Genomic DNA, 288,358 nt, shown 5'->3' with positions numbered 1-288,358 from the left:
AGAGTGGGTGACCAAGCTGAAAGATTGTTGCTGCTGATTAATGAATCTCTTGTCCTCTCCCTGTAATGAGAGATTATGGGCTGGAATCCACAGTTGGGCAATGCCTTTCTCAGGATCAGCCAAATTGCCATAAAATACTGAGTCAGTTTTCAAGTTATCCAGAACCCTTCATTGGCCAAGATGTTAAACAAAGCAGCAGATGGGATGGCAAGGGTGTGTGTGTTCTTTTTTAAGAACAGAAATTAGGTGGGATGTTGTTGCCATGAGGTCTGCCTTGGACTCTGTCCCAAAATGGAGATTACAGTCCAAATCGTGACAGAAGAAACAAGAAACCTATGAAGATTTGAGCCAGCCTGTCCATTTGGAGAAAGGCACGTTTTACTTGTCTCCACACTGCAACAACTACCCCAATCCCATTGCAATTCGCTCATAACTGAAGATCTGTTTTGAGAAGACCAGCAAACGTTGCCAGGCAGTTACAACAAATATTACAATATTGAAGGTGCTTTCAGATGGGAGCTTGATATTGTACAGTGGTGCCTCGCTAGACGAAAAGAATCCGTTCCGCGATTCTCTTCGTCTAGTGGTTTTTTCGTCTTGCGAAGCAAGCCCATTGACAGCTTAGCGGATTAGCGCTACAGCTGTCTAGCGGCTTCTAGCGATCAGCTGTTAAGCGGCTTATCAGCGGAACAGCTGATAAGCGGCTTAGCGGCTTAGGAAAAGGGTGGAAAAAGTGAGGAAAAAAAACGTGGGGGGGACACAAGATTTTTTCGTCTTGCGAAGCAACCCCATAGGGAAATTCGTTTTGCGAAGTGCCTCCAAAATGGAAAACCCTTTCGTCTAGCGGGTTTTCCGTATTGCAAGGCGTTCGTCTTGCGGGGCACCACTGTAAATGGGTTGTTGTCAACACGTTGTTGGTTTGGGGCGGTTGTTGTGTTTGGATTTTTTTCCTGGAGAGGGTAAACCCAGATTAAACAGGGAATATGTAGACTGATGTTTTGATGCCAATGACATAGTGTGGGCACTGGGAAAAATATGCATGTGGGGGGGCACTCATTCCACAATAAACACCAGTCTGGAAGCACCCTGAGTGAAACTTTTTGTCCCATCTAGGCTAGTAGATGTATACCACCATTACCTACAAACCACCACCCTCGCCCGGGGTTCCTAATGCAGGTCTGCCCAGCCTTGTTTGTCTGTTCAGCCATACAAGTTCCTTATTAATGTATATTATTTGTTTTGCCATTTTGAAAGAAGCATGGTAAAAATCTGAAATACCACGAGCTCTCTTTCCTTCTTAATGTATTGGTGGAGACGCTCTTAAGCCAATGTCAGCTCGCAGGTAACACTAAGCCAGAACATGGTTTAGTGCCCATGTGTGAACGTGCAGACTCTTTGCACCTCCTGTTGCTGTTGTGTGCTAAGCAAGAGTTTGGACTAAACCAAACCATGGCTTAGCTCACAGCAGTGCAGCAGCAGGAGGACCGAGGAGTAAAGTGGTCAGTGTCTCCAGGAGAATACAGGTTTGCGCTAAGCCATGGTTTGGCTTAGCATTGGATGTGAACCGGGTCACTGTGATCACTGGGTCACCATGCGGTCTGGGTTTTTTTGCATCTTGTTGCTGCATATCCTTCACCATCGTGGTAAGTTGTTTGCCAGGCTGAAGGGGTACAACTGAAAAATATTAACGGGTGGTGCATCTTCTGAAGAAGGGTCTCCAATCTCTCTCATTGTTTCCTTTTTCTCAGTTATGGCAAGCTGCGCTAAGCACCCTGAACCCAAACCCGACCGACAGCTGCCCTCTCTACCTGAACTATGCTACTATAGCTGCTTTACCTTCCCGGGTCAGCAGACACAACAGCCCGTCTGCCGCCCAGTTCCTCACGCGCCTCGTTCGGAACTGTCTCCCAGGAGGGACCAACAGATGCATCCTTGTAAGTGAAAGTGAGCAGGGAAATGGCTTTAAAATATCTGCAAGCGCTTAAAATGCAAAGGGGCTGATTTAAATGTCACGTTTGCTCCTGGAAGAACCTTGAAACACCTTGATCTGCACTTGGAGATTTGTGATTCATTTCTTGTGGAAGCAGTTGATGCCTTTGGGTATACATTGGTCTTAAATGATTCAGTTTTTCATACAGGCAACTCGTAATTTACGCAGGGGTTACATTCCAAGGCACTGTGCATTTAAGTGAAATCGCATATATTTGAAACGCTATTGGGAAACCCTATGAACCCCCCATTCCGCCCCTTCTTGTGAGGTTTTTGTGACATTTTGGGGTCATTTCTGGGTTCAGTGCATGTGCTGTTGCACACATATTGGGCGTGCCTAAAATGGTTGCTGTCTGAATTTATAAATTTATTGTTGCACTTTTTTTCTAAATCTCTTTGAGGGATCTTTTTTTGGAATCAAGTGGTGTGTAAGTTCTATGAAATGAAAATAAAACAAAGCAATCAATAAAATTATTGCCAACTTCTGAGTTTCAAGTCTCCCACCAGTGTTTAATTTCTTAAAAAGGAGGCAAGATGTCCTGAGCTCCAAACCAGCATCTCTGTACAGGTCATTTTTAGAACTCTTAGGCCACAGTCCTATATTCTAGGGAGGGAAAAACCTTTAGCCTTTTAGGTGTCATTGGACTCCAAACTCCCATCAGCCTCAGCAAAGGCAAAGGCAATGGTCAGGGGATTGTAGCTTCACAACACCTGGAGTTTCACAGGTTCCTGTGCTATGTCACACCCGCTTAATTGGAAGCAAGCCCAGCATAACTCAGTATGGAGACATTTGGAGACCTCTGCTGTTAGGAGGCTTGACAATAGGTTATCGGGGAAGCTACCTCCCCCTCAGAAGTGTGGACAGATATCTGAGCTCCCTATATCTGTGCTGAGCTCCATATATTCCAGGCATAGGCGAACTCGACCCTCCAGATGTTTAGGGACTACAACTCCCATCATCCTTAGCTAACAGGACCAGTGGTCAGGGATGATGGGAATTGTAGTCCCAGAACATCTGGAGGGCCGAGTTTGCCTATGCCTGATATATTCTTTCAGCCCTCAGCCCCTTCTCAGGTTTCTGGCACGCATTTGATTTTCTGTTTCCCTTTCAGATGGTCTGCGAGCGCTCGGAGGTATTTGCCTCAGCCTGTGCTATAGCAAGAGCTTTCCCGCTGTTCACACAGCGATCCAGTGCCTCTAGACGCACAGAGAAGAAAAGTGTGGTAGTGGAATTTTTCCTGGTTGGGCAGAACAATGGCCCTGTGGAGGTGGAGACGCTTAAAGTAAGCTGCCGGTTTAAAAAATTAAAATTAAAAAAATATTTATTTGGTTTTTCAGTTTACAGTTTTACAATCACATATCCAACATACAACATAAAGACAAGATTCCATTGACTCTCCTGGACTTCCCTCCTCCCCTTTGTGGGTCCTATTGTTAATCATTTCCTCCTGCATCTTTTATAATGATCCAGATCTTTTACATCTCTGTTACATCCAAAATTCACCATTAAACTACAAGTGTTATTCCAATCCTACTAACAGTTTTTACGGTTTACAATGGTTTTTAAGTTAAATTATACTTTTTGACACAAAAATAATACGGCGATGTGAGTGCCGCATACTTTGGGTTAATGTTAAAGGCTTATTTCCCCCCAGTTGCATGGCTGGTTTTACTTTAGCTGGATTTCATAGAACACAACAGGCAATTTGCAGACACAAAAGTGTGTTAAAATTGAAATGTAGGTGAAATTTTATGTACTTCAAAAGAAAGAAAGCTACAAGCTCCTAGGTTTGCTTACAGTAATACAGTGATAAAAATGAATAGGAATTTGTGGTGCTACTTTCTCCTGTGTAGAAGTGAGTGATTAGATTTGCTAAGCTCAATCCCTCACAAGTAGTCTATGGTCTACACTACAGACTTCCATGACACTTGTTGAATTTTCCTGACACCCTGAAAGTCTCTGAGCAGTGCAGATGAAAAGCAAAGCTGAATGTTGTGATGCATAGACACTCTTTGACATGCTCCCCTTTTCTTTCTTGTATGAATTCTAGTGTCTGGAAAGCGCTGCAGAAGGTATAAGGCTGGCAGCTCGGATCGTAGACACCCCATGCAATGAAATGAACACCGACAGCTTCCTGGAGGTTGGTGATAACCTTTTAACAGGGACAGCTTGAACAGTCCGCTGAATTTGGGAAGCTTATGTCCAGGATTTCACTGTAGCGAAGCTGTATTTTGTCCGCGATGCTCAGGGAGGTGGCTGACTTGTCACTTGGCATTTGATGACGAATGGTTTGCCATTTTGAACCAGGTGGCTTTAATGAGGCCCATAAATCAGTAGGACTAAATGATCTAGGTTTTGCTTGTAGGCTTGAGTCGGTGACATCCAGGAAAGAATGTGGAAGGGTTACAGCACCACCACCCCCGAAATTGGTCCCACACAGGCCCTCTTTTGAAGGGCATCTTCAGACAGATTTCACGTAGAAACAACAAAGGGCCTTACCTCATTCCTGACTACCTGAGGACAGCGACGTTCAAAATGTCCAGGAACGCTTTTTATTGCTGTGCTGATATAACCCATCGATGTTTGCAAGTTTTGGTGGGGATGGAAAGACTGGATTAATTTTTCACAGGGCAGGTGAATTTTGCCTCACTCGCACATCTGCCATAAAATCCCTGATGCTCCGCTCCCTCCCCCTCCCCCCCCCAACCTTAGAGCTGGTGAGGGGGACAATTCTTACCAGCAAATTTACAAGCAAATCAACAGCAGCTTGGAAGGTTTCGAAGGCTAGAAAGATTCTTTTTTAGAAAAGGTCTTCATTTGGCAGCAAAAAGACATGGAAGTTTGTGCTAGGTGAAGCACAGCACAGACAAGGTTTTTATAAATGGGGACCCACCACCAATAAGGCCCTTTCCCCAGTCACTGGTCCCCTTGCCTCAGAAGGTGAGGCAACCGGGAGGAGAGCCACTGACAATGGTTTTGGTGTCCTGGGAGGTCATTGCAGGGTCCATGCAAGTGGTTGTTGCATCCTGGTCTCTTGGATTTGGGCCTTGGATTCTGACCTTTGAGTTTAAGAAGCATAGTGTTTAAAGGTGTTGTGATGTGACTCTGGTGTCTTCCTTCCTTGAAGGAAATCAGAAAAGTCGGAAAGGACCTGGGGATTGTTCCAACCATTATTCGAAATGCAGAATTGAAGGAGAAAGGATTTGGAGGTCAGTCAAACCGAAGCGATTTTCCACTCCCCCTTCGGATAAAATCTTGTATGTGGTTAAGACATTACTCATGGGCAATTCAGATCATTTCCCCAGCTCTCCTCTGTCTCTACCTCTGTCCCCAGGTATTTATGGCGTTGGCAAAGCAGCCGTGCACCCACCAGCTCTAGCTATGCTGAGCCACACCCCGGAAGGTGCCACGCAAACCATCGCCTGGGTTGGGAAGGGCATTGTTTACGACACTGGAGGACTCAGCATCAAAGGAAAGGTGAGCGTGTCTGGAGACACAGCAGCAGCTGCACATACTCGCACACATCAAAATTCAGTGTGTACTGATGCCCCGCTTGTGTGTTCGGTATGTGTGAAGGTGCCTGCCCAGCCACAAGTCCAGACTAGATGCATGTGTGATCTCCATCAATCCAAAGGGGACCTGCACACTTGCAGAGTCCCTCACCTGTGCATTCAGGTAGGCCTCCTTCAGACTGATACTGCAGGCCACAATGGCTATGTTCTCCGTCCAGTGTCCAAGGCCCTATCAAGGGGTCAGCAAACTTTTTCAGCAGGGGGCCGTTCCACTGTCCCTCAGACCTTGTGGGGAGCCAGACTATTTTGGGGGAGGGAATGAACGAAATCCTATGCTCCACAAATAACCCAGAGATGCATTTTATTCATGTAAAAGCGCACTGATTCCTGGACTGTCTGCGGGCCAGATTTAGAAGGCGATTGGGCCAGATCCAGCCTCTGGGCACCTCTGCATACAGGTTGCTGAGAATCACAAGCGGGGAGAGTTGTCGTTGCACTTGGGTTCTGCTTGTGTGCTTCCCCTTTGGGGCACCTGCTTGGCCACAGCGAGAACAGGGTGTGTGTTAAGTTGTGGGTGAACATATCAGACGACACAGCGATTCTTCAAACAGCTCTTGTTTATTCACAGGCCAGAACAGAACTGAACTGAAGGGTTCAGTCAGCCTACTTATATAGAGCTCCAGTACAACGTAACTGTAACAATTTTCTAAAACTATCCAATCACTGAATGTCACTTTCAATCCCTTATTTGCATAACTACCTACAGTATCCCCCTGCTGGCCCAGGGTGAGAACTTCAGTACATAACACCGTTGGACTGGATGGGCCTTTGGCAATTGCATTTTTTATCTTGGGCACCACTTTGATAGCCTCAGGCTGTGCAGCCGTTTATGAATTTGCGAAATAACTAATAAAGGTTGGGCCGGCCTAGTGCATTCTGAGAAGCCCCTTCACTAGTTGGGCACTCCCTGAATGGCTGAGTGGAGCTTAAAGGTGAGGCAGTGTTTGTTATCTGTATAATGCCATCAGGGCACATAATTACTCCTACACAGAGTAGAGTAAGCCAAGAAGAAGCAGGTCTCTGCCCCACAGAGCTTACAATCATTCTAAATTTAGATGGGGAAGGAGAGGCAAGAGTAAGCAAAGGATGAATACGGTTTATGGCATAAATTCACTTGGAGGGTGTGTGTGTGTGTGTGTGTGTGTGTGTGTGTGTGTGTTTAAAGACTTAACAGATAAAGCCTGCAATCCAGTCAGTACACACTTACCAGAGAGGAAGTTCTTTCGAACTCAATGGAGTTTACTCAGTGTTGTGCTGTAATCACCTCAGCATGGCTCTTTCAGCACCAAAGCTTTCTGCATAAATGAAGTTCTTTGCGTTTACATTTGTCTAGACAACAATGCCTGGGATGAAGCGAGATTGTGGTGGAGCTGCTGCTATTTTGGGCGCCTTCAAAGCCACCGTAAAACAAGTGAGTGAAACTGAGCAGTTTTTATCCAAGGCTGTAATGCCTGTTTTAGCCATGCAGTAGAGCCTTGGTGGTTCAGTGGCCTACCAGTGATGTAACATCACGGCTGTTCGTTATTTCAGAGGATTCAAGAATGCGATGCCCGCTAGAATGAGAGAGTATTCCTTGAAGTTCATCCAGCAAACAAACCGGAGTTTTCATTGCTGTGAAACTTGCTAAATTGTTCTTGGCCTCAAGGTCACTGCTCAGCCTGATTCCTCGGCTGACCTTTGGCCCTATATATCCATTTAGTTCAGTGTTGTTTGCACCAGGGATGGGAAACTTGGTTTTTAAATTCACCTTTAAAACTCTAAACTGCCTCGGCCCTGAAGGAGTATCTCCACCCCCATTGCTCAGCCCGGACCCTGGGATCCAGCTCCAACGGTCTTCTGGCACTGCAAGATGTCAGGTTATGAGGAAACAGGCAGCGACTCTTCTCCGTAATCGTGCCAGCTCTGTGGAACGCCTTCCCACCAGATGTCAAGGAAATAAACAACTATCTGACTTTTAGAAGTTTTCCCTAATTCCCCATGAATGGTGGCTCGCCCTTCCGTACAAATTGATGGTGGGGTGTTGCTCCCCTTTCCAGGTTTGGCATTCCTAGATTCCTCACCCGGACTCAGAAAAAATACCAGGCATGCCTAAAGCCAGGCTAGGCCCCTGTACAAAATGCAGTCTATTGTGGGCATTGCACAGTTATATGCATGGAAGGTGGGAGGGGAGACAATAAAAACGCCTTGGAATACTGTGACAAACCGATAGGTGTTCTTCAAAAATGAGAAAGGCCAAAGAAATTCCACTCTCGCTATAGTGCTATGAAACTTGCTGGCAGACTTCTCTACCCGGCGATAGTATCCAGGGTTCTGAAAGCATCTCACTGCAGTCATTTAATGGGGCAGCCGGGCAGCCAAGAAATCTGGTGGGAGGCACTCAAAAGCCAAATTAACATTTCCCAAGGCTGCTGCTGCTGCTGCTTTAAAAGGCATTTTTCTTGCGTGGAGCTGTATCAGAGACTTTGTTCGCAATAAATAAAAATGTGTGGCATGGTTTCTCTCCTGTTAGCTTTCATTTGTTTTGCAGGTTAGGCTCTCTCCTCATTTCACAGCTCTTCTTTTGTCCTTACTGCAATAGGGCTTTAAAGACAATCTTCATGCTGTTTTTTGCTTGGCTGAGAATTCTGTCGGACCAAATGCAACAAGGCCGGATGATATCCATGTTCTTTACTCCGGAAAGTAAGATTTATTTATTCCCTCCGCTCTTACCCTACCTGGCTGCTGGCTAGTGCTTACTTTGGGAATTCTCCACCTGCTCCTGACTTTAAAAAATGCACAGCTGGGGCAGCACACCTGGTCCTTGGAGGATTTCATTGGCTCAGGGAGATTGCTAAGCATGAAGAGGGATAGGTGTACAGGCCACAATTGCAGATGGTACAGAAAAAGCACAGGCTGCAATATTGGAACTCGTGAATCAGCTTCTCAGAATCTCCGCTTTCATTTGTGGGAAGGTTTCTAGTCCCCATGATTGGGACTGATCTGCGAGTTCATTTGGGCCATAGATGAGAGTGAGGAAGTGTGGCAGAAGGCATTTCCATCAGTATACAGTCATACCTTGGATCTCGAACACCTGGGCTTCTGAACAAATTGGCTCCCGAACGATCGAAACCCGGGAGTGTTTCGGTTTTTGAACGTTCTTTTGGAAGCTGAACATCCGACAGGGCTTCTGCAGTTTCCAATTGGCTGCAGGAGCTTCCTGCAGCCAATCGGAAGCCATGCTTTGGTTTTTTTTAATGTTTTGGAAGTCAACGGACTTCCGGAACGGATTCCGTTTGACTCCCAAGGTATGACTGTATTTTAATTGGTAAACTTGAATTAATGTTTTTCTTGTGTGTTTTTTGTAACATTTGTTATTGTTGTTTTAGCTTGCTGTTTTAGCTTTTCTACATTAAGGCACATAGCAATTACCTAACTAGATTAAATGAATAAATAACCCTTAAACATTGCCACATTATTATTATTATTATTATTATTATTACTCCACTCTTTCTCCAGAACTGTGGAAATCAACAACACTGATGCCGAGGGCAGGCTGGTGCTCGCTGATGGAGTTGCCTACGCTTGCAAAGACCTTTGTGCCGACATTATTTTGGATATGGCTACTCTCACTGGCGCTCAGGTACTTTGAGGGAACACAAAACAGGCTTTCTCTGTGATAGCTCCCTGCTTTGGAACAATTCTCCCCAGGGAGGCATACTGGGTGCCTTCTTACCAGAGTCTGGTAAGCTTCAGAGTGACCCCAGAGTTCCCTGGAGAAAGAGCTTTAAAACCACTGCTTTAGATAGCAGTTACAGAAGGAGACAGTGGTGTAGGAATGAAAATCACGGGAGACGAGTAGTAGGTGTCATGTGAGAGGCGTCTGCCGGGGAAGCCCCGGGAACTCTCTTTTATTGAATGTTACAAACATTGCCACAGGTGTGGTTGTGGCTGATTGGTTGATACAAACACAAACTCATTGCCTATTGGTTAATGCAAATGCAAGGCGGGAATTACATGTGAGGGGTGGGAATTACATGTGAACATTAATCACTGGTAGATTAAAGGCTGGGAAACGAGGTTGGGACTAGACAAGCATGAAACCTCCTAACCAAAGATTAATATGGCATGAAACAATTACTAATGATTGATCATAACATGAAATAATACAATAATCAAGTTCTATAGATGTGGTCAGCTATGCATGGAGTACAAGTCACCATGAACTTTAGGTGAACGGAGCGATGAGGGAATGTCTTGGTGTTTGGAGCAGGTTTGTACAGTGTGTGCAGAAACAGAGAGAAGATTATAAGCGAGACTTCCCAGAATGCAAGAGAAAAGAAGCAATACTTCCCATAGCAAGACTTCCCATAAGGCCACAGTTATGTGTGGAAAGAGATGCAATGCTTCCCTATAATGCAACAGTTATGTGCAGAGGGAAAACATATGTGCAGAAGGAAAACTTCCCTTTATCTCCCCCTTTCTTTTCTTTTTTGCGAGGCGTACTGGGTAAATAAGGCAAAAATATTTCGGGATTAGTGGTGTGCCAGCAAATGCCCAAAATAAGTTCGCCAGGGAGGATGGGACAGAAGATACTACGAGATACGTGGTTTGCCAACGCATGCTCAAAATAAATCTGCCCATATCTCCCCTTTGGTTTACTGTTGGTGTTGCCATTTCGCAAAATAAGCAGCAAGGATTTTATTGGGTGGCTGAGGGGGAGAGAGAAGCCGAGAGAAAAGACTTATGAGGCCAGGAATGCATTGGAGGAAGCAGCATAGTAAGATCAACATGCAAATTATGACAATAGCATATTGAAAGAGATTACGAAGCCAAGTAAGGTTCGGCAACCAAGCGGTAAGCCACTGGGTGAAAGAATCCCAGAAAGCAGGGAAACCAACATCCTGTGTAATGTGATGTGTGAGATTTTGCAAATGAGAGATTTGTTTTTGGATAGCCTTAGAATTGTCAGTGATATTAAAGCAGCACATATTTTCCACTTGTTCGCATCCGTAATGATGGAGCATCAATAGATAATCGATAGCAGCGCGGTAAGAGTCCATGACGCAATTCCCTCTGTTCTTTATTCAAAAAGTGAAGAGCTTGTGAAGTAGAATTCAAGGCTTTTGCTGCAGAGCAAGCTAAAGAGTTAATATTCCTGCTATTTCGTACAGCCAATCCAGGAACTCCTAAAAGAGAGACAGCTAGAGAGAAATATTCAGTTCTGCTAAGGAGAAAAACAAAATCGTTATAATCATTAGTCAATTGCACAGAGCGTCAATATCGAGAGCAGGATAAATGATGCTTTTTTGGTAAAATAATAGACATACGGCTTAAGCAGCAAGGTGTGCCATGGCTGTTTGCAAGAATGTAATTAAACGTAAAGCCTGGACACGACCAAAACCAGCCGTCAGGCAGCTCTGTGTATTTATATATATATGAAATATTTACATAATCAGAGCAATTGAAATTATCCTTGCCCATTTTCACACAGTTGGTTTTTGTGCAGTTCACCATACGGGCACAAGAAACATTAAAGGAAGTCACGTATGGGGTCATGGAATTGGCTGCGTGGAGAAATGATGCAAAACTTTAACAGCAGCTGCCAGCTCAGAATGCTGGGCAAACTTCTGTGGAAGAGTGTAGAGGCTGTGCCATTTATCATTTTGTTGCCATGCAACGACCCCCCTGGAGGGGGCTCCATTAATAAACACAGTAAGGGCATCCAACAGGACAGGGCTACTGCGCTATGCTTAAATTCACTTTCAAAAACTACATATTGAGCAGCAAATAAAAGCATTTGGTTGGCTGCCAAATTTGGATTGGCTCCGGCAAGCAAGGACATGGCATGGCTCTGGTTGCCAATTTCCGCACAGGATTGAATCGTCTGAGCCGGATCGTATTTAGGACGGTTAATGATTGACTGCAAAGCCTTCTTACAGTCGGTGTTTGCATTTTCAAAAGCCAATTTTTTCATCAGTTCATTCTGGGCGGTAGTATTATCAACCTGCCTGGTGACTGCTTCTTTCAATCTATCTATAAATTGATGGTAGGGCTCTGAATGTTGTTGTTTAATATTAACAAAAGAGCTAATAGGGAAAGCAGAAGGCAATTCCCCAGACCACACAGATTCCTCCTCTAAGGACAGAATTCCTTTCTGCCTAGCCAGAGAAAGTGAGGTGCGCACAACTCCTGTAGGAGAGCACGCAGGGGTTGTGGCAGGCAAAGGAGGAAGGGGAGGGGTGGATGGGTTTGTGGGCTGAGGTGTAGGGAGGGGTTGGCAAGGCTGCAATGGAGGCAAAAGCTTAGGATAAGGAGGGGGGGGGATTGTCTGCTACAGCCAGAAGGGCAGGGGCCGAAGGAGACGCCTGGGGTCCTAATTTAGCAATGGCAGCTGCACATTTCTGCCAGGTGAGCAGACAATGAATTGGAGCCCTCGGTTCTGCAAAGAGGGTCTTCCCGATCTTTTGCCAAGTCCCCACCTCCAGAGAGCCAGTCTCTGGGTAGGACGGATACTGGCAATTGATTTCACAAAGTAGTTGTTCAATTTCTTTTAAGGAAACATGAACACCCACAACCCGCTGCCTAACTAGAGAAAACAATTCCCTGGCATGTTCTCTCTGCAATTTCGTCAAATCGTTCCCCATACTCACGAAGTAAGCGCGCTGAGACTTTTCCAGTCGAGTGAAGTACAGGGGCTAGGCTGCGTAAGGGATCTGGCACGTCGGGGTCACCAGATGTAGGAATGAAAATCACGGGAGATGAGTAGTAGGTGTCATGTGAGAGGCGTCTGCCGGGGAAGCCCCGGGAACTCTCTTTTATTGAATATTACAAACATTGCCACAGGTGTGGTTGTGGCTGATTGGTTGATACAAACACAAAGAAACTCATTGCCTATTGGTTAATGCAAATGCAAGGCGGGAATTACATGTGAGGGGTGGGAATTACATGTGAACATTAATCACTGGTAGATTAAAGGCTGGGAAACGAGGTTGGGACTAGACAAGCATGAAACCTCCTAACCAAAGATTAATATGGCATGAAACAATTACTAATGATTGATCATAACATGAAAGAATACAATAATCAAGTTCTATAGATGTGGTCAGCTATGCATGGAGTACAAGTCACCATGAACTTTAGGTGAACAGAGCGATGAGGGAATGTCTTGGTGTTTGGAGCAGGTTCGTACAGTGTGTGCAGAAACAGAGAGAAGATTATAAGCGAGACTTCCCAGAATGCAAGAGAAAAGAAGCAATACTTCCCATAGCAAGACTTCCCATAAGGCCACAGTTATGTGTGGAAAGAGATGCAATGCTTCCCTATAATGCAACAGTTATGTGCAGAGGGAAAACATATGTGCAGAAGGAAAACTTCCCTTTACAGTGGCATGTCTTCACAGCCCTCTCAGGTGCAGAACCTCCAGGAAAACCGCTGCAGGTGCATGTGGAGGAAAGTCTCTGCAGCGTGCGTGCCTTTCTGTTGTCTCCTTCTGCTTCCCCATCTTCTTGGCTTGGGATAACCCAGCCGTCCTTCTTGTTGGCCAAGGAGCAGCAGCAGGGGAGGAAGGGAAGGCAGTTGAGTAAATAGGGAATGCTACAAGCAAGTTAAGAGTGCTGTCTGGGGAAGGCTGGTCCATCAGTGCAAAGGGGGCACTGCCCCACCAACCTCTCCTGGCCCTTAGGCAACCTCCACCTGCCTGCCTTCTCGCTTTCAACCAGTCCAGGAGGTGTAACTTGCCTGTCAGCTTCCTCCTCAGTCGCAGTGCTGCCCTCGTAGAACCCAGCAGGGAGGACAATGGGGCAAAATTAGATTTGTTTGGCTCTGACTCCACCTACTGTGAGCTTCTCTGCCTTCTTCCCTACAAGTCCCAGTGGGCACCAGTTGCTACTGGTGTTGTCCTTTCCCCCCCCATTTCTTTTCCCCCTTCCCTGCCGCCCAAAGCATCTGCTATCAAGCAGAGGAGGAAATGGCTTGTAGGACACCAGTCTTTGTCATTTGGGCGACAGGAGCAGGTGTCAGCAATAAATCCCATGGAGTAAGTGAAGCCAACTCTTTATTAGAAGAAACAAGGTCTGCTCAGGAGTGCCAGGCCTAAGGAGCACAACAGCTCTTTTCTCAGTAGGTCTTGCCCTTTTGGGGCAGTTGTGGGGACCAAAGGTTCCTGTCTTCCCACAGCTGCCTAAGTCTCCTCCTCCCTTGGGTCCTTCCCAAACAACCTGAGACTCCGCCGTCCGGCCTTTGCACCTCCCTCTTCATACCTCTTCTGGTACTGGCAGACCAGATCAGAGGGGAGCTTGTCGCAGCAGGATGAGGAGACAGCTTGGTTTTTTCACGAGCCTGACTCGTCTCTGCCTCTTGGCCTCCTCTTCTCCTGCTATCCACCTCTCTGCCACAGACTTTCCCTGCTCAGTAAACCCTGCTCCCTCTTCAGCTTCCCAGGCTTCCTCTTCCCAGTCTTCTCCCTCTGACCACTCGTCGTCTTCTCACAACCACCACTTCCCTCACAGATGCTTCCTGGCATTCCTCCAGCCAGCCCATGGCATCAGGAGATTGCATCGCAGAAGCAATCCATGAGTCCCATCGACTGTGTAGCACTTCAGAATATAGGCAGAGATGGCCTGCCTCTTCTTGGGTTTCACATTCTCCTTCTTGTCACCTTCCAGGGAATTGCCACAGGGAAATACCACGCTGCTGTCCTCACCAACAACGAAGAGTGGGAAAGAGCCTGTGTCAAGGCGGGCAGAAACTGTGGAGATCTGGTTCACCCTCTTGTCTATTGCCCTGAGCTCCATTTTAGTGAATTTACCTCTGCTGTGGCTGACATGAAGAACTCTGTGGCAGTAGGTTTATCAGATTTACTATTATCGGTTACTATTTTATGCCTACGCTGAGTACAATGCCTGTGAGGCACTTTCTGCACTGTTGAGGGAAGTTTTTAATGTTTGAAGTTTTATTCTGTTTTTAGTGTTCTGTTGGTAGCCGCCCAGAGTGGCTGGGGAAACCCAACCAGATGGGCGGGGTATTTATTATTATTATTATTATTATTATTATTATTTCATCATCACCATCAGATCAAAAGTGCTGCTATGTAGAACTGCTTTGCTTCTGCCTACCTTCTCTAGAAATGCAACTGAGCATCATTATCTGTAGACAGGCTTCTGAAAATGCTTCTTACTAAATCCAGCCTCTTTTCTTCTGTTTTCTCCAGGACCGAGATAACTCCCCAAGCTCTTGCGCTGGACTCTTCATTGCTTCACACATTGGGTTTGACTGGCCTGGTGTCTGGGTCCACATAGATATTGCTGCCCCGGTCCATGCGGTGAGTTGCGTATGATTGATTCCATTCTCTTAAGTCAAAGGCCGGTATATCCTCACCGCAGCCACACAAAATTAGATGGAGCCAACATTGCCAGTGATTCAGAAATGTTTTAAATAAGTAAAATGAAAGTTTTGAGTCTTTGTGGAGTGGGATCTTGTCTTCTGCAGTGCAATAATAAGCCAGTCCTCTAGTTATGCGCAAGCAAAAAAAAAATAAAAAATAAAAAACAACTCAATGTTTTGAGAATCTTAGATCTTTTTCAAAGCAAATGGCTAGCCTTTATAGAGGAGGTTGAAAATGGGTAGATACTGCCTGGTGAAACCTCAGAAGTCAAAGGAAAGGTTTGAAAGTCTAGTCTTGCAAATATTTTGTCAGAAGTCCCTCTGAGTTCAATGGGACTTAAGTTCCATAAGTGCAATATGCCAAATCACAGCATTAGTACAAATTCTAGAGATCAAGAGAGGCCACTGGACACCCGGGAGATCCTTGCCCTTTCCTGGGAGCAGCAAAATCAATGAAACAAAAGCAGCAGATACATGCAGGTTTTGTGTGATTTAAACAGGTTGTGGAATTCAGGCAATGTAACTACAGAGCAGTATCCAACGAAGTACTTCCACCACTGTAAAGTGTTGTTGCAAAACAGAACGTCCCCTTCTTCTCCTTTCACTGCACACCGCCTTCCGCACATCTGCTCTGGAGGTTTGGGGGGGACCTAGAACAGTTTTGGGGAGCACGTGGGGAGGGGGGGAGTTCTATTGTGCACCCCAAAGTCCTTGTGCTCGCAGCACTTCATTGGATACCTGCCTGCGGTGTGTTGGATTTTTTTCTCTTCATTTCTTAGCTTTATGTAAATAGCAGATTATACTAGTAAAAGCATTGGCAAGAGATGCATTAAAAAGCAACTTGTTTGATAGGGGATCCCTGTACATACGTCATCGTTGTTGTTGTTCCCATCTGACTGGGTTGCCCCAGCCACTCTGGGCAGTTTCTAGCAAATTATAAATACACAGTACAGTGGTACCTATGGTTAAGAACTTTATTCGTTCCAGAGATCTGTTCTTAACCTGATACTGTTCTTAATCTGAGGTACCACTTTATCTAATGGGGCCTGCTGCTGCCACGCGATTTGTGTTCTAATCCTTAAGCAAAGTTCTTAACTCGAGGTAATATTTCTGGGTTAGCGGAGTCTGTAACCTGAAGCATCTGTAACCTGAGGTACCACTGTATGTCCTGTTGAGTTCAGTGGGTCTTATTCCCAGTTAATTAGGTATAGGATTATAGCCTTTGGATGCTGCAGAGTGACTTAATTTGTGTGCCTCTTTCCATTCAGCTTTATTATTATTATTATTATTTATTATTATTTATTATTATTATTATTATTTCGCCTAAACAGCACACAAGCCCTCACAGGCAGCATTCCAAGCATTTGCCTTCAGTGTTTCTCCTGCATTCGGTGCTGAGACTCGCCTCTCCCTGCTTTTGCTCCTAGGGTGAACGAGCCACAGGCTACGGCGTCGCTTTGTTGCTCTCCCTGTTTGGCCGTGCCTCCGAAGACCCTCTCCTGAACATGGTTTCTCCGCTGGGCTGCAATGGGGACTCCCCCCTGGAAGATATGGAGAGAGATTCCAAGAGGCGCCGCTTGGTTTAATGCCCGCTCTCCTCCCCCTTTGGAGAGAGGGCACACAGGAATTACCTCACTTTGCACTGAAGGGTTTCCCAAACCACGAAAGCACCCACGTGTCGGAAATGACCGAGAAAATGAAAACAAGTTGCTCACATTTGTTTCTCCCATCTCACTCTGGCAAAAGGCTGTATTCTGTTGGGTTGGGTGTTTTTCTTTTTTTTTAATGCGCTTGGGGTTTTCCTACCAAACCTGGTGACTTTGCTGCTTCCAGTCTTTCTGGAGAAGGGGCCAGGGGTGTCTATTCCCCCACGTCCCTTTCAAAAAGTACCTGAGCCTATTACTGCAACAGCTTCACCTCTTGATGCCAATAGAGCCTTCCGAGTTAGTTCTGCAGGTTTTATTTCTCAACCCCTCTGCTTTACAGAATTCAATAGTGTCGTGGGGTTTGGAGGAATATAGGGGTTACCACCTTGGGAGTCAAACACCAGGTGTGTCCCTTTAAATCTCCTGACACTGCAGGGGATGAGGAGCTGCTGTGCCTCCTGGCCTTTTTCTCTGGTTTGTTTTTCACCTGCTGGGAGGCATACCTGAAATCCTGCTTGCCCCCAGGTCAGGACTGCTGCGCCGGAAGGAACTGCAGCTGCCATGCCCAACAGCATAACAGACTCCACTTCAGTTTGCAGGGTTGCAACCGCTGGGATTAAGCCACTTTGAGGCTCTGCATTATTCACTTAGCAGCCGCATTTTGGCATAAGGGAGGCCTTGTTTTCTAAGGCAGCTTTTCAATAATAATAATAATAGTAATATTCCTAAGCTACCATTCATGCATGTTACATCTTTCGCTGATCATTACGGATACGACCCTATAAGTGGGCCGGTGCATTTCTCCACGACGGTTCTTAACACCCTTCTGCTGACAAACTTCATCGACGTTTAGAATAAAAGTGTTAATGGGAGGCAACCTAGAATAAAACCCTTCCTACTCTCAACACGAGTGTAAGCTTATTGAATCGAGGTATCTGCGCCGTTTCTTTCTGCAAATACGTGTAGGTGACACAAAGAGTGCAAGAAGTAAGTGCAGGGCAAAACTGGCTATGAGTCATGGCAGCTACGTGGAATTGGGCAATGGCGCTCTCGTGGCCAGGTGTTGAGGGCAGGCCATGGGAGACGCTCTCTCGAGCTACCGTGGGGCATCTTGCTGGGCACAGGACTAGGCAAGAACCGTGGCTCGATGCAGCATGGGCGGTTCACGTATTCTTCATTTTCAGGGCCTGAGCAGCATATCCCATTCACTGCGCCTTGCCACAGCCAACTTGTCATACATGCACATAACCGTCTGGTCATCTCACAGAAAGAGGAATGCCCAGCATGCCACACTTTTATTTTATGAGGGTACATTTGCAGAGTGGAGAAAGGAAGCAAATTGCTGAAAGTATTACGATATCTAATCTCCACTCCCCCCCAAAAAAACCACACCCTGTGGCTTTAGAGTCCCGTGCTGTGTGCAACATAATCCCTGCTCTTATACATCGGGTAGTAAACAGCGTACATAGAAAGCTTACACTTCTGCCTTGCATCAGATTGAGCTAATGAATCAGTCCCCTCTACACCTCTTAATTCAGTATCTTCTGCCATGTCCCTTTGCAGTTGCACCCCACCCAACATTTCCCTTCCGAAACAATGCATTGTTGTGACTCCACACACACACACACCCCAGCTTTAGTCTTCCCTGGGTTCCCTGGTCCATTTAATCATTGTTTCAGGAGATCTGTAGAGGAAGATGAGCTTGGCAAACAACTGCTCCTCCAACTCCAGCTCCCCGGCCTCCCGAGCCAGGAAGATATCTGTGCAGAGTTTCAGGATGCGGTCCACGTTGGGCAGCTCTTCAAACATGATGGAGCGCGAGATGCCGTTGAAAAGCTCTCGGATGAACTTTCCGATGACCAGAACAAAAGACATGTAGAGGCCTACAATGCTGTAGCGGGGGGAGAGAGAGATGGTGATGATGTTCAGGGTGTTCTTTGAGTTTTCATAGACTCATAGAATTGGAAGGGGCCTCAGGGGTCATCTAGTCCAACCCCTTGCAGTGCTTAGCCCAATGTAGGGCTCAAAACCCATGGCCCTGAGATTGAAGAGTCTCGTGCTTCATGGGTAAAATTGACTCGAGTAATCCCATCAGCCGAAGCCCTGCACAAGGACTTCCACTTGCGTAATGAGCTTTTCTTCCCCTCTTCTTGCCTTGTGTACCCCAGAAATTTATTCTGGGGGTTCAGAATAAAACCCCAGAACAGCACACTGGCAAGGGTGGAAGGAAGAGGGAAGGCTATTCTATGTGGCAAGCTGAGATGTTTGCACTGACAGAACATTCAACAGTGCAATACTGAATTCCTGCCAGCGATTGGCTGCCTGTTCTGTATTTTTCAAGGCAGCACAGCGGGGAAAGATTTCTCTCAGGTCTCCCCAAGCCGCCACCTTAATCCAAATCTCAATTGCTGCCCCAGAAATAACAGGTTCCAGTTTGACATCCTTACCCATGAGCTGCCAGAAATCCCAGGCTAGGAGGGCTGACCTTGTCGTTGAAGATGAAGAGTTCCATATTCTTACTGCATCCATTACCCAAACAGCCGGGCCTCTGCTCTTTAACAACCCACCATTCGGGAACATGGCTTAAGGACTCCTTGGCAGGCAGCTGCTGCAGTTCGATGGTGATATTTCTGAAGAAGGCCATCTTGTCTATGTCCTTTGGCGCATTGGAATGAGCTGCGGAAATGAGAATTATGGGGTGGGGGTTAGCTGACCGTGGAACCCCTGCCTTTCTCCCAACCCACAGGACAACACACACAGCTGTGGGCGCTTTGCACAGCTGCAACACAGGAAGATGCCCCCACATCAAGTCAAACCATTTGTCCACCCGGTTCAGTATTGCCCATGATTGGCAGTGGCTCTCCAGGGTTTCTGATGGGAAATACACAAACCTACCTGGAGGTGCCTGAGCCTGAACTGAGGGTCCCTTCTGCATTCAGAACAGATGCTCTACCACTAAGCTGTGGCTCTTCCAGGCTAACGGGAGCAAGGAGTGCAGTCACTTCCTCCTACCCTAACATTTAACAAGTGTCCTTGCCAACACTTCCACTTTCTGATGCCATACTCAAAATCCCCAGGGAGAACTAGAACCCCACTTTAGCCACACACAAAGAAGGAAATGCTTTTTAAAACTGAGGTGGAAGCGGCAATAGAGTGCTAAGGAGTAGTTCATTGGCTTTAGAGGAGTGCCGTCTTTTTCGCTCTATAGGATGCACCCGACCATAGGATGCACCTTGTTTTAGAGGGGGAGAAGAAGAAGAAAATAATTCTCCCCCTCTCTGCTCAGCGCCCCTTCAGCGAAGCAGCAGGAGAAACGGGGGCCCTTCCATTTCTCCTCCCGCTTCGCTGAAGGGGTGCTGCGAAGGGGCTTCAGTGAAGCAACCCGTAGCTTCTGGATTCAGGCGGCTATCCCTGAAGCCTGGAGAGCGAGAGGGGTCGGTGCGCACCAACCCCTCTCGCTCTCCTGGCTTCAGCAAAAGGAACCCGAAGCCTCCGGAGTGCAGCGGGGGCTCCTGCTGTGCTCCAGAGACTTCAGGCTTCAATGAAGGCAACCTGAAGCCTTCGGAGTGCAGCGGGAGTTCCCACTGCACTCCGGAGGCTTCGGGTTGCTTTTGCTGAAGCCAGGAGAGTCTCGCTCTCCAGGCTTCAGCAAAAGCAACACGAAGCCTCCGGAGCACGGAGGGAGTGCTCCCTCTGCACTTCGGAGGCTTCGTGTTGCTATCGCTGAAGCTAAGGAGTGTGCATTCACTCCATAAGACGCACACACATTTCCCCTTAATTTTTGGAAGGGAAAAAGTGCGTCATAGAGCGAAAAATACGGTATGTTCCCTGAGTCTTCAGCAAGACATCGTGAAGAATCAGCAATGAAAGCAGAAGCTCCATGGGTCTAAACCAGGAGTAGTCAACACGATGCTCAGCAACTCCCATCAGCCCCTGCCAGAATGGCCAAGGTCAAGGAGGCGCATTGGGTACCCTTGGTCTATACAGAGAACAGCTATATGGGCGTCTAGTTTTGAAAACAAAAGAGGCACTCAAATCAGGAGCACAGAACCCACTGCACATCTGAAGTTTATATCCAACCAGGGAACCCCACAACCTCTGGGCCCCAAAACAGCCGCGCCTCATTAGCCAGTAGTCTCTGACACCTTTGGGGTTTGTTTGTTTTTTTAAAAAACCCTTTCCTTCAATTAGAGCAGCCCCACCTGCCATTTTTAATTTCCCAAAGCGCTTCTGGTCCCTGCATGGGTTCAGAGCCATTCGTGAGAAACGAAGATGGTATGGGTGACTGTTTGGAGCTTTTGCCATGATAGTGGCAGCTGGGTGAAAAGAATTTGGGGTGAGGGTGTGGGGGAGGAAACGGCACCCATGTGCTCCTTTTGCTAGTTTGACCCAAAGACAGCACATTTCCAGGTGTCTGGAACAATAAGACAGTAGCTTTTTGCTCATACCATACCACATGCATCTTTTGGGTTTGCCTTCCTACAGCAAAACTCTGCAACTCTGGCCTCCTCTCATCTTCAAGCAGGTAGGTTTTTCCTCCACTTTTGTCCACTTACCCACTTGCAGCCGATGGGCCATTTTAGCTTCTGCTCCACCAGCTGCTCTCAGATACCTTGGAAGGACACCAGGAAGCAGACTAAAATGGGGTTGGGGGAGCAGAACGAAAGCAAAGCAAAACCTTGGTGAATGCTAAAGGTCTCCTTTCCAGATGAACACGTGTTCATTTTTCGCATATACCCCACACAGCTTCCAAGATATTATACAAATCCATGGAGGAGGAAGGTCTAATCCAGTGTTTCCCAACCTTGTGCCTCCAGATGTTTTTGGCCTACAACTCCCATCATCCCTGACCACTGGTCTTGCTAGCTAGGGATGATGGGAGTTGTAGGCCAAAAACATCTGGAGGCACAAGGTTGGGAAACACTGGTCTAATCCATAGCTATGGTAGCCAAGTGGAGACCCCACATACAGGAGCCATATGCTACTGAATACCACATGCTGAGGGACATATACTGTAGAAGGAAGCGCTAACGACCACCGAAAGAATCAGGAGAAAAACATAACACTAACACGCCTTCCGTTCTGGTCCCACGTAGCATTTCGACAATTTGCTCCCGAATCCTCTTGTCTTCATAGCGCATCGTGTGTATGCCGGATGCTTCAATATTCTTCACGAGAGAGGCATTCCTGATTCAATAAGGATAGGAAGAAAAGGTTAAGGGACGATTTAGACGTTCTTCAGGGCAGGCGTTATGGAAGAGAGAGATTCTCCTCTTGCGCTATGTGCCTATTATGAAACGGACAACAAAACGGGTTTGCCAAGAGATGGCTTCCTCTGGAAGATCTACTTGACAAAGTGTCGCAGAAAGGATGCAGTGCAAAGGGTGGGACTTGGAGGGTTGGGTGTGAGGTCACTAAACAGAGCAGGTTTCAGTTAGTTCCTTAGTAACAACAACAACAACGTGGCAGCCATGGGCAGCAAAAGAAAGAGGTGCCGCCGCTACTCCACACCAGTGAGTAAGGAGACGAGAAAAGCCTGCTGGATCTAACCCAGCATTCTGTTCTCACTGTACCCAACCAAATACCAGTGGAAAACCTGCAAGGGGGTGGTTGTACACACATACACAGAATACACTTAATATTAAAAAGATAAAAACCTGAGAAGAGTCCAGTGGAAGTTGATGTAGATTGCGGAGGAACTGGAGAGTTCTGCAATCATAGCTTTCCGACTTGCAGGGCTGATGCTCCACAGCAAGCTGGCATTGCCTTTTATTTTAGCAACGATGACGTCCTCTGGGCTATAGTTGACTATAAATTGCATGGCAGACTGAAGAAAACACAAATGTTTTTGGTTTGTTTGCTGTTGTTCCAAGCAAGACAGAGAAACTTCTTGAGCTAAATTCCTATCTAACCTGCTTTTGGCAATCCAGATACAATTCAAATCCAGTTTTAATTCAAATTGGGTCTCACCAGCTATTGTTGGAGAGAAAGAGAAAAGGATGGCAATTTTTTCTGCAGGAGGTTTCCTTGTGCACAATAAAATATACTTACAGGATGGAGGGCATATTGAGTGGTGAGTTCATTATACGCTGCATGAGTGAAAGGGACCAGATTCTGCTGCTGAGCACTCATGGTAAACAAAGACTAGGAGAAAGAGGATGAAATCCTGTGTTACAAACCTCAGCTCCACTATACAGACGTACCTCATCACACCTTAGCTGGTTCAGACCCAAAGGTCAGTTTTACACACTAGTCACAGGCTGATGCTAACCAACCCACAAGCTCTACAGCTCTGGATTAGTTGCATTTCAGCACCCATAATTCAAACTCTGTAGCAGCACGGTTCACAGCAGCATCAGCAGAACAATCACTTTGAAGCATCATACAGCAACACAGATCCATAGGTGAGCCCAGAGGATAATAGCATGCGACTCTGAAAGAATGGGCGTTCCAATGGGAAATAAAGTGGGCATTTCCTACAGGAATCTGAAGAAGAGGGCGTTGGCAGCTCCGGATTAGGGAAGAACCAGGTTGGTTGGCGTTGACACTTGCTATAAACTAAAAGGTAAAAGGTAAAGGACCCCTGGACAGTTAAGTCCAGTCAAAAGTGATTATGGGGTTGTGGCGCTCATCTCGCTTTTAGGCCGAGGGAGCTGCTGTTTGTCCACAGACAGCTTTCCAGGCCATGTGGCCAGCATGACTAAACTGCTTCTGGTGCAATGAGATACTGGGACGGAACCCTTCGTGCACGGAAATGCCATTTACCTTCCCGCTGCAGCGGTACCTATTTATCTACTTGCACTGGTGTGCTTTCAAACTGCTAGGTTGGCAGAAGCTGGGACAGAGCAATGGGAGCTCACCCCGTTGCGGGGATTCGAACCGCCGACCTTCCAATCAGCAAGCCCAAGAGACTCAGTGGTTTAGACCACAGAGCCACCCGCGTCCCTACAAGCAGACTGGCACTGTTAAACACAACCCTTTAACTGGAGATGTTAGGGATCATTGAGCTATAACTCCACTCTATTTTTTTGTAGTGTTAAAGCAACAGCTTTGGATGGTGGAAATGTTCCAGTACTCATCAAAAATACTTATCCCCAGTCTTAACTATAAATTGACCCTCCACCTCCTGCGGACCTACCTCATAACCGCTGATGGTAATTTTGACAGAGACGCCCAAAGGCTGGTTAGTTACTCCCGCCACTGATTTGACCAGTGACATAAGAAGCAGTGGGAACCACACAATGCAGATGAGCACAAAGACAATGAAGCCTCCCATCCCGTATTTCACAAGCAATTTCTTCTTCTGCCCAGGAGGCTGGGGGTATTTCTGCAAAATGGAGAATGGGAACAAAGCTGTGTGTATACTCCACTGATAATTTTTTTTAAAAACCCCTCCAATCTGTGCATCAAGGTAGGACAAACTCAGCATTCTGAAAAACAGAATTCCAAGCATTTGCTTAATTTGCATATATTTGACTATCCTACATATATTCCACTCAGGGCCAGCCTTTTGGCGCTTGAGGCAAACCACAAAATAATAATAATAAGAGTTTAGATTTGATATCCCACTTTATCACTACCCGAAGTAGTCTCAAAGTGGCTAACATTCTCCTTTCCTGTCCTCCTCCACAACAAACACTCTGTGAGGTGAGTGGGGCTGAGAGACTAGCCACAAGCCACAAGCTTAGAGACTAGCCACAAGCCCAGATTGTTTACGCATGTGTGATCTCCATCAATCCAAAGGGGGCCTGCACACTTGCAGAGTCCCTCTACCTGTGCATTCATCCATGTTCAGGTAGGGCGCCTTCAGATGGGTGCTGCAGGCCACAATGGCTATGTTCTCCATCCAGTGTCCGAGGCCCTATCAAGGGGTCAGCAAACTTTTTCAGCAGGGGGCTAGTCCACTGTGCCTCAGACTTTGTGGGGGGCCGGACTATATTTTTTTTTGGGGGGGGGGGATTGAACAAATTCCTATGCCCCACAAATAACCCAGAGATGCATTTTAAGAAGAAGAAGAGTTTGGATTTGATATCCCGCTTTATCACTACCCGAAGGAGTCTCAAAGCGGCTAACAATCTCCTTTCCCTTCCTCCCCCACAACAAACACTCTGTGAGGTGAGTGGGGCTGAGAGACTTCAGAGAAGTGTGACTGGCCCAAGGTCACCCAGCAGCTACATGTGGAGGAGCGGAGACGCGAACCCGGTTCACCAGATTACAAGTCTACCGCTCTTAACCACTATACCACACTGGCTTCTAACACCTCCCTCTCCACCAGGGAAGAGGGAGGGAGTGATAATCTACACCAGGAACAAGGAGGAAATAATTATCTACACTGGGATGTGCTGACCCTTTGAATCCTGCCACCTGAGGCGGTCAGCTCACCTTGCCTCATATCTTTAGGTGCCAGACAAAAGCATTTCTCTTTGGCTTGGGCTGGTTCACATTCAATGTCCTTTTACATGTGTTTTTGTGAGAGGGAGTTACTGTGGGCCACATGCATTTTCAAAATATGAGCAGAGAAGTGTAGGCCACATTCCACCACAGAGTTAGGCACACTTAAACTTGTTGACTTGTGCAGCCAGACAAGAGATTCGCCCCAGTCATTGCTCCTGATAGACCACCCGGAGTCATCTTGATTGGCGGGGCTAATGGTAAACCTTAAGCAACAGGACTCACTTTCTCAGATTCTCTCCAACATTTCAGGATGAAAATGTTAGCATAGATATCCTCCACACAGATCCAGCTGGAGAGGCTGAGTGTGGTGTCGGTCCAAACCCAGTCCATGGCAGCCCTCAGTTCTGTCAAAAACGGTATCAGGCGAAAGCTGCACAGAGGAGGAGAAAGGTGGCTAGTTAATGGGGCAATAAGGAACCAAAACAGTCAAAGCCTGTCTACAAAAAAAGGCTTTCCCAGTATTGTAAGAGTGATACATATTCTCAAACTCTGATGCCCTTTTGTTGGCATCCATCTGTCTCGAGAGACAATGGAATGTGAAGTCCTCAGTTGGAGAATCACGGCACCTGCTGTGGCTGCAGAGACCAGTAACTCATAACTGCTGCCTCCTGCATTGCTTTTGCTGTCTTAGCAGCACTGAAGTGACCTCTCCGGGACTGAAACCAGCTTGGCTGCAGGAGTTGCCAGAAGGTGGTGTACAAGGAACCATCCAACTGTCTTAGGGACTCCACTCTGGATTCCTGAAGGGTTTACTTCTTCTCCTGAAGGTATCTCAGAAGGTAGCAGAGGTTAAGGACCAGAGTTTTCCTTCTCCAGGAGGACTACCTTCCCAGGTTGATGAGCCCCATCTGCCCCTCTCTTCCCTCCACAAGACATGCAGAAACCACCTCCTTGACCGTTGGACCCACTCTTCGTCTCGTCCACTTAATCCACTAGAGCTTTGTCTTTGTCCCTACCCTAACTCTCTGAGGATTTGTGACTCATCCGCTACCCTCATCTGGTTTAGCCAACCAGTTGAAGCCGTTTCCTGGGATGTGGCCGCTACGGCACACCGACAGCTTCTAGGAGCCACAGGTGAGACCCGAGTGCAGGGTGGGGACCCAAAGTTGACAAACTATCCAGGAAGGAGCACGACGCTTTCCCCTACATATTATACCCACTTCAGAAGTCAGGGAAACCCTTTGGCATTGCATAAAAGCCCAACTGTGTCCTAGTCAATGGGGCGATTAAGACCATTGTGCATCTGCTGTAGCCTAGTGGCGGCCAAATTGAGAGAGGGGCTCTAAAAGGCATTTGGACCAACTTGTAGAGGGCAAGGATATCGGTAGAGACTAGTAAGCATGGCTACATGCCACCTCCAAGATTAGAGGCACCAGGCAAACGCTGCACATGGAAACACTTGGCAGATATTGTGTGTGTGTGTGTCTGATACACAACCTGCTCCCCTCCTTTCTAATGTGCAAATTGCTTCACACTTCTCATTCCAGCCTCTTCTATGCAGGAATGGAGGAATCACAACTTGCCTAAGGCCACCCAATAATGTTTACAGCCAAGCAGCTGCTGGAAAACACAACTTCAGGAGGTATCTCAAGCCAGCATCTGCCTCCTACCTTCCTGCCCTCTAAGCAGGTTACATTACTCTGAAAAAGCTTGTAACAATTATTACGGTGAAAGTTTTTTCCTAATTTTTACCATTACGTAACTTTAGGCACCAGGCAAAAACATTCCTACTTCGTCAGGCTATGGCCTTTTTACGTGGGTGAGATGTTTGAATCTAGGTTTTTTTTCTAAAAAAAAGAATTGCTTTTTCTATTTTTATAAATGTTAGTTTATTGTATGTTTGTGTTTATTTGAGGGGCTGTGGCAAAAAAGCAACTAATAATAATAATAATAATAATAATAAAAAAATTTCTTACACAAAATAGTAAATTGATAATTTTGTTTCAAGTAACTCAGTGTGAGACTGTAAGGACCTCTTTTACCTTACAATTCTGTTTCCTATGTATGTTATTTCTATATTTATAGAACCCCTGAGGAATTATTTGTTCCAGCACAGGCCTGCAATAAATCTTCCTTCAAGCACATGGAGATTTCCACCCACCCACCACCCCCTCCCCCACCCCCATCAGACGTTCTTTCTTGCTTCTGTGATTGGCTTGTTAACATAATGGCTTGCGTTCCATGGGGATATTATTAGGTTTCTCTGCCCTCCTTTATAAAAGTGCTGCTTACCCTTGGAATAAGAAGAGGTTTATGCAATTGTAGCTCTTAGTCAGAACATTGCCCAAGACCCGTTCGGGGTAACCGCATTTGATCTGATAAGCCGACAAACCAAAATAGACACACTTGACCAAATACCACAGCTGAGCCACCGGATTCCTGTTAAACCTCCTGCAAGTAAACAAGAGAGATGTTCCAATCTCCATCTTTAACAACTATGACTAGTTAGAAGAAAGATTTCTCTCAGTGCATGGCCCTCTTTGAACTCCGCAGGCAAACGCAGCAGCTAGGGATGTAAGGAGGAAGAGATTTCCACCCCGTGCTATGCTTGTCGCAGTCAGCGCTGCTTCCGTACTGCTACAGTTCAGCTTCCGCTGACACCTTCCTTATGCATCTTGCTATCCGCTATGGCCAAAATGTAATTGATTGCATACTTAATTTCAATGCATTTCAATGTAAAGGAAACCTCAAAAACAATGCAGTAAATAATGCGGTAACTTTGGTAACGTTCACTGGCTATAAAAACAGAACAATGGCCAATACCACTTATATCTGATCACACGATTTCCATCCCTGATCTTGGCCAAATATGCAAATTGTGCCAAATTCTACTCCCATTTCCCTTTCCAGCAGAACTCTCCAGCATTCCCAATTGCAGTCTAGGCTGAGCATGCAGAGACATCTTGAAAAAGTAGTAAACATCGGCTGTGTGTGTGTCTATGTGTGAAGGGGGAGGACTAAGCACCAACACATTCATTGCAATTCAAAGGAAATGCAATGCAAATAGAGGGTGGAGATGAAATTATCTACATATCATTTGTGAAATGAAAGCAGCAATAGCAGTGAATACTGATCTCATTTGCTGGGTTGATTTCTGATCTGGACATGGGACAAATAAGCAAACATGGATGCTTTAGTTGAGATTCTTCCATGATCCTCTGGGCCTGTTTGAACTCTACAACTCTATGATTCTATTATCAGCAATTTCTGCTCTAGTTTCTGTTTTTGTTGGAATTCTCTGGCATCTTTCATTGTCATACCTTTCCGTTACTCCAGGCAAGATGAAGAACATCCAAAAATGGATGCCAAAGACAAGTAACACCTGAAAAACACATTTCCCAAACATGCTCTTTCTCAGGTAGATGGCACGGTCAACTATCATCGTCCCAAATTGCACCAACAGCATCACCAGGAATGCTTCAGGCACCTGGTCTTCTGAAAGGGACTCTGTGATGTCAGCGGCAGCCGAGTGTTTCTGAAACATATTAGAAGCATTCGTTGATAACATGCGGGTGTGAAGAAAAGGAGCAAGCCTAGGCTTCCAGTCAGAGTCTATGGGCAGATCAACACTACAAAGCTATTATTGTTTATTGAATTTATAAACTACTTTGCTACTATAGCAAAGTTGTGAATTTTTTTAAAAAAAATCCTCTATTTTCTTGTCCAATCCAATACTTACAGGACATAACTAAAACAGACGCAAGTCATAACCACAAAGTCAAGGGAAGAATATACATCAGGAGGCTTAGTTTTGTCAGAATAAGTACAGCTGTACCTTGGAAGTCGAACGGAATCCGTTCTGGAAGTCCGTTCAACTTCCAAAATGTTAGAATACCAAAGCACGTGGCCCCGTTGGATGTTTGGCTTTCAAAAATAGTTTGCAAACCGGAACAGACACTTCTGGGTTTGCGAGGTTCGGGAGCCAAAACATTTGGGAACTAAGCTGTTCGACTTCCAATGTATGACTGTATGTATATACATTTCCAGAGTTATCACTAAATAAAGTGGTACCTCGGGTTAAGTACTTAATTCGTTCCGGGGGTCCGTACTTAACCTGAAAGTGTTCTTAACCTGAAGCACCACTTTAGCTAATGGGGCCTCCTGCTGCTGCTGCGCCGCTGGAACATGATTTCTGTTCTCATCCTGAAGCAAAGTTCTTAACCTGAAGCACTATTTCTGTGTTAGCGGAGTCTGTAACCTGAAGCATATGTAACCTGAAGCATATGTAACCCGAGGTACCATGGTACATCACTTCTGGTAAATGAGTCCCCATAGCCACTAGAGGGCCGTGAAAATTTGTGTCCCAGGCTTTTTAGACTCGTCTACCCATGTACTATCTGAAACCAAAGGGGCACATTGCTTGGCAGATGTGAAATATATTGGCATCATTTTCCGCTCTCCTACCCCACTATAGCTTCCACACTTTCAAACAGATTAGCAGAACAGATTCAAGCCTCCTTAAGAGTCTGGTGTCAAATACCTCCTTGGTTCTGGAACATGCAAAGCAATAACAAAGTGCTTTTGAGTATGAACCATCACAGAACTTTAGTGTGGCAGCTAAAGAAATTTTGGAACTTCCTGCCTATTGGTATCGAGAAGGCACCTTCACTATATTTAGCACCAAGCCTAGGACTTGCCGATCAGAAGGTCGGCGGTTCGAATCCCTGCGACGGGGTGAGCTCCCGTTGCTCGGTCCCTGCTCCTGCCAACTTAGCAGTTCAAAAGGACGTCAAAGTGCAAGTAGATAAATAGGTACCGCTCCGGCAGAAAGGTAAATGGCATTTCCGTGCGCTGCTCTGGTTCGCCAGAAGCAGCTTAGTCATGCTGGCCACATGACCTGGAAGCTGTACGCCGGCTCCCTCGGCCAATATAACGAGATGAGCGCCACAACCCAAGAGTCGGCCATGACTGGACCTAACGGTCAGGGGTCCCTTTACCTTTACCTAAAAACATTCTTGTTTAGACAAGCCTACCTAGAAAAAAAAATTATGTGAATTTTGACTTTCTGTATGTTTTAAACTATTGCTGCAAATCTTTCTTAATTTTATGGATTTATCTTTTGGTAAACTGCTTTGAGGTTTGTTTGGTTTTTTTTAAAAAAATACAATCAAGTGGCGTGTAAATTTTGGGAAATAAATAAATACAACAAATAACTCCTACACATCAGGCATTGTGGAGGAGTGGCTTCAAGCCAATTGGCAAACATTCAAGGCATCTGTTGCTTTAGTAATTAGCAAGGCGAGCTGATACTTACACCGAAAGCCCAGTAGCCGAAGATGACAATAATAAAATTAATCACATCAACCAGGAACATGAGTGCATAAACGTCACAGATTAGGCTGCATTCTGGATGAATAATGTCGTAGAAGAATTGCCTTATGGGTCGGTATATCTGAAGAGCGCTGCAAGTGAAAATTTATCTAGGTCAGTCCAGTTGAAAAGGAGAGTCGTGTTTTTCAAAAGGGTCACTTACTTTTCTGAAAGCTCAGTGGAATGTATGCCGCATGTCTAGCAACAAAGAGTTCGGCTGTATTCGTGAATCATCCACCGTAGCTCGTAAGAACCTGGTCACATCCATACCATACTTCTAAAATCTCTCTTCTACCACTTTAAGGGCTCCCCGCACCACGCAAAAATCTTCAGAAATGCATCTTGTTAAGGGAGTCCTAACAGCACCCTTAACAAATTGCATTGAGGTGAAGTCGTGACTCTTATAGTGCTACGAGCGGGCTTTAGAAGTACAGCGTTGTTGCTGTGACCGCAGTGTCACACACCCATAAAGCTCTAGGGCTGAAAGGAGAATCCTTTAGTCACAAATATTCCCAAGAGAAAGCATGTCAAGCACTTTCACAAACTTTTTGGACTGCTTCGTCTTTAAATACGCGTATTCACAGAGACTCTTGAGAGTTCCATGGACTGCAAGAAGATCAAACGTATCCATTCTGAAGGAAATCAGCCCTGAGTGCTCACTGGAAGGACAGATCCTGAAGCTGAGGCTCCAATACTTTGGCCACCTCATGAGAAGAGAAGACTCCCTGGAAAAGACCCTGATGTTGGGAAAGATGGAGGGCACAAGGAGAAGGGGACGACAGAGGACTAGATGGCTGGACAGTGTTCTCGAAGCTACCAGCATGAGTTTGACCAAACTGCGGGAGGCAGTGGAAGACAGGAGTGCCTGGCGTGCTCTGGTCCATGGGGTCAAGAAGAGTCGGACATGACTAAACAACTAAACAACAACAACATTCACAGAGTACCGAAAGATAGCCTTTTAAATATAACCAACTACGTGGAATTTAACATTGTGCTGTTCCAATCATTCATCTGTGCAGACATTGCAGCTTTGCAGATGGAACAACCCCCCCTACTCTTCCCTTCATTCCCTGTTCTGGGGGGTCTCCCACCCCCTGAGCCAATTTTGCAGGCACTGGGTGGGGGGGTGGAAAGCCCCATTACACTTCCTCAACCAATATGTGAACCGAAGCACAGCTGTCCTGTGAAAGTCACACTACTCCAAATTTTGCAATGTAGTTCTCCAACCGAAGTGCACATATACAAGGGGAAGTATATAAATAAAAATGCATATACTCATGAATGCCACACCCGCAGAGTGCATTATATTAGGGAACACTGCCTGGGAAAATGTCTTCCTATGTCAACATTGAATACAAAAATATTAAACAGGAAGTTTGCACTATAACGCTGATGAATTTTCACAAGGATTTCTTTTTTAAAAAAGCTAAATGTTGCAGATTGCTGCATAAATGTGGACAATTGAATTCATGACTAGGAAAATGAGAAACTGAGAGAACCACAATTGACAGTTCCAGCCACTGCGTAGCTTTGCGTCACATTGGCTCTGGCGCCACCTACTGTTGACCTCCTGGCTCTACGCATCCCAAAGGGCACCATCCACCATTAACACACAGATGTCAGCGGCACAGTCTATTACAGGGAGTGGAAGGTCCTTTGATGACACCCGTATTCCCACCCACCCACCATCTTGCCCCCAGCTCTGTTCATTCATGTTGCAACATCTGACTTTTTAAATAGATTTTTTAAAAATAAAAATAAAATCCCAATTTACATTTTAACCAGCAGCTTCTTTGCCTTCATCATCTGCCGTTTCATTGCTGCTTTAGTAAGTCTCTTCCCGCCAGTGGGTTTTTTCCTGAAAAGGCTCCATTTCTTCTTGGCTTCCTCCAGAGTTTTGTCTGCCAAAAAAGAAAGTTAATCACAGCTTTCTATCTGGGAAGTATTTGTTTCACGAGAGCAATACCTCATTTTAGGCTCTCACCAACTCATGTGGGGTCCGTCCACAAAACACAAAACACTTGATCCGCCACCTACTCAGTCACGTTATCCGTGCCGCCAGTCCTCCAAACATCGCTTCCAGTGACCTCTGCATAATATTAAAATGGAAGCTCTTCTGCCAATTTCTGCCCCAGAGCCCCCCCCCCCAAATGCTGGCACCGCAACAGTTTAATGAACACAGGGAGGTCAGGTTTTCTGTTTCGTATGTGTAAAAGAAGTTCAGAGAAACAGGGAAGAAAAGGGTGGATGGCCAATCAGCCGTAAAAGGAGCAGGAGGTGGAGCAGGAACACAACAGACACAAACAATTCATTGAAAGATCCCAAGAACATAGGAAGTTGCCTCATCTAGAGTCCATTTGCTCAGTATTTTTTTTCAAACTTTTTCCTCTTGGCCACACTTTTGGAATAAAATTTTGCTCACCAAATTTTTTTACTGATAAGAAATACATGGGGAAACCAAAAGAAACAACTCAAGCAGTGTTTGATTTATATAACACAGAACACAACTACCTTCATTAACACTCCTGGCGGCGGCTCTGGAGGGACTTGGGTATCTAGAAGAATAGTTTCCTCCTGATCCAGATGGACGTTCCTTCAGATGGCCCCTGTGCCTTTTCTTCTTTTGCCTCCCTGCCAGGTTCTTTTCTTCAGCGTCTGGTATACTGACACCTTTGGAATCCCAAAGTCCATAGCACTGTAGAATGCAGTGAAACCAAGAGGCATCAGCACATTTCAGGATCAGCAGAGTATAGGCAGTCAGCATTCAGGCTCAGTAGCGCAGCAATTTGGCTAAACTACGTTTATTTACATATACACACTTGGAGCATCGTAACTCAGCTCCTTCCTCTTCAGCATCAGACAGCAAAGAGAAAGAACAAAGGACAAAAATCCTATATCACGGAAACACAGTAATAAAATATCCTGTCTCCGTCACTTCCCACAATGTGGAATGAAAACATACACCGTCATGTGATAAAAACAATCCCATGACTGCAACACAGGGAATGAATCCTAACAGTAAGATCTGCCAGTATTGATTCAGTCAACTGAGCCAGGATGAGGAAGTTACACGGGCGTATCTCTGATTAAGCCAGGAGATCCACTCATCCAGGTGGACCTTGGGTTTGGATAGCCCCCTTGCCTACCCATGCTGCCACCAGAATCCGACCTTTCAATGGAAATAAACATAAGTGGCAAGATAATACTACAGTGCTACCTTGGAAGTCGAACAGAATCCGTTCTGGAAGTCCTTTCAACTTCCAAAACATTCGGAAACCAAGCTGCGGCTTTCGATCGGCTGCAGAAAGCTCCTGCAGCCAATCGGAAGCTATGGAAGCCCCGTCAGATGTTTGGGTTCCAAAGAACGTTTGCAAACTGGAACACTCACTTCTGGGTTTGCGATGTGTGGGAGCTAAAACATCCAAGTACCAATGCGTTTGACAACCAAGGTAAGACTGTAATAATATAGAAATGTGAACCACTGAATTTAAGACTGGAAAATGAGAAGCCGAGAGAAATAAAAACTGGTGAATTTTGCCCATCCCTACTTATGATGAATCCTCCCTTGAATAAATGTTAATGAGTCCGTGCTCTAATATAGCTCCATAAAAGAACGGGTGGCATTACCTTCAGGTTATACCTGTGAAAGAACAAGGCCAGCAGTTGAACCAGATCAAAGTGCACATAGCCATCCTTCTTCTCGATCCCAGCAATATTAGGCAAAGCAAGCGGCTCTTCCGCATAGACCCCACAATAGGCCTTGGTGGTCCAAGGAAAGAATCCAAACTGAGAAAAGTACTTGACCACAACTGTTACCTGGCAAGGGAAGGAAAGTGCGCAGTCCTCAATGATGCTGGATTCCAAAGGCAAAGGGCTGGGAATATGGGAACACAACCCAATTTTATTATGAGAAATCGACCCCCTGTATTTATCCCATTTATTTGATAATTTCATTTTCAGAAAAGTTCCGCGGAAATTGTATGAGGCCCAGATAACACGTTCAACATATGCCCTTGTCAGTGTGGTGTAGTGGTTAAGAGGAGTGGACTCGTAATCTGGTGAACCGGGTTCGCGTCCCCGCTCCTCCACATGCAGCTGCTAGTCACACTCTCTGAAATCTCTCAGCCTCACTCACCTCACAGAGTGTTTGTTGTGGGGAAGGAAGGGAAAAGGAGATTGTTAGCTGCTTTGAGACTCCTTAGGGTAGTGATAAAGCAGGATATCAAATCCAAACTCCTCTTCTTCTTCTTCTTGCTGGATTCAACTGTGATATATAAGTTTCTGCTCTATCTGTTTGACACAGGGCATGCTGGATGCCCTTAAACAAATTTATTTCCCAATGCCTTTAGCAGGGATGCAAAAGCCCAAGCACCTAGGTCCCATCAATCAAGGTGCCTGGATTGAGGAAGAGGGTTGGAATAAGGTTTCCCATCCTCCCTTATGCGGCAGAGTGGGTTGCCAGGTTGCCATCCTCTCCTATATATCAGGAATGGGGAACCTCTGACAGCACAAAGGCTGCATTCGCTTCTGAACAACATACCAGTGATGGTAGGGGCTAGTGGGTAGAGCAACAAATGTAAATATTATCTTAGTACAGAGGGCCAGATAGAGATGCTTAGAGAAACACATGACCCCCCAGAAGCATGGCCTAGCCCCCATTTTTGGTCCCAACCACTGCTGACATGAATCGCTTGGAAAGTGGACACCAAAGGAAGATGAGCCCGAGGCTCAAAAAGGTTCCTTGCGCTGTTCTATATCCTTTGTTCCTAGTTGCAACAAGTAGCTCTTCAATGGAGGAAGAGATTGTTAAGTATAATTGTTTAATTGTACATTGAAATGGAAAATGACTGTTCCACTGAAATTCTATTGAAGCTAAGAAGAGCTCTCTGAGTGCCTAATGGGTTGATAATTAACTTAGGATGTATATCTGCTACTCTCTTATGTAGTGTTTAACCTTAGATCACATGGTACGGTTATTCAGTTGCAAATCTACATTATGAAGGAGTGGTCCTTTGTTCTCAGTCACCAGAGAAGAAAGGTGTGCAAAGGAGTCTCTCCTGGAGAAAACAGCCTTAGGCTGGAATGCAGGCTAATGGAGTCTATGTCTGGAGAGAAAGACACTTGATTTCAGGTCTGTTTGGAGTAATTTGATATTTTTAAGAAGCTGGACTTGTGCATGGACAAGCACATTATTTTATGCAACTATTTGGATGTATCATTATTATTTTATGCTCTGTTTGAATAAAGTTGTGTTAGTAAAGCTTTGGAAACATATTTTAGTCTGGACAGTTTTTATTCTAAGATGACCCTATGACTTCAAGCTGCACAATATTAATATCTGCAGTAGGGCTCCCAAGTCAGAGGCTAAAACTTCTAGGAAGACTAGCAGAACAACACACAGATGAGAATATCACTCAGCCATATATGCAGGATCTACTGAACACTCACCTCTGTGTAAATGATGGCTGTCATCCAGAAGAATTTTGTAGGCCTTGGAATAGACAGCATGGCCCACAGAAATATCAGGATAGGTAGAACCAAAGTGAGGATGGATGCGGAGACCATGTGGTTTAGAATGATCACAAAATAACACAGCATTTCTGACTTAGACACCATAGCATTGTACAAAGCAACTCCCAGCTTCAGGGGCCTGGGAAGGCTCTGGTAGAACTTATCTGACTGCTCCAGCTCATTGTCATGAAATACCCTGCATGACATTAAAAATAAAATAAAAAATGAAATGTAGATTATTTCCATATGTTGAAAAAGGCATGTCCACTGGCTTGTACATTTTAGAACTAGTAGCGCAGTTAGAGTAGACTGGGGCAGAAAATAAAACAGATTTCCCCAACCTGTTGTCTTGGACTGCAGCTCCTCTCAGCTGTCTTGGCTGGGGGTCATAGGAGTTGTACTCCAAGATATTTGACAGCCATCTTCAAATATTTAAAGGGGAATCATATGGAGGATGGAGCAAGCTTGTTTTCTCCTGCTGCGGATGGTAGGACCCAAACCGATGGATAATAATGATGATGATGATGATACTTTATTTATACCCCGCCCATCTGACTGGGCCTCCTCAGCCACTCTGGGCGGCTTCCAACCAAATATTAAAATACCGCAATACATCAAACATTAAAAGCTTCCCTAAACAGGGACGCAGGTGGCGCTGTGGGTTAAAGCCTCAGCGCCTAGGACTTGCCGATCGAAAGGTCGGCGGTTCGAATCCCTGCGGCGGGGTGCGGTCCCGCTGCTCGGTCCCAGCGCCTGCCAACCTAGCAGTTCGAAAGCACCTCCGGGTGCAAGTAGATAAATAGGGACCGCTTACTGGCGGGAAGGTAAACGGCGTTTCCGTGTGCAGCTCTGGCTCGCCAGATGCAGCTTTGTCACGCTGGCCACATGACCCGGAAGTGTCTTCGGACAGCGCTGGCCCCCGGCCTCTTGAGTGAGATGGGCGCACCAACCCCAGAGTCTGGCAAGACTGGCCCGTACGGGCAGGGGTACCTTTACCTTTACCTTTAAACAGGGTTGCCTTCAGATGTCTTCTAAAAGATTGGTAGTTGTTGTTCTCTCTGACATCTGGTGGGAGGACGTTCCACAGGGCGGGTGCCACTACTGAGAAGGCCCTCTGCCTGGTTCCCTGTAATTTGGCTTCTCGCAGTGAGGGAACCGCCAGAAGACCCTCGGCGCTGGACCTCAGCGTCCAGGCAGAACGATGGGGGTGGAGACGCTCCTTCAGATATACTGGACTGAGGGCCAGTTACAAGAAAGGAGCTTCTGAATGCACATCTGGAAGACCTTTCTGACGGTAAGAGCTGCTCGAGAGAGGAAAGGACTCCCTTGGAAGGCGGTGGACTCTCTTTCAGTGGTGGTTTTTAAGCAGAGGTTGGGTGGCCATCTGCCATGGATGCTTTAGCCAAGATTCCTGCATAGCAGGGGGTTGGACTGGATGACCCTTGGGGTCCCTTCCAACTCTAAAGGTAAAGGTAAAGGTACCCCTGCCTGTACGGGCCGGTCTTGACAGACTCTGGGGTTGTGCGCTCATCTCACTCTAGAGGCCGGGAGCCAGCGCTGTCTGGAGACACTTCCGGGTCACGTGGCCAGCATGACAAAGCTGCATCTGGTGAGCCAGCGCAGCGCACGGAAACGCCATTTACCTTCCTGCCAGTAAGTGGTCCCTATTTATCTACTTGCACCCGGGGGTGCTTTCGAACTGCTAGGTTGGCAGGCGCTGGGACCGAGCAACGGGAGCGCACCCCGCCGCGGGGATTCGAACCACCGACCTTTCGATCGGCAAGCCCTAGGCGCTGAGGCTTTAACCCACAGCGCCACCCGCGTCCCTCCTTCCAACTCTACAATACTACAATTCTATAATATCAAAGGTGCCGGGTTGGAGAAGATGGATATAAGTTATTCATGAAGGTAAATATATACCTGTTCATTTATCATATTATGTTCATTTATTGTAGTTATTACATGGCACAAAATATTTAAAAGCTCAAATCCCACATTAACAAAGTGCATGCATTAGATAAAGCAAGTCACTTACGATCTTGGGAACAGGTTTTTCCCAATCCACATTTTTGGAAGCAATGTCCCCTAATATGAAGTCTTTTTGCATGTTATTTTCACTCACACGTGCATTTTTATTCATGCTTTCCCCTAGCACGCGCATTTGGTTTTTTACACGTTACTTGGCTGGAGAACTGCTTTGCACAACCGACGTGAGTTGCAGCTGCATTTCGGTTCGTGAAATGCTCCAGGAAGTGCAAATTAGGCAGGTTTCCCTTTTTAAACACAAACTGAGCTGAAATTTCTCCCCCTCTACCTAGTTACAAATCTAGCAAAATCTGGATAGCCACAGGTTTCCCATCCCTCCAGTATACTCAATTAGTTGATGCTTAATTGCAGTAAGATTCTTGCCTGTTCAGGAGCCATTCACTGGCTGTCCTTGTAGCAGGAACATTGCTCGGTGGCGGTGCACCTGATTCGTCACTTCTCACAAATAGGGAATGTGTAGATCCTTCCATTACTGATGAAGAGGAGCCCCAGCTGGCAAATTCTGTACAGGAAGATGCTGAAGTGAGCCCTTGGGGGCAGGGCCCATTGTGGCTCCCTTCTTCCACCTTCTCATTTCCAGTCACACCCCTAGAAGCATCGCTGGATCTCCTGCTCCCCAAAGGCAGAAAACAACAACACCCTAGTCAGTAAGGCAAGGCCCCACCTGCATTAGACATTTAAAGCAATCATAAACCACTTTAAACAGCCATGGCTTCCCTCCTGGAAACTCTAGTTTGTCAAGGGTGCTGAGGTTGCTAGGAGACCCTAAAGCTATGGTTTTCCCAGTAGTGATGTATGGAAGTGAGAGCTGGACCATAAAGAAGGCTGATCGCCAAAGAATGGATGCTTTTGAATTATGGTGCTGGAGGAGACTCTTGAGAGTCCCATGGACTGCAAGAAGATCAAACCTATCCATTCTTAAGGAAATCAGACCTGAGTGCTCACTGGAAGGACAGATCCTGAAGCTGAGACTCCAATACATTGGCCACCTCATGAGAAGAGAAGATTCCCTGGAAAAGACCCTGATGCTGGGAAAGATGGAGGACACAAGGAAAAGGGGACGATAGAGGACGAGATGGTTGGACAGTGTTCTCGAAGCTACCAGCATGAGTTTGACCAAACTGCGGGAGGCAGTGAAAGAGAGGTGTGTGCTCTGGTCCATGGGGTCACGAAGAGTCGGACACAACTAAACGACTAAAGAACAACATCCCCCTCACAGAGTTCCAGCCCTCAGAGTTCACAACTAAAGACTTCTCTCTATGCTCTTGCTGAATAAAGAGAAATGAATAAAGGAAAAGGCACAGCAAGGGAATTTGCAGGGCATTTCCAACTGTCGGTAACAAGTTACTACTCACCTGCGGAGTTGCACAAGGGATGGGTCCACATACTCTCCAAGCGGGCATTGGGGTGACCTGTTCTTACTCTCATTCATCGCTGTTGTTTCAGCTTCACTTTTTTCATAATCTGGTTGGGTTTTCTCCAGGCTATAATACTGAAGGACAATGTCTGCTGAGGCCACTTTTCCCTTAAAAGAAAAACTAGTTAGTTAGTTAGTTAGTTAGTTAGTTAGTTAGGGCTTACCCATTCTTCCTCTTGTCCTGCTGCTTTCACCTGGGGAAAACTGCTCTTTAGAGCTCATTCAGAGCAAACAGCAATTCAGGTTTTGCATAAAGACCTTGGGTTTTAGAAAGACTTTGGATTGCAGCCAAAGTTCTGCCGGACACTGAGGTCCAGCGCTGAGGGCCTTCTGGCGCTTCCCTCACTACAAGAAGCCAAGTTACAGGGAACCACACAAAGGGCCTTCTCGGTAGTGGCACCCACCCTGTGGAACGCCCTCCCATCAGATGTCAAAGAGAAAAATAACTACAAAACTTTTAGAAGACATCTGAAGGCAGCCCTGTTTAAGGAAGCTTTTAATGTTTAATAGGTTATTGTAATTTAGTGTTCTGTTGGAAGCCGCCCAGAGTGACTGGGGAAACCCAGCCAGATGGGCGGGGTATAAATAAATTATTATTATTATTATTATTATTACTATTATTCTGTTGTTCCGCTAACACAGTACACTTCTGCTTGCACAATGGAATTGCCCTCTCCCCATGCACACACACACACAAAATCTGCTCCAGAGGAAGAGGAAGTCCTGTTGCATGAGCAGGATTCAGCATGTGAAGCACTGGAGACATAGGAGTCAACTCCTAGGGGCCAAGGGGGCTTCAGTCCCCCCAATAAAAGATTTGAGAGGGCCGGGGGCCTGCAAAGTTGATGAGCATTACCATTCAAGTGTGTGTGTGTGTGTGTGTGTGTGTGTAGTGTTATGTGATCGATGATGTGGGGAAGGGCTTACCTGGGCCCCTGCAGGTACCCCTGATTTGCTCCCCTTATTGGATGCAACACTCTATAAAAGCTGTTACTATATTCTGAATTGTTTGCTTTGGAGATTTCAGTTCTTCAGAGGACATTCCAACCAGACCCTGGAAGCTGAGAAACTAATTCAGTGGGTGGGACTTAAGGATGCGATCCAGAATCTGTATGCTGTACTCTTCCGACTTGATCTGCTCCTGCTTGCTTTTCTAAATCGGGAAACAGTGTCTAGGTCCGGAGAGCTTACCTTCTGAATCTCCCGCCAAATCATGCACTTTTCTATCCTCAGCACATTTGCTACATCCAGGTTATCTTTACAAAGCGAATTCAGTGCCTCTGTGGTGTCATCCAGCAACGCTTGGATAAAAACCCAAGTGAACTTAACAATGTTGGTTGCTCTTTGAACGATGTTTTCTGCTGAGAAGAGAAAGCCCATGTAAGAATCACCAAGAGCTTTGACGCAACCCAAAATATCTTTTGTATGCCTGAAACTTCACCCCATTTTCTGCACCAACTGCAGCACCTGAAGTTCTCCCAAGATTGGAGATGGCTTGTTTGGCAGTGCAAATGCTTTGTTTTATTTTTTACTTGCAGAAATTTCTACTCTTCCTCATTTCACAGATGAAAATGAGAACAACTTTCTAACAATTCTATTCCCTCATACCAATGATTACTATCTGAGTCTCATCCCATCACTGCCTTCTTTCAGATGTCTTCTGAAAACAGTATTGTTTAGACAGGACTTTGCAATATTATGTTTTCTTCCTTTTTAACCAACCAGTATTTATTGATGTTTTGTTTTTATTTAAATTAAAATGCAAAATCAAGCTTAGAACAAAATCATCACAGAAAACAGGTAAGAAATATAAAGGCAAAGGTGGGGGGCAGAGACATTAGCAATACATTCCAGACTTCGGGTATAATGGAAATTATAACAAGTCTATATAAATAAAGACACCACAAACAGAGATATGCCTTGTTTTCCAAGGGAATCAGCTGCATTTCCAGTTTTTGAAGGTCTGCATGCATTGCTATTTTATTGTATTATAAAGAGAAGGGATTTTCCTCGGAGCCACAGGTGAGGAAAGAGTTACATTTCACCTCCATGTTTGCAGGAATCCTGATAATTATCAACACTTATACACATGTGCATGAACAGATGCTCTGTAGCGCTGAGCTACAGTCCCCAACGAAAGTTGTCATCAGCGGAAAAACACCAGGCATTTTACAAGAACCGTCACCATTTGATTAAGAGTAATTTGCCAGTGCCATATTGAGGCTCTGACTCTTCCTTTCCTTCCTCAGCATTAGCACGCCAAATATTTCCTAGGTAGATAGGCAGAGGAATTAATCACCTGGCTCATCCAAGTCCTCTTCTGGGGCTGACTTCTCCAGATTTCCTTCCCAGGATTCCATTTTCCCGTTGGCTGAAGCACAGCAGAACAACACATTGGAAGAGCATCCCAGAATTGTGAACCCAACCCTACGCTTTCCGTGGTGTGTGACACAGAAATTCCAGTTTTTGCCATTGGAAATTTACTGAGAAAGATGCGAGGGGAAGAGGAATCTAGCTTTCCACGTGCAGGGATTTTTTTAAAGTGTGGAAACATAAAAAAATGTGACACACACACCCCCCTCTAGTCTGAAGTTGTAAAGCCCAGGCGAGACTGTACCTCATGTTTAGGGTATCTGCCTGTCATTATTATTACACATATTTATTTGTATACTGCTGAATTGCCAAGGTGGCTTCTAAAGCGGTATCATTTCCACTACCTGCCAATTGGCGCTGCTGCTGCTCCTCCTTCCCTTGGTCCCTGATTTCATCCAGCTCCCTCATCTTTAGAGCTGACTTTGAACTGGTCATCCAGGCTTCATAGGCAAGCTGCAAAAAAGTGAAGCTGGTTATTCAACAGTTCTTTAGGGTGGGAGTGAGGCAAGGGGAGAGTCCATCAAACTGCATCATTTCTGCCTGGATTTAACTTTGAGGTAGAAATCTAGGACAGGGACGCGGGTGGCGCTGTGGGTTAAACCACAGAGCTTAGGACTTGCTGATCAGAAGGTCGGCGGTTCAAATCCCCATGCAGGGGTGAGCTCCCTTTGCTTGGTCCCTGCTCCTGCCAACCTAGCAGTTCAAAAGCACGTCAAAGTGAAAGCAGATAAACAGGTACCGCTCCGGCGGGAAGGTAAACGGCATTTCTGTGCGCTGCTCTGGTTCACCAGAAGCGGCTTAGTCATGCTGGCCACATGACCCGGAAGCTGTACGCTGGCTCCCTCGGCCAATAAAGCGAGATGAATGCCGCAACCCCAGAGTCGGCCACGATTGGACTTAATGGTCAGGGGTCACTTTACGTTTTTAGAAATCTAGGACAGGAGCACCTGCAGTCGCCACAATGGTCTATGGCACCTTCCCTGCATCCCCTTCAAAGATCCAAAATGCAGCACAGACTCTTTGCTCTTCCTGCTCGGTTCCTGTTTGCCCTGTCCCAGTCTCTCCTATGTTGACCATGCTTTGCTGAGCAGAGCAGAGGTGCAAAGAGTTTCTGTCTGGGACTGAGTGCATATAATAAAATACTAGGTGCAATGAAGTCCTAATCTTAATTATGCGTCTTTGCCATAGGGAAGGGATTGCAGATGCAGGACGGCTACAATATTCAACACTTTTTGCATTTATTTCTCCCATCCACCCTTCTCCCCCCCCCCCCTGTTTTGTGTAACATCCTGACTAATGAAGAGTTATGGGCCACTCAAAAGCTTGCCAATATTTTGTGTTGCACCCAGCTTTGGTTTTGACTGGGGGGTTGTTCTGGATAAGTTGGGCTACCTTTGCTTTTTATGAATGAATTTCATCCTCACAGTCCACATTTCCCATTGGCAGGATGATTCCCTTTGCCCGTATTCCCAAAGTTCTGTCTCCCTGCCCTCAAACTCAGCTCTTTTTGCTCTTCTGGAAGAATTACCACACACCTGGAATGCTGTTTTCTTCTTCAGAGATTCCTTCTCGCTCTTTTCAGTGGGCCCCTGCTCCTCTTCTTCCTCACTATCCGTCTCAAAGAGGTAATAGCTCCCACTTCGAACCACTGAAATTTAATGTAGGAAGCAGACACAACTGAGAACTTGAAAAGTCATGTGGAGCTCTATGCCACCACACATCCATTTCATACTTGCCACCGTGCATCTATTCACCCTGCTGGTTTCAAACCTACCCACCCCTGGTTTCATACTTACTCCATAAAATTTGTACACTGCTTGGGTGCTTTTAAAAGTTTCAAAGTGGTTTTTCTTTTCTTTGCAGCCACTAAAACATATTAGAACTTCCTCTTCCACCCACCAAGAAGATGACAGAACTCCACACCTCAACCATCTGAGTGTGAGTTCAAAAATGTTAATGGGTAACTATTGCACTGCAGAACCACCACTGTGCAGGTCAGAGGATCTTTCAGAATAGTTCTAAGACCTTTCCTAAGACCAGCCCCTTTGGGGCTGAAGAATAAGGAGGAAATGTCAATGCATGCCGACATGTTGATTTTAATTTTATTTAATCTGTAGCTGCATGTCAATCTCTGGGATGCAATGGCCTACATATGGAACTGACTGCAAGAAGATGTCATGCTGGTCACTGGTTCTAAAAGGGGAGTAGACCCATTAATAGAAGAAAGGTCTATTGGCCATTTTTAACCAAGAGAGCTAAATGGAATCTTCAGGTTCAAAGGCAGTATATCTTTGAATGTTAGCTACTGGGGAAACCCTGTGGGTTTTGCATGCTGCTTACATAAATAAATAAATCTGATTCCCAGCTAATCAGCATTTTCTTCTTGATCAAGCCAACGTTGTTCTGATCTAACCCATTAATTGTTTGGATTTTGCAATCCCTGGAGTAGTCAACAAAGCAACGAACAGCCTGGATAGGAAAGTTATGTGAGTGTTGTTGGACTCCACTTCCCATCTTTCCAAGCCAGCATGACCAATGATCAGGGATGAATGGAGTTGTAGTCCAATGACATTCGAAGGCCCACAGGATCTCCAACCCTGGGGTAAAATATTGGTCGAACATTGATTTTTGAATCGAAAACTTCAGCTGCAAGGTGTCACACTAAGGGAGGCATTGTAAACACAAGAGATTTACTTGAAGTGTGAGTGACCCATGGTTGCCACCATGTCTTTTTGCCTTCATTTTCCTTCTTCTTAGCATCATCCTCTGCAAAAGAGCCCAGGAAAAAAACCTACTCAATAAAATGTTCCCATGGACAGGCAGTTAAAGCATGCCCTGCAACCCCACACATGATTCATGAACAGAAGGCAACATAAGAGGTCTGCCTCCAGCGTTTCTGAAAAGAGATCAAACTCAAGAATGGAAATCCTCCTTTCTGTATAGTTTCTAAGCCACTTGATTACAAATACAGACTTCAAAGTGTGTGGGCAACTGCAGAAGGCAGAAGGGGCTCCATAAAATTTCCTTCATTGACCTCCTTCCATAGCTCATTGCTTTTTCCTAAGGCTAGCCAACAAACAACACATTATGCAAACTTTTATTGCTTCCGGACTGCCACTGTTTTGGGGTGTAGCTCAATCCTACATACCAGCAAATTTAGGTCGTGCAATTAAAGTGGAATTGGAGCTCTTGCACCATGACCTGAAACCTGCCCCTCCCCCTCCCCCCAATGGACTTTCTGCAATGAGAAAAGTGATGAAGAAATGCACTGGAAACCATTAAGCAGCCATTTATCATTTTCTAACAAGTTACATTGCAAGATACAAGCCACTTAAAAACAAAACAAATGTTTTCCACCTGAATCCTCTGCTTTTTCAGACTCTTGCACAGCTTCTGGCACCCATTTCTCCAAGGTGGTGAGATTTCTCTTTGGTTTGATCAGCTCCAGCCTATAGATTCCCCACAGAAAAGCAAACACTGCCTTTGCTTTTGGTCCTCTGCAATTCATTCACAGAGCTTGCTTCCAAACACAGCAGCAAGCAGGCATTCTCACATGTTACAACCTGAATGGGCTTATTATGTAATAAGATCAAGACTTGCCTATTACTTGGGGGGGTGGCATTTATTAGAGAAGAGATCACCAGCTCCCGTCCAGCACCTTTAAGTGCTCTTCATCTCTTTCACAGAGATAATGGAGCAACACAGGTGGAGGGGGATTTTTTTTAAAAAAAAACCAGCAACTCTTGTGACCAGCATTATGACCCACAGAGACCAGAAGCAGGGCCCATATATCCAGAACCGCAAGGAATTCATATCACTGATAAATGTGTACCTTCCCAGAGATGCCCTGAGCAGCTAAGTTCGTACTACACAGAGACCACACTGCAAGTCAATTTCATTCAATTTCAGTATCTGTCCAAGATGCTATCCTTTTTAAGTACTATTCAACCATCTCTCTGTTTCACTAGCTCATTTTAATACTCGGACTGTATTTTAGAGGTTCAGAAAAGAAACAGAAATATGTTGAAGTTGCCTTCCCAACCACTTCTGAGTCGATTGTTATACAATTCTGTAAATAAATGTTGAGGTTGCAAGACTTACTGCTTCTTCATGGTTTGCATTGATTTCCTCTCTTCTTCCATCCTGAGTTCCACCACCTTTTTAAGCTTTACTTCAAACAGCTCGGCTCCTCTGCATGTATGAGACAATTTCGAAACCATCTTATCTACCTTATAGGTCACATTTGGATGCAAACTGGTAAGAAAAGCCAACTTCATGTTTCTTATTTCTGAAGGAAGAAATCTAATCTTATTTTCCTAGCATGGGAGCTATTCTTCAGTGGTAGGAACCCATACTGCTCCAGAAACCCATGTAAGAAAGGAATCATGTGGTTTTGACAACCAATATGGTTGAGAGAGATGCAACCCCATCAGTTGCCTAACATGTCTGATTGCTTCCTACCAAAGTCATGTTGTTTAAGCAGCTTAGGATCTAGGCACAAGGAGGCCACAAATCACACTACTCCAGTAACTTATAAGAAATGCTTACATCTCACAGCAAAGGAGCAATCTAGGTCAACTGACTCTTCAACAGCCCAGTTCCACCCAGATGGCTTATTCATCCTACCAACTTGGTTGTGCGAATTGGTCTTCAGTCTGTAGCATTGATTCCATCTCCTATCTCAATAACAATCTGCATACATCTTTGCCACATACCTGAAGGCCAAGGTCTTGGCAGCCTTAAGATCTGCAACAACATAGAGGTAGTAGTAGCTAGTAAAAATTCTACGCTGGATTAGCAGGAAAGTGAAACATATCGCATCCCAGGTTATTCCTGCTTCCTTCTCAGGCAGTTCACATATTTCATCCTCAGGTGGGTCTAGATAAGAGGAAACACACAACATATTCTCCATGTGGCCAGGATGTGAGTGGTTCATGCAGTTTCTTTATTGTTCTAATTATACTATTCAATGTGGAGGCCAGGGACGACCCTTCAATTTTGTGGGGATGACAAAACATGGTCAATAACTGCTGGGAAAGAAGTAAATTGTAGCTTCAATTTCAGATCTTTGTGTCATTGTCCAGTAGTTGAAGTTCACTGATGATCATCAATGGGGAATTTGGCATACAAGCAATGTGGAGCACAGGTCAAGTTGTCTACTTATGTAAGTATCTAATCTGCATTTAAAACACACACACAAACCCACCCAAAATGAAATGCAGCTATGCATTGAAATCTACACTTCTCTGAATTTTGTAGCGCAGTTCTCTAAGCAAATGATGTGTATAAAAGTACATATATCGGGGAAAGTGTACATAAAAATAAATATATTAATAAAAATAGTCCATTATATTAGAGATAATTGCTTGCAAAAATATGTATATTAGGTAAAAATGCATGCAAAAATCTAAACATTAGCTCACACTTTCATTAAAGCAGGGTGTTCAACATGATAGAAAAAGTAAGAGAAATCAGGCAAGAGATGAGGGACATAATATATAACTGTCTTCATGGGAGAAGTTGTGGAGGAGTAATCTAACAAGTACAGCTTGTTACACTTTAAGATAAAACTATATGAAGATGATTTATATAGTAGATGGTATTTAACACCAAATAAGTTAGCCAAAATGTACAAAACTAAGTCAAGCCTGTGTTGGAAGTGCAAAATGACAGAAGGGACATTTTTCCATATGTGGTGGACTTGCAAAAAAGCTAAGGACTATTGGGAAATGATATATGATGAGATTTAAAAGATGTTCAAGTTCATGATTCCCAAGAAACCCAAAGCTTTTATTTTTAGGAATTATATTTAATGATGTACCAAAAGAGTTGGTTAATTTATTTATGTACAGTGGTACCTCGGTTTATGAACTTAATCCATTCCAGAAGTCCGTTCTTAAACCGAAACCATTCGTAAACCGAGCTGCGCTTTCCCTAATGACGCCTCCCACCGCCGGTGCCCTTCCACCATTGGGATTCCATTCTTAGACCGAGGTAAAGTTCGCAAACTGGGACACTACTTCCGGTTTTGCGGAGTTCGTAAACCGAATAGTTCATAAACAGGACTGTTCTTAAACCAAGGTACCACTGTATATAATGACAGCAGCACTGATACTTTATACCTAAAGATGGAAAGAAGAAGTGGTTCCAACAAAGGAAGAATGGCTTTTAAAAATGATGGAGTATGTAGAACTGGCAAGATTAATAGCAAAGATTAGAGACCAAAATGATGAAAAATTCATTGAGGGCCAGAGATGCTTTATTGAGTATTTGAAGAGCTACTACAGCAAGATGAAAACATGAGGAATTGAAATATTGAGCAACAGCATTAGTGATTAAGATAAATAGGTTAAAATGGATGTATTGAATAATATATGTGAAATATGCAGCATTCAAGGATAAATATATGGAAACTGTGAAAGGGGAAGTCAATGGATAAAGTAATTTATGGTGTATATTAAAATGTGTAAAGTGTGTGTGTGTGTGTGTGTGTGAGAGAGAGAGAGAGAGAGAGAGAGAGAGAGAGAGAGAGAGAGAGAAATAAGATATTTTTTTACAAAAAAGAAAAGGTAGAAGAAAACTGTTTCTCATCAGAAGTGTTTGATTTAAGTTGAAATGCCAGAGGATCTCTCTTTCCGCATCCTACTTACCTACGTCATATCCCGGTATTGTGCAGAACATACCAAAGGTCTGAATTAGCCAACAATGGTTTGTTTGTAATTTACTAAGGTACGCACATGCTCCAATCTGTGGGCAAAGAGGAGGGGAAAAAGATGAAAGTTCAGGGGGACTCTATTGCATTCCTCTAAGCTCCAGACTGGCCCTTTCAAACCAATACAATGAGATGATGTTGATGATTTATTTCTTGTAACCCTCCAATCTGGCTGGGTTGCCCCAGCCACTCTGGGCAACTTCAATGAAGTATAAAAGAACACACCAAAGCATCAAACAATAAAAGATAGTATGAGCAACATCTCAGGTTAAACAAGGGTCATCCTTGTGCATTATTTCCACATCTAAATAAACATGCAATTGCACTTGTACCTATCCCTAAGGTGGCTTACTGGAGCAACCGAGATCACAGTCCGTTATGGGACAATGACTAAGGGTAAGGTGATAATTTTGCTCAACCTCTGCTAGCTTGACAAATACATACGGCAAGGAGGTTCTTTGCGGCTATAACCAAAGCTGTGTACGCGATCAGATAGTCCCACAGTCTGAGTATGTCTTTGACTGGTTTCAGCTGGAGGCTTTGCCCAAAACGCATGAAGTAGAAACAGGCCAGGAGGTAGCCCACACAGAAGATGTTGATCCTTGTTGTCCCGGTCATAAAAATCAGGCAAAGGACAAACCAAAAGTGGTATCTGAACAAAATCACTTTCACCAAATCCAGGTAAGACCTGAAGGAAACAAGAGATGAACAAATCACAAATGGCATAGCTGTGACACGGGGGCATTTCCAGGTGCCCAATTGGTTGGCGCTCAATGGAGCTGATAGGGTAGAAGGTAGGGAGGCTACCACTAGGGGGAGCCAGAGCTAATGGTAGGTGAAGCCGGAACCAATGGTAGGTGGAGCCAACTAACTCTTCTTGTTTTGCCCCCATCCTGCTCCCTGCTGAATTTTGCAAGGGCGACACTCAGGAAGAGGAAGATGACAGCCAGTGCCACCTTCTGGACTGGTTGTAATTAGCAGCTTGGACAGCAGAGTTCCACTTGTCCTAATGGACCATCCTGCACTGCCAGATTGTCACTATTTCAGAGTGGATCAATGGTCCAGTATAAATCCACCCTAACACACTATTATTGCATCAGTGATTTGTTGCATAATATACCTGGGGGAAAGCTACCAGTCTGGAGGGGGCTATGTTATCATGAGCAAGCATTTCTGTTACGTGGCTCTCATATCTTCACACAAGTGTCACTTGGACTTCTCCTAATGGACAAGTTGGTAGTGGCGCCCACCCTGTGGAACACCCTCCCTTCAGATGTGAAGGAAATAAGCAGCTATCTTATCTTTAAAAGTCATCTGAAGGCAGCCCTGTTCAGGGAAGTTTTTAATATTTAATGCTGTACTGTTTTTAACACAGAGTGGCTGGGGAAACTCAACCAGATGGGCGGGGTATAAATAATAAATTATTATTATTATTATTATTATTATTATTATTATTATTATTATTATTATTATTATTATTTTCTTTATGGAGCAATCTCTCTCTCTCTCTCTCTCCCTCTCTCACACACACACACAGAGAGAGAGAGAGAGAGAGAGAGAGAGAGAGAGAGAGAGAGAGCACAAACTCCTAGGCCCCAAATACAGTTTCTTGCCTGCAGTGGATAAAGTTTGGTACCAGACTGTACTCGCTTAGCCCAGCTGGGTCGAGGCTGTGGCTGATCTCTACATTGTCTCCTGCCTGCATCCTCACAACCAGCTTATTCTCATCTTCAAACACCTGCCACTGGAGAGAGGCGGCAAGCAGAAGCAGGAAGTCATCTGCAAGGAGGGAGAAAGGAGGCAAGGAAAGAGATTTGATTTATTTGGAATATTTTCTCCCTGCTTTTTAATTGTAAGCATTTTTTAAAAAAAAATGTTTAAAAGAAGGTAGAGCAACCAAGGTTTGTTCTTGGCTTATTTTTGGCTTACTGCTCATGGTTTGTTTGAAACAAACCATCGCGCAGGTTTGGACGACAGAGCAAACGGTAGCAGTAGCAGCGGCAGTATTAAACAAATTTATGGACCGCTTCATAGGCTTTGTACAGTAAGCTGGTTTCTCCGCACAAACACCCATCTCTGTCCTACATCTGGGCAAGCAAAGGACATTATCATAGTTCAGGGACAAGCAGGCAAAAACACCCAAAAGGTCTGGAAAGAGGAAGTGTGGCTGAGGTGGGAGTGTGGTGTGGAGAGAGTCGCAAGGGCCAAAAAGAGAACTTTGGAGGGCCACATTTGACAACATGAACCAATGGGCCAGCTCAGTATATAAGGTAAAGGGCAAAGGGACCCCTGACCATTAGGTCCAGTTGTGGCCGACTCTAGGGTTGCGGCGCTCATCTCACTTTATTGGCTGATGGAGCCGGTGTACAGCTTCTGGGTCATGTGGCCAGCATGACTAAGCCGCTTCTGGCGAACCAGAGCAGCGCATGGAAATGCTGTTTACCTTCCCACTGGAGTGGTACCTATTTATCTATTTGCACTTTGATGTGCTTTCGAACTGCTAGGTTGGCAGGAGCTGGGACCAAACAATGGGAGCTCACCCCGTCATGGGGATTCGAACCACCGACCTTCTGATCAGCAAGTCCTAGGCTCTGTGGTTTAACCCACAACGCCACCCACGTCCCAGTTTGCTGTTAACCCACCTGGCCTTTCAAGTTTTCCCATGTTACCTGACAAACTATATCATGCCACAATTTAGATGTTTCCTCCTCTGGAAGAAACAGCTATTAACGCCTGTTAAGCAGCTGTCCCATGACTTTACAGATTATACTTACAAAGGAGAAAACTAGCATCCGGCCTCTTGGCAAAATCGGGCAGATACAGCCACTTAATCAGATTTGAATGGAGCAGCCAGTGAGAGGTTCTCCACGGATAATCTGCCAGTAAAGAGATTATCTGCATTACACAAAGCATCTTAAACTAATTTCCGAGCTTACTGTCTGGGCACATTTGATTCACAGGGAACTGCCAAGAGGCAAAACTTTGGCTATCCAGCAGACGGCAGAGTCGCCCTTTTGCTCATCCTAAATTAGACGACACCCCCCCCCTCCGAATGTACTTGCCCTGCTACCTGCTAGAACACCCCGTTCTGCATGTACCTTGGCATAAAGCGGGTGGGAGACCAATGCAGAGGAGATACTGGAAGGCTGCGATGCTGGCAAGGAAGCAGCAGTATTTGGGCCAGGCTTCAGCCATGGCTTTCCTCCGCCGGCGGCTCAACAGGTAAATCAGCCAGCTGGCATGGATGAGGGCATAGAAGTCCATACGCTGCCTAATCACATTGATGGCAACCACAAAGCAGATCTGAAAGAGCAGAAGAGGGGGGACGTGTTCAGGAGCACCCCAGGTGTTTTTCATGTGCTTCCTGTGCTCAGAAAGGAAACTGTAATTGGCAAGCTGAAATCCCATACTCTCCAACATTTCTTCAATGAAAATAGGGACATCCTATTCCTTTATTTAATTTATTTATTTATTTATTTTAGTCTGTTTATTGATCACAAAAGAATACCTATTTTACAATTACAAATCAACAGAGGCAAACCCTGTGTACATTGAAATAATGAAGACAATAAAATACACCCATGTGACTTTACCACAACTCGACTTCTTATGAATTAACGTATATTTTACATTGTGACATGTTTGTCATCTATCCATTGTTGGTCTTACTTTTAATTGGTTCATTTTTACATATTTAATCTATGCATATCAACATATTTATCTATTCCATTATTATTATTATTATTACTAGCCCTCTGAGCAGATTCGAATATATATAAACAGTTACTTATCTCCTTGGCTTGGAAGTTCTACAACTTTCACATTTCTCCAATGAAAACCGGGAAAACCTACCATATTTTCCAACATTTCTCCAATGAAAATAGGTACGTCCTAAAGGAAAACGGGACATTCTGGCATCAAATCAGAAACCAGCACGGCTTCTGTAAACCCAGGACTGTCCCTGGAAAACAGGGACACTTGGAGGGTCTGAAATTCAGGGGCGTCATTTATAACTGTGCTGGTAACAATAGTGTAAAGGTAAAGGTAAAGGGACCCCTGACCATTAGGTCCAGTCACGGACGACTCTGGGGTTGCGGCGCTCATCTCGCTTTACTGGCTGAGGGAGCTGGTGTACAGCTTCCGGGTCATGTGGCCAGCGTGACTAAGCCTCTTCTGGTGAACCAGAGCAGCACACGGAAACACTGTTTACCTTCCCGCTGGAGTGGTACCTTTTTATCTACTTGCACTGTGCACTTTCGAACTGCTAGGTTGGCAGGAGCAGGGACCAAGCAACGGGAGCTCACCCCGTCGCAGGGATTTGAACCGCCGACCTTCTGATCAGCAAGCCCTAGGCTCTGTGGTTTAACCCACAGCACCACCTGCGTCCCAACAATAGTGTAGTCTGGTATAATTTCTGCAGAAGAAAATGCACCTGGGGGAGGGAGTAATTGCATCCTAAGGTCTGGGTTAGTGTTTTAATCTCTAACCAACCAGGATGGCTATGAAAGATGTCTGATGTAAGACACTGTATGTCTCCAAACGTCTGTTGCTGTGAATCACAAGTGCGGAGAGAGCGATGTTGCACTCAGGTTCTGACCGCAAGCTTGCCATAGGCAACTGGTTGGCCACCGTGAGAACGGGATACTGGGACAGATGAGCCTTGGGCCTCATTCAGGAAGGCTCTTGTTTCATTCTTAATGAAAAGTGAGGGTGGCAAAGAAGGGGGTCGGCACAACAAAATGGCGCAGGAATCTAAACGGCATGTGTGTGTCTTGACTTCTGCTGCTTATGTACAATAAGCTGACTTAAGGGGGGGGGGCTAATGAGGCCTAGGAGCTTGCACAGTAGTAATCAGCTCGTCCCAGCCAGACCACACCTCTGGTGAATTTTCAGGGGTCATCGATCTTTCTCTTAAAGCACTACCTGGCAGATGTCTAGTTGTGGTGCCCTTCCCTTCTGCAAAGCCCAGAAGTGCTGCTGCTTGGAGCTGCTTAAGGAAGGGAAGCAACCAACCTTTCACAGCTGCTTTTAATGTGTTGCTATTTCTTCTTAAAAAAAGAAAAGTTTAAAAGTTGAGGAAGTTCTCAAGTAGATTTATTTTTACAATACGATACGATAATCTTTATTGTCATTGTTCCATACAGAGCAACAAAATTGAAAAAAGTCTACATCACATTCAAAAACCAACAAGCCTGCTATCCCACCTATCCTAGCCTGGTTACCCCCCTAAAAACTCTGATACCCCATAATTAAACACAATATACTCCCACAGAGACTACCTTACACTGCGTTTAAAACCAAAATTGCACTTGGATAGAAACTGTTTCTCAGGCAGCTAGTCCTAGTCTTGATAACCCTGTACCTTCTTCCAGAAGGCAGAAGCTGAAAGAGATCATTTCCGGGGTGTGCACTATCCTGCACTATCTCTGCAGCTTTCTTATGACACCTGGAAGCATAGATTTGATCCAAGGTGGGAAGAGATTGTGTAAGGGAGGGAGGGGGAGGGAGGGGGAGGGAGGGAGGGAGGGAGGGAGGGAGGGAGGGAGGGAGGGAGGAAGGAAGGAAGGAAGGAAGGAAGGAAGGAAGGAAGGAAGGAAGGAAGGGGAGGCATATTTTCCAAACCAATAACGGCTGAAAAATTCGCAGGCAAGGAGGGAGGATTCCATATCATTACCAACCACATCAAGAACCACACTTTCGGATCACATGAGTTGATAGTGCTAAATAGTTTGACCCTGGTTTGATTCTGCTGAACCTGTAGTGGAAGGGTGACTTCAAATTTATTTTAAAATCACAAATCACATTTTTCCAAAAGGAAGGTGGGAGCAGGCTGAAAGCAACAGCTTCAGAGGAACATCACCTCACTTCTCAAGAATAGTCAAGTGCTTTCTTTCCTTGACTGCAATTATGAAAAATACTCTTTAAGGCAGTAAATGGCATTTGTGTGTGTGAAAGAAATATAAAAAGGAGTGAGCCAATGGCATCTGTACCACGGGGGGGGGGGGGGCTTACACAGAAGCATCTGGTCTTTGGGCCAGTTCACACTGCTAAATGTCTCTGTGCAGGTGTGTATTAAGTAAAAGTGCCTCTGTGGTGATAGCCATGGCTGCCACTTCACCATTTGCACTGTCCAGTTCTCACAAGACTTCCTTCATTTGCATGTGGGCGACACAAATTGCTTTCCCTCCCCGTTCATGAAACTGGGTACATATCAAGCAATGTGAGGAAAAGCTTTGCCTTGGCTTCCTGCTTGGCTCTCAGATGTCACATTGAAATGTGTCCCTCTCTAAACCAAACCTCTTTTGACCTCCAGCCTCCCTACCCAGCTCCTCACTTGCTAATCATTTTTTACCTCTAGTCCAAACTTGTAGAAACTGTAATTGGCAAAGTATTTGATGCAACTCAGGAGCCCATCATCCAGATTCTCCCGGGCCACGTCATAAAAAACGCTCCCCATGGGAGGCGGCATCAGCTGGTTCTGAATTCGGTAAAAATGCTGGTGGCGATGCACTGTGGCCTCTAGAGCCATAAGAACCAGGATGGTGAGGTGATTCTACAAAATGAAAGAAAGAAGAACGCTTCACAAGAATGCCCAGGAAACAACAGGAACAATGCCTGCCCCACCCACAGCTAGATTATTCCTTATACCACACTGAATGTGAGTTGGTTGGTGGCTGACACAAACCAAGGGTCTGGACAAATATCCACTCTACCCAATAGCAGGGCCAGCCTTCGTATGTATGACTCGCACATAATCAAGTGTTTTTGAAATGACTGTAATATCTAAGTGTTTACTTACCCTAACACAAGTGTTTAAACAAGATTCATACCTTTAGACATGGGAGAACATTGTCATTGCACTTCAATAGCCCGCCAAACCAATGCGCTGGGTCAACAGGGGCCTTATACAACAATGACTTTTCCAGTAATTCATCCATGTTGGTGTAGTGATAATAAGTCATATTTGAATGAAGCCCCTGAGGAGACAAGCATTTCTAAATGTAGGGTTGCCATATTTCAAAGAGTAAAAACCAGGACACCCCGAAAGATGCTGAACTTTTTAGGAAGTCCCCAAGACTGAACTTTCTTTTAGAAACCCACCAGCACAAACCCCCATTTTGCCAATTTGCCACCATTTTTACACCCAAAAACCAGGACATATCAGGAACCCCAAAAGTTGATTGGTTTTTTTTCACCAAAACGCCCCCCAAAAATGCGATTTTTTTTTATTGACTTGCCTAAGATCCAGGACAAAGCTCCACCTTTCAGAAATTCCCCCCAGACATCAATTCCACCTTTGAAATCCCAGTAATGTCTAGGGAAATCTGGCCGTATGGCAGCCCTATCTAAGTGACATCAGCTGATGGGCAGGTGAGTGGGGAATGGCCTTGCGAGCCAAAATGGACCTTCAGGCAGGCCAAGTTTGGCTGTGAGTTGGAGATTCCCCAGCCCTGCTCTAAGGAAATCACAAGCAAGCACAGAAAATTCTTCAGAAGTTTGGGTCCTTGGTATGTAGCAAGCAGACCTGTGTGCAGTTTGAAGAATATGTCAGAGGCTTGACAAATTTCAGCTGGTATGCCATTTTACAGAAGACCATCACGCAAGACCAAAACGTACAGATCCTGGAGGCGTGTGGGCAGAGCTTGGAATATGGAAGGGCAAATGCCCAGAGGATGAAGAAAGGGTAGTTCATCAAAGACACCTGTGAACCAACGTAAAAAGTAAAACGTTGGTTTTACCAACAGAACCAACAACGACTGGAGTCACTTTGCAATAAACATTTTAATACATTGCAGTTATGGAAGAAGTGGGTGCTAACATTTTGTCTGAACAAGGACCAATAAGGTCACGTATGGGCAGGGACACCAAATTCAGATTCCAAAGTAGGTTCAGATGATTTGATCTAGGTGGAACATGACCCAGATCAGATTGTGGGTCTACTTCACAATCCACAGCCATGCACATGCGTTTCAGAGCTGCCTCTGAGCGCTTGCACCAACTCGCAAGTACTTTTAAAAAGATCTGTGTGTTTTCACACAGATTTCAAAGAATCTGCATGGAAAGGGGTTGGGGCAGACTTAGTCCCATTCCCATGAAGAACTGGGATGGACCAAACTTTGATGGGCCTGTCCATTCCTTGGTACAGATATATACTTCAAATTAGGAAGCCCTGTGTCATATGGCACAGCCTCGAAGCTGCCCTCCCAAAACAGGCATCACTGCAAATCACCTGGATGGCATTAGGACAGGGCAGTTTGGTGGCAAGGCCAGGACTGCGTGGACCCACTGGCAGGAAACAAAGACCCTTGGCACCAGTACTGCTACCGGCTCCATGGCTTCAGGACCACTAGCTCTGCAAAGTCAGCACCTGAAGAATCAAGCATCACCCTCTTGCTTGTTAAAGGTTTCTCCAGCAGAGGAGCTAAAAACCTGATCTGTCTGCAGCTTAATTAAATTTCTGTTGGCTCCAGACCTTTGCTGGAGCAATATCCTAGCCTGCTGCTCTTGGGTCCAAGCTCAGGAGCTTGTTCCAACTCCATTCAGAGCTGTCCATGGTCCAGACCTCCTTGCCTGGATTTTCACTCTGCTTTCTGGGTCTCCCTGCAGGCTTTGAGTCAAGCATGATAGTTATTAGTTTACCTCGTGTACAGTGATCCAGATAATCCAAGTGGACAGAATCTTCAGGATGTGGAGCTCCAGAAATCGCCAAGCGAACGCCTGCATTGCTCGAATTGTTGCCAGGAGCTTCAGGAGATGAGGCACCACACTGTCAACCACTTCTGTCCATTTGCTCATTTTTTCCACTAAGGAAACGGGGGGGGGGGGGGTAACTTTAGACGGAGATAAACAATAGACGGAGAAGCAAAGTGTGATTTGCAAAGAGGAGGGCTGAAGGAAGAGCATGGAAATCGGCAATAAGGCAGATCTGCTGCTATGGCTTCCCATAATGAGTTTAATCTGGTGAAGGTGATGCTCTCAGTTCCGCTTTAACAATACAAGGACTGGCGGAGGAGCAACCTGGAATGCATCTATGCTTGCAAGAAGCAGGCTGTATTTACTAGCATAAACCAAGATGGCGGGCTTGTTTCCATGCTTAGTTATACTTTCGGCACAGGAGCTAGCTGTTCATCATTACCCAGTTTCGCCTGGTGGCACTTCCCCATGTTTTCGCCTACTGCTGAGTTCTCAGGCTTCTCTAGTCCATCTTCAATGTCATCTTGTAGCTGTTCAGCAGCCAGCCTGTGGAAAACATAGGAAAACAGCAAAAAGCTATCGTTACTGCATGGCCAGCGTGGCTTTGCTTATGTTATGGAGTAGGCCTAGATTTTAGCAACACACTGGTCTGGTTCACCCAACACGATGAGCCAAAATATGTCTGGCAAACTACGTATGGCCTGGTCATAATTTACGCAAGCTTGATGTATGGCTATACCTGAGGATACCAGCCTAACTATAGTTGCTCCAGTCCAGCTCCAGTTAGGCATGAAGAATGAGATAATGCACTGCTGATTTTGCAAAAAATGGGGGTGTGCACATGAATATGCCTTACAACGTGTACCCCTTCAGTGCAGATAGACTAAAATCCTCTTAGCAAGGCTGCAATCCTAACACCACCCATCCATTGGGCTTTGTGGAGTGGTGGTGACACTGTTGCATTCACAGTCCAGTCGTGCTGGCAACCAAGGGGGGCAGGACAATTGGGTTCAGTTCCGGTGCCAGCTCCAGGATGCCATAGAAATCGGGTCCAGATTGGACCTGCTGCTGCGAGGCTAGATTGGAATCCAGCAGATCCTATTCCAGCTCAGTCCAGCCCACCTACAAATTCAATAGGGGGATGGAGGAAGGGATAAGTTACCATGGTAGGAGACCCACTTAGTCAGGAGAGTTGAGTGGAGGGGTGCCTCTGTTCAGTCTAAACCCCTGACAGCGTAGTGCAAGGAGGCCTGTGTTTATCTGTGCAAATGTTGTTCCAGTATATGCTCTCAATTCACATTCCAACTCCTTTATGGGATTCAGGCAACATGTCATTATCTTCTCTGCATCAAAAGACTTAGAAGGTCATGATATATAATGAGTTGAAGAAAATGTTCCAATTAACATTTGTAAAAAAAACCCCTGAAGCTTTTTTGCTAGGGATTGTAGGGAAAGACCTGCCAAGGAAATTGAAAAACATCTTCATGTATGTGACAATGGCGGCAAGAGTCTTAAGAGCACAAGGATGGAAGAATGAAGAAATCCCGACTAAAGAACTGTGGCAAGAGAAATTGATGGACTATGCGGAATTGGTGAAATTGACACACAAACTACGTGATAAGGACAACTGTGATTTTAAAGAAGAATGGGAACTCTTTACAAAGTATTTAAAGAAACAACAAAATGAACTGGGCTCCTTGGCAGGTTTTGAATAAACATACACAATTTTTTATTGGTAATATATAGATAGATAAATTAAGGATATTTACAATTTTATAACATGCATGTGCTGAAAAACCAGAGAGAGGAGCTGAGCTAAGTCTGGGGGTGGGTAGGAGGGTGGGTTGTTCCTTTTTGGGGAGGGGGGAGGGAAAAATGAGGATGATATGTCTTTGATAAATTTGTTATGTTGAAATTCCTAATAAAAAATATACAAACAAAAAAAAGACTTAGAAGGTCAAACAAATTCAAATACGTTTCTATTCACCACGTCCCTCTTTTCAAGCTTACCTACTTTGCAGCTTCAGGATGTGTTCCTTAAGCCTGAAAATATGGGGGAACAAAAACACAGTATCAATAATTGCATTATATACCCAAAAGACTTGAAACTGGATGGGCAGGGAGCCAGAAGAACGCACAGAACAGTGCACAGATTCCATCTGGTAGGGCTGAAATGCTCGTGCAGAAGGAACAATTGGAAGAGTGCAGTCTTGAATTCCTCCTCTTCCCTAATGGAGCAAATAGCGTTAGGGGAGGGGATTTTCACTGAGGGCCAGTGAGCTTTCTTGGTGTCCCAGTGCTGATCTGTACTGGGGCTCCCCCACAGCTGATGTTTGCCAAAATTTCAGGAGATGGGAAATTAGAAATCTTAGTTATTTCATTCAGATTGTTCCTCTGTTTTCTGCTCTTTCCTTCCTCATAATTGCCCCCTTACATATAAAATTTCAGCCGTCCACTGTTTGATGTTCTTTAATCTCTTTGCTGTATTCAGCTTCACCCTGCCCCCCTTTATATTAGACATATGAAGCAGATTACAAGGGAAAGCATTAAAAAGATTAACGCGAGAAAGCCAACTCACATATTAGCCAGGAAATGCACACGCGTCTCAGTGTTGCTGTCACTGGGGAGAAACAGAACATAACCTCAATACTGCTGCAGGCTAGCACTACACGACTGAAGAGTATTTTGCTTTTTAAACAAAAAACATTCTCTGTCTCACCAGCAGTATCATAGGAATATTAGACCTCTACTCTACCCAAGTGCTGTGACAATGAATTAAAAACAAAATAAGATGCTGGATGTAGTACTCCAGATGTGCTCTGGCCAGCACAAAATAAAGTGGAATTATTGCTTTCCGTGGTCATTTAAATCACATTCAATGCACATTTAAAGCATGTGACTTCTCCCAAAGAATCATGGGAACTGTAGTTTGTTAAGGGTACTGAGGGCTGTAGCTCTGTAGGGGTAAACTACAGTTCTCAAGATTCTCTGGGGGAAAGCCATGTGCTTTAAATATCTGGTGCAGATGTCGCCTACATGTTCCTTGGTGGTGAATGGGACACACACACACACACATTTCCAAATGTAAGCTGCACAATCACACACACAAATGCACAATTATTTGTCATTGTAGAACATGAACTCATGGATCATGCATAGCACCTTCCGGAAAGTGGCCTGATGCAAATATTAGCCAGATCTGTGGCCTTCAGGAAGTCTTCGTGGAAGTAATGAAGCTGCAAGATGCAAGCCAGAAGGAAAGCGCCAGGGAGCAGAATCCGTGCAAACAGCTCAATTGTGCTGAACCGCTCAAGACCCAGGTCTTTTAATCTGTGAAGGGGAAAGGAGAGAGAGCCACCCATCACAACTCACTGGGAGGTAATTCACACAATAGGTTCTCAGTTTTAAAAAGGCAAAGACTTCGATTCTGCCCTGTGTTTGTTCCATGCGATGCTGTTTCCGTTCTGCTGCAATTTGGCTTCTGGCAAAAACTATGTTATTTATCTCACCGCCTGCTGAGGTGGAATTTAACGTAATCAAATTTTGCAATTAATTGCAGTATCATTACCTTAAAGGTAAAGGTAAAGGGACCCCTGACCGTTAGGTCCAGTCGTGACCGACTCTGGGGTTGCGGCACTCATCTCGCTTTATTGGCCGAGGGAGCCAGCGTACAGCTTCCAGGTCATGTGGCCAGCATGACTAAGCCGCTTCTGGCGAACCAGAGCAGCGCACGGAAACGCCGTTTACATTCCCGCTGGAGCGGTACCTATTTGTCTACTTGCACTTTGACGTACTTTCGAACTGCTAGGTTGGCAGGAGCAGGGACAGAGCAACGGGAGCTGACCCCGTCGTGGGGATTTGAACCACCGACCTTCTGATTGGCAAGTCCTAGGCTCTGTGGTTTAACCCACAGTGCCACCCGCGTCCCTTTGTCATTACCTTACCCCACACCATTAATTTCAATGTTGGGGCTGTTTGTTTCAATGCAAGTGAAACGCAGTGCAAGGAGGGGGAAATGAGATCACTTATGTAGCGTTTGCAGAATAAAATTAGCAAGAACAGTGAATAATAATTGCATTCCCTGGACTGATTTCCCTTCTGGACATGGAATGAATAAGTGAACATCAGCAATTTCTGCTCCTGTTTCCATTTCTTTCAGCATTTTCCCTACTCAAGCTACCCAATCATTCCAGTGAGATCCATCTAGTGCCACCATTGACATCTTTTTGATGCCAGGTAAAAACGTATTTCTTCTGCAAGGCATTTGACAGATTATGATGAGTCACTGGACGATACGGTTTTGCGACTGTTTTATTGGGTCTGTTTTATGGATATTGCAAAGCATTGTTCTTTTTTCTTTCCTTTTCAATTCTACGTCATGCTCTACATTTCAAAGTTTTGTAAGTTGCTTAGAGACACTGTTGCATAGCAAGCGACTAATAAATTGAATAACTGATATAATCATTAGTAATAATAATTCAGTCCCTGTTCTTTCATTTCCCCAGCATACAATAATCACTAGTTTAGATGTGAGGGGTTCCCCCACCCCTTTTCATTAGGAATAGTTCTACTGCTCTGGTACTCCACGGATAAATAATGTTTGATATGGCAAATTCTGAAAATTATGTTCAAATTGCACAGCTCACAATCCCAGGTCTCTGCAGGAAATTTTTGTGTGTGTTTCCTGGTATTTTAAGCCCCTCTCTCACACACACAGACAACCATCTGTGCTGATTAGTTCCTGTTGCAGAGGTAGCACCAAAATGACCCAATTTGGTTGCCCAAATCCTTCCTCCTGAGAAAGAGACAGGTTCAGCCAACAGGGGGCAGAATTAACCCTCTTATAAAGAGCCAGAAAGAGAGCTCTTTATGCAGATCACCCAGGGAAGAACATCAGAGTCACAGCAAGCTGGCAGTGCTAACTTAATTCAACAGCAGCAAAAATCTACATTTTTAATTGTTATTTTTTACTATTGCGCAATAGACCAGAGATGCCATAACGAATTTCAAGGTAAAATTTGGATTTGAATATTTTAAATGAGAGCCAGTGTGGTGATGCTGTTACCGTGTCAGAAACAAAAGACTTGGAAACCCAGCTTCAAATCCCCAGTCAGCCACGGAGACCACAGTAAATAAATAAAACAAAGCCGTTACCTCTCCTCTGATATCGCCAAGGTGTTTAGGAAAAACTCTGACACCATCTCAAATTGATAGGCATAGATAGCAATGAGCACCACCATGGAATAAAAAACAGTGGTGAGCCAGAAACGCTTCAGGATTCTTCTCCACATCTCATAATGAACCTGAAACCACATTTCCACACACCTTTAGTACTGGTTGTGAACACAGTATGGTGGGCATTTTAGAAATGCATTTGTATAACAGGTGTGGGCTGGGCAAGTCAAGCTGAACTGGAAAGCACTCAGTGTTCCTCCGCCCCATTCTGAAAACAAAATTCGACCCCAAACCACAGAAAGTCCTGAAAACTTCATAATTATCTGGGACAAATGGGTGAAAGTAGTGGTCTTGTAGTAAGGTTAAAGCTTACTGGGAAATGATACATAATGAATTGAAAAAGATGTTTAGAATAATGTGTGTGTGTGTGTGTGTGTGTGTGTGTGTGTACAGTAGTACCTTGGATTAAGAACTTAATTCATTCCAGAGGTCTGTTCTTAACCTGAAACTGTTCTTAACCTGAGACACCACTTTAGCTAATGGGGCCTCCTGCTGCCACCACGCCACCGCCACATGATTTCTGTTCTCATCCTGAAGCAAAGTTTTTAACCCGAGGTACTATTTCTGGGTTAGCAGAGTCTATAACCTGAAGTGTCTGTAACCTGAAGCTTCTGTAACCCGAGATAGCACTGTATATGTGTGTGTCAGGTTACAGACGCTTCAGGTTACGGATCCCGCTAACCCAGAAATAGTACCTCGGGTTAAAAACTTTGCTTCAGGATGAGAACAGAAATACACACACACACCACCAGAAGCTTTCCTTTTGGGAATTATAGGGACAGAACTACCCAAACTATATAGAAATTTATTCATGTATGCGACTACAGCGGCAAGAATGTTACTTGCCCAAAAATGGAAAGAAGAAAGGAATATGCAGAAATGGCGAAACTTACTGGAAAAATAAGAAAACAAGATAACAAACTTTTTATAAAAGAATGGAAATGGTTTATCTAAGATTTACAAATAAACTGTAAACAGATAAGAACATTGGCAGGATTATTGTAACCTGCAGGATTATTCTAATAAACTGCAGTTTTATACGAGTATATATTTAAAGTAGTAAGTTAAGTTAATTTGGAATATGCAGAAAATATAAAAAATGAATTTAAGGAACCGCAGAAAGAGGGGAAGGAAGTCAATTTTCGAAATGTTAAAATGATTGTACTATTATTGAAATGTACAAAATTGAAAACCATAAATCAAAAAAGAAAGAAAGTGGGTATCTTTATCCCAGTCTGCATCCATATTGGAACTATGTTTAAACTGTTCATAGAGAGAGAGAGAGAGTTCATAGATTTATAGTTGGAAGGGACCCTGGGGGTCATCTAGTCCAACCCCAGAAGGTTGCCCACAAGTGCATGCAGACTCCATGCTGGAAAAGGCCCCCTACTCCTGCTTCAAGTTCTGTGAAGCACTATATTCCACAAATAGCCTAAACTAACTAAACTGACAGGTGACAATGACCGCTCCCTGCCTAAAACGGGGGGCGCCCTTTGCGTGGATGCGTGCAGCCCCTAGATCTGGAGCGGCTCCAACAGCATAGGCTTGGCTTTGCCTTCCCTCAGGTGGAATACCTGGAGGTCTCCGACTACCTCAGTCAGTTGTCCAATCCCACCTGGGGGAAGCGTTGCCAAGGAGACCAGGCCAGGCAGGGGAGGGATTACCTGCCCACACAAAGGAGGGAGGATCTTACCTGGGAATCCTCACTTGGCTCCAGAGCTTCTCCCACCCTACCCACCCTCAGTTAATGTCTTATTTTGCAGGTTAACTTTTCTTCACGGGTTTTGCAGGTTAACTTTTCTTCACAGGTATGCAGGCGCTGCTACGTTAAGGTCGCTGTTAAAGGGCCGGAAAGGAATTTCCCTGCATTGGCAGGTTTCGCCTTTCCCATAGCAAAACGTCACAACTTTGGCGGTATCAGGCCTTGGGCGGAATCCTTTTGTCCATCTTCCCCTTTGCGGCGGTGATACCAGGGTTCCCCATTAAAGGGGTTTCTGAAGGGAGGCTTTGACCGTATGCCGAAAGGTTGTCATTGCTCTCCCCTGCGGCGGCGGCGTAACGGGGGCGGCTATCTCTGCTTGAACATATGTTCTCCAGAGCCGGCCCCACACACACACACACACTGGATAATCCTGATGCTCCCTAGGTCCCCGGCTGGGGACTGGGGAGGGAGAACGCCCAATGCCTGAGCCAAGGTCTACCCACATTTGAAATTTAATAAAGTTGTGGCCAATTTAATCCCATAGCACGCTGTCTTGAGTCGTTATTCCACATGATGGGGGGACCGCGCGGGATCTGGGGACTCCGCCTGTCCACGCAAAGAGCTGCTGCAGTTTTCTAATAGGATAAAGCAGGAGTGCAAATGCCTCCGATTTCCAGGTTTGCTTACCTGGTACAAAGCCACACAAAGCAGAAAAAGCACAATGTAAAGAATTTTGTACAGGGCCACTTTGCCATTGAAGCTGACGATAAAGAACATGACAGAGCAGATGTAAATCCAGTATTTTACAAGCATCCCCTGCAGCACAGAACCAAGGATGCCCAAAAGAAGGTTTTGCGGATTGTCCATTTCTGCAAGAGAAGTGGAGAATCATTCGGAAGCGTCATCAATATCGCCGAATCGTTCACAAGCATACTTTAAAATAAAACTACTCCTCTCCCTCAAAAAACCGTTTTTCCTTCTCACTTATTATGCTTGCCTGTCACCTTCAAGGTTGCAACTCAAGTGGAATGCTCAACAAACATGGTGTCAGGAATTGCTCAGTGCTTAGAAGCAGACAAAAGCCTTGCTTCCTTATTAATCGTCTTTGCCGCCCATTTGCTCTTCTGAACTAATTTTCCTGGGGTTGCTCCTGGACTGAATACAGATGGTAAAACCCACCTTTAAAAATACATATTAATAACAGTAGTAGTTCAGGGCTAACTTTACTGAGTATTAAATCTTCTTACCAGCCTCCCCATCTACTCTCACTCCCTTGAGCAATTCTTCCTCTTTTCTCTGGCTTTGCTTCTGCATCATCCACTGCTTTAGCAACAGCCAGAAGGTAAACAGATATAAAATCTGCAATAGAAATCACACAATTTTAATAACAACAACTACCACCACCAACACCACCCCACACAACTGAGCCAACTCTAGACAGCTTAATGGAATTCTTTTATTGCATAGTTTTATCGTGGATGTTCCTATTTTAATGCTGTCAATGGGATTGCTTTATTGCCTACTTCAATTATGGATGTTTACATTTTAACACTTGTGTCATCGTCCTCTGTCCCGCAATGCCGCCACAAGCAAAAGGGTGAGTGGCTTGTAAACCGTTCAGTATAACAGGCATACTGTATACAGTGGTACCTCAGGTTACAAACTTAATCCGTTCCAGAAGTCTGTTCTTAAACCGAAACCGTTCTTAAACCGAGGCGTGCTTTGCCTAATGAGGCCTTCCACTGCCGGTGCCCTTCCACCATTCGGATTCGGTTCTTAGACCGAGATAAAGTTCGCAAACCAGGACACTACTTCCGGTTTTGTGGAGTTCATAAACTGAATAGTTCATAAACAGGACTGTTCTGAAACCGAGGTAGCACTATACATTAATTAATGAATAAATCAGCAATGATCTGCACAACTTTCCAAAGTCCCACACACGCAGCTACATCCTCATGCAATTCAATTCTCAAATCTTTTTTGGCATATAGGCAAGATTCCAATAAGGTTCGGTACAATAAAATCGCTCAGCAAAATTCAGCATCTAACACTTAAGTTAATGTTGCATAACATTCACGGATCCTCATGGTGTGTTGCAGAAACCTGGCTACTATCTCCATCTTATCCCCGTCGTGACTTATTGCCTGGTACGTGTGCTTAGGATCGCAGCCTGAAGGTAGAACCCAGAACTGAAGGAAGCTCACCTTGACTCCTAGGTGGACACAGGGCAGCGAATAAGGCTTCAAATCCAAGTCCACGAGCAACGAGGCTGAAACTCTAGGAAACAGTTCCTCCTGGGAAACGTGCAGGCCTGCAAAGAAATTGAGGACCACCAAGATATTTCCATAGGCAACAAGGAAAGGCGAACTCTTCAAGGCGTAGAGGCGACGGTTGCGCAACATCCAAAGGACACAAGACCAAATCAGCAGAACAAAAGTCAGCCAGCTGATATAAGTGATGCTCCAAACCTGGAAATGCATACATAAGAAGGACAAACAGATGGATGCACACAGAGAGACATATATTTGGGTAACACTGCGGTCCCAAACATCATGTACCGTATTTTTTGCTCTATAGGACGCACCAGACTATAAGGTGCACCTAGTTTTTGGAGGAGGAAAACAAGAAGAAAAAAAATTCTGAATCCTAGAAGCCAGAACAGCAAGAGGGATCTGGCTTCTGGGATAGCCTCTTGCTTTTCTGGCTTCTGGGATAGCTGCGCAAAGCCTCTTCAGGGCAGCGAGATGAAGGCTCCCCCTGTCCGGGAGGCAGAAGCCAGGACAGCAAGCGGGGCTCCGTTCCTCCTCCTGCTTCGCAGTTGAGGTGCTTCGCTGAAGGGGCGCTGTGCAGCTCTCCCTCTCTGCGCAGCGCCATTCACTCCATAAGACGCACTCACATTTCCCCTTACTTTTTAGGAGGAAAAAAGTGTGCTTTTTGGAGCGAAAAATACAGTAATCCACAAATGAACAAATATGAACTCCTAAAACTGTAGAAGAAGTATAAATTAAGGCACACTTCTTCTAAGCTATCTAGATCAGGGCCAGGGACCCTGTGCCCTAATAAATAAAAATTAGCTGTACATACTTGCATGTTAATACTGATATCTGAAGATATGTGGAGCTATAACTCTGAAATTGCTACATACATGTCTTTGACTAAGGGTGCCTTCAGACTACAGTACTTTCCAGGACAGATTCAAGCGCATATTGGAAATTTAGGTTTGCAGAGTTAGATTAAAGTGCTTTCTCACCGTAGCACCAAAATCCTTTTTTTTTAAAAGTGATAATGTGGAACTAACCTCCATCTTTCCATGCACATAGAAGGAGGTTTTATTTCAGTCTGTATCTTACCATCATGACAATCAATGCAGTGATGTAGCTCTGATTCATAAGGAATCGTGCCAATGCTAAAAAGGTACTAGGCCTATTTTCTTCAGTGCCCTGTTCACCATCAGTTTCTGATACATTTTCAGAGCATGTCTCATCTGCAAGAAATGCAAAATTTTTAGCAAAGGGTAAATTAACCAAAACAACAACAACACACACACCAGTGTCTGGCATCAGTTAATAAAATTTTGGAGACTTTGCAGTGTTATATTTAAGCACACATCTCTCTTACCTGCCCATTTCCCCCTATAAATGACCCATACAGCACCGTAACCCTTTTCCCTTGGAAAATGCGGTTTTGAAAACTGCAATGGCTAAAATAACATCAAGGGGAAGGCTGAGATTGTAGGTTATAACTGTATCCCTTGATAATAACAAAGAGTTGTTGTTGTTTGTTGTTCTTAGAAAGAAGAATAAGAGAAAAGTAAAGATGAAAAAAATTAAGAAGAATAAGAGCAGTTAGGCTTCTGTAATGTACTTCAGTCAATATGCCTACCAAGGTGGTTTACAACAAGGATGAAAGCATTTTACACATTTAAAATCACAGCAGACCACTCCACATCTTTGATCAATTGAAATCTTGGCAAACTGCAATGCCCCAATGGTGCAAAAGTGACCATACATTGAATAAAGCCTTACAAAGGAGCCATCGCACAGGAAAATATACCTGAGAAGGAAAGGTTGTGTCCTTCATTGATGTAGGCATTCACATCACAGCTACGATGACTTTGACGCTGCAAAAGGAGAGTACTCTGAAAGCTTCCATTTGTCACATAAACCTCCTGAGCAGGGGGAAAGGAAAAAAAAAAGGTTGAAAATTTTGATTTTGTACAACAGAGGTTTCACAAAGTCCGGGCTCAAAGTTGCATGAATACCATAATCCCAAGTGTGGAGAATTTCCAGAGGTACCACTTACTTTGAACAGGAAATGCATCACATTTTGTAGTGTTGGATCTCTACACGATGGCCCCATAGCCACACACACAAGTGCAGACACACATATTAATGTGGAAATGGCAGTGATGGACTTTGGGTCTCACATTTCAGGGGCGCCCAGTGTGATGTTAAAGTTCAGCACCCTCTCACGCTCCATTCTAAATAGTAGCAACTCCCTGAGGCGTCCCCAAGGTTCTGCACCCAGTGCAACCAAACTGGTCGTGCTTCCCTAAATCCACCTCCCAAAATGGGATGGAATTGAGTCATCATTAAATACATGTGAAATTGACATGGGCTGGAGAAAAACTGGTCCATCCAACAAAAGCATCAATATACAGCCAAAATCCAATCAGAAAACAGACAGGCATCCCAGACCTCGAGAGATACAGCTGGCTGTGATGGCCTGGGATTCCGATTCAGAGGCTGAACCAGAGGAATCCCAGCCTGCACAGGAGTCCCCGCCTCCAGGGCCGGCTGAACTGGGGCAAGGCCTAGATTCTGAGGAGCCTGCACCTGTGTCAGATCCTCAGGAGCAGACACCAGGTGAAACCATTCTGGCCACAGAGATGCTTGAGGACTCAGTGTCTACAGATGAGCCTCCTCCGGGGCCCAGTAACCCTTCGGCCTCTCCTGAACTGCAGAGGCTTAGGGCAGAGAGGCGAAGGGAACTGGTTGCTCCCAGGAGGAGTGCTCGCCTTAAGGCCAGAGGAGGCGGGGCTCCAGGGGGCCGGGACCGCCCCTGCCCCTAGAAGAAGATAAAGGTCAGTCAGCCCGGTCCCAGGTTGCGGGAGCAACGTCGTTGTTGGCTTCAGACCTTCCAGTGTTCCTGTTCCCTGCCCGGCCTCCTGCTCCTGACCTTCCAGCGTTTCTGTTCCCTGCCTGGCCTCCTGCTTCTGACCTTCCAGCGTTCCTGTTCCCCGCCCGGCTCCCTGTTTCGGACCTCGCCTCTCATCTTGTGAACTCGGACTACGGTAACGGTACCTTCCCCCCGGGACCAGCACAGTTTGCTCCCGCCACCTCCCGCACTCCCCCTTTGTTGGGGTGCGTTCGGGAAGAGCCAGAAGCCATGGCCAACCAAGCGGCTACGCTGCTGGCAATAGCCCAGGAGAACCAGGCCTTGACTCACACCGTGCAGCAGCTCAGCAACGCGGTTACGGCACTTCAGCAGCGCTTGGATGCCCTACCGGCTCCTGGGGCCGATGCCCCGGCTTCTGGCAAGTACCCAGTGGCTTTGCCTGAGAAATTTGATGGGGCCCCGGCCAGTTTTCCCATGTTCCTCGCCCAGGCCAAGTTGTACATTCAGGGGCGAGCCCGGAACTTCCCTGACGACCGCACCAAGGTGCACTTTTTAATCAGTTTGTTAAAGGACCAGGCGGCCAAGTGGGTTTGCCACTGCTCCGGCAAGACTCTCCTTTGCTAACGGACTATGTGGGGTTTTGTAACCACTTAGAGACTGTGTTTGGTAACCCTCTGAAGGAGAGCCAAGCCAATCGGGCGATTCGTCGGTTGAAGCACGACAAGTCCACAGCCGCCGCCTACGCCACAGAATTTCAGCTGTTGGCACAAGACTTGTCTTGGAATGACTCTGCACTACGGGACCAGTATCTTGAGGGACTGTCGGACGAGATAGTGGACCAGTTGGCCATGATGGATCGTCCCACCACGCTGGACGCCCTCATTCAGCGGAGCCTGCAGATAGACGATCGGTTGGAGGACCGTCGCCAGGCCCGGGATCGCCAGCACTCCCGGCTCCTAGCGCCAGTCCTTCCCAGCAGGTCCACGTCCACAGCCGAGTTGCCAGTCAAGCCAACGCAGCTCGGGGCTGCGCGACCTCGCCTCTCCCCCTCGGAGAAGTCGCGGCGTCGGGAGGGGAACCTGTGTCTTTACTGCGGTGGGAGTGGACATTATGCCCGTTCCTGTCCCGAGAAGATACCAGTCGCAGGGAGACCGCCAACCTTGGTAGCCGAAGGCCCTAGCAACATGGGGTCCCAAACCATGCAAGAAGGGCCCTCACCAGTGGAATTGCGACATCTCATGGTACCGGTGCGTCTCTACCCTCCAGGTGGGCCCTGGATTCTTACCCACGCTTTGGTAGATTCGGGGGCAACCCGCTCCTATATGGACGCTGCCTTTGCCGCTCATCATCAGGTGCCACTTCAGAACAAGCCAGAACCGGTACAGGTGGAGGCAATTGACGGACGGCTCCTGCGTTCGGGTGCCGTCACTCGGGAGACCCAGCCCTTGGTCCTGTGTCTCCAGCAGCACCGGGAGGTGCGAACCTTGGACATTGCCTCCATGCCCCGGTTCCCCCAGGTGCTCTGGATGGACTGGCTGGAGGCTCACAACGTTCAGATTGACTGGGTCAAATGGACTGTGCACTTCCCAGACCCATGTTCCCATGCTCAGTCCGAGATGCTAGCAGCCGCACCCACGGAGGAGGCATCACCCACGCTCCCAGCCGTGTACCGGGACTACCAAGACGTGTTCGAGGAACAGGGGGCAGACCAGCTGCCGCCACATCAGTCTTTTGACTGCGGCATAGACCTCCAGCCCGGAGCGCCCCTACCGGTGAGTCGCTTATACTCTCTAACAGAGCCAGAGCGCGAGGCTTTGCAGGACTTCTTGCGCAAGACCCTGGAGCGTGGTTTCATTAGGCCTTCTACCTCGCCCACCGCTGCGCCAGTGCTCTTTGTTAAGAAGAAATGTGGGGAGCTCCGCCTTTGCCATGATTACCGGGCCCTGAACAAAATTACCATCCCAGACCGGTACCCCTTGCCCCTTATTTCGGAGTTGCTGGAGCGGGTGCAAGGGGCGCAGGTGTTCACCAAGCTAGACCTCCGGGGGGCCTACAATTTGATTCGGATCCGAGCCGGGGATGAGTGGAAGACAGCATTCGGGACCCAGTACGGGCAGTTCGAATACCTGGTTATGCCCTTCGGTTTGTGCAACGTGCCTGCCGTGTTCCAACGGTACATCAACCACGTGCTCCAGGACTTGCTAGACAAGTACGTGGTGGTGTACTTGGATGACATTCTGGTTTACTCCCGTGACCCGGCTCGCCATGAGGGTCATGTCCGGACCGTGCTGCAGCGCTTGCACGAGCATCGTTTGTATGCAAAGCTCAGCAAGTGCGAGTTCCATCAGCGGTCTGTGGACTTCCTTGGTCACCGGCTCTCTCCAGATGGGGTGCAGATGGATCCTGGGAAGGTGGCAGCGGTTCGAGAATGGGCGGCACCTCGGAACCGCAAGGACCTACAGCATTTCCTGGGGTTTGCCAACTATTACCGGACCTTCATTGCAGATTATGCTCATCGCACCACCCCGTTGACCCGGCTACTGCGCCCCAAGACGCCGTTTTCCTGGGACAAGGAGGCAGAGGAGGCGTTTCAGGGGTTGAAGGCCTGTTTCCAGAGAGCGCCGATCTTGCAACATCCTGACCCCTCTCGACCCTTTGTGGTGGAGACCGACGCCTCCAGTATGGCTCTCGGTGCCGTCTTGTCTCAGCAGTATGGACCTGAAGCGCCACTCTTACCCTGTGCCTTCTATTCCCGCCAGCTCCTTCCAGCGGAGCGTAACTATACTGTGTGGGAGCGGGAACTACTGGCCATCAAGGTGGCCTTTGAGGTCTGGCGCCACCATATTGAGGGGGCACGACACCCGGTGGAGGTGAGAACCGACCACCGGAACCTGGAGTACCTCCAGACCACCCACAAGCTGAACCAAAGGCAGATCCGGTGGGCGTTGTTCTTTTCCCGGTTCCAGTTCCGGATCCGCTACATCCCTAGCTCCCAAAACCAGAAGGCGGATGCCCTGTCCCGGAAACCTGAAGACAACGCAGACACGGTACAGCAGGCAGTACCCACCACGATCCTACCACCAGCTGCATTCCTGGCCACCCAGGAGGCTGAGCCACTGCAGGCTCGGGTGTGGGAACAGCAGCGGGTTGACGCTTGGGCCCAGGAACGACTCCAGGAGCTGGCTGAAGGGTCCAGCCCTCAGTATCCGGGGCTGGTCTTGCATCAGGGCCTTCTGCTGCACCATGGTCGCCTGTACATCCCGCCAGGGCCACTGCGGGCTGAGGTGGTCTAGAGGTACTCCAGGTTCCGGTGGTCGGTTCTCACCTCCACCGGGTGTCGTGCCCCCTCAATATGGTGGCGCCAGACCTCAAAGGCCACCTTGATGGCCAGTAGTTCCCGCTCCCACATGGTATAGTTACGCTCCGCTGGAAGGAGCTGGCGGGAATAGAAGGCACAGGGTAAGAGTGGCGCTTCAGGTCCATACTGCTGAGACAAGACGGCACCGAGAGCCGTACTGGAGGCGTCGGTCTCCACCACAATGGGTCTCTGGATGACCCATGATGCCCCAGCAGCGGGGCACTTTGGGCGGTATCGGACCACCCATCTGGTAAGCTGTGAGTTTTGGTGGCCCCGCCTGAAGGCTGACGTGGCTCGCTACGTTGCTGGTTGTGATGTCTGCCGGCGGGCCAAGGGCCCTACCGGGCGACCCCCCGGCCTACTTCAGTCATTGCCAGTTCCACCACGTCCTTGGCACACGGTTTCGCTGGACTTTGTAGTGGACTTACCCCCGTCTCGTGGCTGTACCTGCCTTCTAGTTTTCTCCGACCATTTCACTAAGATGGTGCACTGTGCCCCCTGCCCATCTGTACCCACAGCCAAGGAAACCGCTCAGCTGTACCTTCAGCATGTCTTCCGCCTGCATGGCCTACCTGAGCGTGCGGTGTCCGACCGGGGCGTTCAGTTCACATCCCGGTTCTGGCGAGCATTGCACCAGACCCTCGGGACAGAGGTCTGTCTCTCGTCAGCCTACCACCCACAGACCGATGGCCAGACGGAACGGGCGAACGCGGTGCTGGAGCAGTACCTCCGGTGTTACTGCAGCTACCAGCAGGATGACTGGGTCGACCACCTAGCATTGGCAGAGTTCGCCTACAACAACGCGGTGAATGCGTCCACCCAGCAGACCCCGTTCCAGGCCAGTTACGGTTATCATCCACGGCTGTTTCCAGATGTGCTGCCGGCATCCGCGGTCCCTGCGGTGACGGAGTGGCTTCAGGAGCTCCAGTCCCAGCAACAGCTTTTGATGGAGCAACTGCACCAGGCCAAGGAGGCGTACAAGGCTCAGGCCGACCGCCACCGCCAGGTGGGGCCGGAACTTCACGTCGGTGACCTGGTATGGCTTTCCACTCGCCACCTCCACCCCTCTCGACCTTCGTGGAAGTTGGACGCCCGTTTCACCGGCCCGTTTCCTATCGTGGACCAAGTCTCACCTGTGGCATTCCGTCTCCGGTTGCCCGCAACCCTGAAGGTTCACCCGGTCTTCCACAGGTCCGTTCTGAGTCCGGTGGCCCCACCCGATGAGTTCCACCCGAACCGTCCCCAACCGCAGCCAGTTTTGGTTCAGGGAGAGCCTGAGTACGAGGTGGAACGCATTCTGGACTCCCGATACCGCAGGGGAAAGCTGCAGTATCTCATGGACTGGAAGGGGTATGGACCGGAGGACCGTTCCTGGGAACCAGCGGCCAACGTCCACGCGCCTGCCTGCCTCCAAGAGTTCCATGCGGCGTACCCCGGCAAGCCGGGTCCGGACCCTCGATTGAGGGGGGGCCTGGGAGGGGGGATCCCATCAGGCCTGGGATTCCGATTCAGAGGCTGAACCAGAGGAATCCCAGCCTGCACAGGAGTCCCCGCCTCCAGGGCCGGCTGAACTGGGGCAAGGCCTAGATTCTGAGGAGCCTGCACCTGTGTCAGATCCTCAGGAGCAGGCACCTGGTGAAACCATTCTGGCCCCAGAGGTGCTTGAGGACTCAGTGTCTACAGGTGAGCCTCCTCCGGGGCCCAGTAACCCTTCGGCCTCTCCTGAACTGCAGAGGCTTAGGGCAGAGAGGCGAAGGGAACTGGTTGCTCCCAGGAGGAGTGCTCGCCTTAAGGCCAGAGGAGGCGGGGCTCCAGGGGGCCAGGACCGCCCCTGCCCCTAGAAGAAGATAAAGGTCAGTCAGCCCGGTCCCAGCTTGCGGGAGTAACGTCGTTGTTGGCTTCAGACCTTCCAGCGTTCCTGTTCCCTGCCTGGCCTCCTGCTCCTGACCTTCCAGCGTTCCTGTTCCCTGCCCGGCCTTCTGTTTCGACCTTCCAGCGTTCCTGTTCCCCGCCCGGCTCCCTGTTTCGGACCTCGCCTCTCATCTTGTGAACTTGGACTACGGTAACGGTACCTTCCTCTCGGGACCAGCACACTGGCAATGCATGTCGTATTTGACTCTATCCCATACCTTAGGAGGCAGAGCCCATCGCTGGAGCATCAGGACCAGAGTGTAATAGAGGACAAGAAGGGCAAGAGGATTCAGAGCCACCGGCCAGCTGAGCTGGGGATGAACGTGGAGCTTCCAGGGCACAGTGATGTTTGTCTTAATAAGTGGCACTAAGCCCAGGACCCTAGAGAAATGGAGAAAATGGTGAAGAGCTTGCTGCTACTTGATCTTTGTGGAAACAGGAGAGGAAAAACAATAATGCTAAAGAAAGACTAATTTACCTGTAGCAGCCAACTCCTAGGGGCTGAGGTCCCTTTGGTCCCCCCCCAATAAAATATTTGAAGCGGCAGCCCCCCCAAGTTGATGGGCACCCCTGATCATCACCAAATAAGTGCAGCATCACTTGTGTGAATGGGGCATCATATAGATCAAGACCCCAGGCAGAACTTTAATTTCACTGGAAAATAATAATAATAATAATAATAATAATAATAATAATAATAATATATTTGTACCCCACCCATTTGGCTGGATTTCCCCAGCCACTCTGGGCAGCTTACAGTACATATAAAAACATAGTAAAACCTCAAACATTAAACACCTCCCGATACAGGGCTGCCTTCAGATGTTTTCTAAAAATCAGATAGTTGTTCATTTCCTTAACATTAGATAACGGGAGGGCGTTCCACAGGCAGGGTGCAGGAACTGCTGCCATTGGTGCTTGAATGGAAGGATCTGATCAAATTGAAAGGCACTTTGATCCAACAGAGGGAGGCTTCCACCAGCAAAATAGGGAGGGAAATTATTTATGCTGTGTCCAGGACAGCTGTTTACAGGTCCATCTGGTACGCAGGCTGAGACCCTATCTGCCCGCAAACTGTCTTGCCAGAGTGGTGCATGCTCTAGTTATCTCCCGCTTGGACTACTGCAATGTGCTCTACGTGGGGCTACATTTGAAGGTGACCTGGAAACTACAACTAATGCAGAATGCGGCAGCTAGACTGGTGACTGGGAGTGGCTGCCAGGACCATATAACACCAGTCTTGAAAGACCTACACTGGCTCCCAGTATGTTTCCAAGCACAATTCAAAGTGTTGGTGCCGACCTTTAAGGCCCTAAATGGCCTAGGTCCAGTATACCTGAAGGAACATTTCCACCCCCATTGTTCTGCCCGGACACTGAGGTCTAGCGCCGAGGGCCTTCTGGTGGTTCCCTCGCTGTGAGAAGCCAAGTTACAGGGAACCAGGCAGAGGGCCTTCTCGGTAGTGGCGCCCGCCCTGTGGAACGCCCTCCCACCAGGTGTCAAAGAGAAGAACAACTACCAGACTTTTAGAAGACATCTACGCTGATTCCACCTTTTCCTTGCAGCTGCCCCCTAATCTGTTCCAGGGGGCTGGGGGACCCTTCGGAACAATGTGCGGAGTGGGGAGATGCAGGGGGAGGGAGAATCATGGCAGATAAGCCTATGTTCTATCTTCATCATCAGAGGCAGCATGGCCCTGTGTACTAGTTTCTGAGAGGCACAAGTAGGAAGAGTGCTGTTGTGCTCTGAGTTTTCCATAACCACCTGTGAGAACATGATGCTGGACTTGATGGTTTAATCCAGGAGGGCTCTTATTTTTTTGATTGGTTATAACTGGAGGGAACACTAGTGCATATAATCATCAGTTCTTAACCGGAACCAAGGTCTGCTGTGCTTTCTCTTACATACCATCTTCTTCAGCATGTGAGTTTGATCTTTTTACCTGGCATAAATGTCTTCAGGAGGAACCAGGTCCTGGAAGTACGGCAGCTGGTACAGGTAAAAAGCACCTAGGTGCCCTGCACTGAATATTGCAACCAAAACACACAAACTGTTGAAGGCAACTGGGCTGATTGGCCGATGGCAAGACCACCAGGAGCACAGGCCTAGGAAGATGAAGAAATAAACTGCAGAAGTTGCCGAAGGTAGGATGATGCCTATGGATAAAGAAACGAAATGCAAAATTTCAGGTATGCATGGAAAACTGGGTTTGGCTGCGTATGCAGCATGCATTTAAAGTGCATGTAATTCTCCCAAAGAATCATGGGCAATGTCATCTGTTAAGGGGTGGGAGGGAATTTCAGTTCTATGAGGGGTAAACTATAGTTCTTGGGATTCTTTAGGGGAAGTCATATGCTTTAAATGTATGCATCCTTTGTCTCTGGCAGACTTACGACAATTTAGAACAGGAAGCTGCAGTCCCTCTCACATATTAAACATTTGTTGATAAAAACCGGAGAATATTACTAGAGGAGCATGCATGCACTGGAGAACTCTTGAGAGACAACTTGCACATCTGAATGGCCCATCAGGGAGGGAAATGTCACAGGTGGAGACTGACACACATCACCTTGCATTACTCCCCCCCCCCCTCAGTAGAGTCCAGTTCAGCCATTCAGCTGTCAGTCATGAAACGCACAGTAAAATAGTGCAGAACGTTTCTACCTGCTAAGCCCAACAGAAGCACGACGGCCAATTTTCCAGCACTGCTGAATAGACCTTCACAAAGGATCCTCAAGGCCGCTAGGAACAAAGTGAGTTTCAGAAGGAATCTTTGTTGGCCGTTCTCCAGATTATCCTGCCCAGGTGAACCTTCCATTTCCTCGTCATCAGTATTGTCAGTTTCTGCTTCAGATTCCTGCAGATCCAGAAACAATGAAATAAGAATCAATTCATAGCTGGGATAGCTCAGTCAGTAGAGATCTGGGGCCCAGAGCAAAAATCTTGGGAGTTAGGCCCACTTGACTGCCCGCTAATAATGTCTCTGGTTCTGAGACATCATAATGTAAGTATTTTGTCCTGCAGCACGGATATTGTTCTGATACTCTAGCAATCCCTTCGATGGTTCACTTGGAACAAAAGCATGGTGTGCCCACAATGCTGTTTCACCTAGTTATCACGGTTGTTCTTCAAACTGCCAAAGTGTTCGATGTCCCTAAATAGATGAAGGCGATTGCTAGAAGAGAGATAAGCTCATCCTGAGTCTTTTGCAACCCGGTTTATGTCATGCTTCAGCCTAATGAATGAGCAACCTCGCTGAAGACAAAGATATGAAAGCTCAGAATACAAAGCCTGGAAGTCGGTGCAAATAATCCATAATTAAATATTTCTCAGTCTGCGGCTCATCGTGCAAGATTAATGCATTCCAACTGGTTGTCCCTGCTGAGAGGGATAAAGGAAAGCACACATCATAACTCGGGAGCTTAAGAAGATCCCTGCAGGTCTATGTAGCCTAGCATCCTGTTCTCCCAGTGGTCGACCATATGTGGGAGACACCCTTCTATGTCCTCTCCTAGTAACAATCCCTTTGTTTCAATACATCCAGCAGCTGATGTGATCCAGAAATAGGTAGTGTGGGGAGAGGAAATGTACTATAATCTAATAACATAGTCCTGCTGGAGCAGACCAAAGACTAGATAGTCTAGCATCCTGTTCTCCCAGTGGTGAACCTGATGTATGCAAGAGGATTTGTGATCGCTCTCTCCCCACATGTGATTCCCAGGAACTGGAAAATGTTCAGCCTCTGGCAGTGTAGGCAGTTCCTTCATTCCTAGGGTACCCCTGCCCGTACGGGCCAGTCGTGAACGACTCTAGGGTTGCGCGCTCATCTCGCTCAAGAGGCCAGGAGCCGGCGCCGTCTGAAGACACTTCCGGGTCACGTGGCCAGTGTGACTAAGCTGCACTGGCAAGCCAGCACCAGCGCCGCACACGGAAACGCCGCTTACCTTCCCGCTATAAAGCGGTACCTATTTATCTACTTGCACTTAGGGGTGCTTTTGAACCTCCGACCTTACGATCAGTCCCTTCCTTCATTCCTAGTAGCCATCAAAAACATTATCCTCCATATATTTTGCCTAATCCTCTTTTTAAAGTCCGCCAAACTTGTGGCCATCCCTATATCAGGTGAGAGCAAATTTACCATGTGCTGCGTGAAGTCTTTCGTCTGCCCTGAATCTTCTAACATTCAGCATTGTTCCAGAATTACGAAAGAGGGTGGAAAATATGCACCCTTTACCACTTTCTTATGCACCTCTATCACATCCCCCCTTACTTGTCTTTTTTTTCTAAACCAAAAAGTCCCAAATATTATAATTTTTCTCCGTAGGTGAATTGCTCCTAACCCTGGATCATTTTGGTTGCCCTTTTCTGAAATTTAGCTTAAGAACATATGTATATAGTTAGGGTTTCTCCCACTAAGCAGATAGAAAAAACTATTTAAATTGTTTAAACCTTGGTCTATTGTTAGCTCAGAAATGAAATATTTGAAGAGTGGTATGCTTAATCTAGCCCATAATTCATTTATGCATTTAATGTGTTGTGTAAATGCATTTATATATTATGTATGTTTCTGCTGGGTTTTGTTTCTCATATTACATAATAACTCAAAATAATAATAAAAAGGGAAAGCACTTGTTCTTCCCCCTTGCAATCCTTATTCATATGCTACAAGGCCAAGAAATTTGAACGCAGGTCTACATAATTACCATTTCCTCTTCCATCTCTTCTTCTTCATTGCAAGGAAACAGGTCTTGGTTCCTTGGATGAAGCTGGGCTTTTCGGTTGAGAAGCTTGACCATCTTCTTGCAAAGTTGTGTGATTGTGAGACTGGTGAGAAACATTCCAATATCAGGAGCCAAAAGACAAATGATGTTCCAAGCATTGAGATTGCTAAACCTAAAGAAAAGAAGGTGCACAGGGTTAAAGGCTTTGCATTCAAGAAGGGCAAAGTTCCCTGAATCTGCCACACATTCAGTGCTCCGTATCTTGTTTAGATATCACTTTGGGGAAACATGCCCCCATCCACAAAGTTCCTCCAACATGGTGTACAATAGTTAATCAATATGCAATGCATAAAAATGAAAACGTAAGATAAAAATTAAGTCTTACCTCGGAAAACCAAAGTGGCACAGCACTTTCTCCCATAAGAAATCTTTTTTAAAAAGGAAAAGAACCATAGTTATAGACTCAGTGGGGTGGTCAAGTTTGCTGATGATAGCACATTGTTCAGGGTGGTAGAAACAAAAGCATCTCTCTAATCTAAACTGGGTGAATGGGTATTAAAATGGGGAACACAATTCAACACAGGCAAATGTAAAATGCAAAAACCTAACTTCCCAGTTGCTGCAAATTACAGATGGGCAGAATATTGCAATAGCATCTTTCTTAAATCATTCCTATATGATGTTGAGCAGACATTACCATTAGGTGGTAGGTAATAGAAAACAATCTGAAAAGCTGCTTGAACCGCAAGGAAAATGAAGCTAGTGTAGGTGATCGCGCTAAGCATCTGCCCAGTGGACCCTGAAAAATAAAAATGTAGACTTTATTTTCATGGACCCCACCACCAAAAGAGAGAGCATAGGAAAATTTAAAAGGCCACCTCTGCCTTTTCTGGTGGCATTTTTTGAGGGGAAACGGAGAAATGTTGGAGGGTATGGAACTCCACTCCAGGAACTTTTGCAAGTTCTTAGGGTACAGGCCGGTCCTACCGTTAGGCAGAGTGAAGTGGCCACCTCAGGTGGCAGACACTGGGGTACCAAGAGTGGCAGCAAAATGTTGAGGGTGGGCAGAGCTATGTGTGCACCCTCTAAGCTAGATCTTTCTTCTCAGGGGAGGTAGAGAATTCTGTCCTATCACCAGTGCTCAAGCAAAATTCAAATGCCACTCTGGTAGGCCTCTCTGTATGTGGAAATGGAGGGAGGGCATCAAAACGTTTTGTGTTGGCCCCACTAGCGTGGCTGTGTCCCTACTTCATGGAGTACAGTCCTCTGATTGAAGATGTCCTCTCTTTGAAGAGCTGCCTGTCTGGAACAAGTATTCTTGGTTTGTTTGTTTTTTGATTATGTATTTTGTGTTTTTATATTGTGAACCGCCCTGAGACATGTGGGTATATACAAATCTAATAAATAATAATAATAATAATGGTTTAAACAGGGCTATTTTTCAGCCGCTGGAACTCAGTTCTGGCACCTCTCAGGTGGGCGCCATTGCCATTATAAGAGAAGAAGGGAGGCCTTCATGGCGAGTTCCAGCACCTCTTTTTCTAGAAAAATAGTACTGGGTTTAAAGATGAATAACCCCAGGAAGGGAGTGCAATGAGGGCCTTCAAACTGCCTGTTAACTGTTAAGTTGTGGGTGAACATATCAGACAACACAGTGATTCTTCAAACAGCTCTTTATTATTCACAGGCCAGAACAGAACTGAACTGAAGGGTTCAGTTAGCCTACTTATATAGAGCTCCAGTACAACGTAACTGTAACAACTTTCTGTAACTATCCAATCACTGAACGTCACTTTCGATCCCTTATTTGCATATGGGGACCTGAGTAAAAACTATATACAGTATCCCCCTGCTGGCCCAGGGTGAGAACTTCAGTACGTAACACCAACAATTAGCACTTAGAAGAGCTCCCCACCCTTGATCTGAAACTTTCAGCAATTTGCCTACCTTTCATGGTGACAGCATTTGGTTTGGGGAACAGCGGCAGGAGCAGCAAGAAGAAGAGATAGACCACAGAAAGCCCATTGTATCTGAAACCTATAGCTAGGGAAACAACCGAGCGTTACATAAGAAAATCCTCAGCATGAGATGCAAGAAAGCCTCCAGCTTACCATTTAATAAATAGGAAGCTTCCTTGTTCCAAGTCAGGCTGTTTGTACATCTAGCTCAATATTTGAGTAGGAGTGGCTCTCTGGGATCTCAGGCAGAAATCTGCCCATCTCTTGCTATCTAATCCTTTTAACTGGAAGTGCCAGAAACTGAACATGAGACCTTCTGAATGCCAGCCTTGCAGACCCTCCAAGTGCCCCTATTTTCCAGGGACAGTCCCAAATTTTCTGAAGCCATCCTGGTTTCTGATTTGATCCTGGAATGTCCCCCTTTCCCTCAGGACGTCCCTATTTTCATCGGAGCAATGTTGGAGGGTATGGAGTTATGCAATCCCAGAGCCAAGGAGATAAGTAACTATGCAAATTTAGAAGACATCTTATGGTAGCCCTGTATAGGAAAGTTTTATAATGTTTTATAATGTTTTTTAATATATGTTGGAAGCTGCCCAGGGCAGCTGGAGCAACCCAGTCAGATGGGCAGGGTATAAATAATAATACAGTGGTACCTCGGGTTACAGACGCTTCAGGTTACAGACGCTTCAGGTTACAGACTCCGCTAACACAGATATAGTACCTTGGGTTAAGAACTTTGCTTCAGGATGAGAACAAAAATCATGTGGTGGCAGCAGGAGGCCCCATTAGCTAAAGTGGTACTCAGGTTAAGAACAGTTTCAGATTAAGAACGGATCTCCCGAACAAATTAAATTCTTATTACCACTGTAATACTACTACTACTACTACTACTACTACTAATAATAATAATAATAATAATAATAAATAAAACAGGACATCCCTATTTTCATTGAAGGAATGTTGGTAGAGCCTTGTGCTGTACACAAAGAGCCATGCAGAGCTTCCCTGAGGCCTGGGTCGGGAGTATTGCTGGAATAAAGTTATAAACTCAAATCAAAAAGCAGCTAGTCCCCGGTGGGGGCTCCCAGCCAGCTTAGCCCTTTGAGGCAAGGGGCAAGTGTATTTGGCTTCCCGCCCCTCTCCACAGGTCTGTCTACCACTGAACGATGGCCCCTCTCTGAGCGCTTTTGCCCAACATGAGCCTTGAAGCACGACACTGAGTTTAAGAGTCCATCCCAAACAGTATGGCTGGAGCTTGCCGGTCCTTTAAACATTGGCTACAACTTTCTGCAAGGCTGCAACTTAATGCTTTACATGCGAGTAAATCCCGCTGAACACAGTGAGACTGGCTCATTCTGCAGATTGCTGTTTGCACCGGTTCAGCAGTAAAATGCGGGTTTTCCCCGGGGAAGTGTCAGGACAAAAATAAACTGCTCAGATGCAAAGCTATAAAGTGTGGAGCTGTGCCTGGGAAGCCCAGTGCAGAAGGAAGTCCAGAGAGCCCTTACTTTCAGGTAAGTCTATATAGGAATGCAGCAACAGCAGCAATTGTCTGATGTCCTGTTTGTCTTAGCCCAGCATGACATTATGAATTGCTTGCTCACCTAACATATAAAGCAGCACACCTACTTCCTTCTGCTAAAATGGCTGTGCAATTTTTCTGTAAAAAATTGTAGCGTGTCTGATTTCTTTCCAAAGGAAAAATCTGTAGCGTGTCTGATTTCTTTCCAAAGGAATACATGAGTCCAATTGATATGATTTGTTTAGTTATTTATTTTAATGCCATAGCAGCTACGTATAGCAGGGTTCTATTTTGCGGCGGCAGCAGAGCACAAAAGCCGTTCAATGGGACCTTCTGCTTGGATAGCAGCAGCCCTACAGCCCTGGCTAGTCGACAACTACGGTTTCTGGATCCAATGTAACACCATAGAATGTTCTTCTCCGAAACATTTAATCCTCTAGGCATTCTTACACATCGGCTATCAGAAACTTTTAAAGCACAAGAAGCCACATCCCATAAATGTGTGAACTACAGTGATTGAAAATAAATAAATCTCCCCTCTGCAAATAATTACAAAGCAAGCAACGCAAAACTACAATATCAATTTAATTAATGCAATGGATGCAGTCCAGACAAAGCTGAGCACTTTTAACTCTCACTGATTTCTGCGGGAGAGACTTAAGTACGTGCATTTGCATCAGTTTAAAAACTGCTCACCTTTAGGTGGGATTGTGTGCAGTTGGTTGAATTGCATTCAACTGACCTAAGTTGTTCAGTTTCATTCCTGATGCAAGTCCGCTGAATTAGTGAAATTTCATTTCCTTGCACTCTCTTATTTCCCTTATAAACACGATGCAACATAAAGTCTTTAAGGCATAAGTGGAAATGTCTTACCTGCTGCCAAGGGGAGTGACAGACCTAATCTGAAAATTAACCCACAGGCTAAACTATTTGCCATGGTCTCCTCTGTCCAGCATCAGGACTGGGATATCAGCAAAGTAGGTTGCAGCTACTGCCCCAGCCTTCTGACCCAATGGCTAAAGGAAACTGCGCCGAGCTTTTAAACTCTCATTCCAAATATGGTCAGCCTACCAATCAATGGCTCTGTATTAATTTTTTACAAAAAGTAATACGAAAACTGGTGAATCTCCAGTAATCTTCATGTTCTGTAAAATGGGAAGTATTGATCTACCTGGGTTTTCTCCTCCTCCCCCCTCCCACACACTTGAATCCTAATTTTCCTTTGCAGCTGAGCAAGTAGGTTGGTGCTTGGCTTTCAGGCATCCATCTCCTTCCCCAAGTTTCCCTTACTTGTCTGTTTTCCAGATCAAAGTAACCCGTCAGAAGAGAATCAGCCTTCAATCAGCAGTTAGGAATTTGATCTGTTGTTGCTTTTTCCTTCGGTGTGAAACTCCTTTAGCCACTGAATGTATAACTCTCAGGAATGATCACAAAGCTTTAGTTCCAAGCTGTGTTTTAGTTGCAAACCACGAAGGGTCTTGCTGGCACGTGATGAGGTTGTTTGTTGAAAGTCTCCATCCACTTCGTAAATGTTAATCTGATGCAAAATATGTTAACAATCGTCCCTGGTAAGTGTACGTAAAGCCTTAAATGGCTCACAACCACAATAACTCAAAGACCACCTCTACCCATATGAACTGCCCCAGACCTTGCAGTCATCACCTGAAGCCCCTTTTTGTGTGTCTGCTCCATGAGAGGTCTGAAGGGTGACAACACAAGAACAGGGTCTTTTCTGCAGTGGCTCCCTGTTTGTCAAATGCTCTCCCCTGGGAGTCTTATATGGCACTTTCATTTTTTTATTTTTTAAAAAAAATATTTTGAATTTTCATTTTACAAACATCAAATAAAAATAGAAAACTATCTACCTATCTCTTTCTCTCTCTCTCTCTCTCTCTCTCTATATATATATATACCCCCTTTGACTTCCCTCCCCTCCTTTATGGATCCTTATGTTATATTTTTTTTCTCCTCCATCTCCTTTATAATTCTAGTTATTTAAAAATCCTTGAATATTCCTTAGTTCAAATTTTTAACCACAAGTTTTAAATCAATCCTGCCAATTAATTTAATTATTTACAATAGTTTTTCAAATAAATTACTGTATATATTTTCCCCATTCTTTATTAACAATTGATTCTTCCTGATTTCTAATTCTTCCTGTTAGTTTTACCATTTCAGCGTAGTCTTCATTACATATCTTTAGCTGCAGACAAAGCATTCTTCTTCTCCCAGGCCTTTGGCTAATTAAGCCAGGCATAGGCAAACTCCGGCCCTCCAGATGTTTGGGACTACTGACGTTTTGGCAGGAAGACTCAAAAGAGTTTTAAATGAGATAATTCATAAAGACCAGGCAGGCTTTCTCCCAGGAAGACACTTGTTTGCTAATACAAGGAACATTATTGACATTTTGGAACTTTTGCAAACAAATATTAACACTAAAGCAGTTTTAATTTTTATAGACGCGGAGAAGGCCTTCGATAACATCTCTTGGAAATTTATGAAGGGGAATTTAAAAGAAATGGGAGTGGGGCGGGGTTTTGAAAATGGGATTGATGCGATTTACTCAGAACAAAAGGCAAAACTGATAGTTAACAATGTGGTTACAGAAGAGTTTAAGATTGAAAAAGGGACACGACAAGGCTGCCCGATTTCCCCCTTGTTGTTTATTTCTGTCCTGGAGGTGCTCTTGAACTTGATTAGAGGGGACCGGTTGGTGCAAGGGATTCAGATCGGAGCGAAACAATATAAACTTAAAGCTTTTGCAGATGACCTTGTTTTGACATTGCAAGAGCCAGAATCTAGCACAAAAAGAGTGTTACAATTGATTCAGGACTTTGGTCGGGTAGCGGGCTTCAAACTAAATAAACAGAAAACTAAGGTGTTGGGAAAAAACTTGACAGATGCAGAGTCAGAACGGTTTCAGAGAGAAACAGAACTAACTGTGGTTAAAAAAGTAAAGTACCTAGGGGTAAACATAACAGCAAAAAATCTGAGTCTATTTAAGGACAATTATGAAAAATGTTGGTCTGAAATTAAGAGAGACTTGGACAGTTGGTCAAAATTGAAGCTTTCTTTGCTAGGCCGAATTGCTGCTATTAAGATGAATGTATTGCCTAAGATGTTGTTTTTGTTTCAAACATTGCAAATTGTGGACAAGACGGAGTGTTTCAGGAAGTGGCAGAGAGATATTTCTAAATTTGTCTGGCAGGGCAAAAAGCCCAGAATTAAGTTTAAGATATTAACTGATGCGAAAGAAAGAGGGGGCTTTGCCCTGCCAGACTTAAGGTTGTACTATGAAGCCGCAGCTTTCTGCTGGCTAAAAGACTGGCTATTTCTAGAGGACACTGATGTTTTAGATCTGGAAGGTTTTAACAATGCATTTGGTTGGCATGCATACTTATGGTATGATAAAGTTAAGATCAATAAGGCCTTTAAGAATCATATTGTCAGGAAAGCAGTGTTTAATGTCTGGACAAAATACAAAGACCTATTGGAAAATAAAACTCCAAGATGGCTATCACCTCTGGAGGCCAAGGCCCGAAAAAGACCCAATATGGAGGCCAAATGGCCGAAATATTGGGAAATAATAGAGAAAGAGGGTAATAATTGGAAATTGCAGAGTTTGGAAAAAATGAAAGACAAAGTGCGAGACTGGTTACACTACGCTCAGATCCAAGAAATTTTTAAAAACGATAAAAAGTTAGGATTCCAGGTGGAGAAATCGAAGTTGGAAACAGAATTGTTAGAACCTAAGACCAAAGTACTCTCAAGAATGTATAACTTGCTGTTGAAATGGAATACACAAGATGAAATGGTTAAGTCGGCCATGATAAAGTGGGCACAGGATATTGGGCATAATATTATGTTTGAGGATTGGGAAAGGTTGTGGACCACGGGGATGAACTTCACGGCATGTAATGCTCTGAAGGAAAATGTAATGAAAATGATATATAGGTGGTACATGACCCCAGTTAAACTTGCCAAAATATGCCATGTGCCAGACAATAAATGTTGGAAATGTAAGGAAAATGAAGGAACATTCTTTCACCTCTGGTGGACTTGTCCCAGGGTGAAGGTCTTCTGGGAAATGATATATAATGAGCTGAAAAAGGTATTTAAGTATACCTTCCTTAAGAAACCAGAGGCCTTCCTCTTGGGCATTGTCGGCCAGATGGTGCCAAAGAAGGATCGAACATTCTTTTTGTACGCAACAGCAGCAGCAAGGATACTTATCACTAAGAAGTGGAAAACTCAAGATCTACCCACGCTGGAAGAATGGCAGATGCAGCTGATGGACTATATGCAACTGGCTGAGATGACTGGCAGAATTCGAGACCTGGGAGAAGAGAGGGTTGAAGAAGATTGGAGGAAATTTAAGACTTATTTACAAAAATATTGTGATTTGGTGGAAAGTTAAGTAGGATGTTTGATCATAAATAATTGGCCACCACAAAATCGGATTGGAATGGGATGTAAAGTGAGATTAAGAGAAATAAATTTGCAGAGGACTATATTTAAATAAGCGGTTATAAAATTTGCAAACTAGATGATAAATTGCATGGAAAAAATTTATGATGATGAAAATGGCAGCGGGAGATGTGAGGAAGTCCAAAGAAGTTATGAAACTCTGTTGAGATAAAAGCAAGGTTGTTTATTGTCAGATGTTTGGGACTACAATTCCCATTATCCCCAGCTAACAGGACCAGTGCTGGAGGGCCGGAGTCTGCCTATGCCTGAATTAAACAATCTATGCTCTTTTATACGGAGTGTGTGTGTGTGTGTGTGTGTGTGTGTTGATTTATCTGTTCTTCTGCTGTTATGTTGTGTTATGTCATGTTACGATATGTGTTTTTGTCTTTTTATACTGTAAACCAGGCTTCCTCAACCTCAGCCCTCCAGATGTTTTTGGCCTATAACTCCCATGATCCCTAGCTAGCAGGACCAGTGGTCAGGGATGATGGGAACTGTAGTCTCAAAACATCTGGAAGGCAAGGTTGAGGAAGCCTGCTGTAAACCATCCTACGCTCCTCGGATGAAGAGCAGTATCTAAATTTAATAAACAAATAAATGGCACAGTAGACAGGACATTCGTCCAGTGCTTAAAAGCTTGCAGGGTCTGCCCATATGTTGCCAGGACAAGTTCAAGGTTCTTGCATTAATTTACAAGCCCTTAATCCAGGATACCCTAAGAACTGATCAATTCCTTGCATCTCCCCTGCCCTATCTCTGATTTCTCTGGGAGAATCTCCCAGGGTACAGATGCTCAATTTATATGCACCTGGAGCTGTGTGTTCAGTATCGTGGACCCAATTCTCTGAAACTCCCTCCCAGATGAGAACAGGCCCCTCCCCCGCATCCTGTTGACTTTCCAGTACCTAGTGAAGACCTTTTCCAGCAATCTTTTAAAGTATGTTTTCTGATCTTCTTCTTTGGCGATCGCTCGTAGCCGAGTAATATTGTCTTCCATAAACACGGTTTTAACAATGACTCCGTAAGTAACTGTGGAGGCCAATTCTGGATTCTATACATCCTTCCACAGTGGGGACATTGGGAGTTGATCACAGTGTGGATTTGCCAAGCATGCCTTCCTCTTAGCACGTTTCTCTCTTGCGTCCTGAGTTTGTGTGTCTTCAAAGTCCATGACACCTTTGGTAAAGTCTGCTCTCCAATTGGAGCGCTCACAGGCAAGTGTTTTCTGATATTGAGCTACTATTGAGTAAAAGCTAGGCTGAATACAACCTCTAACATCTTATCTCTTGCAATGGTAATTCAACACACAGGGTTCATCCACATGCCTGTTTGCCCTCCCTGGGGAAGCCCATGGTTTTGTGCTTAATCGGAACAAACAGCGCTTGGGTTTCCCATGGATTGCTGTCTGTTCCAATTTAGCACTAGAGAGCGAGTTTTCCAGGGGAAAGTGATGAGGCAAAGGCAAAACCGCCAAGACCTGTGGCAAACCACACAACCCTGTGCTTTCTAGGTGTGGGGCAAACAGAAGTGTGGATGAACCCTCTGTATCCTAAGCCCAGTGAGCGGTGGAGGTATCCCAGGCTGCCGCATGTCACTCCTAAGGTCAGAAAACAGAGGAGAATGACAGGATGGTGAAAGCAACATGTTTGCCCTCCTTCTGGCAACTGTCATGGGCACTTAGAGCAAGAAAGGGGAAGTTGCAACCCTCAAGACATTGCTAGACTACAGTTCTCATCATCCCTGACCATTGGCTGTAGCTGGGGCTGATGGGAGTTGGAACCCAACAACGTATGGGAGCTACACATTCTCCTCCCCAGACTTGCGGTAGATGATCAACACAAAGGTAGAAAAGGCACATTACTTCCCCTTTGCTGATGCTGAACCCCCACATTGTCATCTTCTGAGCCTGGTGAGGCACCAGTAATGATCAAAATTGCATTTCAGGCTCTCGGTTGCCTGCTTCTATTTCTCAGTGAAGGAGTGTAGTAAAGGATGGCTAAATCGGTCAGTTTTTGCTTCTCTCGCTTTCTCTTTTTTCTGTTCTTAAGTTCAGTTCATCACATTTCTGCATCATCACAAGAACCAGTCAGCATTTTGGGGTGCATTTTCCCTAATTTCTGCACACAATTTTGCCCAAGATAATGCCTTTCTGTATTTTATTTTCACTAATATATGTACTCACACACACATTATTTGACTGGAGAACTGTACAGCTAATTTTGTGAGAACTGTTTCTTGAAGTATAGCTGTGTTTTGGTCCAACACATTGTTTCAGAAACTGCAAATTAAGTATCTTCGTATTAAAATGTGAATTGGGCTGGATTTCCCCCCACCCCACCCCTAAGTGCTTGCTCTCCCCACACAGAGACAGTTAAATCGCCCTCTCCTTTGTCTTGCTGTCTTTCTATCTGCTGCTATTACCAGCACCCTCATTTTCCATTTCGAAATGTGCTTTTTCCTTCCATATCAATTACATCCTAAGTGCTATACTTCTCAGGCTGACAAAGGGTGAATGTGATGACTTGCACTGTTTTGCTGATGGGTATTTTTAAATATGCATTTCCTTTATCGAAAGATGCTTTCCACCGAAACTGTTGCTGCCAAGGTAGATATTTCCATGTCAGTGATCTTTTGGAACAGACATTGTGTACTCTTTGGAGCCTTCACACTAAATAGACAGGGTTGTGAGACTGGCCCTTAAGGAACATCAATACCGTTTATTTATTTAACTGTATTTAACTTCTGTTTGTTTGTTTGTTTGTTTGTTTGTTTGTTTAAGTTATATTCCGCCTTTTATCCAAGGTGCTCAAGGAGGCATACATGATTCTCCCCTTCCTCATTTATTTCAGAACAATTACATAGTCTTCTTCTTCTTCGGCGATCACTCGTAGCCGAGTAAGATTGTCTTCCATAAACACGGTTTTAACAATGAGTCCGTAAGTGACTGTGGAGGCCAATTCTGGACCCACACGTCCTTCCACAGTGGGGACATTGGTTTCTGGGCAGGAGTTGATCACGGTGTGGATTTGCCAAGCGTGCCCTCCTCTTAGCACATTTCTCCCTTGTGTCCTGAGTTCAAGTGTCTTCAAGGCCCATGACACCTTTGGTCAAGGCTGTTCTCCAATTGGAACACTTGCAGGCAAGTGTTTCCCAATTGTTAGTGTTTATACTACATTTTTAAAAATTTGCCTTGAGACAATCTTTAAACCTCTTTTGTTGACCACCAGGATTACGCTTTCCATTTTTAAGTTCAGAATAGAGTAGTTGCTTTGGAAGGCAATAATCAGGCATCCGCACAACATGACCAGTCCAACGAAGTTGATGTTGAAGAATCATTGCTTCAACACTCATGATCTTTGCTTCTTCCAGTACCCTTCCTCATTTATTTCAGAACAATTACTATACATATTACAGTAATACTAACGACGGATCACTGGAATGCTTTCCAGCCTTAGACAAGACTTTTTTATGATCTGTTTCCATTCTTGGGCAGTTGCTCATCGGTCAGGAAAATTGTCTGCGGTTCTTATTCCCTCTTCTTCTTCTTCTTCTTCCTCCTCCTCCACCACCTTTACTGGATAACTCAGGGAAGAAAGAATTGATAACAAAGGCCAAAGAGAGTATCTGGCTTTCTGGATACATCCCTCTGAGAGAAGTTTCCCCCTTAGGCAAACAGGAAGAAGTGAATGCAGAAATGGAGGGGAGGGGAGGGGAGGGGGAAATTCACATTGAGCAGAATTGATCTGGGTGTTCAGGAAAGGTTCAGAGGATCTCACCTACTAAAAATATCCAGCAGGGAGTTATTTTTAAAAAGAAATGCATCTGAGGGTGCTTATGCTCACACACAGAACATAGCTCCTCATTTATGCAGAGTATTATCTTTGAAAACCTGTCCTGTTTATATCAGGAGTCCCATGGCAACCCGAGATTATTAAAGGGACCACAGTATGGATCCTGACAACACATGCCACTTTGTCTGTAGGGAAGGAAAGCTGGAGCTGCTGGAGAGACAGGAAATACCTGAGCACTTTAAAGGAGTTGGGGGCGGTGGGGGAGAAGGGGACAGGATGAGGCTAGAATTTTTAACTTAAGATGGTCTCACCTTAACATAATGGCTGCAACTGAAACTGCCTTCCTGTGCCTTTAAAAACCTGCATAAGGCAGAACAATCTCAGCAGGTGAAACCTTCTCCCATCACTGTGTCTGCATGTTAAAAATATATACATTTAAAAACCAGCTATTGAATTTCTGGATCAAAAGCCAGGATGGCTAAACGGAGCTTCATTGGTAAGACACCTCTGAATATCAATGGAGTGGGATGATCAGATCACCATTACGCTCTGTTTGACCAAAATAGGAAACAGAAAATAGGACTGGTTTGTGTTTCTGGTTTGTTGTTTGCCATACAGTGGTACCTCCCGTTACGAACTTAATTTGTTTCGGAGGTCCATTCTTAAGCCAAAACCATTCATAACCAGAGGCACGCTTTCACTAATGGCGCCTCCCGCTCACATCCCGGGGTGAAGTTCGCAACCAGGAGCATCTACTTCCAGGTTAGCGGAGCTTGTAACCCGAAGCGTTCGCAAGGAGGACGGTGCGTAACACGAGGTTCCACTGTAGTTTAGTGGTATCTTCTGCTGATCTATAACTGTAATGAAGATTTGGATTGGATTAGATGGTTTGGTTTAGCATCATGTCTGAACTCGTGTGTCTCTCCCCTTCAAACCAAGAGCAGTAAACCGAGAACCAAACCTTGGTTACAGCTTGTGGCTTGTTGTGAGCAAGAGACAAACTGCAAGTCTGGGTTTAGATGACACACTGAGAAATGGTCCTTGTAGATTTGATACCCAGGCCTTTAATTTAGCGCAAGTAACATCTGTCTAAAGGGACGTGGGTGGCGCTGTGGGTTAAAAAACAGAGCCTAGGACTTGCTGATCAGAAGGTCGGCGGTTAGAATCTCCGTGACGGGGTGAGCTCCCGTTGCTTGGTCCCTGCTCCTGCCAACCTAGCAGTTCAAAAGCACGTCAAAGTGCAAGTAGATCAATAGGTACCGCTCCGGCGGGAAGGTAAACAGGGTTCCGGGCGCTGCTCTGGTTCACCAGAAGTGGCTTAGTCATGCTGGCGACATGACCCGGAAGCTGTACACTGGCTCCCTCGGCCAATAAAGCGAGATGAGCGCCGCAACCCCAGAGTTGGTCACGACTGGACCTAATGGTCAGGGGTCCCTTTACCTTTACCTAACATCAGTCTGATTCTTCTCACTGGTTTCTAATAGGAAGAAAGTTTCTGCTGTTTCTAAAACAGGCATTATTATGCTGAAGGTGCAAAATGGGAGTGCTTCCACATGAGGAAGTGGAATAAAAGTCAGGTCATACAATTATCGTCATGAGTGTTAAGGTAAGTAAACTGCAGGATGTATAAATTTTAATTACGTCTGCAAAGACCTGTGAATACACTGCTGCTTTTCTTTAAATACACGTAGTTTAGAAAGTTCAGCCTTGTTAACTGCTTCCACATTAGCAGCACCTGCTAATGTGTTGGCAGGATATTGATCCCCAAACATCAGCTGTGCTGTGGGACTAGAGAGCAGCAAAGGCTTGTCAAGTGTCTACTGGCAATTGTTGTCCAGGGGTCTGCAAGTCTCAAACACCCATCATTCACGGAATAGGAAAACCAATTCCAAGACCAGTTCCTTTACACAGGTTCATGTTCCCCAATTTGCCAATATCTAATCAAGAGCTTTTTTTTCTCTCTGCAGGGAGTAAAGCACTCCCTTCTATTGCATAATGTGCCTTGGCAAATTTATGGGACACTAAATATAACCTCACTCATCTTCTAGTGCTCTCCAAAGCCCAAAGAAAGAGAAAAGGAAAGGAGAAAGCGCTATTAATAATGTCTGACCTCCATAGTTTCTCTTCATGTTTAGATTCCCGTCTTTCTGGTTCTTATGAAGGGTGACACATAGCATGACTCTGACCTCCAGCAGCTGCCAGGTCTCGGACATTGGGAGAGCAGCTGGATTGGCCCCAGATAACCACTATCATCCAAAGTGTCAGAGAATGGGTCATAAGCTCAATGGCAGGACATCTGTTTGTCAGGCAGACGATCTCCAGTTGAATCCCCAGCATCTCCTGATAGGAATTGGTAAAAAACATGTCCCGTTCCACCTTGCCAGTTGTGTGCTGTTACTCTGCCTGCCCCATTGGCCCCTGAGAAGGCAGTAATGACTCCTCCGTCACCCAATGCAGGCATCAACAGACATGACTGGTTCAGACACCATGGAAAAGTGGTAGGTTGCTTGCTCAGTCTAAGTAAGGATCGGGACCGCTTGCTGGGCTGAGTTCTGCCCAGGGGTTGCAAGGGTCATTGTTGGGTCAACTGCATCTTTGCTTGTAGCACCCGCTGTGCCTTTGACCAACGTTTTGCCTGTGCATTGTACCGATCTGAGCAGTAAAGGTTTTGGTGGAAACCGTAACCTGAGTTTGAGTTCTTTATCGAGCAGGAGCCAGGGCAATTCAAAAAGGTATGATATAATAATAATAATAATAATAATAATAATAATAATAATAATAATTTATTTTTACCCCGCCCACCTGGCTGGGTTTCCCCAGCCACTCTGGGCGGCTTCCACAGAAACCAAAAATACACTAAAATATCACACATTAAAAACTTCCCTGAACAGGGCTGCCTTAAGATGTCTTCTGAATGTCTGGTAGTTGTTTATCGCTTTGACATCTGATGGGAGGGCGTTCCACAGGGCAGGCCCCACTACCGAGAAGGCCCTCTGTCTGGTTCCCTGTAGCTTTGCTTCTCGCAATGAGGGAACCGCCAGAAGGCCCTCGGTGCTGGACCTTAGCGTCTGGGCAGAACGATGGGGGTGGAGACGCTCCTTCAGGTATACTGGGCCAAGGCCGTTTAGGGCGTTAAAGGTCAACACCAGCACTTTGAATTGCGCTCGGAAACGTACTGGGAGCCAATGTAGGTCTTTCAAGACTGGTGTTATATGGTCTTGGCGGCCACTCCCAGTCACCAGTCTAGCTGCCGCATTCTGGATTAGTTGTAGTTTCCGGGTCACCTTCAAAGGTAGCCCCACGTAGAGCGCATTGCAGTAGTCCAAGCGGGAGATAACTAGATATTAAAAGTGCAGTGAAACCAACAATCCATGTTTTGCTAGATAGGCACATGATAGGAGCTGAAGGTCACAGAGTTTTCCTATAAGCTTGCTAGATGCTGCCAATGTGCCCTGAGTAGCTATACATTCTCCTACCTGCCTGGGGACACCTTCGTAGTCTTTCCACCTCTTTCTGCTCTGCCAGCAATGTGAGGACATCTGCTTAGTCTGAGCATGGAGCTCAGATTTTAAGCTAGACTTAGGTATGTCTTTGTAACTGAGTGCCCATTTTAAGTCTGTCTGAACAAGGCTGCTGCATCTGTTACTCTGCAACAAGTATTCTGAGTGAGTAAATGCTATTTTTACCTTTAACAAAACCATTTCTGTGATCGTAGTTTTAAGGGAGAGAAAAGGGGGACATAACAGGAAAACCCAGTCTCTCTTAAAGCATCGTGGATTAATTAAAAGGCTAAAACTAGCCAATCCAAGCTTCCCCTTTAAGCTGCAAAGGGATGGCATTTTGCTGAACTCACAAACATGAGGAAGGAAGGATAATATCTAATAAATATATCCTCTCCTAGCATTTATTCACATCCCAACAAAAAAGTGACATGAAATGTAATATGATGCAAGGGAAGCATCATTGTCTTTCTTTTTTTTTAAAAAAAAAAATATTAACAATTTCAACATAACAAAATATCAAAACATATCATATTCATTATTTCCCCCCTTTCCCCCCACCTCCCCATCAACCCCCCTCCCCCCGAGACTTCCCTCAGCTCCTCTCTCTTATTTCTCATTATTCTCTGCATACTGTAAAATTGTATAAATCCTTATATTATCTATTTACTATGTTAACAATCAATAAATTTGTGTGTGTTTATTCAAAACCTGCCAAGGAGTCCAATTCATTTTGTTGTCTTTTAAAGTAATTTGTAAAAAGTTCCCATTCTGGCTAAACTGACATAAGGACAACTGTGACTTCAAAGCAACATTGTTGTCTTTCATAGGCCTAGTTTGACGAATAGTTCAGGAGGACTTTGGCTCACTATTTTTGTGACATTTTGCTTGGGCCTCCGGCTCCTCCAGACAACCTATCATTGAGGATTAATCCTGATTTGTTTACACAAATCTTATGCAGAGGTTAGACTACAGCCAGTCATTTTGTACTTATTTGTTTGCAGGGAGGTTGTGCGACAATGATTATCCATCAGAATCTGATTGTGTTTCTGCATTGTCCCACTGCTCATCTGCTCATTCCACATTTCCCATGATTTCCCCCATCACTTTCCAAACTGCAAAATCTTGTTTCTTTTGAAAAATGGTTTGTGTGTGTTTTTGCACTAGAGGGCGACAGAGCACTTTAATCCAATTTTATCGAATCCCTCCCTCAAAATACTCCCCTCGAGGCAGTACCCCTAATAACGCAGGGGGGCGGGGAGGGGACCCCGTGGCCCTTCCAATACTGCTGGACTACAGTTCCCAGCACCCTTGACCATTAGGCATGCTGGCCTGGACTGCTGGGAGCTGGGAATCCAAGCACAGCTGAAGTACCACTCGCTCACTAGTTCCTCATTAGAAGGAATCTCCCTACTGTAGATTTTGGATAGATAAATAAATAAATAGCACCCCGCCCAATAGGCTGACCAAGCAAAGCAGGGACACACACACACCCTCTGCAAACGCGAATTTTATTTTGAAACATACACACACACACACACACACACACATATAGCATTGCAGTAATCGTCATGGGGAAAATCAGAACTTTCTTAGACTTCCTTACATTCCACAGTCTTCCCCATTTTTCTGTTCTATTTTTATTACTTCTCCCCACCCAACCAGGGGGCGTCCTACTAACGCAGATGGAAGCAATGCAAAAAACAACAACCCAAATTATGTCATATACCGCAAGAAATGCATGTCTTATTTAATTTTTTTTTTTTTAATTGTGTTACGGTTTAGTATTGCTTTCAATTCTGAATTTCATATGGGTGGGCACCATCATCTTTCCAGCGCTCGGGGCCTCTGCAGGTCCTAATCCTTCCCTGGCCACGGGTGTGTCACTAACTGGAGAAGGGAGAAAAAAAAAAGATTTTGTGGGAAACGGGATGTTGTGTCCCGTAATCTCGTTTAATCCTGCCAAAGCGATTCCCCCCCGGCCCCGAAATCCCATTGATTTAAACGGGACTCCGTCGCTGGAACCAAAGGAACCTACCGGCGTGGCCAAACTATTCCATCCTTCCTTGGGGTTGCTTTAAAAAAAAAAAAAATTAACCCTTTTCCTCCCCTATTTCAAAGCAGCAGCAGCAACAACAACAGTGTCGTTTGTGCAATTCACCGGGGAAGGAAAGGATGAAGAAATTGCGCTAGCGGCCCGAGGAGGAGGAGCAGGAGCTGGAGACGTCCCGAAGCGAGCCAACCAAAAGACAAGTGTCGGGGCAGAAGGAAGTGACTTCCGCGCCTTCGGGTTTTCTGGAGATTACGGTAAACGCGTCTCAGTCACGTGTAATTACTGGAAGGGGGCAAAAGATGAACCCGGAGTAGCAGGAGAAAATGCGCCCTTGAGTTCCGACGAGACGGTTCCACCCCGGGAAAGGGGAGCGCAGGATTCCCCCGGAGGGAAGCCCACCCAGAGTTTGCCTGGGTCATTTTAAAAGAAAAAGCCGTAGGAGCGAGAAAGTGAGGAGGAGGAGGAGGAGGAGGAGGGGAGGGAACTCACCCAGCCACCCACGCCCCCCTTCCAGTCCCATCCATCGCCTCGGGGCGCGCGCACCGCGCATCGTGTCCGGTCCGGGGGTCTCCCGGGTCCCACCCCGTCCTCCAACAGCATGGGGATGTGCTACAGCCTCCGGCCCGGCGGGGACCACCTGCCCATCCCCTCCTACGGCAACGTGGAAGTGGAGGTGGTGGACCGCGGCGGCGAGTGTCCGGCGGCGATAGCGGTCAAGCTGAAGCAGGACATCAAGGCCAAAGAGAAAGCGGACATCAAGAGGAGCAAAAGCATCGACAAGTCGCTCAAAGCCGAGAAGAGGCAATACAAGCAGACGCACCGGCTGCTTTTGTTGGGTAAGTTCGGGGGGGCTTGGCAGTGCCAACGTGCCTGTGTGTGTGTGTGTGTGTGTGTGTCTGCGGGGCGCGGTGGGCGAGATTTTTTTTTTTCCCCTGCAAGGCTGCAAATGTGGTGTCTGCCAGCAGCAAGCCGCTTGCCTGCTTTCTGTTTTTTTGCAAGAGAATCGGCGTCTTGTTCCCTCGCTTGGCATGTCCGAGCTTTGAAAGGCTGTGTTCATAAGCGGCGGCAGCAAGCTCCCTCTACGGTCTGTATTTGGGTTTCACACTCCTAATCTGTTGTGTTTGGGTTCCTCCCCGCCTCCCCCAGCCACCCCTTCGGCGCCGTTTGGCAGAAAAGTTCTGGCTTGGAGGTTTTGTGCAAAAAGTCCTTTGGGTTGCTGTTGTTGCTCTTGTCTTTTGTTGTGGTCGACGTGGAGTTAGTGATGCTGCTAGTCTTTAAACCCCCGCCCCCAAAGAAACCCCCTCAACCTCAAGATCAATGCATATATCCCGAAGGAGCTGTCTTCTCCTTGTGGCTGAAAGTTTGGAGCCAGATGGTCCGCTGTTGCAACACGGTTATTCCCCCCCTCCCCCGTCTTCAAATGATTAGTAATCTCTGCATATATATATATATATATATAGCTGGATTTAGCAACGCAGCCCGATGATGACAGATATGCGAGGATGACTGTAGTTGTTGCTGCTTTTAAAAACCTGAGTTTTCTCTGTCTTTTTCTGTAATGGGCTTAAACTGAGAGCCAAGAAACACTTTCCTATTGACTCTCCTTTTGCAAAAAAAAAGAAAGAAGAGTTTTGAGTGTTTGCATGAGAAACATGCTCTAGTTAGGTGTGCCGGAAAATCAGAGCACTGAGAGGGGGTGTCTATATGGTTGTTGTTGTTGTTAAATCCACAGATGCCACAAACTTGTATTAGTAGGAACATGTGGCTGGGGGTGAAGCTGTGGCGTCTACAACTCAGGATATGATATCGTTGTTGAGACAAAGGATAAGGGGGGTGGAATATTATAAAGCACTTTGTACTAATTTTACATTTAGTATTTAATGTGTTCTGAACCACAACAGTTGCCTACAAGAAGGGGAATTAAGCTTAATCGCTTTCATTATTTCCCAGACAGAAACAAAGGCTGATTCACGGTTGGTGTGGTTTGATAAGTGGGAGGAAGCTGCAATTATTATTTTTTTAAGATACAGGTTTAGTTCTGGGGGTTTCCAGAATAAGAGAGTGCCGTTTAGAACAGGAGTGACATTGTAATATTCACAACCAGAATCGCAGGCCCTGCGATGAAAATCGGGGCATTTCTGTGTACATATTGCAACCATATTCCCACATTAAGGATCGTTGCCCCAAATCCACATTGCTGAAGTCTGTGCATTGTATTCATTTTCATCCCTGCTATAAACTATATTAGTTGTTGTTGTTTAGTCGTTTAGTCGTGTCTGATTCTTCGTGACCCCATGGACCAGAGCACGCCAGGCACTCCTGTCTTCCACTGCCTCCCGCAGTTTGGTCAAACTCATGTTGGTAGCTTCAAGAACGCTGTCCAACCATCTCGTCCTCTGTTGTCCCCTTCTCCTTGTGCCCTCAATCTTTCCCAGCATCAGGGTCTTTTCCAGGGAGTCTTCTCTTCTCATGAGGTGGCCAAAGTATTGGAGCCTCAGCTTCAGGCTCTGTCCTTCCAGTGAGCCCTCAGGGCTGATTTCCTTCAGAATGGAGAGGTTTGATCTTCTTGCAGCCCATGGGACTCTCTAGAGTCTCCTCCAGCACCATAATTCAAAAGCATCAATTCTTCGGCGATCAGCCTTCTTTATGGTCCAGCTCTCACTTCCATACATCACTACTGGGAAAACCATAGCTTTAACTATTTTTTGCAAAAAAGAAAAAAAGAAGTTTTGAGTGTTTGCAAGAGAAACATGCTCTAGTTAGGCGTGCCAGCAAATCAAAGCAATGAGAGGGGGTGTCTATATATAGTAAGTGGGTCTAATTCAGTCTTTCCCTAAATAGGGGTTACCCAGTGAGCTTCACAGCTGAGTAGGGTTTGAACTCTGCTCTCCTACTCCCGTGTCTCTAACCACTACACCATGCTGGGTCTCTCTCCAACTGTATAAAAGCAAACCAGTAAAATTCTCAGCAGAACATACAAATTAACCATCCAAGGACTAGGAGAAGAGGAAGGTCTTTACCTGGCACTGAAAAGACAGATATACGTAGCTGCCCCATAGCTGAAGTACTCTAGGAAGCCAGTGCAGTGTAGTGAATGGAGTGTCTGACTAGCCACAACCTCTTAACCTACCTCACAGGGTTGTTATAGGGATTAACCGAGGGTGGGGGGATGAACCATGTGCTCCTTGGAGAAAGAAGTGGAATAGAAATGCGATAAATAAACTCTTCTGCTTACCTGCTTGAGAAAGCTGGAGGGGCTAGCCAGGTGGAGATGTCAGTCACCAACCTGGCTTCCAGAGATCTCCATGTGGTCACAATTGGACCCACGCCGGTCACAAAACGCGCCTGGCTAATTTCTAATGCTGATCCTATCATTGCATGGATTTCCACTTGTGCAGCAGAATGTCCTCCCCTTTTCTACCCCGTGTGCCCCTAAATCTGTTCTTGGGGCTCCCCTCAACCCTCTGGAGCAGATTTTGGGAAGCGCACATGCGGAGGGAGGAACAGGGAGGAAAGTCCTGTTTTGCCAGGGATCCTCCTTTTGCCGATAGGCTGCTTACATATCGGGGGGGGGGGGGAAGCTCATGGAGTCGTGATGGTGGCTGAGGCCTGGGGGCACAGGTTCGTTTTATGATGCCCTGTCTGGAATGTGGCGGGGATGACTGCCACAAGGTATCAGCTGATTCAGGATAGCGGCTAAAAATATTGCGAGCTTAAGGCTGTCTTGGCAAAAAAAATAAGATTAAAAATCAAGATAATGTATTTTGAGATGCTAAAAAGGAAAATAGATGGGATTGTGAATTGTGTTCTTTGCGCTGTGCTGATCATGGGCCTTGGTAGCGAGGGTGATGGGAACGGTCGTCCAATAAATTCCAGAGGCCTGCCCATAGCTTTGTGGAACAAGGTGTATTTCTTCCATTCAGGTTTTGTTTGGTAAAGTTATGCTTATTTGGCATGCCTGCTTCTGAATCAAAAGGGTTACTGGGAACGTGGCAAAGGAAAATGGCGTCCTCCTCTCGATTAGGAAGTGTGAAGAGGTTGTGGGGTTCTAACCCACAACCCTGAAATTAAGAGACTCATGCCCTACCAGCTGAGCTAGTGCTTTTGCCTGGCTGGAATTTGTCTTTGCAGGCCGGATGGAGGAAAAGAGCAGACTAGCCTTCTGTGCAAATGAAAGATTGCATATGTTTCTCCACTTCGCTTAGCCTCTGACTCTGCTCACCACTGACACCAGAAGATCACCCTCCCACTTTTGAATTACCCTGCACTGTTGTCCCTTCTGAGGAACCTTACAGCTACTTAAAGTTTTGCTAGAACCTCTGCTGTGCATCACAGTGCCGACGCAGACCCCGTGTCCCATGCGTGGAACATTCTTTGCTTCCCGGTTGCAACTGGCTGTTTTGCCGTGGGCTGCCACTGGCCCTACCAGAAAGCTCTAAAAAACAAGGGTGCTAAGGGCCACATTCACCCCATATATTTAAAGCACTATGATTCCAAACTCTTTGCAAGAGTTACCAGAAACCCTTGACTTGGCTGCGGCTTTCCACCTGCAGGCCACAGTGAAACTCAGGAGACCACTTCTCCTTGTCCTCCCTTCCTCGGGACAGAGCATTATGACTGTCTCACTCCTCTGTCCTATCTTTACCTTTCTCACTTCTCTTATTTTGCCAACCAAACCCTGGTGGCCGTACACAGGTTTCAGGTTTCTCCTGCTCTAGTTTTCCTCTAGCCATCAACCTCCGCTCCATGCAAGGCAACCTCTCTGTCTCTGCAATTTGTTGTTGTTGTTGTTTAGTCGTTTAGTCATGTCCGAATCTTCATGACCCCATGGACCAGAGCACGCCAGGCACTCCTGTCTTCCACTGCCTCCCGCAGTTTAGTCAAACTCATGCTGGTAGCTTCAAGAACGCTGTCCAACCATCCCATCCTCTGTCGTCCCCTTCTCCTTCTGCCCTCCATCTTTCCCAACATCAGGGTCTTTTCCAGGGAGTCTTCTCATCTCATGAGGTGGCCAAAGTATTGGAGCCTCAGTTTCACGATCTGTCCTTCCAGTGAGCACTCAGGGCTGATTTCCTTAAGAATGGATCGGTTTGTTCTTCTTGCAGTCCATGGGACTCTCAAGAGTCTCCTCCAGCACCATAATTCAAAAGCATCAATTCTTCGGCGATCTGCCTTCTTTATGGTCCAGCTCTCACTTCCATACATCACTACTGGGAAAACCATAGCTTTTACTATACGGACCTTTGTTGGCAAGGTGATGTCTCTACTTTTTAAGATGCTGTCTAGGTTTGTCATTGCTTTCCTCCCAAGAAGCAGGCGTCTCTTAATTTCGTGGCTGCTGTCACCATCTGCAGTGATCTCTGCAATAGGAACTGTTTAAGCCTGTAGTCCAGGCAACATGGTTTGGGTAGCCTGCTTAACTTGTAGCAGCTAACTGTCTTGCTATTTTATTGTTATTTCTTCTTCTTCTTCTTTATTTATTGAATTTATATACCGCCCTATACCCAGAGGTCTCGGCGGTTCACAGAAAATATCACAATATATAAAATCAAAATAAGAATAATAACCTGATACCACCCCCCCAAACAAGAGCCACATTTTAAAAGGGTATAGGGTGTCCATCAGGTCAACCAGCCAAAGGCCTGGTTAAAAAGGAATGTCTTTGCCTGGTGCCTAAAGGTGTATAATGAAGGCACCAGGCAAACGTCCCTGGGGAGAGCATTCCACAGACGGGGAGCCACTGCAGAGAAGGCCCTGCTCTTGTGTTGCCACCCTCTGGACCTCTTGAGGAGGAGGCACATGAAGAAGGGCCTCAGAAGATGATCTCAGGTTCCGGGTAGGTTCATATGAGAAGAGGTGGTCTTTCCGTTTCTGTATGGTCTTTATATTTCTGTACTACAAAGGCCAGGGTGCTGAATCTCTTCATTTTATGCTCACAACAGCCTTGTAAGGTAGGTTAGGCTGAGCAAGAAAGAGTGCTCCACAATCACCCAGTGAGCTTCATGGTTGGGTGGAGTTTTGAACCGTAATCTCCCCAGTCGTAGTCCAACGTTCTAAGTGCTGAACTGCACTGGCTCTTGGCACTCAGCAAAATCACGATGGCTTTTGACTTTGGCACTAATGCTGGAGTGGGGAACCTGTGGTTCTGCAGGAGCTGTGGGACTCCCAGTTCCCCTCAGTTCCAGCAACAAGCATGGACAATTATCAAGGATAATATGTTTATTTCAGATATACATATACCATTGAGCATTCAGCATTTCTAATGCAAGTTAGATTCAGAGTTGAAGACCAGCCAGCATCATGTCATGGATGGTTGGACACAGAAGAGAACCAGCTGCGGAACCCCCAAGAGGAGATGTCTCAGAGCCCAGGGAGTGGTGATATAAAAGCTACTTGCAGAAATCTAGTGGGATATAGTGGAATTGATTCAGTTGATTTGTATGCCACTTTCCCACAGTGAGCTGTGCAGACATTCAAAACATCAAAATACAGAGCATTGAAAAATGCAAATACAAATACACAAAATACAGAACATACCAGTAAAAATTTAAAAAATGACAAAAATCTTTAGCACTCGTTTCTGTGTTAACTGGTTCCAGAAATAATCCGTTTGCAACTCCATGAACCAGAAAATCACAGGAGTAAATTGATGAAATGGTATAGAGTGGTATACAATTTTTTCCTTGCTGTTTTCATGAGGGATCAGAAGTGTGCATGCGCAGAAAGAGTGGGAAAGTAGCGATGCTGCTCAGTGATGTTCATCGTTGGCCACTGGTGTGAATGAAATTTAGTGTGACACGCTGGTAATACAGTGGTACCTCGGGTTACATATGCTTCAGGTTACATACGCTTCAGGTTACAGACTCCGCTAACCCAGAAATAGTGCTTCAGGTTAAGAACTTTGCTTCAGGATGAGAACAGAAATTGTGCTCTGGCGGCGCGGCAGCAGCAGGAGGCCCCATTAGCTACAGTGGTGCTTCAGGTTAAGAACAGTTTCAGGTTAAGTACGGACCCTCCGGAACGAATTAAGTACTTAACCTGAGGTACTACTGTATTGGTAAAAAAAGCCACAGCTCCGTACTGCAATATGAAAGAAATGTTAGCAAACACGACGGAAACACTAGCATTGTAGCCAGGAAATCTAATTCAGTATTTCCCATGTGTGAATGTACCCCTTGTGGAGTGACTCTTTGATAAAGCCATTAATATGCCCGGAAGAGGAACTGGTATTGAGGTTGAGTGCAGACACTGAGCCAGGAAAGCCATAGTTTGTACCTCAGGCAGGAGCTCTTTATAAATGGCAAGCAACTTCCCTCAGCCTCAGAGCACCCCTCCCACTTCTGCAGTGTGGGGGCCACAGCAGCGTCCCGCGTTGTAAAGCTGCCATAAAAGGTTGCTGAGATAATGTTTGGTGAAGTGTTCTGAGAACTCGGGGAAAATGTCATTCTAAATGCTAAGCATTATTTGGATTAATCTAGCTTCGAGGGAAAGATCTGAAAGGGAAGTACAGAAAAGGGGAAGCCAAACGAGGAGGAGACCAAGCATGTTGAAATTACTCCTCACTGTGTTTTCTGCTGTAATAAAAAGCAGAAGAATGTGTGGGCTTGTGTTTATGTAGCACAGATCAACTCATTTGAGCGATCCATAAAATGCAGCTTGTAGCTTTCCCTGATTTACCAGTATGTGTGAGAATGCTGGTCTAGGCAGGTCATCTGTCTGACCCAGCAAGGCTCTGTTCTCATGTTCTTATGATTCAGACACATCTTGTCCAATAGTTTCAGTGTGTTCAGCCAGGGCTGCTTCTTCAGAAATATTCTGGTTCAGTGCTACCAGCATGAAGAATGGCCCTTAACTTTCATGTTGATGCGTTTTAGGAATGGATTAGTCATGTGTTATCAGCCCAGTTCATGCATGCTCCTTCCTGCTCCTTCCATGTTATTCTCTCCCTGCTTAAAAAGTCACATCTGTGGACTGAATTCTGTAATCGACTTAAGAAGCTAACTTGTAAGGAACTCCGAGGGGTCTGAGTTGCAGGATGGGAATGTGGTTTACATTTGGAGCTTTTTTTGAAACAATTCTTTTCTATTTACTTAAACCCGTCTGTGGTTTGAAATTCTTCCTCGGTTTCTTCTTCTTCTTTGCTCCATCTGGCAATTCCCTGCTCTGTGGGATCCACATAGCTAATTAAAAAGAAATAAGTGGCTCTTGTGTCTTATCAGCATCATCAGATTGCTGAGCTGTCTCGGGTCATTTGGGGAGTGACTTTGGAAAGCACGCTGAAAATCAGTAGCCACAGGTCAGGGGGGATGAGAGCTGGGGTCCAAAGACATCCAGAGGGAATCATAGAATTAGAAGGAACCACGAGGGTCATCTAGTCCAACCCCCTGCAGTGCAGGAATCTTTTGCCCAGTGTTGGGCTCAAAGCCACAAATCTGAGATTAAGAATCTCATGCTGTACTGTGCTAACTGAGCTCATAGCTTTCTTCCCCCAGGTTTAGGGTCAATGCCAGTTCTGTGCTTTCTCAGATTAGAATGCCAGTTCAGTGTAATGATTTAAGAATCTTTCCTTCTGAGAACCAGACGTGCACTGCTCAGAAGTTCAAAAGAAAACTGCAAAATGATCCTTGAGGGGTAGGCAAAGAAAGAAAGAAGGCGAGGAGGTGAGAGCAGACAACACAAGTCTGGGGAAAAATACAAGGAATGCCATTCAGGAGATATTTTGAGAGAGGTTTAGGGACTCCCTTCGGGTTTCCCCTGGATCTTTTAAAACCTGATATGGTAGTTAATATTGGGTTTTCACTGGAGCAAGCAGCAGAGCAAAAAGAAAAAGAAGTTTTCAGACCTGGGATAAGAGATTGATACAAATTTCAATGAATATGGATCAAAGGAAAGTGTGGATGAGCCCTAAGTCATTGCAATCAGAGTGTGTTCACCCAGAGCAATAGCTCCCTGTGTTTTACTGAGTGGAAAATATGTCTTTTTTTTCCTTTCCTTTCCGCCAAAATCATAGTACATTCATACCTTGGAAGTCGAATGGAATCCGTTCCGGAAGTCGGTTCGACTTCCAAAACGGTTAGAAACCAAAGCGCGGCTTCTGATTGGCTGCAGGAAGCTCCTGCGGCCAATCAGAAGCCGTGGAAGCCCTGTCGGACGTTCGGGTTCTAAAGAATGTTTGCAAACTGGAACACTCAATTCCAGGTTTGCAGCATTTGAGGGCCAAAATGTCCGTGTACCAAGGCGTTTGGGATCCAAGGTATGACTGTACACACACACAACCACACACAGCACACATCAATCACTTAAATAAGAAGGCCGCCTTTCATCAGTGTTCCAAGGGTGGATCAGGTGCATAAATCAGTGTGGTGTAGTGGTTAAGAGCCAGTGTGGTGTAGTGGTTAAGAGCGGTGGACTTGTAATCTCGGGAACCGGGTTCGCTTCCTCGCTCCTCCACATGCAGCTGCTGGGTGACCTTGGGCCAGTCACACTTCTCTGAAGCCTCTCAGCCCCACTCACCTCACAGAGTGTTTGTTGTGGAGGAGGAAGGGAAAGGAGATTTTTAGCCGCTTTGAGAGTCCTTAAAGGGACTCCATAAGTCGTGACTCCAGACCAGGTGCATAAGTCGTGACTCAAGTAAGAAACCCCAGTCAATAGAGGACAATTGGAATAAGAATCCACACAAAGCAAATCAAGGAGATCAGCCTCTGTGTGGAAACATAGGAACCCTTATTCTGACTCAGACCATTGTTTTCTGTGTAACTCAGCACTGTCCACACTGAGTAGCAATGGCTCTCTGGTATTTCCCGCATGGCTGTCTCCCAGTCTCACCTGGCTTGAGCCTGACACTTCCGGCTTGCAAGGCAGCTGCTTTGCCACATTGCTGCCACCTTTGCCCGCACAGTTTCTCGGTGTTGCAGGTTGCCCTCCTTCCTACTTTACTGTGATTGGGGTCTCCTGGTGGTTCAGAAAAGGAGCAGCTTTCACAACAGTGCTTTCTTGCACTTATGAAACCACTTTAAGAAAAGGAAAAGATTTGTAATGTGGGTTCTTTGCGGTCCTTTTTATTGGCAATGAGTTTGGGACCCACAGTCCTGCCTAGTCTGTCCAAAGTAGAGCTGAGAACTATGAGGAAATGGATCAGAAATGAAAAGCGAGGTCATTATATACGTCTACGGTGAGTCGGCGTGTTCTAAATTTGGAGCATTGCAGGCAATTGTGTGTTTGCTCTGCCAAATGAGGAGCATTTAGTAGAGATGGGACAAAAATAGGGCAATTAGAATAGATTAGTTTGCACAAAAATGCTTAAGCTTCTAAAACTGGGACGGGGAGCCTGTGGCCTGGCAGTTGGACTCCAGATCCCATCACCAGTGACAGACTTGGGTACTATGACGTCCTGCGCAAGGCCAAAATTTGATGTTCACCCAGTCTTCTCCCTGCCCTCCCAAAGGCAGGTAAACAGGAGCCCGTGTGACAGGGTCTTAGAGCCTTCTTCCCAAAGCTGGGAAAGCTCAGAATAGGACTCTATGACTCTATCTAACGTAAGATGTGCCATGAAGGGTATTTGCATAGTTCTAACATTAAGGCCCATAGCTCAGTGGCAGAGCATCTGCTTCTCATGTGCACAAGGTCACAGGTTCAATCCCTGCCATCTCCAGATAGGGCTGGGAATGCCCCACTCATCTGAAAGAATAATAATAATAATAATAATAATAATAATAATAATTTATTGAAACCCTGGAGTGCAGCTGCTAGTCAGTAAAGACAGTGCTGAGCTAGATGGGCTAGTTGAGTCGACATAAGCTGCCTTTCTCTGTTCCAGTACTTGGGGGGAAGTGCAACCTTTAAATATTTTTTTTGAAATAAAAGCAACAAGGGTGAGGTTGATTAATTTGCCATTTAGATTTCTGTGACGTACCTGGAGTTCCTTAAGAGAGCTCTTGCCCCTCTCTGTACCTTGGCCACCCCCATGGGGGTCATTAGGAAGACCAATTTGGCTGGGCCTCTCAGTGGCCTACCTTTAGCACTAGGATTAAACACACAATAGGTAAAGGTAAAGGGACCACTGACAGATTAGAGAACTGGGCCAAAACAAACAAGATGAATTTTAACAGGGAGAAATGTAACGTATTGCACTTGGGCAAAAAAAATGAGAGGCATAAATACAAGATGGGTGACACCTGGCTTGAGAGCAGTACATGTGAAAAGGATCTAGGAGTCTTGGTTGACCACAAACTTGACATGAGCCAACAGTGTGACACGGCAGCTAAAAAAGCCAATGCAATTCTGGGCTGCATCAATAGGAGTATAGCATCTAGATCAAGGGAAGTAATAGTGCCACTGTATTCTGCTCTGGTCAGACCTCACCTGGAGTACTGTGTCCAGTTCTGGGCACCACAGTTCAAGAAGGACACTGACAAACTGGAACGTGTCCAGAGGAGGGCATCCAAAATGGTCAAAGGCCTGGAAACGATGCCTTATGAGGAACGGCTAAAGGAGCTGGGCATGTTTAGCCTGGAGAAGAGGAGGTTAAGGGGTGATATGATAGCCATGTTCAAATATATAAAAGGATGTCACATAGAGGCGGGAGAAAGGTTGTTTTCTGCTGCTCCAGAGAAGCGGACACGGAGCAATGGTTCCAAACTACAAGAAAAAAGATTCCACCTAAACATTAGGAGGAACTTCCTGACAGTAAGAGCTGTTCGACAGTGGAATTTGCTGCCAAGGAGTGTGGTGGAGTCTCCTTCTTTGGAGGTCTTTAAGTAGAGGCTTGATGACCATATGTCAGGAGTACTCTGATGGCGTTTCCTGCTTGGCAGGGGGTTGGACTCGATGGCCCTTGTGGTCTCTTCCAACTCTATGATTCTATGATTCTATGATTAGGTCCAGTCATGGCCGACTCTGGGGTTGCGGCGCTCATCTCGCTTTATTGGCCGAGGGAGCTGGCGTACAGCTTCTGGGTCATGTGGCCAGCAGGACTAAGCCGCTTCTGGCACGGAAACGCTGTTTACCTTCCCGCCGGAGCGGTACCTATTTATCTACTTGCACTTTGACGTGCTTTCGAATTGCTAGGTTGGCAGGAGCAGGGACTGAGCAACGGGAGCTCACCCCGTCGCGGGGATTCGAACCGCCGACCTTCTGATCAGCAAGCCCTAGGCTCTGTGGTTTAACCCACAGCAAGGGAGCATTCCACAAATAGAGAGCTGCCACAGAAAAGGCCTGTTCTCGCCTTGCTGCCCTCTGGACCACTCATGGGGGAGCCATACGAAGAAGGGCATCAGATGATGATCGCAGGGTCCAGGTCAGTTCCTATGCAAAGAAGCAGATATTGGATGAGTTTTGTTATTTTTGCATGGTTTATGCTGTATTTTATTGCTTATTTCTTTTTTGTACTGTGAGCTTTTTTAAAAAAGATGGGCAGTGCCCAGAAAAGTAGCTTCCTTATTTATTCATTTATTTACTCATAAGAGCATTTCTAAATTGCCAAGTCATTAAAAAAAAAGCCCCAAACTCATAAGACATCGTAAAGTTATGCAACTGTAAAATACCAAACAAATGACCCAACACTGAATCAAATTAATTCTCTAAAAATGCTTGGCGAAACAGACAAGTTTTCAGCAGAGTTGTGGGTGCCTGTGATTTCAGCGAGACTGAGAACAGCCTTCTAGAATACTTGTTCCATTACACCAGAAACCTTAATTTGCACTAAACGCCTTTCTTTGTGTAGAAACTGAATCAATATGTGATAACTGTCAGACGGTCAGGAGGGCTTTCCCAGATGATCACAAGGATCTAGCTGCTGTATAATCTGATCTGGCAAGGCAGTCCTTCAGGTAACGTGGTCCTGGGTTGTTTAGGGCTAGCTCTCTACACTAACAGTAGTACCTTGAATTTAGTTCAGCAACATACGGGCAGCCAGTACAGTCATACCTCATGTTACGTTTGCTTCAGGTTGCGTGTTTTCAGGTTGTGTACTGCGGCAACCCGGAAGTACCGGAAAGGGTTATTTCCAGGTTTTGCAGCTCGCGCATGTGCAGATGTGCAAAATGACATTACGCGCATGCGCAGCAAATTGCGACCTGCGCATGCACAGATGCGGGTTGCGTTCTGCTCATGTTGCAAACGGGCCTCCGGAATGGATCCCGTTCACAACCAGAGGTACCACTGTATGTTGATACAGAGATGCTTCGTCCAAAAGCCAGACTGCAGCATTCTGCATTATAAAATAAATGTGATATTGCTGGTAACTCTTCCTTAATTTTGGACATCCCCATATTGATGGCAATGGGTGGCAGAATGCTAGCAGTGAATTCCAGAACCTGCTTTTAGAATAAGGCATTTTTAAGAGCATTTTTTGTTTATAGAGTGCTGCTAGATCAGTCCAAGGATCAAGGGTCACAGCTATTGGTTTGCACGTTACCTCAACATTTGTGTGGCACAATCCGCCAGCCATTTCTTCCTTGTTCTTTGTTCAGCTGAAATATATTCTCCCTGAGCCACCCACAATTGTAATGAGCGGATTGGGTTGTTACTTGTTGCTGTGCAACCATAATGGTTTAATATATGGCTTCTGAGTTTGTCGGTTTAACATCTGCTTGCCCAATAGCCAAACTAGAGGTAGACAATCTGTCAACCCAGGTTAGAGTCACATAGCAGGACTGGGAAATATGCAACAACAAAACTGGAATTAAAAAAATGTTTGAAGCCTATTTTAATGGGTTCTGCTGTGGATTAAAACCACAATTTTTTCCCTCAGTGTTCGTCTAAGTCCACTTTACTTAAACTTCTGCTCTTGTTTAAAACAGGTACTTTTTCCTGTCAGTGAATCTCCATTCTCACTGGATTCAGTTTTTCCCCTTTTCTATTCCTAAGCTGCCTCATATGAGAGAGATCAAGAATGCGGAGCCCTCAAATATTCCATAGTACATTCATACAATGAAGGCACATTCTTCAAACTTCCACCATTGTTTTAACCCCCCACCTTTCCCCTCTCAATGTCCCGCCCATGCTATGGCCTCTATTGTTGTGTAACCTGGGTTCACTTTTGCTCCCCCAGCCCACCATGATTTCATGCAAACCCAGGATTGTAATGAGGCGTTACAAATCCTCTGGGGGCTGCACGGTGATATCCTTACATTTTTATTATATAGAGAGAAAAGTTTAAAGGGAAACGCAACAGGAAGTTTTTGAAACACAGATTTTCTTTTTACTTTAGCATTTCAATAATTTGTTTTTGTTTGTGTATATAAAGAAAACCTAATTTTTAAAAGGCACTAAGAAACACACAATTATTATTTTTTGCTCTTTGCTCTGTTTTTTGTTTGCTTAAATGCATTGTATTTATACACCGTGTTAATCGTTTTCATAATTTTCTACACACTGCCCTTGAATCTTTGGGGGAAGGGCAACTGCAAAATGTTAAATAAACCAAGAAACAAAGAAATATATTATGAATAGATAAATTTAGAAGAGCTTTGTGGAAAAGGGAAATTCTGCGAGTGGTTTCATGTACATCTCAATTCATGCGACTACTGTGTCGGCTTAGGAAAGAAAAGCAACCTGATAAGTTTTGTGCTCTGCCACATGCAGTTAAAAATATTATTTGAAATATAAACTTCCTTGTCTGTAGACTAGCTCTTTGCACCACGTTACAACAGCACAAAAGTCACTTCTCTTGCCTTCGCCCTCTAAGTACACTTCAACACTGCTCCATCCTGAAAATTATACAGGGCATGTGTCTTAAATGTTTATTTTGACTCCATGCCTGGGACCAAGTTCCATGTCTTTCCAAGGAAGTTCTCTAAGAAGACGCTCAACAAGAACCCAAACCTTGCTGAGCAGAGTTAGGTTTGAGAAAAGAAAAGGGACTGGAGCGTATAGTTGGGGGATGCTCAGTCATTTTTTTTGTAACTGAATCCTCCCTTTCTCATGCAGAGTAAATGTGTGCTTACGCAGGAAGAAAAATCGCTTTACATAATACTTATGTGGTTGATCTCCTTTCCTGTTGCTGAAAACCTAATGATGGACTAGCCATGAACTGCTCCAGCGCCAATACATTTCCATTAATTCCAGTGGAGCAACAACTATGTAAGATGCAATTTTATCAAACTTCCCAATGGTAAGGGTTGTTCAACAGTGGAACAGCCTGCCTCAGGAGGTGGCCAATTCTGCTTTGCTGGAGCGAAGATGTTGGTGGGCCATCTGTCAGGGATCCTGTAAATGAATCCAGCATTGTGGATGCTGCACTGAGCAACAGGTTGGAGGAAATGATCTTCAAGATTCCATCAAACTCTGAAACTCCACAATTCTTTGACATATCTAGCTCATCTAACTAGCAGCCTAACCACAACCCCTTTTCTGTGTTCATTGAGAGGCATGGCAGACACACAAGGGCGGCCGTCTACAAACCAAGCAAAAACTACAGTTCTCCCATATGAACCTGCCCAGGCTTTGAGATCTTTGTGTGAGCCTCTTCTCTCAGTCCCAATACCCTCACAGGCATATTTGATGGGGACATAGGAGAGGGTCTTTTTGGTGGCCGCTCCCAGACGTCGGAACTCCCTTCCTAGAGAGGCTAGACTGGTTCCCTTTTGGTTGTCCTTCCTCTGGCAGGTGAAGACTTTTATCGCACGAGAAGCAAAGCTACAGGGAACCAGGCAGAGGGCCTTCTCGGTAGTGGCACCTGCCCTGTGGAATGCCCTTCCAGCAGATGTCAAAGCGATAAACAACTACCTGACATTCAGAAGACATCTTAAGGCAGCCCTGTTCAGGGAAGTTTTTAACGTGTGATATTTTACTGTATTTTTGGTTTCTATGGAAGCTGCCCAGAGTGACTGGGGAGGCCCAGCCAGATGGGCGGGGTATAAATAATAAATTATTATTATTATTCTGCTTTTGGGAACTCACTATTTTTAAAGGAAAGGGCTTCTTAGAATGCTGTGCTGATTTTACTATCAAGGTTTTAATAGCTTTGCTTTAATAGCATTTTCATTCAATTGTAGCTGAATTATTTTGAAACTATTCCCCCCCCCCCCCCCAGCTTCTTGTGTTTTATTCATGGGAGGCTTAATTTTATTTTTAGCCTTGTTGAGTCTGGAAAAAAGGCAGAAAAAAGAAGTATAACAACAACAACAACAACAACAACAACAACAACAACAACAACAACATTTGGAGACTGGCATAGATTGCCATTACTAGGTTCACTTTCCACCTCCTTATCTCCTTTGCCCTAATCCTGCCCCTCCTTTGGCTGCATGAAGTTGCTGGGGAGTGGATTATGGTGATATCCAAAGACTTCCAAATCAGCTCACTCTGTGAAACATTGGAAGGAATCCTGAGTAAACCTTTTCTCGCAGGCGGACTTTTTCCTTTCTAGCAGGAGGTCATGTTATTTGGAATCCAGAATTGCATTTGCAGGAAGAAGGGTGGATGGCTGCTTTTTGCATTCCTTCCCGATTGCAAATCACGGCAGATCTGAATTAGCTGGGTAAAACCTGCTATGGGATCCGGCATTTTCCGTTGTGATGTTTGGTAGCTTCTGTCTATAACAATGTGGTGGCAATAATACGGCGAGTCAGATTCTTTCTCCTTTCGTTTTCCCCACAGCAGCTATAAACTGGCTGCATTGTTCCGTGAACAGCAGCCTAATCATTCAGAATATGCCTTATTGTGCACCTCAAATCTTCCACTGCTCCCTCAAAATATTGCATAGTTAGTGCACGCAGAGACGCGCTGGCAAATCAATAGTACAGTGGTACCTTGGGTTACATACGCTTCAGGTTACATATGCTTCAGGTTACAGACTCCGCTAACCCAGAAATAGTACCTTGGGTTAAGAACTCTGCTTCAGGATGAGAACAGAAATCGTGCTCCGGCGCCGCGGCAGCAGCAGGAGGCCCCATTAGCTAAAGTGGTACCTCAGGTTAAGTACAGTTTCAGGTTAAGAACGGACCTCCGGAACAAATTAAGTTCTTAACCTGAGGTAACTCTGTACTGAACTCCACATAACCATGAGAGGGCAAGATAAAGTTCACCCACAAGCCTGTTATGCAAGGACAAAGGCTTGCACAAGGAAACTTCCCCTTATTTCCTGCATGAGCCCAATGGCCTCCTCACATCTTCTCTGGAGGGTTGGGGGAACCCCCAGAACAGATTCAGTGGGTGCCCAGGGTGGAGGAGGGGGTTCTGTTGCACAAGCTTAAAGGAGCAAGCTATTTAGGGAGTCAAGAGATAAAAGGAACTACTGGCAAGTTTGGCCTTGGAGATCAAAACGAAGCAGGGCAAAGGCTAATAGAGTTCTGTCAAGAGAACAAGCTGGTCATCACAAACACGCTTTTCCAACAACACAAGAGACGACTCTACACATGGACATCACCAGATGAGCAGCATCGAAATCAGATTGATTATATTCTCTGCAGCCAAAGATGGAGAAGCTCTATACAGTCAGCAAAAACAAGACCTGGAGCTGACTGTGGCTCAGATCATCAGCTTCTTATAGCAAAATTCAAGCTTAAACTGAAGAAAGTAGGAAAAACCACTGGGCCGGTAAGATACAATCTAAGTCAAATCCCTTATGAATACACAGTGGAAGTGAGGAACAGGTTTAAGGATTTAGATTTGGTGGACAGAATGCCTGAAGAACTATGGATGGAGGCTCGTAACATTATACAGGAGGCAGCAACGAAAACCATCCCAATGAAAAGGAAATGCAAGAAAGCAAAGTGGCTGTCCAATGAGGCCTTACAAATAGCAGGGGAGAGAAGGCAAGCAAAATGCGAGGGAGATGGTGAAAGATACAGGAAATTGAATGCAGATTTCCAAAGAATAGCAAGGAGAGACAAGAAGACCTTCTTAAACGAGCAATGCAAAGAAATAGAGGAAAGCAATAGAATGGGAAGAAGCAGAGATCTGTTCAAGAAAATTGGAGATATGAAAGGAACATTTCGTACAAAGATTTCCATAATAAAGGACAAAAGTGGAAAGGACCTAACAGAAGCAGAAGACATCAAGAAGAGGTGGCAAGAATACACAGAGGAATTATACCAGAAAGAAATGGATGTCTCGTATACCCCAGGTAGTGTGGTTGCTGACCTTGAGCCAGACATCCTGGAAAGTGAAGTCAAATGGGCCTTAGAAAGCACTGCAAATAACAAGGCCAGTGGAAGTGATGGTATTCCAGCTGAACTATTTAAAATTTTAAAAGATGATGCTGTTAAGGTGCTACACTCAATATGCCAGCAAGTTTGGAAAACTCAGCAGTGGCCAGAAGATTGGAGAAGATCAGTCTACATCCCAATCCCAAAGAAGGGCAGTGCCAAAGAATGCTCCAACTACCGCACAATTGCACTCATTTCACACGCTAGCAAGGTTATGCTTAAAATTCTACAAGGAAGGCTCAAGCAGTATGTGGACCGAGAACTCCCAGAAGTGCAAGCTGGATTTAGAAGAGGCAGAGGAACCAGAGACCAAATTGCAAACATGTGCTGGATTATGGAGAAAGCTAGAGAGTTCCAGAAAGACATCTACTTCTGCTTCATTGACTATGCAAAAGCCTTTGACTGTGTCGACCACGGCAAACTATGGCAAGTTCTTAAAGAAATGGGAGTGCCAGATCACCTCATCTGTCTCCTGAGAAATCTCTATGTGGGACAAGATGCTACAGTTAGAACTGGATATGGAACAACTGATTGGTTCAAAATTGGGAAAGGAGTACGACAAGGCTGTACTTTGTCTCCCTGCTTATTTAACTTATATGCAGAATTCATCATGCGAAAGGCTGGGCTGGATGAATCCCTAGCCGGAATTAAGATTGCCGGAAGAAATATCAACAACCTCAGATATGCAGATGACACAACCTTGATGGCAGAAAGTGAGGAGGAATTAAAGAACCTTTTAATGAGGGTGAAAGAGGAGAGCACAAAATATGGTCTGAAGCTCAACATCAAAAAAACGAAGATCATGGCCACTGGTCCCATCACCTCCTGGCAAATAGAAGGGGAAGAAATGGAGGTAGTGAGAGATTTTACTTTCTTGGGCTCAATGATCACTGCAGATGGTGACAGCAGCCATGAAATTAAAAGACGCCTGCTTCTTGGGAGAAGGGCAATGACAGGCCTAGACAGCATCTTGAGAAGTAGAGACATCACCTTGCCAACAAAGGTTCGTATAGTTAAAGCTATGGTTTTCCCAGTAGTGATGTATGGAAGTGAGAGCTGGACCATAAAGAAGGCTGATCGCCGAAGAATTGATGCTTTTGAATTATGGTGCTGGAGGAGACTCTTGAGAGTCCCATGGACTGCAAGAAGATCAAACCTCTCCATACTGAAGGAAATCAGTCCTGAGTGCTCACTGGAAGGACAGATTGTGAAGCTGAGGCTCCAGTACTTTGGCCACCTCATGAGAAGAGAAGATTCCCTGGAAAAGACCCTGATGTTGGGAAAGATGGAGGGCACAAGGAGAAGGGGACGGCAGAGGACGAGATGGTTGGATAGTGTTTTCGAGGTTACCAGCATGAGTTTGACCAAACTGCGGGAGGCAGTGGAGGACAGAGGTGCCTGGCGTTCTCTGGTCCAAGGGGTCACGAAGAGTCGGACACGACTAAACGACTAAACAACAACAAAATTTAGCAGTTGGACAGTCTGATTTAAATGAAATGGGGGGGGCTCAGATTTGGGGAGCTGGCCAAGTGCAGAAAAAAGGGGGAAATGCAGTGAGACCCAGAGTTAGGCTTGCCATACATCAGGAAAATTCCTGACATGTCCTGGTTTTTGGGTGTAAAAATGGCACCAAAGAATTGTAGAGTTGGAAGGGATCACAAGGGTCATCTAGTCCAACCCCCTGCAATGCAGGAATCTTTTGCCCAACGTGGGGCTGGAACCCACGATCCTGAGATTTGAGTCTCATGCTCTACCAACTGAGCTATGTCCTGCTTGTGTTGAAGAAGGAAAAAAATCCATAAATGATTGACTAGCCAAGAAATTATAGGAAAAAGAATATATAAGTCAGACTGTGCTCAGTTTGTATTACTGATACCCTTGTGGTTGACATTATTCCCCAGGAACAAAGCATTCTTATTCCTCTGCCCCTGCCCCTGCTCCTGGAGCCCATACAAACCCGCCTTGCGGTGGTTCATTTTTGACAACTGTAGCCCAAAGCGATGCAAATCTGGTCTCAAATCAATTCGCCACACATTTCTCAAATCATGACACTTCATAAGATCTCGGATTCCCCCTATGGGCAACCTTTTGAATAAGGCAGTGAACCAGAGCAAAGGGGTGAATAAGAGCAATGCATTGATGAGTTCCTAAAAGGAGTCTCTGTTTACTTTGGGGCAAACAGAAGTTGCAGTTCCGCCTCAGTCAAAGGATGCACACCCGAGTCTTCTGCACAGCCGTAAAAATGTCTCCCTCCCCTTGCCCTTGCCCTTGCCAAAGGCTCTTGAGATCATCACAGTTCATGGGCTGAACTACAACTCCCAATGAACAACAACTCCTAGCATCCCATGCATGTTGACTAGGGCTGATGGTAGTCCAGCAACATCTGCAGCGCCGCAGACAAGTCTGTTCTTCTTGGTCTTCAGGATACGGTGCCATTTCCCGGAAGAACGCGGACCTGAGACAGAAAGGGGTTGCCAGAAAGGCCTCCCGTCAACTTGGCTAGGAGGTGGTGATTAGCAAAATGAGGACCCTGTGAAAAATCCAGCCTTTGAGGGGGGCAACGGCTTTCCAAACTGCCAGCCCTGAGGCGAAAGAGGTTCATGAAGGGAGCTGAATTTGTGGAACGGGTTTCCTTGCAAGGCATGCCAAAGCAAAGAGTGTGTGCGTCTCTCTCTCTCTCTCTCTCTCTCTCTCTCTCTCTGTGTGTGTGTGTGTGTGTGTAGCTGTGCACACACCTTAGATGTAAAGCACCAAGAATCCTGGGAATTGTAGCCTGTTAATTTCTGTAGTCAGGAATTGTAGCTCTGTGAAGGGTAAACGACAGGATTTTTTGGGTGGCTGGGGGGGAAAGACCTGTACCGTATTTTTTGCTCTATAAGACTCATTTTTCCCCTCCTAAAAAGTAAGGGGAAATGTGTGTGCGTCTTATGGAGCAAATGCAGGCTGCACAGCTATCCCAGAAGCCAGAACAGCAAGAGGGTTCGCTGCGCAGCGATCCCTCTTGCTGTTCTGGCTTCTGGGATTCAGAATATTTTTTTTCTTGTTTTCCTCCTCCAAAAACTAGGTGCGTCTTATGGTCTGGTGCGTCTTATAGAGCGAAAGATACGGTACTTTAAATGTGCCTTAAATGTACAGGTGGATGTGCAGCCTGTGTCAGGGGCAGCATTAGAAGTTGGCATCATTGGGCACCTGGCAATGTTCACAATCCAGTGTGGGGCTCAGTGCCCGTCCCTGGAGCCTCCTGGCATTGCCGCTTGCCATTCCTTCGCCAAGGGAGAGCAGTAAAAAGGAAGACCTGTCACCTCTAGGATGTCCTCTCTCTGGGAGATATAGTAGCTGCCATGGTCTCTCCTTCTGCTCCCAAATAAGTGGACAGAGCTGTAGCTCAGTGGAAGAACATCTGCTTGGCATGTAGAAGGTCCCAGGCTCAGTCCCCGGCATCTCCAGGTAATGCTGAGAAAGATTTCTGCCTGAAACAGTTCCTGGCAGTCACTGTAGACAATGTTGGGCTAGAAGATAGACCAGCCTAAGGCAGTTTCCTGGGTTGTTAATGGCCAGCAGCGACTGGACAAGGTGGGTGTACAGCAAGTCTGTTCAGGGAGGGGCCTCCACTCAAAGCATCTTTCCCAATTCAGACCTGGGCCAGCCTGCAGTTGGCACAGGGACCAAGTCTAGCTCACCTCCCACCAAGGCCACCTTGATGTTGTGTCAGGAGCCGGAGTCAGGTGTAGGTCAGTGGTGGGGGAAAAAACCCCACTGTGTCAATGAAGTTAACTCTGTATTCACAGAAACCAAAAACAGCAACTCTTCCCAATGAGGCACTTGCGAGGAACGAAAGTCCTCAGCAGCCTAAGTCCCCTCCTCTCCAGGGTTTCCCCCCAAGCGATCGGAAACTGCATCTGTGTTGCAACCATTCTCTCCTCTGCTGTTTTCATATCTCCGCCTCCTGGCTCCCCTCCTCTCTAGCCTCTGAGTCTGGACTGCCCTCTGTCACAGCCTCTTCCCACTCACTAAACCCTGTTCCCTCTTCACCTCCTCTTCCCAGTCCTGAATATCCCAGTTTCGGTAATGCTCTGCTGAGTCCTTGCCTTGCTGACACGTAACAGAGCAGGCTGGGGTGTGGCAAATCATTTGCCCACTGTATTTTTTGGGGGGTGGGGATTCCATCTTCTAGTCTAGAGGAATGAATCCTCTCCTCTGTTAATTTTGCGAGAATCCCCTTTTTTTCATTTCTGTTTGAGTGGCTATAAAACACAAGTCATTTTTGTTTGGTGGATTATTCTCAGATAGCATCAAATTTTCCACTGGGCCTCCTTGCAGAGTGCCTCCTCGGCTGCCGTTTTAAAACTTTTATTATCGATTGTAAAAGCCAAATAAACTTTTTAAGGTTGGCGTTCGGTCCTGCTCTGATTGTAATCATAACAATGCTAATATATTTCTTTTTAAAACCTGCGATAAATATTGAACCTTTTCCTTGTGAAAATAGTGTTTGGATTTATGGTCAGATGATCTCTGACCACACAGTGCAGATAAAGGCATGCAGTCTGACTTCTCCTTTCCTCCGAGGTGTTCAAGCCAGTGTATATAGCTCTCTCCCTCTCCGTTTTAACCTTACAACAACCCTATGAGGTAGGCTAGGCCCAGAAACTGTGGCTGGCTCAAGGTCACCCAGTGAGCTTTGTTGCTGAGCTGGGATTTGAATCCTTCTCTTCCATGCCCTAGTCCAACACACTAACCACTACACAGTGCTGCTGCAAGTATGTCTTTAGGCATATTGATCAAATAGCATCTGAACTAACAGCTGCAGCCAAGGATCCCTGGAACCAGGAAAGCAGGGCGGGCCTCCACTTCATTTACATACCAAAATTATATTGGCCTTGCACTTCAACGCCATGCATTCTCCCACAAGGAATCCTGGGAATTATAGCTTGATGAGGTGCTCTGCTAAAATACAGTGGTACCTCGGGTTAAGTACTTAATTCGTTCCGGAGGTCCGTTCTTAACCTGAAACTGTTCTTAACCTGAAGCACCACTTTAGCTAATGGGGCCTCCCGCTGCTGCCGCGCCGCTGCACAATTTCTGTTCTTATCCTGAAGCAAAGTTCTTAACCCGAGGTACTGTTTCAGGGTTAGCGGAGTCTGTAACCTGAAGCGTCTGTAACCCGAAGTACCACTGTAGCTGTGCTTCACAGAACTACATTTTCCATAGTCACTGGGGAGGGGGAATGGGTGCTTAGACTAGTTTTACGTATAGTGTACCTATGGAAGTGGGGTTCCCCCCCAATGTGGCATGTTTACTCTGCCTCTAACACCCCTCTGGAGTGTAGGGTACACATGGGGAGCTGTCTACTTCCAGATGTTGTTGGACAACAGCTCCTGTCAGTCCCTGATGGGATTCACTGGTCAGGGATGTTGTGATTTGTAGTCCAGTGCAGGGCCGCAGATTTCCCCTGCATGTCTGTTGTTAAGGCATCGCTAGAGACATTTGTGGTGGCATTCTGACCCACCTGTTGCTGTTGCAATCTATGTAGCGGCCCAGAGCGCTCGCAGGCTCACGGAGAACAGGTGGACAGGTATTGTCCCCACCCTCCTCCTCTCTACAGTGGTACCTTGGGTTACAGACACTTCAGGTGACAGACGCTTCAGGTTATGGACCAGCTAACCCAGAAATAGTACCTCGGGTTAAGAACTTTGCTTCAGGATGAGAACAGAAATCGTGTGTGGCAGCGGGAGGCCCCATTAGCTAAAGTGGTACCTCAGGTTAAGAACAGTTTCAGGTTAAGAACGGACCTCCAGAACGAATTAACTTCTCACTCTTGGGTTGTGGGCCCAGTGATACTTACTCTGTATACCGGGCCCCTAGGGGCAGGTTTGCTGCCTCCCTGCCAAGAGTGCTCTGCTGAAGTCTCTCATATAAGTGAATTACTGCTAGCAAATGGGGTACACTCTAGTGAAAGAGGAGCAGGAGAGGAAGTGTGGCATAGTGGTTAGAGTGCTGCACTAGGACCCGACAGACCAGGGTTCAAACCCCCATGCCGCCATGAAGCTCACCGGGTGACCATGGGCCAGTCACTACCTCTCAGCCTGACCTACCTCACAAGGTTGTTTTGGGATTTAAGGGAGGAGGGGTAAACCATGTACACTGACCTGAGTTCATTGGACAAGAAGGGGGGATCCAAATGCAATCAGCCAATCGTCAGGAGATGACACTGAAATCTCTGTATTATAGGGGGTTCTTTAATTCCTGTCTTTACGGTTCATTATTTCCTGCAATTAACGGTACATTCCAAACATAGAGGAGGGTTGCAAAAAAGAAAAGTACAGGGAGAGCTTTCTTCTGTAAACCCAGATATGAGCAGAGTGTTTTTCGCTGTCCCTTCAATTTATCATTTCTTCATGCAAATATTATGGGATGATAACGTCTCACAGCCTTGAATGTTTTTGTGCTGGGCAGCCAAACATCTCTTCCTTGTTTGGAACAGGAGCTGGGCCGCCGTGCAGGAAAACAGGACTGCTGACGGCTCTTTGCAAGAGTGGACTATAGATAGCTCAGGACAAAATAGCATTCCTCAGCAGAAGCTGACCAGACCAACCGTTCCTCAGAAGGAGTAATTATAAGTATTGCAGCAGTGCCACCAAGTGTCTCTCACGAGCTGCTACAAGAAAATAAAAACCTCAGGGAGAGCTCACGTAGAAGAATTTCACGCTGGACTGATGATCCGCATGTGAAATTATGAGAGAGGGAGAGAACTGTTTCTTCCTCCCTGCACCCCCCAAATATGTGCTTATGGGATCAAGATGCCCCGTTATTCATTTCAAAGTACAGTAGCTTACATGCATTTAACTTGTGCACATTCAGCTTTGCATGTATGGCGAAAAATATAAAAATAAATAAATAAATAAATAAATAAATAAATAAATAAATAAATAAAGGGGGGAAATGACTCTGGCAATCCCCCTGGCCATTGAACCTAACGCATTCGGTCTATTGGCGATTTTGGATCCGCGGAACGTAAACCCTGTGTAAGTTGCAGACTTGCTGTAGTTAAAATTACATAGTTGTTGTTGTTTAGTCGTTTAGTCGTGTCCGACTCTTCGCGGCCCCATGGACCAGAGCACGCCAGGCACTTCTGTCTTCCACTGCCTCCCGCAGTTTGGTCAAAATCATGTTGGTAGCTTCGAGACCATCTTGTCCTCTGTCGTCCCCTTCTCCTTGTGCCCTCCATCTTTCCCAACATCAGGGTCTTTTCCAGGGAGTCTTCTCTTCTCATGAGGTGGCCAAAGTATTGGAGCCTCAGCTTCACGATCTGTCCTTCCAGTGAGCACTCAGGGCTGATTTCCTTAAGAATGGAAAGGTTTGTTCTTCTTGCAGTCCATGGGACTCTCAAGAGTCTCCTCCAGCACCATAATTCAAAAGCATCAATTCTTCGACGATCAGCCTTCTAGGTGTTTATCTGCTGGGATAGTTTGTGTGTTTCTGTGTTGCCTTTGGCAACCCAATGCCCTCCAGATGTTTTGGGCTTTGACTGCCAGGAGCCCCAGCCGGCACAAAAGAGACAACAGAAGAAACTTTAGATGGGGGGGGGGGCAGGGATAAACAGGAAGAAAAATGTGTTTATTTTGTGTTCCTATTTCTCTTCAAGAAAAAAAGCAGAGAGCCCCAACCAGGTAAAAGTTCCCCTTTCGATCAGCTTAGCACCACCAGTGATGACCTGTCTTCGTTTGCTGCCTACTGCTTGTGAACCATACCTGTTGCCTTCCGGGCATTTTGAGTGGGGTTGGCCACCCCAGTGCATTGCAAGCATTCCTCCTGTTACCCAGAGCAAGCATCCCATCTCTCTCATGTATAGCAGACCCTTCCTTCTGCCTTGTGATTTCTGGCCTGCAGCGTTCTTCTGTCTGCTTCTTTATGGCCAAGCCTAGAGTGAAACCAGCTTGGTTTATGCTAGAAGCAAAGCTTTGTCAGCACTGCAGAAATGATTAAGAACCTGCTTACATCAATGGCCCTGGGACGCGGGTGGCGCTGTGGGTAAAACCTCAGCACCTAGGACTTGCCGATCGCATGGTCGGCGGTTCGAATCCCCGCCGTCGTTCGGTCCCAGCTCCTGCCCACCTAGCAGTTCGAAAGCACCCTTAAGTGCAAGTAGATAAATAGGTACCGCTGTATAGCGGGAAGGTAAACGGCGTTTCCGTGTGCTGCTCTGGTGCCGGTTCGCCGGAGCAGCTTGTCACACTGGCCATGTGACCCAGACGTTTCTGCGGACAGCGCTGACTCCCAGCCTCTAGAGTGAGATGAGCGCACAACCCTAGAGTCTGTCAAGACTGGCCCGTACGGGCAGGGGTACCTTTACCTTTTTACATCAATGGTCCAGTGCAGGCCCAACCTTGTTGATTCTTTTTTTTTAAATATTTTTTATTAGTTTTCAATACAGTCATACAATTTTATCCAAATTTTACCTAATTTTAACAAAGTTCAAATTTTGGTCTTCCTTCAGCTTCTCTGGTAATCATCCATTTTTACCATTCAATACACATTTCTTTAATTGTATTGCCATTTATCATCCCTCCTTTTTTCTATTTTCTTTAAACAATACCTCTTAAAGTTTTACAGTGCTTCTTGGAACCCCACTAGCACTGTTTGCACCTCACATATATTTTTCAGATATTCTACAAATTTTCCCCAATCCTCGAGGAACTTTTGGTTTCGAGCATATCTTATTTCCCCGGTCAGTTTGTCAAGTTCCGAATAGTCCGGGAAAATAAGATATGCTCGAAACCTTGTTGATTCTTAACCATGGTTAACGAAGCAGGAGTGGGCCACAAGCTCCTTTCTCTTGTCTCCCCCCCCCCCCCCGGACATAGGTTTTCTGTCCATTTTTTTCTTGGCAAATATAGCCATGGTTCAGCATTATACTAACCATGGTTAACCTTTTCCAGGATTTCTTACCAAGGTTTGTTTGCAAACCTTAAGTAAGGAGGAATTTGTTTAGCATTAACCATGGTTTAGCCTTGGCACAAGTGAAGTCTTTAACCACGGAGAAGGATGAACAGAGCAGGGAGTGGGGATTTAAGCTGGAGAGGAGTGGGAGCCCACAGAGCCTCTAGCCTTCTTCTGATTTTGTAACCATGGTTTAGAGTTTGGCAGAGTTATATCAGCATCAAGCCAAAAAGAGCTCGCTTGTAGTGGCCAAGCTGGGAATTTTTGGGTTTGAATCTTGCCTAGGCAGCTATCATCTTCAGGCAATTCTGTGTGCAGTTCTGTCCTCCCTTACAGGGTTGTTGTTAAGGATTCCTGGGATTAGGTACCTGAAGTATTGGTTGCAAAAGGAGTGGTTTTATAAGCCACTTTGAGAGCTTGTCAGGATTATAAAGCGGTGTGTAAGCATTCTAAGCAAGCAAAGTGTTACATAACAGGGATGCTAGCCTCTGGGCCATTGCTTGATTTGCTCCCTCTCCTGCCAATTTTATCTACAGCACCTGCCTGATTCTGATGGCAATCGCAGAATATTAAAGCAGGCACGGTGTTGGGATGGATGGAGATGTTTAAACCTGCCTGCCCAGCCCAGCCCAGCACCTTGGTGGAGATATGAACTGCCTCTGCCCCACTTATCAGACCGAGCATCTGATGAACAGGAAGCGTGGCCAACCCCGTCCCTTAGCAGACCTCCACAGATCAGCTGCAGAGGGAGGGAAAGGTGTGTGCTCACTCAATATTAGCCACTGGTATGGCATGCAGCCCCTGGAGAGCTGGCCAAGGGTGGGCCAGAAAGAGGTAAAATGCACAGTATTTTGCTCTATAAAATATTACGTTGCTATGGACCCCATAATAAAACCCACATTTAAAAAAAAAACAAATTATGAGAACAGCAGGCGTACAACAATCTTAAACTGCAGCGTGAGGATTAAGACCAATTTGATATGTGTGGGTGTGTGCATTGGTAGTTGTTTGTCACTTGACTTAACGTGCCCAGCCAAGATTGAAAAGCTCATGTTCACATCCAGTCACCCCATCACCCTTAATTCCATGGTAAAATATTCCAAAACGGTTTAGACAAGCTCCCGCATTTCAGGGCTAAAAATAGGCCTGAGCACTCCAGGTGATCTGCAACTAATTGGTGTTTGCTGTTTGTGCCAATTAAGCATGGGTTTTAATGCAGCCCCTGACTCAACTAGTTGCCGTTAGCTTTCAGAGAAGGAAGGTGTTCCCGTTTTAATTAATCTGCTTGAGATGCGGCTTTGCCACATGACGACGCAAGCATCCGGGGTCACTTCTGTGTGGGTAAACTGTGTGGACACGTGTGTGTTTGTGTGCGACACACACATCGATTTTAGGTGTGGAACATCCTGCTACAAGAATGCACCAGCAGGTAAGGGCCTTTTTTTTAAATCACAGAGTGCGGTGTATGTGCTTTGGGAAATCTTCCTTGGTAAAAACAACCCTTTTGGACAAGAGTTGGATCCTGAACACTTTGGTACTCAGACGTTTTGGCTCCTGAACGCCGCAAACCCAGAAGTGAGTGTTCTGGTTGGCGAACGTTCTTTGGAACCTGAACATCTGATGGGGCTTCCACGGCTTTTGATTGGCTGTAGGAGCTTGCTGCAGCCAATCAGACGCAGCGCTTTGGTTTCTGAATGTTTTGGAAGCCGTTTCTGTACGGACATCCGGAACGGATTCCGTTCAACTTCCAAGGCACGACTATAGTTGGATCTCAAAATACCATGCCCTAAACCATGGCTGGGCTGACTGGGGGCTGGTAGGAATTGTAGCCCAAGGTATCTGGAGGGCACAGTGCTGGCGAAGACAGCCGTGTCTGTTCACAAGTTGCATTGCCATTGCAACACGATCAACGATTAAGGCGCTCCCAGAATGCACATTGGCGCTTCTTTGGAGATCAAGGGAGATCTGTGCATCTCAGGGCGTTGGATGGGATGCACATGGGTGGTGTAAAGGAAGTGTGAGCCACTCACACTTTTTTGTTGTGTTCTGCCTGACGTTTCCCTGTGTCTGCATTTGCTTGCCCTCTTGATGATAGCGTTCCTGAGTTAGTAGCTCCTTGGTACTTTCTGTCTCTTCCACTTCTTCTGAAAACAGCCTGTAGCAAGGGTAGGGAACCTCTGGCTCTCCAAAGACTACATCTCCCATCATCCCTGGCCATTGGCTATGCTGGCTGCATCTGATGAGAGTTGTAGTCCAAAAATATCTGGAGGGTCAGGGGTTCCCCTTCCTTGGCCTACAGGAATATCGGAGTTGCCTCCTTCCAGCAACTCCTGTAGCCAAGGTGGTGCCACACGTATTGCTCTGCTTTCCTCGGACCACATCAGCGTAGCTGAGAGCGGGGTCTTGTCATCCGGCAGCCCAGGGCCCCCATACACACTGCCCAGGCTTGCACCTCGGGGAGGTCACTTCGGTGCTACTTACATAGCGATTTGACTTCACCCCCAGAGGGGCACTCCATTACCTGTCAAGACTGACTGGTGCCTGTGGAAGCAGAGCATAGCCATCTTGGCTAGGAGCCCTTGATGGCTCTCTCCTCCACAAATTTGTCTAATCCTTTCTAAAAGGCATTTAGGCTGGTGCCCACCACTGTCTCCAGTGGCAGTGAGTTCCATCGTTTAACCAGTCACTGCCCGAAGGAGTATGGTGGTACCTTGGAAGTTGAACAGAATCCGTTCCGGAAGTCCGTTTGACATCCAAAACGTTTGGAAACCAAGGCGCGGCTTCCAATTGGCTGCAAGAAGCTCCTGCAGCCAATCGGAAGCTGCGTCGGACGTTCAGGTTCCAAAGAACGTTCACAAACCGGAACACTCACTTCCGGGAGCCAAAACGTTTGACTTGCAAGGTGTTTGGGATCCAAGGTACGACTGTACTTTCTTTAATCTGCCCTGAATTTTCCAGCACTCAGTGAATGACCCCAAATTCTGGTGTTATGAAAGATGGAGAAAAACTTTCTCAGCTCGCTTTTTCTGTGCCATGTGTAATTTTATGAACTTCTGCCCTGTCACCTCGTTCTCATCTTTTCTCAGAAAAGTCCCAAATGCTGTCATCTTTCCTCATAGGCGAGTCTCTCCACGAGAGGACCCACCTTCAGTCCTATAAAATCCAGCAGGAAGCGGTGCTTCAGCAGAAGGGAATCGGGGCCGAGGGTGGCTGGGTGGCCCCTTTAAATGCAGCATGAGCTCAGGTAGATGGAACGCAAGGGAGCCCTCCCCTTCCCCATTGCCCAGCCCGCTCCAGGGCATGTCCGGCCAGTTATAAATGGATCATGAGTTGCTATTTTTAGCCCAAGAGAGGATTGTAAATATAAAAGGGTATAAAGTGCAAAACGTAGCAACAGTGGTGTTTGTTTGCTTCATTTCCCTCCCGTCCCCCTTCTTGGCAGGAATGCACTCGGAGGGAAGGATGAAAGCTGGAGTGAAAGGAGATTTGTTGGGTGATCAAAAGAGGACTTTGCACCCTGCACAACTTCCCCATCCTAAGCCCGCAAGCGGCCTGGGGCAGTGTAGGGTGGGGAAAAGGGGACGGTTTGTTTTTCCTGTATTGTTTGGAGAAAGTAGCTTGCCAACTCTGATGCAAGGTGGAATTTATTTAGTTTCTGGGGTTTTTAAAACAACAACAAACCTCCAAGGGAAGGGGGGGGAATTCTGTTTGTGAGAGGGGAGTAGAAGGGGCTAGCTTGGGGTGGGGGGAGATGGAGAAAGGGAGAGTGCGAAACTGGCGGGTAGGAGGGAAAGAGGGAAAATATGGAGAGTCAATAGTTCTAAAGCAGGAGAGAAGGGTTCGGTGCCTCCTGTTTTGTGCCTATTAATCTAGATTAGGGGCCAGCAACTGGACGCCCACAGGCAGCTGCCCCAAGGCAACTGGTATTTCTTGGGCCAAATTTGATCAGTAAACTCAGTGTGAAAGCAAATGGATCCTTTTCCCCCATTTAGATGCTTAGCCCTTGCTCTGAAATTGGGCTTGGGAGAAAATTGGTTCTGTTTGTTTCTAGCTGAAGTTGGCTGCAAACAGCCCTGATTGGCTCTAGGTCAGTAACGTCACTAACCCACTCATCCCATTCTCCGTGGAGCAATTTTTAAACATTTTGAGATTTTTTTTCCAATGCTTTGAGAATAAGTCCTTCTAGATTTAGCAGTATAGAAATTTGTGTTATTTTTTTTGCATCTAATTTTTTTTTATTCTGCTTTTATAAAAAGAGAGATAAATGCAGTGCTTTTTTATAAAAAAAAGTTTAGGGGTACTCTCATTTTGACTCAAGAAAATCACAATTTTATATTTCAAATCGGGGAAAATAAATACAGTAAATGGACAAAAGTACAAAGATTCACAAAATGTTTAGGGGTATGTGTACCCCTGCATCCCCCCAGAAAAAAAGCACTGGATAAATGCATTTTGAATTGAATTTTGTGTTTGCACAACAAATTGAATATAGATGCATGCTTTAACACTTGAAATAAGGCAGCGGCCCTTTCTGAAGCATGTGGAAGGGGAAAGTCATGCTACTGAGTTTTGGCATTTGAATTGCTGGCCAATATGTCTATCTGGCACAGCGAAAATGGAAGCCCTTGGCTCAAGCTTTGGGAGAAAAAAACAAAGTGAGTCCCGATTTGCATTTATATTTGCATGCACCCAGTTCTTGCTTAGTCTTGGTATTAGAAATTTTACCGTGGAAGTTCTCCTTCACATTACAAATGTCTCTACATTTGCTTTCTCTGCACCACTGAGCTTCAAGTAACATACACAACGTGGCGAGAAACATAGATGGCATTCGTGCCATGGGTGACTTTCCCCACAAAATCCTGGGAACTATAGTCTACTCCTCACAGAGCTACAATTCCAAGCACCCTTAGCACCCAGGATTCTCTAAACATATGCCACACCTGCTCTAAATTTCTTCTTCTTCTTCTTCTTCTTCTTCTTCTTCTTCTTCTTCTTCTATCACTCATAGCCGAGTAAGATTGTCTTCCATAAACACGGTTTTAACAATGAGTCCGTAAGTGACTGTGGAGGCCAATTCTGGATCCACATGTCCATCCACAGTTGGGACATTGGTTTCCAGATGGGAGTTGATCACGCTGTGGATTTGCCAAGTGTGAATTCCTCCTAGCACATTTCTTCTAAATGTATGGACCCAGCTGGACCCAGAGCATTGGCCTGTCTAGTTCAGCAGTTCTAGAGCAACAGGCAGCAGTAGCTCTGTACATCGTGCAATGGGCAAGTGCGTCTAGCTGTTAACCTGAAGACTGGTGGTTTGAGCCCACCTGTGGGCAGGATTCCTGCATTGGAGCGGTTGAATCAGATGACCTTTGAGGTCCCTTCCAACTCTACAATTCTGTGATTCTATGTTTCAGGAAGGGGGATATTTCCCAGCCAGAGAAGGAGCCTGGGCCCTTCTTCATTCCAAGCGAGGTGCTTGGCTGCTAAACCTTCAGCCCTTAAGCCTCGCAAGTAGAAAACACAGTTATTGTTGTTGTTGTTGCTGCTGCTAATGCTGCTATTTAGGCAGCTGGGTGACCAGGTTTCTGAGGGGGGAGGGGAATCCATCCCTGCCTAAATTGGCTTTAAGAAATCCGGTTTCACCTATTGTCACTATATGTGGGAAGACGGACACCCCCTTTTTCAAGGGGGCTCGTTTCCATTCCTGAGGCTGAACGGATTCTGACGTGGGAAGAAGCGCCTTCCTCGTATCCCCATTTCAGAGGCCGTGTGAGAGGAAAGCGATGTTTAGGTGTGGGGAAAGTATTTCTGAGGGGGTGGAACTGGAATTGTGGTTTGTTTGGCCGAGGCATTGTAAGGAAAGTATGCATGAATGTCCGAGGAAGAGAGAGCAGCTAGTATGTATTGTTGAGGGGCGGGGAGGGGCTGTGTACACAACATGCCTTCGAAGGACGGAATTTCCCCCAAATAATCCTTAAAGGTGCTGGGAATTGTAGCTCTGTGACTGATACTACTACCCAGCATTCTTTGGGGGAAAGCAATGTCCTCGCAGTGTCTATGCAGACATTATGCGAGGGAGAGTCGAGAGAGGAAGAGACTCTAGATCTCTGGGTTGTGGGTTCGAGCCCCAGGTTGGGCAAAAGATTCCTACATCACAGGGGGTTGGACTAGATGACCCTGGTGGTCCCTTCCAACTCTACAATTCTGTGGTTAAGAGTTAAGTCAGGCCTCGCCAAGCTGGCACCCTCCACATCTTTTGGACTGAGGCTGATGGGAGTTGTAGTCCCAAAATGCCCCGAGGGCTTCAGTTTGGCGAAGGCTGAGTTAAGCCAAGGTGCTGTGGGATACCGGGGAGGCCTGCCATGTGAGAAACGGATTAGAAGGAAAAGGGAGAGGTGATTTTTTTTGGGGGGGGGACAGGAGGGAGGGATGCGTGACTGGGAGAGTTTATGTGGGAGAGGGAGAAGAGGAACAGCGAGTTGCCTGGGTGAGGTCAGAGTTCAGCAGTTGTTAAATAGAAAAAGCACACACACACACACACACCCCGCTGGTGTTTCTAAAAATAGCAAGAGCTGGTTTAAAAATAGCAGCTGTTGAAAATAAATGTGTGGTACTTTTGTGAAACTCCCCAGGGAACGCTTTTCCTTCTGATCCAGTCCTGTCCTCATCCATGGTCCTGCTGTAGGAGGGGGGCTCCCCTCCCTCCCAAAGGCAAGAACCCCCTTTCTGTCAAATTAAACAGGCTCAATTGAGGCATTGTACACGGCAGGGAGAAAAGTCGAGACTTAAAAAGAAAGAAATCTTTTCTTCCTCCCCATCCCGTCTACTTTGGTTTAATTTGTTTTTGAGCTACTGAAGGGGATATACAGATAGGTTTGGTCGGTTTTGTTCTACTTTAGATCTTCTTGCCGGGAAAGATGCTACTTACTGATAGTACATTTCAGATAGGCTTGGGGGTTGTTACTTTACTTTATTTTATTTTATTTATTTATTTTAAAAAAGAAGAATTGTTTTTAAATATTTTCTTGGCTTTCATTAGGACCAGCTTGGAATATCATTTCCCTTCTCCCAACATTTCAACTGCGGGAGAATAAGAATGAGAATGGTAGTAAATCTTTTGCGGTATTTGGTTTGCAGAGCGGATTTCTGAGGGAAACCTTGAACCTTCTCCATCTTCTGATTTTGAAAAGGGGATGGGAAAGAGAGAAAAAAACACAACCCTGTGTATTTAAGGGGGTGCAGAGAAGAAAGCAGATCTGCTTGCGTGTGGAAGAGAGGGAAATGAAAGTTTCAGCACTTTCTCTTGAGTTTCTGAAGCCAGTCGACTGGGCAGTTAGAAAATGGCAGAGAGACCTTGTTGAAACCCCTTTTTAGAATACCAGGGTTGACCGGCCCCCTCCCTTATAGGGAGAGGGAACAGTCAATCACAGAAGAGTAATCTTATTATTTTTTAAGTGAGATATGGGTGGAATTAGAAGTGAGGAAACTTGATAGGGCAAGCTTGGTGGGGGGAGAAGGGGGGTTGTTAAGAGGCTTGGGGAAAGGGCTGTCACTACATCTTGGCAGAGATTTGCAGAGAACTGACTGTCTCCCTCCCCTCTTTCCCCCCAGTTTAGGAGGCAAACCGGGTGCTTATTTTGACTGGGCTAGATAAGTGAGGCAAAAACATGCAGGGCTTGGGCAAATAGACACGCTCCTAATTATGTAGCAGCCCGGTAAAGGGGGTGAGAAATTGCTTTTGGGGTTTGGGGGGGCTTCTCCTTCCTAAGCATGGCAACTGCCTTCCAGACCCCCCAGTTTGGGAGGCATTTAAACAACTTGGAAGTTTTGCGTTTCGTTTCGTCTCCATGTTGACTTTTCAAGGCATCCCGCTTCCTAAGCCACCCCGAACACTTCAGCTAGAAAATAAAACAATATAATGACAGCTTTGGAGAACAGAGAGAACACAGGACCCCCCCCCCCACCGCCTCTGAATTACTGTGCTCATAACTCTTTTCTTTCCTATTTACTGAGACCCGCAGGTCTTTCCTGAGATGTTTGAGTCCTGGCATCTTATTTCGTTTCTAGGGTTTCTCGAGCAATAAGAACTTTTCCCAGCCTGATGTAATGATAATCAACAAGAGAGTGTGTGAGAAATTCCAGACAACATATTCCTAGGAATATTCTAAAAATGTTCATAGTGCTGTGGTTTGGGTTGAAAAACAAACGAAAATGAAGAGAGAGTTCTCTCCCCCTTCAAAGACATTCCTGTTAGCAATGCTTAATATTCACTGGATTTTAAAACTGTATTGTATTGCTAAAACCTAATCCCAGATGAACTTGCTTCCAGGTTAGTATGCCTAAGAATGCAGCTTTAAGACAGAAGGATGAAGTAGCGAGTGTCAGCATTTAAAGAGCTTAATTATTTGATTATTAGTTGCATGATTATTTCTAAACAAAAAAATTCCTTCCAGTAGCACCTTAAAGACCAACTAAGTTAGTTCTTGGTATGAGCTTTCGTGTGCATGCACACTTCTTCAGATATCTGGGTGCTGCTTGGGTGCTGGGTGCTGAAGATATCTGAAGAAGTGTGCATGCACACGAAAGCTCATACCAAGAACTAACTTAGTTGGTCTTTAAGGTGCTACTGGAAGGAATTTTTTTGTTTTGACTATGGCAGACCAACACGGCTACCTATCTGTAACTATGATTATTTCTTTTTACTTTTGCTTTCGAAGAGAATTGTAGATTCCTATGCTAGTTTCCATAGATTTTTTTTTAAAGTTATACATACAAAGACCAGTAAATCATTTCATTACATGCAGACTAAATGGGGGGGGGGGGTTGTATTCAGGAGGAAGAACATACACAATTATGTATGTTATTTTTATTAAATTGCAGCAAGCAGCCCCTTGGAACTCCTGCATTCAGTTCTTGCTAATAAAATGCAGAGATTTACGTTGATTAATCCAAGCTGAACATTCCTTTGTTAAAAAGAAGGAAAGGGAAAGAGAGAAAATATAATTGCTATTATGGAAAGATATCATATTCATTCCCCCTTGGCACAAGAAGCAAAAGAAAGGGATGGGTGGTTGTGAGCTGGGTGAAGTCTTTCTGCTCATTTAATAATCAACTCATATTAAGAATAAATGACTATTTAATGGACACCTGAACAACATTTTGCACACCTGTAATTATTTGCAGACTACATCTGTATACACATCTGAACCTACTTAATGGTACCAGGGCTTCTCCAGAAAATATCATTCAGACATTTTTTGAACAAACTTGTTCAAACTTTTTTTAAAAGTAGCTACTGTTGTTGTTGAGGAAACAGAGAGTCATGTACAAAAAATTAATATATTTATGGCACTTACGCAAAAATAAAATGAGTCATTGTCTTAAAAATATATTTGTTATTCAGCCCAATCCTGTAGATGTTTACTCGGCAGTAAGTCTCGTTTTGTCCAGTGAGCCTTACTCCCAAGTAAGTGTGAAGAATGTTGCAGCCTGTGAGTCAGGGCAAATTACAGGTTTCCAAAGAATTAGACATTCTTCCCCTTCCATACTCACCTATCCTTGGGGAATTCTATGTGAGGTTCTGGATTTAATTTTGCAACATCTTTTCTATGACATGCATATTGAATCTACTTATAGTGCCCCACAATTGTAAAATGTGCTGAGGAGAAAACTGTGCAAAGAACAAACAGAAGAAGACCTTCTCTCTCCCTCTCTCAGCTAAGACATCCACCAGTTTTATATGAAAACTGCTTGCTCGTTATTTTTTCTTTATTAAGGAGCACGGATAGTTTGTTACTTCAGACATTGCTTTTGTTCAGCATCTTGGATGACACATGTATGTCTGTTAATCCAGCTGTGAATTAAAGCAGAACAAATCTCAAAGCAAATGACAACACATCAAAACATCACATAAAACAATCCAGAATAAAACTAATTCAAGCTTCAACGGAAATATTTCAGATCCTCTCTCTAAAGTGGCATTTTGCTTCCCCCTAGTTGCCAGCTGGGCACCCAGAGATCTCCGTGTGGTTGCAACAAAATGCTCCTGGCGCCTGGCTAATTTCTAACACTTCTCCAACTTGTGGAGTGAGACCGAGACATGGTTCAGGCACAGCTAATGCTCCCAGCCTCACTCTTCCGATAAATGTGGTATTTTAAACACAGAACACCTGAATAAGGCTGCTCTCTGGGTGCAGTCCTTTGTCTGGGTGGTGGTATGGAAGTCCTACTTGCGGTTCTTCAGTAGCCCATTCCACTGATAAATGTAAGTAAGAGAGATGCTACCCAGAATGTAGGCATTATCACTTCAGTAAGTGTATGGTAAGGAAGAGAAAGAAGCTGCTTCATTCCAGCAAGCTGGTTTGGGCTCAGTATTCCCAACACAAACTGGCAGGAATTCGCAAGGATTTCAGGCAGTCCTTCCTTGCCCTACCAGGATACACTGGAGACTGGGACCTGGGACCTTTCACATAGAGACCACACGCTCTACCACTGAACTACGGAGTTTCCTGAAGTTAGCATTAGAATAAGCTGTTGCCCCTGCCATTTTCCTTTCGCCTTATGCTTTTTAAAATTCCTTTATTCTTGTCTTGTGGACACTGGACCAGTTAACAGGGGAGAGATCTGTCAGTGGCTATTTGCCATGGATGGCTTCTTAGAAGTTCCCTAATGGTTTAGACCAACCAAGCAGGGCTGTTGCCATTTTTTTAACTTCATGCTTCGATTATGTAAGGGCTGTTTTTATTCCTGAGGGTGTGAGGAAGTTGCTCAGTAGGGAGGGAAATTCCTTCTGCAAATGCTCAGAGGCATTTTTCTTCAAATATTTCAGGACTGCATTGAAGTATAGACAACAGGTCAATACTGGGCTGTATGCTGGAATGAAATAAAGCCCTGGGCAGAACACCATTTTCTTTGTGGTTTGGGTTGAGGTTTCGAGCAAGATTGAGGAAAGATAACACCACACTTTCTTCGGCTGCTGGCCTCTTCATACATAAAAGTCAACGCTTGATGTTGTTGAGTTCATTGAACAATAAGCATTGCTGTGAGAACCAGGCCAGTCTCCTTCTTTTTTAAAGAAATAAGTTGTCTGCAAGGTTCAAAACAAAACAAAAGCCACATTTAAAGAAGGAAAATACCAAGGTTGCTACAACAGAAGTGCACAGAAATCTGAAATCCGGAATCCTGAAAATGCCAATTTTCATTTCAGACACCCATTAAATTTCTATCCTTTTTTACGGTTGTGGAGATTAGTTGGAAAACATTGTGGAACAAAATGCAAAAGGGGTTGAAAGCAAGCCTGATTGTAAAACGAAATCCAGGCTCTCTTCTTTTCAGCTCTCCTCTGCCTGAGGTCCCATATATCATGGTCTCTCTCAGTTTGTTTATTTTTTATTGTAGGATAACCGCAACTTGTTCCCCAAATAACAGTTTTCCTTCTGATGTGGCATGCCAGCTTCCCCAATCTCACCCTCCAGGTGTTGTTGGACTACAACTCCCATAATCCCTATTGTCTCTGGTGAGAACTAGGGGTGGGTTAACCCCAATATTGACATGCACTAGGTGCCTTCCAGTTTCATGGCATCATTTGGTAGAAGACCTACTGGTACCGAATATCTGGCTTTGTGAGAGTGTGTTTGTGTCTTCAATATGTGTCTGGGAAATGCGGGGTTATATAGGGATGGGAGTACCTCTTCTATCTCAATGCTTGATGGGGTGGAGAAGGTTGTGGCCCTATGGAGAGATTATTCTATCCTAAGATATTGTGTTCTTCCACATGGTTCCCCTTTCTCCATCCCTGGAGCTGCTGGTTCCTGGTTGCTCAAATACCAGTCTTGACTGTTACGTTACTGAATGTCAGGTCAGTTCATAATAAGTCCTTGCTCACCCACAATTTGATAATGGAAGAGGGAGCTGATCTATCACCAAGACCAGGGTGTGTTGCTCTTTCCCAGCTTTTTCCAATCAGGTACTTTTCTGCAGCATCAGCACAGACTGGAGGGCCAAGTTCCATGTGTTACTGCGGTCCATGATATCTTGGTCATCAGGAGACCTTTTTATTTTGGGGCAAGCCTTGAGGATGTTCACCTGATGTTGCGCCAAAGAGATGCTGCTGGTCTATCAAGCACCCTGCTGCCCAGTAACCTCCCTGACCAAGCTGGTGGAGGCCGTCTCTGGCATGTTGGAGAACCCTAGGACTATTGTCTTGGGGGGTTTCAATATTAACACTTAGACTGCTCTCACTGGACTGGCTAGGTGTTCCGTGAAATAGACCAGACGAAGGCTAGAGCACAGCTGGCAGAAGTCCCACCTCAAAGATGACCAAACACATGCTAGAGCACATAACTATGCCTACTGTGGGATGGGGAGAGCAGCAAAGAAGGCTGACTTTGCTGCTTCCATTTCATCCTCGAGAAATAGGCCAACCAAGCTCTCTAGGACACCTCAGAGACCCTCTGTGAGTTGCTTGCTGGGCACTTGGAGAACAAAATTATTTACCTCCATAACAAACTAGATGCCATGATTGAGGTAGACCCAACTGAGATTTCCAATGCTTCTCTATGTGCCTCCGAGGGTGGAAACAAGGGAACGGACGCCCCGATTGCAGAATGCTGTCCCCAGAGAGGCTCATCTGGGACCATCATTACATGTCTTTAGATGCCAGGCAAAAACATTCCTCTTTATCCAGGCCTTTGGCTATTAAATAATCTATGGCCTGTGAAAATGTTGGGGAGAGGACTGTTTTTATTATGATTATTTTACCATTAGGCTGTCTGTCAGTATACTATGTTTTTATTATTATGTTTTTATCATTGATGTTTTGCAATGTGTTTCTAATGTTGTACACCTCCCTGAGATCTTTTGATGAAAGAGGGTATATATATTGAAATAATAATAATAATAATAATAATAATAATAATAATAATAATAATAATAAATGTTTTGTTGGAACAGTTTCCATTTTTGCGATTTGCTGGTGTTTACAGGTTGCTTGTGAGTATGCGCTCAACAATGTGCACTTTGGACCCTTGCCTTTTGTGGCTGACTAAAGCTAGCTGTGGGGCATGGCTGAGTGTATTCAGGACATGAACACATCCTTGCATGAGTGGGTGATATTGGCCCCCTTGAAGCTCAACCACTGCTGGGAAAAACCTACCACCACCTGTCACCCCTTTTGGGGGCCAGGAACTTGAGATAGTTGTGGCAGAGCAGCACCAGGTGTTCCTGGAGGAAACTGATTACCAGGCCCCATCCTAAACTGGATTCAGACCCAGATTCAAGACTGAATCTGCCTTGGTCACCATGATGGATGACCTCCGTCCTGAGAGTGAAGAGAGGGAGGGTAACCTGTTGCTCTTACTAGATATCTCATCAGCTTTCAATATCATTGACCATTGCATCCTCCAGGACCATCTACGGGAGATGGTCTGCAGTGGTTCCAGTGATATTTCCAGGGACAGTTCTAGAAAACAGCATTGGATGAGTGCTTCCCTGTTCTTGTGCCACATTGCTATGTATGAAGCCATTGGGAGTGGTCATTAGGAGTTTTGGAGCAAGGTGTCATCAGGACACAGGTGATACCCACTACATTGCAGTGGTGCTCTTATTGGAGTATGTGGGCTGGGATTCAAGTCAGTTATCTGCAGCTGTTTCCACTCTCCTCCTCAAGAATCAGCTCCGATCCATCCTGCCTGGCAAGGCAAGTGGGAGTGGGGTGGGCAGATAAATTGAACAGCCCTCTCTCCTGTCCAGTGCTCCTTACTGCCAGCAACAATAAAGGCAAGTCTGTGTCTTCTCCATATCAAACAAGTTTTGGAAACACTGGCTTAATGAGAGACGTCGGAAAATTAGAATCGTTGAAGGCTGAGAAGGGAGATAATTCTTCTTCTTTGTATAGAAGGATAAGGAAAGTTGTGCATATATTCTCGGTGTTGGCTTGTGCCTGTTAAAAACTCTCCATGCTTTGGCAAACTGAAAAGAAAAGCACTTTACATTTTTCTCCTTAAACCTACTGAATCAGTGGAAATAACAATAAAACATAGCAGTTAATTTTTTGTCCTTTGGCATGGATGTTTATTTTATTCCATGAGTAACATTGATCTCAAAATCAGTAGAACGAGCGTTTTGGCACAGTGTGCTGGTTATTAAAGCCGTAGTGTCAGACTGAACTGCGAACATCTTGGTTTACATCTGCCCCGAATTTCAGATAACGGGACCTGAATGTTTTCAATTTCACGAGTCCCTTTTAAATATAGTTCTACTCAACTTAAATCTTTAGTGTGTGTGTATGTAAAGCACCAAAGAATTTCCTGAGAGGTACTGGAGACAATTCGAAAAAGAAGTTTGAAATGGATCCCAAAGAGTTTTGGGTTGCAAGTAGTGTAAATGTATGCCCATGGTTTATTTATTTATTTAACTGGTTTTTCGAGTGTGTGTTGAGTTTTAGAATATGCTATACACCCTTACAGTCTCAATCTGCTTTTATGGAACAAAATGTGCAACCATTAGGCGTAAGTTGCAGGGAATAAACTTTTGCTCTTGTTGTACTTATGTGTGTTTTAGGCCAAAGAATATGAAATTGTATTAGCGTTGTCTAGAATCGCTCTGGTGCACTGTATTTTAAAACTGTAGCTGATCATTCTTCCTGGCTTGAATGACTGAAGGAAAATGTATGCACAGAAGTATTTCCTACCTAATACTTTTCATGAACCCACCAAGGAGGGTGAGGAAACACAGTGTACTGTGATATATCACTTGTGCTTATCTGCACCTAGTTGTGCCTTATTTGAAATCTGCACTGTGCATCCCTCCTTCCAGTGGGAGATTCTGTAAATTATTTCTACAACGGCAACAGGGAGCTGGTTGAAGTGGAGGTCAGTAAAGAGGAGGCACGTGTCAGTTCTGCATTCTTATCATATCCAAAATGCTCCCGTGGAGATACTTCACCTGAATATTAACAGCTATTAACACTATTTTGTCAAGTTCAAGACCCTGGTCAGGTATTGTGTTAGGGCCTCTCCCTCAGACAGTCCAGCCTCTAGAAATCCAATAGCAGGGGCAGACTTTGGTTTTTCAAAGAAACTTATTTATGTACGCAGCCACAGTGGCCCGGATTTTATATGCACAGAAATGGAAGGAAGGAGTAGTACCGACGAAAGAGGAGTGGCAGATAGAATTGATGGAATATGCGGAAATGGCCAAATTAACAAATAGAATTCGAGACCAAAAGAAAGAAAGATTTAAGAGAGAATGTGGAAAATTGGTGGAATGTATGAAGAATTACTGTAAACATGAGCCACATTTGAATAATAGAAGCGGGAAAGCGAATTAAAATGAAATGTGATATAGGGTCAACTTAAAGAGGGTTTGGGGTTTTTGAATATGCAAAAGGAAAACTAAAGTGAACCATGGAAAAGACGGGAAGGGCAGTCTACTTTGGTCTTTCAAATTTCAGCAGTGCCCCGTGCAAGGTCAAAATTTGGTGCCCCCTGCCTCTCTCCTTCTGTTCTGCTCAATCTGGTAAGTTATAGTTGCAGTGCCCTGCAGCGCCCCCTAGGCTCAGTGCCCAGTGAAGCGGATTCAGTTGTGCTGCCCTAAATCTGCCTCTGCTGATAGGAAAGCCCATAACAGCATTCACCACTCAAACTTCCTGATACTGTTTTTGCTGTTGTATTTCCTAATATTTCTATACCTTCTTTCTGCATGTCATTCTGGGCAGGGCTTCTGCTAGGTTTTCTTGGGGCCCTATTTTGTGGGAACGGTTCAAGGGTGCATTGAAAATTCAGGATTGGACAGTTAAAGGCACTCTGTCCCCCTAGCACAACAAACCCACTTAAAATAATGAGCTTTTTGCTGTTAGGAAAGTGATGGGGAAATCTACTGGCAAGTGTGGGTCGAACGAATTCTCAATAAAGACTGGACATAGCCCGAACACTGTGCAAGTTTTGTGCTAGTGAATGCTGAATAAATGGATAATCTGGAGGAACCTTTAGGGCACAGGCCTAGGACAGATATTTACTTCTGGGAAAATTAAGATGGCTGATAGCAAGGGCCCTAACAGCAGTGGAATTTATTACTATTACATTATTTATTAAATTTGTATACTGCCCTCCATCCGTAGATCTCAGAACAGGTCATGACATAAAAATACAAGATAAAATTTACAGTGTGCTCAACCAACCAGTACAAAAGGTGTTATTAAAAAAATAAAAAATCCTTAAGGTTAACAATGGGGAGAAATACAATTCGTTTTGCATTTAAAGGCAAACCTGCCTAATTTGCACTTTTTGAAACAGTACGAAGACCAAAACAGGACCATCCTTCAAAATCCACACTTCTCTGAATTTTGCAGTGGGGTTCTCCTGCACAGCAGTTTGCACAAAAGTGCATAGAGTATGGGGAAATGTGCAGAAAATATACATGCTGGTGAAAACGGCATACAAAACTGAATTAGAATAGGGGAAATTGCTATGCAAAACAAGCTGCCTGTATTGGGGAAATTTCATACCAAAATATGTGTGTTAGGAGAAATTCACACCAAAAATGCTGATTAATTTTCATGAGGACGACTCCTTTTCTTTAATTGCAAACTGGTGTGAAAACGGAGAGAACTAAAAAAAAGTGAAAGAAACTGAAATGGACAGATTCACCCATCCCTTGGCCCCGTGCAAGAGACCCAGGGCTCAGGTACCTTAGCCACCCCTGGTTCTTGGTCGTAATGTTCTCGGCTGGATCAGCACCCCAGAGTCACCCCCAGCGGAGCCAGGCATTGTCTTCCATGTGGTTTATGTCAGGCCAAGCTGGGGTGAGCCTGACAGCCTTGTTAATAGCACAACCCTCTGTCAGAAAATCAGGATGTATCGAGCGAGCTCAGTGAAACACTACCGAGGCTGCCTCTCCTGAAAGAATTTAATACGCTCGGTTTGCTGTCATTGGCCTGCCTGGCGCCTGCACGGCTTCTGAGCCAGAAGTGTTCAGAAGTACCTTGTGGTGCTGTTAGTGGCTATCCTGGTGTTTATGCATTGATTTGGGGTTGCAGTAAAAACAGTTCTTTGATGGAAGGCTGGCTGAGTGGCCCAGGAGTAGAGAATGGGAGAGTTCTTCGCTTCAGACCAAAGTTTTCAAAAAAAGCATGGCTCGCTTTCTACCTCTAGTCCAGCTTGAACTCTCAGCCTCCTGTTTTGTTATGTCCCTTGGTTCTTTTGTATTGATGCTGTGTCGCATGTTCCCTGGCTCCTATTTATTTCTCCAGTTCATATCCCATCTTTCCTCCCCAAAATATGTATGCCCCCCCCCCAATCTTTTGGTGCTTTTAACAACCCTGTGAGTTGGGTCAGGCTGAGAAATAGTGACTGGCCTGCTGCGCTTCATGAGTGAGGGTGGGTTTGTAGAACCCAAGTCCCCTGGTACAGACCCAACACACCCTCTCAGGTCTTTTCAGCCATTCTACCTTTTAGGGTAATCTTTCCACATCAGCTCATCTACTGAAAGACACCCAACACGGATGCCTGGTTTGCTGCAAAGGATTCTGGTACATGTTCTACAGTGCACATTGTTGAGGCGTGTTGGGCCTCTCCCTGACCAGAGTGGCCCACAAGCCCAACATGTTCCTGCAGCTGCACATTGTAAGGCAGCAATGAGGAACGTGTGGCCCTCCAGATGTCATTGGTCTAAAATTTCCATCCTCGATTCACCATGCTAGCTGGGGGGATGGAGTCCTGCGAAGGACTACAGGCTCCCCATCCCTGTTTGAAAGGAAATCTGCACTGGACGTGTAAGCTGTCTTTCAGAGAAACTTCTCTGCCATTACTGATGCTGTTGGTAAGTTTCTCTGGAAGCACTGGTAAGCGTGTGAGCCAGATGGTCCCTATTATGTATTCAGTGGTCTGTGTTTGCCTGAGCTTGAGTCTGGACTAAGGATTCTAAGCCCCTGTGTTCTGATTCGATACATGATATCCAATCACAGAACATTTCAGGATTTGGGCCTCTGCCATTGGCCCTTAAACTCTGAGTTATGATTCGCAGCCTGATAGTTTAGAGAGCCAATCATGTTGGCAGTGGGTGTGGCCCAGGCCTTCAGAAATGTATATAAGCAGTTGCTTTGCCCCTGTTGTCCAGTTCTGTTAGTTCAATAAAGGCTTTTGCTGTTATCGCTGTGTCTTGCCTTGTGGGAACCCACCTACACTACAGTCCCCACCTCAACCATAGCCCAGCATAAATGGGACAACAAACAGGCAGCCCCTGCAACATCTGCAATATAATAAGATACAGGGTTTCAGCACGAAGCTACAGGACATTTGCCGATTGGAAGCAAAATATTACATCCACTTCTGCAGCTGCAAACTACAGTATTGAAAGTAGCATTGTGTGTAACTGTTCCGACACCATCGTGTGCACAAATCATCATGAATGCACAATAAAAAAGACATAATCTGTAGGGGCCCCATATAGAAAGTCCATGTGTATACATAATTGTGTGATGCTTTGGGGAGAATATGGATCACAACTGTGAACTTACAGCTTTCTTGTAAGCTGGGGAAAGGGTGGAACATTGCAGATGAAAGGTCTGGGGTTGGGGAATGAATCAAGGGGTGGGCATCTGATTTGGAGATAGTGCAGCAGCTACTGTCATAGAAACTCTAGGAGGAAGAGCAAGGTGCTGGGGGAAATTCTAGTAAGGAAGTTTAAAGTATACAGTGAAGGAGAATTAGCAGAGACCAGGAAATGTCAACGCTGAGCATTTAACAATACTCATATTTTGCAAAATGTTGACTCTTTTAGGGAGCGATGGCAGGTCATGGTTTCAGAGTTACAGATGCAGCCAACTCTCTATTAATAGACCTGCCTTTTCTGTACCTTCATTCTTTTTTTAATTCCTTCTCTTCAACTTTTGGTCTAAAAAGCAAACAAAACTATTTTTTGGCTTTTAAAATAATCCCGTAAAATGTCAGGCTCAAAAGACACAATCTCCTTTGAGGAAAGTTTGAGGCAGTTAATTGGCCATGTGTCCTGGAGTCTCCCAGAGCTGAGGGGGGAAAAACTCCCCTGCATTTTGGGAACAGAGCCTGACTTGCAGCTTTGGGGTGGGATGGCAGAGTACATGGGAGTTTCTGCCTCGCCAAGAATGGATTCGTTGCCTCCCCAATGTGCTGCCCTCCAGATATTTTGTACCACATCTGCCAACAGCATTAGCCAGCATGGCCAAAGCTCAGAAATTATGGCAGCTGTAGTCTTGCAGTATCTGGAGGGCGCCATGTTGGGTACCCTTGCATTTGATAGTTGCCCCTCCAGGCATATGTTTTAAAAGGATGGTTTGAGCACCTGCAAGTGGAGTTGGCGTGTCTGTCTACACATGTCTTACAGGAGTTGCTATAATTTTGCCCACACTTGTAACAAACTTGCATCAATTTCACAACGTGAGTAGTGCGCTCAACAGTACTTTCCCAGCTTGTTGAAACATTTACTCACACGGGCTTCTGTGCTTTCTGCACGTTGGTAATTTGAACAGAGCGGCAGTCCCTTTAGTGGCGAGTTTGGAATGGGGAAAAGCAACAAGCTGCTTTTTTTGCAATTGAGCATTTGTGTATTTTTCTAGGGGGCTGAAATTCCTTCTTGCACTTTGTCCAGGGCTGATAACAGCTGCACTAAAAATGAAAGTGTCTCATCAGTTCCAGGTTTCGTGTGCTGGACTTAAGACGGCTGTGTTGACAACCCTCTTTGCAAAATTCCCTCAGATCTTCATTTGGGAACTTTATTACAGTGGTACCTCGGGTTACATACGCTTCAGGTTACATATGCTTCAGGTTACAGACTCCGCTAACCCAGAAATATTACCTCAGGTTAAGAACTTTGCTTCAGGATGAGAACAGAAATCGTGCTCCGGTGGTTCAGCGGCAGCAGCAGGAGGCCCCATTAGCTAAAGTGGTGCTTCAGGTTAAGAACAGTTTCAGGTTAAGAACGGACCTCCAGAACGAATTAAGTTCTGTTGTCAGCTGGCCTAGGACCTTCAGATGAAAGGCAGTATACAAATTTAATAAGTAATAACAATATTTATCTATCTATTAAATTTGTATGCTGCCTTTCATCCGCAGATCTCAAGGCGGTTCACAACAAAAAAATACAATACAAAAGCACAAAATACAATACACAATCTAAAAACAAGAACAAAAAACACAAACCAATCACTAGTAATAATAATAATACTAATACTGTAATAATAATAAATACAGAAATAAATTAGCTTCATTTTGTTCTCATGTTTATCTCCATACTGGAAAGTATCTATTTATAAAGAGAGTTTTTTTAGGTTGCCTCTTAGAATGTAGGCCTCATGGGGTGGCTTATATAAATTAAAATTCCCCACAAACAACTGGAATGAAAGCTTTTCTAGTGTGCCTCTGCAATGTAACATCTCCCCTCCCATTTTTGCCTGCGCATAAGCAATGCTTAGGGAGATCTCCTAGTTTCTGATACCTTTTTATGCCGGGGGCACATTTGGATTTATAAGCAAAGGCCATGGACACCATCCTCTCTGGTCATTTCTCTCCCCTTCACTTGCAGAGAGACAGAAAGAGAGAAAGCTTTTGAGTGCACATTTCACTTTTTACAAGAGGTCTGAGTAAAAGTTGGATCTAGCCTTAGGGCAGATCCACACCATACAGATAAAGCCCAAATGCAAATTAAAGCACAGGACTTCTCTCAAAGCATCCTGGAGACTGTTGTTTGTTAAGAGTGCTGGGAATTGTAGCTCTGCAAGGATGGAAACTACAGCTCCCAGTATTCGTGTGCTTTAAATGTGCATTGGATGTGCTTTAAAGGTATGGCGTGGGTCTGCCCAAGGAACATAAGAAGAGCCTACTGGATGAGGCCAATGACTAGCTACTCTCTTATATTCTCAAAGCTTTTCTATTATTTTTAATAATTTTTATTAAGTTTTCCATTTAACAATCCAATCATATCACATTAACTATTCCAAAATATACCAATACATATCTTAAAGTCCAAACATTTTGCCAAATTATAAATTTTTGTTGGGGCTTCCCATGCTTCGAGTTCAGTAGGATCCAATCATCTCATCTTTCTGCTGCTTTTAGTGTTCACCAGACCCATCTTTCAATCTTCTTGTTGTTATCCTTTTTCTTCTTAATAGCCCCTGAGTTGTTTCCACAGGCAATTTAAAGTAAGCAATATTATGCTTCTGTGTGAACTTTGTAAGGCTCTCCCTTTTATTTAAAGCTGGTAAGTCTATATTCTTAAAGCTTTTCTAAAGGCCTTTGCTTTTTAAGCTGCGCAGAGCATTTTATTTATGGGCAGCCATATAAATGCAATAAATAATACTAATAGCAATGAAGGTAATAATGAATGAGTAACGGTTGCGTGTTTGTGCTGGAACACTATTGCTTTACATGCCCCTCGAAACAGTAAATCGTCATCTCCAGAAGAAGGAACAAGCTTTTCCTTTTTGCTACACTACTACTACGAGTATATGTCGCATCCTATGGCGAAACATAAGCAAAAGCTCAGTCGGTAGAGCATAAGGCTCTTACTCTCAGGGTTGTGGGTTGAGCGAAAGATTCCTGCATGGCAGGGGGTTGGACTAGATGACCATCGTGGTCCCTTTGAACTATGATTCCATGATTCTATGAGTTAGGGTTAGGTTAGAAGGAGCTGGTATTGCTTTCATCAAGTGATACTTTTATGACTTTCAGAAACGCAGACCAGTGGCTCACTCCTTAAGCCAGGCATGTCCAAAGTCCATTTTGGGGGCCTAAATCGATTTAATCTGGCTCCTGTGGCAGTATGTGTCCTGGGGTAAAGGTAAAGGGACCCCTGACCATTAGGTACAGTCGTGACCGACTCTGGGGTTGCGCGCTCATCTCGCTTTATTGGCCAAGGGAGCCGGCATACAGCTTCTGGGTCATGTGGCCAGCATGAATAAGCTGCTTCTGGTGAACCAGAGCAGCGCACGGAAATGCCATTTACCTTCCCGCCGGAGCAGTACGTATTTACCCATTTTGGGGGAGAATCCCTCAAAAAGCTCAGCAACAAGTTTGGGGTAGAATTGTAAATCTGGCCCTCTTTTTAAAAAGTTTGGGCACCCCTGCGCTTAAACAAAGCAGGGATGGCGTTTTCATTGTGGACTCATAAAAACACGTTACCTGTTCTTCTTTGAGACTAAAGCCCTGTGCATTGTGTTGCAGAGTCAGCATTAGAAACCTCTCGCCAGCTTCTAGACTTGAACCTGGGTCCTGCTGGCACTCGGCCTTATCACTGCCATAATGTTTATGAGATCTGACAGGTGAACTCCCAAGTTGCAGAGTTCAGGTAAACTCAAGGACCTTTCGGAGCCTAGTTACCGGAGTCTCCTGGGATGTCTTCACCTTTGGTACCTTCAATGCTTTCTTGTATTGCCCTGTTCTCTTCCTCTCCTCTCCCTGCCCTCCCTCCGGCCCCGCAGTGCTCTTTCAACATTGCCCAGGCTGTCTCTTCCCGGCTGTTTTGGTTTTGTCCTTTTCCAAGGGCAGAGCCCAATGCTATGTTTTGTATATGGCGAAATTCCTTTGTCTGCAGACGCTGGTAAATATTAAATATGGTAACACAAAACTCTGATTTTCCGGTAAGTCTGTGGCAGCTGCAATTATAATCCAATAATAATACAATAAAAAAACCTTAGTGTTATGAGGTTTTTCTGGTGGTCGAAGGGGTAAACTGTATGCTTGAGCCCCCTTCTAATTCCTGGATTCAGCATGGATTCAATCCCTGGAATAGCCAGGCTAACTTCCCAGTGAGATTATAGCCCTCTAAGTAGGGGCCATTAAGGTCACAAAGGAAGTGGCTCTGTGCCAGATGAAAGATGGGTAGGTCCCCCTCCCTCAACTCGCTGGTAGTTAACAAGACAAAGGCCAGAGGGAGCAGCTAGAAGGTAGAAGCAAGGCTGCAGGCTGGGCAGCTGGGAGACAGAGCCATGCCTAATTTCTGTTGGAATACAAGGCTGTGGCGATGGGAGAAACAAGACTCTTTGGAGGTGTTAATGCTGTGAGCCCCTCCATCCTAGGCTCAGGTTGCGTATATGTGTAAATAAGCCATATATCATAAAGATTCCACAGTCTGCGCTGTCCCTCACTCCAAGGAAACCAAACCCTGGGTAAGTGCCAGGAACCCCTGGAATCTTGTGCCACTTGGAGATTGGGGAGTGTGGTGTTTGTCCTCCAAGGCGTGTGACATCATACTGGGTTCGTAAGGAAAGGGTTAACTAATTGTAAAATGACTAACCAATGGGAACCCAAGGGGCGGAGTTAACTGTGTATAAGGTTTTAAGCCAGGGACTCGGGTGGCGCTGTGGGTTAAACCACAGAGCCTAGGACTTGCTGATCAGAAGGTTGGCGGTTCGAATCCCCGCGACAGGGTGAGCTCCCGTTGCTCGGTCCCTGCTCCTGCCATCCTAGCAGTTTGAAAGCACGTCAAGGATAAATAGGTACCGCTCCGGCGGGAAGGTAAATGGCATTTCCGTGTGCTGCTCTGGTTCACCAGAAGCGGCTTAGTCATGCTGGCCACATGACCCGGAAGCTGTACGCCGGCTCCCTCGGCCAATAAAGCGAGATGAGCATCGCAACCCCAGAGTCGGCCACGACTGGACCTAATGGTCAGGGGTCCCTTTACCTTTAAGGTTTTAAGCACAGAGTTTTTTTTGGGGGGGGGGGAGAGTTAGATTTAGGGTGGTTGAGAAGACAGTCTGGAGTTAGAAGAAGAAGATAAGTCTGTGGGCTAGGCTAGTCTGGTGTTAGAGAGGGAGAGAATTTGTTAAGAGGGGTCAGTCAAACAGTTGAGATAGTAAGTCAGAAGGTATTAGGAAGGTATAGGCCAGTAAAGAAACTAAAGTTAAGATCCTGACAGGAATATTTTCTGAGAAACCATAAACTTGTTAATGTTTGTAAAATAAACTTGGTTGTGGTTTTTTTGGTTCACTTTTAACAACTGTCTGGACTCAGTGTTTTATCAGAGAGTAACAGGTTGGTGGCAGTGGGGACGTGGTGGCACGGGGATCAATATACCGTTAAACGTCCGGGGACCCTGTGTGATCGCCACAAAGGGCATGCAACAATACCATGCATTTGTATACCGCTTTTGAAGTCTGCAAACTATGGCTTCAGAATCAGGAGCCTTTGCCCTCTGGGGTGGTTCCCTACCTCTTCTCTTGCTGCCTTTAATCACCAGCATCATATGTGCACTAAAGATGTCCAGCTAAACATCTGGAATGACTTTCTGACAGCAAGAGCTGTTTGATAGTGGAAAGGCCTCCCTCGGGAGGTTGTGGACTCTCCTTCCTTGGAGGTTTTTAAGCAGAGGTTGGATGACCATCTGTCATGGATGCTTTAGTGGAGATTATTGCAATGCTGGGGGGTTGGACTTGATGACCCTCAACTCTTGTATGATTCTATAAGGCTAGCTGTGGTGGACGCTAACCAGAGTTTACAGAGCCATTTCAGACGACCATTTTCTCCCTCCTTAATCCCTGCAATGCTACCTTTCCGCTCTCTGCTTAAACAAGTGGTTGGAGTTGCCATTTCTCTAATGGGTGCTTAGTAAAGGAAGGAAGATTTTGATCATTCCAACAAGATAGTGAACTTCCCCTTAGAGGAGTTTTGTACTTGATTAGTGGATTCTAACAGGTGCACACCTCAAATGCTCTGTGAGACTTTATATACAAGCTGAGGGCCTGGGCAAACTCTTTTTTCTCCCTCCTCTCATTGCAAAGAACACAGATCATGTCTGATCTCTTAGTACTGGCCCAGCATGTATTCCAAAGGTTCATAAGTGCTGAGATGCTTTTCCATTCTTTCTGTTGAATGCTGCCCTTGGATTAACATGTTTTTTCACTGATATCAGTATACTGCCACTGGCTGATAAGTAAATTTTTAAAAAATATGAAGCTGGTCTAAAGTTGCGAACTTCTGTTTTGACCCTGCTCCTGCGTCTTCAACAGCAACGAGCTCAGCAAGTGAAACTTTCCCCTTTGTGCCTGCAGAAAGTGCAGGGCCAAAGAAAAAAAGGTTGGCCAATCTACTTTGCTCCGATACTCTTTATTTTCTTTGATAAAGCTCTTATACAGAGGAGGAAAGAAAGAGATGGAGGATATTCATAAAATATTGACTTGCATGCCTGTGTTGGGGCCCCAGGACTGCCATCTGTGGTGGGATGTGCTGGGTCCCAGAAGCTGCCTGAGGGCGGCAGGTTCTGATGCCAACATTGCACACCTAGCATGGTCAGTAGTCAAGGAAGAGGAGAGTTGTAGTTTGGTAATGCCTGGAGGGCCACAGTTTCCCTTATTCTGGACGCCTTATTCAAAACGTATGCACAGAGCTTGTTATGTACTGAGTTGAATAGGATTCACAATGCAGCAGTCTGATTGGTGCTAAAACAATAGGATCCAAAATGCAGCAGTCTGATTGGTCCTAGAACAATAGGATTCAGAATGCAGCAGTCTGATTGGTCCTAGAACAATGCAGCAGTATGATTGGTCTGCAGGAGCCACCCAATCCAGCTCCAGATGGAAGTGAATCCACAACCTGATTGGCCTACAGGAGAATCCTGGAATTAGCCAATCACGTGGGACCCATTGTGTAAATAATGTATATAAAGCAGATACTTTGAGGGGACTTTCATTCCTCCTCAGGACCCAGCATACGCAAAGAATTTTGGGGCAGGCCCAGCATGGGTACCCGCCACAGTCACCAGGGTCACTGGCCCTCTGTCGTACGAGGTGCTAATGGATGGGGGGCAATGCTGGTGCGACCAGATACGGTGATGATTCCCAGGAGAAAACCAGGAGGAGAACAGGTCGGAGTTCTAGGCCCAGAGTTGAGCTTCAGGTCCCCCTTCCTTACAAAATGTGAGAAAGCTGCAAGAACAACAAGCAACTTATTGGTGGGAGACAAAAAGTGAGTCTAGGTTACACTGAATATGGGCTGCAGCCATATCACTTGACAGGTGCTCCCTCCATAATAACCATGTGTTGAAAGGGAAAGGTGGAGCAAAACCGGACTGTTACTGATTTTTGTCTGCCAGAAGGCAGGCTGAAGGCTGCTCCAGGATAATGGTTTTATTTTATTGCACGCCGCTTCGGTCACTTTTGATTTTGAAGCAGTAGATAAAACTGCAAGTAAGATAAATAATTGAAGCACGCAGGAACCGAGCTCGCAGTCTTGCCACACACAAATCCAGTCCTGGCCGGGCTAAGCTTTATTTGTCTCAGCAGCCTGATGTGGAAGGGAGAAAGGAGAGCCTTTTTTCCATGCTGCTGCTGTTAAAATAATTAGGAGTCAGAATCCTTGCTGATCTGCTGCAAATCACTCAGATCTATCACTATATTGCCTTCTGGTCACTAACTGCTCTACAATGGCAGACTTGATTGCCAGCCTTGCCAATCCTGAGATTGAAAACTCCACAGGCCTTTTCCCCCTTCCCTCCCCGCTTTTGCTGCAAAGTTCCATACAAATTAGAAAGAGTGATAGTTGTTGCTACTTGGGCCACAAGCTGAGGTTGATTAATTGTGGGCAGCAGTTTTAATGGAGAAAGTCAAATGTGAATTGGTGAGGCTGAAAGATAAGGGCACAATTATGTTCTGAAGCAGACACCTCTTATTGGTGTTTTGGCGATAACGCCATTTTATTTAACTTCGGTCAGTTAATCAACTGTTTAAAAGGGAAAGGTGATTAATCAGCTATGGTTGCAGTCCTGAACATATTTACTAGAGAGTAAGCCCCATTGAATAATGTGGGGTTTTCTTCGAAGTAGAATGTGTAGGATTTCCATCTTAATCAGCTGACTGCCCTAATTATTACGTTGTTACCTTATCACATGTGCTTTAAAAGGGAAAAAATAGCTTGAAAATAATAATAATAAAAAATCCCCAACCAAGGGCTAATATGTCAGGATGTAGTACAATATTGCTGCACTTGACTCCTTTGGGAGGAAAAACGGACCATCATCATCATCATCATCATCATTATTATTATTATTACTACTACTACTACTACAAGCACTACCACCAAAGGCTTTGCTGCTGGATCAAAATGCTTGCGAATTAAATCTCTGGAGTGTCTGGAGGCGGTTGGAGGAAGGATGGCGGCTAACAGATTGAGGTTGAATCCTGACAAGACAGAAGTACTGTTTTTGGGGGACAGGAGGCGGGCAGGTGTGGAGGATTCCCTGGTCCTGAATGGGGTAACTGTGCCCCTGAAGGACCAGGTGCGCAGCCTGGGAGTCATTTTGGACTCACAGCTGTCCATGGAGGCACAGGTCAAATCTGTGCCCAGGGCAGCTGTTTACCAGCTCCATCTGGTACGTAGGCCGAGACCTTATCTGCCTGCGGACTGTCTCGCCAGAGTGGTGCATGCTCTGGTTATCTCCCGCTTGGACTACTGCAATGCACTCTACGTGGGGCTACCTTTGAAGGTGACTCGGAAACTGCAACTAATCCAGAATGCGGCAGCTAGACTGGTGACTGGGGGCGGCCGCCGAGACCATATAACACCGGTCTTGAAAGACCTATATTGGCTCCCAGTACGTTTCCGAGGAGAAATTCACACCAAAATGCTGATTCATTTTCATAAGGACGACTTCTTTTCTTTAATTGCAAACCGGTGTGAAAACGGGGAGAACTAAAAAAAAGGGAGAGAAACTGAAATGGACAGAGCATATAACACCGGTCTTGAAAGACCTACATTGGCTCCCAGTACGTTTCCGAGCACAATTCAAAGTGCTGGTGTTGACCTTGAAAGCCCTAAACGGCCTCGGTCCAGTATACCTGAAGGAGCGTCTCCACCCCCATCGTTCTGCCAGGACGCTGAGGTCCAGCGCTGAGGCGGTTCCCTCATTGCACAGGCGGTTCCCTCATTGCTTCTGGCGGTTCCCTCATTGCGAGAAGCAAAGCTACAGGGAACCAGGCAGAGGGCCTTCTCGGTAGTGGCGCCTGCCCTGTGGAACGCCCTTCCAGCAGATATCAAAGCAATAAACAACTACCTGACATTCAGAAGACATCTTAAGGCAGCCCTGTTCAGGGAAGTTTTTAACGTGTGATATTTTAGTGTATTTTGGGTTTCTATGGAAGCTGCCCAGAGTGGCTAGGGAAACCCAGCCAGATGGGTGGGGTACAAATAATAAATAATAATAATAATAATAATAATAATAATTATTATTATTATTATTATTATTATTATTATTTCGATCATATTTTCACTTGAGGAGGATATTTTGAAGAATAATTTTTGTGTGTGGAATAATTCCACACAGTTCCAACTTCATCTTCTACAAAATTGACAAATATTCTTCTTATGGGGTGGGAAAGTCTGGTGACCTTGGGAGCTGCATTTCTTAATTGAAATAAGGTGAACTGGAAGGAAACTGGGGTTCCGTACGTATACTTATTATTGTTGCTGTGGCAGGAATGCCTCCTAACCAGCTGAAAGAATGGGAACTATTATGAGGATGCATAAACCGAGGGTCTAATAAACACTTTCCAATGTGGGCAGCTGCTTTGGGAAGCATTCCAAATGCATGATGTGCTTAACACCCCTAAGCAGACCCCCCATTAATGTTTATTACTGTGATATCAGCATGCTTATCAAAGGCTGTCCAAGTGCCTTCTCGCAATGTCTCTTTGCAATCTCGTTGGCAAAATCCCTTCTCTCTGCCGCCACCTTCCTCCCTCCTGCCTGAACACTTAGCACAGCATTCCTCAAGGAAGCTGCGAAAGAACAACTAGAGAATGTAATAATTATGCAGCCACAAAGGAGATACACAGTAGGATTTGAGGCAGGGGACTTGCAGGTTTGGTTTCTTTTCCTTGGCATTCTTTGGGCTCCCTGGAAACAACTGCATTGTTTTCCAGCAGAGAACAGGCTTTGATACCGCTAAAATATGCCGTGGACTAATCTGGACTCGATTCAGTTTTGAAATTTGTTTATCCCGGTGATGTGCTGGTTCCACCCCGTTGTTTACATCGTTTTGAAATAAACAGCAATAGAAATAATGAATGTATTCAAAGAGGAAGGGCGAAGGAATAACTGGTAGCAAGCAAGGAGGGTGACGAGACTCTCCATTTCATTTTTAGTGTTCTTAAACTTGCAATTGGTTATTAGATTTTTACATTCCCAGACAGACAATACTTTTTTATCCAAGTCACACAGCAAGAAAATGCCTGGAACACTTGATAAAATCAGAAAAACAAAAGAACCAGAGCTGAACTATTGTGAGACTGGGAGTAATAGCCAGTTTCTTCTTGAGCACAACACAGCAACTGTTATTTATGCAAAAAGGTATAACTTTAAATAAGGTGTATGTAGAAGCTACTTTCCATGATCTGGCTATTATTTTAAAGCTCAAGCCACATGGATTATGAAACTACTACACAGTGCTTGTTCTGCAAAAAAAAAAAAAAAAAAAGTTTAAGCATACTCTCATTTTCCCACTCATATTGAAACACCGTCCCTAAATGAGGCCAAACTTAGATTCACAAAATGCTTAGGGGTATGCGTACCCCTGCGTCCCCCCAGAAAAAAGCACTGCTAATACATAAATGCATGCAATTTGGTATTTCCACTGAAGTCAATCTGACTTTAGGGCTATTCACACATTCCCGTACCTTCACTGAGTACACAATCTGTATTTACAAATATAGTTGAGCTGTAAACATGTACAGTTATTCATATGTAACGTTCAGTGAGTGTACAGATAGTGCACCTGCGTACACAATAGTTATAGAATCACAGAACTGCATAGCGGGAAGGGACCCAAGGGTGATCTAGTCCAACCCCCTGCAATGCAGGAATCTCAGCTAAAGCATCCACTACAGATGGCCAAAATCAGTAAGCTGTACAAATCAATAAGTGCATACTCTTTCACACCAGCCCTTGTACAAATGCAAAGACGGTTTGCACCTATGTTCAGCGTAATGTGTGAACAAGTCTTTTGTGAGGGCGGGCTGCTGGGGACAAACTAGCAGGTCTACACCTGTAAGCTGGACTCTCTGGCACTCTGCAGTAACCTACGAGTTTCTCAGACTAGGGGGCCCTTATTGGTTCCTGATGAGGCAAAAATCTACCACACGTCCTCCTACGATTTGCAGCAGTGTCAATACAGGGTGGTCAAGGTAGAGTTTGCAGCCCCCCCCTTGGTCTGCAAATTGCTCTGGTGGCATCTAAAGCATTTCCTGCAAGCTTAAATCCTGTTAATTTCACTAGAATGCTGACATGCACCTTAACCTGTATTGCTCTCTCTGTTGGATTCCTTAAATATCTGCATTAACTCTAAACTCTATGTTCATAACAGTAACAGGAAGGAGCCCCCTACTGATTTCCATATTTCTTCTTTTCTGCCATATTTGTGAGTTGTTGTCATGACTTGACAACTGAAAGTCACTTACAAAGCTGAAAGTGAAGCTTAGAAACCTGCAGAGGAGCTGATCTCTTGCAGAAAGTTGTCTACCGGCTGGCTCAACCCTCACAAATTATCCTGCATTTTGTTATCTCCTGGTTTATTGCTCGTTTGAGCTGAACACTAACCAGAAAGGGTGCAATTTAGATCAAAGGGACATTTAACAGATTTGCTTAATATCAGTATTTATATATAAAGACGGAAACCTCATTTTAAAAATACTTTTAAATTAACGTGCGGAGCTGGTAACAAATAGTTCTAAAAGTTGTTTGAAAGCTCAGTTCAAAAACAATTATCCAGATGATCTAAACTGCCTGGATTATTTACACCAAATACGGCATATCTTGCTGCTTTCTCTAGGAACTCAGCGGCAACTCAGCGCAGGGTAAAAAAAAAAGAACGTACATCTTTTAAAACTTTTGAGAGTGAGCCAAAGCAAATGGTTATTTTGCAAACTGCATTTTCCTCCCACAAAAGCTTAAAAACAAGCTACATATTATCCCTTATTACATCCCCCTTCCTAATGCATTTTTTACCTGCTTCCAATCAGAAGGTAGTAGCATTTTTGTATCGGTTGCAGGGACCTTGCTATACGAATTGACCATCTGCAATTAATTCGCACTGTATAAATAGTTTTGAAGACTGAATAGTTTGCATTCCGAATGGAACAGTCTATTTTTAGCTCTTGGAGCTGGCTTGTTTTGTGTTCTCTGTAGAAGCAGGAACATTCTTTTTTCTTTCTTTTTTTTAAGTGCTTTTTTGTTGGTGCTTAATTAACTCAAAAGAAATCATAATCAGAGAAGACAACAGGAAGAGAAATCCAAATAATCTTAAAATTTCTCGGAGAAGCTGAAGATGGCTGCAACGCAAGAAAAAAGTCTCCGGAGAGAACAGTTTTTGCAAAGTTGTTTTTCCTACCCCTTCGCGCATTATATAAGTGCCTGTTTCTCTTGTACCTATTGATTACAAAGAAGGCTGGCTTGTAAGAGGTGTGGCAAAACGCTGGATAAGAGAATCTTGAATACAGCAAGGGCTATTCAAGAGAGAGTTATATCTGGAAAACTTTGTGATAACAAAGCAGGGTTAGAAACAGAGGCAAGGCATATGCAAATATTTGACAGCATTACTTTTCCTTCAAATTACTTTGTGAGGATTTAAGAGTTGTTTATCTTCCACACAGGGGGAGCCACCACCCACCCACAAATGGTACACTGCCTGTGATTTCTTTCTCAAGAGAACCCCATCTCTGACATGTGCTGGAGCGACAACTGTCAAACACGTACAATGGGCCCGTGCAAACAAAAACAAACAAACAAAACCCTTTGCATAAAAACAAAAGGTCATTGTTTGGCCATTACATTACGGTGTAGTTTATTATAAGGTGTATAAAAAAGTAACCACAGTACTTTTATATATATACGTATATATAATGCTATCAGTTTAAGTTTGGATATAGCAAATTGCAGGCCTCTGGACCTTGCTGTAAATTTTGCTCTCTCGTGAAATCTCCATTTTGCCTCACAGCCTCCTCTCCTTACGTCTTACACTCGTGGTATCATCTTACCTATGTCTCTCTTATTTTTTTTCCAGATTCTCTAGGTAACCAGGAAGTATAATATCATCACACAAATGCAATTATCATTCCATTTCTTATGCTTTCAGTTTTATAGGAAATACATCCCTAATTAGCAGATACAAATGGCTTGATTTGGTTTTGGCCAATCCTTGGGATCTCCTCAGTATTTGAACAGTCTAATAATCATCCCTGGAAAAATGTGTGGGTATCCAAAGCCCACCTAATTTCCCCTCATCTTTGCAAGCCCAGGATTGTTTCACATAGGCCTTTCATGAGCATTGCTTAAAAGCTGTACCAGTAAAGTCTTTGTATGTTAAACCCTGACCCAAGAGTTCTCCAACCCACCTCAGAGGATTGGAGAAAGTAACAAATGCATTATTCCCATTTGTTGTGACCACTCAAGACATGTTACTGGACTAGAGAAAGGAGTAACACTAGCAGACAGATAGCTCCAACATTTATCTGATGAATATGGGGACATCTTATTCCATAACAACAAAAACAACATTTATACCTCGCCCATCTGATTGGGTTGCCCCAGTCACTCTGGTCAGCTTCCAGCATATATAAAAACATAATTAAACATTAAAAAACTTCCATTCAGATGCCTTCCATAGGTTGTATAGTTACTTGTCTTCTTGGCTTGGGGGTCACATAACTCCATACTCTTCAACATAAGGGCGTCCTAAGGAAAAGAGGGACATTTTGGGATCAAATCAGAAACCGGGATGGCTTCTGTAAATCCGGGACTGTCCCTGGAAAATAGGGAGAATTGGAGGGTCTGCGCTAGTTGGCTGGCATTAGTACTCATGCTAACATTTGTGGATCTCTGTGGTCTGAATTTTTGTCAGTTGCACAGAAATCCTATTTGCGAATCAGTTCCGACATGCAGAGAGTTGAAGGGCATAGTTGGGAGACAAGCATCTGTGTGGACTGAAGTAATGGAAACAGATGGTCCAGCTAAAGCACAAGGTAAGCATTGTCAGGAGAAGTAAGTTATGAAGGGATTAGAAAGTCCAGACCTGTCCAGCCAGCTCAGCAGTGGCCGAATGTGCTTTTATGTTAATGCATCAGGATTGGGTTGGTTGAAAGTTCATAATAAGCTTTGGACTGGAATAGGCAACAGATTAAACAAAAATAATATTGATATTGAAGGGCAAATTTAAAAGGATGCTAGATCTAACTAGTTAGCGGACTGGAACGTTGTGTGTGTGTGTGTGTGCTTGCACGCTGCTTGCCAAGTGAATCACATACAACATGCTTTGTGCTTTTTCATAAAGTCTTTGTGGAATTTATATATTTTCACTGGCTATTTTCAGCCTGCTCCTTAAAGTAAATAAATAACAAACCGTGGGATTTTCAAGTTGGTAGAAATCACAGCACCTCTGCCACCCATTTCTAGTTCCTTGCTTTTTTGATGTGTGTGTGTGTTTGTCCGTTATTGGGAAAAGAGAATTTTGTTCTCAGTGTATAGTAAAATAGAGTAACGAACAGGATGGATCAAGAGACCTAGGCTGTGCCCATATGGTGGTGGTGGGATTATCTCTCGCACAAAGGGGTAGCTCAGGTCTGTTTTTTCTGTGTGCACATTGGTGCAAGGGATGAGCAGCTTAAGTCTTCTGCCTTTGATTCCTAAACCATTTTCTCTCCACATTTGTGAGAGGTCCTTGATAGGGTGCATCTGTTTGGTGTGTGCATGTCCCAAACCCTTGGTTATTGCATAGGCACTCTCCATTGCTGTGTTTTTCAAACTGGGCAAGTACACAGGTAGTTCTTCACCAGTGTGCACATCTTTTTTTAACAAAAATAAATAAATCCCAGGAAGTGTGCAAGAGCAAACTTGGTCAGCTTGTTTCAGAACAGGGGAAATGAATGGTTGGGAATTTGGAAGTGAGGGAATATATACAAAAGAATTATTTACTACATGTCTCTTTTTTTACAATGAAAGCGGATGAAACCTGCAAAACCTGTTAGGCCAGAGGGGAAGGGGGACAAAAAACGTGTGTGTGTGTTTTTAGAGACAATGGGCAGCTGTACTTTTTCCAATCCATTTTGAATTCTGTAATGATGGATGGCTTTCCTGAGGCTGTGGCCACTTCTCTAGAACCATGTTTGTGCGAAAGGTCTTTCCCCCCAAATCAGCAGCCCATTAAAACCCAGGAGTTTGATTTGGTCTGTATGCAAGGCAAGGTTTGCTTCTTATCCCAGTGACTTATTTATTGACCATATTGTGAATTACATGCGTTTGGGTCATTATTCATTAAATTTCCCTACTCATTTCAGTAAATGTCATTGATACGGACTGGGTCTGTCCCATATACCACCTTTATTTTTCTTCTTCTGTGTAAGGTTGTACTAGGTAAAGTACTTCTGTGGCAGATTACTAATGTTTTGTAAACTTCTTAAAGCTTAAGATCCCCTTCTAAATCTACTCAGCTAACTTCCCCCTCCCCCAGGCGAGAGCTAACCACTTGTTTCGCGGGGAGAAATACTTGCAAGCAGTTATATGTGTGTGCAGCCTGCTTTCGGCTAGAACTATTTCACCTAAGACAGATAATGGCTTGGTTTGCACACAAACCTAAGGCAAACTACAAGATAGTATGAAAAACCAAGTGTACTGGTGCACTTTCGGAAAACTGTGGCTGCTCTGCTCTTTCCCCTGTCCTCCTCCTCCTGCATTTCTCAGAGCTAAGTCATGATTTAGCTTAGTGTTACATCTGAGCCAAGACTTGGAGTTTGTCTTGCAACCACAGAACCTAGGACTTGCCGATCAGGTCGGCGGTTCGAATCCCCGCGACGGGGTGAGCTCCCGTTGCTCGGTCCCCGCTCCTGCCAACCTAGCAGTTTGAAAGCACGTCAAAGTGCAAGTAGATAAATAGGTACTGCTCCAGCGGGAAGGTAAACGGCGTTTCCGTGCACTGCTCTGGTTTTGCCAGAAGCGGCTTAGTCATGCTGGCCACATGACCCGAAGCTGTACGCCGGCTCCCTCGGCCAATAAAGCGAGATGAGCGCTACAACCCCAGAGTCGGCCATGACTGGACCTAATGGTCAGGGGTCCCTTTACCTTTAAACAAACCACAAGCTTTAACCCGAGGTTTGTTATTGGCTTAGTGGACATGATTTATTTGGAGGAGACAAACCATGAGTCTGGGTTCACAGAGCAAACCACTTTTTTGAGAAATACGTTTTGTCACCAGTGTAGTCTTCCAAACTGGACATTCATTCTTTGGAACCAATAGTGTGGTCCCAGGCAAATGGTGATTGGCTTCGCCTATATCTATCCTTAGTAGATTTGGGCTATATATTCCTGGCTCTGGTCAATGGGGTCACGAAGAGTCGGACACAACTAAGCGACTAAACAACATCATCATCCCTGGCTTTGCTTGATAATTAGGATTGCTCTTTGTTAATAACCAAGTCAACTCCATTGACTATTTACTACCCTACAGTCTGCTATTTGGCTTAGGAAAAGCAACTGGCTGCATTCAGAGAGACTTTTAGATCCTAACTTGCGACATGTATTGACTCTGACAAACGGGGTTTTGTCACCAGTGTGACTCAATCCGCAACCTAGTAGTGACTATCGACCCTCCATGTATTATCAACATTAAATATTCCTAGATACAGGGGAGTATTTTAAATAGCAAGGTTCAATGCTTTCCCATCAGCTGTTATAGAAGGTCAGTTTACTACTTGAGAGTTTGTCCTTGTGAAAGCAACTCAGTTGAAACATTAGCCCATGTTCATCCATGCTGTAATTTTTATAAGGATATAAGATCATGATTTATCTCCCCTGCACATCCTCTACACTTGGGAAGTCAGATGAATTCTACGTTTCAATTTTAACGACAGACTCCAACCCTAAGATTACAGAAAATATAGCCAAGCTCTTTGCTGTTGGCATGAAAACTGGGCCACAATTATTTAAAGGGAAGATGAGTTCAAAGTCAAAATCTTTGACATTTTTCACTATTTCTGATATATTCGTGGATTTTGTTATACTCTTATTTTAAAAGGTACAATTTGCATGCATTTGTATGGCATTTTTCCTCTGCTACGGCTGTCTTGATAACCCCGTTCTATAGTTGATGTTTACGGTCTGTTGAAACTGAATGTGAATGTCACTTAAGTGACTGTCAAGCTTCACTGGTGTGTATCTACGAGCTTTTGAACATTTGCGAAATTAAACTTGGATTGTTAGCATTCACGTGTGAATGCCAGCATTCTCCATATACTACCATCTAGAATGTTTTCTGTCAGATTCTGGCAAATACATACACTGTCCTAAAAGAGATGAAGGAGTACTGTTCCTAAAATAACATTTTAGCATCAATTTTGCTAACTCCAGCACTAGACCTAGTGCCAGATCCTCATCTGGGATACATCAGTGTAACTCCCCCTGCCTATTTTATTTTGACAAAAGGCATTTCAGATGTAAAAATAGCTGCACTGTTTTCCTCCAGCTAATGCTCATCAATTTGCAGATCCGAGTTCTACTGTTAGTGTGTTGGTTTTTGTTTTTTTAAATAAACAAGTTAAAATTTTGAGCTTTATTAGCGTACTTTGAGCCAATAAGGTTAAAAAGGCGTATGGAACTGCTATTATATAGGAGGCTAAAAGCACGATGGTGGCAAAGTTTCATTAGGAACAATCGCAGTGCAGTCGTTTATTATTTGTCTCTGTTAGAGGCCAGGAGAAGTTATAAAAAACATGAGATAGTCCAGACAGGGATCTGAGCCAGGGTTTAGCCTCTCTTAACTATTGGGCTATAGGAGGGCCTGGCTTCTAAAAGATGGGTTGCCCATGCAACGAGGAGCCACTTCCTTATGTCTTTTTTTGGAGGAGACGGGGATCAGAGAGGGGCCAAGAGATGTTGATGCTCGTATTAGAAAACAACCAAAACAACTCCTCCGATTGGTGACTAAAAACTCAAACAACCACCACCCCAAAATATTTCACTATAGAATATGTGATTGCACAATTGAAATGATTGGCAGCCAGTCGGGAACAGAAATAAATGGGTCTGTACACACAAACATGCACACTAAAAGAACCTGTTGCTTTCCTAAAGAACTACGCCTCCCATCATTCCTGGCGACTGGCTCTGCTGGCTGAGGCTGATGGGAGTTGGAGTCTAACAACATCTGGAGGCACTCAGGTGCCCCATCCCTGAAATATGACAAAGGTATTGCTGAAAAGGTGGTTTTTGATTAGGGAAAGTAATAAGAGTGTAGCATCATGCAGCTCTAGTGGGAACTCGTTCCAGGCCCTGTACTAAGCTTTATTTATTCATTTATTTGTAACAGTGTTTCTATACTGACATCTTGTATCATAAAACATTGAGGTTGTTCAGAGCTTTGTATGTCAATAAGAGAACCCAAAACATGGATCAGTTGAATATGAGCAGCCAGTGCAGATGTTTTAGAGGTCTCGCATGTTGTCGGCTAAGAGTCTAACCAGTGCATTCTATACTATCTGGACCTTCTGAATTTATCATCATCATCATCATGGCATACACAGATACAGAGGTGTTACCCACGCAGTTAAAACTACTAAAGTAACCAGAAGCAACCATACGCACCTTGCTAAATCTAGCTCCCCTTACCAAATATTTGCTCCCTGTGCAACTGTTAACATGTCTTGACTATTAATTAACATGATTTACAGTGCAGGTCTAGACATGTTTACTTTAAAGTAAATCCCACCATGACCAATAGGGCTTTCTCCCTTGTGTATTTAGGATTGCAAGCTTTGCATGTTAACAAATATTTATCAGTGACCCTGCCATTTTGAAGAGGAATTGGGGGTGGGGTGGAGGGTCTGCTAGTTTAAAAATGTGTGATCATGTAGCTTTGAGAAACTCTCCTGAAAATGTATTTTCCTTCCATGTAACAGTACAGATGCTGGTTCTGTGGAAAGCCAATGAGTAGTGTAGTAACAGAGGTTAGTGTTTTTAATACATCTGCCCGGCTGCTGTGCAGCCTCGGAGAACAAGCATAGAATATTACGGGAATGCTCAGAATTTTTATTCTGCACCTGGGGCAGGTGCACAGCTTGTCCCAACAATTTCAACACAAGGTTAATTCAAATCTGGCATGGAATTCAATGCCATCACATGCAAAGGCAATCACTTTCCTAACAATGACTCAGTTGTCAGTATATATTATGATATCTGTTTTGCCAAGTTTCCTTTTCTACAAAGCACATAATACTGTCTAAGCTTTGTCTACATTAGAGGAAATTGTGTTCAAGCTACTTGTCTGAATTTAAATCTTAGTGAGCTTTTGAGATTGCCCCATCGTAAAGCTGGATGACAAAACTACTCCATTGGTGTGTTCCAATAATGTCACCTAACAGTCTGTGTAGGGCTGCCATATTTTGAAGAGCAAAAAAGAGGACACATTTGCAGACTTCTACTTTTATCTATGGATCGCTATGACGACTCCCATTTTACATAACCATGACAGGACGTGTCCTAGAAAAAGAGGACATAGGGCACCTTATCAGGTGGCATTTGCTGATACCATAATAGATTATTCTTTTTTATGTTTCTGCCCACATATGAATCCACAATTTTCTGGTACTGTTGAGAAGAAATGAGAAGAAGCTGGGTGTTTTGGATCTAGACATTTTTTTAAGTGTGTTGATTGTGTCTTGGCTGTGCTACCATAAGTTGTTCAGACCTCAACACATGTTAGGCCACAAGTCTTCAAAATGTTCATACCTTGGACCCATCATTAGCCCCAATTTGCATGTTGGTGAATCATTTTAATTTATTTATTTTTACTGTTTGGTGGTAGTGCTGCTGTTATGACCCACCTTAGATCTGGCCAGCAGCTGAAAGTTGCTCTCTACCAAGTCAATCCAATGGTCCATTTTCTACACTGGCTGGCAACAGCGTTCTAGGGCGTCAGGCAGGGTCTGTCCCAATCTTGTCTGGAGATGCATGGGGTTGAATCTGACCTTCTGGATAGAAGGCAGATGCTGTCCCAATGAGCTATGTCCCGCCTTCTTCTAAGTTGTCCATCCAGTCAACTAAATTCTCACACAATCCACCTTTTCATGAAAATTCATCTGTAATAAATTTACTAAAGTCGAACAGCAAATGCAGGGAATCAAATGCTTAGCGATAGAAGAAGGATTTATAGATTGTTGAATCTTGACTAAGATAAAAGAGATGGGCATGGGTGAGGTAAAAATACAATGCAAGGCCATCGACTCCTGATGGCAACTCCAGAGAAGACGCCCCAAATGGGTGGCTTTTCTTCCTTCTGCAAAATAGTCTAAAGAGGATTAAATATACTGTACTACGGTATATAGGAATAGTAAGTCTATGCATAATGCTCAGCATCTACAACAAGAAATTTAAAAACAGTTCTAAATGCGGAAACTAGGGGGCAATATGACAAACACATTGCGGAGTTGGGGCAGAACAGGGATTCAGCAAAGGCAAGACAGAAATATTTTGAATAAATGACTGAGTGATATGAAAACAGGGATTACGTCGATGGTATTGATAAGGATGCAGGTTACTGTAAGAGGGCCTTCTCTGCAGTGGCACCCACTCTCTGGAATGGTCTCTCCTGAGAAATAAGACACACGCCGACCAACAATGGTACAATTCCAGCACATGTGCAAAACTTATTTATTTATTTACCATGGCTTTTGCTGCCTGCTGATGGGTGAGCTGTTCCGGAATTTCAAGGATATTTTTTTATTCTCCGTCTGATTATTTTACTGCATTTTAAATTGCATTTGTATTTTTTTATATATATTATCGTACACAGCCTTCGGTGCCCAGGTAACAGGAAGTGTCTAAATATTGTAATTGACAAACGTGAGAGATGTATGCCTCTGGTGAGGGTGTTGCTGCCATCGCTGTGGCAACGTTGGCAGGAAATTTTTTTAAAAAGCAAGTTACAGCTCAGGAAACTACCACTTTGCCTTCTGACTTCTGTTCCTCAGAGGTGGTGCTATGGCAGTGGTGGAACAGATGCATGGGCATGGTGGAAAGACCATTCTGAATAAGCATCACCTTAACCTCAGTAGGTGTGATAAATTCCATAAGGGGGGGGGGGTTGTCCCTACATCCCCTGTGCAGACTCTTTTATTTCCTGAGAATGTTCATGAACCATCTAGAACATCAACAGTTTGGCCAGTGAGAAAATACAGCTCATTTTAAAAAGTGAAGCCAGACTTCTTACGGCTAGTAACTAAGAACATTTCAAAGACTGCAGCTCCCCGCCCCTACTTTCCATTTCTGTATTTTATTATTATTATTTTTTGTTTAAAAAGGGCAAAACTATATTCCTGTAAACTTTCCAAGTTCTTTGCTTTGCATTTATGCCTTATTTGTACCTCACTGAGTGAGGGCCATAACAGGCTGGCTTCGACTTCACTTTTGCGACATATAATTAATGGCAAGATTAGTGTGTAAACTGTACGTACACCGAATTTACCCTTTGTCCTGCGATAGTCATTAAGGATCATGGGTATAGGGGTGAAGGTCAGCAATTTTGAGGTTTTGTGTCAGCTGCTGCAGAGCTTAAGCAAGGAAATTATGTGTAGGACATCAACACCCCTACCGATCACCAGTGTTCACATTGAGAGTCATCTGAGCACAGAATCATGGAATTGTAGAGTCAGGAAGGAGGTTAGGCAAATGAGGAGACACTTGGAAGATGTGGCAGTGAAAGTGACCCCTGGCTCAATGGTGAGGGCCAGTGGTGAAACAGTGCAGCAGCATATGTGCTATAAATGTTATTCCGTTTATGTTTGCGGGTACAAAACCTGATGCCTGAGGCAGATGGCTGAGACCAGGTGACTTAGGCCAATCAAAGAAACGCTCTACCTTCTGACCTCAATTAACTGAAATATTTCAACATTTAGTTGCCCTGCCACATATAGTAAAAATGTCAGGCATGGTCAACCTAGGTTGATCTTGGTTTCTGTTCTGTTTCTTTCCTTTTTAAAAAAAGAACTAGTAATATCCCTCTCCCTTAAATACAAATTATTTTTAATCCAATCAGACTTCGACAGGCTAGTGCTGCAACTGTATTAAGGGTCAGAAAATACTAATTTAACTTTTTTAAAAAGTAGTTAAATATCTTTTTTAATGTCCTTTTTATTAAAACAAAAAGACCTCTGGAAAGGTCTGCTGGCCAAGAATTAAAAATAGCCCCAAGGTGGCAGGCAACTTTTCCTTCCTTTCTAAAGTGGTATGAGCTGGCAACTCTCCATTCCCTCCATATCTGCAAGACTGGCCAGAATCTTATCCACAAGGACTTGGGTTGTTTTCGAAAGGAGACAAAGGGCAATATAAAACTTGAACAAAACTAAACCTCTTCCTTCGCACACGTAAGATTTCTGGTGTTTGCATTATCCAGGGAAAAGCAGGTCATGATGATATTGTTACCCTACAAAGGAGGGTTTTAATTTCGCTGGTTCTCCAAGCCAAAGAAGACTCCCCCCCCCTTTCCCCCCGTTTTTCCTGCTTACTACAAACTATATGTGTGTGAAGGGAGAGCATATATATAATGAAGAGCAGTGTATGTGTTTATGTGTGTGAATGAGTGATACATGATTATTTAGCATTGTGTAGCCGGCTGGGCACAGCCACAAAATGGCCGTTGTGGGGCTGCGTAGGCCAAACCAGTGTCATCTGGAACCGATCAGGAAGAGCACACCATTTTTCACACGTTGTGGAGTTTTGAGGGGTATTTAAAGGCCTTTCACAGGTACCATAGAAGTTACTGGTGGCCATACTGGCACTGCATCAGCAACCCTTGCCTTAAAAACAACATATTTGTTGTTCAAAAGTCTCTTTCCCTGAGGCATTTTTTACGAGATGATCCAGGTAACAAAGTTGCTGCTCTCTGTTGTGGTTATGGGTCCAGTTTTAGGTGCTTTCCTTATGTTTTAGGGTTGTTTTGTCAGCTTGAGGGCTTGTATGAGGTTGAAGGATAGAACAGAAACTTTTAAATAAATATAAATAAAACCCTCCAAGGTAGGCCAGTATTGCTATTTTCACATTGCAGATCAGAAGCTCTATTTGACAAACTGAATACCACCTAATGATTTCACAGCTGAGGAGGTACTGGGAAGTTGGGAACTCTCTGTTTATGACACTCTTAGCCATTACGTTTGAAGATCATATATGCTACCTCCATCTACTTATTATATGGGAACTGGATAGGAAAGATGCAAAACACACTTTTGCAATAACTCAAAAATAGGTTTCAAGCGAAAGCTGGGAATTAAAATGCAGTTAGAAAAGTTACTCACCTGTAAAGGACTGTAGCCTTAGTTTGAAAAATAGGCTCATATTGTTAGACAGTTGCATTCAGTACAGAGTTCTGACCAAAAAAAAGGAACTGCTTGCATTAAACATACTGTATAAGTCCCTGGCATTAAATCAAGCCTTCACTGACACCTTGCCTTGCAACTAGTCAGTTTAGGCTGCCCTGCTAACCTTCTTTTGAACATTAGATCACAACGGTGGCAGTGGAATGAGTTTTCTTGCTTATCAAAGGAATTCACAGGCCAGTAGATAACCTGGACAGTACTGCAGACATATTCATTTCAGCATTTGTAGACGGCTTGTCCCTGCTAGCCTTTCTGAGGCAGCTCCACAGCCTATTAATTTTCTGTTCAAATTACAACTGATAGGAAGAAAATGTCACACCAGCAGCAGTCAAAAACAATGCAAAACGTTGCTATAAAACAATAACATAAAGTGTTGCAAATTATAAATATTAGCTCAAAGCAGATAGGTAGCCGTGTTGGTCTGAAGAAGTGTGCATGCACACGAAAGCTCATACCAAGAACTGACTTAGTTGGTCTTTAAGGTGCTACTGGAAGGAATTTTTTTTGTTTTAGCTCAAAGCAGCTAACGACCAGAGGTTAAAAATAGGATGAGAATAGCAGGAGTTAAACACTCTGCCCTGCATCTTCCATGTGGCACGTCAAAATGCAATGCCAGCTTAATCAGCACGGAAAATCCAGGGGCAGAAATCTCGCGCATGTGGCAGAAGCATTTTTCCTTCCCCAAAACTGCGCCCAGTGCCTGACACGTGTCTTGCCTCATTTCTCCCTCCCTTGGCCCCTCGTTTCTTCTTCCTCATGCTGCCTACAGGTGCTACTGCCGCTACTTCACCGCCCCGCTTCTCTTCAACCAATCTGACCCATGATCCCCATGCATGACCAGCAAGGACTTCCTCTCCCTTTTAATTACAGCTATTAATTTGCTTTAATTGCCCAGGAACCCCATCGTGGCTCAAGGGCTCGCAGCATTTGATCAACACGCCCCCCCCCCCCTGCGCCGCATTTTAAATTATTTGAAGGCATTTTTGGTTACGCATTTTCAAAAGTTAAAGATCTGCCATTTCACCCGGTGCTTTCGCCTACCCCCGAAGCCTTTTTGGGGGCCGTTGTTTAATCCTATTTTGTACAAAGTCCGCGTCGTGCTCAGGATCCTAATTCCGCAGAGAGAGGGGGCGTTGGTGAACAAAAAGGAAACTGAGGTTCCCTCCGCAAAAAAAAAAAAGGAGCCAGAAGGAACTCCCCCCACCCCGCGGGAAGCTAAATTTAAAACACACGCGCGCACTCACACAGCGCGCAAGCCCTGGGCGTGTCAAGAAAGGAAGGAGTCGGCATTGCAACGAGGGCAGCCGCTGCCGCGGATCTGCGCGTCCCTCTCTCCCGGTGGGTGTTTGAAGAGGGCGCCTCCAAGTCACTTAACTCCTGACGTTTGGGGATCATGTGAATGGTTGAGTTCCCATGGTTCCGTGTGAGTTCGCCTTGCCCCACCCCGTCTCTGCCTCTCTCGCCTTTCCCTTCCTCTGTCGAATGCAACAGTAAAATAACAACAACAATCGCAATCCTAATAATAATAATAAAAATAATAAATGCAAGGGGAGAGAGGAGGGGAGATAAAATGGGGGAGGCAATAAAAAGAGAGGAGGAGGGAAGGAAGTAAATAAAAGCGCCTCATCGGGAGAGTTATTTTCGTTTACTGGGGAGGAGATCCCACTTGCTTCCCCCCCCCCTCTCGTTTCTCCTCCCTTCTTCCCTTTGCTCCCCACGTTTGCAAGGGGAAGCCAAAGGGGATTCGGCAGTCTGGAAATCGAACGTGAAAAGCGGGGAGGGAGAGAGAAAGAGAGCAGCGAAAGCGAGAGAGGGAGGGAAAAAACGAAGAGGGCCTCGGATCTCGGCAACCACCATTAAGGCGGAGGAAGAAGCGACAACAGCGGCCGCCGCGGAATATCGAGGGGGAAAGGAGGGGAGAGAGATTCTATTTCCCTCTCTCCCCCCGCAACCCAACCCAGGAAAGGAAAGCGGGGACTCGTTTGGCCAGCCAGCAGCCGAAGGGTTGGCTTTGACCCCCTTCGGGCGCTGCGCCCTTTTTTGGAGAGGGAGGCGGCGCGCGCGCGCGCGCGTTGCAAAAGGAGAAGGCAGGAAGAAAAGCGAGCGAGGAAGGCGAAAGAAGAAGAAGAAAAAAGAAGAAGAAAAAGAAGCAAAGGGAGAGGGAGGGAAGGGACGGGAGGGGAAAGAAGAAGAAGAAAAAAGAGGAGCGAGGAAGAGAGACAATTCTAGATTTTCTCCGTGCCCAGGATTTGGGGAGGTTTCTCTGCTTGGAAGCTGCTCTGCCGCCGCCGCCGCCGCCGCCGCCTTGGACCTGGAGGATTATATATATAATATATATATAGAAACAGAGACGTCTCTTAATATTCTCATTTCGCCCTCCCCCACCATTGGAGGTGGCGTGGAAGCTGGAAATATTTTTTAAAAGACCCAATTATTGTTATTATTTTACTGCTGCAGGGGTTGGAAAAGGGGGGGGGGAGAAGGAGGAAGAAGGAGGCAGCTTTTTTAACCCGTGATCCTGCGGAGAATTTCTCTCTCCCCCCCCCCGCGCCAGTGTGGTTCCCCCCTTTTTTTTCTTTTTTCGTGACTGCCAATCTCCCTCCGTTCCCTACACCCCCGTCGTCTTCTATTCCTAACCCCCTCTTTTCCTTTTTCTCCGGATCTGCATTGCGAGAGGATCTGGTCGAGGTGTGGGGGAGAAAAGAGGTTGGAGGCCCGGCTTGAGCAGTAGCAAAGTCATCGCTCTCTTCCCCCCCAACCCCTCCCCTCCCCTTCCCCCCCCCAACCAACCCCGTAGTAGGCTCCGCACTCCGCTCCCTCCATGTCTTTAGACAGCGGCAGCTGCGAGTAAAAGAATAAAAAAGGGGGGGAAGGAGAGAGGCTCCCCCCCCCCCGAGATACACACAGCCGCCTTCTCTCCAGCCAGACCCGGTTGCTTCCTGCCCCACTCCCTTTTCCTCTCTCTCTCTGTCTCTCGGCTGCGGGTGCCCCCTCCTTTGCGCCCCCCAGCCCCCGGCCTTTCCTCCCTACCCCCACCCCTTCCCTTCCCCCCCTTTCCATTCCGCGCCCCCCCCCCAAGATGGGCTGCTTAGGGAACAGCAAGACTGAGGACCAGCGCAACGAGGAGAAGGCGCAGCGGGAGGCCAACAAGAAAATCGAGAAGCAGCTGCAGAAGGACAAGCAGGTCTATAGGGCCACGCACCGGCTCCTCTTGCTGGGTAAGGGCGGCCGGGGGCAGCGGGGAGGAGGGCGTCTCTCTTTGGCGGGGTGGGGGTTGAGGAGGCCAAGCGCCCCCCCCCCGCGCGCGCATACACGGGGGCGCGGGAGAGAGCGGAAAGGAAGCGCGGACGTCTTTCTCGAGGCCCGGGTCTCCCTGGGTAACGGGTGGCAATAACGGGGCCCAGCAGTGACTGGGCAGCAGGAGGGAGAGGTGGGGCCCTGCCTGCCAGGCCGCTTGCTTGCCTGCCTGCCTTTCCCGCGGGCTTCTCCGGGAAGCTCCCCCGGCTTGGCAGGAAGGGAAAAGGAAGCGGGTCTCCAGGGGTTGGCGGCGAGGGAAAAGGGGCCTGGGAGAAAGTAGGCCTCGGGCCCTCAGCCGCTGGCTGCTCGTACTGCAGCCACGCTTGTGGGGGGGGGGTGTTTTCAGTGGGGAGGGGTGTTTTTCTTTTTGGCAGGGGGGTGACAGCTCGGGGCAGGGGAGCCAGCTAGGCACTCGAAAGGGTCCCGATCCTTTCTGCTCCCAACACGTCCTTTTCATACGTTTCATGGACACGGGTGTGTTCCTTGGTGAGCAAGGAAACCCCTTGGGGTGGATGACAACGCTGGTTGGCCCTTTTCCTCTAAACCTCCCGCCCCCCCCCACTGTTTGGGACCCCCCAAAGTGGATAAGTTGTAACTGGTAGCTCACCCTACTCCTAGGATTTACCTTATTATTATTACTAAGGTGACAGATAGGTAACATACATCTGCTGTGGTCTTTTTAGACTGGTTTGCCCCCCAAACATGATTCACCACCTCCTGTTTCTGCTCCCCCCACCCTGTACTTCATAGGTAACTGCTGCATGGAGAAGAGGGCACAAACCACTGTTGAAAAGACACTGGTCTTTTCAAACTGTTACTGGTTGAGGCGGCTGTCAGTGATGTTTTAAGTGGAATGTCACTTTCATAGAATGTAATGTCGGGGCCTGTACAGGTAGAGGGGTTTTTGGGGGGGATGGGGGCTGCAGGTCATAGGATGCTCGGCACTTCAGTTAAGGTGGTCGCAGTCGCTGTGTGGGGGCCCTTGGTGGGGAGACTGAAGTGGATGATAGTAGCGGATGGGGGGACAGGGAGTATGAAAAGAATCCAGCCTCACCCTTTTCCCCGTTTGGGAACGCTATACATGCACAAATCCTTACAGGAAGTGTGTGGAGGTGAGTGGGGCTTTGCAGTATTCTGTTGAGTTGGAGGTGGGGTGTATTCTGGATAAATGGGGTGGCGGTGGTCTAAGGTGCTTCTCTGGGGACTTGGAAGGAAAGGGGGGCTTAATGTGGACTCAGAAAAGGAGACTTCTGAAGGAAGCGGAAGGAAAGGTTTATTTTTAATACTGTGATGGACTTGCGTCCTTCCCTTTGTCACATTTATTGTTATCATTAACATTGGGGAAATACGGCTGGGGAATGAACATTTTTGGCTCCATATAGATTAATACCAAATGCTGGCCTATTTGTTTGGTGTGTTTTTTCCAGCAGATACACCCTTGGTTTATAACACTTCCCAAAGACCTCAAGCTAACATAAAATGAATATTCTGTTTTCAGACACGCAGTTTGTGTGACATTGTAGTATCTAATGGTACTGGAGTATTGCTTTTGAATGGCCTGTATTTTTTTAGAGGAGAACCTAGTTTGCTATGATCCATATTTTTAGGTAGTGTTGGTGATTGGAATAGTGAACATGGGACTCAGTGAGCTGTTGAGTGAAGAGAGCCTTTAAGTCATTGATTTCAAGAAAGGAAGAGGTCTAAAATACAAGTTGAATAATTATAACAACATTTTCTGCATTGAAGTGATTATCCAGGTCCCTTCTGGCACATATATTTGAGGAAAATACCTGATTTAATGTTTGCCCGATGTGTGCGATCTTAAGAATGCATAGTTGGAAGTAAATCTGTTTAAATCAGTTGTGCTCAATCCCATGTAACTTGTATTTAAAACTGATGTGGAAATCAGTTTTGCAGCTTAAATATCCAGAACAGAAGCTTATAGACATTTATATGCATTTGTTTAAGCTTTGAGTAGTTAGAAAATAGCTTGGCTCTTCATAATTAAAACATGGGTTCCTTATGTGTCTTAAATTTGATTTGCCCAAATGTGGTGGCTTAAAAACTGTAGTTACATGCAGTCCTTAAGTCATACAGAGAATGACAAGAAATCTCTGGTGTAGTAGTGTAAGTACTATAAAATCCAGAAATGAAAGCACAAGTACACAGTACTAGTAATAATGTGTTATGTGGTGAACATGTTAAGAATAATGCAATGGAAAAAACACATTTCATCTTAAAAGCTTGTTCATAGGACTTTTAGAAGTCCTTAGTGTGGTTTCTCAAATGTATGCATTTGACTGACATATCAGTGATAACTGTTTAGTGTTTCTTTCTTAATGAAAAACACAGTATGAGAGAAAATACAATAGTTATAGATAGCTGCTGGGAATTTCAGGAATAGGGTAGGAATTTAAATTGGTTGATAGTTTTAGCTGTCCCTCATCTTCATGGTGGAAGGTCGGGGAAAACACCCTCACTTTTGATGAGCTCTCTTTATGCTTGGTATGATAGATTTTTGTTTATTTTTGACCTATTACAGCTCTGTGACTGGCGAGTGCTATATGCAGTTATTTATCTGTCCTGGTGAAATCTTTCTGAACCTGTTTTCCACCAATATTTATAAAGAATGGGGTGGGAGTGAAGATTTCATGTCTGGCATTAAAATGTTCAGAGGTTAAGTAGTTTTAATAGTGTGTTGGAGTGAAGGAAGGAGTTAGGTTGCTGTGGAATTTGAAAACATGAAAGAGAAGGGAGACAGGATAGACTTCCCCAGAAAAATATACTTTGATATATAGCTGCTAAAATTTAGTTTTGTGTACGAGACTCAAAATGGAGGCTTGTGCTGTCATTGAGTACCGGGGAAAGCCTGGCATTGAAGAAACACAAATGATGCCTTCATGATCCCTGCCTTGCTTAGGTCTCCTAAATTTCTCTCTTTTCTGGGGCTTGTGAGAGCTGTATATGGAAATAAACTACCCAAAGATGCTAGAGCATCTGTCTGTCTGCATCACCATGGCAGGACTTGATTTCCTGCAAAGGGGGAAGAGAAAACGCCAGCTTTTATATAGAAATATTGAAAGCTAGTGGCTGGAGTGCCTGAATATCTCCGTCAGATTTCATGGTTCAAGCCCTTCACTGTGCAGACTGAGTGGGTGCAACATGCTGACTGGAGAAAAGGGGCTTTCTTGTGTGTGGAGTGGGAGAAAAGAGAAGGGTTAGTTGTAGGGTGCAGAATGAAGGACGTCTTCTCATGGGAGTGAACAAGATGGTATTTTCAAAATGCAGACTTGATGTGCAGCTTGGTGGGTATGTGCGTGGGGTGTAGAGCATGTGGAGGTGATGGGAAGCTGCTTGCAGGATGCAGATGAGAGGTGGGGAGAGGAGGGGGCTCTTAGGCATCACTGTAGCAGAATGGTGGCAGGGGTTCTCCTTTTTCAAATGGCACCGTGTTCTCTGTTTCAGTGTGTTGAACTGGCTGATGGTGTGATTAAAGACACTGGGGTTTTACAGACACAATTGGCTTTGCTCTGTTCTCTCCCCCTCCCCTTTGAAGTAGTCGTTAGAGGCAACTCCCGTTTCCCTTCAGAATACTAAACTTGCCTCTGCCTTAGTTTCCCCATTCTGCTTGTTTGATGTAGACAACTGGGGGAAAAATGGATAGTGAAATATTTCATGCTTCAGCTCCGACACATGACTTCAGCTGGACATTTATTTTTAGCTGCAGCTACAGTTTCCAGTGGCAATTACTGCTTTTTTTTCCTTTCAGTTTTCAGTCTTGCGGTGAGTAACCTAGGTTCATGGATTTTGCCTCTTGAAGCGACTCATGTGCCCCAGAATTTATTCTGCTTCCTTCTGAAATTGATTTCCTTTTTTTTTTTTTTTTTTTTTTTTTTAGGTGCTGGTGAATCTGGTAAAAGCACAATTGTCAAACAAATGCGGATCTTGCATGTGAATGGATTTAATGCAGAGTAAGTGCATCTATATTCCTACCACATTATTTGAAGTTATGTGCATGATTGATTATAAGTATATTTGTGAGTTCTGGAGTAATTGAATGTGGCTCCTTGAGGATTTATTGTCTTTTTAGGGGGAAAGGGTAGTGTTTAGTTTGAGAGTATGGTGATTGAACTTTTCTAATATGTGAGGGAGCCTGCTCTTAACTGATTGCATCAAGGTTTCATTTGTCAGGCTTTATGAAGGCGAAGTTTTGCTGCAGTTTCTCCCACAATATGGCTGACATCTAACTTCTTCTGTAGTAGGCTCAGTGTTTTCTTTCAAAGTAAACTGAATGCACTTTATGAAGAAGTATTAAGGGTTGCTTCAGGAAATTGATTACATACTGGTTTTATGTTTAAGGCCACTGACAGACTTTTATGATTGCTGTTTTGGTTTCCAGATTTGAGATAAAATAAGAAGCTTTTGGTTCTCTCTCTGTTTCATTGTCACTTTGGATGGGCCAAGCATTGACTATATCGTTCCCTGTCAAGCAAAACCTATTCAACTTAAGAATTCTTTAGTTAATATCCTGGTTTGGCATTCCATTGTTTGCAGAGAAAGATGTATGACCCAATCTTAAGTACATATTTCTTAATTGGAATTTCAAGGCTTACTATCTTTTTTCAGAATTCTACTATCATTACAGTATTCCACAATAATACCCCAAGTCACTTTTTGGGGTAGTATCTGGGCAGGACCCAAATATCTGCTCCCATCTGGGACAAAAGGTACTGCAGAGCAAAATCGTCTTGAAACTGAAGTGGTGCAGACGATTGAAAAACAGTTTTGGACTGCCATGGTAGTTCCTTGCTTTCTCTACCCCCTCCCACAGTACTCAGCTTCTGAACAAGGTGGTTCTTTTTAGCTAATCGTCATTGAGATATTTGCCTGTGAATTTGTCTAATTCCCTTTTAAAGCAAGTTAAGCTAATTGGCAACCTCTCATCTATATTGTGGCAGCAATTCCATAAATATATTGTTTGTTTGTGAAGAAGTACTTCTATCTACCCTGAAGCAATGCCCAGTTAGGGAAGTGGGAGAGAAAAAATTAATGTCAATACAATTGTTTATCATATTCTCCCTACCCCCCCCCTCAGTGTTTTTCTTTTCTAAGGTTAAAATCCCCAAATGCTCTCACTTTTTTGTTGCCAGGTAGGTGCTCTTTATTGCCTTGCATCTGTTCTGACTGCTATTTCCTTCTAGAAGAATGGGTGATCAGAATAGAACATAATATTCCAGATCACTGTAGATTTATAGGCTAATAAAGGCTTTAGAATAGTGACAGACTTATTTTCATTCTCTTTTCTAATCAACCCCATCCTGGAATTCATCTTTTTCACTAGTGCTACAAGTGTTCAGTGCTGTAGCTTCACATCCCACCAGTTAGTGGCCAGTAGAAAAACAGTAGTAACTATAGTGTAATTTATAACAGATTCATTGGGGTAGCCTTGTGAATAATATTGGACCTGGATCCACCTGTTAGTTCAGAAGAAAATTATACTACCTGCACACCAATGTGGAAAGACTTCTTCAGTCACGAGATTTTGATATGTAGCTCTTCTGCTTTTGGTTCATACTTAGTTGCCTTCAATAATCTGATTTGTTTTATAATAAGGAAGTTTTGAACATTTATTTCTATTTCAGAAATAATTTTGTTTGAGAATTCAGCAAAGGCAGCCTGAAGTCCTAGTATATGTATTGGCATCCATCTGTCTCAAGAGACAGTGGAGTGCACCTCTGGGGGTGAAGTCACCGAAGTGAACTCCCCGGGGCGTAAGTCTGGGTCTGGGCAGTGTGTATGGAGGTCCTGGGCTGCCCAGGCGACAGGACCCTCCTCTCGGCCTTGCTGATGTGGTCCAAAGGAAAGCAGAGCAATACTTTTGGCAACAGGAGCTGCTGGAAGGAGGTGTACAAGGCACCATCCAGCTGCCTTAGGGACTCCATTTCAGATTTGTTTAGGCTTTACTCCTTAGCCTTTTCTTCCCCCAAAGATGTCCCATAAGACAGTGGAGGTTTAGGATCAGAGTTTTCCTTCTAGATGAGCTACCATCCCAGGTTGACGAACCCCATCTACCCCTCACTCTACAGCATGTGTATGTCATGGTAAACATTGGTTAGGACAACATGAATGAGTAGGCGTGAGCTTTGGTTTTCCACACTTCTCCCATTTATCCAGGAGAACTAGTTCACATACTTTTGCGTCAGCTTTTGATTATTTTCTACTGCTGTATTATAACAGACAAAATGTAAAACCATTTGCCAGTGCTGACCATGTTATCTGGACCTGGAACTGTGGTTGAGCTTAACCATGCTTAGTTTTTACAAGCCATCTTCAGTAACTTGATTTAATTTAATGTTAACTGCAGTTTGCCAGTTCAGACCCACACAACCCACACAACAAACTTTGGTTAAGTAAAAAGGAGAACCTGAGGCACACTGCGGCTTTTTCCTCTTCATTCATGTTGCTCTAAACCAGGGATGGCCAACAGGTAGATTGTGATGAACTGGTAGATCGCGGAATGCCTGTGGTAGCTTGCACCCCCCTCCAAAAAAAAGCTCAACAACTCTTTGGTCAAGGTAGATCACCGCCAATTTTTTTTATAGTGGGAGTAGATCGCAGTCTCTTGGAAGTTGGACAAGCCAGCTCTAAACAAACCCTAACTGGAGATGGCGGGAATTGAATTTCTGTTGTATGCCATCTTTTGAAGGCTTGCTGTAAAAGGATAGGTAGAAAACGAAATAAAAGAAAATAAATAATAAATTAATAATAAAATATTGCTTAACTGAAACTCATTTAGAAGTATGTCAGTATGGACGAGTAAGAGGCGCTCTCACATGTTCAGAAAAGTTATGCAGGCCTCAATACTTACCTATTATCACTTGGATAATAGGATTTTAATGTAGTATACATTTAGTTTAGAAATGGAAGTCCATCAACCAAAGGTATCTGAAGAAGTGTGCATGCACACGAAAGCTGATACCAAGAACTGACTTAGTTGGTCTTTAAGGTGCTACTGGAAGGATTTTTTTTTGTTTTGACTATAGATTTAGTGTTAGTTCAATGTATTATTTGTAGTGTTTCAGTTACAGCTGATTCTTGGACCCTAACAAGCTGCTCCAAAATTTAGCCAATTAGTGCTAATTGCAGTTAGCCCACCAAAAATGTACTACCGTTTTTGTACTTAACCATATGTGATGCGGTGCCTGGATGTATGTGTACATGATAGAGTGAGAGGTTGTTGGAATGGTAGTAGGAAGTCGTATGTCATATTACTTGACTTTTGGACCCTTAAAATGTTGGGGAAAGAAACTCTTCATAATTGTTTTCCTCATAGTAGAAATCAGAGTTAGTGTATGTTAGTGAACAGTTTGGGCTTTTGGTGCAACTTGAAAGGAATGGGATAATAAAACTGGGGAGCGAAATCTGAGAAAATGCCTCACAATGTTCTTGTTCAGATCCGGTACGTGGAACAACATTGTTAAGAGGATGCCATGTTTGATGATGGATCATAAAGACAATGGAAATTACTGTGGTCTCTTAGTTTAGGATCCAGATTCCTTCCCCTTGTCATTGGAGAATCTATGGCTCTTGATCAGTTTACTCAGTGTACACTCCTATACATTTAGGCGGCTTTACGAAAGTGGTATTTAAGCAATCTGTGTTCAGAATGGCATCCTTGGTTCCCCAAAAAAGCCTTAGTGAGAAATCTGAATAGAAATATAACAACAATAATGAAATAAACTGCCAGGGTGTCTGTTCCTATGCCAGGGTGTTTGAAAGCCTAAATTAGTGTCTTATTTTTTACTAGAATGTAGCTGTTGCTTAAGTATCCAAGCTTCAAAAATTATTATTCCAGTGTGCTTTCTACTAGGTTCATATAAGTGGTAAGCCTGGGCAATATCTGGTTTTCAGTATTGTGACATATCACCAGCTAAACATCATGATGTCTAGATAGATCACAATATCTGAAATATGGAAGGAACTATGCAAAGGCAAACAGGACAATGTCCCGGCAACTGCTACTACTTAAGGGTCTAAAACTGATAAATGATGATAATATCAATCACCTCATGGTCACTTTCATCAGCAGGCAAGCCAAAATGCATCCAAACAAGAGTTTTGGTTTGGGACTTTGCTACCAAATGGTGGTATTCAGGACAATCCAAAGTATGGTGATGAGTATTATGTTTTGCTGGTAATAACATTGCAATGTTTAGCTAGTAATATATCATGATGTTGAAAACCAGATATTGCCTAGCCCTTACACACCTTGTGATTAACAATATTTTGTGAGGTCAAATATTATTAAACATTTATCATGGTGTGAACTTCAAACCGGTTTTGGACAATATATTGATATATCACTCAGCCCTAATAAGTAGTCCTTAAAGACTGTTCACATTCAAATGATCTCATGACAATTCCAAAGGGTAGGATCCCCTGCATTATACATAAAAGGCTGTGGAATTAGTGCCTTTTCTATACCTGTATTTACTACCCAAATGTGTTGCTGGTTTTTGTTTTTGTTGTTTGTTTGTCAGTCCATAACAATTCATTTGACCCTTGTCTTGGATTTTGCTATTTATAGAAATGTTATTTGCAGTTCGGCCCCCAAAGTAATCTGCATAGAAGGGGTATATCTAAAGATGTTATGATCTTAGTTAGGGTTAGTGAACCAAAGTTTGGGCTATTGATACAAGGAAGGGTATGGTTTGCCTTTTAGAGACTCTGTCTAGATTCTGTCATGTTTCAAGTTGTCCATGACAATAGCTTTGATTGGGCTGTGGAGGAAGAACTGATGCATTCTTAAATGTCATTTGTTGGTTGCTGTTTGATATAGGGTAGTCTGGAGAAAGTCAGACAATTTTTCCTTGCTTCAGTGTGATTCATTTGCAGTACTCAGAACCTACCCATTTCAGTCAGTGTTGCTCTTAAAGTAATTGAACAAAATGCATAGATTTCAGGATTAGATTTGAATATTTTTGCAGCTGTTTTTCAAAAGAGACCTAGGCATTTCACACCCAATTACAACTTGTGCTGGCATGATGTATGCAGAGGCACTTGCTAAGTTTAGCATCTTGCCTGATCAGTGGGCTGACCATTACATTTTTCCAAAACTTGTAAGTACCTGTAAAATTAGACTGTACCCTAACCTCTCAAAAAGCGTTCACCTCCCAGTTCTCACATGGCCCTACCAGTCTCTGCAATCTGCATACCTGTAGAGCCTGCCTCCTCCTCTTTTCTTGCCCCACGTGATACTTTTACAGCCAATGAAATTCCCAGGATGTCTTTTTCAAGCTATGCTTGGGAAAACAGAAGAAGCAATGAATGGTTGGTGAGTGGTTTTGAGATGTTGCCCTTTGACAACAAGAAATTTCATCTATGATCGTGAAATTCAGTTGGGTTTAAGAAACTGATAGACAAGATGCCATTTTCCAGGGAAAATTTGCAGAAGTAGCTTAGAAGTAAATAACTCCATGCAAGTATATCTTCATTTACCATCCTTGGATATCTAACATCACATTATATAACATATATATATATATATATATATATATATATATATATATATATATATCACTTGTTATATAACTGCCCTTGGCAGTGGGGAAGGAAAAGTTTGTGGATATTTAAGTTACGGTAGACAATAGGGACAGGAAGCTGTAACCATGGGAAAAGAGGAAAGGTGCATGTCAGTTGCTAAAGTGAAGATGTGTGAGTTAAGTGGGGGGGTTTTCTCATTTGGCGAGATTAGGGTGCAAGTATATTATGGAGAGGGAAATGTGTCTGTAATCCATGCATTTGAGGTAACATTTGAAGAGTGACTAGGTAAACGAATGTATGCTGCTATTGCCAGCCATTCACAAAAGTTAAACAGGAGACATATGTTCAGGGTGGTTCAGGCCAATGCCAACACTGAATGGTAGTTTTGAGGGCCACAGTTCAAGGAGGAGGAGCTCAAATTGGTAGATAGATTATAGGTCCTCTCTTTTCGGCATGGTTATTGCCTAATGTTGGAAAGAAATAGAACAGCATTATGGGTTGAATCCAGGTATGTTATATCTGGGATAGATCCACTGAAATCAGTGGACTTAAATTATCCATGCCCATTGATTTCAGTCTCCTCCAAGTATAATTAGTTGAATTCAACTCCATATATTTACAGGGATTCCACCCCCACCCTTTAAAATCACACATTTCCCCTCGTTTGTTAGAGTTCCAATAGCAAACCTTTTCAATCCCTCTTCTGTTGAATTGCTTGATCTTAAGCCTGAGTGAATGACCAATTGTCATTTGCCACATTCATTCTGTTGTATCTTTGATATGTGTGACCCCCTTTCCTAGAGAATACAAGACGTTAGGGCAAGAAGCAAGGTGTTTAAATTTAAAGTAAGATAGTTTTATGTTAAAGAATTGGAAAATATTTATTTGAGAAGAGCAGTAGAATAGTGTGGTGAGAATTTGAGAACTTCAGGGACTGAGATTCCATAAGGGAAGGATGAGCAAGAATGCTATCAGTTGTTTGTTGAGAACACCATTGTTATTAAAAGATTCAATGACATTTTGTAGAACAGATTAGTTCTACACTTGGGCAGTCTATTCACTTTGGGCAGTGTTATTTTGTCAGGTTTAAAGAGGTTAAAGTGCACACTGAAATAGAAAAATCAGAGTGGTTTAAAAAGCATGTATGTCTCTAACCTGTTCCTTTATTTGTAGATTATCCTAGTGACTCATTCTCAGTCACTAGATTTCCCCAACTCTAGTTGCGTTTGTTAAGAGTGCATGCTTCATTCATTAATAGGAGAATGAAGCTGGTGAAACGTAACTATCCATTTTCGTCCAACAAATATTGAATTGTTGCTTATTAAATTATGATGAAAGTAAATCCAGAGACCAAGCTAGTATTTGCTTTTGTTGTTGTGCTACAGCTTCTGATGAACTCCAGTAATTCTCAGGTATATCGCTTTTCCTTTTAAGAGACCAAAAGACTCCTAGGTTTGATCTGGAATACTGAGTTCAGATGGAGTCTCAGTGAAGATAGAATGCCAAAAAGGCTATTCTTGCTGGCTTTAGATACATGCTCATCTGTCAGGATAGTTGAAAGCTTGGAGCTCAGATATGTATCACGACCTGCAGAGATTAATGGTTTTGCCAAATTTCTGTATGTAAAAATGGCAAATTTAGAACTTGGGATGAATACAGCATCTTCTATTTGTCCAGACTGTAACCTTTTATACTATTGCAATGGTCAATCATTTCACTTCTGAAAAATTCTATAACTTGCTTTTCCGTTAAGAGAGCTGGTTGTAGGGCTTAATTGGCATGGTTTTATAGCTACGTTTTCACTGAAGTGAAATGTGGCCCAATTTTATTTGGCCCATGGTAGTCAAATTTTCTGAAGGGATGATAAAACAAAAAGTTCTACTGCTTCCTGCTTTAAAAATTGTAAGATTAGTCTTGGCCATTGGCAATCCATTGTGATAATGCTCCTTATGTCTGAAATATGACAAGTAAGCCAGGGCTGTTTCTGTGGTGGCCCTGAGGAAATAGATACTCTGCCAAAGGAAGTCCAGCTGGCCCCATCATGGCTCACCTTTCAAGCTGTAAGACCTGTCTATTATTGTGTCCTTTATCAGGGGCTTCATGTTAAAAAAAAAAAAAAAATCTGACTGCTGGAGTTTTTATGCTGATTTTGATTTTCACATTACACTGTTGTGATCTCCAAGTATACAAAGCTGTCACTTCCTGTTTTACATTGTTCAATTATGGTAGCCCCTGAATAGTTAAGCCAGGAAAAAAAGTGTGTATCTACTTTTACAAAATTCCATTTCGTTTCTTTTTCTAAACATAGTCTAAATGAGAGATGGTATACAACCTGAAACATTTATGTACTTTTTAAAAATAGTTGTATGGGCTAAATATTTTAAAGCCCAAATAATTAAATTTTATTAAAATAAATTTTGAATAGTTTTTACATTTGCTTGCTTAAAAAAATGATTAACGACAAATTTCCACTCAGATAGGGAGCTGTTACTGATTACTCTTCTTTCAAGCAGTATGATACAGACATGAATTGTGCCATGCTGCATATGGCAAATATGTAGGGAATTTGTACATTCATAATGGAAGAACTCAAAGTGACTAGGGTAGAAATAGGGAAATAAGTGCAGTATGGAAGAGATCCAGTGCAAAAATAATGGCTGTATTCTAAACCATCGTTTAGAGAATATGACTCTCCTCTTCAGCTTGCACATTTCTCTTTCCCTTTCAGGAGATTGAAAGCTTCCACTTCTGTTTTAGATTGACCGTGCTTACCATGTTGACCAAACCTTAAACCATGGTTAATCTTAACTATATTTAGTGAAAACAAGTCAGCTTCACAAACTGGTGCCGTGTCTTGTCCCTGTTTCTCTGCTGTCCTCCTCACCTCCTCTACTCTCTTCATCTCACTTTCCTCCGTGCCCCCCGTCTTTACATCCCTCGGTCCTTATTGGAATAGGTGGTGTATGGGAGCCTTGTGGGAGCCAGCTTGGGAAAGTATTGGTGAGGCCTGTGGTTTTTGCCCCCATGCACCTCAGGTTCATCTGATTACCTCTCCTCTGGCATGGTCACAAGGAGCAGACTGGAAGCTTTCACTTCTATTTTTTGACTTAATACATTTTGTTAAGTCTGAACCTGGACAAACTGTGGTTAGTCTGAACTATGGTTCAGGGAAACAAGGCAACTTCATAAATCAGTTTGAAGTTAACTGTTTTTCTAAACTGTAGTTAATACTAACCACAGTTTAGGGTTTGGACATAATGATTAATCCATGGCTAATTGAAAATGGAAGTGAAAGTTTCTGATTTTGAGACTACAGTATCACCAAAGGATAAGAGGGTCTGGACCAGACCATTGTCTGTATTCAGCTACAGTGAATGAGGTAACTGTTAACATAGAAGGTAACATCTAAACTGGATGATTACCATGTTGTGTAGTGGTATCCAGTATAAAGGAAATCGTGAATTATTTTTTTAAAAAAAAATTTAAAGCAAAGTTTCCTAGTTAAGTCATTGTTGTCTGTGATGATGGAGGAAGTGTTCAGTACCAGAGATTATGTTGGTCTCACTTCATGGGGAAGAGTGTATTAAGCATGTATGCTAAGAATGCATGCTTTTTGAGGAATAACTGAAAGGTTAAGCTTTCAGGTTATATTCGTACCTTGGGTTGCAAACATGATCCATGCGGGAGGCACGTTCGCAATCCATAGCACCGCGTCTGCACACATGCAGGTCACGATTCAGCGCAAAGCACAATTTAGTGGATCTGTTACGCCTTTAAAATAATCCCTTACTCTTCATGCCCAACTGAAATGAAGTTTAAATACAAATAAATGCTGGGTCTGTTTCTTTGCATTTGCCCCTCTGCTCTGGTTTATGTTCTCCCCTGTCTCCTGCCCATGAGAGGGGCTTGTCCAGGGGTCAGCAAACTAAGATCTGCTGGCCGGATCAGGCGCACCTGGGTCGTAAATCCGGCCCACGCCGCGAAGCCACAACCCGCCGTGAAGCCGAAACTCCCAGCGATGGCGACAGGAGGAAGAGGTTGAGCAGCGGCAGCTCTGCCACTCAATTGCCACACCTGGTTTATCTCAGCGCTGTTTGATTGGCAGAGATGTCCCTGCGCCATGCTGAGGTAAACCAGGCGTGACATCTGATTGGCAGAGCCACCGCCACCCGGCCTCTTCCTCCCGTCGCAAGGAGGCAAGGCAGTGCCTACTGCCGGCTCGGGCTCCTCCCGCCTCGCCAGCTCCAGAAATCCGCTTTCCCTTCTCTGCCAGCTTCCACCTGCGCTGCCAGCAGACCACCAGGAGATGCCGCCTCTTGGTGTGTAGCCACAGACTGCCCTGCCATTGGATGCACGGACACTAAGAGCCCTAAAGACACGCTTACTCACAAGTAAGCCGCAATCGTTTCAAGGCTGCTTGTTCAGCACCTGAAGAACTGCTCAAACCCATGGAGATGAAATGCGCTATGGATCGTGTCCCTGGGAAAGTAAGCGCAGCCGCTGGTCCCCCTTGCCTCTTCTTCCAGCTCCCCCACCCCACCCCGTGCTGCTTCTCCGGCCCGCCACAAGGTCTGAGGGACGGTGGACCGGCCCGCGGCTAAAAGTTTTTTGACGAACCCTGGGCTTGTCCCTTGTTTATATTACCTCTGTAATATGCTATGTACACAGAAGCCTTCATAAATAAATATTATCTGTAGCATCTATTTTAAGAAGTAGTGCATGAAATCCCCTATAAATACCTCTATTTACTACCACATGTTGCAGCTCAAATATATGGCACTTGTCATGGAGGACAGAAATGGTTTAACTTTGTGTTTTGTGGGCTTCGTTGCTTAAGTTGTCATAGGTTTACGGCTTGGCAGAGTTTATTTCCATTTAATGTATAGTAACTTTGGCTGCATCTGCTTATGGCTTGTAATGACTTAAAATGCACCTTTTTTAGATAACTCTTCAAGTGGTGTAGTCTGACCAGTAAAGCCAATAAAGAGACTTTAAAGACAAACAAACATCAACTCTCATGGACTAAAGTTCACTTCGTTGATGCACGGAAGTGTTATCCTCAGTTGACACACGCAGGGAGAGGGAGAACTTGCAAGCAATGGAACCAGAAAGCCATGAAACGCAAGGGTTAGCAGGAGGTCTGTGTAGATGGTCCATAGTTGCTTAATACAGTGGTAGAACGCATGGTTCACATGGGCAATGTTCCAGGCTCAGGCACTGGCATCTCCAGCTAGGGCTGAGAAATGCTGTGGTATGAAACCACGGAGGCCTGCTGCCAGTCACTGTAGACATAATCTTGACTTGATATAAGGCAGCCTTGTAGCTTTCTGTGACATTTCTGTGTGGAGCCCCAGTTATGCAAAGTAAGACCAGTAGCGTTCACTAGTGATAAGGCTATCTTACTAGTCATGTTAGATTGAACAGATATTCTAGTTTTGGGAATTTGTGGTGAGATCAAAATCAGAATAATGATAAATTAACTACCTTTCACTTGCTATATTCTCCAGGGGGCGATTAAATAGGCCAATTCTGCTTGCTCCTATCTGTAGTCAAGACTCCATAAGATAATTATCCGTGCCTGCTGCATCCTTCAAGACTCCCAAGACACATAAATAATGGTACAGTCTAAGTGAGGAATTTTGACTTGTGAGACAGTCAATAGTGTCCCTAGACATGTCTTTGAGTGTAATGTAACAAAAATTAGCACAAGGCCTTTGTTTAAAAAAATGACATTAAGTTCACCAGCACACAGAAGTATTTTTTAAAAAACAAAAACCCGGTTTACATATGTTTCAGTCCTAGAGAGCCCTGCAATGCAGCTTCATAAGGCTGGTATGGCAGGTAAAATAATTTCGAATCACGAGTATTTTTCTGTGACGGCTAAGTTTTTATTTGCTGCATTATTGCTTTGGAATACTTGGAAAACTTAGTCCTTTTCATGAATTCCAATGATCACATAATATTGATTCTATTAAATTTCAGCCTGCTAAAGAACTTGATGATAAATTAAATCATTACAGGCAAGAACCATTTTGCATGCATTCAGAGCACATGTGACGAGGTGCACGTGCTTCTCCGTGAACCCGGAATGGCAGAAAAGGGGTGGGCAGGCGAGAGTGTAACAGGGCAGGCTTATACATTCTCCGTCATTGTGTGCAATGACCCAGAACGCAACACACACACACACACACACACAAACAAATCGAGGGTTGCCTGTATACACTCCCCCTACCCCCTGAAAAAGTTTTTCTGGTATAAAATGGGGCCACTGTACATTTTAAGTTGCTGCTTAATTTCAGTGGAAAGATGGCTGTAAGCATATGATTGATTATTTGTGTACATGGAGTTGCTGCTGCTATTTAAATGAATCTGTGCCCCCACCTGATCGTCTGAAATTACTGTATTGGTCCAGTTAACTTGGAAAACCATTTGTTACAGTGTAATTTAATGCCAAGAAATAAAGTTCCAAGAACAAGGGCTTGTCTGGAGAAATGTGTACTTAAGTGCTATACAAAATTGATGCAGATTTTCACCAACTCACTGGTTCCAGAGTCACTTGTGGAGGGAATACAGACTTGTTTGTCATAAAAGCAACTCAAGCCTGCAGGTTTTATTTCATTTTATTTATTTTTAATAACAATTTACTAAAGAAAACCCTTGAATATTCAGGATGTCAGGAAACTAGGCCAATATTCAAGGACAAAGACATTAGATCCAAGAATAATCCTGATTGGTTAAAGTAAGTGTATAAAAATATTACACTTTTCAGTAGTATGTTAGAGCTAATCTGGTGTTTTACCTTTGCTTCAATTGGGCAGCTCTGGGGGTTTTGTATACATTAATGTGTGTGTGTATGCTCGAGCAGTAGCCAATATATGGTGCCCTCAAAATGTTTTGTACTACAGCTCCCATTAGCCCCAGCCAGCATGACCATTGGCCAGAAATGATGGGAGTTGTAGTCCTAAACATCTGGAAAACATCAAATTGGCTACCCCGATATATATGATTGGCTTCTTCTGAAGGTCCTTGGTAAGGTGAATGATTGATTCATCTCTGCTGCTGCCAGAAAAAGCAAAAATAAAAAAGCTTAAGAGTGTTCAGTGATAGCCATAAAAGGGCAAACCACCGCTGTCAAAGCATAGGGAAATAAGTGGTTTGTGTCTGTTTAGCTGTTGATTCCTTAGAAACCTAAAGCAAGAAAAATGGACAATATTGAGGAAGAAAGGGAGTAATATTGTCTGAAATTATCCAGTTTCCGTTTTCCTAGCTGTAAGCTTTTCCTTTATCTCTCTTTTTAAAGAATTTCTCTGCAGTGCACATCAGATTCAGTTTTAAATAATCCTGGTAATATACAAGCATATGGAGAGCAGCTGACTTCCTGGTTTGTCAAAAGTTAGAAAACGGAAAGATTACCCAATTCTCAATTATATTGGGTGTTAGAATGTCAAATAGCAGTTATGCTATAGCTTTTTGCTGTTTTGGTCTGAAGTGCTCTAGTCAGAGGTCACTGCTGGAACAAATACAGTGGTGCCCCGCAAGACGAATGCCTCGCTAAACGAAAAACCCGCAAGACGAAAGGGTTTTCCGATTTTTTAGCGGCTTCGCAAGACGAATTTCCCTATGGGCTTGCTTCGCAAGACGAAAGCCCATAGGGAAATCTCCGGGGACAGTGGGGAAGGCGCGAAGGGCTTCTCCTCTGTTCCCGGGGCTTGCGGTGGGAGGAGGGTTTTTCCTCCCCACCGCCAACATTCAGAACAGCATTCTGAATGTTGGCGGTGGGGAGGAAAGCCCTCCTCCCACTGCAAGCCTTCAGGACAGGTCCGGGAACAGAGGGGAAGGTGCGCAGCGCTTCTCCTCTGTTCCCGGGGCTTGCGGTGGGAGGAGGGTTTTTCCTCCCCACCGCCAACATTCAGAACAGCATTCTGAATGTTGGCAGTGGGGAGGAAAGCCCTCCTCCCACCGCAAGCCTTCAGGACAGGTCCGGGAACAGAGGGGAAGGTGCGCAGCCTGCTGCCCCGCGCGAGGGGCGCTCTTAAGCAGAGCGCCCCTCGCGCGGCGCAGACATTCGCCGCTTGGAGAGCCCTGCGGGGAAGTCCTGCAGGGTTCCCCAAGCTGCGAATGTCTGCGCCGCGCGAGGGGCGCTCTGCTTAAGAGCGCCCCTCGCGCGGGGCAGCAGGCTGCTATCCGCAGCTTGGAGAGCCCTGCGGGGAAGTCCTGCAGGGTTTCCCAAGCTGCGAATGTCTGCCCCTCGCGCGGGGCAGCAGGCTGCTATCCGCAGCTTGGAGAGCCCTCTGGACCTCTTCTGAAGGCGGGTGGGGGGCAAAAGTCTTTGTCCCCCCTGCCTGCCTTCCCAGGGGATTTTAAAATGCTGGCGGGCGGCAGCGAAGGCTTCACTGTCGCCCGCCAGCATTTTAAAATCGCCCCAGGACAGCGGAGAAGTCTCCGCTGTCCCGGGAAGGGGGGGGGAAGCAAAGACTTTCGCCTCCCCGTCGGCCTTCAGAAGAGGTCGGGGGACAGACTGTCCCCAAACCTGGTCTGAAGGCGGTTTCCATAGGAACGCATTGATTGATTTTCAATGCATTCCTATGGGAAACCGTGCTTCGCAAGACGAAAAACTCGCAAGACGAAAAGACTTGCGGAACGAATTAATTTCGTCTTGCGAGGCACCACTGTACAATTAACTGCTAATAATATCAGTAAAACTTGTGTTGCAGTTTATTTTCCATGGGTAGCTTGTTACTTCATACTTTACACAGCATTTGTATGTTTTGATCCTGCTCTTTCTCGTCGTCTTCTGAAGAATCTTTTTTTTATTGTCACTCTTCTGTGATTCATAATTTAATTCTCATTTGTTCTCTGGGCTCTTATAGTTAAAAATTTTCCCCATTGAAAACAAAAATAAGTGCACCCAAATTCTTGCTCTTCTCCCATGTCCCATTAATTTTCTTCCTATCCCCTCAGAGTATCCCCCTTTAATTAGTGTAATTCATTTATCTCTCCTCAATTTGTATCCGTTCAAGTTTTCATACTTACTATTCGACAAATATTTAGCCAGTGATCTGTGCTTTGCCTGCCCACAATCTTTTTTCTGCTGTAGTTCTCATTGAAATCGATATCCATCACCTTTTTTCTCTGCTCATCATTTTGACCAGATCTGTTAATGATCCACCACCCTTAGATTAATTTTAAATTTCAAAAATAAATGCACCTTTAAGAGTCTTCATTCCCTTTACACATCTTACCTATCATACCTCTTCATTCTCCTTTTCCACAATCTTGCCATTCTCTGAATAACTTCTTGTAAGACCTTGTGTTACTCCCAATATTGTTATTCCCAGTTTTCTCTCTCACAGTATCCCATAATTGCCCCATAACTGATTGCATGTTTCTTGCCTGAAGTGGATCCAAGCTGCCCTGGTCACCTGATGGATGACATGTGCTAGCAGATGAACAGGGGAATGTGACCTTGCTGATTCTTCAGGGCCTCTCAGCAGCTTTCAGTACCATTCACCATGTTAATCATGATGCCCACCAGACTAGGATGTGTATTGAGAGCAGGTTGTAGAAGCTTGTGTTGGGTGATTACTCTGTGACAGGTTCCATCTTGTCATTCATGCTTTTTAACATTTACATGAAACTGCTGTATGAGGTCATATGTAAATTTGGACTGGGATGTTGTCAGTATGAAGACCTCTCTCTTCCAGCAGGAAATCCTGGGGAAGTATGTGAAAGTCTTGAAATGCTATTTTCTGATGAACAAACTGAAACATATATAGATAAGACAGAAATATTCTTGACGGGGTTCTTACGACTTGGAACAAGGTGTCTAACCTGTTTTCAATGGTGTATAATTTTTCTTGAAGAAACAAGTTCCCAGTTTGGTGCTGCAAATCTATTATGGTTATAAAATGCAGAGAGGACAGTGGTGACCAGGAATCTTTCTAAGCTTTTTTTTAGGGAAGCTGTACCTTGCCACAGACTTTCATGCCCTGGTTACTTCCAGTTTGTACTACTGTCATAATTTCTGTGTGGGGCTCCCATTGAAATCTGGATAGTTTGGAAATTTCAGTTGATACGAAATGCAAATGTGGGATTGCTGGCAGAGGTTAAGAATGGACAATACAACAATACAACATTTACAATACAACAAACTGGGTCCTTGGGTCCCTATTCCCAATGGGTCCTTTTGACAGGTGGGTGGGGCTGCCCACTTGTCAATCACTTATATCACCGTGATGTTGGGTGAACCATTTACCCTTCGCAGCACAGCTGGAGTTCAAGCAGTGTTGCAAAGGGAAGATCCCAGCTGATCCAAGCTAGGCTTGAAGTACACGTTGATCAGTATTGACTTAAAGCCCCACTTTTGGCAGATGTTGGTTCCATTCAAAAGCTTCCGTTAAGAGCTCCCAAGTGGAATCAGTGCCATTGAGGCTTGCATTTGCTGCCAAATTTAAAGGTGCCAAATACATGCCCTGCTTGCCAAGGAACAATCAGAAGTTCATTTTAAGGCTCTCAATTGTTCCTTTGCAGCCACATTCAGTGGTACCTCGGGTTACAGATGCTTCAGGTTACAGACTCCGCTAACCCAGAAATAGTACCTCGAGTTAAGAACTTTGCTTCAGGATGCGAACAGAAATCGCGTGGCGGCACCGGGAGGCCCCATTAGCTAAAGTAGTACCTCAGGTTAAGAACAGTTTCAGGTTAAGAACGGACCTCCAGAACGAATTAAGTTCTTAATCCGAGGTACTACTGTATTTACCTGCCCCCCCCACCTGACACCATGTATGACATCATTTGTGGAGCATGTGAGCATGGTTTGAGGAAAACAGCCTTGTGTGACAAATTAGGACTCCTTCCAGGCCTAGCTAGGCCCATGGGCCAGAGGTTCCACAGTGCTAGACTACATTTTGCCAATTTTATATCTACTGTACTTTACTAGCTGACCAGTTGTTTCCCATCTCAATTCAAGGTGCTGGCATTGGATATTACAACTCTAAACATGCCGTTTGTTTATTTATTTATTTATTTATTTAATTAAATGTATTTGCCACTTGATTTTTTTGGTTGTTGTTGTTTTTTTTAAATGCCTCTAAGCGGTTTACAAAACGATGAAATAAAAGATTAATATTCTCAATTATAGAAGTTAGAAACAGGTATTTAAAAGCATTAAAAGGATGATTAAAAGCATCAGTAGCTGAAAAGAAATAAAACACATATAACTTCTACATGCCTGGATACGATTTCCCTAAACTAAACAAAAATATTTTAAGCAGGCAATGAAACGAGTACAGTGAAGGCATCTATCAATAGGGTTTTCTAAAATGTAGGTGCTGCCACACTAAAATATATTTCTTGTGAAACAAGTATCATGTGGCACCTGTAAATAGTGCCAGTTCTGCAGATTGAAGTGGTTGAGCGGGCAGAAATGTGGCAAGGCAATCCCACAAGTAAACTGGTTTGGCACCAGGGACTCTATTATGGGAATAGCCTGTTCTTGTATGAACATGGTTGAGAACTTCCCTGTAGCTTCTAAAGCTCTTCTTTTCTCCCCTCAAGCAGAAAATAGGTGAGAACAAGGGAAGTGGCTTTTCCCACTGTGTCATTGAACTTATGGAATAGTAGCCCCAGAGATATCTGACCAAGGGCTGTTCTGTATATGTAGAACTGTAGGATCAAGTCCTTACTATCTTCCCACCAAGTTAAATTTTTTTGTTGTTGTTAAAGGTGGTTGCCAAGCAGTTCCCCACCTTCCCAGGTATCTAATTGGCATTAATACAGTATTTTGTTTATACACTTATACTAGATTTCTGCCTCTTTCCTAAGACTCCACGTGAGATACTACTGCATGGGAACATTAAGTCCACAATTCTGAACTGATTTATGATAATGGCTGATATTGATGTCTGGTGCTTATGTTATATTTTTTCATCATCAAAGACAAAAAAATTGCATAATGATTAAAGAAAGAGCCATTTTTCCTTTTCAGTGAAGGGTGTTATAAAATTGTTCATGCTTAACTTAGGGTACCTCTTTGGCAGAAGGCATAGGAATATGGATATGTGGTTTGTGTATTTCTTTATTTGGGCCAATAATGACTCTTCTTATTTCTAATTCATCTTACATGCAAAACTTATGTTTTATGTGTTCATGTGCCTTTGATGCTTTGACATCAGCTTAAAAGCTATTGAGTTCAACATTGGCAATCCCAATGATTTCATACAGCTCAGAGATTTGGGAATAGTGTGGCGTCTGACTCCAGCTTCATTTGTTGTTTTCGTCTCAAAATAGCTCCAGATATTCTAAAAAGATGCTAGGAGCCATTAATGGGACTGGATGAGGGATAACAAAAAGAAACCCAATACAGGCAAGATGGTTGTGATGGCAGTGGGTGGTTCAGTTCATCCCAGAGGTACCAGTCACTTTTGTTTTGCTATAGGGCTGCATTCCCCTCCAAGGATGAGATTCATAGATAAATAGTGCTGATGATGAGAGATGAAGTTCCTAATAGACAAAATAAAAACTGACAAATTGCCAGGGGCATATGCCACCACCCAAGAATTCTCAAAGAACTCAAATGTGACATTGTTGATCTTCTAACAAATATCAGCCTCTGTACCGGAGGATTGGAAAGTAACCAATGTGTAGCCTGGGGGTAAAAAGCTGGGGGTGGGAATCCTGGATATTACAGGCCAGTTAGCTAGCTTAACCTCTGTCCCAGGAAAACTGGTGGAAAGTATTATTAAAGATAAAGTAGCCAAGTACATAGAATAATAAGCCTTGCTTAAGTAGAGCCAGCGTTGATTCTGCTAGTGCAAGTCCCATCTCATATATCTATTAAGAGTTCTTTGAGAATGTTAGCCAAGCATATTGATAGAAGTGATCTGGTTGACATAGTATATTTGGACTTTCAACAAGGTACCTCAGCAAAGGCTCCTGTGTAGTCTTAACAGTCAAGGGATAAGATAAGAGATCTCTTGTGGATCAAGAATTGCGGTAGTTAAGTAGCAGAAAGCAGAGAGTAAGGATCTTTGGAAGACAGATGCAGAAAGTGTGCTACCCAAAGGATCAGTATGGGAACCTGTGCTTTTAAACTTCTTCATAGACAATTTAGAGTTAGTGGTAAGCAGTGAGGTGGCCTGAATTGTTCAGGGTCATTGAAACAAAAAGAGATTGTGAAGCACACCAAAAGAATCTCTCCAGACTGAGTGTATGGGCAGTAAAATTGCAAATGCAATTCAGGATAAGTGTAGAGCAATGCACATTGTAGGGGAGGGAATCTTAATGTCACATATGCACTCATGGGGTCAGAACTACAAATGAGACCTTAGGGTTATAGTAGATAGCCCAATGTAGTTAACCCAATGTATGGCAGGTGTTGATGGGAATATCTGAAGAGCGGCTTGCTGTGGTCTTCACTGAGACCCCTGCTTTAGTTGTGTCAGCCTGAGCTGCAGGGTGAAACAGAAGGAGGAAAAGACAAAACTACCCGCAAGGTAAAGGTTCTTATATGCCCATACTTGACTTCACAAACTAGAGAGATGTCCTGCTTGGTGGTAAATGCTGAAGAATTGGAAGTCCTTCCTGAGAAATCTTCACTTGATGCCTTCTCTTCATTCCTGCTGGTAGTGTTAAATGGTTTTATTCATGGTGAATTGATTTTTAATCAAGGTGATTTATATCATTTATCTGAATCTGCAGAAAGGGGATCATACTTAATATATGCATAAACAGTGGTACGATCTGATTACGAAACCTTGTTAATTTTAAAAACCAAATAATTACTTACACTGCTGTTTTTACAATCGGGCCTTGCCTATCTTTGCCACACTGCATATCTTCTGCATTCATCCCTCCTCCTATAGAGGGAATATGTTTAAAGTATTGCTCAGTAGGGTCTTTCTCATGTCCAGCCTATTGATTTATTTGTCTAAAGAAATTTTTATCCCTTTCTTAAATTGGAAAAAGCTCCAAGAGTAGCTTAGAGAGCAATAAAAAAAGACACCTTGTGAGGTGAAGCATAGGTGAAGTGGGAATATCTGCATCTGCACACTAGGCATATTTTTATTTTTTATTCTTTCCAGTGTTGCTCTTTCTACTACACTCTGCTTTGGTCCTGCCTCACCCACACAAAACAGACAAAAATGCCATGATAGGTGGAGTATTGAGTTATTGTTCAATTACTGAGGAGACTAGAGCATTAGATGAAAATAAAGTGCTTTTGATTGTAGGCTAATGTATTAACTAATGTATCTGGTAGAAACATTAATTCAGTTTAGATATTACCTATAGGACCAATATGGATATTTACAGGTTTTACACAGATTACTTAATACAATCCATATACAGATTATATAATATTTAATTACATAATATAATTTAAGAGGAAATTTAGGGTGGAATCCAGTGTTGTGCAAATGAATTTCTGTCCCTCAATGAAATTTCACCTTCCTCTCCTCCACCTGCATCCTCCAGAGATTGTCTCTAGAACAAAAATCTGTTTTGTTTTGCCCGAAGGAGACAGATGCAGTACAAAAATGGTTTAGATAACTTTTTAATGGGATCAAATATGTGGCAAGATTGCAAACTTCTGAAATGCACATAACTCAAGAAATGCTTTTTATATCAGTCCTCTGCCTCAAAGCTGCTTTATGGAGCTAAACACCTTTTGGGGGCGTGGGTCCTGTGTGCTGAACAGGAACAACACAAAATCGCTATGCATACGCTGCTCTGGATTGTGGGCCATTGTCTTAAATAACCAGACGTTTTAAAAGTAAGATATTAATTTCAGCTTGTCTATACTCCTTGGCCTATATGTAAATATTTATTATTCTCATAATTTCTGTTGATCCCAAGATGAGTTTTCTGTTACAAAAACCTAGACGTGTATCTTTTAAAAATGCAGTAAGGTACTCAAGCACAGGGTAATACAGTGCTTTCCAGTAATTATTTTATTTTATATTAATGGCCAGCTACGTATTAAGCTGGGTGGCCTGAGGTGAAAAATTACCCTGCTGCCTTTTCCGCACTCTGTTTTAATAGTGGGCATTCAGTAATAAATATGCAGTTAAGTCAAATAGTTACCTTGAACATTTCCCAAGAGGTGCGATCTTGCCAGCAGAATGCCTCCAGCAAGTTGTGCGTACGTCACACCATAACCATCATATCTTAACTGGAAAATTAAGTGGAAACAGTTTTATACTGACCTCAGCCTTTTGCAGCAGTCAAAGTTGAACAGCTTACATTAGTAGTTTCAACTGGGTTACTCCATCAATTAGTCCATCTGAATTTATAAATACGACATACCTTTTTTTAAATTGTCAATGTCATCAGTCACAAGGTTGAAGTTGATAGGGCATGAATGTGTAACAAATGAGTAGTGTGTGTTTTATTGGTGTACAGTGGTACCTCGGGTTAAGTACTTAATTCGTTCCGGAGGTCCATTCTTAACCTGAAACTGTTCTTAACCTGAAGCACCACTTTAGCTAATGGGGCCTCCTGCTGCTGCCGCGCCGCCGGAGCACGATTTCTGTTCTCATCCTGAAGCAAAGTTCTTAATCCGAGGCACTATTTCTGGGTTAGCGGAGTCTGTAACCTGAAGCGTATGTAACCTGAAGCATATGTAACCCAAGGTACCACTGTATAGGTAAAGCAAGCCCCAGAGGCTCTGTGGTTTAGATCACAGCACCACACACGTTTCTTGCCTTATCGGTATAAAGCCATATCAAAAAAGTGAAAGGATTAGCTACCATCATTCCTGGCCACCATTGGTCATGCTGGCTAGGGCTGATGAGAGTTGCAGTCTGGAGGGCATTGTCTTCACCACATCTGTTTCAGAACTCAACTTACATTTAAGTAGCACGGTTTGAACTGTTTTCTTCCAGTGAATTTATCCAAGTCACTGTTTTAAAATGTGAGTTTTCAGCTCCCTAGAAGTAAATGGACAACACACTTACTGGTACAGAAACAAAATGTAATGCATGGACAGGCTATAATTTCATTTTCTTACGTTGTATTGTACTGTGTGTGTGTGAATGATTGTGTGATTTTAAGTAATCTTTTGCATCGGTTGACATTTCAGCTAGCAAAGTTGATGAGGAACTTCTCCATGTTTATGGAAAATACTGATAATGTCACAAATTTAGATATGAGATTTGAATATATATATGAAACCAAGGTTATCTTAAAGTTGCCAATTTTGATTTTTGCAACATTAGCTCCCTTGGCTAGGAAGTGGAGATGATGGTAGATGAGCTGGGCCACTATGGAATTTAGATTAGGAGTGGTTCCAGGACAGGATCTAGAGCGGAACCCAATGAGTGATGGGTAGAGACAGGGCAGAAAGAGGATTTTACTAGCTTTTCAGACCACAATAATGGATGCTTAATGGAACATTGAGTGTGTTTTGTTTGGTGGGACCAATGCAATACTGGCTGTTTTTGCAATGCATGAGATTTAATTTTCTGCCTTAAAGACTCATTTCTGCACATTATCTTGAACCCATGTAAGCTATACGTGTTTTAGTAACTTTTAATAGTTATGAGATTGCACTGTAGCGTTCTGCTTGAAATTTTTCTTAAATTAACTCTTCATGTTAGCAGCCTTTATGCCAAATATTCCCCAAGGCTGTTGAAAAATGGTGACAGCTAGGTGATGTGCAGTGAGGTGGATATAGTGAGGCATCTATTGTGGTCACTACTGTGGTCTGGAAGTTCCTTGCATATACACTGAAATTTCAAGTAAATGTCCACAGGGAATTGAATATTCAGGACCTAAATGGTTTCCAAATGTGTAAAGAGAATAAGGATTACGTAATGCTGAGTCACATCTCTATACAACATAGTGTGGCCCAGGTTTGCTAGGATTGATGCACATTTTATTAAATGACCATTGCTTTTGCTGAAACTAATCAGGATCCTGTATTTATATAGCAGATGGATGCAAGCTTGCATATGAAATGGGATTTGTTCATGTCTGATCAGTCATTTATAAAGTGACTCGAATTGGCTTTGTTTCTCAGTTAAAAATCTTACATTAATTGGTAGTGAATATTAATTGGTCAGGTAACTTTATTTAAAAAAAGGAATTAAATGTAAATAAATACCAGGTGAGAACTTTAAGGGGAGGCTGCATTTTGAATAATCAGAGGCCATTACACTGCTATCTAAAGTTTTTCATAGGGTTATTTCAGTTGACCAAACAAAGTACAAAATATGAAGTAGTACAAAATCATAGCCTCCATAGAACCAGTTGTTAAGTACATAATATGTATGTTATCACTAATGACCACAAAGTAAGTTGAGATTATTTTGGGATTTTAGATCAGAATGTCCCAGTTTTATCACACTGGCATTCGTGAATCACCATCCTGGATTTTGTCTGCAAGTTTTGCCTGCAAAACAGAAAAATATTATGTCAGTGGTTCATATGAACAAATAGAGTAATTTTGTGTTTCACTAAAAAGAGGAGTCCATATACAAAGGAAAGCAATTCATAATAGGAAGCAATTTCCAGCAGAAAGGTCTGAGGCCAAAGAGTTTTGATCACAGAGGGCTTTTAAGTAAAGATGGGCAAAAGCTGTCCAATTGGGGGGGGGGGGGCTTTTCCTGAGAATTCCCCAAAACTAAAAAAAAAAACAAAACAAAAAAAACACAGTTCAGAAAAGTTCCTGTAACATTTCTAGCCTCTACCATACACCCATTTCCCTCAACATTAATAAATGGCATTGGGGAGGGGGAAGTTGCCTCTGAGAGTCAACTTCTCAGCTCCCTCCAGTCAAGCTCTCTGAGCATGCTTAAACCCTCCATTGTTCACAAGGAAGGAGTCCGGTGGCATAAAGAACTACTCTTCCCAGTGTCAGCAGTGTAGGCTCGCAAGTGCGGCCAGAATTTCTTCATGCAACGTGAGAAATGACTTAGATCATGGGTAGGCAAGCGAAGGCCCGGGGTCCGGATCTGGCCCAATCGCCTTCTAAATCCGGCCCGCGGACGGGCCAGGAATCAGCGTGTTTTTACATGAGTGGAATATGTCCTTTTATTTAAAATGCATCTCTGGGTTATTTCTGGGGCATAGGAATTTGTTCTCCCCCCCAAAAAAAATATAGTCTGGCCCCCAACAAGGTCTAAGGGACAGTGGACCGGCCCCCTGCTGAAAACGTTTGCTGACTCCTGACTTAAATGAAGTCACCCTCAGCTTAACTTTGGGAAATGTAGTATTGTGGTGTTATTTTGATTTTGCTGTGGTTTTTTTTTTCTTGTTTAATTCCTGTTGGTCAGTGAGTAAAAAAGGAATAAACTTGAGCAATAAATGTAAGGATATTTTTTATTTAATTCCACAGCTTCCATAGTTCACGTCTGCAGGAATTGCAGGCTTTGACTTTGCTGCTGTCTTCTCCTAGTACCCACCCCTGATCCCAGCCAGCCTTTCACAAATTAAGTATGGGAATAGGAGGGAGTGAGAAAAGGGGCAGATGAAATGACATTTATCAGCTGGGATGAAATGGGGAGGTTGATGAGTTTGTTTTGTATTGGCTAGGGAATTTTCGAACACAGACACGCACACAACACGTGTTCTGAAATCCTCCTTCATTCCTACTTTTACGCATCTGGAATTTATAACACAGGGTTTTTCCTTAATTGAAATTAGTAGGGTAACACTTAAAAGGCACTTGGGCTTTGGGGGTTGTGGTCTGTTTGTAAAAGGTTATGTCTGGCCATTTAGGTGTCTGTTTCCACAGTAGTTCTTGTGGATAAGGTGCGGAACAGACAGAAGAGTATTCACACTTATCAAACAAACCTCAAACTGTCTTTGACAACATTGTTGGTTGGGTGGTCTGTAGAATCTTAAGAACGTTATGATTTGTTTCCCGTTTCTGTTCGTGTTATGCACTTCAGTAGGATATTTATATGTTTGTAGAAATAGTAAATTTAAAGAAATAAACACATTAATAGGGTGCATTTCTGCCTTAAAATTGTATTGACATAATCCCTACACCACCCACCAATGGATGCTATTCTGATCTGACTCCCTGAGAGGCTATATTAGAATAGGTGATGATTTACTTCAGAGGTTAAATAAAATTCTTTTTAGAAAACAAAACAAAAATGCAGGTTTGATATGTGCCCTTTCCTAGTAAGATTGAGGTTACAATAATTAACATAGTAGTGAATTTTCCATATTTGTTTTTTGAACAATTTCAAAATTAGAACATATACAGACTTCTTGGCTAAGATCAAGTTTGAAAAGCTAGATTCTTTGGAAATATTTTGTTGGGTAGTTACTCAGTTTCGGATCCTCGCTTGTTCTCAGACTATATTTAAAAACTAACCACAGTTCCGCAAGTTCAGACATCATTAGGAATTGTGGGTAGTTAAAACTGAAAGCAGATGCTTCTCATTTCCTGGTGCACAAAACTTGGGGGTAGAGTTGAGTACATATACCTGAGGTTCACTGTGGCTTCTTCATGTACTGTAGTTTGAAGCTATTGTACATGATACTTAGTATTACGTGGGAACTGGGTCTGTCTCTCGCTCACCTGATATTTACCAGAGTGAAGACATGGTGGCACCTAGCTCTTTGTATTTAAGAATGTAATACATTTTGCAAACCATTTTGTTGGTTGTTTTAAAGCAAAGTAGGCCTGTATGCCCACTTCTTTTGTCCCATAAATTGTACTTGAAAAAATGAGAGTTAAGATTATATGACAGGTTTAAATAAATAAATTAATTAATTTAAAAATTGTCCAGCACCTTAGAGACCAACTAAGCACACGAAAGCTTATACCCAGAACAAACTTAGTTGGTCTCAATTTTTTAATTTTGTTATTTCGACTCAGTCAGACCAACATGGCTACCTACCTGAATCTATGACAGGTTTGTTTGAGCTAGGATTTGGAAAGGAACCATATTGTAAGGGCAGGATGACTGGGAGCAAGAGGTGTAGGTTCTGTAACTTCAGTGATTTTTATCAGTCATAACTTGTACAATTTTTCAACCTTGTATGCATTTATTTTAAGTGACGGTGACACATATTCAACTCTTTCTGCCCCTCATCGAGAAGATTAACATAGAATTCATACCTGATTGATTCATACCTGATTGATAGGATCATTGTTCTAACACAAGAGGATCTCTGCAATAGGACCAGAGTAGTGGAGGACACATTAATGGATTTCATAGCCATTAAGCCATGACGTATGCTAAACCTGTTGGTTTGCTCCAGGCACAAGTCTTTAAAACCTTGGTTTCAAACCTTGGTTAAAATGGGAACCTTGTTCAGCATGAACTGTAGTTAAGGTAAGGGGCTGGGAGAGGCATACTTTTATGTCCCGACCAGGATGTTAAAAGGGTGAATTAAGAATTTTGAAGTGCTTGACACACTCAAATTGTTGTCTACAAATTACTGCATTTCGTGTTCTAAAACAATGTCCACAGATGAACTCTATTTTGGGGCTCTCGACAGGGTGAAAAAGAAATGAGCATGCTGCATGTTTCTGTGTGTATGTGTTGCTGAACACCATAACTTCTCAGGGGTAGGGAACTTCAGACTTAGGAGCTGAATATAGCCTTTCAGTGCTTCCAAGGCTTGAGACTCTTGAGATTCTCCTAGACACACCCTAATGTCTTTTTACTAGGCTGGCACACATCCTTAAGCTCAAATAATGCCTTTTGCTTGACTGCATGAAGAATAGAATGGTGTGTGTAGAAATTAGCTTTCTTGTTGTTTAGTCGTTTAGTCGTGTCTGACTTTGTGACCCCATGGACCAGAGCACGCCAGGCACTTCTGTCTTCCACTGCCTCCCGCAGTTTGGTCAAACTCATGCTGGTAGCCTTGAGAACACTATCCAACCATCTCGTCCTCTGTCGTCCCCTTCTCCTTGTGCCCTCCATCTTTCCCAACATCAGGGTCTTTTCCAGGGAGTCTTCTCTTCTCATGAGGTGGCCAAAGTATTGGAGCCTCAGCTTCACAATCTGTCCTTCCAGTGAGCACTCAGGGCTGATTTCCTTAAGAATGGATAGGTTTGATCTTCTTGCAGTCCAAAAGCTTATACAAAAGTAAAACTTAGATTTGTTGCTCTGCCCACATTTGTCTTTGGCCTCACCTACCGCGGGCATGTGGCTCTCAGAAGGGAATGTGGCCATTGGACTGAAAACTTTCCTCATCCCTGTTTTAAATGGATCATTGTTGAGGTGCGGGACATTTCACTTCCAGTATGACAGCTAATGGGATTTGATTTCAGCTTGCCTCTTGGGAATAGTTTTATCAGACGCAGCAGCTTTTTAGAATTTTCATGATAAAAAGCTCTTAAAGCAAACATGCATTTATCTTGATTTTGACTCTTGGATATCAAGGAAGTTTTAATGCTGTGATCTTTGACACAGCTTAAATGCAACTTCTTTTTTGAAGCTATTTGGAATTGTAACTTGTTTTTCTCTGGTGTCTCAAAGAAACTTCAGTGACCTTCCTGACAAACTGACGAAGGCTTCTTTTTAGTCCTTCTAAAACAGTCAAAACAAGAGTCTGATCACAATTGTAACAACTTGCATGGTCCCAGTGGGATTGAAGTTTATTCTAGGGCTCAGTTGGGTCAAAGCATTCTTTGGAAAGCGTTTAAAATAAGTTTATGTGGCTGCACCTCAGAAATTGAATTAAAGAAAGATTGAGTGATACATAAAAGCGTATGGAAATGTCTGAGATAAGAATATAAACTACTGGATAAATGTGACTTATAGTTCATTTCTTGCCATTTTGCCTAGTATTAAAATCAAGCAGCTTCTAGGATACATACAGCTGTGTCCATGGACAATGCCAGGTTTTCTGCTTTTAGATGAACTCCCCCCTTTCTAACCCCCTCCCAATCAATTAGTTGGGCTGTCTATTGTTACTTTTAAAGTACCTTGCATATTTCTCTGATCAAATGTTCAGCCTTTTTTAAAAAACAAGACCAGCAAAATAAATTTTAAAAGTTGAAAATTTGTTTTGCAGGAAGGGTTGGGTTTGGATTATCACAAAGCTCAGCTAAGCAGTGCTGTGCATGCCCTCTTTCCCCCTTAAAACCTGTGGAACAGATTTCTTCTGAACTGTATATCAAGTTTTGTATTTCTGCTCAAATTGGGGCTAACCACAAGCCTTGTGTGTCTGTAGCCACCCTTAAATGCTTTGTGTAAAAAGAGATGTTGGTGACTTAAAAAGAATAAACTTTATATTTTAAAACATTTTATCTTAATGGTCCCTTCCTAATTTAGAAGGATGGAAGCACAATCTGGCAATGTTTTTGAACAGTAATAATTTTAAGAATAGTGAGTAAGATTCAACTAAGTTACTGCTTGAGCAGGATAAGGTCCACTTACATAAAAGGACTCCATCTCCTACACTGCACCTCCATGCCCTCAAAATCTGCTATAAATGGTTGAAGGGAAGCCCAAAGCAGGTTTGGGGGAACGCACAAGGGAAGAAGAATGGGGAAGGTTCTGTTTTGTGAGCAGAGTTCGTTTCACACACTCACACCCCACTTAGTGCTACGTTGAATTTCAACCAGTGTTTCCTTGGTTGTACATTGCTTAAGTCAGCAACTAAAGATTTTCTACACTTGTATAAAGTAGTTCAATTTATCATTGTTACTGATTTGGACAGGTTATTGGTTGAACTCTTGATGTAGGAAACATGGGGCATCATTGTCATGGAAAAATGTACACTTAGTAAATATTACAAAATGAAGTTATACGTTCATTGCTGTAATAAGACTCTTTGTTTACCGAACATGCCATAGGGCCATGGTAACACAGACAGAAATAGGGACTTGAGTGCTCCTGTGTTAAAGACAATGATGACTACCTAGCAGCTTGTCAATTGCAGGAATTTTGCACCACTTTGAAATACATCATCACTTAATTGGCTTATCAGTAACTTGGAAGTCCACTAAACATTTGAACTTTGTTACATATCTTTGGATGCAAAGTCTTCTAACAGGGCCAGGTAATAGCTGGGAGCATATGACACTCTGCTCAAGAATCACCACTGGCTCCATGTAACTGCTGCTTTTTGTGTCGTACATGCCTCGAATTGAGCCACCTTAAAGCTCCTATTATCCTTAACCATTGACAATGCTGGCTGGAATTGGAGTGCCACACGTTAGGCATTCCTGCTTTTGAGAGTTTATACTACTCATCATAGCAAGGGTGTAGGTAGTGAATTGTTGGATAGATTTGCACCTAGTGTTGTGCACTCATTATTAATAATAATTGGGGTTCAAAAAGCACACAGCTGTTTTTGAGCATGCCTCTTTGCACTGTGTATTGGGCAAGCTTCGCATCCATATGATAGCATTACCGACTAGAAAAATTACTGGTGTCTTCATTACAATAGAATTTTTAGTTGTCCAACAAAGTCCTTCATTAAAACTTGCACTGCAAGGCAGTTTATTCCATTACTAGACTGTTGTAGGCTCAGACCAAGTCTTAGCCTCATATGAGGGCCAAGGTCTTTAGGTATGATTTGATGTGCTAAATCCAATGAAGTAAATGAAAGTTGGGAGAGCACAATTAAAATTACTTTCTTTCAAATGGGTTAAGAAAGTGGAGAATAGTTTCATAAATTCAGCAAACTAAGAAAGAGCAGCCGGAAAACCTTTTTAATTTTGACAGGTACTGCACATAACGTCTTTTGGCTGGTGTGGAATGTTGTATTGACTTTTCTTTCTAGCCACGCTAAGGAGAATGTATGCTTCTCAAAGGGTTATGTTTAAGCATAAAAGTGACTACAAAATAATAGATCTGTTATATAATCAAGGTGTATAGGCGCTGTGGGTTAAAGCCTCAGCGCCTAGGACTTGCCGATCGAAAGGTCGGCGGTTCGAATCCCTGCGGCGGGGTCCCTGCTGGCCACGTGACCCGGAAGTGTCTCCGGACAGCGCTGGCCCCTGGCCTCTTGAGTGAGATGGGCGCACAACCCCAGAGTCTGTCAAGACTGGCCCGTACGGGCAGGGGTACCTTTACCTTTACCTTTACCTATAGGCTTCAAAACAGACCACTGTCAATTAATAGGAATATTATTGGGACCATGGTGGTGAAGGAAAAGCATAATTAATAGCATAATCCTGTATATGTCTACTTAGAAGTAAGTCTGACTGAGTTCAGTGAGGATTACTCTCAGGTTATAGGGTTGCTCTCTTGATGTTTTTGGATTGGTGGGTATCATGCACTGAGGTCTATAGGGAGATGCAGGGTGGCTTTTGTAGAACAGTGGTTTTAATCCATAATACTGAACAGATCACACAATAATACATCCCATTAAGCAAAACTTTGGCTTAGAAGGAATACACAGCAGCTTTGCTCCCACTTGCCGCTGTACTATGCTCAGCATGTCATTCAAATCAGGACTTGAGGTTAAGCTCTCTCCAGATGAACTACAAGCTTGTAAACCAAGGTTAGTTCAGATAAATGATACTTTAATATTAAGAACGTTTTAGCCTTCAGATAATAATATTGAACATGTTTGCTTACTCCCCTGGATTTGTCAGGAGAGTTAGTATTATGTTCTGAATTAAGAGCCATCACTTTAAGTACTGGGAAATGCTCTTTGTAATAGATCAGCAGAAAAGAGGGTGCTTAATAATCAGGGCAAAATATGTTTCTAAAGAGTTGAATTACCATTAAGCTAAATGCTGAACCCAAAGTAAAACAATAAGGAGCTCCTGATAGAGGGGTGTCTTGGAAGGAAGCAGTCTAGGCCTAAAGACTCCATACAATCCCTACTTTTTCCGGGAATTCCCAACCACCTAAAGAATGTCTACTTATTAGCTTTGGGGGATGACAGCAAGTATTTCCTCTTTCATAATGACAGGGTGTCTCCAGAATGCAATTTTGGTCCTGAATTTTAGTGTTTTCAAGGTGACAAGGGTAACCAGATATATGCATATTTTGTCTAATCTACTTGTGAGTTCAGCTTCTTTCACTGTATATAATGGCTATCTTTGTGCCATGTTGCCTTCTGCTTCCTTCACCCTAGTTGTGATGATTGACATCTCTGTAGGTCTGGTTCTTCCTCTGCCTCAATAACAATAGTTAGAGCTCTTCCATGATAACGCAGCAGCTGGAGGCTTAAGAGTTAGGCAGCTAGTTTTTGGCCTAGGTACATACTATACAGATTCAGTTTGCAAAAGAATATGTCTTTTCAGTAGCTGGGGAACTCATGTTGCACTCATGTTCTGCTGGTGGACTTCCCAGAGGCATCTGAATGGACACTCTGGGAACAGAATGTACTAGGCTTAGGTATTTAGGATTTCACCAGATCTTATAGCATTTGTGTGTCAGTGCAAGTTATTTAGTTCTTAGCTTTTTCCACTTTTGAAGCTGCAGATGGGTTTTTCTTTCCTCCAGAAAGTGGTTGCACACACTCATTAGTGTGAATGTAAGTAAATTTTATCAGTCTTGCACTTGTGTTTGTTAAACTGCTTCCTGCAGTCTGTGCACTAGTTTGATTAAAAGTAAGGTAGAAATAGGAACACCTTTCAGTACTTTTGACACCCGTATTCTTTCATGGAAGTATCCTCCTTGCCATCGTACGTTGCCATTAAACTCCTTTACAGTGCAATAACCTGGCTTCTGAAGTTAAGTGAGTTAGTATTTTGACCATATATTTTTTTAAAAAAAATGAATCGTGAAAGGAACTGATTCTAATTATAAAATAAATACAAGTCAGTAACATTTAATCCAGGAATGGGGAACGTGTGGCTAGATTACAGCTCCCATCATCACGTATCATAGGCTATTCTGGTTGGGGCTGAAGGGCTCTCCATTCTGTTGTAGTATTGTGAGGGCTATAGGCAAAGCAATACACTGGCTTTTCTTTTTTTAAGAATAACCCAGCCACAGTCTGGATTGATCACAGGATCTAAAAGAATGTTGTACTAGGAAACACCCAAGAGTTCTATAATACATGTTCATGCTTAATAATTCAAAGCAAATGTGATGTGCCATATCATGCTCTAGACATCTTTAGTATCCATTTGTGTGCATTTCCCTGAATGTGCACTAGGTTTAAGATGCCTTCATCCCATACGCAGATACTTCTATAGACTCAGGAAATCTAGTTGCAGAATAACCTTTTGGTTTCACTTTTTGGAATGTGAATATTTGAAGAGAAGTATTTCTACACACCTTTTCTACTCCTGCAAGCTACCGTAGCAGAAATGTTTAGAGCAGAGCGCATTTTTATTTGCTCCTGATATTTTATTGCTGGCAATAATTATTTGTAGCTTCTTAATGTATACAGTAATTTTGCATTGGTACAACCAGAAATGATCTCAAAGAGCCTGCCTGACTACATGAAGAAACTTTTCATCTGTCTGTGTGGGAGCCAGTGATAATTTTCTCTGTCCCAAATTCTCCTACAAGGTTGAGAGAATTTTTTCTCTTACTCGGAGGGGAGTTGTATGGAAAACCAATGCTGGGATGGCTTGTGCCGCATAACTGGGATGCTTATGAAAAATCCCCCCCAGTCCCCACTGCCCAGGCCTTAGCCAATCTCTGCTTGCCTCCGCCCTTCCAAGTTTCTGGCCCCATATTTATCGAGAATTGCTGACGGACCTCAGGAAGCCCAAATAATATACTTATTAAACGACGAAGATACAAGTAGATCCCTTGCAGTCGCTAGATACCTGATTAATGTTTTATTTCAAAAGAGGAGAAATTGATCACTGTATGACTCTGACAGCTTAGCTAAACTTAAGAACCATCAATAAGTGCCAGAACTAAGACGCATACCCCCCAAAATCTGATGGATTTGAATTGCGGTTTACATAGAGGGAGCTTATTGTGTATAGTGTTTACTTAACTGAAGTAAAATTGGTCTTATATTGGTGTTTTAACTTGGAACTGTTTAAATTGTATTGTTTATGGATAAATTTTGATGTATTGTTTTCGATATGGGCCAATGGCCGCAATAAATCTATAGATAGATAGGTTGCCTCCGCCCATCAAGGAGCCACCCACTCTTCTCACCCGTTAGTTGTCCCCCCAGCACAAACCAATTGAGAGACAGGATTTCCTCTGTGGGACCAACCCCACGTAGCCAGTGTCGCCCCTTTCAATTGGATTTGTAGAAAGAACATGAAGATGGAAGAGAATGGCCGTTGCGAGGAGTGACTTTCCTTTGGAACTTGCAGTTCATGGGCCGCATGTTGGACCACCCTGAGCTAAACCATGGTTTGGCTTAGCATTACGTGCAAACCCTGGTTCATGTTTTGTCTCCCCCAAACAAACTAGGAGCAATATGTCAAGAACAAATGCCCTTCATTGACTTGGGGTGAGACAGACCATGAGCTCAGGTTGGCACACACCAAACTTTGTCTTAAGCTCCTGGCAGCTCAGCAGCAGCATCAGGGACAAAGTGAAGCAGCTGCAATTTTCTAAATAACCACCAGCACATTTACTCATTCACACTCTGTCATAGTTTGGCTTACATGTGAACTAGGCCAATGTGTGTATTTTTGTCAGTTGAACAACTGTGGAGTCCCTGTTTAGGAACTTATCCCTGGAGTTTCTGATACCCAAAGCAGTGTAAGTGATTTCCTTAATCTTAAGACAATGCAACTTTGTTAGGTTGTTTCAGATATATTACAAGAAACATGCGTTTGAAATCAGAATCCATTCCTCAACTCTTTTATATCCCGCTCCCCGCCAAACTTAGATTTGGTGTCTAGCAGCTGGCTGGCTAGATGATTTATTGAAGATTATTTTTCTTGATAGAAGTTCTTTGACTTTTGTTTTCCTCTTCAAAGCTATCTCTCCATGATCTAGAAATTTAATTTGTTATTTTCTTGGTTACAGGGAGAAAAAAATGAAAATTCAGGATATTAAAAACAATATTAAAGAAGCTATAGAGGTAAGTCTACAAGCTTTTCCTGGTTGCTTTGAACTAAAATTTTAACCCATCACTTTCTGATAACATTTTATCTCTTTTCCTACAGACAATAGTGACAGCAATGGGAAACCTGGCACCTCCAGTTGAACTAGCCAATCCAGAGAATCAGTTTCGAATTGACTATATATTAAACTTAGCAAGCCAGATAGATTTTGACTTCCCACCAGTAAGTATAAATTCTTATTTGCAACAGGTTTACGTTGCATTGGTTTTTAGTTTTCATTTCTTATCAGTGCTGATTTCTTGCAAGGATAGAGTGCAGTGAAGTGAGTTTCCCAATGCATATAGTTCTCTATTATGATCCCAAATATTCATGAGTCGGTTGGCCAAGTTACTGATATAACAGTGTTGAGGCATCATATGAGCTACTTTCCCTTCTGTATAATTATAGAAATCATCATCAGCCTATAGTCAGGGCGGTGTTGGTTGGACATTGGAAAGTGAAGTGCAATATAGATAGATAGATAGATAGATAGATAGATAGATAGATAGAGAGAGAGATATTGTCTCCAGTGGAGTTAAAAGCAGTATGGTAAATGAAGTTCAGGAGTACATTTAAAGTGGATGGGCCATGCCGTTAATACGCAGTAAATGCAGTCAGGCAAAATCCTAGTCGATTTCTCTGTGGCCCTTGATTTTGTAAACATGTTTTCTGCCACCAAGTGAGAGGTGCTGATTTTCTTAGTAGTAGTAGTTTGAAATACTTATATCGCGTATACACTTAGTATTGAATGCTGCAGACTCAGAGTTAGGGACATGTTTAGAGCTGCTCAAGAAATCCATGGATAAGCTGAGATTTGAAACTGGACCTAAGTTCAGTTATCATATGTTGTTATTATTGTAAAGCAGTTTAAAATATTGGCTGTGATTGTACATAACTCTTAAGCTGTAGCTTGCTGTCTCCTAGATGTGCAAACAAACCATAGTTTGCTTCTCCAAAGCTTAGTTACTCCTGCCTACTCTTTGCTGCCTGCCTGACATCCTGTACTGGCATTGCCTCACCTTGTTACTAGCTCCTGGTTGTGCAAACTGGTCAGGGAAATCTTCTCTTACGTTTTCAGCCATTCCTGTTATGCCCTGAGTCAAGCTAATTTCCTCCCACCCCACCTGCATCACAGAAACACCAAGTGCACTCTCAATAATCAAATTCCTTAGCTCTATTCTACTTCTCTAATGGAGTGATTGACTTTTACAGGTTTTCTGCTAGTATCTTTTTGTGTTGTATTGAAAGATCGGTGTTTTGTTCCTGTGAAGAGTTAATTATTTTTGCTGTAAGAAGGTTTAGCAGTCAGGATAGCCAAGTGTATATGAATTAGTCAGTTGACATAAATGATCATTAAAAATTTCCCCCTCTCCTTGTAGAGCAACTGGGTCTAACTTGTGAGGGGCAACTTGTCATGGAGGAATTGGGAGAATGGAGAAGAGAGAGCTTGTTGTCAGGCAGATTTAAGAGTGAGGACATCTTGGGGGGGGGGGACAGTCTGGTGAACAGTTTTGGGGTTTTTTCAGCTGCTTGTTCCTGTGTAGCTTGGTGAGTATTAGGTCGCCAAACAAACCATGGTTAAGGAAAGTTGTTTCGTTCTGAGTTATCGTGAAACCATAGTTAAAACAAGTGACAATTTGTAACTCAATAACAAATCATCGCTTCACATTGTGATTTATTACCAGAAAACAAACTTTAGTTTTCTGGCTGTGCATATATGTATAGGAGTTAGACTTCTTAAAATTTTACTCTCAAATTCCTTATAAATAAGGATAAGAGATAAGAAGATATGAACAATCAGCTGGGCACAGCTCAATACTAATATGCTTTCTGTCTAAACATGAATTCCCTATCCCTCCTGTTTGTGATCAGCTGTATTTTTTGCCTCTTTAGTGGAGTAGGAGAGCTGAGGGGGAAATCACATCTGGCAGCCAATGTTGGTTTCAGATAGTACATGCGTAGAGGGGTCTACCCACACAAATTTTCCTGGCCCTCTAGTGGCTGTGGTCTAGGAGGCTTAGTTTAATAGTAATAATAATAATTTTATTATTTTTACCCTGCCCATCTGGCTGGGTTTCCCCAGCTGTTCCCCAGTACAGTCAGAAGCAAGTATACACTTCTAGAGTTAATACTAAATACATTTTAAAAAGGTAAAGGACTCCTGACAGTTAGGTCCAGTCGCAGACGACTCTGGAGTTGTGGCGCTCATCTCGCTTTACAGGCCAAGGGAACTGGCATTTGTCTGCAGATAGTTTTTCCAGGTGATGTGGCCAGCATGACTAAGCCGCTTCTGGCGTAACGAAACACCGAAACCAGAGCAGCACACGGAAATGGCAGTTACCTTCCTGCCGAAGTGGTACCTCTTTATCTACTCACACTTTTTTTGGTGTGCTTTCGAACTTCTAGGTTGGCAGGAGCTGGGACCGAGCAACGGGAGCTCACCCCGTTGTGGGGATTCGAACCACGACCTTCTGATCGGCAAGCCCAAGAGGCTCAGTGGTTTAGACCATAGCGCTACCCGCATCCGCACTAAATACCGTATTTTTCGCCCTATAGGACGCAGCATCCCATAAGGCACACCTAGTTTTTTGGGGGGGAAATAAAGGGGGGGAAATTATTTTTCCCCCAGGCGCGGGGCTGGGGCGGGGGAAGCCTGACCTTCCCCGACCCCAGCCCCCAAACAGGCAGCTCTCTGCAAGCCGTGGGAGCCCAGCGCTGTCTCCCGCTGCTTGCGGAGAGGTGCGCGAAGAATGGACGCGCTGAGCTCAGCACAGGCAAGCTTCAGTATGCAGGCAACTCTCTGCAAGCAGCGGGAGCCCAGCGCCGGGCTCCCGCTGCTTGCAGAGAGGTGCGCGAAGCCTGTTGAGCAAGAGGGGTCGGTGCACACCGACTCCTCTCGCTCCCCAGGCTTCAGCGAAAGCCTGCATTCGCCCCATAGGACGCACACACATTTCCCCTTCATTTTGGGAGGGGGAAAAGTGCGTCCTATAGGGCGAAAAATACGATATATTACTTCTGGTAAATGAGCCCCCATAGCCACTCAAGGGCTGTGAAAATTTTTGACTTGGGCTTTTTAGACTCACCTACCCATGTACTATCTGAAACCAGAGGCGTGCATTGTTTACCAGATGCGAAATATTTTGGCATTATTTTCAGCTCTCCTACTCCACTACTTGCACTAAAGAGACCATCTGAATAATTCTCACTAAGTGAAAATCCTCATTTTGATCTTGCATCACTGAATGATTTAGAGTGCTTGCTAACCGCAACAAGCATAGATCACCACAAGCAGAATTTACTTGCATATTACTTATTTTGCTCTGAAGAATACTTTGGAATCATTGAATGCACCATCTTTTCTGCCACCTTCAGAGTTAGAAACAAGAAATTTGTCTTATATTTTAAAAGAACCTGTGATTTCCAGAACACTAGCAGCACAAAGGACCTTTTAAGGACTTGCATGAAAGCTACTTGATACTCTGTACTTCCGTATTGTAGGGTAAGCCTGTGAACAGCATACTGCTGTCTTTTGGAGAGGCCAGTGTTTGATAAAAGGGTTACAGGCATATGCACTGGCTAAGAAAGTGACCTTGTACATATTGTGCCTATTAAAGCACATTCGAAGCACATTCTCTCCCTCAGAGAATCCTGGGCTCTGTAGTTTATCCTTGACACAGTTGCTGTTCCTAGCAACCCAGATTGTAGTTTGAATGTGCTTTACAGGAATATGCAGCCAGTATTCATGAAAGTGAGTGAGCATGTGTGCATTCCATCTGAGCTCTGTAACTTGGCTTCCAGAAATGATGATGAGGGCTTTCTAGACAGATGCTGCTTACCAAGATACCCCAGTCTTAGTTACTGGCACTGTTTGTTATTTATCAGGCTTTCTATCCTAAGTGTTACTGCATAATTTGAATTTTGCTTTCATGCGGCTGGATGTTTGGCTTGCTGTAGTTCCAATAAAATTAGAGTGCCATACTAGGACCTGGGATAGGAAGGTTCAAATCCCCACTCAGCCATGAAGTTCCACCTTGTCCAGTCACTATCTTCCTAGGGTTGCCATGTGTCCTCTTTTTCCAGACTCATCCTCTTTTTCATGGGCAGAGCCATCATAGCAATCCATAGTTCAAAATATGGCAACCCTGCTAACTTGGGTTGTGAGAATCAAATGGAAGAGGAGGACTGGAAATTGCCTCACGCTCCTCAGAGGAAAGGCAAGAAAAAAGGTAACCAGCAACTGTGATAAAATAGCAACACAGAGAGACACAAGAGATACTGGCCATTGCATTAGTTCTGAGTCAGTATTTAATATTCAGTCCTAGTTGCATACCTCCAGTAATATTTCGTTTGAGCCCTATTTCAGAATAAAAATTGAACTTTGCCTTAGTATTTGCACCATTTTCTATATATGCCAAAAGCAGCTGAAGATACAGGATTTTGCTTCCTGCCTACTAATCTTGTATCTTTTTACCATGAAATGCATTTTCATGTGCTTTTAGTTAGGAAATATAATGACGTTAATGTGGATTCCTGTGATAAGGTTGCATAGTTCACTTAATTCTAATCGTATTAACAGTTTTGAAGTTCCTGCTGTTGGTTAACTTCGCTATATAGCTGTGCTGCAGAACTTTGTTTCTGGAAGCAGCCACGTGAAATATTTGGAACGATTTTTCTCACACTTTTTTTGTTCGCAAGGAAGTTCAGCGGTTGGCATTTGTAGCCCACAAATTGCTACCACCTGGCTTTCTGACAAGAAACTTCTGATAGCTTTGCCACCACTGCATAACTGATAGAGACCAGAGGCAGAGTCTTCCAACTGGGCAAGAGCTTCACAGGAAGTCATGGTTAATAATCTTCAGTAGTTAGAAATTAATTAGCAAGTCCAGTTGGCACTACCCATTTCCAGGTTAGAATGAATGTCGCTTCCTCCTGCATGCATGTAAGGGTTTGGCAGAGCAATATCAGCTGTTGGGCAGTTTGTTGCCTCTGACGGATGTCCTTAAAGGTAGAGGGACCCCTGACCGTTACATACATATCCTAAATCTGTTCTGGGTTTCCCCTAACCATCCATAATTAATTTGTTGGCGGCACTGGGGAGAAAGAGGGGAGAAAGCCCCATTTCACAAGCATAGATCCTTGCATTGATGGGACAGTTGTAAAGGTAAAGGGACCCCTGACCATTAGGTCCAGTCGTGACCAACTCTGAGGTTGCGGTGCTCATCTCGCTTTACTGGCCAAGGGAGCCAGCGAACAGCTTCGGGTCATGTGGCCAGCATGACTAAGCCGCTTCTGGTGAACCAGAGCAGTGCACGGAAACGCCGTTTACCTTCCCACCGGAGCGGTGCCTATTTATCTACTTGCACTTTGACGTGCTTTTGAACTGCTAGGTTGGCAGGAGCAGGGACCGAAGAACGGGAGCTCACCCTGTTGCGGGGATTCGAACCGCTGACCTTCTGATCGGCAACCCATTTGGTTCTGTGGTTTAACCCACAGCACCACCCGCGTCCCATGGATGTCCTTACCAAGAAACTAAAAAGAACCTATCACAGGAATGATCTCTTGCCCGGTTGCTACATTATGGATTACTGCCTCCTTCCTTCCCTGCTTGCGGTGAACTGGAACAGCTCTTTTTTAAAAAATAGCTGGTAGGCACAGTGTCTACTCAAGAAAACCATTCACAGTATGGGAATATTTTGCTGCTGCCCCAGTGACCCAAATCCCGGTCGGGGGATGACAAAATGGTGGCAGAGTCATGGCAGGAGACAATTATTTTTGCAGCAGTGCTGCTGTGGTATAATGCCATTCCCACTACAGCTTGTACAAGCTATCAGGCTGCCCTCTGATGTGTGTCTCTGGAGCATACAAACAGTAGTCTCACCTGGGCTCATTTAAGTATCAGTTGTATTCCTCTGGTACTGAAAAAACCGAACTTGTGTATTAATTATGTGTAAGGTACCTAAGAATATCTCTGTACTTTTAAATCCCTGGACACATTAATTGAAATGAGCTCTCCTCAGAGAAAATTGATGACTTTATAACTTTATATAGATTTCTCTTCCCGAATACAGTGAGTAGTTGGAGATAACCTTTATCCTAGTGTATTGTAAAGTTTTACAGTACAGCAGATTATGTCTTCACTGTATACTGAAATTCAAGCAATCAAGTAAACAGTATATAGTGTGCAACAAATGCGGTTTCTGTTGAGTGTGCAAGTCACATGCCATTACAAACCACTGTTTTATCAGATACCCATGGAAGTGTTTGTGTCCGTAGCTGAGTGAAATGCATGCTTATACCCTCCTCTCTGAAAGCATGTTGATGACAGCTTGCACAATGCTGAACCTGACTTTCTTTAGAAAACATAACAGTGGGAATTGGATAACGTGCTCTCAGTTTCTCAACCTGTCCTCCTGGATTTTGTACACTAGTTTTGAGGCCATCTCAAAGCGAGACAGAAGAGAGAGAACCCAAGTTTGAAATGCATGCACACTGATACTGGGGTTTAAGTAAGGATGTGGTTTATACTACATAGCAATGCACAAAATTGTAAGCTGAACATAAATTTGTACCTGACACACTGTGGTGTTCAGCATGACCTTCTATTTAGATGATTCTGGTGTTTAGTGATGCAAAGTAGTTAAAGATTGAGTACATATGGTAATGGATTACTAAACTTCCTGAAGTCAAGTGCTTTGGGTTTTGTATTAGCTGTGACTTGCTAAATAACAATAAGGAATGCAAATGTTTAATAAATGACAGCAACATCTTTTTGTAATAATTGAATATCCCTTGTAACCAGTGAGAACTGGTGAGTCTGTGTGTGTGAGAGAGAGAGAGAGAGCGAGAGCGCGCGCACGAAATCTTTGTATTTTGCAAATGAGGATTGGATGATGTAGAGCCAAGGTGGTCAGATTGAAGGCCATGAAGGGCTTGTAAAGGCAAGCAGCACTTTCTCCTTTAAATAATAATACTGAATAACCCATAGTGCTATGTTCTTCTTTGCAGCAACTGCAGCAGTTGTTCTAACTGCAAGAACTGAGGTAGGGAGGAGCCTTGCTACACCAGATTCCCCTCCTTTTATTGCTGAAAAGTTTCCTGTGTGGGTGCTGGCAAAGTTAGCTTTCCTAACAGTGGAGACTCAGCTCAACATATTCTTGGGTTACACTTAAAAGGTTTAAAACAGTCTAAAAGAGGTAAAACCCGGAATAATACAGAAAGCAGATGGAACAAAATACTGTTCTTGAATAACCCTGGCTATTACATGGGGTGTTAACTTTCATTTTGGTAGATTTATTGTGCTTTTTTGACAATATCACATCAGCATAAAAGTTACTGGGGAGGGTTCTGTTTGTCTAGCAACATGCTTCTATTTAGCATTCAAAAAACACCGTGTTGGTCTCTGCCACTCAGTTCAGAAAAATGCTCTCACAATTAACAGCAGAGAAATGGTTGTGAAAATGTAGTTCCAACCTGAAGACTAAGTATCTGTCTTGGAGTTTGCTCTTTTAAACATGTGTATCTTTGAAATGCTGTGGTGTTGACAGTGTTCAATATTTAATTCTGAAACAAGAAATATGAAACATTAATGAGCTCCTTGGTAAAATAACTTTGTAGTACAATAATTTCTCTACAAGGCTGTTGTATTTCACAGGTCCTTAGGTATAGTATGTGTAAATGCTAAATACATATCAGATGTATATTTTTAAGGTTATCCTTCTCTGAAATAAACCCCCCCAAATATGATCAGTTGCCCAGGTGGGGTCTGGTCTTTGTCTTGAATTCATTTGCCTTTCATTGCTGCGTAAACAGAACCTGTTAGACTAGTTGAGGGTTATATAATCCAAACTGTTCAGCATTACTTCAGCCACAATTTGTGGACTCAAGTGGGAAGTGTGGAGCCCTGTTCATTTCAATAGCCCAACTGGCTGGATTTAAAAAAATCACAGTATAAATGGCAGCTTCTTTCAATTTGGAATCTAGAGAACTTTGAACATGCGCACAGTCCCTTTTATGCCTGGAGTTCCTATATGTGTAAACCTTTCCCATTCACTTCAGTTCCATCCTATTGCCTGCACAGAATTCCTACTGCTGCTAAGATTAGAAGGTGCTCCCCTGTGCTCAAAAACTGGAAGAAATAACAACTTCATTGGTAGAAGACTGAGAAAAGAAGTATGTGCTATAGAGTGCTAATGTATAAAATAACATATTGTAAGAAATTGTCAGAACGATTTGCAAAAAGAAAAGAAAAACAGTTCCATTGCTTGTATAGTTTATTTGGTATTGGAACTGAAGAAATAATTATCAGAATGCTGGGAAAAAAATGATTCTACATATTCTTTAAAAAAAAAACCCAGCATGATAACAACACGGATGTTAATCCTTCCACTAAAGTATTTAAGTTAAGCTGTATAGCTATATACTTATTGCTTTGTTGTGACTGAACTTTTAGAAACAACAAAAACTAAACAGGAGCTCTGTATTTTGGGTATGTGCACACCTGCTAGATTTTGGTCTTGATCTTACGGTCAGGGTTTTAAGAGTAAATCTCTTTTGCAAGGGATGATGTGTTGGGAGCCACACTTCTTGCAGCCCCTTGGCTCATCCAACCCAACTGGATATTTGCACAGCTGAGCTGGAAGTGTGTATCCCAGATCGGACATGAACCCCCTTTAAAAAAAACACACCAAAAACTCAAAACGTTAGGATGGCGAAAGGAAGAGAGCTGGCCCTGGCACAAAAGGGGGGCTGGGAAATAAACAGCAAATAGTAGGTGAAGGGAAGGATGAGGCCACATATGAGGGAGTTTGCCTTAAGGCGTTTCTTCATAGGCCCAGCATGCGGAAGCTTTTGAATCACACTCACACAGATAGCCCCTTGCACCTATAACTTCATGTGCAAGGTAAACGTTAGACATACCAGACTATAATGAGGTGAGTCTTTTCCAGAACAAGGAAATGGACTCGGGGACCTAAGTGGTATGTGCAATGTTGTCTGTTCAAGACTTGCACATAGAGTTCTTCACAGAGAGATGTACTTTATTTTTTGTTTATTATATACTTCTAGCATTGTGGGAAATACAAGATTTGCTTATCTGGTGAATAATTTCTGCTTGCAATTGTTGTTGTTGTTTGTTTATTGAATTTATATACCACTCTATACCCAGAGGTCTCTGGGCAGGTCACATAAAAGATCACAGTACAGTATATAAAATAAAAAAATTAACCCAATAATACCCCCCCTCCAAAAAAGTAGAAAACAAGCACATAAAAGATGAGGTTTCTAGTCTGTGCTTGTTTTCTGTTTTGGAGAATTTGTAGAAATGTAAACCACAGAGCCTAGGACTTGCCGATCAGAATGTCGGCGGTTCGAATCCCTGTGACGAGGTGAGCTCCCGTTGCTCAGTCCCTGCTCCTGCCAACCTAGCAGTTCGAAAGCATGTCAAAGTGCAAGTAGATAAATAGGTACCGCTCCGGCAGGAAGGTAAACGGCGTTTCCGTGTGCTGCTCTGGTTCGCCAGAAGCGTCTCAGTCATGCTGGCCACATGACCTGGAAGATGCACACCGGCTCCCTCGGCCAGTAAAGCGAGATGAGTGCCACAACCCCAGAGTCGGCCACGACTGGACCTAATGGTCAGGGGTCCCTTTACCTTTATCTTTTTAATCTACTTACCTACAGTCATAAGTGGTTCAGTCCCATCAGCTTGACTGCATACGTAGGCAAGGCCTAACTAACCTTCACATTCCTTCAAAAAGTAGAACCATAGAATGGTAGAGTTGGAAGGGACTCTGAGGGTCATCTAGCCCAACCCCCTGCAATGCATGAATAACATGTTTCTGTTTGTTTCTCTCCTCCTATCCTTTGTTTCGCTCTTGGTTTTAGTCTGATTAACTTTGTCTCTAGCAGTTTTAATTTTGAAGGAAAATTGCACCCTGAAAAAAATTCAGGGATGTGTGTATGTTGTGGATTTTTGTTTTTGCTGGTTTTTATTCAGGGCTGTGTTCAAATTAAGGAGTTCTCAAGGCTAGATCTCCCATGATTATGTGTGTTCTATAGCGATTAGGGTGGCAGAGAGATTCCACCAGGCAGAGTGAAGTCTTGCCCCTTCATAGCAGTACATGCAATCTCTAATATATGTGTGGGATGTACCTCCTTTGTGGGTTGTGGGGAAGACCAAACTAGTACTGCTCTAAGTATACAGAATGTTCGCTTTTTGTTGTCTTACTGGTTGACAGATAGCTACCCATTTTGCTAATTGAGGGAATGATTTCCCCTGACTTCTTCATTATCCCCCCCCCCCCCTTGGTCCTTGCACCTTCAGAGGTAGGACCAAAAAGAGTGATTTGGGGGGCTTTGGTGGCCTGCCTGTGAAACTCCTTCCCCAGGAAGACCTGTCTGACTGCTGTTCTGTTGTTCTTTCAAAGTTGGGAAAAACTTATTCCCTTAAGGCCTTTTAAATTTGTCTTTTTAACGAGTATTCTGTTCTGTTTGCCTTTAAGCTTATATTTTAATTCAAATGTGTATGTAATCCACTTTGGGGGCTGCCTTTTGATGAAGGACGGGTATAAATTCCCTAAAATTAATTACGTTTTTAATTGGTACTGTTATTTTATCCAGTGTTGTAGTCCATCATTGGCTAGATTTTTCTCTTACACACTTTTTATTTAAATCTTCCGACCTAGTCTTCATAATGTGACATTCAAATTTTGTGGTTTCGCTATTCTCCAGTCCCTGTTCCAGTTCTAACCAACCTTCCTTAACGTTTTATCAGCCTTTTAAAATATAATTTTATGGTATTTCAGAAAGGTGACAGAAATTTTAGTTACGTCCTGAACTTGAGCCATTGCTTGTGATAAGTTCCAAGTCAGACTTCATTATACCCAACAATTTCATCGTTTTTGTGAGGTGAGCCCATTTCGTAAGGCTCCAATTTTTATTTTTATTTTTTGTTTAATGCTCATGTAGAGGGTTGGACTAGTGTGTACCAACTTTATGCCTGGGAGAGGATTATTCTCTCCTAGATCTGCCTGCTCCAAAGTCTCAACTAATTTACCGTATTTTTCGCCCCATAGGACGCACTTTTTCCCCTCCAAAAATGAAGGGGAAATGTGCGTCCTATGGGGCAAATGCAGGCTTTCGCTGAAGCCTGGAGAGCAAGAGGCATCGGTGCGCACCGACCCCTCTCGCTCTCCAGGCTTCAGGAAGCTGTCCGCAAGCCTTGCGCGCCCGGCAGGAGCTCCCGCCGAGCGCGCAAGGCTTGGGGCGGCAGCCTGTTGCCCGAAGCACAGGGAGCCCTCCGGAGGGCTCCCCGTGCTTCGGTCGAGTGTCTGCAAGCCTTGCGCGCCCGGCAGGAGCTCCCGCCAGGCGCGCAAGGCTTGGAGCGGCAGCCTGTTGCCCGAAGCACAGGGAGCCCTCCGGAGGGCGCCCCATGCTTCGGGCGAGTGTCTGCAAGCCTTGCGCACCCGGCAGGAGCTCCCGCCAGGCGCGCGAGGCTTGGGGCGGCAGCCTGTTGCCCGAAGCACAGGGAGCCCTCCGGAGGGTGCCCCGTGCTTCGGGCGAGTGTTTGCAAGCCTTGCGCGCCCGGCAGGAGCTCCCGCCACGCGCAAGGCTTGGGGCGGCAGCCTGTTGCCCGAAGCATAGGGAGCCCTCCGGAGGGCTCCCCGTGCTTCGGTCGAGTGTCTGCAAGCCTTGCGCGCCCGGCATTCTCATAATATTTTGATACATTCTCATAATATTTTGTCAAACTATTGACTTGCTTTGATTGATAGTCTTTTAAATTAACTTATAACCTGAAGCTGGTAGTAAAGAACATATTGGCTTAGTTACATAAAGATATATACTGTGTGTGTGTCTATATATAGATATAGATATATGCACCCCGCACATTTTATAAAATAGATTTGCTTCAGCCTACATTGTTTATAAGACACACATACACAGCTGAGAGACTTAAAGCAGGGAAGGCTGTCTTGTTTTTGTGCGCAGGGATGAAATAAGGAAGGGCCTGTTAGAGATCTAGAAAGTCTGCATAACAGTGTTGCTTTTTTATGCAGTGCTAGGTTGGCTGGCTCACTCACTGAACACACTTCCTGTTTCTAAAAAAAGCCTCTCATTTAGCTGCTAAATAAATATGACAGCACCTGCAGAACTGGATGTATAGCCTCACCTTTTGTGTTGAATCATTCAAACGGTCTGGCTAGTAATGGCAGTTTCCAGTTGAAATGAAGGCTGGGGCACAAGCAGCGCAGCGCAGTTCCTCATTTGCTTCCTCTAAGTAGCCATGCTGGTACAGGACATAACTAAGGCTGCTGGCTTTAAAGCTGTTGGCAATGAGCATATAAAAATTTCAGACTGTTGGCAGGCCAGTAACTACTTCACAACCTTAAAAGCAGTGAAGAAGAAATGGCTGCGTGGCGGGATCTTCATTATCAGAATACACCGTTTAGCTGTTTTTTAAAATATACGTTTTTTAAAATATACTAACCATTCCTCCATGGTTAGGAGGAAAGGGGAATTCTCTGGGTTTTCTCTGCTTTGTTTAGGTGTGATAGCTCAGTCAGTACAGCATGAGACTCTTAATCTCTGGGTTGTGGGTTTGAGTCCCACATTGGACATAAGTTTCTGTATTTCAGGGGGTTGGACTAGATCAGTGGTGGCCAAACCTGGCCCTCCAGCTATTTTGGCACTACAATTCCCATCATCCCTGTTAGCTAGGGATGATGGGAGTTGTAGTCCAAAAACAGATGGCCACCACCAGACTAGATGATTCTCAGCCTCGGGGGTCCCTTCCAACTCTACAATTCTGTGTTTTTATGACCTTTTAGTGCAGTGTTAGAAACTGGGATAGAAAAGCTAGGAGCCAAATGGCTTCTGGGACCTGGGCGTCAAAACAGAATGTCTAGTCTTTATGGGTTTGGGGGGGGGGTCGGTTGCTGAACAGCTTGGTAGGTTTCTGGATGAAACATCTGCTCTGGATCCATTCCAGTCCGGCTTCCGCGCTGGTCATGGGACCGAGACGGCTCTGGTCGCCCTAACAGATGATCTCCGTAGGCAGCTGGATCGAGGCGGGTCGGGGCTGCTGATTCTTCTAGATCTGTCAGCAGCCTTCGACATGGTCGATCACAAACTCCTGGACCACCGCCTTGCCGACGTGGGGATCCAGGGCACAGTCCTTCAATGGCTGCACTCGTTTCTCTCTGGTCGGGGACAGAGGGTGGCGCTCGGGGGGGAATTGTCATCGCGCCACTCCTTGGTGTGTGGAGTGCCTCAGGGTGCGATTCTCTCCCCGATGCTTTTTAACATCTTTATGCGCCCCCTCGCCCAGCTTGTCCGGAGTTTTGGGCTGGGTTGCCATCAGTATGCCGATGACACCCAACTCTATCTGTTGATGGATGGCCATCCTGACTCGGCCCCCGATACACTGGCGAGATGCCTGGAAGCTGTGGCTGGATGGTTACGTGGGAGCCGGTTGAAGTTAAATCCTTCGAAGACAGAGGTCCTCTGGCTGGGGCGGGACGATATGGGATTGAGGGGGCAACTCCCATCTCTTGCGGGGGTGCAATTAGTGCCAGCACTGTCCGTTAAGAGTTTGGGTGTAATCTTCGATACCTCCCTCTCTATGGAGGCGCAGATTACAGCTATAACAAAGGCGGCATTTTTTCATCTCCGCCAAGCTAAGCAGTTGGCCCCTTATCTCTCTCGCCCTGACCTAGCCACTGTGATCCATGCGACGGTCACCTCCAGACTGGATTATTGTAACTCGCTCTACGTGGGGCTGCCCTTAAGACTGACCCAGAAACTCCAGCGGGTGCAGAATGCCGCGGCGAGACTCCTTATGGGGTCTTCGCTGCGAGATCACATTCATCCGGTACTATACCAGCTGCACTGGCTCCCGGTGGAGTACAGGATCAGGTTTAAGGTGCTGGTTTTAACCTTTAAAGCCCTATACGGCCTAGGACCCTCGTACCTACGGGACCGCCTCTCCTGGTATGCCCCACAGAGAAACCTACGGTCTGCAAATAATAACATCCTCAAGGTCCCAGGCCTCAGAGAGGTTAGGCTGGCCTCAACTAGAGCCAGGGCCTTCTCGGCTGCGGCTCCAATCTGGTGGAACGCTCTGTCACAAGAGACTAGGGCCCTGCGGGACCTGACATCCTTCCGCAGGGCCTGCAAGACAGAGTTGTTCCACCAGGCCTTTGGTCAGGGCGCAGCCTGACTCCCTCCTCTGGCAACCTGCTTAGAATCTTGCTTAATTAGTTGCCATTAATTTGATTTTAACTGATTTTTATAATGAAATATTTTTAGAATGTGTGAATATCTGATTGTTTGATTGATGATTGTTGTTAGCCGCCCTGAGCCTGGCTTCGGCTGGGGAGGGCGGGATATAAATAAAAATTTTTATTATTATTATTATTATTATTATTATTATTATTATTATTATTATTATTTATTTTGATAAGCATGAATTAATACACAATTCATGTAAGCAACACTCTTAATATCAGATTTTTAGCAGAAATTGATAATACATGTTTAATTTGGTGTTTACAATAAAAATATAGATACCATACTTCAGTTTTCAAAACTACTCTTTTTTGTTAAACTCCGTAACATATTGTCTATTCTTAACATATACTTGGAGGCTTCAAAACACATCCATTTCAGTACACCTTGAGTGTCAGCCAGGCACAAAAAAAATGGCACCCAGACCATTGGAGGTGCTCACAAATGGAGAATCTTTAGGGGCAAAATGCGCCTGGTGCCCTGCTAATTTTGAACCCTGCTTTAGTGCTGTTTCACAGCTAGAAGAAAGCCTAAGTTCCCATAACTGCACTTGCACCCCTTTCATTCCTTGCCTCTCCCTTTTTCTCCCCCACCCCCAATTTTCTGTTGAAATTTGCCTGGGAGTGGCAGTAAAAGGAAGGTCCTTGAAGCAGGAACCTGTTGTCATAGTCTGTCTTAGAATCATAGAACTTTAGAGTTGGAAGGTACCCTGAGGATCATCTAGTCCAACCCCCTGCAAAGCAGGAATATGCAGCTGTCCCATACAGGGATTGAACCTGCAACCTTGGCATTATCAGCACCATTCTCTAGCCAACTGAGTATGTGCGTTGTTAATTAGCGAGTCATCTGCTTGGATGGCATAGTATGTAAATAATTTTAAAACACAGGATCTGCCATTTTGACTAGGCTGTGGTCTCATCTTTGGGTGTGTATGCTGCAGAGCTATTTCAGACTGGTAGCAGGATTCTACCCTGTGTTTGGGAGCACAGAGAACTTTAAGGAAAAACTTCTTACAGACAAAAAGGAGGATAGGACTTAGCAGCATAAAAACTCAAATTTCCTCATGTTCAAGGTGCTTCCTTGACTATCACTGGGGAGTCAAGGGGAGTTGGAACAGAGCTGGCTATTGGCCGGCTACACTTTGCTCTTAAGGGCCAGATGAAATAGATGTGGGAATGGGTCATACTACTTGGGGCGGGCATCAAATAGGAGCCAGTGTGGTGTAGTGGTTAGGAGCGGTAGTCTCATAATCCTGGGTAACCAGGTTCGCGTCCCCGCTCCTCCACATGCAGCTGCTGGGTGACCTTGGGCCAGTCACACTTCTCTGAAGTCTCTCAGCCCCACTCACCTCACAGAGTGTTTGTTGTGGGGGAGGAAGGGAAAGGAGAATGTTAGCCGCTTTGAGACTCCTTAAAGGGAGTGAAAGGCGGGATATCAAATCCAAACTCTTCTTCAAATTGTAGAAGCATCCCTTACCAAGTTGCTGTTCCGTTTTTCTGATACGACACCCTGACCGGAGTATAACGTAACTTCATTAGCAGGCAGGGTAGTAGAATTGTAAGGCTCTGTCTGTCTCAGCTGCCACACTTTTAACATCACCATTTCAGCTGCAGTAACTGAAGCCCTTGTAGTCGCCACCACAGGGAAACCCGTTTCTTAGGATGTGACTATAGAGAACACAAAGCATCTTAGGTGTAGCTTAAATACTTTGGGGGAAAGGTAGTAAAGCACTTGTGTGAAGGCAAACATTTGGAGTTGTGCAGTTAAATTACAAGGATTAGCTTGCCATATGTATGTGACAGCGAAATTAATGCTAGCCACCTATAGATGTGGGTACATACAATGTATGTAGCCTGGGGTAGTTTCATGCCTCAGAAAACTCAGCTTGCAGACTTCCCATGCGCTGTGACCAGTCTGCAATAGTACTGAACTCTGTAAACAAGGGCAGGGAAGCAATATATTGGGAGCTAAGCAACTGCTGTAAACTTCGAAAGAAATATATTAATTCTCTTTGGGCCTTCGTTATCATTAGGAAATAGAAAGTCCTGGTTATAATTGTTCCTTCGTTTTCTCTGTGCTCGTTGAACCAGCGAGGGTAAAACATTCATGAAGTTGCAGGAAGCACAAGAGAGCATGCCTTTTCCTAGCTCCTTGCTTCTGTGTATCGTTTTCTCTCTCCCCCTTCGATTCCTACCTTCCAAATTGCACATGCACTTTGTCCTCCCTATACAAACCGTTCTTTGAGCAATGCATGCTTAGAATAGCTCTTGAGAAACAAATGTGAGTAGGCGAGTTTGGATAAAATCTTGAGGATTTTTTTTTAATGAAAATAACACAAGTTGAACCCTTTGATTCTCATCCATCTCAGCTTCAGCTGTCCTATTAATAGTATTTTACATCTACTTTTCAGCTAAATACTACTTTTGCTTACAAGGTTCTATCTGTGGGTTGGTTTCCCTGCAGAACTCCTCCTTTTTACCGCTCCCCCCCCCCCATCCAAGATTTCCCATGTACCTTTTTCCTGTTTGCAAGTAAATTCAATCATAATGGCTTTGATCTGATCTCATACGAGTATGTGTTCAGTATTATAATGTTCAATATATATTTGGTAGGTCGGGGTGTGTAATAATATGAGTGACCACATTCCTCAATAGAATATTGGATTACTTGTTTCACTTGCTGCGACAGGCCAGACTTACGCCAGTTAGCATTAGTAGCCTCTGAGGAGAAAATTAAGTTTTATTGTGCTTTAATGTTATGCCTTTAAAAAAGCATTTGAAAAAAATATTGAGCTATGTTATGGATTTTTATCCAAACACTGCATAAATTTGTATGGACATTTTAAAGAAAAGCTTTCCTGAAATAAACATTTCTGGCACACTTAGCCCTTTTAATATATACAAAATTAATGATTTACGTGATATATGGAATTTATATCTGAGTAATTGATCCACAGTACATTTCATAAACTGATTTGTTTTCCCTGTATGCTCCCTGTAATGGATATGGTAGGTCTGAAAATAGATACCTAATATTGATGCATATTAAAATAGTTTTAATATATAATTGATTAGAATATTGAGAGTACAGTCGTACCTTGGATCTCAAACGCCTTGGCTCCCGAACGAATTGGCTCCTGAATGATCAAAACCTGGAAGTGAGTGTTCCGATTTTTGAATGATTTTTTGAAAGCCGAACATCCAGCACTGCTTCTGATTGGCTGCAGGACGATCCTGCAGCCAATCAGAAGCGGCGCCTTGGTTTTCAAACAGTTCTGGGAGGCGAACGGATGCCCGAAACACATTCTGTTTGAGAACTAAGGTAAAAACACGCTGATTCCTGGACTGTCCGCGGGCTGGATTTAGAAATCCGGCCCCCAGGCCTTATGGCATCATGAATCTAGGGAACAAGTTTAAAGTTGTATTACACATTACTGAGGGGGGGGGAGTGAGTTTATAGTTAGTTATAATGACATTTAATACCTATACTATTGATGCCAGAGCTTAGCTGCACTTGCCCTTCCTCTGCACTTAACCAGGCACAACCCCTCACCCTTTTTGTTGTTGAGTTTCCCCCACCAAACCCCCCTATTTAAAGCTGAATCAGAGCAAATGGCAAAACAACAGGAAACCAGAATTACCTTACAGCGTAGGTTTTTGTAGAGAACTCTCCAGAGCAAAAAAGGGAGGATCCTTGGGCATGGAGCTGTGGGTATGGAGTGTGGATAAGCCCTCAGTTAGACACACAACCTAGCAGTTTGAAAGCATGTCAAAGTGCAAGTAGATAAATAGGTACCGCTCCGGCAGGAAGGTAAACAGCGTTTCCGTGCACTGCTCTGGTTCACTGCGTCTTAGTCATGCTGGCCACATGACCCGGAAGCTGTACTCTGGCTCCCTCGGCCAATAAAGCAAGATGAGCGCTGCAACCCCAGAGTCGGCCATGACTGGACCTAATGGTCAGGGGTCCCTTTACCTTTACCTTTAGACACACATATTCCTGACACATGGCTGTCATTTTCACTGGCAGACTTGTGCTCCTTATTTCTGAATGTTATCCCTTCTGGTGGGGAGACGATACATTGCCTTAAAATCTTACTTTTTATTATTACGTTCATAAGCTAATAAATGAAGAGAATTTCATTCCTTCTGTGCCTTTTGTGATGTCTTTCAAGTTATGGAAAGAGGACGTTTGTGACCTGTGAAGTGGCTGGAGGCCTTGTTCATAACTCCCATCATGAGGCCGGTAATGCTAAGTGTTAATAGAGCTGATAGCTATGTGGAATCAAATGGATGCTTGAATGTTTTTTTCTTAAGTCTGTAGACTGAGAGTTACAACAATTGAATGAATGGGTTCTGATTATCTGATGCACCACAGATGAAAGCCTGAAATGTATTCCTTCTTTGCTGGTAACGCAAGGACTTCTGAAAGCACATAGCAGATTTTAAGAAGGGGACAGAAATTCATTGAATACAGTGCTGGAAAACATGGATTGCCTTGTTAACATGTGAGGAATGAAAGCATCTTGCCTGCATCCTTAAGACTACTTGTCTTTTATGTTGTCTGAAGCAGCATCACATAATTCCAGTTGAAACCACATAGGAACATCTGGAAAACTCCCCCTCCTAGTAGGCCGTGCAGCCAACTGTGCTACCAACGAGTCGGCAAATGCTGCAGGAAGTGAAATACTGAAATACTTTCAATTTCATTATTGAAGATACTCTTAATTTTGCCACCTACGAACCATTATAAAAACATTTTATAATGTTATAATGGTGGGAAACCCTTTGGCCTGTCCCAGAATCCCCCTTGTATAGTGCTATGTGCTAGTTACTACAGATAGCATTATCTATTTCTAGGTATGTTCATTTCCTTTATGATAGGCTTGTATAGTGTGAGCTTCAATTAAAATGCAACACCACAGAGGACTGCAGATTTGTCCTTATACAAATGAGCGATGAGGCCAAAACCTGTTATAGCGCAAGTATGTGCACATAACTATTAGCATCTGTTTGACTTTTTCAAAAAGAAATAACAGAGAGAGGTTATTTTGCATCCAGGCAGCTTTTGAAGTTATTTCTGCTGTGTTAATGAACCTCTGGGACAACGGAAAGCTTATAGGTATTTGACAATGGAGTGTCTAGGCATTTGTTGTTACTTCCTATGAATTCTCCAGTTGTGTTGGTTCTTGAGTAAGCTTACTCTAGTAAATGGATACTTTTAATTTATTGGGCAACAGCAGTTTATCTTCCTGGGTTGACACATTTAGCTAGTTCGTTCCTGTGAGAAATCATCCCAGGAAAACTGCAGCCTTTCAAACCATTGTCTCCTCCGATAGCAGAAAATCTCTTTCCTCCTCCTTTTCACTGCAATGGGACAGAGAGTATGTAATATTCAGCATAGCTTGTTAGCAAGTGTGCAGTGTTCCAATATAGCTCCCACAGTGACATTCTAAAGAGTTGCAATACAGTACCATAAGCATCATTGAGCTGGCAGGAAAAATAATAGGGTGAGCCAAGAGCATTGTTTCAAGATGATCTTGCAGCATCAGTTTGCCTTGGTATGAACAAAATCTTCTTCCTTAAGATCTTGCTGTGTTGCCACTGTGGCCTCAGCAGGCATGTTCTCCCCAGCTATAAGTGGAATGCAATAGTGCTGCTGAGCTTACAGGAAAGTAAACACGGCGAGGCCACAGCTTATAAAGCATGGTTGTAAGGGACTTCGCAGCCTAGGTTTTAGGGGTTATTTTTATTTCTAAAAACTAAACAAGAAAGTAGCGGGGGGTGGAGAGAGTAATACATATCCATATATATGTATTACTTTTTTTCAGGGAAGAGCCTGACTTTCTTTGACCTTTAATCATAAGGTTTACTAGGCAATGACCTATTTAAAACATCTGTTATGAAACATGTAGTTTCATGGGGCACTGAACTTTGTCCTAACGAAATTGAATCTCATTTTAACTGCAGTATTGTGTAACGCATGCACACACCTTTCAGTAGTGTTTGTGTGTCTGTGTGTTTTAAGCAGCCTTGGCTTCCTTAAGCTGTAATTGGTAAACAGCAAACTCAAATGACAACTCTGACTTGTGCTTTTATTTTAGAGTGCCATTCATCCACTCATAAGGAACTTTCTAGGTGGTACAATATGGGCATGCTTGCAGCAGGCATACCTTCCCTGAAGCTAGCTAGTGCTTCTGTTGTAAGGCCACTGCATTTTTCCAGCCCTGATATTGCATTTTTATTACTTAGGAAATGCAGATACATTGCTTCATAACTTTCTTTCTAAGAAGGCTGTTGACTTGGTTGGCAACCCCTGTTTTAAGTCTGCAGTTTTTTAAAACAATAAAAAGTAATTTAAGTAATTTTAAAAAACCAATATTTTAGACAACAGGATCCCCCCCCTTCCCTACAGTTGGGTATCCAGGTCCCCCTCAATTATTTTTTAAAACTATTCTAAGGCAGGTTAGCTTTGTTTCGTTTATTAGGAAACATTTGTTATCTTTCTACTTATGAGAATTTCCCAGTAAGCCAATGAGTAAGCAAGAATTGGAGAATACTTGTGATTACTTATGAATGCTAATGGCAGGCACCTAGAAAACCTGCCCACCCCTGCAAATCACAATATACAAAGATGACACGGTGTTCTATACAGGAAGATAGTTATTGATTTGTGTAGTTCTGGTGAAAGCAGGTATATTTGCCACACTTTGCAGGTGAAGTACAAGGTATGGTATGAATGTTCCCTCTTCCCTAGAAAGAGAAAGAGGGAAAGTCCTTAAAGAACTGAACTGGTTGTCTCTAAGCCACTGGACCCAATTCAAGATTTCAGTAGTACTAACATACAAAGCTAAAAACAGCATGGGGCCTCAGTACTTGACAGATCTTTTCCCACTGAGATCAGCTGGGGAGGCCTTGTTTGTGGTGCCGCCATTGGAGGTGGTTCATGTCTTAAATAATGCAGGACCTTACATCGAAAATGCAGTCACACACAGAGGGGCACAAAGAGGTTTCTTTGAAACACACAAAGTAGAGTGATTGGGGGGGGGGGAGGTTCCAATCTGTCATTAGTACTGTAGCCATTATTCAGTAAGGTCAAGCTTGTAAATAGCTGCTCACTTGGCTGCTTGTGGTAAAAAATAAATAAATAGCATCCAGGTGGCCAGATGGATAAGGGTTTGTAAAGTGGAGGAAGTGTGCAATGGACAACAGTGGTATGTGGGGGCAACTGGGCTAGTGTGTGCCGGTGACACATGTGCAGCCATATTTCATGCAATGGCAGTGGATGCATTTGTAGGGAAATTTGCAAGTATCTTTCTCATCCTTATTTATTTGACTAGGAGGGTTTCAGTGTTGTCTAATCCTAAAGTGGCTTAATTTAAATCTTGGGAGTTGGTGATTTCATCCCCCCATCCCCTCAAAAATTCCCAAGCTCATGAAAAGGGAAGAAGAGCATAGCACAAGTTCATTTCTAACTTTTGGTGTGCCCTCCAGTTTTCGTATCAAAGCGTATCTCCAGCTATCTATCCAAACAGAACCCAATAGGCTGTATGTTTGGAGTCGTTATGCATGATCTTCCTCTGTAAAAGAAAGTTTCGTGACTCATGTTTCAAGGCCCCCACCCACTGTGGTCAGTAGAACTGATCTTTAGCCCATTGTGCCAGATGGTGGGGGTATGGGAGGAGTCTTCTATTTTGTGGCCCTCGTGAAGTGGAACTTCCTGACACGGGAGAATCCATCTAGCTTTTTTATTGCCTTTTATCACCAGCTGAAAATCTACCTTTAGCCCAATTTTTGCTTCCATCTCCTGTCTCTGGGGTGTGGCTTTTCAGGTGCTTTTCAGGTGCAGAGGTAGGATGGAAGTTGGAAGCATAAATATTGTTGTCAAAGTAGCTCGGGGTATTGTATTGCTACAGCATAATGAGCAGTGAGGAAGAGATTCCTGCAAGGTCCTGCTGTATTTACTCGGATGTAATGCACACACCTTTTCTTTTCTTTTTTGCCAAATTACATCACAAAAACTAGGGTGCACATTAACATTCGAAGGTGCATTACATTCGAGTAAATACTTGAATTCACTGAGTCAATGAAAGTCCACTGTCTGGCGAGTTAAAACGGCTCTCAAGATGGCAGTGGCAGACTGAGCACACTGTCCTCCCCTTGAGGTCTCCTTTGCTCTCAGCGGCTGGCCGCGACAGCTTGGGCAGCTGTTGTGTGACTTGAGTCCCCCACGAGCGGGCGAGGGAGACTGGCTGGCAAGCAACCACAGGCGGAGTTGCCCTCCCCACCTGCATGTCGGGGGGGGGGGCATGGCCACCATGGAGAAACTGGTGAAGGCCTTTTGAGTCCCTCCGCTCTTTCCAGCAGCAACTGGGCTCTGCTGTCGTGGCGGCGGCAGCATCCACCTCACAGACCATGAGCTGTGAAGGGAGGCTGGAGCGGTTGACGGGCGTGGAATGAAAGCGGCTCCAGGGCCAGGGGAGGTTCTCTCTGGTGGGAGTGGTGAAATTTGAAGCGTGCTTTACTTTTCAGTGTACTCTACTTATTCAAATGTTATGTGCACCTTTTTTTTGTAAAATTACTTTGCAAAAATTAGGGTGCGCATTAGATTCGATGGTGCATTAGACTCGAGTAAATGCAATATATCCTGTTCACAGTTACTTCATAGCTAGACTAGTTGCCTTACAAGGTCCCTTTCAGCTCATGGGGCGATCTGTACAATAAAAGAACATTAAGGTTGGTTTTTGGTGGAGAACAGTGCATAACGGATAGAAATTATAGTACCTCCGTTTAAAAGTGGTTGTAAACACAGTGCTCTGACATGGCAACCTTTTGGATCAGTATTTTTTTCACATTGCTATGATCCTGGTCTTGCATTGTGGACAGAGCTGCACAGTTTTTCATGGGTAGCAGAAGGATATTTTTAGAGTCCTTCTATTAAAAGGTTCTAATATATAGTTGCAGGAATAACCTGCATTGCTGCTGTTACATCATGTGCTCTATTAGAATGTGCCAGTGGATGAACTGATGTTATGACAACAAGAAACCAACATACAAGAGCTAGTCTGGCTTCTTTCTAGGTAACAAGCCTAGTACACAGAACGGCATGGATGGCTTTTTAACCCATCCACTTATAGAGCAAAATTAATGAAATGGGACAGGATCAGAGCCATGTAGAATTGCTTGAAGTGAATCAGAGCCTTATTTATTTTTTCATTGCCCATCTGTTGCATGTAGTGATTTAGGACAGGAATATCAAATATGTGTGTATTAGTTCGTGTTCCTTTATGGCCCCTTTCCATGGAGAATTTGTAGTGCTACAACACAATCCTGGATTTGCATGAAATCAGGGTAGGGGGGAGCAAAAGTGAAGTCAGAGGTCTGAGTAAAGTTGTTGTATGATAAAAGTACTATGGATTATTGAGGGTTCTACATCATTTATCTCCCTCGTGTTATGCAGCTGAGAAGTGGAAGAGGGAGAAGTTTGAGTACAGCAAGAAGGGAGGAACATTGAAATGGGGGAGATTGTAAGGGCACCCATGTCACTAAAGGTTTGCAGGAAGTGGGAGTGGGGGGACAAAGTTGTCCCGTTTGAAGTGGCTTTGGGCTTGATATCGCTCTCCCACAGTATGTTGACTTACTGTGCTAGGGCCAATATGCCTGCCTCTTCATGTGGGCTTCTTTGCTTTCTTTGCACCCTCTGCTGGTCATATTTATTTGTGTCCCCCCCCCCCCTTTGATCTGCAAAGCTTGTAGAATGGAACAGCAGCCAGTATTGCTAGCAGAGCCGTTTCTTGAGCTTGGGGAAGCTCTTACAGAAGCTGGGTTTAAGAAGCATACTCTCCTCCTATATCACAGTGCTTATTGAACACCAGCAGGGTATGAGGCAGTGTGCAGCATATAGAAATAATGTGCTTGGTGTTTCCATACCAACTGTGGTAAATCTCTACAAAGATAAATGTAATACTTGGGGCCAGCCAGCTCACACAGAGATCTGTGGGCAGGAATACACTTCTGGGTAGCAGTAGCAGCTACTGACTCTTCACCGTTTTCTACCGCCAGCTGGAGAGCCCCATTACAGCCCTCTTGAACACCACCTCCAAATTTCCCGAACCTCACTCTCCCAGGCCTGTCTGACTTCAGCAGACGGGACAAACATGGAAGTTTCTGTGACGTACTCCTCCTTTCTTATCTGCTGAAGAACCCAGGCACTGATGAGGACAGTGAACAGCTGAGAAGGCTGGAACAGACTCTGGAGCTAGTTATATCAATTGCTGCTTCTGCAGCCTCTCAAAGGCCTTTGTGTATGCAGGGGCTTGTTCATAAGCTCCCTGTGTTAACTAAACCTTGGTCAAACTAAAATCCAGAAATTGCTGACTTTGGGTAGTGAGCTAGCTGCTTAGCTTTGTAAAATCCCTATTTTGTGTTAGTCGAAGTTATTTCATTTTTCTTGGCAGTTCACTTGAGAAGTATTGTCAGTGTCTCAAATGCAAGTCTTTTCCTCCGATTTCCTTTTGAAGTCTTTATTGTTACCAGTAGTAACTCTCGGAAATCTGAAACGCTGCATTTTCTTTTCCTTTGCAACTTTGCACTGGTTCTTTTTAGCAATAAAGCAAATGTAAAAAGTGCAAAAGCTGACGTTGATGGCTGCAGGAAGAGTAGAGGTGCTGCAAGTCAAGTTCAAGGTTTAGTAATAACGTATAATGCTCTAGACAGCTGAGGACCTTCTCCTGCAAGTTCCAGAGATGTTAGAAGCTCACTCTGCAGTAACTCAGAGCAGTGCTTTTAGTGTGGCTGCCCATGTTCTGTAGAATAGCATTCCTATCGAGATATAGCAGGCACCCACTATTTTTACTTTCCAGAAACAATTGAAGGCGTTTTTATTGCAACAGCCTTTCCCACTCTTTGCCATGATTTTCACAGAATCATACAATCATAGGGTTAGAAGGGATCCAAGGGTCATCTAGTCCAACCCCCCACAATGCAGAAATATCAGCTAAAGCATCGTTTTGTACCGTTTCAGTTTTATTTTAAAAGGTTTTGCGGACCGTTTTGTGTCTTTAATTGTTTTTATCACACATCGCTTTAAGACAGTTACCGCATTTTTCGCCCTATAGGATGCACCGGCCCATAGGACGCACCTAGATTTTTGGGGGGGGGGAGAAATAAAGTGGGGAAATAAAGTGGAAAAAAATATTTCTCCCCCCCCCCCCGGCGCGGGGCTTCCCCCTCCCCCAGCCGTGCAAGCTCCCAGAGCAATGCTGAAGCTGCGTGCAGCTGAAGCTGCGTACAGGCGCGGGCTTCCCCCTCCCCCAGCCCCCAGAACGGGAGCCAGAGCGAAGACAAAGCTGCGGGCAGCTTCAGCATCGCTCTGGGGGCTTGGGGGAGGGGGAGGGGGAAGCCCTCTGCCAGCCTCCAAACCATGTCGGGAGACAGCGGGATGGCGCGCTGCGCCTCCCCGCTGTCCCCCGAGCTTGTGGGGCTGGCGGTGGGGCTCTCCTGAAGCCTGCATTTGCCCCATAGGACGCACACACATTTCCCCTTCATTTTTGGAGGGGAAAAAGTGCGTCCTATAGGGCACTTAGGTCCTATAGGTATATAGAAGGCAATTAATAAACGGATGATAATAATGTAAAGCCACAACTTTATAGAGGGCAGGGGCCAATCCAAACTGTGTGTTTAAATTAGTGTGGAAGTGGAGTGTGATCTCGGTGAAACATTCCCTGCTCAAACTACAATTAACGTTGCTCATTTCTCAGTTATTTGCTGATAGCCCACTAATCTAAAAGTTAGTATTGATTGTGGGTCCTGGTTTTGCTTTCTCAGTTAAGAAGTTCAAGCAGTGTGGACTTGGATTCTTTTTCCATCCCACGTGGAAAGTTAATAACCCTATTAAAAAGATAGTGTAAGTAGGGTGTAGTTCAGGTTAGTTATAAGATAACATCAAGCAAAGTCAAGTTCTCATGGATCAAACATTTTGCTGTGAACCTCAAACTTTCAGCTCTCCTTCTCAGTCAATTAAATGAATCATTCCCCAGTAGAGTGTACTGGTCAAAGTAAAACTGTTGCTACAGTGCATGGGATTTCCTAATCCTCCTCCTTATTCCTTCCCTTTCTTTTCTTTGCCACTTGTGGGTAGAAACGGCTCAAGGTAGAACATTGCAGCACTTTTCCCATGCCATGCATAATTTTATGAACTTCTACCATGTCACCTCTTACTCGCCTTTTCTCTAAAGTAGACAGTCCCAAAGACGGCAAACTTTCTCCATAGGGGTCTTGTGTCATCTAGTCAGTCATTTCGGTTGCCCTTTTCTGAGCCTTTTCCATTTCTAATGAGTCAACCAGAACTGTGCACAGTATTCCAAATGTGATTGCCGTGTAGATTTATATAATGGCATTATGATACCTGCAGTATAATTTTCAGTTCCTTTCCTAATGATCCTTATTATGGAATTTTTCTTTTTCACAGCTTCATCAAACTATCTTCTTTGACCCCCAGGTCTCATTCTTGGTCCATCACCATAAATCTAGGCCCCATAAGTGTATATATGTAAAATGAAGAATTTTTGCCCCAATGTGCATCGCTTTCTTACACTGAATTGCATTTTTCATTTTATTGCCCATTCACTCAGTTTGGAGAGGTCCTCTTGGAGCTCTTCGCAGTCCTTTGGTTTTAATAACCCTGAACTATTTAGTATCATCAGCAAATATGTCACCTCACTGCTAACTTGTAATAATAATAATAATAATAATAATAATAATAATAATAATAGTTATTTATTTATTTATTTATACATACATACATACATACATACATACATACATACATACCCCACCCATCTGACTGGATTTCTCCAGCTACTCTGGGTGGCTGGCAACTGAATATTAAAAACACAACAGCATTAAACATTAAAAACTTCCCTACACAGGGCTGCCTTCAGATATCAAGTTAAAAAGCATAGGTCCCAATACCAATCCTCGGGGGACTCCACCATTTGGGGAAATGTCCATTTATTCCCACTCTTTGTTTCTGCAACTTAAACAATTTGTGATCCACAAGACCTCCCCTCTAAGCTTACTTAGGAGCTTTTCGTGAGATACGACTAAAGCTTTTTGAAAGTTCAACTGCATGTTCAAGTAGGCACTTGGTAGTGTTAAAACAGATACAACACTAAAGGGAGGTTAAAGATCAGCAAAAGTATGTTTTCCCTGGGCCATCCGGAGAATATAACAAATTCTAAATAGAGGACTGCTGCTGTTGCAGAGATAAAAAATTCAGTTCCTCAAATCCTTTGCTAAGTTGGTTATGGACTGTGAGATGTTTGAAACATCATGCAACTGTTCTGTGTTTTTCTTCAGTTCATTTCCAGAGATCTCTCTTGTATTTGGAACCTGAAAATCCAGTACATCCGTATTCACCAACTCAGATGGATTCCAAAACAAGTCAACACAAGTGATTCGTACTAAGCTCTTTAGAAATCTCTTAAGTAGTTTGACAGTTTCCAAAATACTTTTTGTGTAAGATCTCCCAAGGTCTCTCCTTTGTGTAATTCTCCCAAGTGATTGGTCAAGCCCAGTTATTTAATGTTCTGTTCTATATTTGGACAATGTATAACCCATAAATACTGAAAAGATTAGCTACTCATTAACTTTTGGTGAGCTCAAAATTATATTTGGTCCTGAGACAAAAGTTGGTTCTTTACTTCATTTGAACACATAACAAAAGTTTATCTGAATAAGGAGAAGAAAGAGCTAGTCAGGCTTAGCTCGCTCAGTCATGCAGAGTTACAGCATAATTCAAAACCTGAACCTGAATGAAAATTCTTTAGAATGCTAACATTGACATTTTAAAAGATTGAAAAGGTATATTCGATGCATTCTAAGAAATTGGACTTGTTGCATCAGCCTTTTACATGAGTCTGAAGTAGCTACCCAAATCTCAGCATCAGAGAATGTTCTGTACATTCTGAACTCAGAAGACATTTTTCTGATTAAAATTTCTCTCACTTCTCTCTTTCTCCCCTACACACACACGGCCACTTTGCAAGATTTTTAATAAATGGTTTGGGGGCAGGAAAATTGGGCAGATCATTCCACCAAATTTCTCCAGGGAGAGAAAAATTTTCTTTTGGGGGGCGGGTAGGGTGCAAAATAGTGACCAGGCTCCTGTTGCCACTTGCAGCAACAGCAAAAAACCACAAATCCTTGCGGGGAGGAAGGGGGAGAAAGAAGCACTGTTAATGCTAATGATGAGCACACTCCCAAGAGACAGTTGGAAAATTTCTCTCTCCTTGGAGAAATTTGGTGGAATGATCTGCCCAATTTCCCTGCCCCCAAATAGGATGGAGAATGTTGGAAGGCCATTAATGAACAGTTCTAGGTTCTTACAACATTCTGTGACACTGAAGAGAATGAGGCATACTGTGATCATTTGGGGCTGAGCTCTGTCCGCCACTCTGAATGAGTGGCACTTCTGTAACATCTTCATTCCTGTGACCTCCAGCAACATTGCACTATCCCAACTACAGTCGTACATTGGTTTTCAAACAGAATGCATTCTGGAAGTCCGTTCGACTTCCGAAATGTTCAGAAACCAAGGCACAGCTTCCAATTGGCTGCAGGAGCGTCCTGCAGCCAATTGGAAGCTGCGCCGGATGTTCGGCTTCCGAGGCAAAGTTTGCAAACCGGAACACCTCCTTCCAGATTTGCAACATTTTGTTCTGAGTTGTTCATGAACTAAGCTGTTCAAAAACCAAGGCATGACTATATATATCAGTTTATACACAAGTCAAGTGCACCATTCTTCTGTATTATTTTTTAAAACGAAATTCTTCTATTGGGTTTCAATACAGCAAATTATTTGAATAAGGACAGAAAGGCTTTCCTTAAAGCAAATTATAACCATTCTTAGAGAAAAAATATTTCTGCGTCCTTTATAAAAATGTTAGCAACTACGCAAAGTAGTCTATACTTTACATAAGCATTCAGCGTACTGGGTGAAGCACACTTCTACTGGCGGAAATATGAATGTTCATTCTTTGCTTTCTGAGACATTTGAATGTATTTTAATCCTTTTTGTAATGTGTAGCAGGCTCTGTGTGCTGAACCTAATTAAGTGAAGATTGAGGATATCCGTTAATGCAGCAGCATGTTTGTAGTCAGAAAGCTTCTTAGGACTTCTGCTGTTTTATTTGGTTGTTTGTTCATTAAGTAAAAGCGTGTTGCCTTTTTTTGTTTGCCTCCGGGGGGCCTTGTCCCTGCTGACTTGTTGCTCCATTTATGTTTGCTTCCAGGAGTTCTATGAACATACAAAAACACTTTGGCAAGATGAAGGTGTGAAAGCCTGCTACGAGAGATCTAATGAATATCAGTTGATCGATTGTGCACAGTAGTAAGTACAACTTCTCTTACAATTTTATTGCAATCTCTTGTAGAAGAAAAGGAAACGTTTCTTGTTTTTAATCATCCGTTTAAAGTATAAGCATAACTTCATTGTGAATTGATGGAGATGATTTGGAAAAAATACCAAAATCTGAGCTGGGACCTCTGTGGTGATGATGATGATGATGATCATGATGATTGTGTTAATGATGGTGGTGGTGGTGATGAAGAAGAATAAAGCAGCTCAAGGAGCAAACACATCCACATTATTATTATTATTTTTTAAAAAAACATTCTAAGACAGGTAAAAACATCTAAAACAATTAACTGTTAAGAACATTATTTTATTCTGTGATCTCAGGGTTGCCAGGAACAGTAAACTTCAGGCAAATGTCACATAGTGGGCTTGATAAATAGCCTTCTTTCCCCTTCTGTCCCGTAACATTCTGTTTACTTATTTGGATACTGGTGTGTAGTGTGTCCTTGGAGAGAACACTAGCAATATTGCATGTGGAAAAGCTGAATTTGCAAATGGATTTATTTTGTCTTAGCCTGAAGAAGTTTAAAAAGTGTTCATTTTACGTTATCGGCCAGCTGCTGCAAAATATTTTTTTGAGATACTTCTTAGGCCATTCAGAGGTTTGCTGGCATGGAACTCCTTCAATATTGGATAATACATGCCCACAGTACCAAGTACAAGAAAGTGGTGCAGAAACTAGTTTCTAAAGGAACTTGTAGTCTTTGCAGGAAGGTTTTTTATTTCCCTTTTTCTTTTATTTTTCTTGGAAACGAGGCATGGGACTAAGGGTGATCTTCTTGTGAGTTGGTAGTGGATCAGAATAGGACTACTTGCTGAATTGAAAATGTTTAAAGTAGAACATGCCTTCCGTTCAAAGTTTATATAAAAAATTTCCCTGCTAGGGCAAAAATGTTGTTTTTTTTTCATGTTACATGGAGCTATACTTTCTGCTCACCATTGTCCTGTACAGTTTCAGTATTTAGTTACTTAGTTACTTCAGTATTTTAGTTACTCTGCTGGCATGAGAACCAGAAGCCTAAGGAAGCTTGCAGAAAAGGTGTTTCCTTGACCCCTCTTCCCTCTTCTCTGCAACTCCCCTGAAAAATCTGGAAGGTAACTCAAAATTGGGCAGAGGCACTTTGTGCAAGCAGAACAGGTTCCCACTCCTTTGGCAGACCCCTGTGCCCCATTCTGTGCTGTCAAGGATGCTTTTTGGACTCTATGGAGTAGTTTTTCGGGTCATGTGAAGGGTTGTGTAAGGAAGGGAACTGGAAAGTCCTCATGCATGAGTTTTCTTCTTCGCACAGTTCTTATAATCCAATGGCACTAGATGGTTATTGGCATTTTGATTGGTTTGGTTTGTTTGTTTGTTTTATTTCATAGGTATTAGTTAATTTATAATTGCCTTGGTGGTGTTCTTAGCAGTTGTATGGGTTGCTGTAATTTGGCATATCTATGTTTTAAATGCATTATACATTTTTATTTTATTTGTAAGTTGCCCAGAGACTTAAAAAAAAAGTGGTAAGAAATGTAATCTAAATCCAGTGTAATTTCACATCATAGAATCATAGAGTTGGAAAGAGACCACAAGGGCCATTGAGTCCAACCTCCTGCCAAGCAGGAAACACCATCAGAGCACTCCTGACATATGGTTGTCAAGCCTCTGCTTAAAGACCTCCAAAGAAGGAAACTCCACCACACTCCTTGGCAGCAAATTCCACTGTCGAACAGCTCTTACTGTCAGGAAGTTCTTCCTAATGTTTAGGTGGAATCTTCTTTCTTGTAGTTTGTAACCATTGCTCCGTGTCCGCTTCTCTGGGGCAGCAGAAAACAACATTTCATTTCAGTCTGATTGAAAAGGGTTAGTTTTAACTTGCAAAGTATTGCATATTTGGCTACACTAGGCTGGGAGAGACCGTAGTTCAGTGATAGAACCCTTGCTTGCATGCAGAAGGTCTCTAGTTCAGTCCTTCCAAATAAAAAGATGTGAGAGTGGGTGATATGAAAGGCCTCTGCTTGAGAGCCATCACCAGCCTGCGAGGAGAGCATTGGGTTAGATAAATAAGTAGCTTGACCTGGTATTAGACTGTTTCCCATGTTCCACATACACTACTTTGGTAGTTTTCTATTACAGATCTGTATTCCTGCAGGACATCCTTTGATACACAGATCCCTTTCCCAGAGCTCTTATTTGCTCCGGGGTTTTGAGAATGCTAGAAATGGCAGGAGTCCTTCCAAGCAGTGGAAAATATATGTGCTGTTTCTTAACTCTATACTCCAGCACAAAGTGAGAGAGGACTTCACTTTTCTCACAGGGCTTCTGCATGATTCATAGGGCCGAAGCAGCAGGAGGGGTTGATGGCTGTTGCTAAAGGCCAGTGTTTGTGAGCCACTGCCGTTTTTTAAAGTATTTTGTTGTCACAATGGTAGAGAAAAAAATGGTTAGCAGTGCATAAAAAATTCAGAGTTTGACTCTACATTGGTACTTCTGGTTATGAACTTAATTCGTTCCGGAGGTCCGTTCTTAAGCTGAAACCATTCTTATCCTGAGGTGTGCTTTCACTAATGGGGCCTCCTGCTGCGCACGAGCCTCTGGCGCACGATTTCCGTTCATACCCTGGGGCAAAGTTTGCAACCAGGAACAGCTACCTCCGGGTTAGCAGAGTTCGTAACCAGAAGTGTTCATAACCAGAGGTACCACTGTACTGTTGCAAATTGTGGCACTGGGGAATAATATGGAATGCTACTTGGCAGAAAAGAGTGCAGTTACTGCTGCTTGACTCTGAGCTTTTGTTGTGAGGTTCATCTTCTGGTCTTGGGTATTCCAGATCTTGCTGCACTGGAAAGTGTGCTTGTGTGTATATGCTTGGCTACAAGCTAGAGAGTTTGTTCAGGTGATGGTTCTTGTGTGTTGTGAGGGCCACCTGCCATCTCCAGGTGTTTTGTTTTTTCAAAAGACCCTGGAGCGTCTCTACCAGTCATTTGATAATGTTGGGCTACATTGCCAAATAGTCTGACTCAAGCAGCTTCTTATGGACCTAGGTCACAAATATGGCTGACATGCTGCATGTTTGAGGAGGTCAATTAGATCCTCTTGTTCTTCCCATCCTGGCAGAAGATGGGGTTTATTCAGGAGCAGACAGAGGTGTCGAGAAGTAATGGTAGGTTGCCTTTCCGAGCCAATCCATTATAAAAGTAGAGCTCCTGCGTACGCTGATGAATGAATACCAAGCAGCAGTTGCTGTGCAGGGATAACCTGATCTTTGCATTCCCTGCTCTTGGCAGTGGAGTTTTTGTTGCTCTCATTTGCACTCCTTTGGCCTGCCAAGATGACAAACCTAGTCCCTGACCCACCATGACCTGTCATAACCCTTGTTCTTTCAGAGACTTTAAAAACTGCATTAAACCTTGAGCCTCTGCATAAATAAGATGGGGAGTTGGGATTCACTTCCACCTCATCTTTCGATGTGCCTGGTAGCATGCACCTAGATTAACTTGGGAATGTGGCCAGATGATAATTGTGTGTTCGGATTCTAAAATAATAGACCCAAGTTCCACAGGAGAACTTGAAATCCTTTGCATGTTTAACTTACAACCAGATCTGTAGTTATAGTGTTGATGTTGTGAGATCAATGTAATGCTTCAATCATAAATTCTAGCAAAGTATGTTGGAATACACATGCCTATTCTTTTTCTTCTTTGGCCATCACTCGCTTAACACAGGGTTGTAGGTGTGATTATTCCAAAGTGCTTTGCTTGAATTCCTGAGTAAGTCACTGCATTGATCCCACAGCAAAGTCAGTAATAATCATGTCCTTTTGATAGCATTTTACACGGAGATAAAATAACAAAGTGTTATATCTAAGAAGCTGGCTAATGAGCACACTCAAAGTCTATGTAAATGAAAAGAAGAACAATTTGATTAGTCAATAAATCATTGAGTCTAAATAGTTGAAAAAATGTGTTCTTTCTGACATAAGTATCTGAATTTCCATTATGACTTCTCTTTCCCGCACCTCTCACTGTATGTAAGTGTGAAGAGCTGTAACTCCTCCATAACCTATTGTAGTGAGCTAGAGTATTGGGAACGGGTACCTGATTTCACATGTAGCCAAGAACCATAACTTTGACCATACCTTAATCACGTGACTGCATTGTCCTAAACATGTTTAACACTTTAGGAGGTATTCCGCATGGCAATTTGCTGGCACTCTTCTCTCAGCAGTGCACACACAAAGTGAGGCGAAAATAACTTTTTTTTTAACCTTTGACTTTTTGAAATCCCTTTTTTTCAAGCAGAGGTAGGAATTCCAACACTTACAGTCTCAGTCTAATTTTAATTAAAGCCCTCACTTTGTCATAATGTACACTTTTAAATTTGCTACTGTGCAGAATAACCCTTGTTCATTTTTGGAAGCTGAGCTGACGGCTTGCATTCAGCTTTCCTGTGTTTCCTGCTAACTCATGCAGAAGTGTGCAGCTTGGAGGGAGGGGGAAATGGGTGATTTTCCTTCCCCTTAACTGGCTTACCAAACTGGTTACTTTCACTTTGGCTTTTAGAAGATGTGTGATCTTGACTGGGGAGGGAGATTCATCGGCACAGCTGTCTAGGAGGGCTCTGGGAGTAGGGCGGGAAGCCACAGCACTACCTGTCTTTTAAATATCCTTTTAGGGAAGCATAAAGAAGAAGGCTCTTTTTAGAAGTCGCATTTGGGCCTCATATAAAAGGAGGGGAGATAAAGGGAAAGCCTACTTCTGCTGACAACATGTCCTAATGTAATATACTTATTAAAATGTGTCATTAGAGTAGCATCAAACTTTTGTGATTGTACTGGTGCAGGCTTGGGTTTAGGGGTATGCAGAGGACAAAACACATGACAGTTCAATAACAGAGTCCTGTGGTGTCCAAGCGTAATGCTGAAATGTGCATATCCTGGCCTTTCGAGACTGTGAAACCTGGCAAAGGATCCCCATTCTCAAACCTCAAGAACACAACAAAACACTTAATCACTGAAAGCTAGTGTTTTATTCTGATGGTGTTCCATGGCTGATTTAGTTCATGTCCCTGTGTCTCTCAAATGTCCCTACATTAACACATTCAAAAACTAGTTTCTTCCCTGTGCAATAAGACACCTCTCCTTTTTTTGGGGGGGGGGCTGCATTGCGGGAGGATTCCGGGACCTCACAGTGACCGAGTAGTAGGCGGAGGAATGCAACCCACGTCATTAGGACACCCAGTCGCATCATGCCCCTCGGCTGACCAATCGGGTTAGCTGGGGGCGTGGCCACTTGCCCTTTAAACCACAGCGCGGGCAGCCTCCATTCGTTTCCTTCAGTAGATCTCCCAGCCCACTCACCCTATTTCTTTCATTCCTTGACTAATGTCGGTCACCTGGTTGTTGGGGCTGGGTAGGAATTTTTCCACTTGGCAAATTGGCACCAGCCATTTGGTTTTCACCTACCTAGTAGCAATCGTCACAACTTTGTAAAGTTAGGCATTGGATAAACCTTGTTATGGGAGGGGAGGTTGTTGCCTGCACCTGCCCCTCCACACTAAGGGTATCCCGTTAAGGGGATCCGGGGGTGTGGTTCCTGTCCGAAGCCTGGGCGTGGGCTGGGGCCATGCCACGACCCCATGGGTGACCCTGGGGGAGCTCTTAATTGATGTGTATCATAGGGCTCCCCCTATCGGTGGTTGACCCTTTCGAGACTTCCTGCAGACAGGCAGGAGTCAGGATATAGTCTTGCTTCACCCAATTGCCTAAGCCAAACGGCTCACATCTGTAACCAATAAAGTTGTGTCCTAATTTATCCCATTAACCCAACATATTCATGTCTGTGTGTTTATTCCTGTGGGAACTGCGGGGCCCGGGGCCTCGCCACGCAAGATTTCTCCTCATTTTCCTGGTGATTCTACTTGTTGCCCTCGTTGTTTTTAGTGCAAAGGTTTTCTATGCATGTCTCCCAGTTAACATTTCCTGCATTTCAACCTGGGTGGAAAAGGAAATAAGGCAAGGGAAGCCATTCGCAAGCTGTTTCACACCCCTCCGACTTCAGGAAGGGCTGGAAGTAGTGTGTGAGAGCTTATTCTCATGCTGCTTCCTGCAAGAATGCCTCAACGTGTTGTTGGGTTTTTTGCCTTCTGCCGTTTCAAGGGAGGAGCTGGTGGCTCAGGAGGCTGGTGGTGTTGGTATAGCAAACTGTACTGCTTGCCTTTTATTGCCAGCAGTCACAGTGGTAACCCAAGAAGTGGCTGAGCAGACACGGAACAACTCTATCAATCAAGACTTTGCAGAATCCTTTTTTTACACGGTAGCAGAAGCATTGGTAGGAGGGCGGGAGACAGAGGGGAGTGCATATGTAGCAGCAGCAGCAGCCGATGAAAAGTTAGATGGCAAAAGCAAATTGGGATTCTTTCAGTTTTCTGTTCAAATATTTTGTGTTTATGCATCTGTGAGTATGTGTGTGGCTCTAGGTGTGTATGAGTTTGTGGACCACAAACATCTAATCATCTGCTTGCACAGTCCTTTGTGTGAAACTCAGCAGTGCATTTAGAAAACTTGCAGTCAAGTTCTTTGCACAATAGATAGTTTTAACTAAACTTTAGGAAACTATCCTAAACTTAATTTAGGGCCTTGGCACTACAACCAAGTACAATAGCACCTCAGCTTACGTTACCCTCAGGTAACATAAACAGGTTGCAAAAGCGGCAAATCCGGAAATGTTTCACCGCACGCGCAGGTGCAGAAGTGGTCCCTCCGGTTACTGAAACCTCGGGATCTGACCAGAGCTCCGGAACGGATCCCGTCCACAACTGCAGATACCACTGTACATGTGTATTAATCACTTTTAACTGTCATCATATCTTGAGTGAAGAGCTATACAACCTCTGGACGTCTTAAGTTATAATGCTACAAACAAAACATTTTGTTTGTTTGTGGTTCTGGGCACCCCAGTTCAAGAAGGACACTGACAAACTGGAACGTGTCCAGAGGAGGGCAACCAAAATGGTCAAAGGCCTGGAAACGATGCCTTATGAGGAACGGCTAAGGGAGCTGGGCATGTTTAGCCTGGAGAAGAGGAGGTTAAGGGGTGATATGATAGCCATGTTCAAATATATAAAAGGATGTAACATAGAGGAGGGAGAAAGGTTGTTTTCTGCTGCTCCAGAGAAGCGGACACGGAGCAATGGTTCCAAACTACAAGAAAGAAGATTCCACCTAAACATTAGGAAGAACTTCCTGACAGAAAGAGCTGTTTGACAGTGGAATTTGCTGCCAAGGAGTGGGGTGGAGTCTCCTTCTTTGGAGGTCTTTAAGCAGAGGCTTGACAACCATATGTCAGGAGTGCTCTGATGGTGTTTCCTGCTTGGCAGGGGGTTGGACTCGATGGCCCTTGTGGTCTCTTCCAACTCTATGATTCTATGATTCCCTCTTGTAAAGCTTAACCACATTCATCCTTTTTATACTTCAGCTGAGATTTAACATGCTAAGTCTTTGATTTTATGTTCAAACTTGTGCTTGAAACAGAACCTGATGGTAAGATTACTTCGCTGTTTAAATGTTTGTTAGGATGTAAATATTTAGATTCTGCCTTTTACCTTGCATTCCTAGTTACTATGTTCATCTATGAGCATTTATGTTGGAATTTGTTGATCATATATGCACATTGGTGTACTGGGCTGAATTTAAATCCTTTATCTCCAAGGTACTAGAGTTTCCTTAAAACGGCAGTCACTTGGCATGTGTAAAGTAAATAGTTGGAATATTGTGCATAAAATGGCCACAAGTACACTCCTGACATTCAAGTTAAACAAAATGCGATTGAACTAATTCATCTGCTCCCTCTGTGAAGTCATTTATTCAGATCATTGATAAACATGGAATTAGCCCAAGTTGTAGGTTAAAAGAGTCCTAGGCAGTTGGGCTTTTTTCACCTTCACTTTCCCCCATGCTATCATAAATATATTAACTAAGTCATGCCCTCTCCCCAGGAAACTCTTAAGAACTGTAGCTCTATAAAGAGGCTTGTGGACTTCATGTAAGTGACTGAGGCCTCAGATATCTGAAAGACCACCTTCTTCCCTACATACCTGGGTCCTGTTGGTAGTTCCACTTCCTTCAGAAGTTCCATCATATACAGATGGTATTATACACCTGTGTAATTATACATTTGCATTGCTTTAGTGAGAATTTACCAGCTACTTGTTAGAGAAGATGTAAGGCATGGGGAGAATATCGGTGGTGGCAATGCCCATTTGTGTAAGACTTTTTGGCAAAAGATTTTCAAATTGTCTCTTCCATTGAGCAAAGGATTATTCCTCCAGACCCACTCCTTCCAGAAATAATTTAGAAATTAAGCGACATCTGAAACCTAGCTTTCAATAAGAAAAGCCTTTCTTCACGTGTGTATTGAAACAAATAGTGTTAAAATGTCTAAATAACACATCTAGAAAAAAGGCACATTTCTTAAAAATCTTACAATTAAAAATATGTGATTTGACATTGGCCTTCTTACCAGAGGACTGAAAAGCAAATTAATGTATTTCTTTTTAAGTGGTGTGTGTGTTAAGGGGAAGCTGGGAAATTATAGGTGGTATAGTTTATTCGAACGCTGGTTAGCAAACCAGGATATGACCCTCAAGCTCACATCCTCTGTCTGCTCATGGACAACAATTTACTGTTTTCTTTCCTAGTTTGAAGCAAACTATAGATTGTCAGTTCACACAATCCAGCAGACTGTTTTGCATTTACCCCATAAATCTGGTTCAAAACTGGATTTTTAGCCTTAGATTACAGAGCAAATACAAACAATACAGTGCAAACCTTCATTCATTCAAAAATACTTACATATTCCAATTTCAGAAAAATATTAAATTAGTTTATAACAAATATATACACAATAAAAACTATAAACACAGATCACTGGCTGTTGCAGCAGAATATATTTTTTCTTGATTGTCTACATAAGCCTGGAGGCATGATAAAGTTTTCAGCAAACACTTTAAAGTTGATACTCAAGGCACTTGCTGAATCTCTATTGGAAGAGCATTCCACAGGACTAGGCCTGTGACACTGAAGTTTCCATTTCTTCTTGATACCAGATTATACTTATTTATATGAACTATATATATTATAAACTATATATTTATATAAATTATGGTTTGCCTCAAACTGTGAGGAATTGCCACCTCCAAGTGGGAGTATACTAGTCAAAGTAGCATTTAGCACTGGATTATGGTTTGATATTTTACCTGAATACCTGTTATATTTGGACTTGCAAAACATCCCTCATTAGAGGCTGCTAAATTTCTAAGCACAGTAGTGAAAGGCAGGAGGGACCAGTTGCCTAGGGAACAGACAAAGGCATTTCCTCATCCTTGTCCATTCAGAGGGAGGGCAATATGAGGGCTTTCTCCACCCTCAGTGATGTTGTTGTGTAGCCAAACCTGTTTTGCTATTTGCACAAATGTATTGTGATTGGCTGGAATTGCAACGTGGAAACAAAGGGGGCCTGGAGCAGTTCATGCAAACAACATAATAGGAAAATATTTGGAGTTTTGGGGGACATTTGAACCTGCTCTCCCACCCACCTTGACTTCACATAGTGCCATCAGTATTAGAAAAATGGTTTTCTAAAATAGATGTGTTTTTTTAAAATTTGTTTTCAAAGGCAGCAAATAACATAGTAAATATGACAACACTATTTTTAGAAATCTGCCGCTTACTCGGCACGGATTCTGAATACTTTGTAATAAAGCCTAGCCTGGTGCTGGGGTTTGCTATTTCTGATGCATGATGTTAGCAGGCTTTGCAGGCTGTTGTTAGCTTCTTGTCATTGCGTTGTGCAGCAAAGAGGCCTTGAACAGAAAAAGGAAAGGTATTAGAACAACACAGGCAACTTCCCAAAATACCTTAGTAAAATACCTGGTTAAAACACAGAAATGGAAGGGTTCCATATTTGTAAAGGTGGCATGTAGTGGAGAATGCTTTCTTCTCGCAAAAGCCCTTGGCCCAGTAGTGGTTAGCAGTCTCATGCAATAGACACAGATGTGCTTCTGGTGCTTGCAAGATAAAACTTCCCCAGATCTTGGGCAAAGTTTTGTTCTATAAGGAAACCACCAGGCAAGAGTTTTTTTAAATCTACATTTAGATTGTAGGGCTAATACAGTTCACTTCCAGTGCCGTTCATGAACTGCAACAATAAAGATTTGTTCTGATTTTGGTGCAAGTATTATTTGTATACGAATGTGGGACCTTCAGACCTTTGGAAGAGTCTGTAGGAAGCAGGGGGTAGACAAGTAAATTGTAATACTGACCAAAACCAAGAAAACCCTAATACTCCTTAACATACTCTAAAAATGATGTTTTCTGTTTAAAAAGCAAACAATTAGTAGAAAGGGAAATTTATTTATTTATGGTTTTATTTATTTATTTTTTAAATGATGCTCTTTCGTCAATGTTCATCACTTTAAAAAATTGCCTAGCCATAGTTTGATACTTTGGAATGTCCCTCAAACTCCTTAGCCCCCTCCCATTTCCAGTCAGCAATTGCTGTGGTTTCCCTTGAAGTCTAAAACTGCTTAACCAATTACCAGAGAATAGACCTGGAGTCTGAGCTTGATTTTTAGTCTCTCTCTTCAGAGTGGTGGTCAGTGGTCACTAAGATTACACCAGACCCGACATCATGCTAAACCATAGTTATAACCTGAAAATGAGGAGGGGATTTACATGTTTGGTCTGAATTCACAAGATATCTGATTTGGGTCCATTGCTCTCTAGGAAGTAATTTTCTGTGGCAATTGTTTCAAGTATATGGTTAGAATACAGTCACTGGCATAGATTTAAGAAATTCCAGTCAGCGAGAAATTGAAAATAATTATGGGTAGACTTGGAAGAGGAAAATTCCAGGAATACGTGACTTTGCTGAACTTGATCCCCCTTGTGGGGAATCTAAAAGTGTGTCAGCAGTACAGAGGTAAAGTACTCAAACCTCAGTCACCTTCCATGAAATACCAAATACAAATTAGCCTTGTTCGTGAGACTCTAGCAAGTTCTGTAACATACAAAGCTAATCAAATCTATGTATTTCGACTGACTTATGTGAATTTAAAGGAATAGCCAGTGTTAAGCAATTTGTACGCAGATAAATTGCTAACTGAAATCATAACAGCTGGCATTTAAGAATTTGCATTTTTAATTGGGTTTTCAATATAACAGTAGCAATAAACAAACGGTGACTAGCAACAAATGTTGTGTTGTATCTCAAAGCCCTGTCAAGAAGGAAAAGAAATGGGCATGCACTCATTTTTCTTTCATCTTACCTTCTCTTGTAGCTTACATTTTTAACTTTGTGGCATGCGTCCCCACCAATAATCCCTGCCCTCCAATACACTATAAGTTGCTAGGGACTTGGAACAACCAATCTTCTCCCTACACTTTCCTCCTCCTCCTCCTGCAAATTTTGCTGAATTGCCCTGAAAACCAGTAAGAATGAGTCCTTGAAAGAGCACCCCTGCTTTTTTTTTAGTTTATGAATATGTCTGGATATCTAGGAAACCCCCTGTTTATACAGGAGCCCCTACCTTGTCTGTGGATGGCCCATTTTACACGCCCCCATCTGATAGATGCTGTGCCACTAAGTTGAGTATCAGTAGATACGACTATACAAGTAAGCAACAACAAAACTATCATGCTAACCACAACGATGAGATGTCATTGCTTATTCATATCACTGTATCTCTTCTAGAACCTACTAAACATATTATGTCTTTGTTTAGTTTTTGAGCAGTTACATAATATTTTGTACAAGCGACTCTCAACTTCCCTGGGTTACATTCTGGGGACAGCACCTAAAGCCAAAATCGTGTATAATAATAAATAATAAACACCCTAGGTTCAGTGGGTTGCCAAAGTCTTTTTTCCTGAATGCCCACACTCTTTCTATTTATTTATTTTTTAAATGCCAAGCACATAAAACTGAATGTGCACAAGTTAGATATGCATGGGTTGTGAATTACCTCATGTCCCTGTTATGCCATGAGGGTTTGCCATTGAAGGGCCAGAAGTATTGCTTAGTTCAAATAGTTCTGTGTACAAGGTACATCATACGCCTTCCCCAACCTAGTGCCCTCCAGAAGTTTTGTACTACAACTCACATCATCCCTGACAATTGGCCATGCTGGTTTTGGCTCATGGGTACATTCCTCCAACACAGCCTTTCCCAACCTTGGGTTCCCAGTTGTTGTTGGACTACAACTCCCATCATCCATAGTCAGCAGTCCAGGATGATGGGAGTGGTAGTCCAACAACATCTGGGAACCCAAGGCTGGGAAAGGCTTCTCTAATAACACTGCCTTAGAACAGCTGCCATGGGGCCAGTTTGCTAAGCAGTGTTGTTGCAAACTTGTGCAAAGTGCTTACCAGTCAACTAGAAATACGACATTTTAAGCCATCTTTTAAAATGGATAACTAAATTATCAAAAGGTGATGTGGTGTGGGAAGTTTTTTGTTAAGGAATATAAAACAGCTGTGTAAAATTCTATGTTGATACATTACAATGAATAAGCTGCATGTGGCAGGGTGAGGGTGGGGAAGAGCAAGTTGCACATTTATGGGTTATACTCAAGTCCCTGAAATAGGGTATAAGAAGCAGCTGTGAGCATTGAGTGCCTTATTTCCTGGAATGTGCATCTAGAAGGTGCTTGTCCCTGAATAGATTCTGTTTCTCTTGCTCATTGAAGTTATTTTATCCTCTGCAAAGGGTCCCCTGCCTTGAAAGGGCTTGTGTAAATGAGAAGCCGCAAAGCAACAATCCGGCAAAGTGCTTTTTTTTTTTAAGCAAGGCTGCTGTAGTTGGTGGAGGTGAGGTGGGCAGGGGGAACTGAAGTAGATGCAGCTCTGGGTCATGTAGGAGGGCATATCAAAGGAGGTATCAAAGGAGGGCATACCTCCATCATCTTGGACTGCAAGTGTTGTAGCATGTTACGCAGGCATGCATTAAAACTCCTATATGAAACGGGTTGTTTTCTGAAATGAAAACAATTGCTATATAAACCATATGTGCTTGAATTCCTGACAACTGGAGTTAATTGACCATACTGCTCCATGTATTACAAATGCTGACATTACATGTTTGCAGAACTGTTGAAGTCGGTATGGAATGCAGTTTCTGTTTAGCTTGCTAGAACCAGACACCAAGCAAGTCAGCTTCTTTTAGAGATGACATCCAGAAAAATGGGGGGAAAACAGGCTTAAGGTGACCAGCCAGTAAGATCTGCTAGGATTCTTGCTTGCTACTGGGTAGCAATGTCATGGTAAAAATAAATCTATGAATGTCGGTTAGCTATACTAATTAGCTTCTATTGTGCACCGAGAGTGGCATTAGAAATATTCGCCATTTCATGTTCAAACAATTCATCAGCCATGAAAATTGGAAGTCTACTATATATATCTGCATTTCCAAGACTTTTTTTTAAAAAGGAGTTTATTAAATTCTCAGCATTCTAACTGTCTGCTGATTGCACAAAGGAGTCTCAGAAGCTGAGTGCTGCCCAGCCCTGTGGAAATATAGTTTGTGTTCCTCTTGCCAGTTCTGCAGTGAATGGGGCCTTTATTGTACCTAGTTATTTAATGGGATGCTCTAGTTCATAATTTTATTAATGTACATCTTTGCATGTTACTAAAAAGAAAAAGGCACATGGCCATGGGATCTGAGTATTAACTTTAGCAGCGCGGTTAACTTTTTATATGCCCTACTTTGCTTAGTGTGGTGTGGGCCTAATTGCATTCCTTTCATGGGTTTGCCAAACGCCTTCAAATAATGTTGCTTTTTATTTTATATATTAGCATACAGTTGTCTATGACTTCAGCAAATAATTGATTTGCTGACAACTGACCAATACACAAAAGTACCATTTGGAAATTTCAGGGCTGCAGATCTGTACCATACGCAGAATGTAACATATAAGCAGTATGCAGACGCACATAATACTGATGCACTCTGTTTCTGTAGTTCTTTACACACTGGAAAGTGTGGGGAGAGTCATATCATTGCACATCTTAATTACAACTATATGCTTCAGTGCTCACTGTGCATGTACAGAATTTTCAGATTGTAATTATGTTAACCAGTCCATACAACCTTATATTATCAGTTAATATAAAAACAATCTGAATTGGCCTTAAATATTAAAATTTTAAGATTTATGTCAGTCTTGGTGTCAGGAAAGATTGTGTACTGTAGTAATATGACTATTTTAGTTTCTAGAGAGAATTGCCTGTGGGCCAGCGGTGTTCTTTTCATGGAAAAGAAAATACACAATTTTCTGACACTGCCTAGATATTTCTTATTTATTTGTCAGCACGTTCATCATTTAACTAAAGAGCCTCATTCACAACAGAGAACTGACAACAGAGCTGGTCAGAATGGCCATAGGATGGCGCAAGCAAAATAAATTTATTACGGATAGAAGATAGAAATGGCTTGCAGCCAACTTTGTGATAACAGCCATTGGTTGCTTTCCCAGTACAGTGTCTACTGCATATCCTCATATGCTGTCCTCTGAATTGCATTAACTATATTTCCCATTTTTGAATGTGACTTGAGAGATACTATATTTAGTAATTTAATGTGAAAAATACTGCATCTGTCACTAAAACTATTTTTCATCAGGCTTCCGTTTTCTTGGCAAAAGAGAAAGGGCTAAAAATAGGCTAGCATCTCTAACTGTTCTTTGTATGTTACTGTAGCAACTAGAGTCCATTTCACCTTTTCAGTTACTTTGGTGGTTTGCACACGCTCTGCTATTTGGCCTCATTTAAGAGATTGCTAATTATGCTGAAGTTAAATACTCTGATGCCCAGTTAAGTGTGTGGAGAACACTATGCTGGTTTTCCTTACGACATCATCTGAAACTACAGAACTCTACAGTTTCAAGATTAATGCTTTGTTTTCATCTTTTGATGGTGAGAACATTTGCCAAGCATAGCAAAGATACGATCTCCTTATCCCTGTTTTACGAAGCATGCTGCATATTGGTACAGAAGTCCTTATTTCTCAGATGTACCCACTTTCAGGGGTAGCTTTTTGTGAACACAGTTGGGTTGCAGTGGGAAGCAGTAAAGCCCTGTTGCACGAGACGTTCATTTGCATTTCTCTGCATCTCAAGCAAAAAATTCCGTGGAATTTTTTGAAAAGCACAGAAGTCTGAAAAAGAAGATAAGAAAGGTTTTTGTGTAAAATGCAAGGCAAGACGGATTGTCCCATCTGTGTTACCAATATTATCTTTGAAACACTGCAGTCCCTGCTCATAACAGAATCATAGAATTGTAGAGTTGGAAGGGATTGGCCATCAAACCTTTGCTTAAACATTGAACAAGCAGCACCTCTTTTTTTGTGGTGGGAGGCAGCAGTGGCAGTCTAACTGCAGACATCCCTGCATGAGAAGGATTGCTTAGTCTGGCTTCAGGCCTGGACTGAATCAGCCTTGGTTACCCTGATTGATTACCTTTACCTGGAGAGAGATTGGCGGGGGGAGTGCAGCCCCGTTGATTTACCTTTATCTCTCAGCAGCATGCAATACCATTCAGCATGTATCCTCAAGGAGGACAGCCCTGCCCACCTGTCAAATTTGGCCTCTGCACTTTTTGGACATGGGGGGGGGAGGGATACCCCAAAAACATGGGAGGGGGGGCAAAAGCGCTTGGCCCCCAGGCGCTGATGCCCCTGATAGGAGTCTTCCCAGAATCCAAATATGCCCGGTAATCAGATTCATATAGTTTGCCTCATGCCTGTATGCTGTGAGCTTGCATCTGTTAAACAACTTTCTGGTTAAGTGAGCGGACCTTTTAGATGGAGGAAGGCTGCTGGTTGTATCAGCGCACACACAAGCTGCAAAAAATGTGATGTTTCAAAGTTGCAATTCTGAAATGTATGACAGAGTCATGCCCATTGCTATTTGATGCAAAGGGGGAGTAGGAGAGGGAGGGAGAGTAGTCTGGAAGTTCAGAAAAGCCAGTTTTAGTTGATGCATAAATGCTTCTGGAGTCCTCTTACAGCTAGTGTATAAGACCTTCAGAGGACCATTTTGGTCTATTCTAAATGGTTATTACCAGCTGCCAGAACATACATAAAATTGTGGACGTACAGGATTTTCTCCTGCTTTTGCATTTTTCCACATGCAAAGCCAGTGAACAGCTTTTGTTTGCAGGAGGAAATTCTCTGAAGAAATTCTCTAAAATGCTTGCTATAACTGTATATAGTTCTTTTTCTAAATAGAGCTTGGCATTGGTTTTTCGTCCTTAAACCCTTGGCACAGGGGCATGTAAGCCTCGCTTCAACACAAACGAATGGAAATTCTGAATGTAACCAGTATGTTGCAGTGTAAGATTTTCCAGGGTATTTATATGCAAGCAGCTACTTTCTGAAATATACATTGTTCAGATTGCAAGCAGACAAAATTGTATGTGGTTGTTTTGCACGGCGGGGGGTAGGGGGGATGAAGACCTGCATATAGATTTGACTCTGTAGGAAGCTTACTCTACAATTTTTCAAAATGAAACTATCCATGTAGGGACCTAAAGGAATCCTGTGGGCTGATGGTGCAGTTTGCATTGAATGCCTGTATTAGTTCCTTTTGGGCAGTTTTTATTATTGTTCAGATGCTTATTACAGTTGCATTAGTTTCATTCCATCTACATTCCCAACTATGTTTTCAACAAGTATTCTTAAGCTTTATATTCTGGGTTGCTCAGTACTTCACAGCAATAGCTAAAAGAGCAGCCTAATTGTAACTGTTCTCGTTGATCATAACCTGAATCAGTTCCATTTGCAAATTATGCCATTTTTCAATCAAAGTCATAAGAGAAATGGCAAGGAGCTTATATAGAAGAACTCAGAAAGATTTATCATTGCAATTTCAATAGGCATAAAATGTTCAGCTTGGACAACCATGAACATAGGCAAGCTTACATGCCAGCATAATCTCACTGCATTTTCTACCCTTTCAACTGATGTCATATAAATTGACTGATCACTTTCTTCAAAATAGACAATTCATTGGCTAATTATATGAATCAAGCTTTTAACTTTTAAGTCTGCTTGTATGATAAGGTAAAGGTACCCCGACCATTAGGTCCAGTCACAGACGACTCTGGGGTTGCGCGCTCATCTCGCTCTGTAGGCTGAGGGAGCCGGCGTTTGTCCACAGAAAGCTTCCAGGTCATGTGGCCAGCATGACTAAGCCACTTGTGGCAAACCAGAGCAGCGCACAGAAACGCAATTTATCTTCCCGCTGGAGCAGTACCTATTTATCTACTTGCACTTTGACGTGCTTTCGAACTGCTAGGTGGGCAGGAGCTGGGACCAAACAACAGGAGCTCACCCCGTCATGGGGATTCGAACCGCCGACCTTCTGATCGGCAAGCCCTAGGCTCTGTGGTGTAACCCACAGCGCCACCTGCTTGTATAATAAGCAGAAGCAAAATAAGGTAATACTTATATTAAATGCTATATATCCATTATATTAATTTTCATTCATGGTTACCTGGGCTGTTGTGCATATAAACACACAGGAGGCCCAGCTTCTTTCTTGATGATGTTTCATTGTTAAAGGAGTCATACAGGTGGTGACCATTTACTGCCAGTCTGCTGACACGCAGGCCGTTTTGAACCTGGAAGAGTACAGGGCATAACAGGGTGAGCTTAAGCATGTTGCACCATGCTAAATGTTTGCCATCTGTAGTACCCCTCTTCGGACATAAATATGAGAAATTAAACATGTAAGAGGACAATGGGGAGAAGAGCACTAGCTCTGCCACTCTCCACCACCATTTTCATTGTCTTCCAACTTGTGCAAGTCAGTGCAAACTGTGGCAAAAGGGTGGAATTGTGCATTCATTATCTGGGTTTTAATGCTTAAAGAGGCCTAGATCTGTGTCAGCCACATTGAGTACTGTGTTTCTAATGCATATGTTGAGGGTTTGTAGCCAACCAGTGGCATAGCGTGGGGGGTGCAGGGGGGGCCAGCCGCGCCGGGTGCAACATCTGGGGGTTAGGGTTAGGGGGCACAAATCCACGGGTTAGAGGGCGTAAATTACTTGCCTTGCCCCGGGTGCTGACAACCCACGCTACGCCACTGTAGCCAACTAAATTGCTGAGCATGTGGAATGACTTCCATGAGTGCAGTGGAACTGCTCCTCTCAATGTGTGCAAACTCCAGAGCCGTTCTAGGCATTCCCCAAAACCTCTGGAGTATATTTGGGGGGGAGAGGGGAGGGGAAGTTTTGTTGCGCTCGCAGAAGTGTTCTATGCACATACATAATACAGCCCTTAGTTTCACTTTAACTTCTTTTTATTAATGTTTTTAATGTGCCTTTACACTGCAAGCCTCCTTGAGAGGTCTTTTGTCCTTAAAGGTATCTTCAGAGTCTTTAAAATGGCTTAAGAATCTGTTTCGTTGTGAGGTTGTGTGTTTCACCACCCAAACGGATTGGGTTTTAAACCATCTCAATTAGGCACAAAAAGTCAATTTAAATCTAGTTTCCCATTTTATAATTCCTGAGCAAGCGCAGATATGGATCGCTTGCCATTTGGCAAGAAGACATGGAGCCTTTTCTTTTCTAAACAGAACAGAAATCGCTTTTAACGGGTTTGGATTTTTAAAAGTGCTAACACAAAACAGTAACATGGTTCCCTGGGAGCCCTTGCTGCGTGGAAGGTTGTTACCATTCGCCCACATCCCTGCCGTCTTTTAAAACAATGAGGTTGGTGTCCTGCAAGCAGCGAAATGTACTGGACCCAGTCCAAAATATTAAGAAAACTTGAAGAACAACCTGGTTTTCCGTGTGTGTGTGTGTGTGTGAGAGAGAGAGAGAGAGAGAGAGTTTGCTTTCTCTCCTTCATAGGCAGGCAAGAAATTATACTGTTAAGAGCTTTGAAATGACATGGTTTGCCACAGACTGCAGGAGGGAATGGAAAAAAATCAGCGTAAACACATAACTGCAGCTTTTGTATGAATAATGTAGCCTTCGTGTTTTTATAACCCTACCATAAAACCAATCCTGCATTAAAAAGCAATCAGAGTTATTTCCCTGCCCAGCTCTGATTGTCTTTGTGTACAAGTTGAGAGATGTATTGTACCTTTTCAGCCTCTCCAACTGCCTGCGCCTATTTTTATTTGTCAAGCTGGGGCTAGGCTGGCCCCATTCCAGATGTGTCTCACAAGATTTGGTGCTGATGATCTATTTATAGAACTGTGGTTCCATTGTCATGACAACCGTGCTAGAGGCCAAGGCGGCTGGGAGCTATTTCTGGACTTGTGCTGTAATGTAAAACTGATTGGGAGGGTTAGTGCATCCTCTAAGCCAGACTAACTTTAGACAGGCAGAAAAAGAAAAAAGACATCTACAGTTTCTTTAAATAGACTTTCCTTTTCTCTTCTTGCCTGCCTGCCAGTCTGTCTGTCTGTCCTGTAGGGCCCCAGCAATTTGTGAACGGCGTAGAGCTTACTCTCCCACAGTAACTAAACACAATTCTTGCAGCCTCCACTACATTTTGCACGCTTGCGTTTTTAATTATGTATTTGAGAAAGGGCTAGTAAAGCATAGCCACGCTGGGTTTTTTTGTTTTGTTTTGTTTGTCAAGGAAGGGTTCTTATTTTCTTTCTGAAAGTAGTGTAATGCAGCACAATCATTTTCTGAGATAGCTGTGGTCTTCATATTCTGTCGTTTTAATTTTGTATTATTATTATTCTTATTATTATTATTTTAAATGCTCTTTTGAATTCACACACCATATAAGGAACTGCAAAAAAAAGATTAACACAAGACGATACCAAATATATTGAATCATAGTTCACTGCTTTTTCATTATTTGTTTGAAATTTTGACCAGTGGTCCTTCTCCACTTCCCAAGTGGCTGGAGTTATTCTGTAGTTAAAGCTAATCCCGTTGTGAAAGCTGTTTTTATGTTGCACCCACGTTTGCTGTTTCTCCCACAAACTCCAAAATGTGTTTCATGTATGTAACTTTATTCAGAGATGGACGTTTCAGCACAGTGCTTTTATTCGAAACTGCTTTCGAAGTTAACATATGCACTTCAGTTGTTAGCACTTTTAAGCATGAAACATCCATCATTTTTGAGCTGAAAGGTGTGGTTTTATTTCTGCAGACAAATGGCAGCTTTGGGGTTTTTTTGAGAATTTATAATTCTTTCTAATATTTTAAACAGAGTTTGCATAGATGTATAGTGGCTAAGACAGTGAGTTGGGACGTTTTCTGTTCAAATCTCACTTCAGGCATAAACTGATAAGCCTGTAAGCAAACCATTCTTTCAGTCATAGCATACGTAGTCTCTTTCTTCATGCACACACTGCAATATGAATATATAATACATGCCTCTCCCTCATAGGGCTGTTGTATACATAGATGGTTGAAAAAATAGATTGCAGTGCTTAAAATAGTGTCAGGAAAAAAGTTGCTTTTGGTTCCTTGCTTTTTGCATTAATTTTGTCTGGTTCTTAGAATCTAAATGGGATTATTTAGTCCAGAGAGGAGGGCACAATGTTGTTTATTCTAAATTCAGTTTACATTTTTAAGTATCTTGTTTTTGGCATAACCTCCCCCTTTCATTGAGGCAGACAGTCCTTTGTTGGCAAGTTTTGTCTAATTTTACTTTTCAGTGGGTGAGTTTTAAATTTGTTAATTCTTTGATGTTCACATAAAGAAACAGAACATTTTTACTTATGCATGTTTTATGACAATTAAATGTGAGCATATCTTGTTAAAGTAAGGAGGTAAAACCAGAAGTTTAAGAAGAGACTGAAAATGATAATTCCATTCTCTGCTCTTGTGGACTCACCACATGTCCACATTTTTAACTTGAAATGGCAGATTTGCCCCGATCCTTAGTAGGGAAGAACTTAGGAACATAATTGTCCCTTTGGAAAAGAAATTCAAATGCTCATTGTGCTTAAAGAAAATGGGAAACCCAAAAGTACGTTGTTTTTTAATGTGCAGTTTGAAAATAAACTTGGAATTTGTACAGAAGTACTTCCGGCATAACATTATGGTATAGAGAAAAGATACAGAAATGTCCGAAGTCTAGAAGGAAAGATCATTCATATTCCCATAGATGGTGTTGCTATAAGTACAACTGGCTTTCTCTTCCTTTCTCTTCAATCTTAAACATCATCTTGTTTTAAGATTATTCTTATTCTTATTATTTTGGTATATTAGCCCAAAACAAAAAGTATTTTATTTTTGAGATTGAGATTTGAGATTGAGAATTTATATGTGTATGTCAACCTCACATTAGTTCACACCAACTAAATGACTATTTCTCAGAAGGCAAGATTACTGGTACTCTTTTTTCTTCCTTCCTTCCTTCCTTCCTTCCTTCCTTCCTTCCTTCCTTCCTCCCCCCCCTTTTTTTTTAGTCCATGTAAAGTGAATTAATACTTAAAGGAGAGGGGCTTGGTGTTTTTTTTCTCCTAACGAGTAGAGCTAATAAATGGCAGGAGCACTGGATTTATTTATGTTTTTAATGACTCCTTTTGATTCTTTTCCGGTTGGGTAAATGGACAAATCTTTTGCTTTGGGAGCTGCATGTTAATATTTCCATAGTCGTCTTTTTCTGGTGCAGCAGTGCGCAGTCACTGATTCAGATGCTCAAAACATGAACTCAAACTGTGATGGCCAGGTATGCAGGAGCACCTGCATGTGCCAAAGTTACTAAAGAAGAAGAAGCTCTTGTAATCTAAAAGTTGGTGAATGTTGGGGGAAGAGGGTTAGCTTTTAATTTTAGCTCTTGCACTCTTGAGACATTTAAAGATATATTTATGGTTGTCTTAGAAGCAACCCCTCCCAATTTTTTCCACTGTATATATAGGGGGGAAATACAAAGGGGTGTCACGTTCCTACAATCCATCTTATGCCATTGAATTAAATCGAGGCAGGCACCAAATAAATGCTTACAGTATCAAAAGAAATGTGTAAAAGTCAGATTTAGTTCTCAGCCGTTGTGAAAGCTTTGCAAGATATAAACCTCTCCTGGTTTCACATCAGCTGTCTTGGCTGCAGAGAAGTATGTGCCTGGTGATAAGTTGCCCTTTCCCTCTACTTTCTGTGGAAAGACAGAATCCTAAATTAAATGAAGCTAAATCACACAATATAATAGGCTGTCTTGTCACTATTCCTCACCTTCAGGGAGTCTTAAAGCAACATACAAATTTCTCCTAGAAGAGAATGAAGGGAGGGGGGCACTTCGTTTTCCCACTGCTGATGTCTCACGCCTCTATAGTTTAGCGAGCATCTCTAGATAGGTTGCCCAGATAAACCATGGTTAAACAAGACTGTCAAATTCGTACACAATGTAAAACCATAGCTTAAACAAGCCTGTGGTTCATAAGTTAAAAGCAAACCGTGGTGGTTGATTCCTAGAAAACAATCCAGCTGGGCTGGATTGAGACAAACAACACTTCAGTGGGTTTTTTTTAATTGTGGTTTACTATTCTGTGTCAATCCAAGACAATATTAGAGTGCCCTGGGATCCCTAGTACTAATAACAGAAGTTTATTTCATCTGAGAATTTCATTTGAGCATTGTATGTGGCATATCCAGAAAGTTTCTCAGGGAGCTTGCTGCTTTTTTGAAAACTCTAAAAAGTATAGTTGCCCCTTCCTTTGGCATTTAGGACACCTACCCAGCCATTGTACAGAGTTTAGGGCTCTTGGAGCTTAGCTTAATATGTGCTCCTCTTCTTCTCTCCTCCCCCCTTTTAAGCATAAATACTACATTTGGAGAGGATGTGAGCTTGTCTAGCAACTATCATACAATGTCAGGCTTTCCTCTGTCGGAATGAGTTCTGTTTTTGAATGGTGGTTGTTATATTTTGGGCAGAATGAATTTTTTATAGCATCCAGACTTCAACCCACCGTGCATGTAGCCATTGGAGTCCATCTCCTGTAAAGTGTTCTAGTGCTGCCTCTTCTCTGTCACTGGTGTTTTTCAAGGAAATCACAGGCCTAAAAATAGTCTGCATAAACAACAGCAAGACAGTTGCGTGGTGTGTGTGTTTTTCTGCTTCAATATTTGGAAATCTCTTTTTCGTTTTCTAACCATGTCAGCATGTCCAAAACCAATGGCATTGAGTAGGGAAATAAGAACAACGTTTCTGGGCATTTACTGTAAAAAATTAAACTTTTAATATCGTGTGGAAAACCTGAGGCCAACACGGATTGCACTCCTGAGTTAGCATGACTTCCGGTGCCCATAGCCTCCTCCTGAAATATACATCGACATCATGATTTAAAGACTACAGTTTGGAGTCCATAATAATTACCATGCATTTAGCACAGCATGTTGTCATTTGTTGGTGTACCTCCACACTTTATAAAAATAATAACCTAACCCAGCCATCTCAAAAGCCCCTGTCACTTGAGAATTTGTTTTAATTTTTGCTGCTAGTGCACTTTTATGGTGAATCTCATTCACAGGAGATCTTGCTTGAATTCAGAGTGTCCCGTGTGTGTGTGTGTGTGTGTGTGTGTGTGTGTGTGTGTGTCTATAAAATGTAATATGTATAACATTTTGTTAATTTATAAGTCTGCCTTCGTATACATTTCCAGTTGCTTTATAACCATAAATTTAAAAATGACCAAAGGTAGGTTTAAAAACAATCCTTATAAACACAGAATCTGTTCTCCCCCGCCCCCTAATCTTCTGCAAAAGCTTCTTAAAACCAGAATGTCTTCAGTTGTTTCCAGTAACTACAGATAGTGGGGGACTGTTGTACCTCAGCAGGGACACTGGTCCACAGAAGATGATTGATCACACTGAAAGCTCTGCTCCAAGTTGCTACAGAGTCAGCTTTTCATATTTTAGGAATTCCAAGGAAAGACTTCCTTGCAGAATGTAGTGAACTACAGATTATGTAAGGGATAAAGGTGGTCTCTCGAATAGCCTGGTCTCAAGCTGTATAGGCCCTTTTATGTTAGTATGAAAAGCTAGAACTTGGCCCAGTAGCAGGTTGGTAGTCAGTGAAGATCCCACACATAAGGTGTTACACGGGCAACTCCCAATTTACATGGGGTTTACGTTCTGAGGAGTGCAAGCCTCTGTTAACTCTAGCTGGAAACTGTTTCAGATTGGTTCAGAAATCAGCCAAGCTGCTGCTTAATTTGGAGAGAATTAACTTGCCTTATTTTGAGGCAGTCTGATGTGAGTCGTAGAGAGCCTACCCATCGCTAGTTGGAACAGATAGTAAGACACATTGGCCAATTAAATGAGAAGAAATAATTTGTATTTCCGCAGTGTGTTCCGTTCCTACATCGCACAGAGAAGGATTCAGTTGTCAAGAATATCAGTGTAATACCCTAAAAAACTAATGCTATCAACCAAGTATGCAGATAAAGGGTAAATATAATACATTGCTTAATCACGTGAGACACGAAGACATTGCAAGTTTTAGAAGTTGCTTTTGACGTCTAATATGAGGCGAATGTGAAGTAAGAAAAGAATTTCCCCACTTGTGTTCGTAGTCGGATTTTTTAAAGCTCATTGTTCAACATTGCTGTCGTGGAAGAAGAGGTCAGAAACAGATTTAAGGTGAATCTGAGAAAGGCAGTATGTGGATAAATGGCCCAGATTTTCTGTGACGTCTCCATCTTTTACATAATGGTATTGTCTCAAAACACAATCCAATGAAAGCAGTTTTGTTCTGTGAATTTGAGTATGTATAGTTCTGACTCCTACCTTTCCCCCCTCTTCTGAAATGGTACATAATTTTAAGGCAATTCATTGTAAATTGTAATTTGATTTCAAGTCTTTATTTTAATGTCATCTCCACATGTAAGTAGGAATCTTTTGTTACGGAGATCCATTAGAGCCACTGGGACAGGCTACATAAGGAGCCCAAGAATTACTAAATTGGGTTAGGCAAGTGGTCCTATCTGCTGATTCTGTCCAGCATTCTTTCTACTGATATTGACACATGTGAGTCTTTTGGGATACAATTACTGTATTCTCAAGCCCCAGGCTCCCCTCCCATCCTCCCACTCAGATCAGTTCCAAAGGAGGAGATTGAAAGTTGCTGCTTTTGATTTTAGCCTCTGATGATTAGAACATTACACCCAAGCCCTTGTTAGTTTCAGCTGCTTGGTTAAAAAAAGTCAGGATCAAACCATCATTTAAAAACTTGTTTAAAACAGGACGCAGAGTGTTTTCAGTCACCTCCTCCTGGCAAGTGGAAGGGGAGACACAAGCCCAAGATTTGAGTAGACTTACTTACATAATACTAAACCGTGGTTTAGAATTACATCTGAACAAATCCTGCCTCTGATTATAAGGAGTGAGATTTTAACTATCCTAGCTAATAGCACACAATAGACTTTAGTTCTCTCTGGAAATCCTTTAAAAAGTGAGTAATGGTACTGCTCACTATAATATGATGTTATCAGTTTCATGGGCTAATTTCAAATCTTGTGAAGGAGTATTTCCTCTTAAGACAAAGAATTATATTAATGTGTGTGTGTGTGTGTGTGTGTGTGTGTGTGTGTGTTTAGTATGACTTTGTGCTTTGGTTATGCACCTAGAATTACTCATTTTAGAAGTCCCATATTGCAACCACCAAGGCAGTTTCTTTCCTAAGCTTATAAAGCCCTATTTAACCTTAATGGTTTCATCTTTCTCCCCACGCATACATTTTTATTTTTTATTTCGTTTGCCTTCCGAGTTCCATTTACTTTGTTGCTGTTTTTTAAGTCACATGTATGTGAATATTCTATGCTTGAGTTATAACATTACGATTATCGTTATGCATCATTATTAGCATGCATAACATGGGAATAGGAGTCCAACCACATCGGGGGGGGCAGAGGTTCCCCACACCTGACGTTACTGCACATAAATCCCACCTTCCTGCTTAAGCCCCGATCGAAGGGTTGTTGGTGTATACAAAGAAGAAGTTGCTTACTTCTTTTCATTTCAGATCATACTTACAAGGTATTCCAGATTTCTGCCTTCTGTCTGCAGGGGAACTACCTGACCATTTTGAAACCCAAACATCTTATCTATTTGCACTAGTAACTGAAGCTTGCGTTTTGCACATTCCTGGCTGCTGCCGCGGTGGGAGACCTCCCCATAAGGGATGATTCAAGTCCAGTATGCAAAGTAGCAATAGAAACTCAATCACCCCATACGCGGCTTGTTCTGTGCTGGAGCACCGTCCTCTATCATTAGGGAAATAGCATGTCTTCAGTTGTGACTGTTACATATAAAACACACGTACCGAAACCGTTCAGACTTTTTAAAGAATTGGAGTATCTCAGGCTGCATGTGTACCTTTCAGCCATCTTTTTCCCCCTTTACTTTACTTTTTAAAAAAAGTAATCAGTGCGGTTACTTTAGTAGACACCAAATTAATCATTCTATGTCATGTGGAAATATCCTAAAATGTGTGCTACGCTAAGTGAGGGAGACCCACAATGGGGTGAGATAATACTGCAGTTTGGCTTTATTTATAGCTTATACTTCGATCTCATGGCTATTTTAATACAACTTGGTTATGTGGAGGCTGTGTTTCTGGCCCTCTGCTGGATGACACTGATAAATACATTTTCCTGTTACTTTAACAGCTTACTTTTAAAATAACGTGTGCTTTCCCCAACATATAAAGAAAACCAAAATATGAAAGAAAATCAAGAATAAAAATATTTAATGAAACCTCAAGAAACACCTGGAAACAACAGTAGATTATAAAAGAATGTTAGCCACGGCTATTATGCAATTTTACCAATGCAGATATTTTTTCTTCTCTAGTTTTCTAGACAAGATTGACATAGTCAAGCAAAATGAATACACACCGTCTGACCAGGTGAGTAAAACGGCTTGTGAGAAAACAAGTTGGCACATTTGTTTAAACATTTATGCTCTGCCTTTCGGGAACGTCCTCTACAAAGCACCTTACAACGTCAAATAAAACCCAGCTCTGCCTGACAGTAGACTATAAAAGTGCAAAATACCAGTATAGCTAAATAACAGAGCCACTTTTTTTTAAAAAAAGGCATATAGAAATAGAATAGAAAACATAATGCAGATCATAAGGACAATATAAACTAGCAAGAATTGAAAACTGCAGAAGTAAAATAGGCTAATTTGGGAAGGGGGGGGAGTTTTCAACAATATGACAGTGTTGGGGCTGTGAAGTAAGTGAATTCCAGAGCACTGGTGCCCCAGCACTAAAAGCACCTGCTTGAGTGGCAGGATTCCATCCCGCTCCTAGGAGCATGTGCCACCATCAACAGATCTCCACCCACAGGTCTAAGTGTCTGGCATGGGATTTTCTGGGAGAAGCAGCTTTTCACATACACTGGTCCAGGACCACATAGGCCTATGTTTGCTCACTATTTTTCTGTGTCCAATCCCCTTTTACTCACTCACATGCCACTATTAATTATCATATTCATATATATATATATATATATATATATATATATATATATATATATATATTGCTTTCGTAGATTTTCACGGGTACAGGAATGCAGGTTTTGGTGTCCTCGGGTGTCTTCCCGTGTAAAAGTTGGGGTGTCTAGGCGACGTTTCGACGAGGTCTCACTCGTCATCTTCAGGCTGGTGCTTTCGGCTTCTTGTTACTGGAACAGAGCGGGATCTCAATGTTTGAGTTCCTATAAATACTGTAGAGGGGGTGTGGTGTCTAGCCTCCAATGTTCTGGGCAGAGAGGAAGTTCCCAGGCTAGTGTGCCTTTTCTTCTTTTGTTCCTTAATTACTTGAGAGATACCTTGAGTGATTTCTTGAGTGATATCCTGAGTACCACTTAGGTGGGTCATTAGGTGTGGATTAGTTGCTAAAGTCTTTGTGTCTTGACCTCTTGAACTTTGTGAAATTAGCCCTCCCCACAAAAACTGACACCAGATCCAGAGGCACACAGAACGCCAACACCAATCAACCACACCAGACCCAAACCCAGACCCTCTCCACAGATGAATTACTGACACCATCCAGTAGCCAATCCATGGTGGCACCTCCGGATGCTGCACCCCCCTGCAATCCCTACACAGATCTGGCTGACACAAGCCACAAAACCACAGCTCGCCCCTATACACGAAGCCAAGCCAAAGCACAACTAAGTGCAATACAGCCATCTTCTCAGGAAAACTCTTCACAAAGTTCAAGAGTTCAAAGTTCAAAGTTCAAGTTCATATATATATATATATGCAGGTTTTGGTGTCCTCGGGTGTCTTCCCGTGTAAAAGTTGGGGTGTCTAGGCGACGTTTCGACGAGGTCTCACTCGTCATCTTCGAGACCTCGTCGAAACGTCGCCTAGACACCCCAACTTTTACACGGGAAGACACCCGAGGACACCAAAACCTGCATTCCTGTACCCGTGAAAATCTACGAAAGCATATATATATATATATATATATATATATATATATATATATATTTATTTATTTATTTATTTATTTATACATACCCTGCCCATCTGGCTGAGTTTCCCCAGCCATTCTTGGCGGCTCCCAATCTAGTGTTAAAAACAATAAAGCATTAAATATTAAAAACTTCCCTAAACATGGCAGCCTTCAGATGTCTTTTTAAAATAGGATAGCTGCTTATTTCCTTGACATCTGATGGTGGGGGCGTTCTACAGGGCAGGCGCCACTACCAAGAAGGCCCTCGGCGGTGGATCTCAGTGAACAATGGGGGTGGAGACGCTCCTTCAGGTATACAGGACCAAGGCCGTTTAGGGCTTTAAAGGTCAGCACCAACACTTTGAACTGTGCTCGGAAACATACTGGGAGTCAATGCAGATCTCTCAGGACCAGTGTTATATGTTCCCGGCGGCCACTCCCAGTCACCAGTCCAGCTGCCGCATTCTGGATTAATTGCAGTTTCCAGGTCACCTTCAAAGGTAGCCCCATGTAGAGCGCATTGCAGTAATCCAAGCAGGAGATAACTAGAGCATGCACCACTCTGGCGAGACAGTCTGCAGACAGGTAGGGTCTCAGCCTAAATGCCGACCATTGATAGTGCTGCTTATTCTGATCTCCCCCCAATAGAATACTGTTCTGTCTGTCATTTGGGCTCATTTTCTTTTCAAGCCCACCACATTGTGAGGAGCGGGCAGGGGACTCCTTATTAGTAACCGGCCTTTCCCCCCCACATTTTCTTTAAGGACCTTCTTAGATGCAGAGTTCTGACATCAGGAATATTTGAAACCAAGTTTCAGGTGGACAAAGTAAACTTCCAGTAAGTATAACTAAACATGGCACTTGATTAAGCTAAGCTATTCAAACATATTTATCATGTGATAATTAGATAAAATATTGTGTAAGTACAGTGGGATAACTATTTTGGATAGAATCCTCTAGATTGGATTGCAAAAAGATTCATGTATTTTTACTAAGACTACTACAACAACATGCACCAAATATTTAATCAAGTTTCAACTTGTAAAAGTGATAATTGGAAGAGTACCTTTTGATTTGTATAAGTTGTCAGAGCCTGCAGAGCTCCACATAATTTTAATTTATTATTTTGGTGGACCCTACTGGAGAGGGAAGGATCTAAAGTCACTTCACCAATTGTGTCAAATACACTGCTTCGCTGGCTCAGACACTCAGTTTAAATAAGAGAAGCTCTAATGGGTCGCTCACACTTTTATTTTCCTTTCTAGCATGTTTGATGTTGGCGGGCAAAGAGATGAACGCCGAAAATGGATCCAGTGTTTTAATGGTAAGATTGAAAATGGATCATACAAGCTACATAGTGAATATTTTGTCTTGGCAATGTACATGATATTATCTCCAGCTCCGTTTACATTTTGTCCTTCCCATCTTTTTTGCCCTCGTGCAAGCCTTTTCCATTTACATTCTGACCTCCCACATGTGCCTAGAAGATCTTACATTTTGTCCTCTTCTACATTCTCCCCCATGCTCTACCGTTTCTTTCCACCAGAAAGAGAGTAGAGCACAAAGAAGGCTTGCAAAGGTTTTGAGGTGTTACGGATTATTTTGTTTTTGTTTCTTTTAGATGTGACTGCTATCATATTTGTGGTGGCCAGCAGTAGCTACAATATGGTTATACGAGAGGACAATCAGACCAACCGGCTTCAAGAAGCGTTAAACCTTTTCAAGAGTATCTGGAACAACAGGTCCGTCTCTTCAGATCTGATCAGTCGTACCCTTAATTAGCAACGCTATATTATAACTGAGTTGTGACAGCAAAAATATTGTGTAGAGTGTTAAAATGGTGTAAATATAAAATAGAGTTTATGCATTTATTTAGTAAAATGATCATTTAGTGAAGTGTGAGTATTTGAGTAAAAGGCGAAAGATTTATACAATCTGAAGAGAAACCTGAGTATGTGGTGCAATTGTATAGAAATCTGTGAATTTTGGAATAATATATACGAGGAACTCAAAAAACGACTTAAACTTACTTTTTAAAAAAGACCGGGAATTTTCCTCCTAAGCATGTTGCCAAAGAAACTTGTAAAATCAAAAAGACAATTGACCATGTATGGGATAACAGCTGTCAGAATATTAGTGGCAAGAAACTGGAAGAGTCATTCAATACCCAGTATAGTGGATTGGCAAAATCTAATGGGAGAATACCTGCAGCTAGCAAAGATGACAGGAAGAGTTAAGAGGTCAGACAAAACAGAGAGTTTATAAGGAATGGAGAATATATAAAGAATACTTGAAAAATTATGGTGTAAACAGAAATCTCCCGGCAGAATTAGACTGATCCTTGAAATTCATAAAATATAACTGAGGTATAATGAAAAATCACAAGAAACAGGTAACTGTGTGGTATAATTAATATATATAAAAAGCACAGATAAAGCACAGTGAGAATACTTGGGAGTCTTTTTAAATATTTGCAGCACTTTTTATTTCTAATTGTGTGAATAATCATTTCATTAACAAAATACTTAATGTTGAGGAATTCCATAATTACGTATGTTTTTTCTCTTCTTTTTTTCTTGATTTTTATACACTTGTCCTTATCCTGCATTTTTCTTTTCTTTCTTTCATATGTTGTAAGCTTGTAATGGCAAATACTGTATGGATATATTCATTTTATCTCAATAAAAATTGACAGAGAGAGAGAGAGAGCGTGCGAGCGCAAGCAGGAAAACCTTTGGGAATATAGGTGGGGAGCATTTTGCACAGGGGTTCTGTTCCTGGCCCCCGCCCCCCCCCCCATGCGTCAGTGGCATGCATATAAGAGTGCCACTCCACCCCATTACTTCCCTCATTTCTCTTTCATCCGGGTACAAAAGGACCCCCGCGACAGTGATCACATGTCAATTGGACGCGCCTAAAATGTTCACCGCCTGTAGTTTCCAGATAATGCACGGATGCTGTTGCCATGGTTTATACTGCTTTATTTCGTTTATTTTGGCCGCAGCTTTTAACAGTACATTGGCTTTCATTTTCTGTAGGTGGCTACGGACCATTTCAGTAATTCTTTTCCTGAACAAGCAGGATTTGCTAGCAGAGAAGGTTTTGGCAGGGAAATCTAAGATTGAAGACTACTTTCCAGAATTCGATCGCTACACTACACCAGATGATGGTAGGAAACTCGACATTCTCCACAGCCCTAATAGCAAAATAGACTCTCTAGCATTCAGTTATCTTAGACCGGGGAATGATCAAATTTGCAGATGACACCAAACTGGGAGGGGTGGCTAACACCCCAGAGGATAGGATCACACTTCAAAACGACCTTGACAGATTAGAGAACTGGGCCAAAACAAACAAGATGAATTTTAACAGGGAGAAATGTAAAGTATTGCACTTGGGCAAAAAAAATGAGAGGCACAAATACAAGATGGGTGACACCTGGCTTGAGAGCAGTACATGTGAAAAGGACCTAGGAGTCTTGGTTGACCACAAACTTGACAAGAGCCAACAGTGTGACACGGCAGCTAAAAAAGCCAATGCAATTCTGGGCTGCATCTAGATCAAGGGAAGTAATAGTGCCACTGTATTCTGCTCTGGTCAGACCTCACCTGGAGTACTGTGTCCAGTTCTGGGCACCACAGTTCAAGAAGGACACTGACAAACTGGAACGTGTCCAGAGGAGGGCAACCAAAATGGTCAAAGGCCTGAAAATGATGCCTTATGAGGACCGGCTAAGGGAGCTGGGCATGTTTAGCCTGGAGAAGAGGAGGTTAAGGGGTGATATGATAGCCATGTTCAAATATATAAAAGGATGTCACATAGAGGAGGGAGAAAGGTTGTTTTCTGCTGCTCCAGAGAAGCGGACACGGAGCAATGGATCCAAACTACAAGAAAGAAGATTCCACCTAAACATTAGGAAGAACTTCCTGACAGTAAGAGCTGTTTGCCAGTGGAATTTGCTGCCAAGGAATGTGGTGGAGTCTCCTTCTTTGGAGGTCTTTAAGCAGAGGCTTGACAACCATATGTCAGGAGTGCTCTGATGGTGTTTCCTGCTTGGCAGGGGGTTGGACTCGATGGCCCTTGTGGTCTCTTCCAACTCTATGATTCTATGGTTCTAGGGTCAGGAGAAGGAAGGAAGTTCTGCATTAGTGATGAATTCTGCTCTGTAAGTCTTAAGTGATAGACGACACATGCTTGCTATTTTCAATCTATTAATTTTTTGTAAAGTGTCAAATTATGCAAGATTTGTCTCCTGTTTGATGCACAACTGTACATGATTATTAAATGTCGTTTTGTTTCTTTGATACAACTGCCTTTCGCCTCCAATCAGGCCGGTTGCAGTTCAAACAAGGTGAATGCTTTATCTGGTTAAAACAATGCCAATGATACCTTATATTGAAGAGTTTCCAGATAGTGAGTTGCATCTAGCCAAGTCATTTTGCAAGTGAAATGACTTCTACTCGCGCAACAGAAGTTCCTGTCCCCCCCTGCCTCCTACCCCATTCTGTTCTGCACAGTAACTTAGTTGCATTCAGCCCAATAGATTTTAGATCAGCCTTTCTCAACCTGGTGCCCTCCAAATGTACTGGACTTCAACTCCCATCAGCCTCAGCAAACATGGTTGAGAGTCGTAGTCCAAAAGCATTTGGAAGCCAGGGGTAGGGGAGAGAGAGACCGTTTTCGATGACAGCACATAAATTATAAGAGCTTGGATCCAAAGATGTCCTTTCATTATCCGAAAGCCTCTTCTGCTTGCGAAAAGGCTGTTTACAAAAGTCCTTCCATTTTTGCAGACTCCTGGCCAAGATTTGCGCAATGTACTTTCAATTCCCTTTTACGGCCCACTAGAGTCTATATGCTACATCCTATAACTTCCTTATTCACGGTGTTTCTCATGCTATAATGCAACCCCTGCGAGATTGTGGTTGTGCACTCTCGAGAAGCATTCCACTAGCGCTAAGCTCTTGCTTCCTTTCACTTCTTTGGATCCAAGCCAAGATATTTATATGAATTCCTATTTTAAGATAATCTTCTTCTTCTTGTTTTTTAATTGAGCAGCAATACCGGAACCTGGTGAGGATCCTAGAGTTACAAGGGCCAAGTATTTTATTAGAGATGAATTTCTTGTAAGTATGCTTTCCTCAGTATTCCTAAGAGTTTCTTCCCCCGACTGCACCCTCCTTTGCTTTTAAATGCAATCCATTCTGGTACAGGCGACTCCCCATTTACGTGGGGGTTAGGTTCCCAGGTACCGTGCATGTACGTGAAATTGTGTATCGTGGGGAACACCATCTGGAAAACCTGTAAACAACTCTCTAAACCTTTGGAAACCCCTTTTAAAAACCAGCAAAATCTCATGGGATTGCTGTCCATTTTCCCTTCACTTTTCACTCCATTTTTGCAGTTTTAATTCTCTTTTCAGGCTGTTTTTGCCATTTTCACTGCGCGAATCAAACACGTGCAACTGCATTTAGAGCTGCATGTCTTTTTTTCATTTGCATGATCAGCTGCTTGGATTAGCGGCATTATTATTATTTTTTACAAGCAGCAGCAGAGGAGAATTCTAGAGGCTGTATCCCAGCACCTTCTGTGATGTTGCAAGAGATATGGGTGCATTCCCCCTCTCATTGTGTGCTTTCAGTGGCAAAAGTCTTGGGCTTGCCCTGCTATCACCTTTCCCTCATGTAATCTTATGTATGGGGCAGGATTTGTTTCATTTGCTTTTCGCAGCAGAACTACCCCGGGCACGCTTGCAGATTCTGCCCTGCATTTTCCCTATGTAAAATGTAGTTTGTGCTTGCTTGCTTGTTTGTTTAATACAGAAAGATGCATGCAAATATGTATTTCACTGGTGAACATATCGAAATGTGTATTTTACTTGGGAAGGGGAGCGAGGTGCACAAAATGCATGCAGGGGAACAAAATGCGGTGCAGTGGCCGACAACCGAGTTGCAGCAAGACGGAAATGGATGGATTTAGCTGTGCAGCTCCTCGGTAGCATAATCCCATTCTGGAACTGTACATCTACAGTGCAGTCTTAAGGTTTGAAGAGAGGTGGTGGAGGGGTGACGCTACAGGAATTTCTTCCACCTTACCCTGTGCTTCTCTGGGTTCTTGCTGGCAGGGCAGAAGAAATGGTAAAAGTAGTGCTCTTGCTTTTTCTGAGCAGGAGAGATCTAAATAGAATTGAAGTAGGCCAATTCTCAGGTTAACGTGATTTTCTCCTTGGGTCTGGTGCATTGTCAGGGGACTGGGAAGGTAATGAATCCTTTGGACTAGTGTCTTTCCTTGGTCCACCTCCAGCATGCCTCTGAAAGGACCAGGGGTCCTCCGGGAGCATCAGGGGCTGCGTACATTATGGCAGGGCGGGGCGATCCAACATCACCTCTACTTCTCTGAGGTCAGAGCTCTCTCTTTTAGCCTGGAAGGAGGGAGGTCCAATGCTGCTTTTGACCACCAGGACACACTCCTGAGGGCGATTGGATCGGTGTATTGGTTTTGCTGAATAATGATTTTGTGTCAGTGATCATTGCTGGTGACACAGAAGAATGTTGTTTTAGAGAAAGTGTCCTTTCTCTATCTGGATACTAGCAGGTTTTGAAAGAAAATTGCACATTTTGAACTGTGGTGAATTCAGACTGACTTTTCGGTAATGGCAAATAATTAGCATCTTTGTAAGTTTTCCTGCCACTTGTTCCAACATTGGGATGCGGGTGGCACTGTGGGTTAAACCACAGAGCCTAGGGCTTGCCGATCAGAAGGTCGGCGGTTCAAATCCCCGTGACGGGGTGAGCTCCCGTTGCTTGGTCCCTGCTCCTGCCAACCTAGCAGTTCAAAAGCATGTCAAAGTGCAATAGGTACCGCTCCAGTGGGAAGATAAACGGCGTTTCTGTGCCCTGCTCTGGTTCACCAGAAGCGGCTTAGTCATGCTGGCCACATGACCCGGAAGCTGTACGTTGGCTGCCTCGGCTAGTAAAGCGAGATGAGCACTGCAACCCCAGAGTCTTCCGTGACTGGACCTAATGGTCAGGGGTCTCTTTACTTTTACCTTTTAAGTTTTCCTGCCACTTGTTCCAACATAGTTCTGTTTTGTTCAACATTTTGCCATGGAAATGGAATTCTTGGAGCCGGGGGTGTTGGGGGTAAGAGATAGGGCACCATGAGGAACAATTCTCATTAACCCTGTTCCACGACCTCTCGTGCTTTTGACATACATACTCTGTGTTTGTCCCTCTTGCAGAGAATCAGCACAGCAAGTGGAGACGGAAGACACTACTGCTACCCTCACTTCACCTGTGCAGTGGATACAGAAAACATCCGGAGGGTTTTCAATGACTGTCGGGACATTATCCAACGGATGCACCTTCGTCAATATGAGTTATTGTGATGGAGAGCACTTTTTCTCTGTTTTGGACTCCTTATTCCTTATTAAAAAGAAAAAAAAAACCTTGCCCACATAGGGTGGAAGAAAAACTGTTGCAATCTCCCTCTGATTTGCATCCCTCAACCTTTTTGCCTTGCTGGACAAATAGCAGCACTTCTAAGCTTGCTTGTTTCACCCCCTTGGAACAGTTTGAGACGGCCCATGAAATGTAAAAGGCCATTTCTGCGAGCGGGGGCGGGAGGGAGGGGGGCGTTTTTTTCCTCTTAACACTGTCATTAACAAAATAATAATAATAATAAATAACACCCTGAAAGTGGAACACCTGAGAGGATTTGGGATTAAAGTTAAATATTAAAAAAGCAAACAAACAAAAGAGAAAATGGGAGAGAGAACTTTAGGTAATTAGCACTGTTGTGGGCATAATCCTATATCCCATGATTTCAACTTTGTTATCCATTCACTGCATCAGACTCAAGAAGGTGCCAAGTCACAGACCAAGTTGAAAGGACAGGCGCTTGAGTTTGGTTCTCTGCCTCTGAATGTGACTTTTGAGCGGAAATACTGACAATTCTACAGCAGATCTAGACAGTAGAAAACCAACTGCTACCTTCAGAAAGGTCTTGTTGAAGCATGGCGGTCCTCTGGTGACTGGGGACATTGCTAAATGAACTGCATTATGGCCTGTGATTGCAGAAAGAGTTAACCACACACTGTTTTTTCAGTTTGTCCACTGATGATCCTGTCTGCTATATAGATAGATATATATATATATACATATATATATAAATCATTATCTGGACTGTCGTCCTCACAATCTCCCCTTCTTTCTCTCTCCCCTTCTCCTTCTATTGCCTTCCCGTAACCTCTCTTCCCAATTTTTATTTTACTGCTGGATTATTATTCTTGTACAGACTGTAAAATGTATTATTTTGTACAACTTTATTGAAAAAAAAATAACTTGTAGAAGATCTTTGTGCCTTGATTATGGCTGTACCCGTGCAATGAGCTAAGATGTAAGTATGTTTGATTGCGCTGTACAGCTTTGTCAACCCTATCTGCAGCAGTTGCTCAAGGTAGGGAAAATTTATCTGTAGTTTAGGGTTTTTTTCTGGTTTATAAAAGGAGGAGGAAAAAAAATACTGTTTAGTATTAAAAAAAAAAAAGTACAAATCGTGCAAACGTAACCACTTTAAAAGTGAGGTCTACAACAAGTGACCAGATGTTGCAGCATCATGCTTTTTAATTTTTAGCTTTAACTCATTTAAATCTCTATCCAAATGCAAAACATGGCTTGTTTCTACATAAACCAAATTTTGCTACAAATTATAAATGTTAGTCTTTGTCATTCATAGTCTATTTTTTGTGCAAAAGGACAAAAACAGAACAAAAAAAAGCAAACACACAGGCATTGCACAGGCCTGGTGGCCATCTCTGTGCCAGTCACATGCTTTTCCACCGCCACTATTTCTGCGTGGGCATAAGACTCCCATAATTGCAACGTAATTACCTTGCCCCTGGATTTGGCCACTCGATTTCAGTTTCAAACGACATTTTATTTCTCTTTTAATAAAGAGAGACTTTAAATTTTTGTTTTATATTAACTATATAAGTAGCTTAAAGTTGAGGAGTGTGGATTTTTTTTTCTTAAACTTGAATAATTTATGCAAATCATATGCTTAGAACAACATGTGGTACAGTTTTTTTAACAAAGAGCAAAAATCACTGTAGCAATAAGAGAGCATGTAATTTTAGTAACTACACCGCTTTATATTTTATACTTAGGTGTTTTATGTCTTTGTGAGCGTATTACTTTTTCATGTGTCTGAACCTACATGTACAAATTTGTACAAAGTCTAAAATTACCGCTGTATATCTAGATCAACTACATTAACACAAGCCACCCCTTTGCCCCACCCTGAAAAATGGGGCGAGGGGGAAATCTAGATTCCAATACATCAATTATTTTTTTTATTGCTTTTTTTACACGTTAGCTTATCTTATACCCACCAGACATGACATTAGTTTCTCTCTTGGGAAGAAGTCCCACTTTAGAAGCTGTGCTGTGGCCAATAATTTCTACAAGTGCCAGAAACCTTAACGTTAAGAACCGCAGGAGTTGAGGATCGTGACAAGGACAGGTGTAATTAATTCTCTAGTGGGGGGGGGGGAATTCCCTGTCTCCTTTAATATACACAGAATAGGTATGAACCATTCACCCAGGTAGAACAAAAACAATTGCATTGTTCACTGCAAAACACACACACACTTCAATGCTGTGAAAGTGAGGTGGAGAAGACAAGAACATGCCATTGAGACTTTCTTCCCATTTCCCATTGCTGCAGTGTCACGATGAGAGCCAAGCCCCGTCTGATTTTTTTGTTTTAAAAAAACTGGCTTGCCTCATCAGATGTGGGGACTGCAGTTGTGCGAAGTGACTGAGGAAGCCCTAGCTGTGTTCAAATTTAGCAGGCGGTCCATTTTAACGTACTAAGATGAGCTGCCTTGTGAGCATTTGCGATCCGTTGCAAAGCCTGTTCCAGAAACACACCTTTGCCTGTATAAGACTTAGCTAGTGCCTGATGGGATTCCATAGAGCAGAACACACACACACACACACACACACACACTTTAAAATGTGAGCCTTAATTTTTGCTATAAAAGTAAAAAAATAAAAAACCTAAGTTTAGTGCCAAACCTATTTTTATTACCTCTTAAACCTGGGGGGTGGAGGGTGGGGAGATAATACAAGAAACAAATCAAGAAGGATAGAAACGATTTGCAAAGAACGAACTGAGAAAAACAAAAGTGTCACCTTTTATTAAACAGTAGCAAAGACCCCCTTCCATTGGTGAAGAGATTAAGCAAGCATATGTAACAAAGGGGGTGTGTGCATGCCATACACGGGCACACACGCCGTTTAAAATACACCACCTATAAAGCTTTATATGAATGGAAATGTTTGAGATCCTTTTTTTAAGTTGGGTGGGTGAAGGGAGTGTTTTGGAACCAGTTTTGGCTGCAAATGAATGGAGAGCGGGGTGTCTGTTTGTGTGTCTGTGTCTGTGTGTGTGTGTGTGTGTGTGTGTGTTTCATCTCAGTATTGCCTCTGTTAGTCTGTCTCTTAAGTTTTTGCAGTTTGGTGGTCTGGTAAATGCAAGTCTTATTTTAACAGCTTTTTCTCTTTGTTTTGTTTTTATTTTTAATACAAAAAAACCCATAAAGCTTTGATGCTTGCTATTTAATTCTGTGTTTTCTTCTGTCTCTAATTTAGCTGACTTAATTTTGCAGTCATTTGAACCATTCCAATCTAATGCTCATCTTTCCCTTGGATTTTATTTTTTTCTCTTTATTTGTTGGAGCCTCCTGTTCAAATAATAATCAGGATTGAGGATTCTGGATTTGCATCTGTCACCTGCTTCAGGAATTTCTGGCTTTTTACAACCAATGTGTATTTTCTTCCCCAAGTAATCATTGCGACTCTCAGAAATACAATTACTACCACTTCTATCAATAAAGCCAACTCAGTGTCTTAGGGACACATGTGCATCCTGTCTATTGACCAAGATGTGTCACAAATTCCACTGTGAAGCCAAAATGAAAGTCTATAAATTCCCCCACAATAGATTTTTGCTATTAACCGTGCTTGGTTGGCCCTTTTAAAGGATCTCTACTGTGGAGAAATATTTTGATTTGTTGAAGTTATGCAACTCTTTCGTTGGGTAAGCTCAGGGTTTTTTAAATTAGTAATTGAAGATAATGTTTGAGGAGGGTTTTCTTTTGCAAGTGTGTTAACTCCAAAACATTTGGATTTAAAAACATAACCCTCAGCATGCTGGTCTCCTGCATTTAGTCTGAATACTTTAGGTATTTTGTACAAATGAGAATAATAAATTGTAGAGAGAGTGTGGTTTTCAAAACAAGACTCTGTGCTGTAGAAATAACATTCTAACCAAGCATTTTTATTTAGCAAAACAAGTTTTAGGGCGCTAAGTGTTTCCAGGAATCAATGGTGCTGTTTTGCCACTTTATTATACTAAAGGGAATATGCTGGGAATGAAAGAGCACTGAGACCTGATTGAGTTAATTCCCAAAATATTTTACCATACTTGCACCACACTCTGGATCATGTCCCCCCCCCCCCCCAGGAACATAGCATTGATAGTGTGATATTTTGTGTTTTCCTTGGTTTATTCCTCATGGCAAAGCCATTGGACCCAATCCATGGCAGGGTGGAGACACTTTTGCATAGTCTGATCCTATATGGCTCCAGTAAAGCTATAAAAATGAAAGACAAAATGGCATAGGTGTACCAATAGTTATTGGTTTTTATTTGTTGTTGGAGCAACTTTGAACCAGATTCGTGGGGTCATGGCTTCTGCACCATAAAGGTAAGTTATTGATCATGATTCATGGCTTCTCATTGAGGGTGGTAAAAGAAAGTGCCCACTTAATCATTATCTGTATCCCACATAGTTCCTATTTTCATACGATGCCCCCCAAAATGTCATACAAAAGCAGCAGCTTTTGTTGCAAAGGTAAAATAAAGGCGTACCTCAGAAGTCGAATGCTGCAAAACCATAAGTGAATGTCCCAGTTTGTGAACATTCTTTGGAACCCAAACGTCCAACATGGGTTCTGCTGCTTCCGATTGGCTGCAGGACATTCCTGCAGCCAATCGGAAGCCGTGCCTCGGTTTCCAAATGTTTCAGAAGTAGGACGGATTTACGGAACGGATTCCGTTCAACTTCTGAGGTACGACTGTATTTCATCAGGCCTTTCAAATCGGGAAAATCACCATTGATATTTTTTTAAGGGAAAATAATGCTATCAAGCATTTAAATTAAGTAAAATACTCCATTTGATCAAATTTACATTAAATGTTAAAGTACATTTTTAAAAGCCTGAAATGCGGTTAGAGTGATACTGTCTAAAAAGCAGTCTGTTAACACATTCAGTAATAGGTTTTTTAGGAGTCAACGGAGATGGGATAAGCGCGTCAGATTTTTAAGAGCAACTGGTTCCACAGTTAGACATTGTTCCATAAGGTGGGATCTTGTTCTACCTCCCATATAAGCACATCAGTTGAAGGAGGAATTCTAATCGGGGCCTTCACTGTTGATTGGTTCTGTGCTAGTGGGAGTAATGACAAAAACAGACTTCCATACTAGCTGGTTGTGTTGCATTTTCTTTGCCACCCCAAAGCATGCGCTGAATGCTATGATTCCAACCCAAGTGCAGAGTCTTCTCAAACACTCACCTTGCCACATAATACAGACCAGTATCCTAACAGTTTTCATCTTAATCATCCATAAAATATATAAAAAAATATGGCTTACAAAAGCCTTTAAATTGAAACCACAGATAAAAACAACAGTGGCAGCAGGCAGTAAGAAAATAATAGAGAAGATAAAAGATACAACGAATACAGTTCACTCAGTTAAATGCTTTGGGAAATAATAATGATCGTGGAATTATGTCAGTATTGATGCTTCCCTAACTCACATATGAAAGGATTCCCCAGATGGGGTGTCAAAACTGAAATAAGGGTTTTTTTGGGGGGGCCGGTTAGTATTTGTCACCACAAGGTACAGTAACGTTTGCAAACATGTTGGCGATGTTCCATGGAGAAGCTAGTCTTTTTAACAGGCTGCATGGTGCTCCTGCCAAATTAATGCTGCAGGTATTGACAGGAGTGATTCCATGTAGATCTCCACGCAAGGTAATCTCAAAAGCTAGCTTGAGGAGCTAGAGTGGATTGTATTCTGGTGCTTCCCTCTTCAGAGTTAATACTCTGAACCTCTGTAACAACAAAATAATTTCTGCACACGAAAGCTCATACCAAGAACTAACTTAGTTGGTCTTTAAGGTGCTACTGGAAAGAATTTATTTTGTTTTGACTATGGCAGACCAACACGGCTACCTATCTGTAACTGGAACCTCTGTAACAAGTTATGTGTGATTGAAACTGCAGTAGTAGTTTCTGCTGCCATTTCCACCGTCTGCTTAGCAGAGATAACGTCACTGCTCTGCACACCAACAAACATGGCTTCATTCTGACCCTACTTGAATGTGAAATCAGAATGGTAAGCATCCTATGCACAATTATTAGGGAATTGAAGTCCCATTTGAGTAAACCTTTTGAATGAGGCATTAGTCCAGCAAAAAAATGCTATTGAATGCATTTATCAAGCAGAGCCACATACTGAAAAAGAACTAGTAACATTTCAATATTTGCATTCCTCCTTTCTGTTTAACAAGCATCCAATGTGGCTAATAAAATGTATAAAATCCCCAAACAGTAAAATATGTCAAAAGAATGGTAGAAACACCCAGAATTAAATATGGCAGAAGTTACTTTATATAATAATAATAATAAGTTGGGATATATCCCTTTCATATTTACTCCACCCCCAAAGGCCCTCTAGAAATAAAAAATGTTTTCATGAGTTGATGAAAGGCCAAAGAGTGAGGCGGGGGGGAGAGTGTTGGGGGGCCTGGGTACAAGTGAAGGTCCTGTTCTATGTGCCCACATACCATATTTTTTGCTCTATAAGACTCACTTTTTCCCTCCTAAAAAGTAAGGGGAAATGTGTGTGCGTCTTATGGAGCGAATGCAGGCTGCGCAGCTATCCCAGAAGCCAGAGCAGCAAGAGGGATTGCTGCTTTCACTGCGCAGCAATCCCTCTTGCTGTACTGGCTTCTGGGATTCAGAATATTTTTTTTCTTGTTTTCCTCCTCCAAAAACTAGGTGCGTCTTGTGGTCTGGTGTGTCTTATAGAGCGAAAAATACGGTACATCTTTTCCAATTGCAGGGGAACACCAAGTAAGGTCTCAGTCACTTACCTGAATGAATGGGTAGGCGGAGGAGGTTCTTGAGATAGCCTGGTGCAAGGGAGCTCAGAAACAAATTGGAAATGAGTTAAGAATGGTGGAATTCTATGTCCCACATAGCAAGTCCCTGTGTAATAGTCAAGCGGCTGCACTTTGCATCAGTTGATGCTTCTGAACGCTCTTCAGGGCACTGCCACGTACAGTGGTTCCTCGGTTTTCAAACTTAATCCGTTCCGGAAGTCCATTCTTAAACCAAGGCACACTTTCCCTAATGAGGCCTCCCGCCGCCTGTGCCCTTCCACCGTTTGGCTTCCATTCTTAGACCGAGGTAAAGTTCGCAAACTGGGACACTACTTCAGGTTTTGTAGAGTTCATAAACCGAATAGTGTGTAAACAGGGCTGTTCTTAAACCGAGGTACCTCTGTAGAGTGTTTTACTGTTCGGTGTCACAAAGGCCACTCGAAGATCAGACTTCGCCAGAGGTGGGAACAATTGGTTTGATATTTTAGACAGAACTGTTTGCCCAGTAACAGGCACACATATAAACATGTTTTTAATGTGCACCTTCCTGGGTTCACTTGGGTGTTACATCAGAAACGGGGTATAAAAATCTTGAAATTAAGCTGGTGTATTTCTGGTGCTTACTGCCATGTTGATTTTTCTTAAAAAGGGCATGTGTGTTTTATGCAAACATTTATTGAAGCATCCAGGATTTTTTATATATATATAAAAAACTGAAGGCCAACTCAACACATCAAATCAGAAGCACAATAAAATCAGAACCATAAACACATCAACAAATGTATTGAAATGTTTTAATAGGACCTTATATTATTTAAGAAATAAAGTACTGGTATTCTCCCATCCTTGATGCTTGCTTAAGATTATTTTGTCCTTCTCAATTAATCCAAGCTCAGTTACCTTGAAAGTGGCCAACAGTTGGTGAGTCCTTGGCAGTAGATTTTTCCTTGAAAACATCAGATTAGGTAGCTAGGTAAGGCTGTGCACAGAGCTCCTGATCCGGCGCTTTGGAGCAGCTCCAATCTGACCTGGGATGATCTAGGACCAACTTGGGTCTGGGCCAGAAACTGTTTCGGGGACCTAGCACAGTGCTTAATCAGGATTTAAAGCCCAAATTAAATATGGTTTGGAGGGTGGGGAGCACACAGACTGCCTGCATGCACTCCCCATTTGCTGTCAATACAACCCTTTCCGACTGAATCTCAGTTCTACCCAAATCAGCCAGTTTGGGTTCCAGGAGGCCTAATTTTCAGACATCCTAAACAGCCCAACTTACCTACAGGAGTGCCTCTCCTGGTATGCCCCCTGGAGGACCTTACGGTCTGCAAATAACAACTTGGAGGTCCCGAGCCTCAAGGAGATCAGACTGCCCTGGACCAGAGCCAGGGCCTTTTAGGCTGTGGCCCCAGCCTGGTGGAACGCTCTGCCACAAGAGACTAGGGCCCTGTGGGATTTGACATCTTTCCACAGGGCCTGCAAGATGGAGCTGTTCTGCCAGGCCTTTGGTCAGAGTTCAGTCTGACTCCCGCTCCCCTTTCATAAGAACTTGTATGAAAGTGGCCCCCCCCAATTTTTCTCACAGGCTCATATAAGTTCAGCACAAACAATTGGGTCTGGTGAGCATTTAAGGTCTCCAAGCCTGATCTGTGGGGAAATCTGATTGGATTTCATTCTTATCCTGATCTGATTTTAGGATGTATTTCAATTGATTGCCTGGTTTTATGTTAATGTGTTATTCATTTGATGTTAGCTGCTCTGAGCCCGGTTTTGGGCGGGGTATAAATAAAAATTATTATTATTGCGCACGCGTACACACGAATTCTGGGCAAACGAATGCTTCAGTTAAGTTCTACCTAGGTTGCTGAATGCATGAGAGCAGATGGGAGAGGCTTGCAAAACATGAGATGTTCCAGAAAAGTACATGCACACACCTTGTGATAGATTGACATGGGAAAAGTAGTAGTCCCAATGGCAGGAAGCAAAACCAAGTCCTGGATGTGGCTGATACATTGCCTATAGTTTGGTGGGTCAAAAGCAATCCAGAGTGGGGAGAATGCTATTGCACTCAGCCCCATGACTGGATTTTGTTCAAGTTCCCATCTCTACATTGTAACATCAAGGGTCTATCTGCAAAAGGATAATAATAATAATAATAATAATAATAATAATAATAATAATAATAATAATAATACCCTGCCCATCTGGCTGGGTTTCCCCAGCCACTCTGGGCGGCTTCCAACAAAACAATAAAATACAATAACCTATTAAACATTAAAAGCTTCCCTAAACAGGGCTGCCTTCAGAAGTCTTCTAAATGTTTGGTAGTAATTTTTCTCTTTGACATCTGGTGGGAGGGCGTTCCACAGGGCGGGTGCCACTACCGAGAAGGCCCTCTGCCTGGTTCCCTGTAACTTGGCTTCTCACATTGAGGGAACCGTCAGAAGGCCCTCAGCACTGGATCTCAGCGTCCGGGCAGAATGCTGGAGGTGGAGATGCTCCTTCAGGTATTCTGGAGGATGAAGGGATAGGAGCTTCCAAATGGCACCTGTAAAATTTGAAGTACTGATGGTCTTCAAATTTCCCAGAATCCTGGAAAAAAAAAACTATAGATATGGTGGTTCCGTCTAAGATTTCTCTCTCTTTCTGGATAGTATTAACAAAACTCCACTGTTATATACTAAGCTTGGATCCTAGAACAATAGGCAGGTAGGATCCTAGAATGCAACAACTGATTGGCTTGCAGGAGAAGACCAATCAGGCTCCAATAGGAAGTTAATCAGCCAGTTAGGCTGGTAGGATTGTTGAATACAACAACTGATTGGCCTGTAGGAGAACACCAATCCGGCTCCAGGAGGGAATGCAGAATCAGCCAATCAGACAGGACTCATTGTGTAAATGTATATAAAGGCCTGAGGTTTGGTGGGAATTCAACACTGTTTTACAAGCTGCAATAAAGAGCATGAAATCACTGCAGGACTCCAAGTATATTTCATCCACAGAGCCCTTATACATGGATTTATTGAAGATAATCAATATTACAGCCCAATAGGCTGTTCTATGGCTCTGAGTGAAGATGGTTTGAAGCTTTTTATGAAGTTCTCTGTGGAGCTCTTTAAGGACAAAGTGAGTTCTCCCTTCTTTTTGGGTTTGCCATCACTAGACTGCCACGAGACTACAAAGGAGGAAAGGAGGTGTTTTCCTGCTCTCTGGTAGAGCCAATAGAAAGTAGAATATTGCAGTGCCTACATTTCTCAACCTCCCTCAGGGTCTAAAAAGGGGGAAAGGCAACACTGTTATTCCTTTTACCTAATACTAATACACAGGTTTGCTATCACTAACTGAACCCTGAGAGGCCAGAACAATGGTCCACCCTATCCATTGTCCCAAAACAGGCTTTTGAGAAGGTTTAGCTAACCAAAACAGCTGATCCAGTTTCTTATTAATCTTTGCCAGTTCACGGCTTACCTGCAATAATTCATGTGAATGTATATGAAGGGCGGGGGGGGAGGGGGGGGGAGAGAGAGACACTTGGTGAGAATGCCAAAGTTGGCATGCTATACTTCTGATCATTGTAGTTCTCTGTACTTACTATATTATTTATATGTGAGCAGGGTAGCCATAATTACCATGGCTTCTGTATTTGCTACCCTTTCTCTGAACATCTCTAATGTTTTTACTTTTTTATTGCATTTCATAATTTCAGAAACATACATAACAATTTAACAGATTCTGGTGAAGATCCAAAGTACTATGAAGCTAGTTGCATGAGCCCAATGGCGTGTGAAACAAACTGTGTACACACACCTGCTGCGTGGCAAATGGTGTGCAAAAGCTTTTTGCAATAGGGCATAGGGATCAGACGCTCAAGGGAAACAAACTAGTCAGTAGCTCCACTGACCTAGCGCAAGCTCCTCACAGAAACCTAAGCAGGTTGGGGCTTGGGCCTTGAATGTTTGTATCTTGACATTCATGGTGGATCTACACACAGGGAAAAAACCACTATAAGTAAGTCAGAAATTAAATTGTTAAAAGGGGGGGAGCCATGTTAAAAACCCTTAGTTGTTTTTCGTTTGGGTTGGGGTTTTTTTTGTGTGTGTGTGTTTTTTTGTTCTCTGGAGCCATCCAGTGTTGCATGTTTATAACGAATTCAAAACATTTTTTGACTAATGTAGTTTAGTCCTCATAGGAATCTGCCCTATTCCGAATCACACCATTGGTCCATCTTTCACAGTATTGTCTACTCTGAGTAGAAGTTGGTCTCCAGGGTTTCAGACAGGATCTCCCCAGCACTGTTTGGAGATATCAGGGATTGAATAGGGAAGCTTTTTGCAGATAAAGCATGTCCTCTACCACTGAGCTGCAGAAGCCAATATTCTATAAATGCAGTTATTTTTGCACACCTTCATTAGACTATAATATTTTTAAAGTGTTCAAAATCTGCTTTTAAATTTATCCTATGGCTACTACGTATCTGCATTAAAAATAAATAAATTATGCCCTTTTCTAGATGAAAAACTATCCCTACAGATCCGTATGTCACCCATGTGGGTGTGAATTATTGAGATGTACAAAGGGTTATTGAATCTCCAATAGCTTTTGAAGAAAGCCCAGGATGCCTTGGAAAAGTTTGGAAATGAGCCCATGTAGTAGATGCAGCCTTTACCTAGCCTGCAACAATTAGGGGTTGAAAGTATGGATCTCATTTGAGTTCATAAAAGTGTCACGGTGACAAAATCCCAGCCGTGTTATGTAAATAAACAACAGGTTCAATTTCACAACGTTATGCAACCTCCTTATTGTTCCAGTTATGTTTTTATTAAGCCGATCCAAGACAGAAGGCACAGCTGGGAGGAAAAACCAAACAAAATCCAAATGGTACTTTTCAAGAGCAGGAAATGTAAACGTTGTCCCAGTGATCACAACTACTACGCCATCGGTCTTCAGTGTAACCGCAAACTGTGTTCGCATAACCTTAAGTAACAATTGCCCTGATAGGAGAGAATTGTAGGAAATGGAAATCAACAACTGAGGACTTCCACATAATCTCTTTATATATGGATTTTGAAAATAACACAGCACTTAAACCAGTAACAGAACTGAGTTTGCATACCAAGGCTTTGCCAATGTGCTTATTTTGCGGACAGGCTAATATGGAAAGTGTTTCGGGGACGGACAAAACTTGAAAACTTCAGCATTAACAGAATGCAGGATATGCTGCACTGTAATTTCAGAGAAGTGAAATGGCTTGCTCAACTTTTGCCGTTTAGTCCAAGGTGAGCTTGGAGCTTTCATCAAAGAGCAAGTGACAAGCTATTTCAATATTCCTTGCTGTTTGGGCACCTTGACTATGGCATGGTCCATTCATTCTTGTTGTTTGGCAATGAAATATTAACACTCTGGATATTACAAACTAACCTGTTAGCATTATTTAGGCTGTCAGACCCTGTCTCAGAGACATTGTGAAGCAATAACGTTTAATTTAAATTTTAACTTAAAATTTTAAAGGGGGAATTAAAATTGTGTGGAAAGTCTTAGGTCCTGCGCCGGTGTTATCTCTTTATTAATCATACAGGAAATATGTTGCACCAATTCATGCTTTACTTGTACAACTGAAGTACCAAAAGTTTGTTTGAGTTGTGCACTCATATGTCCCAAAATAAGTTTATGCTCGGGGAGGGGGGGGGGAGGAGACCTTGGAGTCAGGTTGTCGTGGAGCTGGTGGTTTTTAAGGAGAGGAGCCATAATTAATTTGGGAATTGGCCATCTGTCATGGATGTTGTTATGTACTGAGTTGAACAGGATCCAAAATGAAGCAGTCTGATTGGTCCTAGAAAAATAGGATCCAGAATGCAGCAGTCTGATTGGTCCACAGGAGCCACCCAATCCAGTTGGAAGTGAATCCGCAACCTGATTGACCTACAGGAGAATCCCGGAATTAGCCAATCACGTGGGGCCCATTGTGTAAATAATGTATATAAAGCAGACATTCTGGGGGAAATTCCATTCCTCCTCACCATTATGAACTGAATAAAGAGCATGAAATCAACTCTCAACTCCGAGTATATTTCAGATGCTTTAGCTGAGATTCCTGCATTGCAGGGGGTTGGACTAGATGATCAGTAGGTGATGTACATTCTCAGAAGGCAATCATTTAATATATTTTGTTAATTTAACGTAAGCATAACTACAGAATCATAGAAGTGTACTGTATAAGGTAAATGTTATGGATGTGCTTTCACTGTGTTATTATGTTCTCTGCTATTTCAGTTTTGATCTGAAATGTATATATTTGTTGTAACTTAAATTTCAGAGGGGTAGACCAAGTCCTAGAATGAGGGAAGCTTTCTCTGACTCTTAGCCATGAACAAAACAAACAAACAAAAAAATTCCTTCCAGTAGCACCTTAGAGACCAACTAAGTTAGTTACTGGTATGAGCTTTCGTGTGCACACACACTTCCTCAGATACACTGAAACAGAAGTCACCAGACCCATATATATGTAGTGAGAGGGTGGGAAGGGGTATTACTCAGAAGGGTGGTGGGAATGGGTGATTGGCTGATAGGTGTGGTAAACCTGTTGGTCTTAGGGGGGAAAGGAAGGGATGAGATGACTAAAAATACGTAGCTATATCATGTATAATGAGGTAAGAATCCAATGTCCCTATTCAGATCAGGTCTCTTCATGCTTTTAAGTTTGGTAATAAGTTGCAATTCAGCAACTTCTCTTTCCAGTCTATTTCTGAAATTCTTTTGTAATAAGACAGCGACTTTGAGGTCTTGTATAGAATGTCCTGGGAGACTGAAGTGTTCTCCTACTGGTTTCTCTGTCTTGTGATTCCTGATATCAGACTTATGTCCATTTATCCTTTGGCGTAGGGTTTGGCCTGAAGGCTGTGTACTCCCTCTGTATCAGAGGTGGTGTGCCTCTAAATACGTTTCTGGGCAGCACAAGAGGGGAATGTAGGAAGCTGCCAAACACCAAGGCAAACCATTGGTCCATCTAGTTCAGCATTGGTTGCACTGATTGGCAGTGGGTCTCCAGGGTCTCAGGCCTCATTCTTTCCCAGCCCCACCTGGAGATGCTAGGGATTGAATTAGAGACCTCCTGTATCCAAAGCTGATGCTCTGCCACTGAGAGTGGTGCATGCTCTGGTTATCTCCCGCTTGGACTACTGCAATGCGCTCTACGTGGGGCTACCTTTGAAGGTGACCCGGAAACTACAACTAATCCAGAATGCGGCAGCTAGACTGGTGACTGGGAGCGGCTGCAAAGACCACATAACACCAGTCTTGAAAGACTTACACTGGCTCCCAGTACGTTTCCGAGCACAATTCAAACTGTTGGTGCTGAACTTAAAAGCCCTAAACGGCCCTGGCCCAGTATACCTGAAGGAGCGTCTCTACCCCCATCGTTCTGCCCGGACACTGAGGTCCAGCGCCGAGGGCCTTCTGGCGGTTCCCTCGCTGTGAGAAGCCAAGTTACAGGGAACCAGGCAGAGAGCCTTCTTGGTAGTGGCGCCTGCCCTGTGGAACGCCCTCCCACCAGATGTCAAAGAGAAAAATAACTACCAAACTTTTAGAAGACATATGAAGGCAGCTCTGTTTAGGGAAGCTTTTAATGTTTAATAGGTTATTGTATTTTAGTGTTCTGTTGGAAGCCGCCCGGAGTGGCTGGGGAAACCCAGCCAGATGGGCGGGGTATAAATAATTTATTATTATTATTATTATTATTATTATTATTATTATTATTATTATTATTATTACTGAGCTATGGTCCTCTCCCCCCACCAAGCGGGAGCTGTGGGTCCATGGATGAGTGCATCTGTTGCAGTGAGAGGTCCCTTGGTCCAGCCCCTGGCATCCATCTCCAGGTAAGGAAGATTCCAACCTAAAATCCTGGAGAGCTGCTGCAAGTCAGTGCAGACAATATTGCCCTTCCTCCGTTGTGTGATGCTGAGCTCGTGTCCTGCTTTGTAGGCTTGGAAGCGCCCGCTATTTCCCTCCCTGCTGCCCTCAAGCAACCAAGCCCAGAGCCTTACAGATAGGGTGGAAGCAGACGTTTTTTAATTGGGAGCATTGAATTGCAAATCCCAGTTTTAAATTGGGAGCGTTGCATTGCATATCACGCCGCCTGCACAGGAGGCAAAGCCAGGCTGCATCCAACCCTGACGTCCTCTATTGCAATACCCGCTTCTTATCTCTATAGCATCACAGGCGACTCCGGAGAGGGAAGAGCTTCGCTCTACTCCCGGAAGTCTCGCTGGAAGCCCGTAGATGGGCTGGAGCCCCACGTGGTCCTTACAGGCTTCCCTTCTCCGCCCACCATTACCCACAAACCACCTTGCCGTGGCACAGAGGCACAAATCGAAGAGGGAGCCACCTTAGTCTGGGATGGGGCTATTCCTGGTTCAGATCAAGAAGCCATTTTCAAGTCCCTCCCAGTTTACAGAAGGCGGGGGCGAGATGCAAACAACTTTAACGTGGCTGCGCATAGGAGCCAACTCCTAGGGGATTTATTTTATTTTTGTAGATATGGACAGATATAGTTTTAATTTTTTTATGTGCTTGTTTTTAAATGATTCCCCCCCCCCATTTTAATCCGCTGTTAGCTTTGTAGCTTCAAGAACACTGCCCAATCATCTCGTCCTCTGTCGTCCCCTTCTCCTTGTGCCCTCAATCTTTCCCAACATCATTGTCTTTTCCAGGGTGTCTTCTCTTCTCCTGAGGTGGCCAAAGTATTGGAGCCTCAGCTTCACAATCTATCCTTCCAGTGAGCACTCAGGGCTGATTTTCTTCAGAATGGATAGGTTTGATCTTCTTGCAGTCCATGGGACTCTCAAGAGTCTCCTCCAGCACCATAGTTCAAAAGCATCAATTCTTCGGCGATCAGCCTTCTTTATGCTCCAGCTCTCACTTCCATACATCACTACTGGGAAAACCATAGCTTTAACTATACGGGCCTTTGTTGGCAAGGTGATGTCTCTGCTTTTTAGGATGCTGTTTAGGTTTGTCATTGCTTTTCTCCCAAGAAGCAGGCGTCTCTTAATTTCGTGGCTGCTGTCACCACCTGCAGTGATCATGGAGTGCAAGAAAGTAAAATCTCTCACTGTCTCCATTTCTTCCCCTTCTGTTTGCCAGGAGGTGATGGGACCAGTGGCCATGATCTTCGTTTCTTTGATGTTGAGCTTCAGATCATATTTTGCACTCTCCTCTTTCACCCTCATTAAAAGGTCCTTTAATTCCTCCTCACTTTCTGCCATCAAGGTTGTGTCATCTGCATATCTGAGGTTGTTGATATTACTTCCGGCGATCTTAATTCTGGCTAGGGATTCATCCAGCCCAGCCTTTTGCATGATGAATTCTACATATAAGTTAAATAAGCAGGGAGACAAAA

At 43.7% G+C, this 288,358-nt stretch overlaps 3 protein-coding genes and 2 long non-coding RNA genes across 12 annotated transcripts in view; 2 read left to right on the top strand and 3 right to left on the bottom strand.

The window, feature by feature from the left end:
• NPEPL1 (aminopeptidase like 1) overlaps positions 1–17,473 on the top strand; it is a 54,709-nt gene extending 37,236 nt beyond the window's left edge. The window contains exons 3-13 of the mRNA XM_083744363.1: positions 1,749–1,934; positions 3,102–3,272; positions 4,041–4,130; positions 5,118–5,199; positions 5,325–5,467; positions 6,896–6,973; positions 8,141–8,241; positions 9,058–9,181; positions 14,205–14,381; positions 14,750–14,860; positions 16,350–17,473. Coding sequence (XP_083600489.1) covers positions 1,749–1,934; positions 3,102–3,272; positions 4,041–4,130; positions 5,118–5,199; positions 5,325–5,467; positions 6,896–6,973; positions 8,141–8,241; positions 9,058–9,181; positions 14,205–14,381; positions 14,750–14,860; positions 16,350–16,508 — 1,422 coding nt within the window. The 3' untranslated portion in view covers positions 16,509–17,473. The remainder of the gene's footprint in view (positions 1–1,748; positions 1,935–3,101; positions 3,273–4,040; positions 4,131–5,117; positions 5,200–5,324; positions 5,468–6,895; positions 6,974–8,140; positions 8,242–9,057; positions 9,182–14,204; positions 14,382–14,749; positions 14,861–16,349) is intronic.
• A 373-nt stretch (positions 17,474–17,846) lies between these two features.
• LOC310846936 (piezo-type mechanosensitive ion channel component 2-like) lies at positions 17,847–90,915 on the bottom strand. The gene is made up of 52 exons (XM_083744079.1): positions 90,860–90,915; positions 81,078–81,173; positions 79,828–79,929; positions 79,516–79,558; positions 79,113–79,302; positions 77,074–77,266; positions 76,352–76,565; positions 74,628–74,790; positions 68,076–68,190; positions 67,373–67,506; positions 66,227–66,490; positions 65,270–65,381; positions 64,710–64,891; positions 62,240–62,388; positions 60,248–60,415; positions 59,664–59,705; positions 59,096–59,128; positions 57,528–57,631; positions 57,032–57,195; positions 55,917–56,093; positions 55,222–55,368; positions 54,744–54,944; positions 51,490–51,694; positions 51,166–51,267; positions 50,005–50,170; positions 48,836–49,079; positions 48,330–48,426; positions 46,395–46,557; positions 45,781–45,870; positions 45,037–45,128; positions 44,374–44,445; positions 43,215–43,327; positions 42,024–42,132; positions 41,606–41,677; positions 40,498–40,667; positions 39,245–39,414; positions 38,253–38,498; positions 35,781–36,039; positions 33,960–34,148; positions 32,844–33,027; positions 32,107–32,233; positions 30,277–30,424; positions 28,283–28,497; positions 27,255–27,413; positions 25,245–25,392; positions 23,707–23,895; positions 22,620–22,712; positions 22,226–22,395; positions 21,639–21,755; positions 21,125–21,204; positions 19,016–19,244; positions 17,847–18,459 (listed from the first exon to the last, which is right to left on the bottom strand). Exons 1-52 carry the CDS (start codon positions 90,903–90,905, stop codon positions 18,204–18,206), a joined length of 7,713 nt encoding a protein of 2,570 aa, XP_083600205.1. The 5' UTR covers positions 90,906–90,915; the 3' UTR covers positions 17,847–18,203.
• Positions 90,916–96,407: 5,492 nt separating this feature from the next.
• GNAS (GNAS complex locus) lies at positions 96,408–273,442 on the top strand. 8 transcript variants are annotated; one of them, XM_083744555.1, is made up of 12 exons: positions 96,408–97,263; positions 173,076–173,148; positions 206,545–206,599; positions 206,685–206,804; positions 236,191–236,288; positions 263,114–263,168; positions 265,493–265,566; positions 265,994–266,052; positions 266,350–266,470; positions 267,767–267,897; positions 269,787–269,854; positions 271,969–273,442. In XM_083744555.1, exons 1-12 carry the CDS (start codon positions 97,026–97,028, stop codon positions 272,113–272,115), a joined length of 1,239 nt encoding a protein of 412 aa, XP_083600681.1. In that variant the 5' UTR covers positions 96,408–97,025; the 3' UTR covers positions 272,116–273,442. The 8 variants fall into 8 exon arrangements, with proteins under 8 accessions (XP_083600681.1, XP_083600679.1, XP_083600683.1 ...); XM_083744553.1 differs by having other exon boundaries at positions 96,959–97,263; positions 269,784–269,854; XM_083744557.1 differs by lacking the exon at positions 96,408–97,263 and adding an exon at positions 167,155–169,098.
• LOC310847236 lies at positions 250,716–255,643 on the bottom strand. Its single transcript, XR_014565706.1, has 2 exons — positions 255,438–255,643; positions 250,716–251,504 (listed from the first exon to the last, which is right to left on the bottom strand). It is a non-coding gene; the product is annotated as an uncharacterized lncRNA (long non-coding RNA).
• A 2,807-nt stretch (positions 273,443–276,249) lies between the features above and the next one.
• On the bottom strand, positions 276,250–278,587 carry LOC310847284. Its single transcript, XR_014565761.1, has 2 exons — positions 278,050–278,587; positions 276,250–277,909 (listed from the first exon to the last, which is right to left on the bottom strand). It is a non-coding gene; the product is annotated as an uncharacterized lncRNA (long non-coding RNA).
• Between the last annotated feature and the right edge of the window lie 9,771 nt (positions 278,588–288,358).

Source organism: Podarcis gaigeae, assembly GCF_964106915.1.
Source record: "Podarcis gaigeae genome assembly, chromosome: 6".
Taxonomy (NCBI): Eukaryota; Metazoa; Chordata; class Lepidosauria; order Squamata; family Lacertidae; genus Podarcis; species Podarcis gaigeae.
This window is presented reverse-complemented; position numbering and strand designations above follow the sequence as displayed.

Bases quoted from the DNA above. Each gene is read 5' to 3' on its own strand.
- GNAS (XM_083744553.1), top strand. From the start codon at position 97,026: ATGGGGATGTGCTACAGCCTCCGGCCCGGCGGGGACCACCTGCCCATC. The intron at 97,264-173,075 runs GTAAGTTCGGGG...TTTTTTTTTTAG, and splicing joins GCACCGGCTGCTTTTGTTGG to GTGCTGGTGAATCTGGTAAA. The intron at 265,567-265,993 runs GTAAGTATAACT...TTTCCTTTCTAG, and splicing joins GTGGACAAAGTAAACTTCCA to CATGTTTGATGTTGGCGGGC.
- LOC310846936 (XM_083744079.1), bottom strand. From the start codon at position 90,905: ATGCATTTCTTTTTAAAAATAACTCCCTGCTGGATATTTTTAGTAG. The intron at 67,507-68,075 runs GTATATTTTCCT...CATTTCTTGCAG, and splicing joins ACACAACCTTTCCTTCTCAG to ATGAGACATGCTCTGAAAAT. The intron at 60,416-62,239 runs GTAACGGCTTTG...TCCCCTTCACAG, and splicing joins TTGGCGATATCAGAGGAGAG to ATTAAAAGACCTGGGTCTTG.